Source organism: Rhinolophus sinicus, chromosome 5 (genome assembly GCF_057876585.1).
Source record: "Rhinolophus sinicus isolate RSI-liver-muscle chromosome 5, RSI-T2T, whole genome shotgun sequence".
Classification (NCBI taxonomy): Eukaryota; Metazoa; Chordata; class Mammalia; order Chiroptera; family Rhinolophidae; genus Rhinolophus; species Rhinolophus sinicus.
In genome coordinates this window covers 96540664-96765766 of record NC_142505.1, presented here as the reverse complement: position 1 = coordinate 96765766, position 225103 = coordinate 96540664, and the positions used below count along the sequence as shown (strand labels likewise).

Here is a 225103-nt window from a genome sequence, read left to right as displayed (position 1 = left end):
AAAATATAAAACAATGTCTTCTCATGTATATATGTTTGTTTTGGAAAATAGTTATGTTATAAAAAGATTATTTATGTTAGCGTATAATAGGTGTATTGTTATCTTAAATGAGTTAATACTAAAACTGTTAAAGTTCTAATTTCTAATACAGTAAATATTGATAGGTATAACCCATATAAAGGAGCTTTTTGTGGTCCTCAATAATGTTTAAGAGTATTAAGAGATCCTGGAACCAGAAGTGAACTGTTGCCCTATGCATTTGTTCAATAAATGTTTATTAAGTACTTATTAGACCCCAGGCATTGTGCTGGGAATACAGAATTGAAATATCCCTTAAGGTAGCCAGACAGGTAATCATCAATGACATCAGAGTGTTAGTTTTCTGTAATTCACAGAACCTCTTACCCCAGTAGCTGCAGGGACTTTTTCAGGGGGGAATCAAACTTGTGTTTTGAATTTATGTCTAAATGAGGTTATACATACAGTTGTATTTTGTGTAACACAAAAGCTTTAATATACTAAAAGTAAACATTGAAAATATATCAAAAAATTGGAAACCTTTTAATGTTTCTTAATTTTTAAGTACAGCAAGAACTTCAAAAAATGACCTACCGTGTTTCCCTGAAAATAAGACCGGGTCTTATATAAATTTTTGCTCCAAAAGACGCATTAGGGCTTATGGTCAGGGGATGTCATCCTGCAAAATCATGGTAGGGCTTATTTTCCGGTTAGGTCTTATTTTTGGGGAAACATGGTACCTGTAAGAAGCCCTGTTGATTAAATTCTAGTGTAATAGAAAGGCTGTGAATTTTGAAGCAAAACAAATACATAAATTAAAAAAAATAAAATTGAGTTACAACGTCAGCCTTTTTACTTTACTAGTTCAACTTTGGACAATAATTCTGGTACCTAGCATCTATTGATTGTGTGCTTATTAGGTGCCACATGCTGTAAAATTGCTTTTGGTGGACTTTTTGATTATTTGAATTCCAACTCTGGCTCTGCCACTTGACTAGCTCTATGACTTTGGGAAAAGTTACTTAATGCTTCTAAGCTTTAATATATAAATTTACCTCATACCTAAAAATTAGGGTGGGTAACAATGGTGCTTCCTTCTTACATTTACTGGGAGAAAGAAAGGATGTCATCTAGAAGACAAAGAGCACAGGGCGTGGCACATAGTGTTTAATGAACGTTAGAGACAGTAATATGTGACAGGCTTTATAACAGTAGCTGGCTACAGGAAACCAAACAAGACACAGGCCCTGGCCTCCCCCATTCCCAGGAACTCACAGGCTAGTGGGGTGTGGGGAAGAGAGATAGAAGCACTGCTACGCTTAGAGGCAACATCAAGCCTAGATGAAGAACTCTTCTTTTTATACCAAGAGGAACCAACATGCAATTCGTCCAGTTTGGTAGGTCTTCACTATTAAGATACAGGCACACCTCAGAGATAATGTGGGTTCGGTTTCAGACCACTGTAATAAAGTGAGTCATTATCTTTTTTGCTGGTGGAGGGTCTTGCCTTCAATTTGTAAAAATACACATCTGTGAAGCTCAGCTAAATGAGGTACACCTGTATTTGAGTTAGACTGTTAAAAGGGGAATAATAGTTCATTAAGAGGAAAAACACAAAGGCTGAAGGACATCATGAAAATATCAGGAGCATTTTGGGGAATGTTTATCTTATTTGGAAATGATTTAGACAATGAATATCCACAATTTAGTTTACCTTAGTATAACTTTATCTTATTTACATTTATTTAAATTATTTGCTTTTAACAATTATGCTTGGATTAGACATTAAACAGCTAACCATCTCAAGTTATTTTTCTTATTGACAGATTTTGTAATATACAGATAGCCTGAGCTTATTTGATCAGTAAACCCAGGTAGAGAAAGTTGTACGTTTGCATTACACTCAATATTGACAACGCTGAAGACACACCTGTTTTTATTAAACCAACAAACTTAAACCAGCTTTTATTTATCAAAGATTATCCCAGATCATATGAACTTGAAAAACATTTGGGTTAGTTCCTAAGTTTCTGAGAGTATACTTAATTTATATAGTGCTTGTTTGTCTTTAAACTAATGGAATAGAGTTTTTTACAAATTAATTTTGGTAATATCCAGAGGTAGGAAAATATCACATATAGCATTATACATAGACATACATAAACATACAGACACAGATCTTTAAAATTTTTTAGCCAGTTTCATGTACCAAACTCAAAAGAATAGTTAGATATAAATTGTGTTTCTGGCAGATGGACTAATAGGTTACCTGCTCAGATGGCCAGTCTTTTACTGAAGATATTTATTTTCGCTCTGTGAGTATCCTTTTAGAGCTATTTTTGGAATCATTTTTTCCTTTAAGAAGCTTCTGCATACCACATAATGCATTCTCCCACAGGTTTGAGATCCTCTCTTTTCAAGGGTGCGTGTCGTGCAGGGTGTCATGAGGAGTCTCAGCTCCCGCTCCCCACACAAGAACACAGGATATGGTGAGGCCAAAAAGGAACACCCACGGCGCCATAGGTAGGGGAGTCATACCACTGTAGTCTCTTTGGAGGCTGGATTCACACGACGTGCGACCTGCTGTCTGCTTTTCTACCAACCAACCGACTCCCCCTTTCCACCACAGCCGCAGCAGTTAAATCAGTGGCCAACTGGCTGACCGGCTACAACTGACGGCCAACTACTACCCAAGCCAGCACCTTTCCACGTGAGGCCGAGAGCCTGGAAACTGCTCTCTGGGGCTCTGTCCCCACAGTGGAATCTATCTTGCCTTTGGGTTCCCTAGAACATCTTACCTATGAGGGGCCCTGTTTTCCAACAGGTATTCCAAAACACCGAGAATTGTGTGTTTTCCCCTCTTTTAAACAGGATGGGTGACTTAACTAGAAGCTTCAACAAACAGAAACAGATACCAAAAAACAAAACAGAAATAGACAAGCCTACACAATAAAGTTGGGGCGCTCAGAAGGCAAAGAGAGCAGAGCTTGGATCCAAGAGAGACTTATCTAGGAACCCCACATTGGCTAGAAAATAAGTGAGCGCAAAGGGCTCTGTGGGTACCAGCATCTGGTTTGCTCTCCGGCCTTGGAGTTGCAGGGTTTTCTCTTCTTGGGGTCCCTGTTCAGGTGCTATGAAACATCAAAAGTTCACAAACAGCCAAAGTAAAACCTATGAATCACTGAAACAAGAATTAGGAAAAATTTATTGTGCACACACCAAAAAGACAGTTTGCAACCCCGGGAGCACTCAAGCCAAAACACAGAATGAGGCTTAGGAAGACGGTGTTACAAAGCAGCTTCTATAAGGAGGGAGCAGTGACTGTATCCTTCCCAGTGATTGGCAATAAACTAAATGAATGACAGAATGGTTTTGTTTGCTCAGGGAACCGTCAAGGCTGCTCTCCATTTGCTTTTGATTTTAGCAGTCAGTAGCTGGATGTTGTTGAAGTGCAGAGCACAGAGCAAGAAACACATTTTTACAGAGGCAAGCACACCAGTCAGTTCCTGGAACCATGGAGCTGTTGCCTCTTAGTGCTTGAGGCCACTCTGTAAAAGGAAAAGAAAGGTTTTTCATCTAGAGGGCAGTTCTGCTGTTATTTTCCCGGGGCAGAGACCTCCTCTGTCTCCTTTACAGTTGTAAGGATCCGTGAACACCCCGTTTTCACATGGATGAAGGACGCTCTTTTAGGAATTTATGGCCAAAACAATGGGTAATTTGGTGCTCTAATGAGTTGCAGAGATTTTGAGGCTTCTGGAATTACCTTATAGGATTGTTGTAAAAATTAAATGGTGTCATGGCTTATCTAAAACACAGAAAGTGAAGTGCTTGGAAAGAACAAAAATACTTTAATATTAACAATACTTAGCACAGTAAGTGCTCAATAAATGTTTGCTGTTATTGTAATTATTATTATTAATGAAGGCCCCACAGTATTGCCACTATTATGATCAATTATTAATAGTAAGAGTAATTTGATTATTCCCAGTGTTATTAATGATAATCAGTAATATTATTAATAGTGATAATATTTATGACGCTTTCATTCACACCCAAGACAGGGGACTGAGCCCCAAAGTTTGTTGAAAGAATGGTTGCTGAACATGAATGAATAAATAATAAATGAATGCCCAGCATAAGGCTAGCCCCTGTGGAGGGTACAGCAGTTAATCAGGAGAGTAGCAAAGGAACATTTTCTCTTTGCTTTTCTTTCAGGAGCAGCTGGGAGATTTCTTAGTGGCACCTGCCAGTCCCTCAATCAGTAAAGGAGCTGCCCACTTGGTCTGTGGCCAGCTCTGTGCTGGGAGCAGGGCAGGGACTAGGGAGAGGTAAGCAGCTCTCAGTGTCGTGGGAAGAGATGAAGGATGGAAGAGAAGGAGCCTTCTACTCGAGGGTGGTCCTTGGGGTCACTGGCACGACAACAGGATTGCTGTCTCGTATGGTGATTAAGAGTGTGGGTTCTGGAGTCAGACTGCCTGGATTTGAATGCCTGCTCTGCCTCGTAGCAGCTGTGTGATCTGATCTTGGAAAAGTCACTGAATGTTGATACCTACTTCATAAGGTTTCATGAGGCTTCGATGAGAAAACAAACTGAAACCGCTTCGTACAGACCCTGGCACAAAATTTAACTTAAAATAAATTGCTTTGTGGAGAATCTGCAGGCAGAGATGGAAATCACTTCTGCCTCCCCAGTGACTTATTATGCATACACTGTGCTCAACTTTCACTTTTGGGAGGCTCTGGGTGTCTACACTCCTTGGAGCTAGAGGTTTAATAAATCTATGCTACGGAAACAACTGAAATGCCCATCAGTAGACGACTAGATTAAGAAACGGTGGTACATTTGTACAATGGAGTATTACGCAGCCATAAAGAAGAATGAAATCTTACCATTTACAACGATATGGATGAACCTAGAGAACAGTATGTTAAGTGAAATAAGTCAGACAGAGAAAGACAAATACCATATGATCTCACTTATATATGGACTCTAAAGAATAGAATAAATGAACGAACTAATCAGAAATAGTCTCAGAGACATAGAGGAAAAACTGAGGGTTGCTAGATGGCAGGGATGGGTGCGGATAAGGGGGAAGGGGAGGGGATTAGAAAGCACCATTGGTAACCACAAGATTGCCACAGGGATACGAAAGTCAATTTGAGGAATATAATCAATAATGTTGTAAAGATTGTGTAGGGTATCTGATGGACACTTGTCTTCTTAGGGAGACCACTTCAGGGATGGTGTAGATGCCTGATCACTGCACTGTACACCTGAAGCTGAAGCCGAACAATAATGAATGTCAACTATAATTATATACATATGGTTACAAGAAGCGGAGTACAGCATTAGGAATAGAGACAGTGGAAATGTAACGGCTGTATGCGATGTCAGAGGGCTAGTAGATTGGGGGAGGAGGTTTATCACTTTGTGAGGGGTGTAAATGATAAATGTCTAATTATTGCAGTGTTTTGTACACATGAAACTAACAGAAAAAAACAATAAATCTATGCTAGACTGACTCAGTCCTTTCTGAGGACTGTTCAGCTAATAAACATACATGGGTCAAGGGTTGTGCTCATTATTTCACATTTGTAATTGTAGGTAATCCTTACCTGGCCGCCCTGATTTCACCCTTGTTTCCTGTAATTCCTTCAGCACTCAGTAACCAGCCTGATCTTTTGAAAACATGAATCCTGTACAAGTCTTAACCATTTTCATTCGCTTCCCACTCTGATTAGAATAAAATCTAAAATTCTTTATTATGACCCATAGGTGCATGTGACCTGGTCTCTGCCTACCTCTCTGACCTCATCTTGTACCACCTGCCCTCTTGGACACTGTGCTACCCTCTGTTCTGAAAACACAGTATTTTCCCCATCTCCACACCTCTGTGCTCAGTGTTCCCTCTGCCTGATGCTGTTCACAGCTCTTCCCATGGTTTGCTCCTTCTCGTTCCTCAGGTCTTGCCTCAGTTCCACTTAAGTAGCTCACTCTACTATTTCACCCTGTACATCTCCTACATATCGTTGATCACATCCGTTACAATCTTGATATTTATTAATTCAATCATTATAACTCCCCACTACTAGACTGTAAGAGCTATAAGAACGGAGACTTTGCCTATCTCCTTTGCTGTGAGATTCCCGAGGGCCTTGCACAACAGGCACGCAACTCTTATATAAATGGATGACACTGGTAGGTATCGTTATTGGGAATGATAAGACTGTGGCTCAGAGACGTCAAAAGTTTTCTCCAAGGTCATACAGCTATTAGAACAGAACGAGGACATAATGCCAGGTCTAACCACAAAGTCTATGTTTTTCTAGAGAACAGAAGGGGTGGGCAGATATGGCAACCTTAACTGCAAAAAGGAGAAGTGGCCTTTGAGGGTGATCTATATCTATGAAAATATAGACAGATATATACTTGGCAGGAAAACTCAGCAGTTTTTCAATGTCAAGCAAATGGCCGAGAGCCTGGTTGAAAATAAGACCTTTAATGCTGGTAATGGATGGATGAAGTTACCATATAAAATGGAGACTGACAGTCTCGGAGGCAGTCATCCTGAGGACTGCCAAGGCAAGCATCCTGCACCCACTAGCCAGACTGCCCAACCCCCCTTTGCCCTCAACCTTGGTATTTGGACCAAGAAATGGAATCTGTGCCCCAACCACAAACGGAATGACTGAGCTAGCACATTTTTTCCCCTGGGACTCATCAGCTGGACCAAATAATTTATTCTGAGTTAGGAAACATACTTCCAACCCTCACTTTTCTGTATTAAATGTCAGTGGCCATTTGAAAGCATAAAGCATTGTGTTCATGATATACAAACCTTTGCAAGTTCAGGCGGTGGGCCAATTTTTGTCCAGCAGGTGGCCAGGGCAGGAGTCAGAAGGAAAAAGAAGCCAGTTGGTGTCAAGCACCACGCTGAACCTTTTCATCTGTCATTCCCCTCATGTAACCCTCCCAGGCTCCCTTTGAAGGAGGAGGAAATATTTTCACTTCAGAAAGGAGACTGGTTTCTTTGTCATTCTCTGTTCAGGTCAAAGCAGAGGCAGTGAATATTTGGGGAGCTAAGTAATCTACAAATTCCTCAGCAAGAAGCTGAGTCCCAGGATTCAGATCTCAGCCTGGAGGTCCCCTCTCTGGGGACTCACATTTTACAGAAGATATCGCTAACCATACCCCACTGCTCCAATTACTCTTTCATAGCATTTCATTTCACGAATCATGGCACTTTAGCAAATATTTTCAATTATTATATTCACCTCTCATTTGTCTTTTCTTCTAGAGATCAAGTATAATAGAGTTTTAGAGTAAAAGTTGGCAGACTTTTCCTGTAAAGCTCCAAATCGTACATATTTCAGGCTCTGTGGACTATATGGTGCTCTGCTGCAATGGCTGGACTGCCGTTGTCACATAAAAGCAGCCCTAGGCACCATGTAAATGAATGAAAGCGTCTATGTTCCAATAAAACTTTATTGACAAAAGCAGACATCAGGCTGGACTTGATCGGTGGGCTGTAGTTTGCTGACCCCTGGTTTAGAGCATGGATTGTGGCATGAGGCTGGCCAAGACGGAATCCTAGCTCAGCCCTTACAAGTCCTCTAAACTTGGACAAGCTCCTTAACCTCAAGAAACTTCTGATTCCCTCTCTGTAACATGAGAATATTAACTAGTCTTCTTCTGGGGTGACTGGGAAGCTTAAATGAATTAACATGTAAAATACTTAGAACAGAGCCTGTCTTGTGTAAAGATTGTAATGTTATCAACAGTGGCCTTTAAGTGCCACGACGGCAGGGCCACATTAGTTGTAACCTGACTGCTCGGCTCAGTGCCTTGCAAAGAGCAGGCAGTCAAGAAACTCTTGTCAACAAGTGAACAAATAAATGAATGATCTCTGACTAGGCCTTAGAAAACCAGGGTTTACGCTCTGTTGTTGTTGTTTTTTTGAAACATAAAAGTAGGGTTTTCTTCTTCTTTTTTAGTAGCATAAAATTTTCCCCCAAGCCTAACTTTTAGCTGGGTTCTCTATACAGTCTGGATCTCAGCATCAGACTGAAATTCTCTCAAAGCCAGAAAAAAGGGCAGCTTCCATTGCACAAACGAAACATCCTCTCCAACAAAAACATCCCAGAGTATTTCCATAAGTCCTTGGGGAAACTGATCAAAATACCAGTTTGTTTAGGGAGCATTTCTCTTGGCCAAGCTGACAACCTCACAGCACCCTGTGTCTTTGAGGTCAAGACTGAAAGAATTCAGTAACACCTGGAACATACGAGGTCCTGTCTAAAGTATAATTTGGCAAATAAGGTATTTGTAGATCTTTGCTATTTAAAACATTAATTATGGCTCCCTCAGCAGACTTCTTGGATGAATAAGTATTTAATAAGTATTCACAAATATTTTAAAGGCACAGATTATGAAGGAAAGAAACCAACTTTCCCAACCAACTTTTCTGTCATTTGTCCAATTATCCCTGTGTTTAGAGATTGCAGAAGAAATGACTTGTTGATGTAGGACTTTTTTTAATGATGGTATTTCAACTCAAGCTTTCCAAAGAGCCTAAGACAAATAAAGCTATATGACCCACTGGTGAAATCTCATTTTATCTCCTTGTGTTCTTAAGTATGTTCATGCAAGTGCACGTAAGGTACAGTTTCCTCTTTATCATTGAATTTTATACTAGTTCAATCCCTATCTGGCATTAGAAAATATATGGCTGTAGCAGGACACTAATATGGAAGAAATAGACAAAATACCAGCATCTCTGGGAAATAGGGCTAAAGCTGAATAATTTAAAAATACTCAGCATTTACTTAGCACTTCAGAAACTGACACTTTGTAATTGAGTATGCATGAGTGTGCTTAATGTAGATTACTTTGGTTCTTCTAGCAGCTCTGAGTTAGACAAAGCATGCATTTTCCCCATTTTACAGAAAAGAAAACTGAGATTTGGAGGAAATTGAGAGCTGAAGGGACTTGTTCAGGATGACCATGATAGCTAGTGGCAGAGTTTCATTTGCAGCCAGAGAGGCAAAGAGATCTCATAGCACAAGAGTTTGTCTCATTTGTTCCATAGGCTCCTTTGGCAGCCCACTGGAACTAATGGACCCCTTCTTAGAGAAATGTTTTTTAGTACATAAAACAAAACATACAGGATTATAAAGAAAATAAATTATATTGAAATAAGTTACTGAAATACTAAACATTTTTGTGACATAAATCATATTTGTGAGATATATGTACATATAATCGCATCAAATATGGTAGGTGTAATAACTACCATAATTTTGAGGTAGTGATAAGATAAAACAATATTTTAACATATCTGAACAACTATAATATGCTACAAAAAATCTGATCTCTTTTGGTGAAAAGTCATGGGTTCTGCTAATATTAGTGTGGTAGTCTGTTGCCTACAGCCACAATAGAAGAAAATGTTAAATTTTAACTAGAGGTTAGTGAAAATAAGAATACAATGTTTTTCCCTAACCAAATTCATGACTCCCTCCCTTGAATTTTATCCATGGCCTCATAGGGGTATGTAGACCCCAAGCTAAGAACTCTTTATTTAGTCCAATCCCTCATAAAACAAATGAGAAAACTGAAGGGCAAAGAGGGAAATAGATTTATCTAGGATTACTTAGCTAGATAATAGCAGGGATTAAACGAAAATCCAGAGGTTGGAAAGACCTTCCTTAAAGGGTTGTTATGAAAAATAAATCCAATAATATATATAAATGCTTAGCACAATATTAGACACATAATAGCCATTCTGCAGAAAACAGTGGCCACATGACACAGTAGAAGCATATACTGTAGATGGGACTTTCTGGAAACCTCTTTAAAAGGGGGATGGAGTCAGCCGTGTGTGCCTTTTGACCTTGTCCCTTTCCTCTTCCTGACAGGAAGAGGGTCATTACGGCTACATCAGAAAGATGGTGCAGGAAAACATTAGAAGGGACACGGGCCTCTCCTGAAACCATGGAACTGTGACATTATCCCTGGACTGCCCACCTCCAGACTTCTCACATGACAGAAACAAAAAATCTGCCTTGTTCAAAGCACAGTTACTTGTGTTTTGTTATGTGTAGTCAAACGTATTCCTTGATTGACACATACGTCTTCCTGAGTGGGCGATGACCCTCTCTGAGCCTCTCATCTATAAAATCACCATTTAAGGGTTTTTTTGGCAAGGATTGGAGGATAAAAGGACTTAACACAGTGCCTGGCACATTAAAAGGCAGCTGTTATTCTATTACTGTTTCAGTGCATTGCAATTCAGTGTGCTTTCTATTATGTTGGCTCACAGCTTCAAAACCCCCCACACAGCCTCAAAATCTCTGGCACCCCCACTTTCCCAGCCCTCTCTGGCCACAGTTCTGATACACATGCTTCCACTCCAATTCCGTCTTGATTAAATGCTTATCATGTCTCACAGAAAGGAACAGTTTACGAAAATGCTGACGGAGACAAAATACCTAATAATTAGTGGCTCACAACCACAGACATGGAGGCAATTAGGAGGTTTATATAAATCCAGAGGACTGAAGCAACTTCTCTTTTGTTCCTCAGATTTCCTGCATAAGCCCCTGAGATGTTATTTCTGCCAGCAGAGCTGACTTCACAGAAGAATGTGGGATGAGAAGTGATTGGTGAGGTTGTGGGGGAGCTGGAAAGGACCTTTGGACTCCAAAGACCCCCCACCCCATTACCTGCTCCAGTGGCCACTCTGCTGGACTTTCTGCCATCAGAGCTGGGGATCCATGTGGGATGCAGGGCCTATGTAAGCCCCACGGGCCTTAGAAGGGGCCAAAATGTAAAGACGCGGTGGAGGTTCCTAACTCGTCTGGCCTACAGTCTTGTCACAGGATGCTATTTCCCCACCAGGCCTTGGCACGGTTGGACTGGGGACCACTTGGCATGCTAATGCCTGCAAAGTAGGCTTCCTGGGGGCCTAGAAGTGAGGCCCATGACTCTCAACGTTCACGGCTGGTTGGCTTCTGTCGACGCACGGGGCAGGTTAACGTGTGGCACCCCTTCCAATTAATATCCTTTTATCATCATCATCATCATCTTGTAAAGAAACACCACTTAAAAAATTCAGGTGGAAGACTAGGACTAAGTTGGAACTCAGCACCACTCCCTAGAAATATTAACAGTGTGCTGTGTATCCTTCCAGAAGATTTCCAAACTCTGACTGTCATAGAATGAATTATGTCTCCCGTTGAATCACATGTCAAAGCCCTAACTTCCAATGTGACTGTGTTCGGAGATAGAGCCTAGAAGGAGGTAATAAAGGTGAAAAAACCTATTAGATTAAGGCGGGGTCTTAATCTAATAGGACTGATGTCCTTATAGGAGGAGCAGACACCAGGGAACCACACAGAGGAAAGGCCACGTGAGGACACAGTGACGGGAGACCACCTGGAAGCCAAGGAGAGAGGCCGTGGAGGAACCAACCCCACTGACATCTTGATCTAGATTTCCAGCCTTCAAGCCTGTGAGACAGTAACTTTCTGGTCTTTAAGCCACCCAGTCTGTGGCGTTCTGTTATGGCCGCTCGACCTCATTATATAAATACACGAGCTGGACCGTTTACCAAAATATTAAATTGTGCTTAACCTCTCTATATCCGCCCTTCCTCCTTTTACCAAGGCAGGCAGTCGGCTTTTGCAATTCCTTAGCTCAGGGGTGGCTAACGTGCCCCCCTCTGGAGGATGAGGTGGGATTTGGGAGGCCGTTCTTTTTGTTGTCTGTCTAACCCTTGCCCTGCTGGGGGAAATTCTGTGATGGAGTCACAGCAGACCCCCAATTACCCTCAGGCTCATCTCGAAAGACCTTGGGCCAGAAGTCTGCTCCTGTGTCCTCAGCTTTAATTTCCAAACTGTAGATCTCCCTGGCCCACTCCCTTTGCTCCATTACACGGTGACAGGATGGGGTGCATGGGGGCTGGTACAATCTGAGCTCTTAGCCAGAACTTTGTCCATAGCCTATAATTTCTCAAGGTTTATGGGCTAGAGCTCCTGAGAAGTAACAGCAGTAATTGAACAGGGCACTGTTTCCCAGACTTCAGTTATTAGCATATTCACATCATGATTTTGGCTATTTCCGTGGTCTTCTCTTATTGACATACATTTTAAAATAATTTCATCCCTTTTCACTTAATAAAATGTATATTGAAGGGAAATGTTTGTGTCATCAGCATAGTTAAAATACCAGTGGCACTTACTCTAAAGAGAAGTTTTCAGTAAAAGTAAATACAATGAAAACAAAATGATTAAATCTGAGCTCTGAGATCGCCTGCGGAAGGCTCTGAGCCTCAGATCTGCTATTACTTACCTAAGAAATATCTACAGATGGGAGAGAGAGAGAGAGATTGGCAAGTGTTAGGGGGTGTTAGAGATTTACTAGCACCAAACTGAGACTTTCAACATGCTATACGTAGTCAGAAGGAGTGAAAGAGACTAAAAAGAGAGTACTTTCTCATTTTATGGTTCATATTATTGTCTAGTCAGTGTTTCACTTAAATCATCCTATAGGGAAGCAGAGTGAAAGTACACCACCTGAGCAGTTATGGCATCTTAGAAAATTAGATCAGAAGGGCATGGTGAGGGCAACTTCATCCTTGCATAAAGGAAGGAACTAGGGCCCCCAGGGGGAGAGGAGGACAAACTAACTTAAAAATTGTTTATTGTAGTAAAACACACATAACATAAAAGTTACTAACAGTGACATTTGGTACATTCAAAATATTGTGCCATGATGACCACTATCTAGTTCCAGAACGTTGTCATCACCCCAAAAAGAAATCCTGTACCCATCACTCACTCCCCATTGACCCCTCCTCTCAGCCCTGGCAACCACCAATCTGCTTTTTGTCTCTATGTATCAGGTGACTATATATTTCACATAAATGGAAACATACAACATGTAGCCTTTTGTTGCAGGGCATGACAAATTTTGGGGGTGATGAAAATGTTCTATATCTTGATTGTGGTATTGGTTACATGACTGCAAACAACTGTCAAAACTTACCAATCATACACTTATTAAAGAGTGAATTTTATTTTATATAAATTGTACTCCAATAAAACTGACATAAAAACTTACTTGAAACTCAACAAAGAAATACATAATTCCATTAAAAAATGGGCAAAGGACTTGAATAGACATTTCTCCAAAAAAGATGTACAAATGGACAAGCAATATGAAAAGTTGCTCAACATCACTCATCATTAGGGAAATTCATATCAAAACCACAATAAAACATCATCTCCCATCCATTCAGATGGTTACTACAAAAAAAAAAGAAAAGAAAAAAAAAAAAAGAAAGAAAAAGAAAAAACCCAGAAAATAACAAGTATTGGTGAAGATGTGGAGAAACTGGAACCTTTTGCACCGTTGGTGGGAATGTAAAATGGTGCAGTCACTATGGAAAACAGTATGGCAGTTCCTTAAAAATTAAACATAAAAAAAAAATTAAACATACAATTACCATAGGATTTAGCAATTCCATTTCTGGGCATCTATCTAAAAGAACTTGAAAGCAGGGGCTCAAAAGGCTATTTCTACACTCATGTTTATAGAGGCATTATTCACAAAAGCCAAAAGATGGAAGCAACCCAAATGTCCATCAATGAAAGAATGGATAAACAAAATGTGGTATATACATACAATAGAACATTACTCAGTCTTAGAAAGGAAGGACATTCTGACACATGCTACAACATGGATTAACCTTGAGGACACAATGTTAGGTGAAATACGCCAGTCACAAAAAGACAAATAACATATACGAGGCATCAAGAGCAGTCAAACTCATAGAAACAGAAAGCAGAGTGGTGGTTGCCAGGGGCGGGGGGGGAAGTGGAGGGTTGGATGAGCAGTTGTTTTTTAATGGATATCGAGTTTCAATTTTGCAAGATGAAAAGGTTCTGGAGATTGGTTGTACAACAATGTGAAATATGAATATGAGTATATTCAATACTACCGAACTGTATGCTTAAAAATGGTTAAAATGGTAGATTTTATGTTATGTGTACTTTACCACAATTAAAAGAAAACTGTTACTCGAGGGCTTTAGGAATTACCTGTGTAAATTACCTGTGTAAAAACAAAAACAAAAACCAAGAGATAGGGAACATATGAAATAAAAAAAACCCTTCCCTTCTCCTCTCCTCCTTCCTGGTACTCTCATTCCCATTTCCTGCTGGGAATCACACATACAAACATACATCTTGAAAGTGCGTATAAATTGAATGAAACTATGTGTGGCTAGGTAATCTGCCTTTGCCATAGTGTCCACCACAGCTCAGAGATTTTTCCACGTCCCTACATGTGGAGTGACCTCATTCTTTCCAACCATGGCACAGTATTTCACAACATGGACGTGCGTAATTTGTTTAAGCATGTTTTTCTGGGTAGATAGTTACGGCATCACCATTTTCCCCTTCTACAGACAATGCTGCAGGAAACGTCCTTCTACATCTTCGTGCGTTTACAGGAGTATCTCTGTGGGCTAGAGTCCTACAAGTGCTCTGCGGGAAGGGATGTTCATTTAAAATGCTTCAGATGTTGCCCTCCTAAATGTCTGCACTAACTTACACCATCTCCCAGCTTTCTACGAGGTTGCCTTCGTCTCCATACTCTGAATTGGTTATCAACTTAAAAAATATTTCCTACTGCACTTTCAGAGGCCTCTAGAGCACCTTTTTCTACTGACACGGTGGCCAACGAGCTAGGTCGTGTTCTTGTGGTCTGTCCCTCCTTCCCCTCCGCGTTGCCTTTCCAGATCCTTCTAGGGGGGCTGCAGTTCTCCTTCCTGAGCAGTCTTCCCGGATGCTCCTCCCTCACCCTGGGCACATTCCTGCCTCACCTCACTGCACATTCCACTGCTTGTTCAACATCATCGTCTTTTTCTTAATCTGGAGCTTTGCAGATTTGCCCACCAAAATATCAGCAATGGCAAGGGAGAGTGAATGCAAAACTCAGAATCACTGGGAGGCACAATGGCAAGTGGCTATAGGGACAGGAAAATTTCATCGAAGTCTTTTGTTTTATCTTAAAATTCTAGTTTTATACAAGCATACCTCGCTTTATTGTACTTGGCTTTATTGTGCTTCCCAGATGTTGCATTTTTTATTTTTAACAAATTGAAGAGAAGGCCCTCCACCAGCAAAAAGATTAGAACTTGTTTGATTGTGATACTTGCTTTATTGTGGTCTGGAACTGAACCTGCAATATCGCTGAGGTATGCCTGTACTAAAAATGGTTTCAATCTTGTCTCACCCAGTAAAATTGGTGCTCGGGAGATGCCCACATTTATCCTATAGCTTTGTGGAGTCCCCGGCACATCTCTGTATAGCCTAGGTAGAAAAATGCAATCTGAATTTTATCTTCCCCACTAGACTCCAAGCTTTCCAGGAAAGAGACTCAAATGTAGACTTACCTCTTTGGAGCAGGGGATTTCAGGAAATCCACTACCTCAGTGTTAGGTGCACTTTCTGTCTCTTGGACTTGTCTCTTCCTGGAGAGGGGGAGGGCCAGTGATATGGAGAACTTCAGCATTGGAAAGGACTGTGAGTATGTGGTTTCTCACCACTTTTAGGGTCTGCTAAGTGGTATATTAGTTTCCTGTTATGGCTGAAACAAATCACTACAAACTCAGTGGCATCAAACAACACAAATGTATCCTATTACAGTTCTGGAGGGTGGAAGCCTGAAAGCACTTTCACTGGGTTAAAGTCAAGGCAACAGCTGTTCCTTCTGGCAGCTCTAGGGGAGAATCTCTTTACTTGTCCTTTCCAGTCTCCAGAAGCTGCCTAAATCCTTTGGCTCATAGCCCCCTCCCCCATCTTCAAAGTCAGCAATGCAGCAGCTTCGCATGTCTTTCCTTCCCTGTCCTTCTGCATCTGTTGTCACACTGCCTCCTGTCTCTGTGTCCCTCTTGTTATAATGACCCTTGTGATTACATGGGGTCCACCGGGATAATCCAGAATAATCTCCTCATTTCAAGAGACTTATCTAGATCACATCTGCAAAGTCCCTTTTGCCATGTAAGGTAACATGTACAGGTCCGGGATCAAGAGGTGGACATATTTGGAGGCCATTATTCAGCCTACTATACAGACTGTAGTCAAGTTCATGTAGGGTCCATGAGGAGAAGTGACATGTCTGTTTGGTCATCCCTTACCACTAATAGTTTGCACGTTGTGGGATACATGGTCTTCAGACCATAAAATATTAATAGTAGTTAGACTCATGAAATTTATACATAACTCTTCCAGAAAAATGTACAGAGGCACTACATTCTGCATAACATTTTAGGGGGCTCCCAGATCCCCTGAAGCCAACACATGACCCCAAGTTAAGTATCCCTAACCCAGATTTCCAGAATGTCTGGCTGCAGCTGAAACACCAATGGGGAGCTCAAAGGAAGTGGGCAAAGCAGCGCAAGGTGCATTGCAAAGCAACTTTGTTCCTTTATACTTCCGTCGCCTAGGAGCGTGGGACAGCAGGTGGCGCCCGGGTCCGCCTCAAGGCCGAGCTTGCTCGACTCGGAGCACCTACTCGGGGAAAGGGGGCGTGGAGCGGTCTCTTAGACACTGCAGTGTCTAAAGAACTGTTTCTTAGTCTCTGCACGTACCAAGAGGACGGACGCAAGGCTCCGAGTGGCGAGGAGCAGCTCCCGCAGGCTTCGCCTTCCTTGGGGCGCGCAGCTGGAGACGCGGCGGAGCCCGCACGCTGCGACCGCAGGGGAGACCCGCGCACCTGGGCGCGCACTGCGCCCCCGCCCGGGGACCGGAGATCAGAACTGCTGGCAATGGAATAAAACAAACCGAACGCCAAATACGTTTGAGTCGGCTAAGGAAGGAAACAGAAACCTTCCGGCGTGATTGAAGAGTCATGAAGACAACTGCTGTTTGATTTCTGGAAACGGGCCTCCCTGAGCTTCTTACAACACCGTCCTTGTGTCCTTGGACCTGGCTCCTTCCTCGATGGAGGCTGGAGTGGGGATGTCAACAATCTGGGACATAAGGGTCCGATGAGAAGGCTGCATTCGCAGAAGCCATCCTGGGCTTAAGGGGAGGGTAGGCATAAGGCACGCCAGGTGCTGTCAGGCCCGCGGAGCTGGAGAGAGGAAGCAGCTCCTGCAATTCGGTGTTTAGCAAAGTGGATCCCAGAAGTGGGCCCTGCAGGGGATCTGAGGAAGAGGAAAACCTGGTCCTTTTCTTGATGGGGTGCATGCTGACGTCCAGTGCTTCTTAAAATATGGTCTGTGGACCACCTGGATCATTTGCTAAAATGTGGATTACTGGGTTTTCTCTCCACCTACTAAATCAGCCGGAGGAGGCCAGAGGTGGTGGAGTGGGTCCGTATTTTTAATACGCCAAGGAGTGGTGCTTCTACTCTCTGAGTTTGAGAACCACAGACCCAACTCTTGGTACCAAAAGCTCTTGGTCCAGATGCAAGAGCCAGCCGCTGAGCACCCATCTCCCAGTGTGACTAGCCCTGGTCCCACCAGTCAGAGGGTGCAAATTAGGTCATGTGCGTGTGAGTAATTAGTATTTCTGGCTAGTAGCCCCCACCTAGCAAACTTCAGGCCCTCTTAGAAAGTCTCTCCACATATTTCTGGGAGCCCCTGTGAGTTCCTTTACTTCCACCACCGCTTTAATAACTGCTTCCTTCAAGTTGCATGAAAGAGTAGCCACACGTGTAACCCCTGCAGCTCAACCTGGTACTTCCTGTGAACTCACCGCCTCCCTTCAGGACATGTCCCAGGCCTCTGAGAGCTGCAAACCCTCAGGGGCCAGATGGAGTATCTTCCCTTCAGGGCTCACTGCACACAAACCATGCTTTGTTCCAAGCAGAATGCCCCTGTTTCTAATGCAGAATCAGATTTTGTTCCCAGGGCATCCGAACCCCCCTGACATCTCCCTGCAGGTGTTTCCGAGGGGTGGGGAGAGAGGGAAGCCCTGCTCAGCATGGACAGGTCACAGCCCGGGGCTGGGCAGCAGGGTGGTTTAGTTGGGATGGGGAAACACTGCTGACTCTGCTGTGCTGGGAAAGCCTCTGCCCTGGGAGCCCCTTCCTGAGAAACCTGCTGAGTTCATCCTGGAATCAGGTGGGGAGGCAAGGAAGGAGGCTGCCTCAACCCTGAGTGCTGCACAGATGCTTCCTCACCAACCCTCCCTGTGCATGAGCTTGTGAGGGGTGGCCTGGTGCTGCATTCGCTGTGTGCACTGGCCCCTGCACACCTGGTTGAGTCAGCGTGCTTCATCCTCCACGTGCGCATGCACCCACATGGGGCCTCTCTGTACTGATGCACCTTCAGATGGGGCTTGATGGGACACTGAGGCAGTGAGATGGATGAGAGTTTGTGATAGCCATTCACGTTTCTGCTCTCACCCAATCCTTTCCCTGCATTCAAATAGGCAGCAGGCTGTGTGCTTCAAGGCTTCAGGAGAGGCCTGGATAGAAGGGAAGCAGAAGCTTGCAAGGTTTCTGGGCTTTTGTTTTCTAAAAGCCCAAGACCAAAGAGAGGGCAGGATTGGGGGGTGGAGGGGAGAGAAAGGAGTTTGGAGAAGCAGGAAGGCGAGAGGTCCTTGCTCCCACGTACAAAGGCAGGCTCTCCAGGCTGGGAGTGTGCAGAGCAAGGTCCGTGGGCTGTTTGAGTCAAGTCCTGCCTCTTCCACCTGCGAGTCACATTGTCCTGGACTAGGGACTTAAACTTCCGCAAGCCTAAACTCGAGACAGTACTAATGCCTACCTCACTGGTGTCCTCCTAACATGATGACTTTAGTCCCGAGGTTCTGCAATATTGACACTTGTTATGGGCTGAGTTGTCTCACCCCCACCCCACAATTCATATGCTGAAGTCCTGTCCTTCCCCAATACCTCAGAATGTGCCTGTATTTGGAGACAGGGTCTTCAAAGAGGTAAGTAATGTAACATGAGGTCGTTAGGATGGGGCCTAATCCAATGGCTGTGTCCTCATAAGAAGAGGACATCTGGACAGAGACACATCCAGAGGAAAGAATATGGGAGGCCACAGGGAGAAGATAGCCATCTATAAGCCAGGGAGAGAGGTGTCAGAAGAAATCACTACGGACTCCTTAATCTCAGACTTCTAGCCTCCAGAAGTGTGAAAAATAAATGCCTGTTGTTTAAGCCAATCAGTCTGTGGTACTTTGTAATGGAAGCCCTAGCAAACTAATATAATACTAAATAAACTTTGGAGGTCCTTGAGGTTGGGGAGCACAAAGCTACCCACCCTCATTTAAAATAGTATTCAGCCTTAAAAAGGAAGGAAATCCAATGGTGGTTGCCCAGGGCTGGGGTAGGGGAAATGCGAGATGTCAGAATACAACGTTTCAGTTATGCAGGATGCATACGTTCTGGAGACCTAGCGTACAGTATGGGGACTAAGTTAATAGCACAATATTGTATATTTGAAATTCTCTAAGAGAGTAGATCTTAAGTGTTCTCACTACAAAAAAAGGTAACTGTGTGAGTTGATGGATATGTTAGTTAGCTAGAGTGTGGTAATCCCATTTCACAATGTCTATGTATACCAAAACACCATGTTGTAACCTTAAATATATACAATTTTTATATGTCAATTATACCTCAATAAACCTGGGGAAAAACAATCAAACCATAAAGCTCATCCTTTCCTGGCCCGATTTCCTATTCTTTCCTATCATGCCCTCTGTCTACTGTGCCAGTCAAGGCCAGACGGTGCCAGACCTCAGATCTTGCCCAGCATTTTATTAGCGCTGTCAAGAAAGAACACTTGTTGGGCACTAGGTAGGTGATAAGGGTAACAGTTATGAACATTAATTCAAGGTCAGACTGTGTAAGAAGAAGTCTAAAGTCTTCCCTTCGTTTCTAGTTACCTGTTGCTGTGTAACAAACTCGTAACGTTTATTAAATTTCATTTTTACTTTTAGTTTGGGCTGATCACCTCGTCCTGTAACGTGTTTCTTCACACTGTAGGACACAGAATCTTTTACTCTGTCATAAATTTGTGTCTTTCCCCTTCAAGATGGAACCTGAGTCCTAAAACACTGGAATGGGATGAATAACAATGAATTTATATCATAGTGACGAATTGAATAATGAATACCTCTGCTAATAGCTACGGTTTCTTGGATGTTGTCCAGCTGACTGGCATGGCGTTGTTTTACCCTCAAGATCTCATTTGATCCTCCTAAGGTCCCTACGCAGTAGGTACTATTGTTATCCTTATTTTATAGTTAAGGAAACTGAGTTTACACCCATGTCATGAGTTGCCCAAGGTCACATAGCTCGTAAGTGGCAGAGGTAGGATTTGAGCCCAGATCTGCAGGATTAACTATTATTCCATTCTGTCCAGCTACTTACCTCTTTGGTTGGCAGGTGTCTTTCTGTGCACGCCTACGTGATGACCAATGACCCAGCAGCGTTTGGGTGGCTGGAGAGAATAAAGTAGGTCTGCGTTGCTGCCAGTTGGAGGTCAGAGAGTAGAAGAGGACCTGTTTACCCCAAAGTCTCTTGATGAACTCCAGGCCCTCCCTGGGCCTGACCACAGGGAGGTGACCTGCAGAGGTCAGCATAACACAGGCTCTGGCTGGAGGTAGATCGGGAACCCAGCACTTTCTGGGGATGTAAGCCACTCACTGTCTGGCCTACCTTCCTTCTGGAGAGTCAGGAGGCTGCCACTGCATCCCTGTGCTGCCTGGGTGCCCTCCAAACACCAGTAATGTGTGAGATCATCTGAACTGAGCGGCTCAGAAAATGCCTTAGTGCTTGTGGCTTCAGATATTCAAGGTCCAAATTATAACTTGCATTGGCCCAGTGAGTCACAGTTCAGTGTTTAGACCACAATGATCTCATTGAATCCTTTGCACTTCTGGGTGGGTTGTGAAGATCATGTCCATTTGATAGACGGGGAAACAGACCAGAAGAGGCAAGGAGAATTGCTCAAGGTCACATAGAGTCCAGATTTGAACCTCGGTTCCACTGACTCCAGTCCTATTCGCTTGCACTAGATCGGTGGTTTTCAAACCTCACTGTGTGGAGTCCTGGGGTGCTTGGGGCAGGCCAGAGGCGGGGGCTGGGGAGCAGGATGAGGAGGCCGAGGGGGCGGGGCTCTGTCCTCCTTTCCCCACTTCACTCTGGGCTGCACCTCTATCAGGCTGGTTTGAAAAAGATTTGTGTTGCTAACAAAATGTTTTCAGAGGACTGTCCCCCATCTGTTCCTTCTCTCCTGGGAATTGGGTTCAGTTTCCTCTTTCCCTAGGTATTTTTCCCTGCCGAGTACAAAAGAGACCTGCTCTCTGTTAGAGGATATACTCATCCCCAGGATGGCAGCACAAGTGAATGCAAAGGGTACTGGACAGGGTGGCAGCAGACCTGTGTCTACTTCATTTTGACGTGGTCAAGTTATTCACCTTAGTCTCCCCATCTGTAAAGATGGGGGGAGTGGCCTAGATAATTCTGAAAATCCAGTTCAGCTCAAATAATCTATGGATCTGGGCTGTCATGCTTAGTTAATCTTAAACAGGATGAGTCACCTGAAATTGTATGAAAATGTAAAATGTTTGTCTATGTGCGTTTTTCTGGTAGGAGTATCTATAGCTTTCATCAGAGTCTTAAAGGGATCTACGATACAGAAACTCAAGCTTCCCAGGACTCTTTCTTTTTCCTTTTTTGGCATAACTGCTGGGAAAAAAATTTTTTTTTTCTGGAGGGATGAGGGTTCAAGTTGTAAGAATGGTATGAGAAAGCTATTTGCAGAAAGGAAACAAGGGCATCATATAAAGATAAGCAGAGCTAAAAGATGGGAGCTAGATAAAACAGTAAACCCGTGAGCAAGCTAACAGTTTTGCTTAAGTCCCTAGTTCCAGCCACGCCTGATACCCCTTACATTTTTCAGCTACGTGAATGACTGCCCCTCCCCACTTAAAGCATTTTCTATTATTTCAATCACATATAGAATAAAAGATGGATGTCCTAATATTAGTATAAGAGGTTCTTGCCCTTTGAAAAATTATTAAGCTCAACTTAGAAAAAGCAAAGTAAGGGGTTGAGGTGGTGGTGGGGTGCCTTTCAGGCTTTTTCAGAATTTCAGGGAAGAAAAACGCTCCCTGTTTTGTTCCCCATCCTTTATATTTTTTTTAGAAAACTGGAGGCTTTTCGAGGCAGAAAAGACCTTAGAATCAATCCATCAATCACACAGATGTGAAACCAAGATTGAGAGAGGGGATGTGACTTTCTCAAGGTCATACAGCAATCCGGAGCAGGCCTGAGACTGGAACCAAGGTTACCTGGTCACCTTCTCCAAGGTAGGCTCCACCTCCCTGCATGACTTTCCTCAGTGCTTCTTTCCCAGGCAGGCTAGTCAGTTAGGAGAGTTTAGAAGGGCTCTTGAGCCCACGTGTGCTGCGTGGCCATACGGATCCATATCTGAGCCAGAAAATTCTGCAGTCTAGATTTCTCTTTCAGGTTCTGTGGGCACAAACAATGCAGTGTTTTGTCTAGCGATGTGGGGAGGAGGTGAAGGGAATCAGCCCATCTCTCTGCCTGGGTCCCACCTCCTTTCTGGTGACAGGGTCACCTAGGGTCCTGGCCACAGATCCCCAGCTAGAATTGGGGACCTAGGGGTCAGGGCCAGGCCAGACATTGCCCAGTGCTACCCACAGCAGGAGGATTTAGAAACTGCTAAGAGTCAAAAGCAGGCAAGCAGGATTTACGGGACAAGTCCAGGGGGTCACTTTCAGCCACAGGGTCAAATTTGTTTAGTCCTTGGGGACAGTAATGGCAAAGGCAAAAATGGGGCGGGGGGTGGGATGGGGTGGTCAGCACAACTATCGTCTATAAGACCTGCGGAAGGGACAGGGACAAAGCTGAAGTGTACAGAAAGGGAAACTCCAGACCCTGCCTGCCACCCAGATCACAAACTACTCAAAGCCTCACAGGAGAAATGACCTTTAATGTCGGACTTTGTTTCCAACCCCGCCAAAGTGCCATCGTTCAGTGTCGTACAAGGAGGGGCTTGAGAGGTACGAAGTCACGAGACAAACAAGGCCCCCCCCACCCCGCGGCCTCCTGGGCGCACACTCGCTCTGCCCCACACACGCACACATGCAGACCACACATACACCGCACAAACACACGCACGTGTACCCACGGTTAAATACATATACAGAGGGACTCTTTTATATATATACACAGAGAGAGAGAGAGAGAGAGACATAATCCCGGCTGGCGTCGGGTCCCCCAGGCTCCCAGCATGCTCGGCCCAGCTCTCGGTGCTGTACCTGGCACCCATGCCCCTGCCAGAAAAGCAGCTGCCCCTCTCCCTCCCCGCCCCCCCGCCCCGTTTCCCCTTGGGCCCCGGGCTCCAGGGCGCCGACACCTCCCTCAGCCCCCTCCCCCCTCGGTGATGTCCTCCCCAAGGAAAGGAAGCTGTGCGCGGGGGCCCTACAACGGCCCCGGCGCCAGGGGCATGTTGGTTTTGAAGCCTGGCTGCCCGTTGGCCATATCGGCCGCGGCCTCGCAGCCCCCATTGCTGGAGCCCCCGTCGGTCCCGGGGCTCTCGGGCTCCGCCAGGAGCTTGAAGGTGAAGAGCGGGCCCGAGTCCTGGCGGCTGCGGCGGCCGGGGGCCTCGGGTAGGCTCAGGAGGGCACCGGGCGCCTTCCACTCCGGGAGGGAGCACAGCTCGACGGACGGCTGCGCGCCGCGGCCCAGGTAGCCGGGGCTCGGCGAGGCCGAGGGCAGGGTCCGCTGGCTGCCACTCAGGCAGCTGCCGCTGTCGTCCAGCGAGTCCTTGCGCGACTGCGAGCGCTCCAGCGAGCCGCCGCGCGTCCACGGCCGGTAGGTGTAGGCGCAGCCGCCCAGGCGCCGGCGGCGACGGCGGCGACGGCGGCGGGCGCGGCACTGGCACCCGAGGATGCGCACGAAGGCGCGCTTGAACTCCTTGCTGGAGCACGGGTAGATGATGGGGTTGAGGCAGCTGTTGAAGTAGCCCAGCCAGAACACCACCTTGAACACGGTGTCGGGGGGCTTCAAGGTGGAGAACAGGGAGCCTGCAGCGGGAAGGGGAGGGTGGGCACGGGCAGAAAAACAGACAGCAGTTGGTGAGTACTCAGCCCCTCTCCTCTGTGCTCCGCCCAAACACCGCCCGCCGGCAGGATGCTGCCAGCCCCCTTCCTCTGCCTGGAATGCTCGCCTTTTTGTCTCAGAATGAACGAATCTTACATTCACTCTTAGGGCCAACTTCGATTACTCCCCTTCGCCCACGAAAGCTTTCCTGCTCTAGCTAAACAGCATCTAAGCTCCTCTATCTCTAGATTTCCTAGGGCAGCGCTTACCACTTTCTACTCAAATGAGAATAATCACCACAATTGCACACCTGTTCTGGGTGGGAGGCACTGCGCCAGCACTTTGTGTGTATTATTTTAAACTTCACAAAATGCCGTGAAGTAGACGCTGCTGATTTATCTCCAGGGCAGATATGAGATGTATTACACATCTGAGTGCGAAAGGTAAAACTTTAAAGGCAAAAGAAGACAAGGTAAAGGACGGTCTTTTTGATCTGAGGCGAAGAAAAATGACTTAACACTTCAAAAAGATAAACTACAAGACAAGGGTGGGAGAAGATATTTACAATGCCCATGATAGTCGAGGGATTGCTAGTTAGACTATATGAGGACTCCTGCAAATCAACAAGAAAAAGTCAGCATTCCCAGCGGAAAGGTGGGCGAAGAAAAGGAAGAGGCAATTTACAAAACAGGAAACCGGAAGGCTAAAGAGCACACGACAAGAGGTTCAACATACTAGGCAGTCAAATAGATTAAAATGAAAACCACAAAGAGGTATAATTTATACCTGTTGGACTGGCAAAAATTAGGAGGTTGGATGACAGTGCCAAGTGTAGGCAGGGCTACAGTGGGACACAGGTTGTGAAGATCTGGAGAAGACTCTGGTCCCATTTGGTCCCATTAAATATACACACACCTCCTAACCGAGCAATTCTGCTCCTGGGCATAGATCTCAAAGAATTGTCACATAGGTCCATAAGGGGACATGTCTGAACATGCTCAGGACAGTGCTGTTTGAGGTGACAGGGAACTGGAGAAAACCTGCGTGTCCTCCCTGGGAATTATGGAACCACAGAGATGGGTAGGTGCATAGCGTGGAGATTATGCTGCGCTGAGAGGCTCTAGATGACAAAACCATGCAGCTACATGGGAAGGTCTTCAACACGTCTTTCGTTGTGAAAAAAAAAAAAAAAAAAAAAAGTAGGAAACAATGAGATTTATAACATAAACTGTTCAAGCAACACACCAAACAACCACACACATTCTGCAAAAACACTTTCAAATTAAAAAATACGTATTGAACACAAATGGTTGCCTAAAAGTGGAGGCAGAGGGAAATGAGAATGGGGATTGGAGGTAAAAGGAAGTAAATCAATAAAATAAGAGAGAGGCCTGGCACAGACCTCGATGACGAGGTGTTATGAATCGAGGAACATGATTAACTCATCCCTTAGCATTTGTAACTCATCCCAAAACATTTTATGGTAATGGTAAATTAAAAACAATTTCCATTTTAAATGCAAGGCAACTGAAAGTTGGAGAGGTTAGGTGACTTGCCCCAAAATGTGATTTTTTTTTTTTTAGCAAGAGAAAAGACAGATTTTTATTCGGGTATATATATGAGGGGTTCACAGAAAAATGTGACTAAAAGGGGCTGTTAGAATTTGGGGCTTATATACCATCTTAATAGGGACAGGAGAGGGAGAGAAAGGCACTTATGAGAAAACAAGTGACTTTTTGGAAAGCTAAATGGAACATAGATGGAAAATAGACTTTTTATGACAATGTCTGTTCAGGGGTGGTGTGGAGACTTCTCACCTCTGAGAGTCAATTTCTCCTGGTTGTTTCCAGGGAGAGAATTTATGACAATTGGGTTCTTTTGAGTTCTTTTGGGAGGCTTTGCTTTTAGGCAGATAAGGGATTTCAGGCAATATGGTGCTATACACTCTACTCAACCTGCCCAGCTGTGTTACATCCTACTGTCTGGATATATACTGTGTTTCCCTGAAAATAAGACTGGGTCTTATATTTATGTTTACTCCAAAAGATGCATTAGGGCGTATTTTCAGGGGATGTCTTATTTTTCATGTACAACAATCTACATTTATTCAAATACAGTTATGTCATCTTCTTCTGGAACATCGTCATAACGTACTAAAGGCGTCCGTCTGGCTGACAGTCTTAACTGGGGCTTATTTTCGGGGAAACATGGTAGTAGTTTACTGAACCCTTTCCTAGTGATAGTCAAGTACTCATAGGTGATTTCCAATTTGGGGTTGTTACAAACTGCAATAATGAAAAGCCTCATGCATTTGCATGTTTGAGTGTTTCTGTAGAATAAATTCAGGAATCGCCGGGGTGAGTTCCACAAAGTGCTGACAGTGAGCCAAATTGCCTTCCGAAGTGGGGCAGCCGTTCACCCTCCCATCGACTGTATATGAGTACCAGGTGCCTGCCACCCAAATCAGCTCTGTATTAACACTAACTAACCAAATAATTATTATTTCTCTAAATCACTCATTGGGCTGGAAATATAATTCCAGGAAACCTACTATGAGTGGGACCTATGTTTGGTAACTGATTGTATCATTTTGGGTAAGTTGCTTTCCCTCTCTGGCTTCAGTTTCCCTCCTTTAGGGGAGCGGTTTTATCCGGGTCCTCTCCAGTCTGTGGAAGTCTGTGATGGAAGTCCTGCCCTTCCCAGATGGGGTGTGCCAGCTTCTCTAGACCCACCACAGAGGGGCAGTGTGGGTGAGGGGCTGGAAGGAAGGCCACCTGGAATTCCACACATATTTCGGCCCTTTTCCTCCTGTCTCTCCCCCCAGCAGCACAGTAGCTACTGGGATTAAGGACCCTGTTCGCCAGGCCACCAGCCTGCCCTGGTGGGATCCAAGAAACCATAATTAATTAGGGATGAAGGAGGATCAGTGACAGGGATCTTTTACTCTGCGCACCCAGACCGACCTTTGGGGACCGAGCAAGCTGCCAGGAGAGGGGAGCAAATATCAACAGGAAATGAAGGTTTCTGGAAGCCTGTTCTTTGCTGGAAGTCAGGGCTGTGCTGGGCTCTGTGACACAGCCACTGACTCACTGTGCATGTGTGAGCCCGGCGCCACTTCTCTTGCATATGAAATGGCCTGATGCTCCTTGCCCTGCCGTTTAGAATTATGGCAGGTCAGTGAGGGTGGGTGACTTTTCAAGGTCACTCAGCGGGTGAATGGCAAAATGACCACCAGAACCTGTTCAAGTTGTCATTCATTTGATTCTACAAACATGTATTGAGGCAGTGGGGGTCAGTGGTGACGGACCTGTTCACACATCACAGGTAGGTAGACTGTGTTCAAAAGCTGACCCTGGCTTCCCAGCTGTGTGGCCTTGGAGAAGCCCCCTGAGCTGGGTGAGGCTCAGTTTCCTGGAAAATGGGGATGCTGCTAGTTCTTTACTGCATTCATGCGATGACCTCGGGCTTGGTAAATGCCTGGCACGTTAAAAGCACTCAAGTGCAGCTCTTCTTACAGCTTCAAATACAACTACTATTACTACTGCCAGCGCGGTGGTTACTGGCAGTACCACCTACAAAGATGGGGGTGGTGGGGAGAAGGATGAGATCCACGCTGGCCAGCTGTCGGGACTCTCACCCCACTGCCCTTTCCAATACAGGCCCACGGGTAGGCTTCAGGGGGTTCTCGAACCAGTTAAAATTTTATGTGACATTCACGCGTTTTTCTGGGGGAGAATCCATAGCTGTCATCACAGGCTTGAAGGGGTCAGCAACCCTCAAACGGTCAAGCCTCACCCATCTCAAATCCGGGGCTTTCTCAGCATCAGTCACTGTCCCATCTGGGCACGTTTTGAATGCCTTTTGTGAAATCAACTCATTTTTCATATCTAAACTAAAAAAACCACAACATTTCAAGGAAGCTTTTTATATTATTTTAAAACCTGTATCATTTGCTATATAAATAGAGCGTCACGGGAGAGAAAAATATGATGGGAACGAAATGGTGTTAGTTCTCTGGATCACTCCAGACAGGGATGGGCCTGCAGCCTGCCGTCGTTTTCAAAAGGGACATTAGCCGGGCTGGAAGGGTGTTGAAGACTTATTGGCTCTAAAGTGAGAGGAATTCCTCTCTGAGGAACCTAAAGGATTGAAAGACAAGTGAACAGGGAACAACTGTCTCCCTGGCATAATAGAAACTAAATAAACATTTGTTCAGTTACCAACGGGTTGACCAAACATGTGATTCAAAGATTCCTGTGCCATCTCCAGGCGTCTTTCCAAGCTATCTCGCATACCATCAACTCTGCAGCGAGTGTGAGCAGCAGTGTAGGCACAGACCTGGGAAACCACTGGTGGGAGGGAGGCCCCATGGCTCCATTCTGATGCCACTCATAGCCTCTTACTGAGGCTTTTTAAGCAGCTCAAATGAGACTATACTTCTGAAAGGGCTTGGAGGGGTTGAAAACTGGATACCTGGGTGGGGTGCATAGGAGGTGGAGCTTGGGTGAGGGAGGGATAAAGGGGCCAGCAGATGGTACAGTGAGCCTGCGCCCTCACTTGGGCCTTGCCTGCCCTAAGGCGATTTAGAGGGATTGTGAAGTGCAAGGATCAAAGCTAAGGCAGAGTAGGATCCTCCAAGGGAGAAGAATTTCTCAGCTGGACTTGGTCCCAGCGGGTCATCCTTAAGGGGCCATTCAACAAATCTGAACAGTGAACACAAGGTTGCAACTGTCTGTGAACCTCCACCCTTTAAAAACAACAGGCACGTTTGTGGAATAGCAGCCACCATGTAACAAGCTTACTCTGTGCTAGTCACCAGGCTAAATGCTTAACCATCCTTATGCCAGTTACTCCTTCAACGTGCACAGCTCTAGGGGGCGCCATTGTACAGTGTCGTCTACAGCACTCCTGGTGACTGCGGATCAGGAGCGTGTGCCTGCTGGAGGCCATGACTATTACACTCCCGGGAACAGAAGGTAAGCTGCTCTAGGTCAGAGAGCTAGTGGGTGCATCCAGGCAGCCTCTAACCAAGGGTCTGAATCACTGCCCACACAGCTCATGGGGACACACCATATGTATGTCGATGTGTACAAAGGACCGGAAGGATATACACGGAAAGAAAAACACTGTTTATCCTTGGGTGCTGAAATTATGGGTAATTTTCCTTCTCTGTGTTTTTTGGTGTTTTCCAAAATGTTTTCTATAAACATGAATTACTTTTAAAATGGGGAAAAATCCACTGAATAGTATTTGAGAAATAAAAAATTAACCACAAGATACTGTGTTTATTGGGTCCTGTTGTGTGTCAGCCAACTTTCTTGTGTTCTATTTCATGTAATCCCCGTAACAGCTTTATGAACATAGTGGATTATCCCCACCGTAAAGACTGCAGAAGAAATAGACGCCCAGATCCTGCACAGTTAAGACAGAGACGGTCTGAAACGAGATCTTCTGTTGTTAAGCCCAGCAGCCTCCTGTGTTAGTTCCTGATGTCCGTGTGGGGCCCCTGCCCTATCCCCTCACTGTGGGGCAGAAAGGGGGCCCTTCTAATTCTTTATGTATTCCTACATCCATAGATCTCAGTAAACACCGGATGTAAACATTCAGTAAACACTCCAACGGGAGGCCTTGGAGACTGTAACGAGGCCTGAGGACCCAATGCATCATTTATCTGGACCACCCAGGGCTGGGTGGTTTATAACATCCCTCTGGACTCTGACATTCTGGGACTCTAGGATTATAAATCGGATTTAACTTATTTCACAGTCTGCATCCAACAAGCTGGTGACTTCAGGGGAGCCAGAAGGTGGTAAAACTTTTGATCAGCTTATAAATATAGTAGAACTCCTTTTGAATGTGGCTCTTCTTAGGAGCATTTGGCTACACTTACAGCCAAGCCCCGTCTCCTCAGCTGAAGCAGTTTGGCCCAATAAAAATTCAAAAAAATTAAAACGGTTGCCGATTCTTTCAACACCAGCTTTGTATGGGAGGTTTCCTTGGATTTGGAAATTCCCTTCAAGGTTTTTTTCATTTTCATTTGCCACTTAACCCTGGAATGAGATCATAAAATTGTCCAACAAATACAATATCTTTGAGGCCAAAAGTCCCATGTTATGTTTTAAAGCAAATGCTGAAAAAATAATCATCACCACAGCCACCATTTACAATGAACTAGGAACCAGTTATTAGGTACTGTGTTTACAGATCTTCGCTCACACAATCCTCCCAGCAGCCCTGCTCTATGGTGTCTCATTTCACAGATGAGGAAATCGAGGTTTAAGAGATTAACAAAGTCACATGTCTAGTAAGTGGTAGAGCTAGGATTAAAAGTCCAGCTCAGCAGTCTGGGCTCTTACTGTTTAATATTAAGAAAAAGAAGCTTCTATTTATTTCCTTAAGCACCCAGGCAATTTCTCCCTCAACTGGGAACAATCTCTCTCTGCTGAATTGTCAAAGCACTTTATCTGAACCTAATATATGGCATTTATCACTTTCTACCTTGAATTACAGTTGCTTAGGGCTATGCCTCATGCCCCTTGATTAGACGGTGAGCGTCTAGAAAAGAGAGTTCGCGTCTGATTTGTCTCTCTTTCCCCAAGGCCCACCACGGTGCCTGACATGTGACAGGCCCTCAATCAACATACGCTGTGTGAGTAATAATAGTGATAAAAATAATAAAACTGAAATACATTAGCCCCTGGCTACTCAAAGTGAGGTTTCTGGAGAAATAGCATGGATACCACCTGAGTGCTTATTAGACACGCAGAATCTCAGTGACCCAGTGAATCTGCTGTTTAACGAGATCCCAAGGTGAGAAGCGTCGCCTTAGCCCACGCTTTAATTTTAAAAGTTGTTTTTATGGGTGTCTTGGGATTCACGGATGAGCTAAGGCTGAGCTGAGAGCCCCCTCACCATGGGATCGACCTCCTTGCCCCAAACCCTCCAGCAGCTCCCATAGTTTATAGGATCGAGTTCAAAGTGCTTAGGCTGGCTGTGATGGATGGACCTGCTCAACTTGGCTGTGATGGACGGATTTTTCACAACATGAGCTGACTTTTCTGGCTCTTTTCCCTTTACTCACATTGTCCACTCGTGTGACAAGCCCTTTCCTTTCCTCTCTTCTTTTCCACCCTTTCCAAACCTGGCTTAAATTCCTTCTCATAACCACTGCCCACGAGTATGCTTCCTCAAAGTGTGAAAGCAGGAGGCAGGAATGACCAAGCTGTGAAGACCTGCCAAGATCCAGATGACCCACACAGCTTACCTAATTTCACCCTCATAACAGGCAAGAGGGATGCGTGGGTTCTGTATTCTCAATTTCCAGATGTGGGCATTGAGTCTCTGAATGTGGGGAACTCACCCAGTGTCACACAGCTATTCAGTGGTAGAGCTGGGATTCAAACCCAAATCTGCCTGGTCCCAAGCTGGGCAGTTTCCATAACAGACAATATTGCCTCTGAACTCTTAGAATACTGCTAGGCTGGGGGAAGGCTAGAATTGTTTACTTGCTATTTGTAATGGTGTCTTTACATATTTTTTATCTGGCCTTTAAAATACAAATATCTAGAAGTCTTTTGTGTCACTCTACCCCAGTGGTTCTTAACCTAACAATGCTAGTTATGCAAATAATTCAGCATCATATAATTTTAGAACTCAGAGGCTCACTGAATCCCATCCATGGTACCCATGAGGTGCACGCTTACCAAACTAAGGGTTTCTGCTATTCTCTCCACAGATTTCTGTCATAACAGCTGTTGGACTTAGTTACTTAAGAGTCTGTTTCCCTTGTATATAAGCTCCTTGAGGCCAGGGTAGACATTACTCATTTTGGTTTTTCTAGCATCTAAGGCAGACCTTGGTTTATAGTGAATGTTTAAAAATATTTGTTGAGCACATAACTTCCTCTTCATGCGCCTAGCCCAGTATCAGGTTCATAGCAGGGGCGGACTAAATGGTTGTGGCATAATCCCTTGCCTGTACTTCGCTTCCTTCCTCTTCTTTATTATTTCAATGGCAACCACAGGACAATGCCCAGTTTGGTTCCCACCGCCTTCCTGAACACTTTCCTGACTGCTCCAGGTCTCTTTTCCTTTATTTCCCATCAATGCAAAGTCCATAGCACACGGGATAACATGGAAGCTTATTAAGGGCTGTGACTCTTGACTGTTTAGGCAGGCAGCATCAAAGCTCCTTAAAGATGGGGGTCTGTGTCCTATATTCCGAGCACAGGGCTGAGCATATGGTCAAGGCCATCAATTACCTACTGATCAATTGACTGAGCCATTCCATCTTCTGGAAGGGAAGCTACCTCCTGGCTTAGGCCCAGCGTTAAGAGCAGATGGGATGGAGTGGTGTTCACAGCACTTAAGGGTCCACGTTTGATGCCAAACAGTGTGTTCCATGTTTTGACCTTACTGGAAATAGCAATTTCCCTGTAGAACACTTTTTAGAAACTGAGCATTGGTGGGACCTACGAGAAGGAGGCTATAAAACTTTATAAAGGGGAATAAAAAGAAGACATGTATAAATGGAGAGACACAGCTTGCTTTAGAACAGGAAGTCTCTGTCCAAGATAATTTCACTTCTCCCCAGTTAATCTGTAAATTCAAAACAACCTCATGAAAAGTTCCAACAGGAAATGTTCTTTTTTCTTTGAGGGAGGTACTCAAGTGATCAAAAATTAAATATATAGAATATAAAAGAATAACCATGAAAAGATAGCCAGGTCAATTAAAATACGTAAGACGAATGGTGGGTGGTATTGGGGAGATGGGGGCACCCACCCCTACAGATATTAGAACCTATCATAAAATCACAGTAATTAAAAAAATACTAGAGCAGAAAATGCAAGCAAAAGCAGACAGATCAATGAAATTATATAGTTTATAAAGAGAATCATATATCTATGAGAATTTTATATGCCATTTCAATGTTTATGGGGAAAAAAGATATTATTGTATAAGCAGTGTTGGGACAACAGGCTAGCCATTTAGAAACAAATAAAGCTGGAGCCCTATTTTATTTTTTACATCCAAATAAACCCAGATGGACCCAAGATTTTAAATATAAAAATTATTAAAATATTAGAAGATATAAGTGAATATTTTTATAATTTTGAAATGAAAAGACCTTTTAAAGCATGACAGAAGTTCAGGACCTGTAAAGAAAAGTATTGATGAATTTGCCTAGACATTTCTATCAGGTTGCAAACTTCAAAAACAAAGTTAAGAGAATCAGATAATTCAAATGTCAGTAAAAGGAATAAGATTTCTAATACACAAAGCTCTGTTTCAAATCAAGAAGAGAAAAACAACTCAATAGAAAACAAAGCAAATCATACGGACATGCAAATAAGTACAAGGGACAGCTGATGAATTAATGAAAACAATAAAATTCCTTTAGAAAATAAATAATGTAAATTAAAAAGCAGCAAAATATTACAGATCTATTAGTTTCGAAGGTATTTAAAAAATTGCTTGAGATACTAAAAAACAGAACTTGAGAATATCCAGATATTGTAATTAGAAGGTAGCATAAATGTTTATTAATTTAATGGTATGGTGAAAAAAAAAGAAAAGAAATCATGACCAAAGTGAAGTGGGGCAGAGTTTGGGCCCTCCTAGTTTTGCTAGGGAAGGCCTGAGACTGAACAGTGGAGAAGTACCTGACCAGGCAGAGAGGTTGCAAGGGAGGGCGATACATCCTGACCCCCCAGAGGCGTCAGAATGTGCAAAGCTCTCTATGCATGAAGGAGCGTGATGTGTTTCTGGGAATGAGGGAAGTCAGGGGGCCAGTGTGCAAGGGAGCCATGGAGAGAATAGCAAAAAAAAAAAAAAAATTTTTTTGTTTATGCTCCATTTGGCAAAGGTGTGGGGAAAACAGACATTTTTATACATTCTGGGTAGGGGTGCAAATTTTGGGTAGAAAATTGGTGTTGTATAATAAAATTAAAATGTGCCCAGCTTTTGATCTAAGTACGTACATCCAGGAATTTATCCCACAGAAGTACTCTGAAAAGGGAGCAAAGATAAAAATACAAGGAACTGCAGTATTGTTCCCCCCCCCCCCAAATGGGAAATAACCTAAATTCCAACATAGGGGATTGTGAAATAAACCATGTAGCATTCATGCAATGAAAAAAATCATACATCTGTTAAAATGGTTATTCTACATGTAATGATGTCCATGGTAGAATTAAGTAGAAAAAAGCAAATTTCAGGAGAGAATGCATAGTATGATCTGATTTTTATACGAAACATTGTATGCCTGCATGTGTGTATTCATAGAAAAATAATCTGGGTAAATATACACCAAACTATTGGGGGCGGAGGGAGAGAGAGAGAGAGAGAGAAAGTTGAAAATACAGGGGAAAGAACAAGTATATGCTAGGAGCTGCCTGCCCTTTAGGCCAGGTCGTCACATTTCTGGGCCTCAGTTTGCTCATGTCTGAAACAAGGGGCATTAGCTACCAGGGCCTTCTTCTACTCAGATTCCAAGCGTTATATTTATCCCATTTTAGAGGTGGAACAGAAATTATGGAGAAGGTACAAATGTACCTGCAGCCAGTGTCTTTGGGCCTAGACCTAGAACAAACATCCATGCATCTCTTCATCTTTCCTTCTGAGGCGGCACATGAACCTGCTGGTTGGCGGAGGCCTGGTGTCTTTGGATGAAAGGCTCCAGGAACAAGAACAAAGGTTCCAGAGAACAGGAACAATTACTGGTCTTGGGGAATCAGATGGTAAAACGCCAAGATTGGGCCACTTAGGCCATTAGGCTCCGTGCGATGCCTGTCATCCCTTCTCTCAGAAGCTGCCCCCTGACTTCCCTGCCTTCCTCTTTCTGACTCATCCCTCTGTTCTGTCCTTTGGCTGGTGGTAATCAAAACGTTTCCCGACATCCAAACTGATTGGCTGGGTTCAGGTGGGCCTGGGAACCCTGGACAGCTCTGTGTCTTATATCTGCTAGTCGGGCCTGGTTGGGAACGCACTCCTCCATGAGGGGACACAGCTGGGGGTCATGCCCTCCTTGGCATCTGCAGGCCTCAGAGTTTCTCGACCACAGAGGGAGGGATGCCAGCCTGCTGATTCTAGGTGTCATGGTTTCTCATCAGAGCACTCTCCTGCCTTCTGCACCCCGAGAGCCAGGTAGCTGGCTGGTGTCATGAATATTGTATAATGAAATGATTAGTCCTTGCTGCTGCATACGAGCCACTCTCCAGGTTTTAGCAAAGCAGGGCTTTCTCCTGCTTCTCAGTCCAGGGCCAAAGGCGTGCCATAAAAAGACCCTGAAACGACTGCCCTTTCTCATAGCTCCTCACCCACTAGGAAACTTTCCAGGTGGAAGTGCCTGGAGGATAATTCACTGCTCAACTTGGAAATGTCCTGTGGGACAGAGAGCTGGCTGGGCTTGCTGCGACCTTGCAGAATGTGTCTCAATGTTACTGCCTGTGCTGTAGCCCACACATCAGCTAGGGGCCCTGTCACCCCTTAAAAGCTAGATTATCTTGAGTGTCCCTTTTCCGTAATCCTGGAAGCCCCCCTGAGCAGTCACTAGAGTGGAACAGTTAATGTCATTCCTGCTTCTTGGGCTCCACTCCCATGACAGCCCGCTCTGCCTATAGCACCTTGAGGCAATGATTTCACAAGAGGAAACTCACCCACCCCAAGCATTTGGAGCAATACTTAATACCAGCTCCCATCCGCCTCCTTGCCCTCTCCCATCTCAACTTCTCTCCCAGATTGCTCCAAATTCGTATTCGATTTTTTTGTTTTTAAGGCGAGCATTTCTGTTCTCTCTCTGGTAACTTTGGGATCAGCCTTGGTGAGGGCAGCGGGGAGGAGAGAGATGGGGTTGGTGATGGGGACAGATGGGTTTTCCCTTTCCACCTTCAGCTCGAATTAAGATATTTTCCCAAAGAAAATCTAGATTTTCATAAACTACAATTTTCTCCACCTGCTTCCATGTAAATAAATGCTCCATTCTCAGTTTGACATAGGTTCTTTAGATTCTTGCTCACAGGGGGTACGTGGAATTGGCTGAGCATTTAACCCAGGAGATTAACGATGGTTGAGGAGAGTAAGGATTATTTTATACAGTCCCCACAGACCTATGGGGTGAATACAATTGTTATGCCCATTTTATGGGTGAAAAAACTATGGCTTAGAGCCGTTAAGGAAACAGGATTCAGTTCCAGGCCTGACCCCAGAGCAATGGATGTTTCTGCTGCCCCAATGCCGATTCCTGTAGACTGAAGACTTGTTATTTTCCTGGAATAGTCGGTGTGCAGCTGCCTAGAAGAAAACTAGGAGGTACTGGTTACACATAGGGATGGAGAGATGTGCGTGGGAGATAGTTTAGGAAAGAAGGGTCATTTGACTTTGCTACTCTCAGAGAACTTTCCTGTAAAAATGATTCCATCTTCACGCATTTTGAGGAGACAGGAGCTGGAAGGACAGAGCACAGCACCCCATCCCCTTGGTGGGTGAAGGTGCTGTGGCAATGGGGCAGGTGTAGTGCAGAAAGCTGGTAACTTAAGGTCATTTTGTTCTTTAGAGAGGGGGCCTGACTTCCTGCACTGTGGCCTGATCACATGGAAGGTAGGAAATGTGTGCTGACGCTCACAATAGTTAGAAATGGACTCAATCTTTATGGTGTTTTCAAAGAAAATCCTATGGAAGATGGTAGTACTTTAACAACAGCAGCAATAACACCGGTAGCAGTTGCCATCTATTGAGAGCTTATAGGTGGCAAGTGCTGTACCTAATCCATACCACGCACCATCTCACTCAGTACCCAAAACAATTCTATGTGGATGGTACAGTTACTGTCCCATTTTACAGACGCTGAAATGGAGGCTTAGGAGAGAAGCAATTTGCTTAGAGTCACAGAGCTATTCACTCATTACAACTCCCGAGTTCCTGTTCTCCCATCTTCTGCTGTTTTGACCTGAGTGGTGGACCACCAAGAAACCAAGGACTAAAAGGACACTTGAAAAAGTCGTGCAGAATTCACAGGGGACTGCAGGGTGCAGGGGGAAAAGTAGAGCCAGGCTTGGGTGTGAAGATAGTTTTCAAAGGACTCATCTTCGCAGCCAACTCCAGGAGGAACTGTAATTATTTAGAATTGAAAAGTCATCCTTCTGCCATCTCCTGGCCTCATGAAAATGAGTCTGGGGCATGCAAGAAGGAGAGAGGAGAAGGGATGTTTAACCCAGAAATTCTTCCACCATCTGTGGATGGGCAATGTCAAGAACAAAAGCAAGACGATAGGGCAAAGGGTAAATTTTCATAGGATGGAGAAAAACAGAGATCAAAACATAGGTTTAAGCCAGGCAGTAAAAGGACAGGACAGCCCCCTTCCCCCTCACCACTCCTCCCCTTATTTCTGAAAGGATGTGGTAGCCTTATGCAAAATGAGACCCTAAAGGTGGTCGTGGACAGACGGCAAGGCCAGGGCAACTCAGGTTCCAGCCAGAGGAGCTGCCTGCATTTGTGCGTGTGTCTCCTGGTGGTCTGGCCTCCGGCCTGTCTGTCCAGATGGAGTGACATTCTCCACTGGGTCACCCAAAAGGGCAGTTCACTCAAGTGTGCTAATTCCTCTGTCCACCTCCTTCCTTGCAGGCTGGGACCAGATGTTCCACCCCCAATTCTGAAAATGTCACTGAGCCTCGATGGATCGTTATGAAAAACAGCCCCATTACTCCCAGTACCAAGGGCTCATGCCAAGGAAGGTTCCTAGAAAAGTCTGCCTGGCATAGCAGCATTCACAGCAGATGGACAGGTAAGGCCCTGGGTCTCATGTTCCCTTCCCCCGCTGTCCTAATCCTGTGCTTGTGACAGGAGGGGTGGGTAGAGCTGGTGGAGGCTTGACTGATCCAGGATAAGGCTTTCCAAATCATAAAGATGCAGGATGCAAGAAGAGATAATGAAAAACACCAGCGTGTGAAGAAATGCCTCTGGCAGGCGGATCCCAGACTGCTTCTTTAGAGGCTGCTGAAGTGTACAAGTGGAGGCAGGCTGGTGCTGTCCGGTCCATCTGCTCTGAGGTCTTGCAGATCTGGCGGAGGACAGTGCGACCTCAGGAGAGAGTCTTGACCTGGGTACCTCCTTCCCATATGGCAAATGCATCATTACAGGGCCTGGGCATTTTCTTCCAGCCTCTTCTGAACTGGTTCCTTATGCTACAAGATTGTTTAAAAGAACAATCCGGTCAAACCAGCACTTTACTGGGTTTATTAGTCCTGTTTTTAATTTCAATGTTGTTGATGTAGCAATCCTCTAGCAAGCACAGGAGTGCTGAATGGTGTGTGCAAACCCCTGAAAAATAAAGGGTCATTTGATGTGCATATGTGCACTTTCTGTGTAGCTGCTTCATTGCTTCCATCAGATTCCCAAAGAGGCCCACGTACCAAAAAAAAAAAAAAAAAAAAAAAAAAAAAAAGGATAAGAACCAATGATTGAAAGAAAATCAGTGTTTCTATCAGGAATTGGGTTGCATGCATGCTCTAAAGAGTACGAATAAGCTATCGGAAGTCTGGGCTTCATTTCTCTAACGAACAATAATAATTAACAGTACCTGGTATTGGTGATGATGTTGAGTGAATGGGCGCTCATACCTTGATGGTGGGAGTATAAATTGGGACATGCTTTCTGGAATAATATGACATAGAGACTTTACAATACCATGCATTTAGTTACCCTGAAATTAGAACTCTAAGAGTTTATCTTAGTGGTTAAGGGTACTGGCTCTGGAGTCGTTTTGTCACCATGGATAAGTTACTTAACCAATCTAGGCCTCAGTTAACTTATCTGTAAAATGGAGGTAATATTATTTATCCATAGGAGGGTTAAACTAGATAATACATGTAAAACAATTAGTATAGTGCGTGGGACACAATACCCACTCAATAAATACTGGTTATGATTTAGATATAAAGGTTTTGTTGCCGCACGACTTACCATAACTGAAAATTGGAAACAACCCTAAATATCCAACAAAAGTGAATGGTTTAATGAACCATGCAACTGAACCATTAAAGAGTAAATTAGTTAATATGATTGGGAAAACGTTCATAATATATCAAAAGACAATGAGCAGGTTGCAAAATATTATGTATAATATCATCCAATAGAAAAATATCTGAATAAACTTGCATTATTTCAGTGGTTATGTTTGGGGGATGCCTTTTTATCTTCCTTTTGTTTTTCTAAATTTTCTACAATGAGCATGTATAACTTGTTGCCATAAGACAAAACTAATCCAACAAAAGATACTTTTTAAAAAAAGGATGACTGATCTGCGTTGAGAAACACTTTGTAGCCTTGAGTAACCATTTCTGTGAAGGTTCCCTTTTTCATGTCTAAAATGAAAGTTGTACCTTCTTTCCTACTTCAGATACAGGGAAACTCAAATGAAAGGGTGATGGTAAAAGTGCTTTGTGAAGGGTGGTACCTGGCAGGTGCAGAAAAGTGGGGCTTCTTAACCTGAGGAGCTTTCATGAAATGGTCTGCGTTGTAATGCAGGTGGACCCCAGAGACCCAGCTCTCTGGACTATGAAAACCTGTCTCTAGCCCTGGGCTAAAGTCCTGTTCTGATTAACTCTGGGGAACTTGGATTGAGGATGAAAGGAACAGCAACATTCAGCTACGGAAATCGGTCTGCAATCAGGATCCCAAGTTTAATCTCTGTGAAACCTATGGGCAAGTGTGGCCGTGTTTACTAATTAGGCAGCAGCAGTGTAATTGATCAAATCAATTCCCTTCATGACGCAAAGCCAAAGAATCCAGCTTGAGCTAGGAAGAGCTTCCAGAAAGCCGGAGAACATGACTCGCCCCACTCAGAGATGTTAGCATGGTTAATCTAGATTGTTTTGCTAATTGTTGGCTCCTTTCTCAGTAACAGATAACATGGTAACACAGTGAGGCTGTTGCGTCCCTCACATGGCCAGACTCTGGCTTGGGTGGTTTCAATTGTGCTCATTCATTTCTTCCCTGGATTTACAGCAAGCATTAAATGTCATCAGGCTTATAGAGCTCTTGCTTTCTGGAAAGAAGGAAAATTATAACCAGGTGCCCTTTTCTGTTTAGGAATAGCTTTACTGTTAGTGGAAAGTCAGTGTATTGAAAAAGAGTGTAAAAGAGAAAACCATTAGAAGAAATGGGGGTTATTGCAGCAGCCAAATGTTGAGACCATCATTTTCAGTTTATTTAGTACAGATCAAAGGAAAAAAGCACGACAGAGGCTGCTTTCCCTGAGGGAAAGGAGCAGGGGATGTGGGGGCAGACAGAGCTGATTCCAAACTCAGCTCTTGTCATTTAGGAACCCTGAGAACTTGAGCCAATTACTTCACCTTTCTGAGCTTTGGTTTTCTTATTTGCACAATGGAGAGAATGCTATCATCATCAAAGGGTTGTGAAGATTAAATAAGATAACATACTAAAATACCTAGCTCAGTGCCGGGGACATAGTAAGTGCTCAGTAAATATTAGTTCTCTGCCAGTGTCTTGTCTCCTGAATAAAGCATTGAAATCATGGCTTCGTGTTGTGTTATAAACTCATGTATTTTAGTCCTCCTGTCTGTGCCATTGGATTTCCAGACTGTTCTCCCAGGAAAAGGTAACTTGCAGTCTTTCCAGAATTTGCACTGTATGATTCTTAAGAGGGGTCATAACAGAATCTGAGGTGGGGACATTTATCTCAAGTTTGAAAAAAGCATATTGACTATTATACTATAATTTTTAATGTGAAGAACCTATGGTTTTCATAATACACGTCATGGAATACAAAGCTCAGCTCTTCTTGGCTGGTGGCATAAGATAATCTCGGATTGCAGAGGGCATGTGACTTTCAGTTTAGAAGAAGGGGTCATGGGTTAAGCAAGACCGAGCAAAACCTTTTACAAAATGTCATTCTGGCAAAGCACACTTGGAAGCTAGCGACTGACTGGAAAGGGGCATGAAGGGAGCTTTGGGGGTGGTGTGGATAACCTTTCCTTTCTTGTTCTGGGCGCTGCTTACAGGGATGCGTTCATTTTGGGAAAACTGGCAGGGCCCTGGCCTTACGATTGGTGCACTTTTCTGTATGGATGTCACATTGTAATAAAAAGTGCAAAGAAAACATAAGTGGCACACACTTTGCACACGTTCAGCATAAGATGGGACAAGGCTTGAAGATGTCTCATGTTAACATATTAAGGAAGGTGAAGAATTCTCCATAAATCCTAGATCAAGCTTTTTCCTTGGTGGTCTAGACTTTTACATGGAAGAACAGAACGCAATCTCAAGCCACCATCGCCGCCCTTCTGGACCCCTGCTACAGCCTCCTGAGTGGCCTCCCTGCCTCCATTCTTGAGCCTCTATATTCCATGCTGTATCTCTCCACAGAGGTCTTTAAAACACGTACATCAGACGATATCATTTCCCTTTCCAAAGCCCTCCAGGGTCTTTCTATTGCACTTAGTGAAATCTCAGCTCTTTATCCTGACCTACGAGGCCGTAGAGAATGTTCACGCTCTGTTTCTATCTGACATCGTCTGTCACCTTTCTCCTCTCCTCTCCTCTCCGGCACGCTGGCTGCCATTTTCCCTGCTCAACTATGCCAAGCACATCCCTACATCAGGGCCCTTTGCACGTACTATTCTGCTGCCTGCAGTGCTTCCCCCCAGATCCCTGGAAGGCTGGTTCCTTCTAGCCACCCACATTTTAGCTCGTGGCCTTAAGGAGCCCTTCCCTCCCGACGTGCTCATGCTTTTCCGTGATCTTCACCACCCCATCCCTGTCTAGCACACCACAACATTTTATTTCTTCTCTCCTCCTTAGAATGACCTGATATCCTATTGGCCATTTATACAGCGACTATTTGTTCCTTGCCCACTCCTTCCCTGCCTCCCGCCCCTAGACTGGAAGCTTCATGAAAGTGGAGGCTTTGCCTGTCTTGTTTACTCTTGCATCTGCACTGCTTAAAAGAGTGCCCACCACATAGTAGGTACTTAATAGGTGTTGAACAGTCTAATCTTTATGTCTTTCAATCTCTGACCTTTAATTTCAAGATCTGTAAAATTAGACTAATACTGAGCCTCTCCCCCACCCCCACCCCCAGGGTTGTTGCAAAGATTACAGGAGACAATAGATGTGAGGCATTTGCACAGCACCTAGCACGTTGTACAAATGGTGGCTATGCTGCCTGGGGGCTAATTGCAAGGCTTTGCTAATCTTATACCTACTAGAGGCATCTGATTCATTTACCGTGAGCAAACAATCATCTTTTATTAGGGGCACTTTGACAAAATTATAATCTGGCACGTCAAGAGATCAGGTTTCCCAACATTCTTCTGACGTGTCTTTGGCAAAGCATGAGCCATTCTCTGTGTGCTGTATAATTATTGACTGATTTAGCAGAGACCTTGCGCTATTTCGATCTTTCTTCAAAAGACAGGGCAGATGGAATTTGTATCTAGAAGGATGGGCAGCCTGCAGGACACTGCACCCGTCAGGCATGTAAGAACTGAAAACGCAGGAGCAGGATCCTCAGGCCAGGAGGCGGTGGCCAGTGAGAAAGCAGATTGCCAAGGGTCTCTGCTGTAACAAATGGGGCCATTTGTTCCTGGGGCATCCTGAGTGAACTGCTGTCTTTAGAAGTGTCTTGTTAAAAACCCCAAAAAACCCTGCTCAAAAGGTTCAGAGGGAACAGGACCTGTCTGCTTTCAGAGGTTCACAAAGGGAAAAGTGGTCTCTGTAAGATGCCAATGTACAGAAATGGGCAAATCTTGGGGAAAGAACCTCATTCAATGATAAAGAACTAGTGATTTGAAAGGAAGAGAGAATCCAGAAAAATAAAATTGGGGAGCGAGAGTTAGAGAGAGAGAGAAAGAGAGAAAGAGAGAGAGAGAAAATGAGAGCCAATTTCAGTAGTCAGCCAGTCACCTAGGTAATAATATACTGATTGGAAGAAAATCATCACAGAATTTTAGCTACAAAATGAAAAAGTGTTCCATGGTGTTACTTTTCATTTTATCTTTTTTTCCCTTGTGATCTGGGGAAGAGAAGGTTGAAAAAAAGTGGGGAAAGAGCCAATGAAAAGCAAATCTCTTCTTTTCCACAACGCCTGGGAACAAAATTTCCCTAAGTAGGTCACTCAGTGTGTCCTCTCCGCAGAGGCACGGGCTCCAGGAAGCATAAACGAATTTCCAGGCATTACCTAGACAGATCTGGTTAGTGAGAGGTGATGACAGGTGACACTGAGAGGAAGTCATGCAACTAACAACTTTTCATCAGGCGGGAGCTAGGGAATTAGGGACCTTCAGGTCTGGGGCTCTTTAGCCCGAAAGCCAAAGGAAATAGCCCTGTGGGGGCATTTTTCAGCCCTCGGGGAGTTTAGGGTTAGGCAAAGTTTCAGAGCAAGTTTGTTTTCCTTGGGAGACTGTAAGAGATCAAGGAACAAAGTATCTGATTATACCCAGGTAGTTTCTTTTTGTAAAACTTGCTCTTCATTATAGTTCTCTTTATCTCCCACAGAGACTCTCTCCATGTAGACTTTTATTTTAACAAAGAGCTTTAAAAATGAATTGTTAATTATGCCTTTGAGTGAGCATATGTTTTCTAGGACTGGGATTGCTGGGTCATAAGGCCACGAACTCTTAGTGTAACTTTTTGAGGAACTGCCACACTGCTTTCCAACGCGGCTGCATCCAAAAAATATATTGACACAAGTATATTTTTTTAAACAAGAAAGTACGTATTCATGGGGCAAATGGATGTGTTTGTCCTCTCGAGACATCATCAACCATGTTTGGAGCGATCTGAGAAACACGACCTCAGCACTGCCCAGCAGAACTTTCTGTGAGGATGACAATGCTCCAAAGCTATTGTCCAATATACAAGTAGTCGCTAGGTAGCCCCGGGTGGCCACTGAACACTTGAGAGGGGACTCCTACGATGGAGGAACTGACTTTTAAATCTGACGTAATTTTAATGAATTTAAATTTGATTTACCTCATGTGGCCAGTGGCTGCTGTATTGGATAGCATAGGACTTGTTCTCTCCTGTCTATAAAAACTCACAGTTCCCAAAAGGTCACCTTCAAGATCCTGGGCAAGTGACCTTCCTTCTGGTCTGGACCTCGCAGCTCCCAACTAGCGCTCGTGACAGACTGCACAAGAAAGAAACTCAGAGACTGCGATGCCTTCGATCAGAAGTCCACCACGTAGAAATTCAGGTAACTCCCAACATTTTCAGGGATGTGTTTGGAAAATTCACATTTCGTGTATCTCCTCTATGCTGTCACCTCACTCAGTTTAAAGAACCGTCTTTATTGTTTTCTTTCTTATTATTATACAAGAATAAGACCTATTCGCTACAGAGACGTGTAAGAGAAAAATAAACGGGACCACAGCTAACTGCTCTAGTATCTTTGTGGTGTGTGTGTGTGTGTGTGTGTGTGTGTGTGTGTATACAAAGTGAATTACAGGCATTTGGATATCGGGATAGTTGGGAACGATGCAAAACAGAAGTGAAGACTTTCGTTTGTCAACATTTAAATTTAATACAATCATTTGGGATCTGTGTATTTGAAGGGAATAAAGCTTCATTAAAAAGTATATTATTTATATTTCAGCTTTGAGGACAGGAGCAGAAGTGACACAGGAACCAATCTCAGTTCCTCCTCATAGTTCCTGTGATAAGATTTTATTCACTTACTGAGTTCTCACCTAGCCAGGCCTGTGCTAGGTGAGACCCAGTCTCCTGGGGGAGGTGGCCATCAAAAACCCATTCCAGCCCAGCATGACAAGCTTCTGGTGGGGATGGCGGGAGGGTAGAGAAAGCACAGGAGCAGAGCAGTCATTGCCAGGGGCGTTGTGGAAGCCTGCAAAGGGGAGATGGCACTTGAGTTGGCTGGACATTGAATTGGGAGAATTCAGGGTGCAGAGAAGAGGGCGAGGGATTTTTCAGGCAGAGTGAACAGCAAGTGCAAGGCTTCAGACAGGAGCGAGCCAGGTGTGCTCAGGGAAGGGCGACCGCTCCTGTGTTGGTCACGTGTGGCTTCTCTGCTTTATTGCCATTTCATTCTCCTCTCCTACTGGCCAGAGAAGCACAATGTCACCCCCCCCCCCCCATTTTATAGGCAGAAAGTAGAAGCTGAGAAAGAGTAAACCATTTGCCAGAGGCTGCAAAGCGAGTGAGGGGCAGAGCTGGGATTCCGTTTGTTGAGCACGAAGCTCAGTCTTGAGGGATAAGGTGGGTTGAAGCTCAGTTGTGCAGACTTTTCTGCCACGTACGGGAATTCCGAAGTTACCCCGTGGGAAGTTCAGCGGGCTCCTGCATGATCCCATCGGTGTCTTAGGGAGATCGTCATGGCAGCAACGCAGAGTTTCGGGGAGAACTCAACCCACATTGTAAACAGGGCAGCAGTTTACCTGGGACAGAACCACTGTCAACACACACACACTTACACGCATGCACACACACATACACATGCACACACACGCACGGCTTCAAAGATAAGAGCCTCTGGGAATCCAGCACTTTTTGTTTCCTTCTCCCTTCCCCAATGAAAATCCATACTAGCAGCTTGACTTCCGTTTACTCCGGACCATGTGGAGAAGACTGGGGAAGGGAATATTGCTCCTTGCTGGGGGGTCTTGGATAAATCACTTCCTCCAGGCCTGTTTCTTCTTCAATAAAATGAAATTCTTGGAAATTTCATCTTTACATGTTTTCATCTTTAAAATTTTTCTGGCTCCTAACTGCAGTGGGACTTCAGGTATTTCACTCTGGTCGCACACCATGATTTTGGGGAGCTAAGATGGCTGCGGACTGGCTGCCCCCAAATGTAGAGCCTTGGAGCATTTCCCACAGGAAGCCAGAGAGCTGGCTTTCTAGGCATCACTAAAGACGTGACAGAATCTTGTTTCATTTTCAGGAGAGTCCAATGGCAGCAAATAACCTAATTAGGACCTCACAAGCAGCTGGCCCAGTGAAAGCTAATTTAATTAGGGTCTTATTAGTTGTTATAACTACTTTTTAATGAAGCTTTATTCCATTCAAGTATGCAGATCCCAAACGATTGTATTAAATGTTGGCAAACGACCATTAGTCTTTGATTTCACTTCTTTTTTGCATCGTTCCCAACTATCCTGATATTCAAATGCCTGCAATTCATTTTTTTTTCTCTCTTCAAAGCCAGGTGCAACCTTGAAGGCATGTTTTCTTTTTTATCTCATTTCCCATTTCTCTGGGACTCCTGCCCGCTGGAGTTATTTTGGAGTGATATAAAGGATGGAGAAAGGCTCCCATTGGCCTTCCATATTCCCTAATATCCCCACCATTAGTCACTCCCGATCTACACAATTTGGAGGACTAAGGGCCCCTGGCTGAAATGCCGGTGGTATCTTAGAGGCAAACACAGACAACCATTACCATGAATTAACACCTAGGTGAGGATTAGCTGATCATATTAGCTAATATTATGGCCAGTAAATGCGACTTTAAGATAATCAATCCCAGACTGAGTAGTTTTAACAGTCAGTGTGGAGAAGAGGATGGGAAAAAACCCCCAAGAGTTAACTGTTTTCTACGCTGCACCAGGCACCGGGCTAGATATTTCCATGTTTAGTATCCCAGTGCATCCTCTTAACAACCGTGATATAAATGCATTATTAGAACTGATTTACAGATGAGAAACGGGAGCACACAGAGGTGGAGTCAGCTTCAAAGTCACAGAGACAGTAAGAGGGAGAGTGGTGGTTTGAAGTTCTAGGACATCGGGCAAAGGCTAGGAGAGGGTTCCAACACAGGGAGCCTTGGCCTCTAGGGGCGCAGTATCAGGACACTGGGGGCTACGCACCCTGGGGGATTACCTGTGGGCAGGTGAACCCCAGGAGACTGAGGGGCATGAAAGACAAACTGGGTAGGGCTTATATTCCGGCCCCAGCAGGGCTGATCTCTTTGTGTTCTGTCTCTGTCATCAGTGGGCAGTGTGATGTCATCCTTCCAAGGACAGAATTGGGATCAGGCTGGCCCAGATTCAGACCCTGGTTCCAGCACTTTTCTGTAGGTGTGACCCTACGCAAGCTGTTGAAGCTCTCTCAGCTGCGATGCTCTCCTCTGGGAAAAGGGATACTGGTCTCCCTCTCATATTCTTGTTGTCAGAGTTAAAGGATATGTGCCAAGCACCCAGCCTAAGAAGAGTGCTGGTAAGTAGTGGGCCCTGCCTGCTGAACTGGCGTTGGTGAGCTGTGTGGCTACAGCAGGAGGGCCAAGGGCAACAGGAGAAAGTGGGATCCGATCTTAGTAGGTCAGTGGTTCTTAAACTTGAGTTTATATCAGAATCACCTGTAGGGCTTGGGAGACTGCTGGTCACCTGGGCTGCACCCCCAGTTTCTGATTCCGTAGGTCTGGGTGGTGCCCAAAGTGTCACCTCTACCAAGCTTCTGGGCAATATTGATGCTGCTGGGCTGGGGAGTATACATGGAGACCCCCTGACAAGGCCACTTACAGTGGGTGCTCTCTGGCCAACACTGACAGTGGCTCCGAGCACTTGGGCGGCCATGGGCAGAATATTCTGAGTCCACTCGAGCCTGGAGTGTATCAGAGAAGCAGAACCCTGACCTCGCCCCTCTTCCCTAGTTGCTACCCTGCTTCTGTGGTTTCTTGAGCCACGGGAGCTAGTCCTTGCAAACAGGGGCCAAAAATGTTCATTTATTTTTGAGGCTTCATTTATTTTTTGACATGCCAGTTCCTGGGCCTGCTTAGGGTGAAGGGATATTTGTGGTTTAAAGGAACCAATTTTGTGGCTGAAAATGCTGACACAATTTGGTTTTCACTGAGAGCAAGGAGGGGTTAGGCTCTGAGGAACAACTTCCAATTAATCAATTAGCCTGATATTATATTTTTAATAAGTTTATCACTGATTTAATGAATAGGATAGATATTCTCAGACATATAGAAGCAACGGTGCTTACTTTCTATCTTTTTTTTTTTTTTAACCAGAAAGGGGCAATTCACTGGATACCAGTGAGATAATATATGTGAAAGTGTGTACTATGTTTCCTCGAAAATAAGAGCTAGCCAGACAATCAGCTCTAATGCGTCTTTTGGAGCAAAAATTAATATAAGACCTGGTCTTATTTTACTATAATATAAAACCTGGTCTTATATAATATAAGACCAGGTCTTATATGAATTTTTACTCCAAAAGACACATTACAGCTGATTGTCTGGCTAGGTCAATCAGCTAGCATAACATGGTATAAATTTAAAAAATGTATCATTTATTATTATTTTTATCAGACAATTTTTTTAGTCCTTATACTGACAGCATGCTTTATTTTAGGGTTTCTCTCCTTTGGCACTATTGGCATTTTGGGACTGATTAATTCTTTGTTGTGGGGGCCATCCTGGGCATTGTAGGATGTTCAGCTACATCCCTGGACTCTCCCACTAGATGCCAGTAGCGCTCCCCAGTTGTTTCAATCAAAAATGTCTCCTGACATTGCCAAGTGTCCCCTGGGGAGCGGGAGAGAAATCACACTTGGTTGAGAAGCATTGCTTTACGTGAGTAATCTTATTTCATCCTCACAATCACTCATTGAATTAAGTGTTATTTGTCCCATTTTAGAGAGAGGGGAAAGCAAGAACAGAGAGGATTTGAGCAATTTGCCAAAGACCACACCGCTAACAAAAGAGGGTGGGGTAGAAGTTAAACTCAGACTGACAGAACCCAGAGCCTAAGTTTTGACCACTCTTCTCCCTGCTCCTGAGAGCACATGTTTAAGAAGGTGTAGAGAAGAGAGTGCATTTGATCTCATGCATCCTCGTAGTTACCTCTGAGAAGGAGAGAGATGAATGGGAAGAGGGGTGGGGGGCTTTTTGATGTATTTGTAACATTTTATTTCTTCGAAGAAAGAAGAGGTGGAGCAAATTCAGCAACATGTTAACATTTGTTAAATCTGGGTGGAGGGATTTTGGGTGTCTCCCTTAAATTATTATTATGTTTTGGAATGACTGAGATATCTCATAATTAAACATCAAAACAATTTTAAGAAAGAGAAACATGAGTAGAAATATAAAGTCTTCTGATATTTTCCAAGCACGTGACCATCACACCCAGCACTCTATTTACTTAGTTTTTTATTATTTTCATCTTCCTTAACAGAGGGATCCCCCAGCCTTTCAATGAGAAGAAATTAGTCCCATTTTGTTTCCCCAAAAGACAGCTTATTCATAGTTAGTCATAATCACGACAATATTAACAGACACTTATTAAATATTACCTCCAAAGTTATAGTATATTAGAGGTTTCAAAGACATTAACAGCTGATGTTTATGAAATATTTACTAGTATTGGCACCTGGCTGACTCCTTTTCATCCGTTTTCTTATTTATTTCTCACTACAGTCCTATGGGCAGATAGTTTTGGTCCCATTTTACAGATGAATTAACTGAGGCTTAGAGAGATGAGCTGCAGAGCCAGGACTTCAGACCTGGATTCATCTGATATCTATGTCCCTGTTTTTTCCAGGACTCTAAGCGACCACTCAAACAGGAGTCATGAAGGGCTAACAAGGATGTCCCAGAGAAGGGGACATGGCAGCCCTCTTTACTGCATGAGGAGGTGAGACGGCACTGACAGAGACAGGTGGCAGGAAAGGCTTTCCTGGTCAGGATCTGAGAATCCCTGGTTAATCCCAGGCTCCTGGCTTAGCATCACCTTGATCTCCAGACGCTATGGCAGTGGGTCAGAGTTCACCCTATCCCTGCCCTGTCCTAGATGCTGATGCCAACACCTCTAGATTTAGTAGGGCCTGAAAATAACTCTGCCTTTCTTTCCAGATCAGCCATTCAAGATCGGGATTGAATTATGCCCTCGACTGACCAGGGCCCATGGACTGCCACTCGAAAAGCCTCCTTCCCTTTTAAAATCCACTCAATGGGCCATCTCTTTGCTTCTTGAGTGGCGCTCGGTTCAGTTTTTAATTTAGGAGGCTGGCATCTTCCAGAGACGATTTGAATTTTGCAACTAAAATGCGGTGCATTTGCCATGCGCTTGTCTAAATATAGGTTGTCCACTGCGTTCCCTGGATCCACAGAGGCCCCCGCGGGGGGGTGGGGCAAACTCGGATGCCCGCAGGAATTCTTCCTTATGAACTCATCCTCTGAAGAAAGCAAACGCCATTGTTTTCCTGGAGGGGAAGGGGGGGCAGCATTTTATTTTGTTATGGTTTCCAATCGAGAAGTCAGCCCCCTTGCCTTGAACCACTGATGTGGACTGTGGTGGTCCTGGCAGCCACGTGAAAGATCAAATCCGTTTACACACCATGGGTGACTGCTTTTTGTTCTCAGAGCCTGGGTAAAATACATTCCAAGGCCGCTGCTGGCTCTGGCTCCTCTGATGGACGGGGTGTTGCATTCCAAGAGGGCAGCTTGCTGGCCCTGAACTCGGGAAGCTGACACCAAATTAATTGGAAGGATTTGAAGCTTTCGAGCTATCTTATCACCTCTGAGGACAAGCTGACTTGTGACCCAGAGGCCTGAAATTTCCCGGGGCCCCGTGGAAGGAGGAGCGATCAGTATAAAACGGGGTTTCTTCAGCTATGCTGAAACACACTTGTTGGGAGGGTGCATTGCTACTCGCTTCCCAGAGGGGAATTTTGACATTATATGTCTGAGGCCTTTCACGTGAGTCTACCTTTTGATCTAACTATTCAAAGTGGACTTTCTCCTAAGGAAATCCTAAAGGGCAGATACGTACACAAAAGATACTGAAAATGTGTGGGTAAGAATATTTGTCACCAAATTCAAAAGAAATATACCTCAAGAGGGAATGGAATGGTGCCGGGTGGGTACTAGAGTAGTCGGGGATCACTGCATAAATTATACAAATGTCTAACCACTATGCTGTACACCTGAAACTAATATAAAATAATATTGAATGTCAACTATAATGGGAAAATTAACAAAAGGACGGGAAAGGTGAAGGGGAATAAGTGGTTCAAATTTCCAGGTGTAAAACCAATAAGTCATGGGGATGTAATGTACAACATGGGGAATATAGTCAATAATACTGTGATAGCGTGCTACAGTGTCAGATGGTTGCAGGACTTATCGTGGTGATCACTTCTGTAGTTATATAAATCTTGAATAACTATGGTGTACCCCTGAAACTAATATAATGTTGTATGTTAGCTATATTTTAATAAGAATCTTTTTAAAGACCTCAATAAATAGAAGTATTGACATTGAAAAAAAGAGGAGATGGATTATCTTACGATTATCTTACATACGAAAAGATACTTAGCCTCATTCATAAAAATTTCACCTATCAAATTGGCAAAGATCCAAAAGTGTGATCACACAATCCTAATGTGTGGGTATTCTCAGATGTTAGTCATGGAAATGTTAACTGGTACATTCTCTACGGAGGATGATGGGGCAATATTTATAAAGATAAAAAAAATTTGAATAGTCCACTTCTAGGATTTTATCTTACAGATAACGTGGAAAATAATGTCTGTACAAATATATTTGCTACAGTATTGTTTGTAATAACAAAAGATTTGAAACAACATAAATATCCTTCAAGAAACGTCTATTTGGAAAAAAGAACAAAACAACCCACAATGGAATACTATGCAGCTGTCAAAAGAATGAAGTCACTCTATGTATATTGAAGTGGAAAGATCTCCAAGATACGTTATTCAGTGAAAAAAGCAAGGTGCAGAATACTGTTTATAATATGTTATTTCTATTAAAAAAGAACATATACATAGTTTTTATATGCACAGAATATCTCTGAAAGGATATGCAAGAAACTGGTAATACTGTGTTTCCCCAAAAATAAGACCTAGCTGGACAATCAGCTCTAATGCATCTTTTGGAGAAAAAAATAATATAAGACCCCGTCTTATTTTACTACAATATAATATACTATAATTTTATACTTATACTTATTTTATACTTATTTTACTATAATATAATTTACTATAATATAACATAATACCGAGTCTTATATTAATTTTTGCTCCAAAAGACACATTAGTGCTGATTGTCTGGTTAGGTCTTATTTTCAGGGAAACACAGTAGTAGTTGTCTCTGCGTGAGGGGAATTGGATGGCTGGGGCCAGCAAAGTGAGAGGGACATTTTTTTCACTCCACACTTGGGCCTGTGGATGTGATACCTTGTGTGTGTCTCACCTGTTTACATAAATGGGTTGTCATAAGTGGATTGGTTAAGAACAGTATGGTACCTTCTATTACAGAATGCACTGCAGCATTAAACAAATGTGAAAAATAAAAAAAAGGAAAAGATTCAGATTTATTGAAATGTCATGAAGCCCATGCTTGATGCCTAGTGATAAAAGCACAAGGTGATTTGATTTGTGTATACACACACACACACACACACACACACACACACGGAGAATTCTGGAAAGTTCCATAGGAATGTATTAAACATGGGTATAGAGAGGGCAGGATTATGATTATGGGTGACTTTTCCTTTCTTTTTTATATCTTGCTGTTGTGTGTGAAGTATTTTTTGCTACCGAGCGAAAATTCTTCTCACTTAAAAAAATACAGAAACAAAAACCAACAAACAACTTGACAACATGTTTTTGAACTGGGGGAGTGCACAGGGGTGCACCTAGCAGAGGAAGAGGTCAAAGTAATTTTTAGGTGTTCTAGAGCTGGTGTTCATATAGCAGGATATGTGGATTGTTTAAATTAAGTAAAATTATATTAAATGTATGTCAAGATTAAAAATGACTAAGGACAGCAGTCTTTTCTTTTTTGGCCATTGATTTTGTTTTTCCCCTAAAATCATAAAAATGTAATAGTCGCCATTATAATTCTATTGAAATGCAATTTATATTCTATCACATTTTCTTAATAATAAATAAGACATTCGCTCATTGTGACATGGGAAATAACGCAGAGGTGTATACAAAAAGGTAATCTACTCCTGCTCACTGCATTTTACCCCCTGAGGTGACTAAGTTAATAGCTTTTAAGAATGGATTACATATTACTCTATATCTTACTTTTTAAAACGTAAATATCAGGAATAACCCTTCTAAATGATAACTTAGTAGACTTAGATCTAGCCTGTTTGTTTTAACACTACTTTACATTTTACTGTATTTTAAATTCCATATTTAGTCAAATTGAACATAATCAGGTTAAACCTAGAATACCAACTATTCCTTGCCCCAGTGCTTCCATTTTTAGGAAGTTATTCTGAAGATGTGGGCACAGACATATATGCAAAAGTATTGATTGCAACATTGTGTATAGTAGTAAAAAATTGAAAACAGCCTAAATGCCAATCAATTGGGAAACTGGTAAGTAAAACAGGATACTCCATAAAATGGATTACTATACAGCTAGGAAAAAGAAAGCAGTAACTCTATACCTTGTGACATAGAACTATGTCCATGATATGCTGTTCAGTGTAAAATGTAACTTTCCCTGCAGTGTTTGTAAAATACAATTTGTAAAAATAAATAGGAAATATACATATTCCACACACACAGATACTCAAATATATGCATATGTATTTTTACAAATGAATAGAATATTTCTGGAAGCGTACACAAATAATCTGGTAACTGTTTTCTTCTGGAGAAAAAAAACAAACACTGAGGGTGCGCGATGGCAGTGGACCTGGGGTCTAATGAGGACAGAAGAATTTTTCCTTTCTGATTTAAATAAAAGCCTATGCATTATTTTTTAATAAAGAAACTAGGGGATGAAAAAATTGCTACAAATAGTCATGCAAAATACTCACAAAGCCAAGCTCCCTGTGGTCCCAAGACTGTATTTTTACAAAGAAAAAAATAGAGGAAAAACCTCACATCCTAAAGTACATCTATATAATGTTGGAAGGCAGGGTTTGTATTTTGGGGTTTGGGAGTCTGTAAACTTGGGTGGGAAAAATGACTTTTTTGAAAAAATATACTAAGCTTTGGCTAAAAGTTTCGTTTAATAGGAATGTAGGCAACACGCCATAATCGAATTAGCAGAAATTTTCACCAACGGAACTCAGATTTATGATATTACCATACATTTGTTGCAGATATCTTGAAGAAATATTTCCACTTGTCACTACTTCAAAATGATAGGAGTTATTTGACTTGCTGCTACATCTTGTTTATTTAATATGTTAGTAATAAAATACATTTTTTTACTCTACCATAAAGGTACTTTTTCAACGTTATAATAACTATTTCAACGTAATTGGTTTTCTTTGAAATCCTATGTCTTGTATTTTATGTGTCTGCTGTGTGAAGGGGTTTCGCTAGATTGACAAAGGGGCCCATGGAACCCTTGCGTTAAGATGAATTCTGAAGGGCTGGGGACAAGAAGTCACAAATGGACGCAGTGAGGGTGTCCCGGAAGCAGGGAGAGGGGCCCTACCACCTTCTTTTGATGCCAGGGGGTGATTTATGACCTGAATATATAATTGGGAGGTGTCATTTGTTGCTGTTGTTCCAGTTGGTAGCATCTCCTCCGGTCCCACCAGCTGCCTCCCTGGATCTCTGCCCGGCCCGTGTTGGTGCTAAGATGCCCGGGGCCCATGCCTGTGAATTACAGTGAGCCCGGCTTGCCCTCTGGACCATTTTAACCTCCTTTTGGGGCCCCGTCGGGCTGCTGAGCTCAGCCTCTAAGCGATGCACGTTAGCCTGTTAGGAAACTCTATCTTAAAGAAGAATTTCGAAAAGCGTGCAAAGCCAAGCCCCAAATGCATCCCGGCTTCGGGGGAACAAGACACTGTGGGCTGATACCACGGGAAACGTGAAATGGGGCTCTGTGAGAAATGGTACACTTGCGTGTGCTAGAACATTCTGTTTCTGAACATTTTGGCCCGAACTGTTCATTGGTACAACTTTTATAGCACAATTCATGGGCTCACACCAGAGAGGGACACTAGAGTGTTCAAAAGGGGTTCAGATGTGCTGCCAGCCGGTAGGTGTGGTCACAAGTGTGCTGTTGACAGAGTCCTAAGAACACAAGCTTGCCAGTGAGGACTGTACCCCGGGCTGACTCACACTCCGTCATGCCAGGAGGGGTGATGGAAGGGCCGAAGATGCCCCTCCCCCTACAGTTATTCCAGCCTTACAAGTCCTTAAGACACAGCTCGCTTCTTTCTCCTCCCCTAAAATCTTGTTTCAGTCCACTCCTCTTTCTGTCTCCTCTATAGTCCTCAACACTCATCGTTCCGATCACACCATTTGTCTTGTGCTGAAATGGATCCATCCCTTCACTTACTCACTCATTTGCTAAGTAGATAGGGTCAGCCAGCCAAGGATTGAGACCCCAGCTCACTCGCTTGTGTAGCCAGGGTAAATTCACGGAACATGAAAAAATTTCAAACCAACACTTACAACAATTCCTGTTTCCCACAAAAAAACCACACATCTGAAGTTGCATCTTTCCTCTTTAAATTGATAGTCACTTCATTCTGTCTCTACGCTTTCCCTGGGCTATTGAGGCTGTGGGTGCCAGACTCTGTCCTCTCCATCTCAGTCTCCTTTCAACATGCTTGTGGTGGTTTCAAGGAATGTGACAGGTCACGTAAGCCCTCTAAGCCCTTTCCTCATTTATAAAATGAGCGAAACAGTAATACCTATCTGATGGGCTGTTGCGAGGTTCAAAGGGTAGATGAACTCAGGCACACACTGAATCATAGCTGCAGTTGCTATATTTACTGAGTCTCTTAGGTACATAGTGTATGGGCAGGGAGGACATGTCTTTGGGGGTCAAACCTGGACCCTGCCCTCCAGGTTTGCAGCCAGGTCGCTGTGACAAATGTGCACATCAGTCCTGATCTCCACGGACAAATGTGACAAGCGCCATCAGGTACAAAGGGAGTGAACTCTGCCAGGAAAGGGGGTAGGAACCAGGAAAGACCATGAGAGAGGTGTCCACAGAATGAAGCGTTATAGGTGGGCAGGATTTGGATAGTCAGAGGGTACAGGAAGAGCACTCCTGGCAGAGGGAACAGTATGAACAGGCGTCAGGGAAGGAAAACGCAAGGTGTATTTGGAAAATGGCAAATAATTCTACTTGAGTTACAGTACACTCCTGATTCTTCTGCTGAATGCACAGTGCTGTGCATTCGTTATTTGTTTAGCTTTTGTGAGCACCGGTGTTAGGCAGAGAAGAAAGATGTAATCACTGCTCAGGAGAAATCCACTGGTTGGAAAGGAGAGAGGGAAGGCCAGCAATCTCAAGGTTGCTGGAGAGATCCATCCCTGCGCTGTTAGCCTCAGGGCCCTCTCTTCATGGGACGCCCCCCAGGCCCTGGGAGGGACCCCCGCACTGTTTCCTCATGGTTGTATGATCTTGTACAGTTTCCAAACGTAAGCTCTATTAACCGCAATTGGTTGGGATCATTGTCTAGTTCGGTTCTGACTCCCTTCTGTCATATTTCCCCTCACAGGCGTGTTAGTGTAAGGGCCATAGGCATTTTGGGGAACTAGCTAAGAGTTAATATACATTTTATCTGGGTCCTGTTGGATATATGCATGTGGTTTGCAGTCTATTCTTCCTGTATAACTAGGTTACCATCAGCCAGAGTTAGTGCAAGGTGGAGAAACAGCTTCTAGAAATACTCTCTTGTCCATGATACGCACTCCCCCCACCTTGCAACACTGAGAGGTAAGAGCAGAGACTGGTCCCTGGCAGGAGAGCAACCTGTGGTGCTGGGACCACGAGGATGTAGGTGGTGAAGGCGAATCAAGGTCTGAAATGTACGCAGCCTGAAATTACACTTTTAGAGAAAAAGTCTTCCAAATTTGTTGTTTTCCCAAATTTGATAAAAATCTAAAAAATGTGCGTGACATTACCAATAATAAGTTGTAAAGGTGAATAAAGTCCAGAGTGCCCATAATAGAAGAGATATTTTGAGTGATCTTGCTAGGGGAAGACCCAATTATTTTCATATTCTCTATGTTCTCACTAAGAAGCAAGGAGAGAGGGAGGGATGGGATGGAAAGCAGAAAAGAAAGGAGGGAGGGAATGGAAAAATGTTAGCCTCAGCTTTGCAGTGAGATTCAGAGGACGTGGGCAGGCTGGGGAGACGGGGAAAGGTGCAGTGTGGGGGCTCATGCTTGCAGGTACGACAGGGCCATTGGTGGAGGCCCCCAGTCCTGCTGGGGCGAAACAGGTCCCAGCAATGCCAGCGGGTGGGTGTGTAGCTGCAGTTAAGACGTGTAATGCAGGAGACACCCTTACCTGAGTATATGCGTGGCTCAGAAAAATAACTGATGGCCGCCAGGCCACACTGGAAAATTGCTTTCTCCCACGTCTGCAGGAGTGCTCACTAGGATACGATGCTCCTTGGTTGTTGAGTGTTCGGCAGCCCCTTGTTCTTCCTTTCCTCCTCCTAAGAATAGGAGCTGGTGTCTCTACTTTCTTCTTGGGCTTCCATCGCCCCGGGCTCAGTCCCCGTACCTATGAACTGTGTAGCATTACCTGGTTGCCTGGATTTGAATCCAGGCTCTCTCACTACTCAGCTGTGTGGCCTGAGGCAAATCACTCAGTCTCTCTGAGCATCAGTTGCCTCATCTATAAAATGGGGACAAGAAGGGTGCCCCCTTCATAAGCCTCTGGAGAGGAGTGAGTGAGAAAATGCGTAGAAAGCACCAGCAGGCCGCTGTAGCACAGTGAGCTCAGCCCACAGCCAGACCTAATAAATGGCAGCTTTTAGTATTACCATCATCAGACGTGGTCAGGGAGACATGGGAAAAAGCAATTTTCCAGTGTGGCCTGGTGGCCATCAGTTATTTTTCTGAGCCACGCATATACTCAGGTAAAGGTGTCTCCTGCATTACACGTCTTAACTGCAGCTACACACCCACCCCCTGGCATTGCTGGGACCTGTTTCGCCCCAGCAGGACTGGGGGCCTCCACCAATGGCCCTGTCGTACCTGCAAGCATGAGCCCCCGCACTTCCCCTTTCCCCGTCTCCCCAGCCTGCCCACGTCCTCTGAATCTCACTGCAGAGCTGAGGCTAACATTTATCCATTCCCTCCCTCCTTTCTTTTCTGCTTTCCATCCCATCCCTCCCTCTCTCCTTGCTTTCTCCCACAAATATTTATTGTGTCCAACTACTGTTGGGTCTCCCATGATTCCAAAATGTTAGGAGGTTCACAGTGCACAGTGAAATTTCCAAACCAAATTTTTTTGGAGGGACTTAGAGCTACCAACTTTTTATTTTGCCAAATAAGACGTTAAACACACACACACACACACACACACACACACACACACACACACAGACACTGACTATCACTGCCACTTATTACCATCATTCCATAAAAAAAAAAAAATGCTATTTCAGTGTCCAAAAATAGAAAGGACATAGTCTTTAGAATAAAAGGACAGTCATTTATAGTGAATACATTTGGAAAAACACAGAATTTTCCTTTTTTTTTTTTTTCCTTCTCATTTTGTTATGAGCCAGTAAAATTTTTATCAGCCATGGGCACCAGACCTCAGACAAATGTTCGGGAAGCACTGTAATAACAGCAGGAACGACATAATGAAGGTTTATTGAATGCCAAATGTGGAGTCTGATCGATTTCACCGTTTACTAGCTGTGTGACCTTGGGCAAGTTACCAAACCTCTCTGAACTCTTGTCCCCTCACCTATAAACACAGGGATGACGAAGCTTGCTCTGCAGAGGGACTGTGAGAATTACGAGCGATACAGAGCATTCAGTATTGAGCAGTGCACACACTCCACTGAAGATGCTGCTTCCACAGGGCTCGTTTTCTTCCTCTTCTCCAAGGAGGCTCTAGTTTAAAGAATTCACCTTCCCTCCTGCCAGCCTTCCTGCCTTCCTCCATGCGGACCATGCAGGATTGGGGTGCTCTGGGGGAAGCTTAATCAAGCTTTCTGGGCTCTCCATGGGGTGTTGATAAAAGGGGTTCCCAGGCTGGGGGAGGACTGACGCTATCTATGCTCGCTGTATACGCATCACCTGCGGGAACCTGTTAAAAGTCGAGATGCTCAGCCTCATCATAAGAGATTCCGATACAATAGGTCTGCGGTGGGCCCCAGGAATCTATCCTTTTTAAGACAGCGCCCTGCCTGAAGTTTCTGAGTTGCAGCTAGGTCAGCGGTTGGTTGTGGCTCCTGGCTTTTGGGTTGGGACATTCTGACTATTCAACGCATGAGTGTCTGGCAGATCATTCCTAGTATGGTGTCTTATGGGCCCTGAAGAATGGGGTCCAAGGAAGATCCTGGGATGGATTCTCTTGGCCATGTGTTTCATAGCACCAGCCCCTTCCCCCATCTTCCTCATCTCAACAAACGGTGCCTGCATCACCCAGAAACCTCAGGGTTCTTGCAAACACATTTCCTGCTCTCACTAACCATCCTACATCATCACCAACCCATCTGCAAGTCCTTGAACCTGTCTACCTCTCTCCATCTCCACAGCTACCAGCTTAGTCTAGGTCACCACCAGCTCTCAGCAGGATTGTGGCCTTCTAACCGCCCTGTCTCTGGTGTGTGTTTCACACGGCAGCCAGATTCTATCTCTCTTCTATCTCTCTTCGGCTTCAAACCCTCCAGTAGTGACCAGTGCAACTTAAGATAAAATCTGGAGTCCTTCCTGTGGCCTGAAAGTTCCTGCACAGCCTGGCCTCTGCCCACACTTCCAGCTGTGTCTTGCACCTGTCTCCTTTCTATTTTCTAGGCTCTTTTAGTTTCTCACCAGTTCCTGCCTCAGGGTCTGCCCAGACCCCTCTTCTGCGACCTGCCACCTTTACTGAATTAGCTTCTCCAAACTGTTCAGGGTTCTGTCTAAACGTCACTCAGGATCCTCAGTGATATACTGATTCGGGTTACAGACTTCTAATAGCATCTCATCCCCTTCCTTCAAGGCGCTTGTCATAATTTGTGCTCATGGTTATTTGCATGCATATGTTTTTCAGATTATCTGTGCTCCCCACTAGAACTCAATCCTATGAGAACATGGTGCATAGCTATTCTGCTCACTACTATATCTCCAGCACAATGCCTGGACATAATAGACCTGCAATAAATACATATTACTCAGTGAATGAGTGAATGAATGAATGCTTAAAGACGCAGAGCTAGCACCTTAGATGAAGGGTGAGGGCCTACTTTTTCCTTCTGGCTGGGGTGATGAAAGGTCCAACCTTGAGAGACCCAATCTTACACAGTGCTGAAGGTGTGGAGAAAATCTAGCCCTGAGCTAAAATGTGGATAAACTTCCCTGACGGTTTTTGGGTGACTCTTTTCGGGGGTGAATGGGGAGTGGAAAGAGGGCTAGGCTTTGTCATGGAAATACAATAACCAGCTTTTGACGAGATGGCTCTGGGTTCCTGGAGGACATTTGCTGTAAGAGTAGGTTGGGACTAGAGAGCAAAAAGGCCAGACTCTCCTGGGTGCGCAGTGGAAGAGGTACGTGCCTGTTCTGACAGATCTGGATTCAACTCTTGGCTCTATCATTTACTTGCTGTGTGACCTGAGCAAGAAGGCTAACCTCTCTGAGCTCCAGTATATTCATCTGTACGAGAGGGAGCAATTACTGTTCCCTGTCATGCGTAGCTGTGAAGATTAATGAGATAATGTCCGTACAGGGCCTAGCAGAATGTCTGGCACATAGGACGTGCTCCATGTTAATACAGTCTCACTAGGCTGTAAGCTTCCTGCAGGCAGGAGCTATATTGGGTTTTGGCCCAACAACCCAGTCATTAATAGTGCTTAGTACATAGTAGGTGCTTTAGCACCTAGTAGTCTTTATTAATGATTTCATCAGTGGTCAAATATATTTTCCTTGTGTAGGATTTCCCTCTTCCAGGAAGGATTCCCTGTGTGTAAATAATTTCCCCTCACTCAGACCAACTGCTTTCCTTGTAAGCAACTCAAATCCCTGTGCTTTGACACCTCTAATTAGTGTGTGTTTGTGGGGGCGGCTCTGTCCTGAGTCATCTCTGAGACCCTTCCCTTCCCTGGTGCTCTTGTGCAAGGTGGGGATTCATTAGCGCCACTCTGAATGAGAGGCCTGGAGAGCCAAATCAGGGGTGAGAGGAATTCCTATTGGGTTCCAGTACTATGGCGAGTACAACTGTTTCTTTGAAATTGACCTTCATTTATTTGGAGGGGAAAGCAGTTAGTTCAATAATGGCTTCCTGGTGCCTTTCAGCATTTTAAAAGACGGAGGAAAGATTTGGAACGAGGCAAGGTTCCAGTGTTTTCTAAACAGCGTACTAAGCCCAGCTACCAGTTGGCTTCCCGGGACTTCCTGCTATCCTGCCCCCCTCATCTTTCCCCGCAATGCAATGCACCCCTTTCAATAGCCCAGCAGCCCCTTCTTGAGACCCTGACCAGGCCTTCCCCAGGCGGGTGGGAGCTGGCCTTCATTACAATGCCAGGCAGCTGAAGAGCCCTTGGACATCTTGCACATGGCCCATCGAGTAGGAGTACCACTATATTATATTCCAATTATTTCCTGTCCCTCTATGGCCTCCTTCCAGGGGCTGAATAAAGAGGTCCTTGTTTGGTGGCGTCCATCCTTGCTCCCGAGTAAGTGAGAGCTGGTCCCTGGCCCAACTTGGTCTGAGGCCACAGGGAAAGGGTGGGGAGGACGTAGGGAGGGTATAACAGGTGGGGAGGGCTGCACAGGAGACCGGAGGCCCCCACTGTGCACTGCCCAACCTTGCTCCCAAAAATAAAAATAAGGGAGGAAGGTAAACAAATGGAGCCCCTGGCAGGACCCTGCAGGGGGCATGGCTATTTTCCCTCCTTCCTAGGAGGAATCCCAACCCTTCTCTCCCACAGGGAAGACAAACAGGGCAATGGAAATCTCCAGTCATCCAGGCCCCTGGAAGTCCATCGCCAATTGGAAGTTGCTCTTACCTGCACTTCTGATCACCAACCACTATCTCCCCCACATCTGCTTTCTCCCCTTGTGAGCAAAAAGTCTTTCATGGAAAATTTAGAATTTGGAACGTTCTTCAGATTCCAAAGGAGTTATTGTTCTACATCATGCTATTTGTTTTTGGGTGTTATTTGAACTCAGAGGAAGTAGAAACCCACACCTTGGTTTTGCTTGGATGCTCTTGCTAAACTATTAAGAACACATTAATGAAGCACCTTCTCGGTTGGAAGCGCTTCTGTACCTCTCGGAGTCCATCCCCAACCCAAGGCCTGGAGGCCAAGGCAGGGGTTTCCAGGGGAGAAGGGTAGGGGTGGAGTTGGCTCAGGGAGAGCACAGTGGGAGATCTCCAGGAGATAACGGCATGGACGTTCAGAAAGTTTTCACGGCAAGGAGAGGAGAAACAATCTCTGATAGCATCTTGGTGGCAAGAAAGTCTTCCTTTCTATGGCATGGAGGCCAAGGCCCTGAGCTGTTAGGGAGATGAGGTCTCAGGGAGGCGTAAACAGAAAGGGGGAAAAGTGGAGAGAGTGTGAGTGAGAAGAAACTGACGGTGGGCCTGACGAGGAGGACCCAGCGAGAAGCCACCTCATCCTGCATCTCTGCGTGACTGGGGAAGGGCTAAGCTTTGCAGCATTTAAAACCTTGGCATCCAGGAGGCTGGAGCCTGAAGGGAGCTGGCAGGTCCTCTGACCATTGACTCTGAAAGCCTGGTCTGTACACCATCTCTTCAGAATCACCTGGGATCCATCCGGTCTACTGAGTCAGGTTCTCTGTGGGCTCAAGAAGCTGAATGTTTCTCAGGTTCCACAGATGATTCCGATCCTTATTAAAGTTCGAGAGCCCTTGATCTGGCCCAATGCTCTGGTTCCTTGGAAGTGAGAGCGGAAGCCCAGAGAGGTAAAGCAACAAGCCTGAGGGTACAGGGCTAACTGATGGCAGAGCTCACCCAGGGTTGCTCCTGAGTCCCAGAGCAGTGCTGTTTCCATTTCAACATGCTGGCAGCCTCTTCACCTATTTGGAGTGGTTTCTCGTGCCCCCTAAAGTGAAAGCCTGCACCTCTGATCCATCCCTGCCTCTTGCTGGGGCCTTCTCCTTCCTGAGGATACTTTAGTCATATCGCCTCTGCAGGCCAGTGGGCAGCAGCAGGAGGCAGAAAGGCTCAGTTCTCTTCTGAGCCTTTAGTACCAGGTGTGGGTTTGGCAAATGAGTAAAGAAGGAGAAAACACACAGTTAGAGCTGAGGGCTTTGGTTTGTAGTACTAACAGCTAATTTTCCTTGTGCATTTGCTGTACACCAGACATTGTATTAAGTCCTTTCTATGCATTAGTGCAAACCCCATGGAGCAAATAGTAATTAGCCCTATTTTACAGACGAAGAAACTGAGGCTCACAGGAGCGGTCATGTCCCAAGGTCATTTAGCTAATAAGTGGCCAAATCAGTTCCACGTACAACCATGATCTTTGTATGGCCTAATGCAGTGTGAACTGTCATCTACTTTAACCCAACAAGCCTGCAAAAGGCCCCCGAGACCTTGGGAAAGAAAAGAAACTTCTCTGCCATGGGATGTGATCACTCCTGGGGGCAGAGCTTCGAACCCTTTCCACTTAACACATTAAAAATATTTCTGACAGGCATTAGCCTGCCTTAAAAACGACAACACGGTGAGTAGCTTAAACAGCCTTTTTTGTCTTCGTCTTGTTGAAACGGAAACTCCTGACATCAGTTTGCTTTTTTTTTTCCATTTGCCCCTTTCTCTTGAAAGCAGTGTGTCTTCCGAATTGTAGTTACTTGAGGAATTTGGTGGGGTTGCGTTCTAACTAAGCCCCAGGGGGGAAGGCAGGCGTGTGCGGGCCGTGCACATAGCAGCCGTTACCCCTCGCGATGTCACGGCCCATGACGGTGCTGGATCATCTCCCTCCATTCATTTTCTGGAGTGTCCCCCAGGGAGAGGAGACGACATCAAAGCAGAGCAGTGCCTCAGAGGAGAGGGACAAGTGTTTCCAGGCCATGTGGACAGCATATCACCATCACAGTACCCTCCGCTAGGTTTGCCTCCTACCCAGACCCCTTCTTCCTTGGAAGAAATCAGTCAGGTCGACTTTTGAACAACTCAGTAGGACCACCTTACACAAGAAGATGAAACTGTTTTTACAGGAGGGGAAGGACTCAGTTTCATCCTAGCAGGATCTGGTGTCTGGCAGCTCAAGGTGAGGGATAACTGTAATTTAATTCTGAGCGTTTCATAAATCACCAGAGGCAGGGACATTTTGGGGTGAAAACTGAGAATGTGTAACCCTCTGCCCATCTTCCCTCTCTTTCCCATCTCAGGCTCTGGATAACTTAAGGGCTACCTGGGGCAGTGTGGCTGTAAAATGCACTTATTAACTTAAAATGAAGGGATTGCACGGAGGTGACAGCAAGCGGTGAAGGGAGATGGGGAAGCACGCAGCCTCTGCAAGCGCCCTGGAAATGCTGAATGAAAACTGCCTTTCTGCGTACGAGCTGCCTCCCTGCTTCCCCAGTGCTGCGTCTGCGGTAACTACAAACTACTTTGTATGCTGCATTCGTGACGCTGCCTTCGCCAGCACATCATTACTACCGAAATAACGCTGGTGTGATGTTCAAGTCCAGTGGCCTTTTAAATGATTAAACCGAGGCTGTTGCATGAGTCATTTCTGCATACCACATTTTCCTCCCGTGCTTCTATTTTGAGTGACTAGTACCTCAGCCGTGTTCCACTAACACCTGAGTTGGTTCTTAGCCAGCTACCCAATCTGCAAAACCTTTGCAGAACAATCTTCTCCAATCTCTAAACACACCCAGAGCACATAAAAAAAGAACCAAACCCACCAAAAAAAAACTTTACAGTAAGCTCACCGGCAAACCCAAGATGGGAAAACGCCCAGCCTCCCTGGTTCCCCCCCCCCCATCCCCGACTTACCCAGCGGCAGGGCGATGAAGAAGGGGAGCCAGCACAAGATGAACATGCCAACCACTATGCCCAAGGTCTTGGCTGCTTTCTTTTCCCTGGAGAACTTAAAAAGTTTGACAGCTATGGAACTCCTGGGGTTGTGGCCCTTGGCCCTGGTGCTGCTGAGGGTGTCCTCGTGAAAGTTCTTGGAGTGGATCCTTAGCGTCAGCTCCTTGGAGTTGGACATCTCCCGCATGACCCCAGCCTCCAGGTTCTTGGTGGTCCTCTTGGCCACGATGTAGACGCGGCAGTACATGACCAGAATGACCGCCAGAGGGATATAGAAGGAGCCCAGCGACGAGAAGAGGGCGTAGAAGGGTTCTTCGGTGACGCCGCATTCCTTGTCGTCGTTGGGCGCCGGCTCCTTCCACCCAAGCAGAGGCCCGATGGAGATGACCGTGGACAAGACCCAGACGCTGAGGAGCGCCAAGATGGCCTTCCTCCGCGTGACGAGCGTGGGGTACTGCAGAGAGTAGCGCACCCCAATGTAGCGATCGATGGAGATGGCGCACAGGCTCAGGATGGAGGCGGTGCAGCACAGGACGTCCACGGCGGCCCAGATATCGCAGAAGATCCGGCCCAGCACCCAGTAGCCCAGTACCTCCAGGGTAGCTGAAAAGGGCAGCACAGTGAAGCTTAGCAGCAGGTCAGCGATGGCCAGGTTGACGATGAAATAGTTGGTGGGCGTCCGCAGGTGACGGTTGCAGGCCACAGACAAGATGACTAAGATGTTGCCCACGATGGCAAAGAGGATGAAGGCACCCAGTACCAGGCCCACAGAGATGGCCCTGGTGATGTCCAGCTGGGGCAGCGTGAAGTTGCTGGAGGTCTGGTTGGGGCCAGTGAAGTTGGCATTTTTCAACTCTCCCCAGTAGCCAGGTGTTGATGTGTTGTGGCCGGTGTCCAGATCGGGATTCATTTTAGAGTCTGCCCTCCATAGCCAGGGGGCTGATAGGGCGAAAAGGGCTGCAGCGAAGGCTCCTTAGCTGCCCTGAAACTTTGCCTCCCCCGCGGTGGTCTTCCCTGAGGCGCCCGCCTGGAGAGGAGTCATCTCTTCCCGCACCCAGCCCGGCAGCACGTCTCCTCCTGCACCGCGCCGCTCGCTCGCCTGTCAGAGGGAGGAGGGGAGAGGGGACGAGGCGGCAGCTCCAAGTTAATGGTCCACGTCAGGCGCTCGGGGCCGGCTCGCGCGGGAGCGGCGGGAGCGAGGGCGGCGGGCGGGGGGCGCCGGGCTCAGCCCGTCCCGCAGCAGCTCTGCGGACGGCGGCGCCTCTGCCCAGCCAGCGCCGAGGAGGGTCTGCTTTCAATGAGCCTCCTCTGGGCTGACTGCACGGTGGTGACATCAGGCGGGGGAGCCCGGCGCCCTGACTCCGCGCGGCACTAGGGGGCATTGCGGGTCCAGCGAAGGCGCCACCAGCCCCGACGCCGCCACCCTGGTCAGCCACAGGCCGGCCGCGCCCCCGCCCCCCAGGGCAAGCGCTGTCGGGGGACAGGAGGAAAAGCAACCCGAGCATGGGGATTCCCCTGTCCCCCACCCCGAGGTGGCTGGGATTCTTTCCCCTCCTATATTCACTCTTCATTTTCAAAAGTGGGTGGGGGTGCTTACCTCTAATGGGTGGGTGGGTGTCGTTCGGAATCAGCATCCAGATTTAGGGGCATATGCAACTTGTGTGGCACCTAAAAGAAAAAGAATTCCAAGGTTAGGCAGGTGCGAGGGATTTGAGTCAGATCTGAAACCAACCCTCGTCCTTTACTGCCCTGTGAAAATAAAAATAAGGCTTCTCTTCACTCACTCACTCTCTCACGCACTTACTTGGATACTCCTTCTTATTTATTCAACAGATAGTTAACGGAGTTCTCACTACCTGCCCTGGGTTCTGTTCTAGGCACTGTGGGGATGGCAACTGAGCCAAGTGGACAAAGATCCCTGCCTTCCAGGAGCTTACATTCTAGTGGGAGGAGACAGACAATAAAATAAGTAAGCAAATTCTGAGGTGTATCCTATGCCTATGGTGTAACCGAAAAATAAAGCAAGGAAGAGAGGGAAATGGGGTGTGTGTATGGGGGGGGGGACATTTGAAATTGTAAATGGGTGCTTGAGATGTCACTGAAGTGATGTTTGAATCAAGACCTTGAAAGAAATGAGGAACAAGCCAGTGGGCTATCTGGAGGTGAGGGTGGCAGTGGTGGGGGTGTGGGGGTAAGACATCTCCAGACATCGGGAGAAGGGACTTGGGGAATCTAGATTATTTGTTGACTCCTCCCCCCCTTATGACTGATATCCACGTTGGACGTTCATCTATAGGGACACACTCCCAAAGGTGGGTGAATGGCACCTAGGAGAGACGATACAGGCCAAAAGATGCTGAGGGAGAGCCTTATGTTGTTAACGTTTATCCAGCACTTGGTATGTCCCAGACAGTGTGCTAAGTAAGTACTCTTTGCACTTTTTCATGACCCTATGAAAGGACTATCCGCATCATCCTTTCCATTTTGTGGATGAAACATCAAAGTACAGCGAAGTTTAACTCTTTGCCCAAGTCCACACCGCCATCAAGGAGAGGAGCTGGGGAACTGAACCCAACTGTGGGTCTATCCAAAGTTGAGCGCTTAGCTGCTGTGTCACACCTGTGCCCCGGAAGCAAGATAGGGGATGAACTTCTTCCCCCCAAATATATTGAGATATACTTGACATATAACATTGTATAAGTTTAAGGTACATAAAATATTGATTTGATACACTTATATATTGTAAAATGATTACCATGATAATATTAGCAAATAACCTCCATCACATCACATGATTACCATTTCTTTTTTGTGGTGAGAACTTTTAAGAGCTACTGTCTTAGCAACTGTCAAGTACATAATACCGTATTATTAACCATAATCACCATGCTATATGCTAGATCCCCAGAACTTACTCATCTAATAACTGGAAGTTTTGTACCCTTTGACAAACATCCCCTCATTCCACTCCCCCAACCCCTGGTTACCACCACTCAACTCTCTGTTTCTATGAGTTTAACTTTTTCAGATTCCACATATAAGTGAGATCACACAGTCTTCGTCTTTCTCTGTCTGACTTATCTCACTTATAATGCCCTCAAGTTTCATCCATGTTGTTGCAAATGGCAGGATTTCCTTTTTTTCTCATGGCTGAGTAATATTCTATTTTTTATTATGTTCTATTATATATGATAGAATATATACATTCTATTATATATAATTTTATATATATATAAAATATCTTCTTTATCCATCCATTGGTTGATAGACACTTAGGTTGTTTTCATATCTTGGTTATTGTGAATAATGCTGCAATGAACACGGAATGCAATTACCCCTTTGAGATCCTATTTTCATTTGCTTTGGATACATATCCAGAAGTGGGATTTCTGGATGATATAGTAGTTCTACTTTTAACTTTTTGAGGAACCTCCATATTGTTTTCCATAGTGACTATACCAATTTAAATTTGAGGAAGGGGCAGATGGATTATTATAGATGGGGAGCTGTCTTCCAAGTAGTAAATTTTGGAACCCTGAGCTACCAACTTGAGCTCCTTACCGATAGCTAAGCATTTACTCATTTTGTTTTATTCTTCACAACAACCCTTTGAGAGAGGCATAACCATTCTCCATTGGCAGATGAGAAAACCATGATTCAGAAAGCGTATGTATATTCTTGAAGTCATATGGCTAGTAGATGTGTGGCAGAGCAATGGGTAGTGACAGCTGGAGATGGAAAAGTAAAGCCTAGTGCCTTCTTTTACTCTGGTCCAGAGGCCTGCATCTAGGGCTTCCTACCCTTCCCTTGATAATCACTATGAGTCAGGGCTGGGGAACCAGGAAGTCACTCAGGGTGATTTACACTTAAGCTCCTCAGCCGAGAGCAGAGGTGTCCAAACTGCGGCCCGCCCGCCTACTGCAGCCCACAATCCATTTTTAATTGCCCCGCAGCAAATTCCAAAAATATATTTAGTTTACTTAAGTAAACCAGGTGAGGCAATACGTACTTCACCTCGAGTGAGTGGCCCGGCTGTTTGTGTATTTTACCATGTATGGCCCTTGGTAAAAAACGTTGAAAAAAGTTTGGACACCCCTGGCCTAGAGGAAGGTTCTGAACCCTTTTATTTTTATTTTTTTACGGGGGCAGTTGGTTATCACATACCTACCTAAGACTTTAATCTTCCATCAAAATACACAGACTCCCCAAAATGCACAAAATACACAATTTCAAGAGGTCCCCTGGGATTGAGATATCTGTGGTAGAGACATCTCTGAAAATAATTTTTTTTCTATTTCAATTAAATGGGCTGAAGTTGTTTTTGAAGATTTTAAATAAGAGATTCACAGGTTTATAGTGATTTAGCTCTCCCAGAGCTATTAGAACCCTCGCGCGCGCTCATCTCCCCATTTTGGAGGTGGTCCAGGAGGCAGAGGGAATCCGTAAGGTCCCATAGCTAGTCAGGTGCAGAGCTGATTGTCAAACAGTTTCCCTGGACTACAGAGCAGCGCTCCTGCCTCTGCCCCATCTGTCAGCTACTCATGACTTACACAGTGGGGTGTGAGACGGAGACAACTCGGACAGCCCTCTGCCAAGGATCCTTACGAAAAGGGGAGATTGTCCTTAGTCCTGGGTGGCTTATGCACTAATATGTCTGGAGATAGGGGCTGGGCAGATGGTCTTTTGAAGACTTCTAGCTCCAGGTGGTCAGTTTCTCTGGCTGGAGAAAGTGGCCCCTGAAGTCCAACTTGCTGTCCCTCCTCCCACACACTGTCCACATGGTGGGGGGAGTGAAGTGTCACACATTCAGTTCCCACCATTCTCATGTATCTTCAAGTCTAGGGTGATGATGCTTCTCTTGAACTGGTTTATTCCCAAGGGGGAGTGGGAGGAGGAAGAGAATGCCAGGAAGTTGTCAGAAAGCTGGTGATTAACACAAAGGCAGGGATGTGGGAGAGAAAAAGTGGGACAGAATGGAGAGTAAGTTCCGAGCCCACATTTTGATTGTGGCGACCCATTTCCCACTTCCCTGGGCACTAGTCTCACCAGCTATGGAACAGCCAGCAACACACCATTGAATTTATGGAGTCGGTTTCTACATAATCACAGTAACCAGCTGCAGTGTGAAAACTCATCCTATCACACATTTTTTCTATGGTGGCAAAAGGCCAGGAACATAAAAAGAGCAAGTCTGAGATGCAGAGTTGGTTTATACTCGTTATGAGAGAGAATAGTTTGTTACCTTGATGAAAACTTATGTCTTGATTCAGGAGGAAGGGATTATTGAGCCACAAGTTTCAAAATTCTTGTAGATTTTAGACATGTTGTCATTTACCGGCGTCTTTCACGAAGACAAAACAAACACCCCACTATAAGGCCAACAGGTATTAGCCTTAATGGCAGCCATGTTCCAGGACCCCACTAAGCAACCTTTGCTAATGGTCCTTTCCTTACTGTTCCTCCCTGTCCTTCACTGGAGATGCTTCTTAACACCGCTGGCTGATATTTGACCCATGGAATTGACCATTTGTTTAGGTGTTGTGAGGATACAGATGATATTTTACTTTCTCGGTGCTCCCTGGGGCAAAGCCAAGCACAGAACTCTGACTCATTCAAGGCTGGGGGAAAAAGAACCTTTTCATTACCCACCTGATTACATTAGAAACCCTCTGATGTTGCAAACTCCCATTTCTTTGTGTTATCTAGCTGGAGCTGCCACTGAGTTTGACTTCTGGGGAGACCGAGGCAATGGGAGATGCAGAGATGTGCTTGGAGGGCTGATGGGAGGAGAGTGGTCCCTTGTGATCATACAGCTTTCTGTGGCTTTCCCTCTCTAGCTCGCTCCAGTTTTCAACTCAAGCAGCCATATATAGGAGCATCTACCCTGTTTCCCGCAAAATAAGACTCAGCCGGACAATCAGCTCTAATGCGTCTTTTGGAGCAAAAATTAATATAAGATCCAGTATTATATTATATTATTATATTATATTAATGTTATGTTATAAAGACCTGGTCTTATATTATAGTAAAATAAGACCAGGTCTTATATTAATGTTTGCTCCAAAAGACGCATTAGAGCTGATGGTCCGGCTAGGTCTTCTTTTTGGGGAAACATAGTACTCTGTGTAAGGCACCATGCTAGGTGCAGTGGGAGAATCAAAGATGAATTAAAGCAAGCAAACAATAACCTAGCACTGAGCTAGGCACTGCAGGCAAGGATGAGGATGGGAGAGCACCGTTCAGAGAGTACTTAGTATGTGCCAGGCAGTGTGCTCGGTACTCCGTGTGCATTCACGCAAGTCTTCACAACAATGCAAGGTAGGAATTATCCCCATTTTACATATGAGGAAACTGAGGCTCAGCGAGGTTCTGTGACATGGCCAAGCCCATTCAGTGAGTAAGTAACATTGGTATTCAAAGCATTGTTGTTTGGCTCCAAAAGCTTGCATCCTTCTCTCTACACCAGACTGAGATTTAACAAAAAAAAAAAAAAGAAAAAAAAAAAGGTGGCAGAAGATTCAATGTTCGCCCTAAAGGAAATTACAAAATTACAGCAGAAGACAGAATGTGATCAGGTTCCTGAGCGAGGCAGAGGTCAGGGAGGGGACGGCAAGGCAGAGCTTTCTGGGCGAGGAGGTCCTGCAGAGGATCTCAGGTCAGGCTCCCTGGCCTCCCAGGCCGGCACCCGGTCTGCTGAGGATTTGAGAGCCGACTTGCATTCTAATCCCGCTTACCTCATTTAATAGCTGCTACTAATGTGACCTTGCACAGAATAGTAAAGCGACTAAGAGCCTGAACTCTGGCATCAAACAGACCTGGATTTATGTCCCAGTTCCACTAATTTATTAGCTGTGTGTCCTTGGGCAAGTCACCTAAACACTCTGAGCGCCAGTTTTCTCATCTGTCAAATGAAGATCATAATAATAGTCCCTGCCTCACAGGGCTGAGGCGAGGATTAAATACAATTGTGTGTGTAAAGTGCCTACCACAGAGTAATCGGAATACAGTCAGCTAAGAGTTAGCGATGAAGTGCTGACTAGGTGTTGGGCCTTGTGCCCCAAATGGCTGATGGACAGTATCTGATTTAATCCTGGTAATAATATTATGAGGTGGATGCTATTATTACTGACATTTTTTAGACGAGGAAACAGAGTCTCAGAGTGGTTGCCCAAGGCCACAGAGCTAGCCGCTGGCACAGCTGGAATACAAAGCACGCGATGAGAGGCTAAAAATGAAAAAAAGAACTGGAGGTGGGCGGCATCTACTTCATGCCCTACTCTGGGGCTTCCAGGGACTTAAAGGAGTTTTGCCCCCGTGGTAGCCCGGTTGGGGGCCATGAGAGGTACCCTTTCTTATGGGCAGCAGAGGCTAGCTTCAGCAGAGGCATTTCCTCTGCCTCCAAAGGTAGCAGGTCAGAGGCTCCATGGAGTGAGGGATTTCAGCTCCCTCTGGGCAAACTTGCTTTTCTCTCTGGTAATTACAGTTTATCAATCTTTGCTGAGCACAGATTCCCCCAACCCAGATATTCCTGGAGCACAGCATTTCCCGGTGAGGTAGAGAACTCAGGAGCAGCCCTTTGCAGGAGGCTGGTGAAGATTAATTGCCAAGTCATCCAGGGGCTGAATTCAATATTACATGTTTGGGAAGAGTCCTGAATTGGGGCTGGGCTGTGAGAGCACAAGCATGGGTGTGTGGAAGGGGAGAAACCTACTGACTCTGGAGCTGGAGAATGGGTCCATTCTCCATTAGGCCCCGGCAGCTCCTCTGGGGGGACAAGGAAGTTGCCAACACCAACTGGAGCTGTGGAGTTGGTGGGTGGGGCACATGTCATTTTCTTGAATGACTCTGGCTGTCCCTTTCTGTCTGTGGGCTTTGCCCAGAAAACTGTGGTGACCCCAAAATTTATCTAGAAAGGGTCTCTAGGCTGCGATCTGGTTTGAAGGTGGGTGTGCAGCTGTGTTTGCACTGTGCTCTCCGCACGACAGATGTCATTACCCACATCAAAGACTGGGGGCAGGGAGCTGATGGAGATTTTACTGGCGCTAAACCTCTCCCAAGCTGCCTTTGTATTGCCACTGCCAGAATTTACTTTCTAATCACATTTTTTGAAACCATTACAGGTTAAAGCAAAACATAGTGAAACAAAACGTATGACCATAGGCTCCTTACAGCTGACATTTCAAGGCTACTCTGCTATAGTTGGGCTCTTGCCCTTGTGACATGTTAGAATCAGAAAGACCCTAGAGAGCATCTAGCCCAGGGGTCAGCAAACTATAGCCCGTGGAATAAATCCAGCCTTGTGCTCATTTTTGTAAATAAAGTTTTATTGGAACGCAGCCATAGCCATTTGCTTACTCATTGTCTATGGATGCTTTCATGCTTTAATGGCAGAGGGGAGTAGCTGCAACAGAGACATGTGCCCTGCAAAGTCTAAAACATTTGATCTCTGATCCTTTCTATAAACACTTTGTTGACTTTTGATCTAGTCCATAGTTTTTATTTTACATATGGGGACACAAAGGCCCAGAAAGGGGAGGGGATTTGCCTAAGGCAGAGCCAGAGTCCAGCCTGGAGATGTGATTCCATCCCTATAACTTTTTTTTTTTTTTTTTTTTTGCCACTGCTGTCATGTTTTTGCAGCCTGGTGCAGGCCCTCAGTTTGAATCCCAGCTTTAGTTGACCAGATGTGTGACCTTGGACAAGCTACATAAACTCTTTCAGACTTCATTTTTTTCTTCTGAGACCTGGGGATAATGCTTTTAGTTTCTCAAGATAATGCACATACTAGGTGGTTGTGAGAATTAAAGGAGCTATATAGTCTGTACTGCTTGGGCTGGACCCTGGCTCATAAAAAACACAACCCCAAACAGCTACTAGTATTATATTGATGTCCTCTGCAATTTTGTATGCATTAATCTTATCTCGCCCACTCCAAATTTCATAAGGGAAACGGCCACCCCTCACCAGTGGTTCTTTAACTTTTTGAGTCCGAGAACTTGTTGAGAACCTACTGAAAGCTGTGGATGCGTTGCTTTCTTCCACCCTTTTCTTGAATTCTTCACAGGGGCTTCCTCAGTGCCAAGTTCCTGGCAGGGCCCCTTGATGAATTGATCTTCACTCTATTACTTCTTATTTTTGTTTGCTGGGCCTGTCTCTTGCTAACTCTATCTCGGTGTAACTTCTTTCAGTCTCGGGCAACATTCAAACAAAAATAAACAACAATTCCAGTGTTTCCCCATTCATCACAGAGCAGAACTTGAACAGAATAAAGTGAACGAACATTGGTCTTTCTTGTCCCCCCGGAGTTTGTGGTCTCAGATGAATAACGGCAGTGAGCATCTGAGGATGCTCAGAGAATTGTGTCTGACAATGAACAGGGATAGGAGTTAAATAGGGAAACAAATAAGTCCATGACATAGGTCTCAAATTTCTCCATCCTTCTTCTTCCTCTCTTGTGCTCTTTGAACCAAATCAGTTGACCTTTCGGGGGATTTTCACTGGTGGTGGCCACCAAGTTCAGAAAGGTCTAAAGGAAGTGGTGGGAACCCTTTTCCTTGGGGGCATCTAAAAATTATATCTGGATAAAGTGTTAGAGCCCAGCTTTGGAGGGGACAGACCAGGCCTCTGGGGAGTCAGGCAAGGAAGTGATGTCAGAGGGTGATTTCTGCCTTCTCATCTCATTCTTTGGCAGAGGTGACAGGGTAGGACCCTGGGATGGGGGTGGGCATGCTTGGGAAATGGTGTGTGGCATCACTTTGGGGCCGACGGGCATGGCAAAGGCGGGAGGAGGGAGAGAAGGAGGTGGTTTTCTTTGCCCATCTCCATCGTGGACTGAGGAATGCTGGAACAGGAAATGCCCAGCGTCTCTCAGCTGTTTACTGGACACCAAACTGGAGGATTTGGAAGGTTGCTTTGGGAGTCCTGAGGAGATGAAGGGAGAAGGAGGAGGAGCCTTGGTTTTTCTGCCTCTTGTGGGACTGTCCTGGTAAGTGCTTGGGGGTGGGGTGAGGAAAGTTTTGTGCAAACTTCTAGACAGGAGCAACCAGGTATAATGGCAGTTAGCTGTATGGTGTGAAATGCAAGTTCCCGGAGGGGCCTCCAAATATCTCCCCTCTCCTTTGAAGTGCTATCCATTGAGAGATAGGTACTGCCCTCTTCCCAAGTGCAGCTAGGCACCAGTACTGTGCTAAACTAATTTACAGGCATAATCTCACTTAATCCTCCAAACAATACTTTCGTGGAAGACATTGTTAGCTCCAATTTGCAGATGAGGAAACTGAGGATAAGAGAGATTAATTAACTTGCCCAAGATTACCCAGAGATGGGATTAGAGCAGAGGCAGTTTGAGTCAAAACTGATACTTTTCACCTCCCAAACAATCCAAATTTGGCTGCAGGCTGACCTTGCTGCTAAACAAAACTATAGGAATGTCTCGGCAAACCTCAGCAGGCCAGGGAAGTGGATTGAGAGAGGCAGAAGTTGTTTTGGGCCATGGGCTAGAGCACAGTGCAAACATGGACCCTTCTCTGGGGTGGGGTCCGAGGATTTCATCTCTCCTCCTAACCCCTCCCTGGGAATCTCAAGTGAGCTCAAGGGCTTCAGCCTCAGTCTCAACTCTTCCAAGAAGAATGGGAAACCTGATTTGATAATTGTCCTAAAGGATGCAAAAGTTATTGATCCCATGATGGTAACCGACTGTTGTCTATCTCAGAGAGAAAAGCAGAGGGAGAGACAGAGCAGATAAAGACTCCAAAGACAGCTGAGAGATGCCAGTCAGGCCTCAGGAAGTAGCTCATTAAACATCAGATCAAATTCTAGTTCTTGGCACTTTCTAGCTTTGTGACCTTGTGCAAGTTACTTCATTTATTTAAGCTCCTGTCTGTTTATCTGCAAAACGGATATTTTAACAATATTTACCCCATTGAGTTGTTGTCAGGATTATATGGGAGTTTGGCACCCAGAAAGCTCTCAATAAATATGTTGTTGCTATTTTGTATAATCACAGAAACATATAACAGATTTCTCAGTATTTGGAGTATTAAGGTACAGATTTTCCTAGTGGATCTCAGTGAATCTTCTAGCCCTTTACTTGCCAATTGATGAAACTGAGTCTTTTCTTTTTTCTGATATAAATAGCCCTACACGAACGGTGGCTGGAAAAATGACAATGATACAAATAACAATAGCTAACATTTGTGGAGAGTGTACTGGGTGCTAGGCTTGTGCTACGGGCTTTCCAAACGAGATAGTGTACACACCATCTTATTTTAACACAAGCATCCTATCAGGCAGGCAGAAGGAATATTATATCTGGCCTTTGAGATACAACTTCTGAAACTGACTCTACTACGTCCAGAGAGTCCAGGGCTTGCTGGAAATATTTCTTCACGCAGAGAATGCCTAGTGAGGTTGGAGACTAAGCCAGAGTGGGTGTTGGTGGGCTTGGGGAGTGGGGCGTGGTGGGCAGTGGGCCCTGTGAGCTCGCTGTGCAGAGGCGAAGGGAAACAGCTTGGTCCAGCAGGCAGGCGGCAGGCTCTCAGCCTATAATTCTTGGCCACGGGAGCAATTAGTGTCACCAGGAATTTTCCTTGTGAAGCAGGCCAATTAGAAGCTCACAGGCTATAAACCTTCACATCAGAGGCCACCCATTCATGCCCTAGAAAGGCAGGGAAGGAAGGGGGGCACAGGAGAACCTCCGCCTGCCCCCGATAATCCGATACTGCAGAGAGGTCCAGATCCATGAGAAGGGGAAGAAGAGAAGGAGGGAAGAGGGCCGGGAACAGACTCCAGTGAATATACAGATATTGTCAATTAAATTCCAGGGACTGGGTGGAGAAGTAAAAAGAAAAAACATATTTAGTCTGGAAGTGTTTTCTCTCAAGTCCAGCTAGGGAACTTGTCCCGAAAATAGCTGAACCAGCTCCAGGTGTGAGAGTTGGTGTCCCCTGAAAACTTTAGAATATTCCTTTGCTCAATCTGGGGAACTGCCCACTATACCCCTTCTTGGTGTTGCTCCCTTGGGAGCCTAGGAATTTCCTCAGGAGGAAATATTGAGCAGGCAAAGGTTTGCTGACACAGCCAGAGATGCCCCAACTTCTCTGGGCTTGAGTCACCTACAGGGGACCTTAAAATGAAGATTCCTGGGTCCCAGCCCCAGATATTTTGATCCAGTATCTGAAATGAGGTCTAGGAATGTATAGTTTTCACAAGTCGCCCGAATGGTTCTGTGCAGAAAACCGACAGACCACATTCTGAGAAACCTCGTGTTAGCCCATCATCCGTCCCCATTTTACAGGAGGCCAGAAAGTGCAAACCACCTGGCTGAGTGTCTCACAGAGAAGGTCCTTGCAGGGTCTAAGTCTTAAACCCGGGTCTTCTGATGGCTAATCCTGGCAGTCTTGCCTCAGCTGGACCCACTGAAAATGACTTTGGTCTTCACTTGCTGTGGCTTATTCTTTGCCCGGGGCCTACCTGTTCTTCACACCGCAAACCAGGGGTCACCTCCTCAGGGAAGACCATCTTGTCCCTCCCCACCCCGGTACAGGTGAAGTTCCTGTTTACTCTGCTCTCAGAAAACCACACCCCTCTCCTTCACGGCATTCACCCTGGTTTGTAGGTACAGACCCCCAGGTGATTGTTGGATCAGTATCTGCTTCCCTCCCTAGACTTCAGGCTCAATGACAGCAGGGACAGCGTTTCTTTGTGCGCTTCCAGGGGCCTAGCACAGTGTCTGATGGATAGATAGTAGGTGCTCAACAAATATTTATTAGATAGTAAGTGAATGAATGAATGAATGAATGAATGAAAAGGGTAGTTGATTTCAGCCTTAACTGAAAGTCAAAATAAAGCAAAATCTGTGCAACATTTGAGATTTCTCTTTATATATATATATGATATGATATTATATTGTATTGTTTTTGGCCCGGACCATCTGACCCCAACTGCCCCTTCCATCCCTGAAACTAGAGCTTCCCGCAGGCAAAACTGTGTAGGAGGAGGTCTGCTTCTTTGATTTTTCTGTTTGTCTGTTTGACTTTATTTCTTTAGACTATTTTGCAGTGAATTATATGTTGGGGATCCATTCTCTTCTATGCAACCCTCTCTTCCTTTCAACTCCAGCCCCTTCCCAAGGTCCCAATGCCCCCATGTTGGCTCCAGCCACCCCTAAATCTGACCTTTTCTAACCGCCTGTTCCTGGTCAAAGTCCACCAGTCCAATGTCCTATTTCCTGAAGGCCCCGTGAGTGTTAGGACAACTCTTCAAAGTGACGGCTTCCTGCCAACAAGGGATAATGACCTCATCCTTTGCCTCTCCTCCTCCCCTTTCATTTGAACTAAACCCATCACTTTGTTAGCCAAAGGTATGTGCTTCAATGAGCTGGTGAAACCTTTGGCATCAGGAATCATTTTCTGTGGAGCCCAAGAAGCACTGACCATAGCAGGAGGATTCTAACGACCAGCAACACTTTCTGAGCCCTGTGGTAGGGTCTGAGGGACGTACAAAGATGAATAATGAGTATTTCTTCCTCTCAAGGATCTTTATGGGGAGACGAGTCATGGACTCCCACTTACTAACAGTGTGGCAATTAAAAAACACTTCTGGAGACTTTGCTGCTTGCCAAACAAATGATGGTAACCACAAGTGCTATGAGTTTAAATTAGAATGTGTGTATAATGCCCTTCGTATTGGGCCTGACACACAGTAGGCCCACTTAGTCATGCTAATTCTTCTTCCCTCTAAGGGATGGAGAGATGTTTCAGGGCTGGAGTAGATGAGCTGGTCTCCACTGAGGAAGGGTGCTCTCACTTTACGGCTCTGGGGAACATATTCAACTTAGGAAGAAACTTTTTCAACTCTATAAATGTACCCGTTTGCATTCAGAATTGATGTCTATTTAAAAACAATTACTCTCTTTGCATTCAGGGGGTCCCCTAGGCCCCAGCTGATGCACACCCTTTTACTTGCTGTCTGTGCACAGAAGGAGAGAGGCACAATAGCTTTTTAAAAATTATCAGAGTAAGTTGTGCTATGGTAAAGCTATGGAAAGGTATAGAAGATAAAAGGGGAATCACCCTTTATTCTACTATCCAGAGACAGCATCATTGTAAATGTTTTGGCAAACGTTTTCTAGACTTCACACATGTGCACACACGCTTTTGCACACACACACACACACACACACACATCTGCCCATGCGCACACATATCTGTGTACACACACATGTGCATACACACATCTGCACACATACACACACACATCTGTGCACACATACATGCACACACAAGTGCATCTTGTTTGGGGTGTTAGCCTCTGTGCCAACCCACAGCTGTCCCCTGAGTTCCCCACCTCTCAGACCCAGGCTGATCCTCGCTAGGGGTGGACCCTGAGCCAACCAGGGCCAATCAGAGCCCAGGGACTCTTCTGCCGTGGGATTTGAAGATGAAGGGACGCAGGGTTTGGAACAAAGTCTGGAGGTGTTCCAACCATCACGCTACCAGAGGGAGGGCACCTCTGTGAGTGTGGAGCTGAATGGAGCTGAGTGATATTGTCCGTCCTTCCCACATACGCCCACAGGACTTATTCCCATGGGGATAATCCCCATGCCTTTGAGTAGCTAGTGGATCCAATTCTTAGTAGAAGGATTTTGAGCAAGTCGCTTAATCTCTCTGAGTCCAGTTTCCTCATCTGTACAGTGGGATAGCACTTGGAAGATTAGTGAGAGGGTCATACACCACTACTGCTATCAACAGTACTACAACTACTAATTACATTTACAGCTGCCTCTGTGAATGTTTTGTTGTGGTCAGAACTTACGCCAATCAGTTTAACATATTATTTCATTTAGTCTTCACACCCATAGGGAGTGGAAAGGGGATCCGTTAGGATTGCTTGTGTAGCAGTGAAGGACTGAAGTGAAGACCCAATTCTAGCTACACTGATTCCGGTCACAGTCATTTTACTAACTGATCCCTTTTGCTTCTTTGAATGTTTGGTGGTTGGATCTTGATTCTTTTCAGGGCCTCTTGGCTGGGGGGACACCTTGCCCTCTGCAGGGGACAGGGCACTGGTTCCAAACGAGAGACAGTGGGAAGCACCTGCTGGTTGTCACCGAGAGGGCTGGGACACAGGCCAGAGCCCTCTCTGTCTGCAGTACCCCCCTGCCTGGCTGTGCCTCAGTGTTCCCTAGGTAACCAGAGGGGTCACAGCACAGATTTATGACCCTGCCGCTCTCAAGCAAGTACCTGACTTGTTCTATCCGAGACTGATGGTGTCTGGCTCCCAGATGACTCATCAGGAGGGGAACAGACACCCGTGGGTGGCACAGAAGGAAGGGAAACCCTCCACCACCTTCTCACCTCCCACAAGCAGAGAGACTGAGAGGAATTGCTGCATCACGCACTGTTAAAAAGGCAGAGATATTCAAGACTCCCATTTTATAGATGGAGACCGAGGCCCTATTCCACCTGCTCCTTCATTTATTTCGTGAACACTGGTTGAGCTTTGTGCCAGGCTGTGTAAGATCGCTGGGGAAATGATAACATGGGAAAAACACAGACTCTGTCATCAGCAGTGCTATTGACTACGCAGGGGGATAGATCACGGCACAGGGAGCTATAGTTGGGGGGGGGAATGTTAGATTGTGGGAGGGCGCTAAGAGTGGCATGTCAATCATTTGTATTTAAATGGGTCCAACTTCACTTCAGTTCATTCTTTTAGTATATACTCGGTGCTGAGGACAGCTGAGATGAACAAGAAACAAGTAGCACATTGCTCTAAGGCAGAAAGGAGAAAATAAGATTTCACTGGGTCCTTGCAGAGAGTGAATGATTTGTCTTTGGTGTCCACAACTTGGGAGCTTGCTGGAGCAACACATATATTTCACATAGTGAATAAATCTACATTAATGTGCCTACTTGAAAATAATACCAACACATCCATACATAGGTTTTCCCCTTTCGAGTAGTCACCTCAGGAGGCAATAAGCTTGTTTCAATGTTCCAATGAAAACTTTTGTTCCTCTTTCAATATTGTTCTCAAACCAGTGCACATTCTTGCGACCATCATGGTGGAGCCAAGCAGTCATTATTTGAGAGCAGAGGTGATTTTTAGAAGTAATCAACAGTCCCTACGGAAACATCTAGCCCTGGTCCGTGGCCTGTCTGCCCCAGACCCTTTCCATGACTTCCCTTGTGCCGTTCTAAATGGCTGAGGGCTCACCCTTTACCCTCCAGGGTTTGGTCAGTGGGGGGCATGGCAGGAGGAGAGAAACAGGAGAAGCGAGGACATTTCTCTCTCTCTCTCTCCCCTCCTATTTCTCAGGGGCTGTTTCTGGTAAAGGTTCATCACTTCCGTGGCTTCTGCTCCACTAGAAACATCATATATATATGATATCATATGTATCATATATATATATGATATCTCAATGACTTGAGCAGCATGAACTTGCTATAAAATATTAAAAAAAGAGATTTCACTCACAATAGCAATCAAATATGGAATACCTAGGAATAACTAGCAAGAAATGCACAGGATCTCTACGGAGAAAATGACAGAATTTTAGTGGGGAGGAGGAAAGGTCTTGAATAACTGGAAAGCTATACTATGCTTCTCAAATATTGCAAAGATAAAGGTGTCAATGCCCCACAGTTTAATCTAGTTAATGAAATTCCATCCAAAATATCAATGGGGTTTGGAGGGAATTTAACAACATGATTCCAAAGTGCTTCTGGAAGAATAAATGCTTAAGAATAGCCAAACTAATTAAGAAAAAGGAGGGTTTTGTGCAGGGAATTGCACTACCCAATTAAAATGCTGGATAAGGTGACTGGCAAAGGGTTAGGCTGGCAGATCAGTGAAATAGAATAGATCATCTATAACCAGATCCAACTCCACCTGAGAATTATTATGTGACATTTCCATCCTTCACAAATGGTATGCATTTTGGATATTTGGGGGAAAAAAGTAAAGTTAGAGCCTTACTTTTCACCTTCCATAAAACATGAATTCCAGATAAATTAGAGATTTAATGTAAACTTCTAAATAAGAAAATACTAGAAGAAAATATAGGTGCATAATTTTAGCTTTTTAGGATTAGGGAAATTATTTTTAACAATGGCATCAACCTTAGAAGCCAAAAAAGAAATGAGTAGGAATATAAATAAAAGTGTAAAACTTATGTGGCAATACCTCCTGATTTAAAGATGAAGGGACTGATTTAAACACAAAGGCTGTATTAAAGACATATTTTCAAGTTACATGAATAATAGATCATTAATATTCCAGATATCTAAAAATCCTTATAGATCAATCATGAAAAGATGAATAACATTCAAATAAAAATGTGAAAGGACACAAATAGATAAATCTTAACTGAAATATGTGTGTAATCAATCATCAGGCAAAAATTTGTGTAGTAATAATATAAATGACATTACCACGATGTCCAGGTTTTACTTACTGGGCAGATAGAAAGGAATAGAAGTGAGTGTGAAAAATCTGAAAAGGATCTGAGGAGAAAACTGATCATCTCACTCAGTGTCGGTGGGCGTGTAAACTGACACATTTCTAAAGGGCATTTGACAAAATGTGTCAAAACACTCTAAAATATGTATACGCTTAACATAGCAATCACACTTGTTGGAATTTACCTTAAGAAAACAAGCAAACACATGCAGAAAGATCTGTTCATTACAGTTTTGACATAAAATCAAATTCATACACACACACACACACACACACACACACACACTCACACCTAATTGGAAGCAGCATAAACGTCTGTCAAGAGGAAACCGATTAAGATATTTATAGTACATCCCCACAGAGAATGCTATGCAGCCATTTAAATGACAATGATTCAACTCATCACAGTATATATTTGATGACATTCTGTCCATAAAATATAGAAAGTGAAAAAATCCAGGGTGCCACACTGTACCAATAGTCACATTTACAATATGTAAGTGTTTAGATGATGTAGAAAGAGGTAATAAGCATATATACAAATATATTAGCTGGGATTATGTCTGGGTAGGTGATTTCATACTTTTCCATAGTTTCTAAAGAATTTCTTTTCTTTTTAAAACAATAGACATGTAATCAGCTGTCCCCATCTCCCCATAAAATTATTTGGAAAGGGCAAAGTCAATTGGAGTCAAGTGTGCTAAATAATGCAGGCGTTGGGATTCCCTGAGTGGAAAGTCCACACCAGACTATTTAACCAAAAGGCATTGATCGGTTCATATCAGAGAATGTCTGGCTTCAGGTGAAGTTTGGTACAGTATGGCCAGAATATGAGTTGTCTATTTTTTTGTTTTTGCTTCTTTGGTAAGGGCTCTATTTATAATCAGGATTTCCCTTTATGCTCCCTGAAATTACTGCCAACTCTTCTTGGGGCTACATCCTTCCAGGTTCACATCCAGTGGGGGAGATGAAGCCCACTTCTATGCTAGCTTTAGAGAAATCCTTCGCCTTGAGTCTCATTGGCCCTGGTTAAGTTATGGGTTCAACTCTGAACCAGTAAAACTGAAGGCACCAAAAGATAAAGAGCTTGTCCCAGGACTCACGACAAAATTAAGAGCAGGCCCTAGAGCTCATGACTTCACATTTGGAGCGTTTTGTCCTAAAGCACCTACCCTTTAAGGACTCATCTCTACAGCCCATGTTATCATCTCCTACCTCAGTTTTCATTTCCATGAGGGATCATAGGAGGAAGGATACCAGGTACAGTCGTGCAGGTTTTGGACTGCACAATTCCAGGGGGCTCCATTTATACCAAAATCCACATGAATGGCACCCTCTAGAGTTGTGCAGAACACAACCTATATGAGCATAAATAGGAGGATGGATCTGGAATTTGTTTTTCAGCAGTGATGGCAAATACTTGTCACATGTAGTGACACTTTTCCCTCCTGTACTCATGACAGGCATTGCCTGTCAATCACATCACTGTTTCCCACTAATCTCAGAATTTTTCTCAACCCAACTCTCTAGGTTCCTACCAGTTTTTAACTGTGGCTGGCACTTGAGCTAAAAATCTATTTGCCTTCCTGTCCTAAAGTAAGCAGCTCAAATCTGTCCTCAGAACGACCCCCTTCCCAGACCTCTACCTTAGCTTAGCATCAGACAGTGAAAAAACTTCCAAACATAACAGCCAATACTGCCATGGTAACGTAATAGAATGGCATAAATATTACATGAGAAAATACAAGTAAAGTCCTTAGATTAGTGACTGGCATCTTGCCAATGGTTAATAATTAGTAATTTAAAATAATAATAAAATATTTAAAAATCACCTCGTTGGAATTTATAAACATGTTTGATGTGCTAACAGCCCTTAATGTCAGTCTGTATTATCGAGCTAACCCCTAGGTTAGAACATAAGTCAAAGGTGTAAATTTCTGAGTGTTACTGAGAATTAGATGTTTATCACAGTTTCAGTTCACACACACAACCTATCTGGAAATCAGATATTGTAATCCAGGGGGGATAAATCTTTCTGTCCTTATTCCTTATATCTTATAAGTTGGTCTCTCTTCTCTCTCTCTCTCTCCCTGCCCTCCCCCCCCACATGTTCATAGGAAACCAGTGAGCCAGAGGGGTTGTAGTGGTGGCAGGGCTGGGGGGGGCATGCTTTGGTGGTTTTCACTGGCAATGCAGAGGCAGCCACATGCATTGGGCAGGACCACAGATATCAGCACAGCTAGTTTCTTTAGTGGAATCAGGCAGAGCCAGTGGAGACACCACAGAGCAGCCACGCCGAGGGCTTCTCTGCCTGTGGTTTGCCAGCCTGGCAGAGTGAGGAGAGAGGGAGGGCAGGAAGGAGGGAGCAGGGAGCGGTGGTGAGTGTTATTAACTTGATGGCATTAGAATAGGGAGCGGTGCCAGCCTCTGGCAGGAACATTTCTTTTCAGGCGCCAGTGCCCCGTGTCCTTTTCCTGCTATTGGGTTTTTATAAGTGGACAAGGAAGAGGTGGCCAGACTCCTTAGATGTCGGCTTAAATCAGAGTGACAGAAAATGTCCCAGCAGGAGGGGATTTTGAAGATCATGTGACCCAGACTCTTCATTTTACAGATGAAGGCACTGGGAGTCCGGAAGCAAAATCCTGACCCAAATGTTCACCAACGAGGACAGACCTGGGCTCTTTTGAAGACCCAGATGTGTCAACTTGTTGACACTTGACCTTGACACTTGGGTAAGGGTTATGGCACGTGTTCTTGTGGAAGCATTTCAATAGTACCTGCAAAGGTCACAGTTCAGAGATTGGCCCAAACCAAGCATCTTCAAAGGATAACTATTACTTTTACTTACCAGGAGAAACCTGAATTTCAAAAGTCAGCATTGGGAACGCACGCTTTTTGACAAGTACAAGTGACTCCTATTCCAGTCATGGTAGAAACCTAAAGTGATTCTTCCCCATCAAAACTGGGGCCTAGACTCTCTACACTATTGAGTGGTCTAGAGCTTGTACCCAATTCTGGCTTCCCTGACACCCCTGTGGCCTGGCTTCACACAGTCAGGCCTGGCCTCCAGCCAAAGAACTGAGGGAGCAGGGCTGCCGGTGGGTGTTAGCAAAAATCTCCGCAATGAGTCACTGACGCTTTGCCTGAGGCTAAAAGCACAGTCCATTTATTTGGTGCCTTTCCGCTTCCAAATTATCCAGGTCCTGCCTGATCTTTCGCTTGGGAACCTTAACTCAAGTTGGCCAGGGCCTCCTCTTCCTGCTGTATGAACCACCCTTACCTGGTTTCGTCACCCACCTCAACAGCTTGCTGAAGTGGATGGGATACATTTCATGCTGACGTGTCAGCTGTGAGGGGCCGGGTCTTCATGACTGTAATTCAAGGTGGCAGAAGATAAGCTGGGAAAGTATAGCATGAGCAATTTTCGAGCCACGTTTGTTCCTAACACTGTGTCGTTTTACTTATTTACTTTTTTTTTTTTTTTTTTGTCAGAAAAGTCATCTTGGACTTTACTGATTAAATGAGCCTATATAAGCAAAAGCACAGTGTGAACTATAAAGCAGTGTGCAGCTCCGAGGGGTTATTGAAATTAGTTTTTTTGGGTTCCTGTGTGCAGCAGGGAGTGCTATGGAGATGACATTTGCATTTATTTGTTTTTTTTTCAGAAGGAGGATCCAGAAGACAGTTTGGGACTTACTGAGCACAGTCCCCTTCTTAGAAGGTGGGTGGGGTAGGGTGTCCTAGACTCACGGAGGGTGGGTTTACTTAGAAGGGTGGATGCAGAGTGAGTCACTAGGACAATGAGTCCAAAGAGGCCTTATTAACCTGGGAATTACTGGAGGTGACTGTGGCAGAAAGTATGTTCCCAAGATGGCTGCGTCAATGTATCTTGCATTCTACAGGCTTGTCTTACAACGTGACACTGACACTCCTCCAATGAAATGTGGGAGTGGGGAGTGTTTTTGTTTCTTCCCCTTGAAATGGGGTGAATCTTAGTAACTGTCTTGACCAACAGAATGTGGTGGAAGGGATGCCATGTGACTTCCAAGGTTAGATCATAGAAGGCAATCCAGTTTCTGCTGTATTGGAATACAGGTGGCTCTTGGAACTCAGCCTTCAATTTGTAAGAAAGCACAAGTCAGGGAGAAGCCATGCGTGGAAGGTGTTTCAGTTGATCACGCCAGCTGGGCCACCAGCTGGGCCCCCAGCCGACAGCCAGCATCAGCAGCCACATCTATGAGCGGAACTGTCAGCCTTTGGGTTTTCTAGCTGAGGCCCCCCAAACACTGTGGAGCAGAAATAAGCCATTCTTACTGTGCCCTGACTGAATTCCTGACCCCCAGAAACCATGAGAGGTAATAAATGAGTATTATTGTTTTAAGCCACTAAATTTTGAGATGATTTGTTATACAGTAGTAGATGACTAATTTAATAAATGACAATTTGGAATAAGAAGAGCAGGGCAAGTATCCTACCTCTTGGAGATCCTTGGCTGGCATTGCAAGGATGCTAGAGGTCCTGAAATGGTAAGGGAGTAGAGGTCAAAATTTTCTGACAGTGCTTGGCCTGGGGGAGCCAGAAGATGCAACTAAGCCCAGAGCTTAGTAGATGGAGTGAATCTTTGTGGGAGAGGCAAGAAGATGACTCAGTCTCTGCCACTGGGTTTTGAACGTAGCCCTCGAGGTAAATGACTCTTTGCCATGGTCATGGCTGGAGATAGCATGCTTTCACACCTCTGGATGCTAGAGGCTGGCAGCATACCCCAGGCCCTCGGGACTTCTGGAGGGTTCTATGCCAAGGCCTACTTATCCATTATCTATTTCTCTTGGATTTTCTAGGCGATGAAGCTCCCTAAAACCTATGGGTAATCATAAGTGCTAGACTCAAGATACAAGACCTCTGGTCACAAAAAAGGAAGAAGTTTATGCTAGTAGAGGTTTTTTGTTGCAAGCAACAGACAATTATTCCAGATGACTTAAGCTGACAATGAAACTATTGGAAAGAGTTGGATTGTTCTCAAAATCCTAGGAAGGCTAGCGATTAAGGGCCAAATCACACGACATAAGCAGCTTAGTAAAGGCATAGTTGACACAGCCCTCGGAACCTGGATGTGGCTACTTCTCCATCATGGTGGAACTTCCATGTCTCTACTTCTTTGTGTCATTAGCTCCTAATTCCAAGTTCAGAACAGATGCATCTGATTGGTCGAGTTTTGGTCATGTGCCATTTCCTCACTACAAGGGGAGCTGGGAAATCGAGGCTCTAGAGTTCATCTTTGTATAACAGGGGATTCTCCCCAAATAGGAAGAGGCTTCAGGTACTGGGCAGACAAAAAAATTACAAATGTCCATTACTGGGTTGTTCTTGAGTTTCTACTATTAGGGGTGTGTCAGTGTGTCAATACGTGTGTGTGTGGAGCAGAGGTAGCACAGACCCTGGGGAAATTTCTGGGAAGAACACTACATTTAGAAAATATGAGATGCGAGGTATTTCCTGCTTATTCTCAGCACCATTCTTGCCCTTCCATGCCCTGCCCTGCATCACAGGGCCTGGACCCCAGCAAACCACAGACGCCAGGCCCCTTGGTAGGTTCAGCCAAGGGGAAGCGCTGGTAGGTTTGCTGTTTCTTGTATGATCTACAGGAGGGACTGCATCTCTGACAATTCCAAATTCAGCCACGATAGCTTAGCACCGGCCTTGGATGGCCCTCTGTATTCTGTTGGTCCTAGTACTGAGCCGGTGGTCCCTTCTCGGGGTTCCATCATACTCTCTGGCTCCCCCAGCGGCACAGTCATAACTGCATCCTGTGCTTGGATAATAACTTGTTCTCACCTCTGTTCCAGCCCTCGGAGAACTAGCTGCTTTCTGCCTTTGCCTAGTCCCTGGCTTACCTCACCATTAGCTTTATGTTCTTTTAGCAGTTTCAATACTTTATAACTACCGTGTTCCCTGAAAATAAGACCTAGCCTCAATAAGACCTCAATACAATCAGCTCTAATGTGTCTTTTGGAGCAAAAATTAATATACAACCCAATCTTATTTTACTATAATATAAGCCTGAAATGCTAATTGAAATACTAATATGATTACTGTTTCCTGACTGGACTCTGCTACACATGGCAATTTGGTAAAAACAATATGCCTTACATTTATAACATGGTTCTCAATCAAAGAGACTTAATGTTTGGAATGCCCCAATTTCTTTTTATTGGTAGATTCATATGCATTATTTAAAACTTATTTCAGGCATTAGTTCTCCCAAAGCCTTCTTGACGCTTGTCCCTGTACTTTGCCCCGCTAAGCCCAAAGGTGCTAAATACAATCCCACCCACTCACAGGTTGGTGTGTGACAGTAGCATTTGCTGATGTTTATAGTGACCGCCATGAAGATTAGAAGTGTATATTTGCAGGAGAATGCTTTAGTAGTTATTCTTAGGCAAGTGTGCTGATCTCGATGTCTGGAATTTCAGTCCAGACTCCCTTAGTAGCTAGCTGTGCAACCTTGGGCAAGTCAGTTGACCTCTCTGGGCTGCAGTTTCCTCTCCTGAAAAATGAGTGGGTTCAACCAGAAGGGTGATTTCCAAACCTTTTTTTGAAGTTGTGTGTAAAATTATGTGGACGTCCCATCTGGAAACCAGTAATAGACGCTCTGGTTGAAGCTGGGGTGGGAGATCAAGAGTTCTACGAACTCTGGTGCTCCCCCAGGCACCTCCCCCACATCTGCAGGACTCCATGGAGCAAATAAAACCCTGCACTAGATCACCTCTTCTGTGTATGTCAGCTTTATACATACAGGAACAACAAGTAGGTGAGCCACGTAACTATGATGCCCATGCATTGCTCGAATGATAGTTTGCATACAGCCTCATTACAACCAATACATTTAGAAACCGGGGTGTAAATCTTCTCTGAAGCCATGTCAAATAAGGCATGTATAATTTAGCCAACTGGATAACTACACTCTGTTCACCGGCAGATGTAAACGGAATCTTGGTGAGATATTTGAAGAAGTCTTTTCACCATGAACCTGATAAGATCATTCTAACAGCTTTGAGTACGGAGGCTTAGTTAGTTTCCCTCTGGAAACTAACCATGTCTGCGTTGGTTCACCATTTCCAATTTTGTATGTAACCTGACTAATTGGCTCTCCTGAGCTGAGGTAGGTGTCCACCATGAACACAGCTCAATACAATAGGAAATCATCTTTGTAGCCAGCCACAGAAGAGCCGGTTGATTGTTTGGATAAAGTTCAAGCGCACTGAATTGTGCTTTCCTGAAGGAGGGGAGAAATATGGGAGCAAGGAGCAAAACAGAAGCAGAGAGTCTCTTCGAATAAGGCTGAGATCTGTCTGAAGTTGTTATTCAGAAGGAGAAGCTTTGACCATTAACACCCATTCTCTAGTCACTCAATTTTTCATCACTATTGTCACCGTCTTTGCAGCCAGTACCATTATCTTCCAAGGCATGGAACATTTACGATGCACTAGGCGTAACGCTCATCACATCTAATCCCCCAAACCCTCTGACCCTTGTTGGTTTTACAGAGGAGGACACTCGGGTTCAGAGAAGTGTTCGTACTCATTCTTCTCCATTCATCAGCTAGCAAGTAACTGAACTGGGAGGCAAATCCACATTTGCTTAGTTATAAAACCATGCTCCTAACCATAGGATCCTACTGCCTTCCCATTTTCAGAACCCCACCACGCAAGGGCGGGCTCCTCAGTCCTGTTCGTCTTATTAGCACGATAAGGCCAGTCGTCTCATGCACAGACAATCCAAGGCTGTGAGGCTCTGATGGTGGAGCTCTAGGTGACTCAGCCTCTGCCTGAAGCAGCTCCAAGTGTTTGCCTTCTTCCCATCTCTGGATCTGCCAGGGATTACTGAGCTGTCACCTGGCTTGGGAGACCCACTGAATCAAGACTGGAACCAATTAGCATGGGAAACATGCCAACTCACCCTCCACGCTCCCAGCAGGCAGCCCATTTTCTTTGCTGCTGAGAACTCCTCACTGGCAATGATCTTGCCCCTGCTCTGGGGGATTTTTCTGGGAGAATGACATGTCTCTCTTCAATGGCTGCAAACAGTCAATTAATGAGCTAAACAGACAGAAATGAAGGAGGTGGACCAGAGATGAACATAGAGAGCCAGGCAATATAGCCAATGATGAGAGAGAACAACCAGTCATTGAAGCCAGACTATGAGTCCCATGAGAAGGGCTCCTTTGGTGGAAGGGTGGAGAAGAGGCCACCTTGGCCGCTGAGCTCTAAAATCAACACCATCCACATGAGCATTGAAAGAACACTGGGCCTCAGTTTCAATCCCTGAATGATACTGACTTATGGTGCTTTTGGGAGCAAGTCTTTCCCTTTTCTGGATTATACAGCATGGAGGTTAAAAGCGCAGGCCCTGGAGTGGAACTGCTTAAATTTTGAATCTAGTCTCTACCCATTTTAACTGATTCTGAGCAAATTACTTAATCTCCTCAAGACGTAGTTTCCTCCAATGTAGAATGGGATAAAAATAATATTCATCTCATAGGGTTGCCGCAAGGATTAAGGAAGATAATGCGTGTAGGGTACCAAGCATTCTTGGCACATGGTAAACATTCTCTAACTTAAGATGCTTTTGGCTGCAACTGATTGAACCTCCAGCTCAGAGCGGCTTTTAAAAGGAAGTGTAATCGCTCGGGTAACCAGAAGTGCAAGGAGAGGATGTATTCAAAGTTGGTTAAATTAGTTCCTCAGTGATGTCATCAAGAACTTGGTTATTTCCAATTTTCTGTTTTGCGATCCTGAGTGTTGGCTCCACTCTTAGACTGGTTATCAGGATGGCTGCCACATTCCCAGGTACCATATCTACATGTGCCAGTGTCCTGGGGAAGAAGGCTGTATCGCCTGAGACTCTCTGTATGAAGCAAAGAAACTTACTTTTTTCCATCCTATAAACAAACTTCCGCTTATATCTCATTGGCCAGAATTGGGTCATAAGCCTGTTCGGACCCACTACTTGTCAGAAGCATTTGACCAATGGGACTCACCCTGGACTTGAGGGGTACAGTCAGCTTCACCTGAGGCTACATGAAGGGAAATTGGGTGCCTGCACAAAACTGATTCTGTTAGGAAAGAAGAAAGGAGATACGAATGCTGGCTAGGCATACGACTGAAATCTCTACCATCAATAAAATTCACTATTATCATTTTTATTATTACAGTTTCTGTCATCAGTTTGTGCTTTGGACCACTTGCTTGCCCAGTCCCTTTCCTGTTCTGAGAGTCATGACTCCAATCTTACTTAGCATTCTCAGTGTGTACTGGGCTAAGTTTGGTCCCTGCCTCTGCTGATGAGAGGGCAACTAAAATGTACGCTTCCAACTTTCATTCCCCTCTCAGAAATACCTCCAGCCAAGCTGCTAAGAACCAGCCAAAAGAAACTGATTTCAAGATTCCAGCATCTGTCACTTACAACAATGAGCTGTGTAACTGAGCTGAGGATACAGTTGATTATGTACTAAAGCATCTGCTTTCTTCTACTTTAGGAACTGACCTGGGAATCCTCTACCCAAGAAGGCAAACCCATCTCAAATAGTGTTTTGGATTGAAGGGTTGTAGATTTGAACACTTGACTTACTGAGATAGATCCTCTGTGTTTTGTGGTCACAGAGTATGTGGCTAACAATTTTTCTTTTTAAAAGAAGGACTAGTATGGATGGTTTGGTGAAAAAAAATTCCCATTTTGAAGAAACAACCTAAAAACATAATGGCGTGCCATTTGGGAGCTGGGAAAATATTCCTTCGTTACATGGGACTGCCACATTTTTTTTAGCTCTCCCACCTCAAAACATAGCTTAGTTTCTCATGTTTAATTGAATTGGCCACAGTGAAGGCTGTTTGTTGAGCAGATGGCACAGACCGCGTCTCCTTTCTGTTGCAAATGGTCCGTTGAATCAACCCTCCGCAACTGCTCCACTGGCCTGAGTCAACCAGAAAGTGATGTGTTTGGTTCTGAGGACAGACCTGGATCTACTGCCTCATAGTGTAGATAACATTTTTCCTCCAAGGGTCAGGTCAGACCCTGCTCTCTGATGTCATAAACTCCCAAGCAAATGGCAGAAATTCAGCACCACAGGCGTGCTCTCAGTGATCAGCCAGGAAGTTTCCAGAATCTGGCAGAGTGAATTATGATTCATTGAATAAGATGGTCATCACCTCCTTCTTATAAATAAATTCCCTTTGCTTCATGAGAGAGGATCATGGACCCTTAGAGCTGGAAGTGACTTTGGAGGTTATGTGTTTACATTTTTTTTTTGCAGCAAAGTCCACGGGTGTGGGGCTAATTCGTGTCTGCCAAAGACTCTGACAGAGAGGTTTGGTTTGTACAAAGTCCCCATAGACCTTCTAGGAGAACCAGTGAGGGAATGTATTGAAGCTGACTGTTTACTCTGGGCTAACATTCTTGAACCAAGATGGGAACAAGACTTGCCCCTTAACTTTTGAATTGAACTGACTCTGAGTTTGAGTACAGTTCTTGGATGGCCTGTGAAAAAAGGGGGATAATTTTGGATGCTGACTTTTTGCATCTTGTCCTCTATTCCACTCCCAAATAAACCTCTCCCAAGTTCCTAGAATAAAGGGCATGGTAATAAATTGTATGTGTGAGTCAAATGAAATGATCATAATACCCGGCTGCAAGATACTAAGAACAGAAGGAAACTCTGGGAGACTGATGACTGATAAGAGTGTGGTCTCATGATTCTTGGCGTGGTGGAGGCACGACAAGAACCAGAAGAGGGGAGAAGGAGCAAGATCACTTGTGAGCTAGATAGTAGGATGGCGGCCTATCCTACTGTGACTGCTACAGCCATGCTACTCAGGACTTAGCTCAAGGGGAACAGTAAATATGGTGACCTGGAGGGCCTGGAACAGCAGCTGGACAAGAAAACTTCAGTGGCCACTAAGCAGGTGGTCATGTAAACTGAACTCATCCATTGGTCCCCCTCTTTGAGGACCTTACATCTTGGGAAGATTGGTTGACCTTTGTTCATTCCAACCACGAAGCCTTGACTTTGTCAACTTGGAGACCTCCTCAACATTCTTTCAGTCTCTCTTTCAGGCTAGTTAGAGTTGGGTTCTGTTGATTGCAATGAAATTACCCTAACTGCTATAGGGTCCCTTTACGATTTAGCTAATTACAAAATAGACGACATCTAAGCAGTAAGTTTGACAATTTAGGGGGCTTGAACCCTGAAGCTACCAGTTCATCACTGTCCTGCAGCTTGTACCCTGCCGTGCACAGCTGTATGCTTGAGCTTTTGGGCAATGGAAATGTGTCAGTCGTGAACGCTTGATGCTTTGCTGCAGGTGGAAGACACAGATGGTTAGCTGTCATCATACTTATCCTTGTCAAAAATCACTGTGCTCTTTCTTGTTCCAATATGACCTGCGCCGGCAGAAGGAGGGCTCTGGGAATCAGCAGACTTGGCAACCAGCAAAGCTCAGGTCCTAGCTAGCTGTGTGACCCTGAGCAAGTCCCTCTACCCGTTTCCTCACCTATAAAGGAGTAAATAGGTAAGTTTCCTCACCCATAAAAGAGCAACACACTGCAACCCAACATATAATGTTAAGAAAAGCAGAATTGCTCTGGTTGCTGGAAGGATACGGGGGATACTGGTGGGCCAGGTAGTGGTGGTAGTGGGTGGAAATCTGCCTATACAGTCTTCCCTGTTACCCCCTCTTTTGGTTCTTGAGGTACTTGTGGGGAACCCTAGATGTCTGAGGAACACAGTTTGATGGCCACAGGGGTAGATGATCTCTGCGGGGCTTTCCAGTCTACTACCCAATTAATTTCTTTTGCCAAATGGTAATATTCCCCCCTTTTCCAGCCTTTCTCTAACCATTCCCTGATTACTGCATACACACATACATTCTTTATGAATACAGGGAAGAAGGAAATGGGCTTTTTATGTGTTTAGTACTTGTGATTGACTCTTCTGTATTTCTGGAGACGGCCAGGACCACTGACAACATGCTGAGGAGTCACTAATAATTTCGGTAGAACACCCTCCCGCAGAAGGGAAGCTTGAGCACTTTCCAGATCACATATAGGTCACTGGCCAGGCTTTTCAGGGCTCCATGGCTGCCTGAAGCTGAATTACAGAAGCACAAGAAGTTCTGATGGCCCCTAGTCCCTAGGACACCCTAAGGATAAAATGCTTCTCTGACAGCATCCTGGGCTTTTCAGATCAATTTATAATACTGGTACTTAAAGGTATACAAGAGATGCCAGCATTTCTATTCACCCATACCATTTCCCCAAAGAATCTTGTCTCCCCTCTAACAAACCCTTTGAATCCTTGCGAAAGAGGTACTGAAGGACACATATTTTTAGGAAGTGATCTCTCCCTTTGCCTGCCAGTTATCACTGATTGGTCTAGAAGTGACCATTTGACCAAATGTGACCAACAAATTCCTCTCTACTGGAACACGGAGCCACAGAGTTCCTGTCATTTAGATGATGATGGACACGGAGCTAAATGGGAATGTAGCTCTGGAACAGCTGCCATGTTGGCCATGAGCAATAGAGGAAGCCAGTATGCCAAGAGACCATGGAAGACACATGAAAAAAAAGGTAGAGAGTAGAAAAGACAGGAACAGAGAGAGAGAGAGAGAGAGAGAGAGAGAGAGAGAGAGAGAGAGCGCTTTCTGATAGTGTTCTCATTCTACAGGCCTTTTAATTTTTCTACAGTTAGTTAGCTTTCTTTAGACGGTCCCTTGGATCCTTCCATCAAACCTGAATTTTCACTTGGACTAGCCAGAATAGGCTTGGTTCCTGGCAACCAGACAGTCCTTAATTAAGACAAAATACTTAATGAAACAAGTCATGGCTCCATTTACCCTGCAAGGGCTCATTCAGCTCTTTATTCACTCAACTGATATTTACTTAACTTGAATGCACCAGCACTGTGCATACCAGCGGGAGGGATACAGTGACGTAAAAATATTTAAGAATTCAAGATTATTTCAAGTGTGGAATGGCTGGAGGGCCTGGGTAGGTGAGGAAAGAGCATGACGATGGCTGTCATTCTTTACTTGAAGGGAAGTAACAGGAAGAGGAATTCAACTTTCATTGTTAGTCCCAGAGGGAATGAGGGAGTTGATGGGCAGAAATGAGAAGAGGAACTCAATGTAGGAGAGAGCTTTCCAGCAATTTGGTGCTGTCTAAAGATGGAACAGTTTGTCTTGAGAGGTCAGTTTCTCCCACCAAGGGGCCGAATGACCAGGTGTCAGAGATTTTGTAGGGTAGATGCAAACAGTAGAAGATTTTTGAGGTCGGACAATTAAGTTCGCAAACTCACCCTAGAAAAAGTGCTATGTACCTCATTGCTGAATATCACTACAGTCACCTTGGAAGTACTCCCCTTGGGAAGCTATGCACCGACACCAGCACCTAGTCCACCTTCAAAGCTTTTTTGGAACTCTTTTTCTGGAATTGCCATCTGAACTGTCGTCGTATTACCCTTGATGTCCTGAATGTCATCAAAATGTTTTCCTTTCAATATTTCCTTTATCTTTGGGTAAAGAAAGAAGTCATTGGGGCCAGATCAGATGTTCCAATACAGTTATTTGTTTATTGGCTAAAAACTCCCTCACAGACAGTACCCTGGGAGCTGGTGCACTGTTGTGATGCAAGAGCCATGAATTGTTGGCGAAAAGCTCAGGTCGTCTAACTTTTTCATGCAGCCTGTTCAGCACTTCCAAATAGTAACCTTGGTTAACTGTCCAGTTGGTACAAATTCATAATGAATAAACCTCCGATATCAGAAAAGGTTAGCAACAGCGTTGCCACAAGTTCGTGAACTTAATTGTCTGACCTCGTAGATGAGATGAACTCTGAGATTCTGCCCCAAAGCCCGGGGTTCTAATTTTACCTTGGACCTTCATGGTCCATGTGAACGATCTAACTTCTCGTGGGCTGTTTTCTCACCTGTGAAAACTGGGATGAGAATCCCTTGTGTTGTGTTGCTATAAGGAGTAAGTTGTACGGTACATAGGAAGTGCCTGGCACAGAGGAGGAGCTCAGTAAGTGAGTGTGTTCTCGATTTTTCTCTGCTACAAGTCGGGCTTTTCTTTTCGTGAAAGGCTGCTGCTTTCTCAACTGCTGCTGCCGCTTTGAGGATGTTATTGGCTTTATGCAGCTGTCTCCCGTGAAGATGCCATGGCTTCTGTCTTGTTCTCCTTGCTTAACACAGGGTGGTACACAAAGAAAGACCTTCATAGATACTCGTAGGTGAGATTTAATATGGAGTTTTGGCTTACCATGCCCACGCCAAAGCTTGTATGAGCACACATTTCTCCTCTACCCTTTAAAATGAAACACAGAGCCACCACTAGACACACATGTACATGCAGAATTACACACACACACACACACACACACACACACACACACACACGCATGTATACCGACAACACCCAACTAAATGCACATCGCATGCAGATAAGCATGGCCACGCACACCCACGGACACCCACAGGAAGCCTTGCACTGCCCTGTCCTCGTAATCAAGAAGATGGAAGAAGAATCTGCCTGTGGGATGAGTCACAAGTGGCCGGGTTGAAAGGCAGGATTCAGCATCCCCAGGGAGTCTTTATTTATAGCCCCAGCTGCTGGAGAAGGGGTTGAAATCATTCCTAAGGAGCTTCAGTGATGGAGAGTGATAAGGTAACCACGACGTGGCACTCCCACCGTCATTCTGCTGTAGAGGCAGGCTCCTGTTGCAGCCGGAGCCTGCGATGCACTGTGGCTCTCCAGGACGGCGGCCCACGGGGAGAAGTGGAACTGACCACATTCCAGCTGGTCCCTCAGCAGCCGGCTGGACCCTTTCCCCGGTGCACAGGCAATCTCTATGCTAATCCCAGCAAATCCCTCCCAGCTCCCAACAAAAAGAAACCTCTCTGGGTCAACAACGGCCACTGATCACAGAGGAAGCAGTTTAGATTCAAAATGATACAGTTGAATCCGCTGGTCCAACAGTATGTCAACAGTGTGGTTTCTGTAATGAGTGGAGCAAATGGCATGAAGAAACTGGCCCTGGCCCCAACCTGCCTCCCTGAGGACCAGGGTGGGAAGAGGCAGCTGGCTCTGTGCTGGCCTTTGAGGAACACCAGCAAAATCTGGTGTGTGTGTGGGGGTGTGGTAGTGGGGGGAGTTGAGGGCGGACTCTGTGTCTCATCTACTAGTGCATTCCTACCACCCAGCACACTGCCTGGCATAGAGGGAGTGCCCAGATGTTGACAACTGGGTACACGCACAAACTTTAATTTCCCAGTGTAGGAGGGCACAGTTACAGTTCTTGGATACGATGCCTGCTAGAGAGGAAAGAACATTTTCTAGGGAGCCAGGAAGACTGCGGCTCCAATCCTGCCTCTTCCTCTAGAAGCTCTTGGGCAGGTCACCTAATCTCTCCAAGCCTCAGTTTCCTCATCTATACAATGGGGACTCACTGATACCTACTGTGTTTTGGGGGCTGTGCCAAAGATTAGAGATGGCACAAGTGTGTTACTTCACTACGACATGTGTCACCTGGGAAGCAAGGATATGAAGTTATTATCAGCCAATGACACGTTAATTGTGTTAATTGATCAGATAGCACCTGGTAGGAAACAGGGACCCACAAGACTGCTTGGGACTGTTCACCTGGCTCTTTATTTCTCTAAGTATGGGTTCTCTCAGTGCCCACTGCTCTCAGTTGGCACATATGTGCGCCTGGACCTTTGTTCTAGGCTGAGGGAGACCGCTTGGACTGGATCCCATCTGTCAGTGCAGACGCTATGCTCTGCCCTCACACACTCTTCCTCTTGGCCCTTGAACCTCACCTTGGCTCCAGGCCCTGAACACGGCTTAGGTAACAGCTGCTGCTTGTCTTTGAACTCTGTTGATTCAAGTGGGTCATTCTGGGCCTGCTGGGCCTGACCTTCCCAACATGTCAGGGTTGCCTGAGACGGGCCTGCCCTTTGGTCCTGCTTGTCAATTTCCACCTCTGACTCTTGGGCCCTGGAGTCCTGATGGGACCAAGATGAAACTACTTGAACCTGCTATTCTAGAATACAGAGCACTAAATCCAGTACTTGAGTTTGAATTTATTTCTGGGGGAGGTCAGAGGGCAAGGGAAAGCAGGAAGTGAGGCTGCGGAGAGAAGGAAGAAACAGGAAGTGGAGGACAGTCACCTCAATGATAGAATGCCCATCCTTATACTCAAGATAAAAAGTAGTCATTCCAGCCACCGTTAAAACACCACTCCTTAGACTGAGAGAGCACTCTGCTGTAGTGGTTATTAAAAACCTGGGCCTTTGAACCAGACAGACCTGAACTTGAACTTGAAGCCTGGCTCTGTTGCTTACTGCCATGTGGCTTTGGGAGAGTTGCACCATCTTTCTGAGATTTGGGTTTTCACTTATAAAATGGGGTCAGTAACAGTCCCTGCCTCATGGGGCTGCTGAAAACATTAAATGAGATGATGGATGTAAAGTGCTTCGGACGGTGCCTGGCGCGCAGTAGGCAGTCAATAAATGGGTGGCAATGATGACAGAGTTGTTCTTGTGACCCCATCCTAGTGGCTGCTCAGGGTCATCAGGAGGATCCAATGAGATAAGGGATTTCAACGTGTTTAAGAGAAGGCTGGAGAGCATGACGTCAACATAGAACATTAAAATAATTATGTTATTTCTTCATTTTCACAACTTGCCAACCGATGTGCTGTTGGCCATGGATTGAGTGCCTGGCTGACAGAGGGAGTGATGGACCCTCTCAGACCTGGTTCCTGGATGACATTTCGATCTGGTACAGTGGGAATAAGGGGGTTTAACGGGGTCTGCCTCTGCCCCAGGGCCTTCTGAGGCCATCAGTGTGGCCCAGTCCTTCCGGTTTAGAGGAGTAGTTTATAATTGAGTAAGGCACATCAGACCAGTAGCTAACGCTTGATTTGCTGTTTCCTAGAGCCTGTGGCTCTGAGGCTGCTTGGGACTGAGGGAGCCACAGGTGAGGTGAGAAGGGACCAGGCAACAAGCCCTGATTGTGACCCGAGACTCCCATTCCAAAAGCCACACTGTCAGTCCCTTTGGGAAAGAGCTTCCACCAGATGAACTGCCCTCCAGCTGCAGGACTGAGTCTCGGGGCAACCCCTTTTAATGAACCCCTTAAGGGGAGGAAAACCCTGAGAGCAAATTCTGAGACTGGGTGAGGATGAGGAACTGCCTTCCTACTGGCCCGTGAATTCCCGAAACACAAATACCAGGACCCTAATGTGGGGAGGGGTGGTAGAGTTCATAACAAAATGTTCTGACAGTCAGCTGGGCACACAGAGAGTTCAGAAGAAGGAACAAAGAGTCTTTTACTTTGTGTTCTAGCCTTATCTATCAAACCCTACAGACATCACAGTGGCTGATTCTGCTCAGCCACATTTCAGTTCTTCCCCCAGCATCCTAGTTGATATGGGGCCACTATAGGAGAATCTTGGGGTGCCCTGTGTGGCCACACCTTTCACAGGTGTTAGGTGTTACAAGCCCCTACTATTCTGTCCATCTTCTTTTTTCTTTAGCAGATCTGTGTGGGTAGCCGTGTGCTAAGGTGGACCTCTTTGCTGCATCCAGGGATGAACCATGTTGGGTCTTATTCAAACATGGTAATTCCATCCCCATTTAGCAGTGATTAGTCTAGGGATGGTCCTGTGGTCTAGCTTTAGCCAATGGGACCTGAGGCAAAGTCTTCTGGGAATATTTTACTCTTTGATAAGAGGTGACATGAGAAACTCTGGTCCCTTTTCTCTTTCTTTTGTATGTCATTGGGTGAGGATGTGGTGCATGGAGCTGTGGCAGCCATCTTGCCACCATGAGGAGAAAGCCAAGAACACTGCAGAGAAGCTGACCCAGAGACTGGAAATTGCGGAGCCACTGATCTAACCCTGCATCTAACAGCCAACTTGCAGACTTTCTGTTAAAGTATTAAAATCCTTATGGTTTATGCAACTTTTAGTCAGATATTCTGTCACTTGTATCCCAAAGCATTCAAAGCAATCTGTAAGGGAAATTTCTCCTAATTTGACCTTCTCTCTTTCTTCTCCCTTCCCTCCTTTAACCCTAGGGACTCAAATGTGGATGGCTGCAGGGGCCAGGGCAGTAATACAGAAAGGTGAAACTGGCCCAGTGGAAGAGAAGCAAATTGGAGAGTGAGGGTTGGTGTTGGCTACTCAGCTCTGACTGGTGGTCGCCATGCAGGAGTGCTAGCAGGGCATGGCCAAATATTTTTATTTTTAAAGATAAATAAAAAAAAAAACAACTGTGTTTTTATGTGGAATCTCTTAATTTTATATGTGCACTTAAATTTTAAACAAACATACTGTATAGACCAAACCAGTAGAGTCCAGAGGGCACACATTTGTGACCTGGCTTTCATCCCAGACTTCCATCACTTCCTGGGTTCAATCTCAAGTGTGGGCTGTCAGTGACTTCTTTCAGATTTTGCTGTTGGGTGGGGCTGTGGCTGTGGCTTCGGGTAAAATAGAAATGGGAGCTGGAGAATGGGGAAAGGGAGGACAGAGGCTATAACTGCGCCTGCCATGAAGGTGGAACATCTGTAGGACAACAAACTTGTACCCTGCAGGATAAACCTTCTCTTCACATAGGTCCTGTGTGTGAATTTACTAAAAGGCTCATGGTGATTTCCTCCACTAAGTTCCATTACCGGAGGCCCCTTCTCTTCTCTAAGCATCACTATGGTTCAGGCTCTAAGAACGGGGATGAGGAGAATCTATTCCATCAAACAGCCATGACCTAGGAAAGTGCCATCTGATATCTGGTATGACTTCACTCGTCTGTGGAGACACATGTTTTGTCTGGGAGCAAGACTTCTCCGTCCCCTTTAGCCCAATAAGGGCCCAGTTCTTTTCAGCCAAATAAAAATATCTCGCGGAAAATCCAAGGACACTGCAGAAAGAGGCCTGCACGGCAGTATCAATCCCCTTCTGTGCTAAGAGCATTGTGGTGGGTGCATAAGTTCCAACTAGGGAAGACCTTTGTTATACTGACTTTCCATGAACCTGGGGGCTCTGCTCCCCAAGGGCCAGTCCAGAGTCCTGGTGCCTGCATGGCCTAGGTAGGTTGCTTAACTTCAGTCCACAGGCTGTAAAATTGGAAATCATGTTTGCCTCTAAGTCTTCGAATTAGAAAGTTTTCAGAGAGCCTTTGTGAAAGGCATCAGAGAAGAGCTAACGAGAACCTCATGCAGGGTATGGGAACAGCCCACTGCTGCCCCTTGATGAAAAGAGAGGCTGAGTCACCATCGGCTTCAGGGATTGAGAAGAAATGTCAGTGAAGTCATGAATAATAGGTGCTGTACTGCCACCTAAGAAGGTTAAGGGCAGGATTAGTTGGCAGGGAAGAAAACAGTATGTGGGGGAGGCCAGCTACAGTCCTACGGAGATTCTGTAGCTCATTGCCATCTGATGATCGGATAGCCAAGAAAATAGGGCAATTCTTTCTTTCTTCCTTTTTTAAAAGAAAACAATGTGGGTGTTTCAGAGAGAGGGGTCCTTCGTGAAGGGCAGAGCAGTGGACTTTATGGCTTCCAGAAGCCATTTAATCTCCAGGTTTTACCACGGCTGAGGGGGCAGAGAGTCAGAAATCAATGAATTTGAACCCTTCTCCAAGCATTCTAGGCCCCTCAGAAGGAACATTCTGCAGAAAGGCAGAGTCCACCCTTGGCCACGTCTAGGCAGACCCAGTATTCCAGAAGGGCCAAGGAATGTTAGGATGCATTTCGGTCCCTGCCACCGATAGTAAGTGGTTCCGAAGACATTTCCTGGCCTCTGTGCAAGAAACAGAGGTGAGGTTAAAGAGCTGGTGTTTCCATAAACCTCCTGATCAAATACTTTGCCAGTGACTTATTCCGGGGTGGACCATCAGGGATGGTCATCAAGAACATGACCAAATGCCTCACCATCTGATAGTATTATCTTCACTTGCTTATCTAAATTAGCCAGAAAAATCTCAGTGAAGTCAGGTTTAGACTAAGAGCAATGGAGGTGATACCAGCCCTACTGCTTCCCACTATGGTGGATGTTAACTCATCATCTACAAGGATGTGTAGATTAAGAGGTTATGGGCCAAGATGAGAACATTAATAAGAACAAAGCCTGTCATCGGCGGAGTTCTCTAAAAGCAGGTGTGGAGAAGGGTTTGGAGATAGGGATCAGACCTCTGGAAAGGACCGAGCAGTGGGAGAAGTAGAACCGCAATGCTCAGTCACGTTATCCAGCAGTGAGCCAAAAATACTGAGCCTTTATCAGTTATTGGACATGGGCTGCCAGGGAAAGTCCTGGGCGGGGTGGGCCTCTGCAGCTGAGATAGCCCTGCTGGAGCTCAGCACATAGAGCAGCAGGCATGGAGAGTTCTTCTTTGAAGGGAGATCTCACTGGAGTATCTCTGTATCCTTCACAAAACCCAAATCTCAAACCCAGAGAAGGTCCTCTTGCTGATGTGATCGCCATGAGACAGCCTCTCAGAACCCAAAGCTATCTCCCTGGCCAACGTAGTTAGACAACGCCACTCAAATGTCTGTGCGGGCAGTGGGAGCAGAGCAGAGCAATGACTTAGGCTTTAGATTTAGATTCAGACCTGGATTCAAAGTCCACACTAATACATATTAGCTGTGTGACTCTGGGCCATTAATCACCTTCTCTGAGCTTCATGTCCTCCTCTGTAAAATGGGGATCACAGCATGTGCTGGTCCAGCGTCTACCTGTCCTTGGATCCACGCCTTTCCTTCCCTCCCCTGCTGTGTGTCACAGGGAGCGGATTGCTCCGGCTGCTGTTCCCAGGCTCCTGTGTCAGCTGGCTTCTAGCTGGGTTTGGCCAATAGTGGGAGATCTGGGGGCAAGAAGAAGGGGCTAGCTGGGGGCATTTTGCTTCTCCCCATCAGCTTCAGGTGGTGTCTCCGGCAGCAGTGGGGAGACGGTACTAACAAGATCACACTTTAAGGGCTATGTGTACAGGTTTTGACAAAGCTGACAAGCCAGTGCCTTAATAAAGATTATTTCAGTTGATGAACCATCACTCGTGTAGAAGGTGGGATATGAGATGGGAATTTTGATTAGAACATGGAAAAGCAGATGTTAAATTATGTTGTCCTATTTGTGCTGCAGGGGCCCTGATGAGTAATGCAAGTGGCGGGGGGGCTTCAGGGAGTCAGATGGAGACAGTGACGCAGAGGAGGAGACTCTCCAGTATAAGGTATCTAAATAACAGTGCAAATCAAGGTCGCCAGCATCACCACTCTGCAAAGAATGAGACTCTCAAAGATGACTGAAACTGGCACTCAGAGCCCGTCAAAATAGAGCTTCCACCCATTTTTATTACTCTCTTTCATGAACCTGACAGTGGGTTGAATGGTGGCCCCCAAAAGATATGTCCAAGTTCTAATTCCAGGTACCTACGCATGTGACCTTATTTGGGTGGATGAATAGATGGATGGATGAACTCATCAGTTTATCAATTTAAGAGAAAAATCAAGTGGAAACTAATAGCTAAAGCAAAGAGAGCCTCTTTACACTTACGTTGCCTAATGTGAGTCTTGATGCACAGGTTGGAGGTCAGATTGACAGATGACGTCCTACTCTGCGCAGATAGCTGGCTTCTTTCCTCTGTTGCCTTATTATAAGGCCAGGAATCCGGGCACCTCTTTAAACACTGGGAGCTGGGATACATCTGTATTGCAACTCAGCTTAAATGTCATTTCCTCCAAGAACTCTTCCCTGCACCTCCCCGTCTAAATGGGTCTCCCTCCCCTCCATCATACGTTACCATGCTGTCTTCTCTTTTCCCTTCATAGCAATTGTCATAGCTTGAAGCTATATTTGTATTTTTGTGACTTTTAGTTTAATATCCTTTATATTCTCCCACCTCCTGGCTGACTTTAAACTCAAGGCAAGGAGGGTTCAGGTCTGCTTTCTTAACCCCGGTGGCCTAGTATGTAGCTCAGTGCCTGATACATACTACATTGCTACCAATATCTAATATTAATCAACTGTGTGTTACGTGTCAGACACTATTCAAAAGTGCTTTACGTAAGTCATCTCCTTTCGCCTTCATAGCAACTCTGTGAGCAGGAACGATGATCATTTCCATCTCATAGATGAGAAAACAGAGATACAGAGAGAAGTGAAATGGAGACACAGAAATTAACTTGCCCAAAGTCTCACAGCGAGAAAGGGGCAGAGTTGACATTGAAACCCAGCCAAGATGGTCCCAAAGTCAGCCCCAGTCACAAAATATTTGTTGGATAAATGAATGAATCCTGATAAATACAGAGAGACTTTGGGACTCAGAACTGGGGGGACACGTGTGTATCTTCTGAGCTCACCGCTTGACCATGCAGCAATGCCTCCTGCAGCTACGCTGAGTGTTAGTTCTCCAGATCCTTCTGAAACTCTTCCGGCAATGCAGACTCACTATCTTTTCTAACCAGGGAACTTGAACCACTGGGATGCTCTTCCTTACACGAAGCTGAAATCCACGGCCGTGGTACTCCCAGCTGTGGCTACTTGTAGTTTTCAGTCCCTCCCATACAACTCTGATGAGTTTCCCCATATACTGTGACTGGCTAAGGGCAAGCAGCGCTACCTTTCTGTACCACTGGGACCCTAGCATAGTGCTTGACAGCCAATAAAGTTTGTTGTAGGAATGGATTAATGAATGAACACACACCTGTCCTTGCTACGTCTGTGAAACTCGAATGAGTTAATTAATATAAAAGAAAATTTAAAAAACCCATAACTTTCTTGTGTATTAGAAACCTCATCAGCTAGCTGCCACGTTAGAAATTATAAAGCCAAACTGATTTATTTAAGGCATTCCTCTTTGAGAGCTAGCTGTATGGGTTACCTCGGCTGGGGGCTACTTGCTTTTTTTAAAGGGTTTTGGGCAAGAGGATTTACATATACAAAGGGAATGTAATTAACCCATGGAATTATGGACAGCAGTCACAGGCATATCGACAAAGGGATTTTTGGACAAAGAGGGGGCTTTCTTGGTTTCTTCAAGTGAGAAATAAAATCTGCCAACTTCAGTCATCCCTGCAAATGCCACGACTAGAGCCTCTTTTCTGTGACTCTTGGAAAAATGCAGCACAGCTGTGACAGGCTATATGTTTAACTCAGTCTCCATTAAAAATGAAGCACATCAGGAAGCCAGAAACAAATGACCAAGCCACATAGCGATTGTGGGAATTAGCGATGAGCACGGGCTAGGAACCACGTGAGTTCCGTTTTTCTTTGGGCTTCATGCAAAATCTTCTCCCATTTCATTTTAAGTTGTATCTGCCTTGCACAAGTGATTTTTTTTTCCAAAGCACCATGAATGATTTATGACTTTTTGACGCCGCATCCCACAAGATTACATAAGGAACAGTGAAAAACAAATGATTGAGCCAAACTTAAAAAACAAAACAAAAAACCCACAACACATTTTTAAAAAGTAGATTTTACCTTGGCTGTAGGCAAGTAACAGTTTTCCACTTACCGAGAGTGCTCCCTCATTCCAAAGTGCACCCCGTTTCTGCAAGGATCCCCCGATTCTTTTCCCTGTTGCCAGCACACTACCATCAACTTAACGTTTGGCCCCCAGCGATGTTCTGGAATGTCCAACTGCTCTGATTCCTCCCCTTGTCTCCCAAAGTGAACTTTGCAGTTGGATTGCATAAACAGTCTCATTAGTTTGGTTAATGATTGGACAAAACCACCGAGGGGAGTAACATCTACAAGGCTTGTCATTTCTTTAATCATAGGATAATAGAATGTCAGAGTTTGCCAGGGCCGGGGACCATCAATTTATACCTGTTGTTTGACAGATAGAGAAACTGAAGACAGCAGAGCTGAAGCGAGGTCCCCCACGCCACACAGTGAGATGACCTCAAGCCCAGTGCCGGGTACAATTCAACCTCAGGGTTGTGTGGTCCGTGTATTTATCTCTTTATTTACGTGGAGGTGGTCATGTTGGATATTGTTTTTCAACTACAGGGAATTTGGTGGTTATCAGTTGGAATTTCTGTTGTTGACGTGTTTATTCAGCCAGAGCCTATCTCGGGAAGGTGGTAGGCGAGTGCTTGCAAGGCAGGGGCTTGTGTTAAGGGTTCAAATGCTGGGGAGCAGGCTGGAGGAGTCAGGTGACTCACCAGAGTGGTCAGATGTGGCCCGATCACAAGGATGGGGGCTTGTTTGACTCCTGAGGTCTCGGTCAGGGGGCCTGTATGCAGCACCTGGTTTGAGGGGTAGGTGAAAGCAAAGTGAGGAGTCGGGAGTGACAGAGGGCAAGACGGTTGAGAGGGGTGGTTAGGGTGTGGGCTGTGATCGAGCAGTGGGGCCACCAGATGGGGCCGGGGTCAACTGTTGACCCCAGCACTGGGTCATGTCATTTCAAGTTTAAAGGCGAGGATTAAAAACCCATTACCTTTCCCTGAGAGAAAAACAAACACGTTACTGAACAGTGTATGCTGTACGACTCCATATATGTATAAATCTGTCTCACCTGGTGGAATAGAGGGTATCATATTGTTTCCTGGTTAAGAGCATAGCCTTAGGAGTTAGAGACCCTAACTTTGCTTTTTGGCTCTGTCTTTTGCCAGCTGTGTGATTCTGGGTAAGTCACTTAACCGCTCTATGCTTTAGATTTCTGAACAATAGAATAAAAGCTACTTTATCAATTTGCTGTAAAGGTTTGAGATGATACATATAAGGCATTTAGATAGTAAAGGTACAAAAAATGATTACTATATATTTTTTCAGACTTGATCTTTGGCATAAGGTAAACCTGGATTTGAAACCCTGCTCTGTCATGTGCTGTGTGCCCTTCGGCAGGTCACGACTTCTCTGAGACTCAGTTTTCAATCTATAAAATGGGGATCATAATGGCCACCTTATGGGAATGTTGGGAGAAATAAATGAGGGCTGCTTAGCCCCAAACACTTAAAAGTTCCAGGGGACTGAAGCACCAGGATGAGATTAAAGTGTTGAATGAGGGATTGAGAACAGTGAAAGGAAAGATGCTCATAAAAAATGTTGATGGTGATTTTTATTTTCTTCATTGTCAGTATTCGTGTTGTTTGAAAAGAACCGTGTTTGCAGTGAGCCTGTTTCATTGAAAAGAAAAGAATGGCTAGTAAATAGCTGAACTTAGACAGAGATAAAGCGTACCGCTTGCTTCAGTGCTCTAGTGCTAATGATAAGTAGGGAAAGCCAAAGAAAGATAAGCTCAGGCTGCAACAGAGACAGATTGATGCCTGGAGACTTCTCTGTTAGGTGGAAATCACTGTGGCTGTTTTGAATCAAAGTAACTCCCTGTCCCCTGCTCCAAAATCATATCAGGCTAAGTGTTTTGAGCATGTAGATGTGATCATGGCCAGCGGCAGAGATACCCCAGTTTTGAGTTAACTGGTGTACTGGATTATAGAATTTTGGAACTGGAAATAATTTCGACCTTGCCACGAGACAAGCTCTGGATGAACTCCCTGCCTTGAGACATGGGGAGGGTTCTACAAACCCTCTGAGGAGGGGCTGCTCTGTGGTTTCCTCAACTGCTGCCAAATGCTGCTTACTCTCCATCACTCCTTCTAATTTTGAACTCTGAACTGCATCACCCTCCATGTAGCAACCTCAACTCCTCGCAAGAATGCAGTTGGTCTAACACATGGATGCTCGTACCATTTGGAAGATCGCGGAAGGTCAAAAAATAGGCTTTTAAGAACAGTCCCAAGCTTTCCCTCAGAGGGGAGATTCATTCATATACAACCCTTCAACGTACATATATGATCCTTCAACAAATATTTGATGAAAGTTTATGTGCCAGGCTCAGAGTTAAAGATTAAATAAGTACAAAGAAACAAAGAAAAGAATAACAACAGAAGAGAAAAAGCAGAACTAAAGGTAAAAAGTTGAATTTTACTTAACACATTGTTTGTGGGAAACGAGTAAACTCGTCATATCGCCTCTAGTTGGAACTGGCAAAAATTTTGCAAAGTAAATAAATAGAGACCTCTTTTTAAACTAAAGCACTGAAAGTTTCATAGAAAAATATCAAATAGATCGAAAGATATGAATATTTTACGGAAAGTCTAATTTTGGCGAGAAAATGTCAAAAAAGCCCCGCGTTACGACGCGATTTGGCGGGAAAATGCCCGCTTACATTAAAATTAGTATAAAAAGAAAAGGAACTGGACCAGGAATTAGAAAAATACAGTGATACTTTAGTTGTAGATGTTCTATTAAATGACTATGAGATCTTAGGCAAATTACTTACCCCTCTCTGGGCTTCAGATTTTCATCTGTGAAAATGAGAAGTTTGGGCAACGGTTGGAATGATCCATTGCGTGTTCCTCTTTGGAGAATAGACCGGGACAGAGAAGTAATTTCCACCAGGGTTCACACTGAATGATTCCTTATTATTTCTTTTCTCTTTTTGGTCAGCGGAGGGAAGGCCGAGGTGCTCCAGAGAGACAAAGGAAGACAGATGTCCCGCTTGCATCGGTAAAACTGGCAGGTAGCCTCGGCTGCCTCATCTGGTTTTCAGACTGATGTGAAGGCTGGAAGGAAGCTGGCTGAGCTGGGAGTTTTCGATCTTGGTTGCAAGAGACCTAGACTCAGAGTGGTGGCCGCCATGCAGGGATCCAAACTTTGCCACAGAAAATCCAAGAGCTCCTGGAAATCAACGTTGAAATCCTTCCTTCCACATCTGTCTTGTTCTCTCTGTCCAAACTGTGAGTTCACTCCAGTTTAGTGGCCCCAGACTTGGCTTTCTAGCACAACCTTGTGTTTTTAAGTTCTTCAGGATTTTTGCTTCCAGCCACCCCCTCAAGATGTGTCTGGCATGCCTTCCAGTGGAGAGGGGACCCAATTCTGCATGAGATGTAGTCTGCCTGTCCAAGATGACGGCCCTTCTGGCAACTGTGGAAAGCAGATTCAGTGATGGTGACAAAGGAAGGTGCTGACATTCCCATTGGCTGCTCACATTTGGTTCTGGAGCCGTGGGATGAGAATGACAGCGCACGTAATCACATGTGTCCTTGGAGATAATTGAGGTGTCATGACTTTGCACAATGGTTTTCTTTACCTCTGTCAGTCTTGGGGGAAGTGCATCCAGGGCTCAGCAAGGGATTCCCAGGTGCTTTCAGGAGAGGCTCCTCTGGAGACTGAGCCAGTGCTGGTGCCATCGCCCCACTCTCCTGGGCTGCCTTTGGCTTCCAGCACTAGTTCATGGTGTCAGCAGAGACACAGCACCTCCGTTATTCCATCTATAAAATGAGCGGGGTGACTTAAATCAGGGCTTCCTGCCCTTCATTCCCAGGTACCCAGGCTGTTCCTCACAGCGGTGTGTGTAAGGTGGGGGGAGGAGATGGGACTCTGGTCCTTCAATCAGGCAACTCCTCTTTAATTTCTTCCACATTCTGAACTTTTCTCATAAGGTTTCCTTGGAAGAAAGCATCCTCCTTTAAAAAAAAAAATACAAAAAAAAGTTTTATAAAAGCAATAGAGTAAATGCGTGCATTTGTGCAACTTTGTTTTTGAGCACCAGCTCTATGCCAGGCACTGCTCTAGGCCCCGGGGATTCCAGCTGTAGCCGCCGCTGTCAGTGCCCTGCTCCTCTCCCGCAGGACGCATCCTTTCCTTGCTCGCTAGCTTCTCCCACTCTGCCTCAGGGCTTCTTGGGTGGCAGTACCATGCTCAGCCCATGAGCAGTGCAGTCTGGGGGCTGGCAACTGCAGGAGGAGACTTCAATTCACAGAGAAGAGTTCGTAGAAAATACCCCTTCATGGGGGCAACTCTGGCGCATGCCCTCCAGCTTCTCCCAGAGGCCCCCATTGGGAATATGGCTCAGTTGCTCATTGGCACATCCAGTCTTGGCTGCCTTCCCTTACATCTGACTTCCCCAGCCCCCTGAGGGTGCTTCCTGGGATCACCTCCCAAATGAACCACTTGCCCTTGCGTCCTTGGCTGCCCTGGGAACGGGGTATCCCAACTTGTCCTTGTGGAGTTTACACGTGTGTGTGTGTGTGTGTGTGTGTGTGTGTGTTTATTAGAGGATGAGGAAGGTTCCCGTATCTGTACTCTAGTCAAGGAAGCAGAGCCAAGGGCCTGAAGCTGTCTTTGACTGGGGACAGCCCCAGTCAGCCTTTTAACCAACCTCCTGATTAAGTTGCCAAATGTGTACCGAGTGCCAACTGTGAGCCAGTCCTGCACTGGGCTCTGGGAGAGGGAGCCAAACATGGGATGGGATAGTGGACCTTTAAGAGCCCTCCGCTAAGATCCACTGGACTTCTCTTGGTTTAGGGAAATGAGAGATATTTCTAGCCTGGAAAGATAAGGAAAGACTTCCTCCAAAAACTAGTTTGAGAATAAAAGCAAGGCAACAGGAGATAAAGCTTCCTGGGTTGTATTACAATTCGCAGGTACAAGACAGATGTAGCATTAATATTATATATATATGTATGTATGTGTACACACACACACACACATACACACACACACACACACACACCTTCCTAAAACTGGAGAGAAAATGTGTACCTGCCTTAGCCTTTGGAGGCAGAGAGGAGCTTGGCTCCGTAAGCAGGCTGGCCTGCAGAGGACGTCTGGTTAGGGGCAGAGGGACCCACTTCAAGGGGGAGGCCACAGGAGGCAGGGGGTACTGCGTTACAAAGTGAAGTATCAGCAGCAGAATGGTTCAGTCTAGAACTGCCTGTTTCTGGGCTCTTTACAATTGAACCTTCACTGGGGGAGGCCCTAACCCCTTAATAGTGTCCATCCCCAAGGAGCACTGCTTTCTACTGAGTTCCACAGGGGCTTGAACCTTCATTGCACATAGACTTTTGTGTTTGTCTCCTCCAGCAGTCACCTTGGCTCGGGGCCCTAGATGATTTAGTTGTTGTTTCATCAGCCTGGGCGGGCATGCAAAACTGTTATGTGAGAAACTTTGCTAAGTTGCTGGAGAATACGAAGGCTACGTTGCCTGGCACTCAAACAATTGGTCTATTTGTTCGAATAAAACGGGTCAATTCGTTTAGAGAAAACAAAACCAACATGGCTGGTTGTTTGGCAGGATGAAGACAAAACCACTGGCTGGAGGAGGAAGCCCTCGTCTTTCACCAGGCGGCGCAGCCATGGGCGGTCTGAGACTATAATCACCCTGGCTCAGTTTTTTTTCCTCTCTCCCTTTTACTTTTTAATAAAATAAACCTCTGGATTCAGCAGCTCAGATCCTAGTTGGCTGGAAAGGATCTCGTTTCTTGTCTTGGCTTCCCCCCCCTCTTCTGTCATCGAGATTATGAATTAACAAGCGGTCAGTTGCCAGGGTAGGGAGGGGGCTGATTTGGATGGAGAGAGGCTCTGCAGCCGCATGTCTAAGTCTGAGGCCCAGCCCCGATGCAGCTGTGCCTCCCGGCCAGGAAGCTGTGCCCTTTCATTTCCCCACAGACCCAGGAAGAGCCCCGACCACTAAACAACATGGTGCCCACCGTGTGACACCTGGAATCTCCTGCGAGGGCACACAGCTCAATGTGGTTTAACCCAGTTCCCGCAGCCTTCAGAGATGAGATTCAAATACCCAGGGCAGGATTCTTCATCATTTGGCTCCGCAGTGACCAGCTTAGGCCAACTCCTCATTTGGCAGACAGTGAGGAGGCGTCTCCCATCTGGGAGGTTGATGGCACCGTGAGACCAGCAGCTGGCTCTTCTGCCTTCCATCAGGCTCCCTGTCGGTCCAGAAACAGGAGACATAATTTCTGAGGAGACTGGGTTCTAAAATGAGCACACAGGGGAAAAATGGGGTGTGGTCGGAATTTCCCTCAAACATCCCTCAGAAGGACGTGTCCTTGTTGGAGATGGCAGGAGTCAAAACACAGCCATTTTTCTCCCAGTGTTGGACCAGACCACTGCTGCCTCTTGGAGCCTCAGAGATAACATAGCTGGGGTACATTTAGGTGAAATGGAAAAATGTGTCTAGAGTCACTCTCCCGCTGTAGTAGTAATAATACAACAGAAGGTGGCTGCGAACTGACATATTCTATCTGACACTCGCCTTGGAGTCCATGGTCAATGGTTAGAAGGCCAGTTGGAACCACCTACAACATTGGGTTATTTATTTCTCTCTTTCTTTGTTGTTTTGCTTCCTCGCTGGTTTGAACACATCTAGTGCAATCTACATACGCGGCTGTAGGGTATATGAGTCCATCGTATACCATGGTTAAAAGCAAGAGTGTTGGAGTCACAGTGACGTGACTGATTTTGTCTATGGCCCTCTGTTGTGATCTTGTGCCATTTATTTACTATCTCTGTATTTCTTTCCTCATCTGTAAAATGGGAATGCTAATACTGACCTCGTAGGGTTTTGGAGGGATTTAAATGAGGAAACCTGTGCAACGTGCTTGGCACAGGGCCTGGCTCAGATACACACTGAACAACAGCCAGCTCTGAGGAAGCACGTGAGGACAGGGCGGTAACAACTTAATGGCATTCCTGGGGGCCAGACACTCTAGATGTAGATCTACGTCCAGAACTCTTCCAGTTTGAGATTTCATGCATTTTATTTTCTCCCTCCCTCCTTATTTCCTCGCTCTTTCAATTTGGCTTGGTTTGCTCTTCCACCAGCATGACAATAACAGCTAAAGGAAAGCAACAGGTAGGTCGTACTGCAGATGGTAGAGGTGCCTAAGTGAGATTCCCCATCTCTCTGGACCTGAGATGATGCCTTTTTAGCCCATGTCTCCAAGGAGAACGAGTATATTGGACTGAGCGTAACTGATCTGATTAAGGACAGAATAGTTGCCTTGGGGATATTAGTTGTCTAATAATTAATAATTTAGACTAATAATGCAGACTATTAAGCTTAACAGACGTTTGGAGATGTAAAAGCTAGTCCTGTGTCTGTTACGTATTTACAAGATAGGCTTGGATAAGCCACTTCTCTCTGGGTCTCTGCTTCTCTCTTTGTACAATGAAGAGGTTGAATTACTTACTAGTGACAACTTTTTATCAAGCAAAACCCTACACCGAGCTCCCATATAAACAATCAGATCAAAAGGGATCCATTTTGGGTGAAGAGCTCATGGGTGACCTAGAGCTTTTCTAATTTGTGGTCCCCTTTGTTTCCCAAATGAGCTTCTTGTGAACCTTCAAGATACCCTCTGGCTCGAAGGAAAAACCAACACCCTGTCCTCAGCAGTCTTAATTAAATGGTGCTTCCACCTTCAACAGTCTAGAATCCTGCAGATCCCAGTGAGAAAGGGGCTTGATCTAAGATGGAATTCTGAAGTGGCTGTGGAAGTAGCCATGCTATCTACCGTTTTTGGACTGCTTTCCCTGAGGGAAGCATTTTGCTTAATTTCTTGCAAAGGTCATCTTCTTTAATCCTAACAAACTCTTTCACAAGCAGCTACTGTTATTATTCCCATTTTACAGTTGGAGAAACTGAGCGGTTAAGTAAGTGGCCCAAGGTGACAGAGCTAGGAGGAAGCAGGTCTGTCTCCAGAGCCCATGTTCTTAACCATTTATCTAGCTTCCAGCTGCTGAGGTCAAGGAGAGATACTTTGTAGGCTCGAGGATGCCTGTTCTATTATCTCAGCCACTACTTAAAACCACAGCCACTGAAATTGTTTAGAAGTGGTTGCCAGATGTAATTATTGCTAATGGATCTGTGTAAACTTGCATGTTATGAACATAAATAATTCACAGCCTGATGAGCTCGTTTGTTGGAGTGCCCTCTTCACCACCATGGAGACCCTGGAAGAATTGTTACACGTGTGCCCTTGGAGAAAGACTGTAGGATGAGTTTCACTGATGACCAGTCGTCCTTGGGCTGGACACGAAAGGCTGTTTTCTCCTTTGGCCGCCATCTTAGCTTTCTCCAGTCACTGGCCAAGGTTTGGGGCTCCTCCCAATTCAGTCATCCAATCGGCTTGAAGTCAAACTCTTGGCTGGCAAGGCACCTGTTAATCAGAATGACTCAAGCCCAGGGCTACGCCAGCAGCTGTCTTGACACATTAAATGATGCAGACAGCCCAGGAAACATGTCGACATCTCTGCACTTCTGACTCATCATCAACTACGTGACTTGACTCTCCTGCCCCCATCTCCCACTTCGGAGGTGTTTTTCGTTTACAGAGCATTTAAAAAATCCGTGGTCTTACTTGATCCCCAAGGCATCTCTTGGAGCTAGATAATCCTGCCTCCAGTTTCCAGATGTGAAACCAAGGCCCCGTGGGGTTGCATGACTTGCTCCATATTTCATGGCTCCTAATGAGCAGAGCAATGACTCAAGTCCAAGCTTGCTTTCTCCAGATGATATATCCCAACTTTGACTCAGGCTATGGGATTTAAAATTCTCTACCTTTCTTTTCTCCCCGAGTTTGACCTCTGATATCATCAGCTCCAGTCTTTTCATCCCTGAGTCCATGACAGTGGTTGGTACTGTCTGCTTCAGGTCACAATTCTTTATGAACAACACGGTGACTCCATTTGTCTTCTGGTTCAGCCCTTCATTTTGTCATCCAGTCACAAACATTTATGAAGCGCCCACTGTGTACCCGGCACTGTGTTCAGGATTGAGGCTACAGCAAGAACAAGAGAGCATCGCAACCTCTCTGGCGTGTGGGATGCCATTGACTAGGTTCTCCATCTATCTCGCCTTCATTGCCTCTTTCTCCATCCATGCCCTTAATGTTGGTCCAAACTAAACAACAACAACAAAACCAGGAGAAAGGCTGGAGCTGAGAAGAGCAGATCTAGAACGCTGGAGAGGGCCAGGCTGGAGTGAGGCCTGGGGAGTCGTTGCTCATGCTTTGTGCCCGCAGCTCAGAGAGGCATGAGACTACCCAGGGAGAGAGTACAAAGCAGAGTCGCCCAAAGGCTAGATTTGCGGCTTAGAGGCTTGTGTTGAGCCTACACTGAATTTTTGAAAAGCAGCAAATTAGTCATCACCATTTAAAAATCAGAAAAAAAATTTATATAAAATCTAGATTCCTGGCTTCTCTTGAATGACGGAAAGGTCTGGCAATACTGGGCTCACCTTGCAAGGCAACAGGTAACTAAAGCTGAGTTGCTGCCGCCCTTTTAGACTGGCACACATGTTGTCCCCGAGGGCCTGCTTCTCTCATTTCCAAACTTCTGAGTTTGCGACATGCATGGTCGTCGGATAATGGACTCTCAGGGAGATCGCTTCTTCTGGTTTCACATCACACTCTTCCTCATTGCTCCAGATTTTATTCATAAGACGTGAGATCAATCTTCCTAAAGGGAAGGAAGGACCTCTTCAGAGGAGAGACCCAGCCCTCTGATTCCTGCAGTGGGTGTGGGTGGAGGTGGTTATTCAGTGCGGCTAAGAGAATGAAGCCCGTTCACTGGGCTCGAAAGCATTTGCAAGTAATCAGTGCAGGAAAATTGGAATTGAGAAGATCCTCCCCTCCCTGACCTGACTACAGAAGAGAAAGGAGAAAGAGGGTTGAGAGTTCAATGTTCAGTTTTGGAGCCAGTTAGCCCCCAGACCAGCACTGAGGAGCAATTTGTTTTTTGCTCTCCAGCCGCCGCTGGACTGACCCCTCACCCCCTGCGATGTAATCTTGTTATGTTGTGGTTACACTGGACCACGTAAATTCCGCCTTTGTTCTCCAATGAGATAGATACCCTCTTGTTTGCCCTTTTTGCTTTCATATATATATATAAAAAATCACTACAGTATTTTCTCTTTCAGCCTGAATATGCTTTTATGAGAAAAAAAAAAAATTAGGAACCGTATCTTGCTCATGATCCAATGAAAACAGTCTCCTGGATTCTGAGTTGTTTTTATGTCTTGCTTGAATTTTTTGAAAACCCTGAAAATGATATGCTTTCTTTTCTTTTCTTTCTTTCTTTTTCATAAGCAAAATGTCTCATTGTAGCTGGAGCCTTCCCTAATAACACCCCGGGTTCTAGGTCTTTGAAGGGAGTGGCTACTCACTTCAAAGGTGCCTTTTAACTTGTTCTTGCTTAAGATTCCATCAGCTCAGTGACCTGAAAATATTACATTGGGCAAATCCCTGGGCTGGCAGTTAGAGTTCTATCCTAGAAGCACTCTGCTGCTAGCTTGCTATGTGACCTCACAGAAGTCGCTTTCCCTCTCTGGGCTTCAGGTCTTCACTTGTAAAATGATACACTCGGCCAGATCAGGCTTCCCAAAACTCTGTTGTTCAAGTGTCACTTTTAGTGATTTCCTCACAACCTAATATTACCTGTTTTATTGTTCATGTACTATTTTTGGCTGAGTTTTTAAGTACCTCTCTTTTACAAATACATTTTATATTGCTATTAAAAATGGAAAGCAAATATGGTGTTCCCCCATGTAGACTAGAACCTTAAACGTAAGTACAGTGAGAATAAAGCTATCATGGCCCATTCAGATTGTGCTGGCTGCCAAATAATTGTAGCTCATATTGGCGGAGTGCTCTGTGCCAAAGCTGCTTCCTATGAAGTTATTCATTCAATCCCCCTGGTAACTCTGTAAAAGAGGGACTGTTATTATCCCCATTTTACAGATGAAGAAACTGAGTCACAGAGAGGTTGATTCATTTGCTCAAGGTCCCGGCGTCAGTGTGTGCCTTAGCTAGGATTTTAACAGCTGCTTTTCTGTTCTGTGGTTGGGAGGGCAGCTGATCACAGAATGTGATGTTTTATCACTCTCTGCTCTAGACACAGCTCTGGAGTTGGAGGTATAAGGACTCTGTGCTGTGTGTTCTTGGGCAAATAATTTAACCTCACTGGGCCTTAATTTCCTTATCTGTAAAATATGAGCTTTTTTGCCTGTTGGTGTGGGCCAGCTGTCTCTGTTAAAAAGGGAGATTAGCTTGTGTCAGAGGGTGTAAAGACACACTCGCTCTGAAGGAGAGTTTGTCACTGATGTAATCAGAAGACATAGAAGGGAATAAAAAGAGGACGATTTGCTCACCAAGTGATTCGGTGTCATCTACTCCTTAACTCATCCTGTGTGTCTGTTGTCTCTAAGGTCCACCTGACTGAAAACAGTTCTATTCCCTGGTTCCCTGGCTTTGTATCTAAGCCCTTATCTTACTCATTTTCAATGAATGAATATCACATTTTCCTCTAGTTATTTCTCTTAAACTAAATTTTGGAAGAAAGACACAAAATGGGATTTTCTCGCAGGGGGGTGTTCCCTTCTATTAAGAACACAAAGGGAGTCAGAGATTAGCTGCAAATCAGCTAAGTCTCCATAATGTCACAATAATGACTTGGAGTATCTTTTAATGGCAGTTAACAAACCCTGGAGGGCCAGTGTGGTTCCTGGGCAATTGTCATTCACATGACTCAACAGCCTTGTCTTTCATCCTGGGTTCTTGGGGGGTTCAGGGTGGTGGCTGGTGACAGCAGGTAGGAGGGGAGGGAAGGGAGTGGGAAGCAGGCAGGGATGGAGACTGTCACCTCAGGTCCATCTCTGGAGGAGTGGGGCGCTGAGTGGAACTGCAAGGCTGACTCACAGGGGGCCTGGGGCCAGCGTCAGGAAGGAGTTGACCCAAACATTTGTGCAAAGGGCTTACGTGATGTGTGATTAAAGGGCCCCCATAAGTGTGACACGGTCCCCATTTTCTGAGAGGCAGTGTCGAATACTGCTGGCAGGCAGGTGCAATGGCCTGGGACTTCCTGCCAGAAGTAAAAGTTGTTCACACTGCCCGAGCCCTCGCACCCTGGGTGGCTTCTCCCAGCATCTGAGGAAGGGGGTCAGGTGTTTGCGGGCTGAATGCACAGTACAGAGGCTGCAGGCTGGCCTGTTCTTACTTTTGCCTTAATAGTCATACCAAGAACAGTCGTGGAGCCCGTGCCGTGGACCTGACCCTGGGCTATGCTCAGCAGGCACGATCACCTTTAGTCCTCTCAACAACGCTACAGCGTCGATACTATTATTATCTCCATGCTACAGAGGAGAAAACCGAGCCTTGGAGCAGTGAAGTAACTAGAAAGTGGCGAAGTCACGATTTGAAGACAGTCTGGTGTGAGAGCCAAAGCTTTTAAGCCCTGTGATGTGCAAAAGGAAAGGGTTTACTGGACCTCTCCTATGCAGCTCACAGGATGGAAGGGAGAGGAACACCGGGAGGGGTGGGACCCAGGGCAGATCTGGGCCTATTTCTTTCGGCCCCTGTTATTGAATGACTCAGCTTTAACCACCCTTCAGCAGTGGATGATGTATCAACAGCTGCTTCTCTCCTCTGAGGTTGGAGGACAGCTGATCACAGAATGTGCTGTTTTATTACTCTCTGCTCTAGACACAGCTCTGGAGTTAGAGGTATAAGGACTTCATGCTGTGTGTCTTTGGGCAAATAATTTTATCTTTCTGAGTCTTAGTTTCCTTATCTGTAAAATAGGGGCAAAAATAGGGATATTATGGGGATTAAATGGGTAAATTTTTGCCAAGCATTTAGAGTAGTTCTGGACACTGAGTGAGCACTATAGAGTGACTGTCACCATGCAGGGGCAGCTGGTTGGACCCTCACAGCTATGAATCCTAAACATTCTTGCAGCGTCCCATCTCTCCCCTTAGACTATGCTGTCAGCTCACCCTGAGGAATGTGACCACTTTGCATGGTCCTCTAGTCAATGTGTGGGCCACAGACCAGCAGAAGTATCACCTGTGAGCTTGTTTGAAATGCAGAATCTCAGGCCCTACCCTAGACCTGCTGAACCGACTCTGGATTACCAAGCTTCCCAAGTGATTTGCAGAGATAGTTAAGTTTGAGATGCGCAGCTCTAGAGCTGTTAAAAGCAAATTTAAAAAAATCTAGAATCTTCCTCTCTTTGTTGGAGATTCAGTTCAAGACAGGTACTTTGGTTTCCCAAGCTCAAACCTTCAAGATAATAATAATTCACAGGTAGGTGGCACTGTACAATTTGACTAACGGGTCTTCACACCTAGTTTTTGCTTGCTCTGTAGTACAACCTTGTGACAGACACAGAGCAGCCAATGTTTTCGAGATGTGAAAACTGAGGCTCACAGCCTTAACTGATTTCCCAGAGTTACCCGGCTACAAAATGTCAGAGCCCAGGTCTTCTGACATCTGAATTCCAGGTTCATTGCAGTTTCCACATTGTTCACCCATGATGAGAGAATCATTGCTGATTCTTTTTCTTTCTTGGCTACCTAGACACAGCCTGTCACCAAGTCCCATGACTTCATTCCACCTGGATGATGTGGATTCAGCCTATTGTCGTAATTTCCCTGGTTCCAGCCGCAGCTAAGATATTGTGATAATAATAACAACAAAATTAGTTATTGCATATTGAGACTTGTTCTGCTAAGGTCTTCCCTTGTGTTACTTAACTCTTCTAATCCTCCCAGCCACCTGATGAGATAGGAACCATTATTATCACAGAGGATGAAACTGAGGCGCCAAGTGAAAAAGTTGTCTAAGATCGAGCGAGAGCAAGTGGTGGAGCTGGGATTTGAATGTGACCACCTGGCCATGCCTCAATCTCTGCACTAGCTTCTGAGCCAGTCTGCCCACCATGGTGTGTTTTCCAAGCCTTTGTAGCATGGGCCCGTCTTCTCTCCCCTTCGTCTGCCTTCCCCAGGAAGGCTTTTCTTGAACAGCATGTTCCAGTGACGCTCTCTTCGTCATGCATTTCACAGCCATCAGAAATATCCACCATACTCCATTGTAAATTATTTAATGTCTTGTCATCCTCGTGAGCGTATGAGCTCCATGGAGGCCGGGGCCATGTCTTCTTCATCACAGATGTTGTCCAGCAGTGAGCAGGACAGGGTAGGAGCTCAGTAAATGTTTACTGAATGAACACCGCTCATTGCATGAGTTTGGTTTCTTCCCCTAGGCTGTAATCCTATACGAAGAGTATCCAAAACCACTTTTGTATCCCCACAGCACACAAATGTTCTGGAATCGTGTAGATCATTAATATTTATTGACAGAGAGCCACGTGTCCTCTCAGTTATTCATTCACTCAGGGAGCATGCATTGAGGGCTGACACTAGTATTTAGTCCTCCGGGGTTCTTACCTCTGCCTAGGACAAGGGAAGGTAAAGCCCTTTTATAATCACTTCGCTTATCACCACCAGGGTCCACGTAGAGATTGCCGGCCAAGGAAGGCCTGTGGTCAGGAGACACTCTACTTCAGAGGGTACCTTGGACTGAGCCTGAGGTCCCGTGTGATCAGTGGCTCCATTGGTCATGAGTCTGGGCTCACGCGCCAGGCAGGGACCTGGAGGAGGCCAGAGCCTCTCTCCTTCCCAGCCCCGTGGCAGAAGCCAGGGCTGAGGAACCAACTACAGGAGGAATTTCTGCCTTTGAGGCATGAGCCAACTGAGTGGCTGCTGCAGATTAGCTGAGACAAAAGTCATCCTGGCCTCCAGTGGTTCCCTTAAGAGCTGGCGCCAGAGTCGGAGCTGGGGAGCTCTTCCGAGGAGGGTTGGGAGCTGCCGCAGATAACAGATGAGCTCAGGTGAAAGCTTTCTGGGTAGGACGCCAGGCTTGAGGGTATGTGACATTTTTATCTTCAGGACATGTTCTCACAGTCCACCCCTTGGTATGTCTTCTAACTGCTGAGAGGCCATAGCTCACTCAAAAGAATCTCCCCATTGGGTACATTTATGTAATTTGGGTGAGCAGGGGCCCTCTTTTCTGTTCCATGGGGTGAGAACATCCTTCTGGTTGATTAGTTGTGAAGGAGCTGGCGTGTGTTGTGTTCTGTCTCGCAGTCCAGTACTACCGTGTTTCCCCCAAAATAAGACCTAGCCAGACAATCAGCTCTAATGCGTCTTTTGGAGCAAAAAGTAATATAATACCCGGTATTATAATATATATTATATATTATATTATATTATATTATATTATATTATATTATATTATATTATATTATATTACATTACATTACATTACATTACATTACATTACATTACATTACATTATATTATAAGATCCGGTCTTATATTATAGTAAAATAAGACCGGGTCTTATACTAATTTTTGCTCCAAAAGACGCATTAGAGCTGATTGTCTGGCTAGGTCTTATTTTCGGGGAAACAGGGTGGGTGGCAGGGCTAGTTCCGCCCACCCCCTACCACCCACCCTTTGCCAGACTCCTCTTCCTGAGTCCTGCTATTCTTGTCTTCCTCAGACTAAACCCAGCTGAATTCCCATGGAGGCGTAAGTGGTTCTACTGTGAAGGCCTCAGAAGAGCGCCTTAGCGCAGCAGAGGGGTACACAGAAGGGTGTGGGACCATGGGAGGGGGAAGGATATCCTAGTGTAGTCTTCTGGGAGCTGTCCCACCGGATACCCCTCCTGCCTGCCTCTCGATATTTTTAGTTCCCCCAGTGCCTCTTCAAATTCCTTTCTTTCCTCAGCTCCTTACCTCCTCCCTTGGGACACACCCCTCCCCACAGAAGGCCTGAATCCCAGTGATCAGAACCTTCCTGCAAATGACACTTGGCTGCAGCTCAGGCAGGAAGTGGGGGTGTGTCAGGCATCAAAGAGATTTGTGAGGCAAGATGATGAATTTGTTTTTGAGCTTCCTCAGTTCTCTTCTCCGTCCTCATTGGAAGCAAGCAGCGTGGCCCCTTTGGACTTCTTACCTCAGGGATTCCTGTCAGCAGAAGTGGCCTGCAGCCCACAGCTCATCTGCAGCTTGTGACGTGGTGCCTTTCGGTGTCCCTGGGGGAGGGGAAAGGGAAGGCAGTGAGTGTCTTCTGCAACAAAAGGAGATGTCTGGGGCAGGGGCAGACTGGGGTAGCGAGTTGGGGCGTGTCCGCTGGGCACATGCAACACTACTGCTCTGTGTGGGTCCCGTGGCAGCTCCCTCAGGAGATAAGGAGACCTGGTGGGGATGGCTGCTTGGTGTCCCCAGGAAGGCAGGACCCTGAGACTGGGGACCTGTGTCACAGTGGAGTTCTGTGTCCCTGCAGGGCATGGACAGCGAGTAGGGCTGTCACCTTTGGATCACTGTAGGGGTGGGGCTCGAAGTTATAGTGGTTTGCATGACAGGCTGGGGGTTACAGCCTATCTGTTTCTGTTTCTGCAGCATCACATCAATGTGCTGTGTTCTTATTCACGGCTGGGAGGGGACAGGGGCCCTCCAACAAAGACTTTACTCCTCCATGCCCAGTCCGGCAGATTGAGGGCTCAGAGTAGGAAATAAACTGATTTTAAAAAGTAAGGAAGGTGATATTCCTATCAAACTTGCATTTAAGGCCCGCAGTTTGCGCTTGCCTTTTTGATTCGAGTGTGCAGACTCAACTTTTCCTTTGACAATATTTTCTTTACAACTCGCATCTATTCTCTGTTCCTTTGGCATTTCCATTTACTAATTTATTCCATAAATATTAATTGAGGGCCTACTCTTTGTGAGCTACTGGGTTAAGGGTGGAGCTTACAACGATGTACAAAGTCAGCTCCTGCCTCACATGGAACTTCCAGTCTCACGGGGAGACATGTATTCATCATGTAATTCTACAAATATTTAATATGCATACATACACCTGGATAAAGACCTAAAGGAAAACAGATGCTGCTACACGGGTGAGTAGTCACAGATCTGATGTAGCCTGGTGTAGGGTCGGGAGGGGAGGGGTGTCAGGAAAAACAGGAAGTCACGTTTGAGCTGAGCTTTCAAGATTACATGAGGGGTGTGTGTGTGTGTGTGTGTGTGTGTGTGTACGTGCAAATGTGAACATGCATACACACACGTGTGCATGTATGTGCACATATGGAGGTATTTAAATGAGAGGGAAGAACATTCTAGAAGGTCCTGAGTGGGAGGAGGCGGAGGAGGCTGGCTTTAAGGAACTGAAAGATGCCAATGTGGCTGCCAGGGTGAGGCCAGGAAGAGTGTGCGGAGATCGGTCCCCTAAGGCCTCAGAGATCAGACGGGGCAGGTAGTTGTCTTTCGTCTTCAGAAGAATGAGAGGCCATTGAACGTTTTTAAGCCTGAAAGTAACAGGATCCGATTTACATTTTGAAAAGCTTATTCTGCCTGCTGTGTTCTGCAAAGAGGATGAGCAGGCGAGAGCCAAGGCAGGCAGAGCAGGGCTGTGCAAGGAGGTAGATCTAACTGGAATCATGGGGAAGGAAGATGCTTAACACATGAGTAAGTGACAAACAAAAACAAAAGCAAGTTGCACAAACATGAGTATGATTCTATTTGTAATTTTTCAAAGAATGTACATGGATCTGTCTATACAGTCACACCATAGAAGGTCATGCAGGCCCAGCTGGTGTCCTGCCCGTTGCTATTACTCTTTGTTGTAGAAAGGAAAACGTACTGGACTCGGGGCCCCCAAGCTTGGGCGACTGCTCCTAAAGACTGACTGTGGGCTTTTTCTGGGCCTCAGTTTTCTCATCTATACAATGAAGGTCCAGATGAACTCTAGACACGCATTCCTTCTCCTTCTGGATTCTTGTGACTCCGGCCAGAAAGTAAGTACAAAGAAGAGGGGAGGCAGCATACATTATGCAGGCAAGTTGTGTAACCCCAGCTCTATTTCAACATTACGGAGTTGGGTGACATTCTAGAAGAGCAGCAGCAGGATGACAGAGAGTGAGAACATCTCGCCTGGCAGTGGGAGGAGTGGGCCGCTGTCTCGGGCTAAGATTTATCGCCTGCCTGCACCAAAATAGCCCCATCGCCTGGCCTGCTCAGGGAGGCTCCCTCCTGGTAAATGAGAAATCCACTCACCCAGGGCTGGTGCTGCTTCTATATCAATTATTCTCCTCCTGAATCCCATGAGCCCAGACGAAGTAACGACACGAGAGAAAATGAAAGGAGACCCGATGCACAGAGGACTCCAGACCTAGCCAATTTTGGAAGGGGGAGTCTTGGAGGTGGCCCCCTGCCCCTTACGACTGGCATGATTGGGGTGAGGTGTAAGCAGCAGGATAGGGTATTATTTATATTAGGCTGTACCATGGAACACACATTTGCAGGATGCAAATAGGTTTTCTTCAAGATGGGAATTCCACGGTCACATAAACTGGGGAAACCCTGGCTTAAACAAAGCAGAGCAGGTTTTTCTACCCTAGACTTGCAGAGTTTTATGAAGCTAACTTCGTAATCCTTGAGGAGCAGGAAAATAGGACCCAAGGCATCCACCTTTTAAAAAAGACAACGTTCAAGAGAGGTCTTCTCAAATCACACTACGGGAACAGTCGATGAGGCTCTAAGTCTGGTCATGGGGCGGGGGCCTGGGTCTGACCTCCACCTGAGCACCCAGTACCTGCCACACTGAGAGGTCCACGGTGGGTACATGATGATGACCGAACTGCCAAACAAAGTCTGCCTGTTTTAAGATGGGGCTGCAGCTCCCCCTGGATTCTTAAATTCCCATGTATTACGGACTCAATGTTTGTGTCCCCCGCAAATTCATATGTTAAAATCCTAACCCCCAGTGCAGTGGTATTAGGAGGTGGCCTGGGATCTTTGATGGAGACCTTTCTGTAGAGTGGAGGGTCGGAAGCCTGGTTGAGGACGATGACAAAGACGATGCATGGAGAGGGACTGACGTGGACCAGGAGAGAGAACTTTTTCAACGGGGATTGCTCTCAGGGAGACAGAGAAACGGGGGGAGTTGCTGGAGGGGCTGTGGGTTCAAGGTGATGGGAGATACTCCAGCGAGTCTGTAGGCCTAAGGACGATCCAGTGAAGAAGGCCCGGCTGTCACCTAGGAGAGCACAGGGACAGACTTCCTGAGCAGGAGAGAAGCAGTGGGGCTCCCTGCACAGATGGAGGCATTGTCCTTGGTCTGAGCGTCAGTGGGGACTTGGATTTGTGGCCGGAAAGCCTGTCTGTGTCTTCTTTTCAAGCCACAGTGAACAGCTGGGCATGGCAGACGGTTGGATGTACACATATTCAGGGTTGGGGTTCTGCCAGGTGGCTCCAACAGAATGGGAGTCCCGCGAGGAGTGGAGGGTGTCTGCAGGGGGCAACAACAGTGATCACAGGAGCGCAAGCAGGACGTGAGGTGTGACCCCATATGAATGCAGCTCAGAGTCGTGCCGACCTCCCCGCGGAGTCTCTGCGCCTCTGACTTTCTGGCCCTTTCCCTTCTTACTCTAACTGCCCACTTTTCCAGCCCACGTGGGGCGGCGTTCCTCAGGGACGTCAGAAACACCTGGTGATGGTTAAAAGGGCAGGTTTTCTCATGGGCCCTATGGCAGACTAACCGCACCCAAATCTTTGGGAGTGGGCCCAGTGGCTACATATGAAGCAAGGGCCCCAGGGCTCCCAGCCTTGCGAGGGTTGAGAACCCGTGCCTCTGGAGTGTCAATTTACTTTTACAAGGAAACATCACTTAATCCTCCGCCCTAGGTCCTATTAGCTACCTGGTTTGGAGAAACTGCCAGGAAACTCTGATTCTTCCACCATTCTTCCTTCTCATCGGCACTGAAACTCTTCTTTCTTTTTCTTTTCGTTTAAATTTCCCTTTCCTCCTGAAAAGCTACCACTGAGCAATGCCCGTCCAGTGCAAATTCCTGAAAGATGCTAATATTTGGTATCTGGCGGTTCCTGGGGTGTGGTGTGTTTGGCTAAGAAAGCAGAGCTTTGTAGACTCATGAATAAACTCAAAGGACATATTCTTCTCTCCTTCAAAGTTTATTTCCCAACAGGAAAACCATCTGTTTTTTCCACCATCACTCTCAGCTCCACAATATATGTAAGCTTGTTTGCCCCTCCCTTTTAGCCACAAAAGCATACCATTTGGCTTCACAGAGGTATCTGTTATACTCAGAAAGTTATTTCACATAAGATGTAGAATCAAATGAGGACCAGCAGGGTACATGTTCAAATACATTTGTTCCTCTTGTCAGTGGGTCAATACCAGTTGTGAGGAGAAACACCGTCGTTGCTCCATTGGTGACCTGGCTACCCTGGGCTGCTTTGAGTTTCTTTTTCAGGCCAGGGGCTTTCCTGCCCCAGGACCTTTGCATATGCCATTTTCTCTATCTGCAAATCGCCTCCCTCCACCCCAATTTCACATGGCTGGTGCCTCTTCATTCTTCCCGCCTCTGTTTAAATATCACCTCCTCAGATAGGCTTCTCTGACTATCATGTCTATTGTAGGTCTTCTGGTCACTGCCACTTCCCCCATTCCTTTTCTCAGCCCCATAATTGTTTTCTTTCTTGTTTTTTGTTACAGTTGGTAATGATTTTATTATTTATTTACTTAATCATCATCTATATCCACCAAGAGATTGTAAGAAATAAGAGGGCAGGACTTAGTTTGCTTTGCCCATAATTTGTTCCCCAGTACCTGGCACATGACACATCCTCAATTTGTTGATTGCATAATTTGAATATTCGTAAGACAGGGGATGATGTGATTAAAATACATTTTGGCTCATATCCCTTCGGTACCAGTTAGAATTAAGTTAAGTAGCAGGTGGCAGAATCAGATGAGTTGTGCTTCTTTCCCATTTCCCTCCAGAGGAGGCGTGAGCAAGGAGTGAGGCAAGAGGCCAGAAGGATTGCTCTGGGAAAGCTGAGGCATGGGGAACAATGTAACCCCCCTAGACTGCATCATAAAGCCCAAGTTCCTGGCGGAGCATCCGAGTAGCTCTGTGATCTGCCCGGGACCTGTTTCCAGCTTTGTCTCTTCCTTCTTCATGTTCCCTCTGCTCCAACATTTCCTCACCCCAGTGCCTTTGCTCGTGCTGTTTTCCTTGGAGGGCCTTCCTTTGCATCTCTGCATGTTGGACTCCAATCCCCCTCAGTGTCCAGAGCCAATGGCATCTTCTGCAGGAGGTCTCCATCAACTGCATCACACCAAGTCCATCTCTCTTTGTTCTGTGTTCCTAGGGCACCTCGTTTCTGCCACTTACACCACCCCCTTCACATTATTTACACCTGAATCTAGCAGACACTGCTAGTTGTCAGTAGGGAGATGACAAGATGGAGGAAGGACAGTTGAAGGCTGGGGGTGTGCAGGGAGGAGATAAACGCAGGGCTGCATTTGTTTGCAGCAGCCTGGTGGCTGTCCTCTGCAGACCAGACATCTGCTCTCTGGTCGCCAGTGGTCTCACCATACCCTGTGTCAGTTACACTGGGTCTGCCTCACATAATTACATTGTCTGCCTGGCCCTTGTAGGTGTTTGGCCTTGTGGCCCGTGTTCTACAGCCTCCCTGGGATGCGGCTGAGCCCACTTTGCCTGAAATACTTCCAGAGATGACAGAGAAATGCTCTCATAGGGGCCAGCCCATGGACTTGAAATACCACCATTAATCATGCACTCAGTGGCGTCAGTCCTATCTTTTGGGGTCACACAGATTATACTCGCTGCCTCTTGCACATGACAGTTCTGACGTGCATAGTCAGATGTGTTGCCATTGTTTCAATCTCCTCTCAATAACTCAGGAACTCTCAGTTGTTTTTATGAATAACGTGATGACTGATTCTTTTTTTTTTTTTGATGACTGATTCTTAAATGCCAGCTGTGACCATTTGGCAAATGAGGTAAGCCTGGGTCAGCAGAAGGAAATCAGAGTGTCAGAATTGTACGGGCATTTCAGAAATCGTTAGCTCAGAGGACATAGGCAGCCTCCTTGATAAGTGGAGAGTGGCTGCTGGGAGGATGGTGCTGGTTCTCAGGCCGCATCTGGGCTCACTGGGAAAGGATTCTGGGGTGGATTAGTGATGGCTGCCAGGAAGAGGAAGAAGGGGAGTCATTTGCCGTCTCTGATTTTACCCAACTTCCAAGGCCCAGAGAGGTGGACAATGTCCTGTGTGGAATAAGGTGCAGTATGGAATCTAGAAATCCTGACTTCTGTTCTTGAGTTTTCTTCCTTTTGACCAAGCTGCCTCCCTGCGGCTGGTGTCATCCAGGGAATTCAGAGGCCAATGAAACGCTTGTCAGACTTTCGTGATATTTTTTTTTTGCTGTTGTTTCCTCACTTTTTTACCTGTTACTGTAGTTATCTCAGTTACCTCCTCCAAAGGCTGCCTTTTACGTTAATCTGCCTATGCATCTCTTTCCCTACTTAAATATAAAAGAATCATCCTGCTTCTTCCGCTGCCATTCTTGTTTGGAAAAGCACAATAATCAGTCTTTAACGAGCTTGTGACTCTGAACCGAGGTATAATAATTTCAGTGACTCTGCAGCTTCCATTGATGGAAACGTATTTATTTTAGAAGCTGATGATCTGTGGGAAAAGACTATCATTCTAAATATCATGATGAGGTCATGGGAGCTGATAGAGAGCTTGGAGAGCGGGTGAGGAGAGAGGAAGGAAACCAGTGAAAATTAGAATTGCGTATGAATGAAAAAAGACTTCTTTCTATTCTGAGCAAGAGATGCCAGTTTTGTCGTTCTTTAGGGGTGTTGAAGCGAATGCACACAGATGGACGTTTCTTGTGCTGGCCCAACCCTTTGCTTAGCATTCCACTGGGTGACATGGTGACATGAGGGATGGTAGCTAAGGTCAGCCTTAGGTCCTAGGTCAGAAGATTAGCAGGTGCTAGGAGTAGAGAATGGGATGGTTGGTGATGACGCGTCGTGTCTTTATAGGATCTTAGACGTGTTCCTGTATGGAAATTTTTACATAAAGTACTACACATTCTATTATGTAAAAGCTAGATTTCCAGAAAACAAACCAATGAACAAACAAAAGTGCATAGTCATTCATAATCCCATCCCTCAGTCACTACTACTAAGGATAAACATTTATACATACATTTATGTATATATATGTATTTTGTAAGATGGGGCTTTTAGTAGACATATTCTTTTTAATCTAATTTTTGACTATATAATACATTGTGACCATCTTCCTTGGTCAATAGATATAGGTCTGTGATGTTGTATTGGACATCCATTGATTGTTTTTGAAACACTCCTTCTCAGTTCTTGACAGAATGCAGAATTTCTAGGCTAAATGGTTTGGGTGAGTCACCTTATCCCCAGCTCCAGAGTGGATTTGGATTAGATGGAGCCCATCAGCTTCTCTTATTCCCCAGATCTTGGTTATTGGTTCAGGGATGGGTGCTTGACTCAAGAAGAGACATCAGCTGAGGCTCTTTGGGTCAGAAAGCTTTTCTCTCTTTCATGGAAGCTTCTGGAATTGATACTCTCTCTTACCTCAGGTGGTGTGGCATAAGAAGGTGAAATTAGAAGTCCGGTGGTCATTGCTACTAACAGGTGAGGTGGGGGACTCGCTGGGATTGAAGCTATACAGAGCAGAGTTGGGGGTACGGCACGAAGAGGAAATCAGAGCCTGGACTCCACCAGGGACCTCTGGATCAAACCATGCCCGAGGCTCATGCCACCTCTAGACATCTCAGTTGAACGAGTCAATAAATTATCTGTTACTGACAACCCAAAGCATCCTAAATAATACAATCATTTAAAATAATGGTATAATATTCTATCACATGGATTTGTTGAAAGTATTTCCATGCCTATTATCCGATGTAATCTTTAAGCAGTCTTATGAAGCAAATGAGTATCTATTTGGCAAGTGAATAAACTAAATCCCAGAAGGGACAACTGGTCTATCCACAGCTACTGTGTTTCCCCAAAAATAAAACTTAGCCAGATCATCAGCACTAAAGCATCTTTTGGAGCAAAAATTAATATAAGATCCAGTGCTATGTTATGTTATGTTATGTTATGTTATGTTATGTTATGTTATGTTATGTTATGTTATGTTATATTATATTATATTATACCTGGTCTTATTTTAATATAAAAATAAGACCAGGTCTTATATTAATTTTTGCTCCAAAAGACGCATTAGAGCTGATGGTCCAACTAGGTCGTATTTTAGGGGAAACACAGTAGTTTGTGGCAGAACCAGGCTTCCTGACTTTTTTGAGCAGAGCTTTTAATAATTATTTATTCCTTAAGGCAGAGAGATTATGGACCAGTGAATAGAATAATTCTGAAGGATAGGACCACATTATTAGGCTGACAGTTAGGATGTAAAAGTGACTTGTCATGTGAATCAGCTGTACCTTGGATTTGAAACTTAGGCTATAACGTATGAAAAGATTTAGAGATTAGAGCAGTGGTTCTCAAACTGCAGTCTGGGGACCTCTGAGGGTTCCTGAGATCTTTTCAAGAGATTTCTAAGGTCAAAACTATTTTCATAGCAATGTTAAAATATTTTCTCTTGCCACCATTCTTTTCAGCAAAATCTCTTTCATTGAGCTGTTCTTTTGGGAATCAAAGTTTATAGGAATTCGGCTCCGTTGCTGCTACCAGCTGTAAGACCTTAGGCAAGTCACTTAAACTCCCAAAGCCTCAGTGATCTATTCTGCCTCCTTGGGTGGACGTGATGGGTAAGTTAATTTCTGGGATGATGGTAACATATAATAGTGTGTGTACCTAGCAGGCACCCAGTAAATGGTAGCCACTCATATTACCCATCTTTAGGCTCTGCGATCGAAAGACACATTTTTCCCTAAGGGGGTAGGAGGAAGCCGAGGCACAAGGAGACCAGGGGACTTGCATCAAATTTGAGCAAGAACTAACATGAGGACACGCTTCTGAGCTCCCTGATTCTGGGTCCAGCTCCCAGCCTTTTCCCAAGCCCCATCACCTCCTCGTGCCATCAAAAGTTGGCAGAAGTAATAAACACCTTATGGTAGCAGGTTATTTTTGGGTGGGAAGATTCAAGGTGAGATTTACTTATATTCCTTACTCTTTTCTGTGTTGTTTGAAAATTGAGTCTATAGTATTAAACATAATTTTAAAAATGCTTTAGATAGAAGTAAAGCTGTTTTCATTCTGGGGAACAAGGATTTGAAAGCGGAGATTATGCAGGAGGTGATCAAAGTCTAAATCCTGGTTTTCTAATGAACTAGAGGGGTTAGTCTCGTTGGATTAGTGGTGAAGAGAGGGTTACCAGGGCTTACCCAAATGCCAGGGTTCCATGGTGAATTGAGTTTGGTCAGACCCAAGTGTGAGCTCTGAACATTGCACAGCCGGCAGGTAGGGAAAGCCGTTGGCCTCAGCCATGGGGATTCAGTGCTTCTGTTTAAGAGCTGAGAGCAGGAGAGTCTCCATGCTCCCCTTGGACCCTATCTCCCTCCTCCCCCGTCTTCGTGCCTCGGCAACAAACAAGAGAACTTGGAGGCTCCTAAACCTTTTTATAAACAAACAGAGCACCTTTAGTGTTCATTTTTCTCTTGTGCTGGGCTGCTGGGCCATGGAATGTGACCTCTCTCTGTGGAAAGAGCCATGAGCGAGCTTTGCCAGCGGAGTTGGCAGGTACCCAGCTGCCTCCGGTGCAGATACCTCTTGCCGAAATATATTTGTGGATACCTACCTCCTGGATGATCACTGTCCCCAGGCAGGGCTCCAGCCTCTGATACGTGTCACTCCTGCATTACCATGGTAAGACCTTCCGACTACGTGCCCAGCACAGGTTACTGAGTGGTTGGGGCTCACAAACTGATTTAATTCCCATATTGACTATAAAATAGGCAGCCCCCGCCCCCTCATTTTACTGATGAGAAAACTGAGGGAATTTCCCCAAGGTCATAGAATTAATTTATGGTAGGGCTTACACTCTCCTAAGAAAGGAGCTTCCTATGGAAGAACTGGATGTTGACCTAAGAAAGTAGAGGTGCAAGACAGTAGGTACCTGGCAGGCAGAGGAAGGGGCAGCTGCCTAAGGGAAACGGTGAGAAATGGGAAATTGGGGGGGCCAAGGACCCCAGCTTTGGAGTCAGAACTAGGTTTGAACCCAGCTTCTGCCAAACACTAGCTGCATGACTGGGCTAGCTGCTCTCTGTGCCTCAGTTTATCTATTGAACAAAGAAAAGAGTTGTACCTACTACATTGGCTGTTCTGACCATTAGATGACAGGACACACATATTCACTTGGTGGCCGGCTCCATGGGAATCGCTGAGCGTGTCACAGGTGTGACTGTGGTGGTTGTTATTCACTCTGCACCTTTGCCTGGAGCTGACCTGGTGAACGCTGCTTCCTCTGTGGTAGGTGGGCTCAATTTTGGAAAGAAGACGACCACACTGATGAGGGGTTGAAGGTAGCTGCAGGTCAGGAAAGGCGCTGGGCAGCTTGTGGGAGCTGGGGAGCGATGGGGGGAGCTAAGCCTGCAGAGGCTGTTTCTGCAGCTCACTCTAAGGGCCTAAGAACAAAACAAAACAAAACAAAACATGGTAAGAAGTTTCCAAAAACGCTCTCAAGTGCTGTCGAGCCTGGATCTGTTTTCTGAGCCTCTTCAAAGCAGCTCCATTGCCCTCTCTCTTCAGCAGCAAGTCGCTGTGACCCTTTGGGGCCAGAATCCATCCTAAGCAATGTAGCAACTGATGGACCACACTTGTTTTCCCAGGGAGGTTCCTCTTGGCTCCCACCTCTGTGCCCCTCACACCGAGCTGCACCAAACAGTGAAGAAACAGGATACAATGGAGGGGCCAGGGGTCTGCTCTCTGGTGAATATTAACCTCAGGTGTTGAATAAGTGACACTCCTGCTCAAGAGTCTTCCTAATGGTTCCCTAATGTCTATATCTTATGAGACGAAGTAAAGTTCCTTAGCCTGACATTTGAGACTGGATCTGGCCTCTGTCTTCCTCTGCAGCCTGTCCCTTGTTGGATCCCACATGAACCCACACTCCAGCCATACCCAGGATTTGAACTTCCTCAAAGATACCGTTATCTTTGCTTGTGCCCATGGGAAAGATCGGTATAACGGAGACATGGTGGGTGCTCGATATGTATCTGTTGAATCAAATCCTGTTTTATTTTTCCCCCTTGTCATGTTTAAAAACTACAATAAAGACACAGACAAAAATAGCTATGGAGACTGTGCTTTACACAGCAGGGATGCTTGAATAAATTCCTGATTTAGCCCTGTGCATCTCAAGTCAGGATTGCAGGAGGCCGGTCCTAGCATTAAAAAGAGCAAATTGGAACCATTGTCCTGAGGTTTGTCTGGTGACGAATAACCCTGGGGTGGAATGTACCACCCACTACTCGACTCCATCACTCTTTGCCCCTCACTCCGCATTACTCACTCAGGTGGGGGTGGTAGTGGCGGGGGGCTACAGAAGAAGCCTGGCATGCCAGAGAATATGGAGGTGAAAGAACATTTTGCAAGAAGGCATTTGTCTTTTCTCTGTAGGAGACCAATTCCTGCTGCCCCTGATTTGGTGGCTAAAAACATTTTGGATGTAGGATTCTTGGGTTAAGAAAGATCCATTAGCCCTAGTAGCCTTATGGTGCTAGCTATTGCAGGGTCTATATCAGTTCTCAATGGGGGGCATTTTGCCCTCCAGGGGTATTTGGCAATGTGCAATGTCTGGAGATGACTTGGGGTGCTCTTCTCCAGAGCATCTCATGAAAGGTTAAATGGGGCCCCCTCAGAGAGGCCTTCCCTGTCGATTGTACAGTCACTATCTGTGATAAGCACTTCATTGAATATTCTTCACAGCATTCAACGATATCTGAAAGGATCTTATGTGTTTGTGTACTCGTGTATGTCCCCCACTAGGAAGTTAAGTGCTATGGAAGTAGCCCTTGCACGTGTCTTGTTAACTCCTGCATCCCAGTGCCCTGAGCAATGGCGGGCAGTGGGAAACTTTCATCCTTGGTGGGTGAAGGAATGATTGCAACCTGCGTTCCTTTCTGCTCATCGTCATCTATTCGTCTTTCACTACCGGTCTGAACTTTACCTCCTTAGGCCTATGGAACGCCTTCCTTTCTTGACTCCTCTGACACTTTATAATTCTGATGGACTTTCATCTTCATCTGTCGGTGTATTTGGATTCTGGGGACGTGGTGCTAACCTCCCTGTCCTGCTGTAATCTCCTTGAGGACCACGACTGGGATTTACTCTGATTGCATTTGCTGGCCGCCTCCCACAGTCCACACTGCTGCAGAGTGCTGCCTACGTACTTGTCCATGCCTGTTGCATTCAATTCCACTTTGATGATCGCCCCAGGTGTGGACCGGAAGCTTTCTTCTCCTTGGGAATCTTTAAGGTGGGGACACAGTCTTTAGCAAACTATTTTTCACACCTAGCGAATTCTCATGCAGACAAGCGATTGTTAAGACAAGAGACCATGGGGTCAGGCTATTGTTTGAGCTTCTCTAAGTGTATAGTCTCAGCAGAATCAGAGAAGCCATGACAGGATAAGTAGAGAGCTGTGAAAATTACAAAATTCCATGCTATCAGTGAAATGTACTTTCTGATCTTTTCTCAATTGCTCTCCTAAGCTTGGACCAAACAATGTTCTGAGACTCTTTTACTAGAATGATTCCATCTAAGAATAGAAAGCATTAAATTCAAGAGAGTTAGAAATAGAAGGGACCTTAGAAACAATCCAGCTCAAGTCTCCTTAATAATTGATGAGGAATCTGAAACTTTGGGAGGCGTTGTATTTACTGTCACCCAGAAGTCGGGGCAGATGTGGGCCAGCTGCCCAGGAAGGCCTCCTGACCCTTGGTCAGTGCTATTTTCATCCCTTTGTCCCAGCAGCTCTTCTGATGCTGTCACATACGTGTGTTTTTTCCCCTCAAGCTGCGGGTGTCAATTCTTCATGCACCCTGGCTGGTGGAATGGGGACCAGCCTCCATGGCCTGATTTCAAGGACATCAGGAAATCTCCCCCTTTTTCTCCCTGGCCAGTCACTGCTGCCACAGAGCGTACCATAAGAGACAAGCTACTTTATATCTGGACAGTCTGTCTTTAGACCAAAGGTTGCAACTTCAAATGCCTCTGGGGGCTGAGCAGGTAATATAAATGGAGAGCAGGTACATGTGGGGCTGTGGGGATCCGGCAAGCACAGGCCATATCCATAGGGCCTAAATGGGCAGCTGTGGCTCCACTCCAGCTATGGCTCCGTTCCAGCTGTGGCTCCCCTCCAGCTGTGGCTCCACTCCTATCTTTTGTGTTTTCGAGAGAAGCCAGAAATGCCTTTTTTTTTTTTTTTTTCATTTGAACTCTTCTGAATTTTAAGCATTGGCAACAACAATAACAAAAATATTACAGTACTATCTGACCCAAAAAATTAAAAAACAAAGACACTTCTCCCTCTCCAAGCTGGATTTGATCTTTTACATAGAAGCGTGAAGCCATCCATCTCTCGATTCTTTCCAATGGATGGAGGATGAGAGAGATCAAACAAATAAAATGCTTCCTCAGGGAACCGCATGGATGGCCAAGTTTGGGTGGCAAGTGCAGGACCTAGAGTAAGGTGAGGTCCGCGGGGCGGCTAGGGCGCAAAATTGAACAAGGCGTTCACTCTTGGCTGACCCTGAACTTGCATGACCTGAGGAGTGAAAGCCTCCTCAAATTTTGTACCCTAAGTGCTTAGTCCCTCACCTGAGTGTGGGGGTGTGCAGGGGAGGAAGGAGGGCCAGATCTGAGTCAGGGGAACCATTTCTACAGGTCAGGCTGAGTGGAGAAGACCCCAGGGAGCGGACAAAGTGTGTGAAGGCCACAGAAGGCCAGTTTTACAGGCGGAATGATTTTACTTTGATTCCTCTGACATGCAAGGAGTTGGCAGTGTGTCCTGTGCTTATAGCACCACTGTTTGCTTTCTCAATATTGCCACACCTTCTGGAAGCCTTGACTCAGTGGGAAGTATGAGAAAGCAAGGAGCAGCAATTGTTTTTATCTCCAAACCAAGCAAGGAAAACAGTTGTCAACACTGTAAGGGGGTGTAAAGCCTCCGTGTAGCCCTGGAGCTGGCGGGTGGGGCAGGTGGTGTCAGCTAACCCAGAGGCCCCCGGAGCTTGCACAGGCCTCTGCCTCCTGTGAGCCCCCTCCCGGGTAGCACAAGCTTGTTGCCCTTGAGGCACCTCCTGGTGAATTATGATAAGGGGGAGGCTGGGCCTTTGTGGAACAGCCTCCCTGCCTCCTGAGTGGGGCTTAGCAGGAACCTGGAGGAGCAAGACTGCGAAGCTCTTCCTGCTGCCTATTGGCTTCCCGGCCAAATGCCTGTGGTTTGGGCCCAGCTTTGGGGACAGCTGGGTTTGTTTTGGTGTTCAAACTAGGGGAAGGGACATGGTTTTAACATTGAAAAAATAAATTGTTTAAGAGAGGGAGAGGGAGGGAGGGAGAGAGAGAGAGAGAGAGAGAGAGAGAGAGAGAGAGAGAGAGAGAGAGGAGGCTTCCAGTGGGAGCCCTTGAGCACTATGACCCTGCTTACTCCCTCACAATGTCAGAGTATCAATGCCTGACGGGAGCCAGCAGTTAGCAAGTAGCCCTCGGGAAATGAATAAGCAATCATGAGGAGGGGACCAATTATCCCCAAGATGTTGAGAGGGTCCACATAGCATCTGCATGGGGGTCTCTGGGACCCGCTCAGTTACCTGGGTGCCTGCTGCCAGCTACCTGCTGTTTTGAATACATGCCTGCAGCACATACCTCGGCTTCCAAAGCCTGTGGGGTTGCTTGAGAGAGCCAGGCAGCAGGAGGGACTCTGGTGGGTAGGGGAGAAACCATAGCTGTCTGCAAGTGGAGGATGTTGGAAAAGCTGTCAATTGGGAAGGAGAAAAGTAGACTTCTCGGGGACCCCAGAATGTATAATTAGGACCAAAGGTGGAGCTAAAGCAGATACATTTTTCTGTTAATTATAAGCACAACAACAACATCAACAACAAACCCAACTTTTTTTTAACAATCGTAGATGTCCGCCAATTGTTGTGTCTGGTCTCATGACTTCATCAGGGAAGGCTTCCGTGAACTGCTCCCCTTTTCTCCCATCTAAATTTGATCCCCCCCCCCCCAGTTATTCTGTGCCATCAAGCTGTTTATTTCCTTCAACTTACTTATCAAAGTCAATAAACATCATGCCTACTGCCTGCTCGCTAGTGTGGTTTCTGTCTACCAGTTTGAGAGATAAACTTCATGAAGGTGGAGGGTCTCTCATGGGGGTCTCTGGGACCCCCTCATTTACCTGGATCCTTGCTGCCAGCTACTTGCTGTTTTGAATACCTGCAGTATGTGCTTAAGCCTTGTTCATCCTTGCTTCTTCAGTGCCTAGCATGGGGCCTGGCATATTGTAGGAACTCAATAAACAGTGGTTGATTGAATGAATGAAGAGTGAGTGAATACTTTAGGAGGAAATGAATTCCTCACCACTGGAGGGATTTAAGCAGAGGTTGAGTGCCTCACCTTCCTCCTCTTCCTTGCATTGGTCAGTTATGCCAGCTGCTGTGACAAATAGACCCAAACTATATAACGGTTCAATTATAAAAGAGAGTTACTTTTGCTTATGTAAAGTCTCAGCTGGCTGTTTCTGATGGGCAAGCAGCTCTTTCCTAGGGGGTGAGCTCAGGGACTCAGGCCCCTTTCATCTTGTGGCTCGATCATCTTCCCCATGTGGATTTTTAGGTCATCATGCTCAATGACCTCATGCAGTTAGAAGGAAAGAGGTGATGCATAGGCCATGCTTGGAAGGGGGACATGTCCCTTACACTCACCCTCCACTGGCTAGCACTCCATCATATCTCTCTGTAGGGTTTGGGTGATGACCCAAGAGAGAGGAGCTGAGTTTGGTTCATAATCTGTCAGGCTGTGTGCCATGCTTGTCTTTGAGCAGGAGGTAGGAGCAGATGGCTTCTGGGAGTCTCTCCAGTTCCCAGAACTTGTGTTTGAAGGTTTGTGTTTCCTTTTTGCAACAATTTATCATGTAAGGAGAAGTCAGGTACTTGTCACCTCTCTTTCTTTTCTAGCATTGTAATTCTTTTTTCTTTTGATCAAGAATTCACTTAGATTATCTGGTGTGTCATTATGGACAGTGAGAACATTTGCTTAGGCAGCCACAAAAATGCCTGAGTTAGACACCTCTCTAGGAATCCTATCTTTGTCACTCCCTAGGTATGTGGCACTGGGCAAGCGACCTAACCTCTCTGTGCCTCTACTTTCTTCTCTGGAAAATAAGAATAATAACAATAATAATACCTACTTTGTAATGTTGTGAAGCATAAAAGAACAGAGGTATGCACCATTTATGGTGCATTTACTCTATCCAGGTCATTGTCCTAAGTGCCTTATTTTTACTATCTTTTTAAAGTTTTCACAGCAACTCTATGAAGTAGATACTATTATTGGCCCTAATATTATAGAGGAGACCATGGAATCACGTAATTATAAATATGTTTCTAGGTCGCTACTTGGTCTTGTTTTTTAATGCCTACACACTATGCCATTAATTTGATGTCCAATGGGACATAGGTTCAGAATTTTTTTATTCTTTCAAATAATTTGATATATATATATAAAGTTAATGCATTCAAAGTTCCAGAGTTCCATTTTGTTATGTCAAATTAAACTCCTCTGGTTCTTTAGGCTAGAAAGATGGTGAATTTTCTTTGGAGTTTTAGCTACTCCCTGTTTCACCACTACTTACGTCTCACCTAACGGTAAAGCTATAAAAACTGGAAACTCTCTATGCATTCGTCTCTTTTTCCAAGTTTTAATTATCTTCCAAAATATGCCTGCTTTCATTCATTCTGTGGAGCCTTCTCATAGTTATTTTAAAACATGTTTTCTAGAGTTTATAGTTGTTGTTTGCAGGATGGTAAGTTGGTTAGGAGTTTAATTTGCCATAATGAAGTAAAATTTGCATGATATAAAATCGTATCTCCACTTTGATTACAGCTGTGTAAAAATTTGTGAATGTGCGTAAAAAGAATTGGAAGGAAACTTGGAAAAAATAACAGTGGTTTACTTTTTAATGTAGTCTATTCTTTATCTTTCTTTTTTTTTTTTTTTAAAGGATTTCTGTTGTTCATGCAGTAAAGTCTGGTGCGGTTAAAAATAATTCAGGGAGAGAAATATTAGATTCAAATGCTATATTGAATTTTGAACAGAGTATTGGAGGAAAGAGGAGATGAAACAGAGTCTGATTCTGGGCAGCGAGCGAAGTATCACTGGCCAAGACTTCCAAGAGAGGGGTGGAGAGGCAGACACCAGTCAGGATTAGAAACGTGTACCTTGGGGCTTGGAACACATTCTCTTCCCTCTGAGGGCCAATGTTTCTGCCCTCATGGGAAATGTAACTTCCTGCTTTAAAGACAAGTAGCTCAGAGTGACCCCTAAAGTCATGGACTTTACATGGGCCCTCCAAAGCATGCCGATAAATTTGGAGAAGAGAATCAGAAACATATGGATTAAATTTCGCCTGAAATTATACACAGATTTTAATAGAGAAGAACATTCTCAAGGGAACAAGCATGTTTTGGATTCCTCACCCAAATCCCAAACATTTAAGAGATGCTTTTGAAAAGTTTCTTTAAAAAGGAAATAAGAAAAAAAATACCCCAAACCCTCCTGAGTCTCAGAACTTGAAAAGAAGCTGAATTATTATAGCTTTTCCATAGCTTGTCCCCAGCCACTCTTTCTATATAATGAAGGATTTTCCTGGTATAATATTGCCTCAGCAGTGGTCAAAGGAAAAAACAAACAAACAAACAAACAAAACATGGCCTGCATCTAAGATCTGTCCTCTGCCATTTACCACTTTTGAGAACTGGGAAAGTTTATTTTAGTGGCAGGAGTTTTGGTTTCCTCGTCTGTAAATAGGTGACTGTATCTTATTTGTAGAGTTATAGATGAGAGATTATACCTGCAATGTTTCTGTATAAAATTTCTAGCCAATAGTTAGTCCTTGATAAGGCTCTGGCAACTACTATTACATTACTAAATAAATCTGTCCATGCAACATAGGGTTTTCCTTTTTCTCTTAACATATAGTAATTTCTTTCTAGCTAAATTGCTATTTAACTTACTGTTTGCAATAGAAGAAGGGAGAAGCTGAACACTGAGCTAGAGAATTGGTTAAATATGCTATTTTTAAGTCATCAGAACTGGATTTATATTCTGCCTCTATTAGTTATTGACTTTGTCAAAGAATTTAACTTCTTTTATCTGTAAAACGAGAGGAACTTCAATGTGAAGATGAAACGAAACAATGGATGTAAACTGATTGACACAGTACCTGGAAGTAGTAATTGCTCATAAAATGGGAACTCTCATGATGACCCCCATCATCAGTGTTCTCTTACACGACAAATATTCTTGCCTTTACCATTTCCTACCTTAAATATCCCAATCTACTTAGTTAGCACAAATCACCATCTAAAATCAAACACCACATACAAATATACTAAATACCTGGCGTCTTCCTTCCTTCTCTTTTTGGGTCAACTCTACTTACTATTACTCTTCAAATTTACCCCTAGGAAACATTTGCAGCTACATTTTGCTGGAAAGATGGTATCTAACCATAGATGCCTTACAAATAAATTCATTATTACGATGGAAATGAAAAGTTTTGATGTCATAGTGGATGATCCTTAAATGAGCCAGTTTCTTCTTGAGAAGTTTGTTGGAGCTCGTCATAGCATGTAAGTGCCGGAAGGTACCTTGGAGGCAATCTTTTGACAGATGTTTATTGACCACCTGCTCTGTGCCCAATGCTGTGTAAATGTAGGACGAAACAGGAAAATGTGTAAGATACAGTCCCTGAGCTCAGGGAGCTCCAAGTAAGCAGGATATTAAAGGCCACTAACAAGCAAAATCTCCCCAAGGAATCTTAGGCAGGGGACATTAACTGACTTGGCCTAGGGAACAAAGGAGGAAAAGACCCAGTGATACTTTACATGAATTATCTCATTTAATTCTTATAACATCCTTGTAATTCTTGTAACACATGCACTTTATTATCTCCATTTAACAGATGAAGAAACCGAGACTCGCAGAGGTTATATAATCTCTTCTACTTAAAACAACAACAACAACAACAAACAGTAAACTGATTCGATGATTGTGCTGAATGTCAGATGCAGGCAGAAGCAGGAAAAGCCTTTCCACTTTGCCCATTTGTGAAATGGGTTAATAACTACTAACAAGCCAGGAACAAAGGAGACAAAGTGGGATCTTCTATGGGAAATATATACACATGTATATTTCTTATGGTTAGAATACTATAAAAATGTTGCAGCTCATACTCAATTTTGATCTCTAAGTTCTTTCCTCTTTCTGTGACAACTTCCCTAAATCAAGCCGGCTCCTAAAAGAGTGCTCTGAATGTACGAGAAACATCATCCTACTTCACATAATAAAACACCATCCCGTCTACATGCAGATCGTTTTTCCAATAATATTGCAGTGACAAAAATCAACAAGTCTCAGCGTTGAAACAACTTAGTCATTAAAAATACATTAATGGCTCATTATTCAAGATACTGTACTAATCCTGCTCATTTCCTATTAAAACTTATTAAATACCAAAAGCCTAATCAACCAGAAGTAGTGTTCAGTGGCCATAAAGAGAATGCTCCATTAAAGAAAAAAAGAATTATGACAAAAATGGCAATTATAATACATTGCATTTCTTGGGCACTGAGCTCCTCCAATAGTGGAATGGCTTTGTAATTCATATAGAAAAGGATTGAGGATGCAATGTGTTCAGAAGTAAAATTAAAGGGGTGTGTGTGTACGGCAGCAAGCAATAAGGTCTTCAGGGCTTTTCAGAATACCCCAGAAAAGAGAAACTACTAAAAGTCCTTCTGCAACGAATTTTCTTTTCTTTTCACCACTATTTTAATATCTGCATATCTAAATGATCGAACCAACTCTGAGCCACCTGGCAACCAGAATTCTCCACTCTACTACATACTAGCCCTGTGCCTTTGGACATGCTAACACTTTATTTGGCCTCCAAGCCTGAGTGTCAGGTTTTAAGTGTTACTCTTTGGGTCTCAGTAAAATCACACTGAAATAATACATCATGCTTTATAGAGGTTGTGCTGAGACTTAAGATTAATGGATGTGGAATATAGGCACATAGTAGGCAGACAATAAATGTGGTATTACTGTTCTTACTCCCACTAGGTGAGAGCTTTAAGGGCAGGAGTTATATCTTATTTAACTTTGTAACCACAACACTAGCACTGTGCCTGGAATATGGTAGATATTTAGGAAATGTTTATTGTACTAAACTGGAGTGTCTGACCTGTAAGACCCCTCTAAGCATCATAGCATCTGGTTCTCTGTGGGTGCCAAATAAATGTTTACTCTTGACTAATCAAGAAGAACGTACTGATTATTGATTAGATACTGAGCTCTGTTTTCACCCTAAAGGAGCTTAAAATTGACTTGGAAAAATCAAGAATTATACATATGAAACAGTAAGAGAACACTGCGTAAGAGTGGTCTCCATTTTTCTTCCCTGCGTAACATCCATTGCCTCTTTTTCTGGCAACAGACTCTGGTTTTCCTTGGAATTGCCATCCCACACTCCATGTGCTTAGGAGCTGTTAAGTATTCGCCAGGAAAAATATACTAGTAAAGAATTTAACACTGGTCATTTCTGCCATGTGGCTATTGGAGCTGCTCAGTCATGTGACTCAGCCCTGACCAATTAGAAGCATCACATTTCTGTGGCCACAGAGTTTGACTCAAAGTTAGGCAGACTGTTATTAGAGACTTGCTAAAAATGCTCTCTGTGGACCAAATTCTTACAGAAGTTACAGATTACTCTGATAAGCTCAAAAGATACATTATTAGCAGGACATACAGGGAGACAACAGGCTGTCAGATGTTTAAAGACTTCGACTTCTTGAGATGTCCCAGTTCCCCATGGAAGATGCTCTTGGGTTGGTGGTGATGGAATTGGGCCCATCAGGTATGAGCTTCTGAGGGGGCTCATTGAGACATCATGGTTGCAAAAACTGACTTCATCAAGTCTAGTCAATTTCTTAGTTCTCCAGGAATATCAGCATGCTGCATTTCCCACAAGTTACATAATAAGAATAACCAAGTGTTCTTATGCTGGTGCCACAACCATGTAACAATGACAATCATCTCTGGGGTTCGGGAGAAGGTGAGCACAGCAGGCCAACAACAGACACGTGTCCACGCAGAGCCAATGAGACAGACTCCTAGGAGGGGACTCTGTGGAGCTGCTGGGAAAGAGAGAACTGCTTCCTGCGGATGCTCTTAAGAGGACAAGATTGAGCGTGGAGCTGCTGGCAGCCATCACGCCATCCCAAAGTGGGGATGTGAAGAAAGAAACCCACCCAGAGGAGAGAGGTGGAAAGAAGTCCTGATGCTATCATTTGAGCCTAAGATCCAGCCATGCCAGAAGTGAGATTTACCCCTGGACTCTTCAGTTTTCCAGCTAACAAAATGTCCCTTTTATTTTCACTTAGGACAATTTAAATTGTAAATTATCACTTGCAAGCTACAATACAAACAAATGCGTGACTCAGGTTACAAATGTGGTGATTTCAGAGAATGGAGCCGAAATGAGAATAACTGGGTGAACTTCTTGAAGCACATGGAACAGAGATTGCTCTTTGTGTGTGTGTGTGTGTAATCTTAGTTGATTTTTTTAAAAAAAATTTTTTAAAATTTTTATTTAGTCATTTATTTTTATTAGTTTCATGTGTACAAAACACTGTAGTGGTAAGACATGTATCATTTATACCCCTCACTAAGTGATAACACTCCTCCCCGAATCCACTACCCCTCTGACATCGCATACAGCCGTTACATTTCCACTGAGAGACTGCTCTTTGAAAACTAGAGCATTTTGGGGTTTGAACAAAAGGAGGATGCTACGTGCTGGAACAAATTTATAAACACAGCATGGAAGAGGAAAAGAGAAAAACGGGAATATGGAAACAATCTGGTATGACAGGAAGGGCACTGGACAGACGGTCAGGGTTCTAGTCCTTATTCTGCCACCAACCACCCAGGTGGCCTTAGAAAGACCACTTTGCCTTTTGGGGACTCAATTTCCCCTTATGTCAATGCACAGAATTGGACTTATAGATCTCTAAGAATCTCTCCAACTCTACCTTCTCTGGGTCTATGAATCTTAAAAGGCTGCTCACAGTCCTGTAGATTTAAACATCTCAGAGTTACTAAAATGCTCTTGGAATACAGATTATCTTTGATCTTTTGTCTTCCCTTCTACCTCCCACTTTTTATCCACTTGACAAAGAACAATCTCGTTCCTTCATGTTCTGAATGAAATGGAAATGGACAAGCTACATTCACTGAAAAGCCCTGACTTTTTTAAGCTTTGAAAGCACTTGATTGTGCCCAGAGAAAGCTCATGTCTGAGTGAAGGTGATGAAAGCCATGGGATGACGCTGCCTGGTTAATTTCCTTCTGTGGAGATTAAAGCCTGAGGGACGAAGGTGGAGGAACTTTGCTCTTTTGAGCCATCATTCCATGCCCCTTCCCTTTCTGGGGAAAAGGCTTTGGCACCCAGGTCTAAATTAAGATCTAAGCTGTACTGCATGCAAATCAGATACCCAGCTACTAGTGGCACAGTTGTGCAGCCTGTACATTTGCTGAAGTAGCATCATATAGCCTCAAAAGAAACAACTTCCTGTTCCTAATCCAATGAAGACAGACACCAGCTCTCACATAGATTCACATCTTTGGTTGGAATGTGTTCTAGGTTCAAACTGTTGCAGAAAGACTTGGAAAACTAATTAGAACGCTTCATACTGGGTTTGAATGAGAGACTTACACAGGCATATATCCCTGAACTTCAAGTCCCCAAGTCATAATATAATTCTATTATTAATATTTATTTGTTTATTTACTACCTGTCACCACCCTGAAGGCAGGGACTTCATCTTGTTTACCACTGACTACCCGAGCCTGGCACAGAGTAATTGATCAATAAATGTTTATTGAATGAGTGAATGAACAAACGTTCATTTGAAATAAGTGATTGATGTGAGCTCTTTTAATTAACAAGAAACATAAATAGTTGTCTCTCAGAGTTTTTGATCAGATGAGCAAACCACAGCTACCCCACAGGGCTGAAATAATTCTAGCCCCAAACAAAGACATCTGACATTGCATGTACCTTCGTTGAGGATAAATGTGCAGTCTTATCTGGCTTTTGGAAATATTGAAAATAGTTCATGGTCCTAGGGATTCAGAGAACCCAGTTTAGGCATCTTGATCTCTTTGAACTCTTTCATTTTGCATGTAATGCATAGAAAAAGATTCTGTGCTTAACAGATGCCCAAGACTTCTGCTTAGAGAAGCTCTGGTGTAAATGAGATGATGCTTGTTTGGACATACCTGCTTGGCCAGGTGAGTCCCTAGAGTCCATGAATGTTGGCCAACCCCGATGCTTTTGAGAAAGGTCCAGAAGTGCTGTACTCAGGCCATTTTTGGGGTCCTGGGGGAAGGAGAAGAAGAATTGAGAGAGCTGACCAGATGGAGTGAGGCTGAACTGTGTGCCGTGAGTCCTTCTGTGACCTTGCACATTGTTTTAAAGTCACTAAACCCATGGACTCTTAGTTGTAATTTTTTTTTTTTTTTGATGCACAGGATCTGAGTTTCTCATTTGGGCATGATGGTGTGGATGAACAGAGCAAGTACTTGCAGATAGATCTGAGGTCAAAGACCCTCATGCTAAGGCATGCCCTTGAGGATTTGGAGAAATTATGGTCTCCCACCGGCAGTGGATAGGGGCTGCTTGAGTCAAGGTTATTTAGATGTCTGAGGGATGGGTAGCCTCAGCTGACATGGGGGCTGCATGCAGATGAGGAAGCTGAGGCAGCAGGATGTTGGTTAAAACAAACAAACACAAACAAAACACAACGCAATACAACAAAAAGATTCTGGTTTTAGGACCAGACGCCCTGTAACTGAGCCTGAATCCCAGCTGTCATACCAATTCCAACGGCCCATACGTCAAAAGGCCTCTGAGCCTCCATGTCCTCTGTCCCTACCTCAGAAGCTTGTTATGAAGGTGACAGGAGAGGAACCCTGTCAGCTCTTAGCACAGAGCTCAACAAGTGGTTCACAGTATTCTGAGCTCCAGGGATTTGCCCAAAGCATCAGACGAGGGAGTGCCCCAACGAGGACCAGAACCTGGCCCTCCTGCCACCGGGTTGGGTGCTCTTTTCCCAGACTCTGAGGCTGCTTCCCTACTTTCAAGGTAACAGCACAGACGGAAGTGCCAGCTTTGTGTTTTCCGAAGGCCCAGCTGCTACATGATAGATAACATCCTGCCCAAGTCCTTTCTAAAAGCCAGGACATCAGAGTGATGTTAAATACTAGCAGTGAATTATGACTTCCTTGTATTTATTAGGACAACACTATAAATGGGAAATTGTTGTGGTGTCCTTGGGGAGATGAAGAATTTAATTTCATGGGAATTCCATTGTAATCATTAGGACTCTCTTTGCTGAGGAGAATCACATTATCACCTGACTTGTGACATGACATTCATAGTCTTGTTGAAGCTGTTTGCAGTGTGGATGGGCTGCTGGCTAGAGTAGCTGGAACTTGGAACTCCAGTGAGGCAGTGACGCTGGGAAAGGGTCTTGCTGGACAGGCAGCCCAGCTGTCTGTCTGACACGCTCGATTTCTGGTACGGACGTGGGAGGATCATTTCCCATCTTGGGGTGTAAGTCAATGAAAGCAAACGGTTTCAAGGTTTGGCTTAGACAGATTTTCAAGGCCCTTCCAGCTGTTGCATTCTAGTATTCTAATAACTCGAAGCCAATCTCATAGCTGGTCAAAGGGAAGTAATTTCTTTGCTGACATTTGCTTTGCGTGCGTGCTCTTTGCATAGGGTCTCCGTGTCTGCATGCTGACTGCCCAGTAGGCAGCTTTCCATTTTCAAAGTAAAATTCCAGGCAGCAGAACTCTGAGTGAACAACTTCAAATTGTCCAGTCACCCAGGATCCTTCTCCCGACCTTGCGCTCTGTTCCTGGGCTCTGCCCGGGCCTGTCCAAGGGGATTCAACTTACATGGATTCACATTAGGTCTTGTTTGAAGATGACAGATCTCTTAGGGCCACAATGAGGAAAATATTGGGCTTTACACGTGAAAAATTGTATGAGTTTTAGTTGATGTCATTTTTTCCCAGAGAAAACTTAATTTTCGTCCAGCTGCCTATCCAATCAGTGATGGAGATGTGTCTGAACTAAGTTACCGGGGGATTGTCTATTTCCAGTTCGTCCTTATTGTTGGTCTTAACTGAAAGCCTGGAGGTTTCATGAGGGCCCCTCATCCTTACGTCTATCTTTGTCTCTCCAGCTCTGTGAGACCTAGTGTTTTAGCTTCTGAGCAGCTGCTCTCTACTTGATTTCTGGGCTTGTCACTCCCACCTGGCTTAGGACGTAGCAAATTCCCAAAAGTAGAAAGTGGCACAAAATCTCAGTCTTACTGCTCATGCTCTGTTGGTGACTGCTCCCCAAACAGAGCAGGCTTGATGTTGGAGGAAGGAATGAGACTGTATTTACCAGGTCAGGGGAACAGCCCTGGCCGGGAGTTGGAAGCCATGAGTTCTAATGGTGAGATGAGTAACCTTGGGCAAGCGTTTGTCTCCTCTGGGCCTGCGATTTGCATTCAAAATATGAAGTCATTGTCTACTTGTTGGCTGAACACCTGTTGAATGAATAAATTACAGAGCACTTACTAGGTGCCAGACCCTGTGCTACATGGTTTCTATCAGTACTTTAATTTCGTTCTCTCATGTAGCCTCATGAAATTTCATAGGTGGCGAGCCCTGGCCTTGTCTGGTTCAGTCACTTGTCTGAGGCCGCACAGTAAGTGATGGAATTGACCTCCCTCTCCTCTGGTTCCAAATCACTCTCTAGCCTGACTTCCCTGTTCCTTGGCTTTAATATTCCAACACTCCAAACGTCCCCACTGACATAGTCACAATGCTTCCTCAGCTTCTGGCACTCCAGGGATGAGGTTGGACTCTGGGACAGCACAGTCACGTGACCTGAGAGAGACAACCCCCCCCCCCCCCCCCCCCCCCCCGCCCAAACCTGGCTGCTGCATTGGGGCCTTCTCGGTTTCCCAGTCTTGCCCCGGGAAGTCCTTTAAGCATGAAAAGAGCAATTACAACTGCAATCAGAGGCGCCTGAATCAGATTCCTTCCCATTAAATATTTTGACTCGCTTGCCACTTACTTGAGCTCTAATCTATATTTATGTCTTCGTCTTTCTGAAACGGATTTCGGAAGGGATGGGAGACGTGGCAGCAGGGATGGAAGCTTCTCTTTAGTAGACAATTAGTTAGGATTGTTTACTGCAGGCTGATTTTACCCTTAGGTAATTCTGGGGCCCCTTCTTCTTGTTGCCCCTAATAACATTAATTATGATTTCAGCTGCCAGAATTTGGGCTGCCCCCTGTAATGATGTGAAATTAGTTGGTGATTCTGAAGCAGCAACCATGTCATTGTCATTCGAATATTAGAACCTGAAAGTTGCTTGGCTAGAGGTCCCCAGTTAGGATGCGGCTTTAATGGCTGTATGATCCCCATAGTACCTCCTTTCCTAGTGGAACGGGAAAAGGTAGAAAGGGCAGTGGGAAGGGGTAACCACTAGGGTCTGACAAGCTCAGATCTGCAGAGGGGAGGGAGACCAGTGTGGCAATTGCTTTCTTTTCGTTTTTTATTTTATTTTTTGGTATTTAAAACATATTTTAATGAAAAGAGTTTCTCACCATCTTTACATAAAAACGATTGGCATTTTCTAACCTGACACTGCCCTGGCATTAGGACTTAATTGCTTCCTGGTGCACAGTGTTTAGATGCCACCACATTACTGGTTCCCCAGGGCTCATGAAGCATGGGTGACACAGGTCCTCTTCTGCGGGAAGTCCTTGTGGCAACTTCAGGAGCTGGATTCCTACCAATGTTTAACCACTTTCAGTTTTGGATTCACTGAAGGGCTATTCATGTGAAATTGAGAAGTATGTGCTTTTCCTAATCCAAGCATCTTTATTGTAATGTTTTCCCAATATGGATGCCTTTTTGTACCTTATATTCTGGTAACAATATGCAGTTTAGGAGGGTGCTGTGGATCTCCCTATATGTTTCATGAGCTGCAACACTATACCTGGAACTGCTTCCCTGGTCAATTTGCGATGATCCAGTCTGTACAAATGAAAGATGCCATGTCTTTTGTCATGGTGGGTAGTCTTCCTGTGGGCTTCTGAAATACCGAGCATCAAATACCCACCATGAGGGTGGTGACTGTTCTCTTCAAAGGCCCCTGAGGGAAAGCTGAGCAGACAAAGGACCTTGCCTTCTTAATATTAACAGTAACTATCATTTGAGAGTTTGCTCTGCGGTAAGCACTGTCATCATTCCCACTTTATAGATGGAAACATGAGGCTCAGTGAGGTGATACAGTATGTCCCCACTCACTCCTTTGGTAAATGGCAGACTTGGGATTCATTCTCAAGCTCTACAACTAGGGCTCATATACACTCAACCACTGTCTCTACAAATTCAGATTTGCAAAGTCAAGTCATCAAGATCACAGGACAGCAGATGGGCATCTTGGGATAATAGCCTTGCCCATAGCCATTTATCTAGGGCTTATGGTAAACCATCACTGTACTTGCGTAACTTTAGTTTTATATAACTTGAATATTGTGTAATTTTATTTAATTCTCACAGAGTTGTTAACGAAGTGGGTACTATTATCATTCCAATTTTATAGATGAAGAAACTTAGGTACAGAAGTAAGAAGTGACATGCTTGTGCCATGTGGCTAATAAACGGTAGGGCTTGGGTTCAAAACTGTATTTTATTTCATTTTCATTATTCCACTCTCAACATCAATGACTTGGAAATGTCTTTATCTGCTGGAGATTTAAGTTAGGGGCATTTTCATGAATCTAAAAGCAACGTTCTTATTAGTAAGCCTTTCCAGACTTCTCCTTTGTAGGAATACAAAGCAATGAGTTTTATACCATGAGCTGTGAGTTTCTCTTTATATCTTAAATCCATATGGCCCTAAAAGCATACATTTTGTGGCAGGTACAGAGCTTGTTGCTAACTCCAAGTCTCTTGCTTTCAGGGCTCAGAGCACATCACTCTGTCCTCAGAGCCTACGGGGGGGGCTCACCCAGGATGGCCCAGATGGAGTCCTTGGCATGTCCTCCTCTGCTCCCTTGGGCCCTGGGCCCTTCCCTCTTTTGGAAAACTCTCTCTCCACACCAAACTGTCACCTGATAGCCTCCCATCTTTCTTTTCTGAAAAGTCTTCATTTGACTTACGCTTTTCACCCCAAAAGCCCTTGTCTCTGTATTTCCCCCTTTAGTTGGCGCACTGGAAAGAAGCGCATGCTCTCTTCAAAACATAATCAGATTATTTCCTTCTTGCCTGGGGTGAGTTTCCCTCAGAAAAGAAAAATGGCTAAACACGCTGAGTGATTGTGGATAAAAGGAAAAGTCAGCACAATCATTTCCTGATATACATGATAACACCTGGAATAAATGAAAGCAGCAGAGTGATAGATTCTGGGTAACGGGATTTTCTGGATACTTCAGGATCCATCTTCCTCCAGGGTCTGAGCCGCTTTCCTGCTTCTGTGAGAGTAGCACACCAGACACAGTGACTTTGCCGGTTGAGGAGTTCACGTAGTACTGAGGCCATTGCTCTGAGCAGCCACAGGACCCCTGGGCCTACCCAAGCCTAGGGATTCCTTCCCTCGGGAGACGAGAGCTATCTAAAGCGTTTTGTCTTCTCGCTTCATTCCTGTCACCTGGAGATTTTCTTTCTTGATGTCCAGCCAGAATGTTTTGTTAAAAATTAAAAACAATCTGCAGCCTGACATTTCTCACGTTGAGGGGGCAGGGCTTCTTGCTTCAGTTCACTCTGCCATCTTGACAGGACGTTGACCGTGTGTGTCCCAGTAGCTAGTACTCAGCCTTCAGGACCTTAGTGAGGGCAGAGGTCTCTCTTTCTCTTTCTCTTTTTTTGCAGAGTTTGTCCAATAGCCCATTTCACTGATGTGAGCAGGAAGAAGGAGAAGCTTTGAAAGTTTAGCACCTACTACTTACTTCTTTTAATTCTGACAACAAACCCAAAATATAAGCATTAGTTATCCACACCATAGAGCCTGGGGAAACTGAGGCTCAAAGAGCTCAAGTAAGTCAACCAAGTTCAGCGAGGAAGTGGCTCAATTTAGGATTCTCCGCCTTTCCTGCAGTTGCTCTTCCCACTCATCCCATTGACTGGGATACAGAGCAAACCTGGAAAACTCACCCTCCCGATCTGCAATAGTCCTTCTTCCTTTAGGCAGTGGCCTTTAGCAAGGGTGGGCCACTGGATGCCTGGCAAAGGTCCGTTCTGGAAAGGTCTAATGGCACCAATACTGCCACCGATCGGCCCAGTCTAGCACATCCCTCCATGTCCTGAGCTCTGCCACCTGCCTCCCTCCCTCCCCCGCATAAGCTTTCCTTTAATAAGGAAACAATTTTCTTATAATCTCTAATATGAGTTCATTTCCCAAACCAGTGATGCCTGGCTATGCAGCTTGGCCAATCTGGTAACATTTCTGAACTTAATTCACTCATCTGTATACAGAGACTTGTAATTCCTCACATTAACATACAGGGTCCCAAGCACATTCTCCTGGTTTTATTTTATCTCCTGGAAGCAAAATTAATAATAACAATAATAAAAAGCTCACAGTGAGTGAGCACTTATGTGCCAGGAAACAAATCTGTTTATATTCACGTTCTAGTTTATCCTCACAACACCTCTATGGAGAACATATTTCATTATTTCCATGTTAAGGACTAGGAAACTGAGATTAAGTAATTTATCCAAAGTCATGTATCTAAGAAGTGAAGGAGAATGAATTAAGAGTTCAAATACATGACTACTACCTTCTAATTCCTACCAGATTATAAAGTGTTCTTCCCATTTTTCAGGTGTCAAGAGATATACTTGTACCTAATTCACACATCAGCATAATAAGGGGTTAGAACCAGCCTGGAGCTTAACTTTGTGGATAGGACTGTGACACAATCACATCCTCTCCGCTCAAACTCGGAAGGATGTGGAGACTCAGAAATTTGATGCTGGTGACTCTATGAAAAAAAAGCTCCATTCGGATGAAGCTTCCAGACACAGCCCCTCCCCACCAAAGTCTGCCTAGGTCTTTCCTCAAGTGGCCGTCCCTCCCTGTTGTCACTGCTCTCTGTGAGCTTGCTGGATCTGTGCCTGTGCCCAGGCGTGGGAGTTAGAGGCTAAGCTGCCCTCACACCCGTGGGGGCCCTTCCATAGCCTCCCGAGCCTGGACTGTGGCCCGAGGCCCCAGGACCCAGCTCTCCCAGAAGGCACTGCTCCAGGCGGCAAGGTGCCAACCACGGCGGGGTGGGCTAAGGCTGGGGCGGGAGAGGAATGAGTAGAGACACAGCTTAACTCTATGCCCTGACCTTGGCACGGAGAGACATTTTGGGGAGTCTGAGTCCCAGAGACCAGCCCCAGAAGCGGTCAGCGATTTTAGATTCTTGACTTGGCCCCAAGTAGCCTCCTGCTGGATCTGCTGATGTCTCTATTGCCAAAAAGTCCAAGGATGACACGAGTCCTCTCCCGTGGAGCCCTCTTGCCCTGAGCCCCCTTGGATGAACACACTGGGGCCCTGCACACGAGAACATGTCCTCTAGGCAGCGTGTATCACTCAAGGAGGTCAACTGAGGCCGGAAGGGGAGCTGGGGGTGAGCAATACCAAACTCTCAAGAGTTGATGGTTCTGTTCTATGCTTCAACTCCCCCCGCCATCCCTTCAACTCTTTATCTCTTTTCTCTCCCATCACAGAGCCAGGCCATTCTGGGTTCAAATACAAGTACCACTTGTAACCAGCCATGTGGCTGTTGGAAAACTACTTAACCTCTCTGTGCCTCAGCTTATTTTACTTATAAAATAGGTATGATAAAAATCTTTATAGTTTCTGAGAATTAGAAATAGAGTATGTTGAAAGCCAAATATTTCATAAATGGCAAGAATTATAATAATTTAGTATTACTATTATGTGGCATGGTAAGGAAACTAACTACAGGATTTCACTTCATCTACCAGGTGTGTCATTACAGATCAAGACTTTTTAGTATAAGCCCCTAATCCAGGTTCAAAGGCTTTTAAGGATAAACATGTAGGCATTACAGCTATGGAAACACATTGCCACGACCACATGAGGGTCAATCACACATGGCGCCATCTGAGCCTGCAGATGTCTCTGTTACTCTGGGTCTCTCTAGATCCCTGGAAACTTACATGTTCCTTTATCTGTCGCTGAACAAGTTACACACATTCACAGACCACTCTTCCCTTGGGCCCATTAATCCTGAAGTGAGCGGAAAAATGAATTGTAAGTTCATTGCCTAAGTCCAGAGAGAGCAAGAAACCCATGTGATGACGGACAGACTCAGCGTGCCTATCCGCAGAAGACGCTACTGGCTGATGAAGCTAATATGAAGACATGTTGGAGATGCAGTAGCTTGAGGGGGCCATCCCTGGGGAAGGCTGGTGTCACTAGTCCCTGGCCGGTTACAATTCCATATTACAGTCTACCCCACATCACACCATGCCCCCTTGTTCTCCAATCAAGTGACTGTCTGTGCGTCACACACAAGGAACAGATAACCAGATCCTAAAACTGGGAGATCAGAAGGCTAGCTTTCCAAACTTGGAGACTTCACAAGGTCAGGGAGGGAGGGTGCTGGAGCTCCAAGGGCAGGAGGCAACACATAGACTGTATGTTCTTAAATGTTCAAGGTGAATTATTCACTATTAGGAATGGAGAGCTGGAGGGAGGGAGGGAGGGAGGGAGAGAGAGAGAGAGAGAGAGAGAGAGAGAGAGAGAGAGAGAGAGAGAGAGAGAGAGAGACTGTTATCTGAAATTAAAATCCTTCCGCTGAAGAAGCACACATCTGGAACTCATTCCTGGCAGCAGCGGACTAGCTCTCTACCAGGACCTTGCCCAGCCACTGAGCTAGTGACTAAATGCAGGCTGTGCTTTGCAAGGGGCGGATAGACTGTTTCTCTGATAAATATTCCTGCCAAAGTTCGTTTTTGAGACATGATTCACAAATATACAGTATTCCAGCAAAAAAAAAAAAAAAAAGTACAGAATGTCCTCCTGGGGTTGACAAGCAAATAGTTTCATAAATAACCCTCTTGACACGTGCAAGATGTTAACATTTTTGAGGTTTTAGGCAGGGGCAGACATGGATTTAATTGCTCGATTCAGTTTGGAGCCACACTGGCCGTGGACGTTACCTCTTGGGGGCCAATGGAAATCTTTTTCCTGGCTTGAGAGAGTTGGGGTTGCTTGTCAGCACTGAGGACAAAGGCCTCTCCTCAGAAGATTCCGGGCCAGTGCAGGGCACTACACAGGTGAGTCTGACCAGATAGGTAAGCGAGGGGGCCGACACTGGGGCACGAATAAAATGCAGTCCCTTAGGTGAGAGGAGGGCTGGCCTGAGCCACGATACGAGCTGTTTTAGAGTGTCCAGCACCAGGCAACATTTATATGGAAGAGGGAGAAAATTCCAAAGATGCCTCCTATTTCGATAGTAATTAAAAACAAAAAAATGTAAAAGAAAATCTGGGGCCAATCCTGGAGTGTGTTATATCAAACACGGAGTCTAGGGAGGTTTTAGTATCAGAAGTTTGATTAAATCTTCAGTAGCAGAAGCACAAGTGGGTCTTTCGTGGGACAGATTGAGGTTTGTGAAAATACGTTGCACGTTGACTCTACGACATTGCTAGAATTCCCCTCTCTGAAGTCCATCGAGGCCCAACCTATTCGTTTGCAGTATTATCTGGGCTTAATGAATGAGGACATTATACTCTGGAGCATCATCACAATCAATCTGCACCATGCTGTAAGTTTTTCCCAGCCCACACCCACAGCTGCCACTGAACACTGGGTAGCCCTGTGCGATAAACAGGGCAGGCACCACCAGGCCAATTTGCAGATAGAAATGCAGAGGCCAGGTGAGAGGAAGATAATTGCCCAGAAGTTTTATCAACGAATGGCTTGATTTATCAGATGTGCTAGGAAAGCAGAGAGCAGGACCAGGAGGAAATGAGCTCTAGAACAGGAAGATTTTGATGGGGGACAATGACAGGAAGGCTCTGAGCGTGCCGGGGACTCCGTTGTGATGGGAGGCAGACAGCATCCAATGTTCATGCCTTCACCAGGCGTTGGGAAGATAACCGGCCACATCAGTAACCCCACACTCCCTCCCTGGTGCTGCAGCTGGTGGCAGACACAACATCACCGTGATGTTTGGAGGTGTGAAAAGGGCTCTTGCAGGTCTCATTTGTGATGTATTGACAGATTGCATGGCAGCCTGATCTAAAGACGGTTCTGAATTTACCTGTGAAGACAGGAGCTTTAAACAATTTTTAAAAACAGGATAAGCTATTTCTCTATTCTCTCATTTCCTAGGTATATAGTATTTCCGCACATTGACTAAAAGGTCTACATCAGTTTGCAGTGGGTGTTGAGATAAAGATAACAGTAATAACCACGGGCCTCTGACAGCTGAGCCAGGTGTGTGCACTTGAGTTAAGCACTTGATATTTGTACCCAGTCTTAAGTGGGCTGGACTCAAGGAGGGCATGCACGAACAGGAGGCCGATCTCTTTTGACCTCCAAATGCTGCACTCCTGAATGCTCTACAAACTCCCTTCCAGCCCCTTGATGACATTTAAATTTAACATCCTATGGATATACCTGAACCTTACAACAACCCAAGCCAGCCAGCTTCAATTATCCCCATTTTAAAGATGAGGACGGTGAAGTTCAGAGAGTTCAACAACTTGCCAAATGACACACAGCAAGGCAGTGGAAAAGTCTGAGTTGGGTCTCACTCTGGTCTGTCTGACTCCAAAGCCAGTGCTCTTGGCATGGGACATGGAAACAGCGAGAAAGACGTTAGCCAACATGTCTGCAGACACAGCGATGTAAAGGTAGACCTGGGGAGGACACACTCTCACATCTGTGTCCTGTGTATATATGTTTTTCTGAACGATTGTCATTTTTTACCTTGAAAAACAATATCTAAAAGCTTTGATTTCATTGTCTATAAGCAACGGCGGGGCTCAGTTAATTCGCATCTCATGAAAACTCAATCGGCTGGCGGTAACTGACAAGCGCAAACGACTGGCCAGGGTGAGAGAGCCCAGGGCAAATACCAATGGCGTCAGAGTTGACAACAGAAGTATGATTAAAGGAGGGGCTAGCCAGAGTTCCCTGGGATACGTCAGTCCTCTCACCTTTCTCCTGCCTGTAGTCAAATCAACAATTTTAACACAACCTGTGAACATAGATTCTCCCTTTCAAAATGGTTCACATCTGTGACCGTTTTTTTCTTTTCTTTTTCATGTGTCCCCTCCAATCAGGCCATCGGAGCAGGGACTGCATTAACAACCCATTTTTACATAAAACTGAGATCTGTGAAGATGAAAGAATCTGGGAGTCCCCCCAGCAGGTGAACGGCAGAGTAAGGCCTGAAGATCCCATTTCCTCACGCAGAGTGCTTCCTTAAGTAAGACTCCTCCACAGTATATTCAAACAGGCCTCAGGAAAGCAAGTGTCTCTGGCTGCCTGTGAAGCTGAGTTCCTGCTGGGCGGCTTCTGTAGGCACAGGGGAGAGCCCTTTCCACCGCCCCAGTCTTGCTTTGTTCAGCCTTCTTGTCTGAACTTTCACTGTATACATTCATTTCCATGCATTTTTTTTTCTTCTATTTAATGCCTAAGCACTGCCTCTCACATTCACTTCCCCTCTGTCCACGAGAAGCTCCAGGAAGAACCATAATTTCAGTAATAACTCCTATTTGTTGAGCACTTACTATGTGCTAGGTGTTTTACATGTATTTTTTCTCAATACTCCCTTCAGCTACTGGATGGAGAAACAAGGACTTCAGGCTCATAGTTTTTTCTCTGAAATCCTGGAGGCCAGGTATGTATCAGAATTTTTCAGTTCTTAGAAAGGTAACATGGGACACCTGCTATATGTTACCCAACACCCTCAGCAGGGTCTGTAGCAGTATCTCGTCATCAAACACGTTCATATTTCTGTGATGAAAGAGGGAAATAGTCCCAAAAGATGGATAAAAGAGGGAAATAGTCCCAAAAGATGGATAAAATAAAGGCTATAGATAGCCTCGTGTTACTATAGGTCGACCTTTGCTGCCAGGTCCATGCAGGCCAAACTCGGTGGACTAACTTGTGGTTTTCAGAGCTCTTTGGACGGTGGAATCACAGCGGAGGGAGGCTGGCCTGTAGATAGTGCTCATTTTACAGACGTAGATACAGAACTTCAGGGCGTGTCCACAGGGATGCTGAGCAGCTGAGCTCGGGTATGAACCCAGACGGCCTGACGCTAGCACCTGCTCCATCAACCACGAGGCCGCCGTCGTACATTTATCCCTGGAAGCATCAGACACAGACATTTGCACCAACAAGCAGTTGCCACTTCCATTCATCGGTGGGTGGGGGAGGACAGCAGAATCTTTGGAATCTCTCAATTCAGTTTGAAGAACATGTATACTCACCCACGTCGGGGCCCGGTCTGCTCCAAATCCTTGCTACTAAAGGACGGGCTATGAACGAGCTCTACCGGCATCAGTGGGGAACTTGCTGGAAATGCAGGATCTCAGACTTCCCCCAAGGCCTCTGAATCAGAAATGCATGTTAACAAGCTCCCTGAGTGGTTCCCCGGGGCAGCAAAGTTTGAGCAGCCCTGCTCTGAAGCTCTTTCCTTGGATGACCTCATTTAATCCTCATGACACCACTATGGTGTACACACTATTGACACCCACCTCAGACGACAAGGAAAGTGAGGTCCAGAGAGATTAAGGAACTCGCCCCAGGTCATACAACTGGTAGGAGTTTCCAGGCATGACCGGGATTGGCCTGGCTCCAGGGTTCAGGCTGTTTGGCCACTACATTGTCCCTTTTTCTTGAAGGTAGGATGTGAAGCCTGGGATGCCCTCAGGGGCATTGGACAAGGCTGCTCTGCTGGATTGGTAAGGAGAGAGATGAAATGCAAAGTGCAGACTGGTGGTTCCCAAGGTGCCTTTCTCTCCACTGTCCCCCACCTGCCCTGCCTCAGCTTCTTTATCAGACTCTAGCAGCCAGGCAGAGTTGTTTATGCCTCTTTTCATTCTCATCCTCCTGGCACATGGTACGATGTCATTTCCTTAGCCCACTTGAATACACGCAGGGCCATGTGACTTGCACTGGCCAATAAAATGGGAGTGAAGTGCTCTGCATCCTTTATGGGTGGTGCATTGAATTGTCAGCCCGACAGTGCAGTGCTCCCGACTCCTGCCATAGTGGTCCTGGGAGCATAGTGGTCCTGGAAGCACATATAGAGATGAGGTCTTTGTCAGCCTGTGCCCCTTTGTCATTTAGACCCCCACTAAATGCATACTGGACAGATCACACAAATGAGAAAGAATCCTTTGTGCTTTTAAGCCTCGGAGATTGGGGGGGGGGGGTGTGTTGTTTGTTACCCTGGCATAACCTCGCCTATCCTGGCTGACTCCCTGACTCCTCTTTCTTTGCTCTGGAGGGACTAATTTATGCTGCAGGAAAGACAGCCAGCAGCTCTGTGGGTGGGAAAAATGTACCTGCTTTTATGTACCCAAGCTAATAGCCTTTCTCTCTACTGCCTGTGAGACTGTCTCTTTTTCCTCTTTTCTTTGTTGGAGCCAAATTTATTTCTGATTTGTTTTCCTTGTTGAACCTCTACAACTCCTTATTTTCCAAGGCTATTTTTAGTGGATCCATTTACCCTGAAGGAAATAGTTCACATCTTGGTGCCCAGGGCTTTTTTAGCTCCTTTTAATGGGAGAGGATAGCACATATCAACAATTCCTCTAGCCACCATGTCATTTCCCCAAGAGGCTCAGAGAAGAACAAAATGTCTCCATCAAACAAGTTTTGGATGTTAGTCTCTGAAATCCTTGTTGTACATGATCTTCCTTGGTGAGAACATGGAGATTTTAACTTTCTATTGCTTCCTTCTTTTCAAAGGTTAAGCCTGTGTTTCTTATACCTGGTGATTTCCCAGGCCTACTGAATCAATCTTTAGGAATGGGGCTCAAAAATCATGCCTTTTCCATGCTCTTGGAGTGATTTATCGAGAAACAATTCGACGACAGGTGTTTGGGAAGTCTTGGCTTGGCTATACATCCGAAATACTGATCCACAGTATTTATGCTTGTTGTAACTCATCCCTGCCCATCAAGAAGCCACAATTGGTAAGAAATATAACTAAAAGCAACATTCCCCATAGATATTCATAGCAACTTTATTCATAATCACCAAAACTTGGAAGCAATCAAGATGTCCTTCAGTAGTTGAATGGATTGGTGAACTGTGGACCATCCAGACAACGGAATATTATTCAGTGCTAGGAAGAAGTGAGCTATCAAGCCACAAAAAGACACAGAGAACCTCAAATGCATACTACTACATGAAAAAAGCCAATCTGAAAGGGCTGCATACTCTATGATTCCAAACACGACATTTTGAAAAAGGTAGAACTATGGAGACAGTGAAAGGATCAATCTTTTCCAGGGGTAAGGGGTGAGGAAGGGATGAATAGTCAGAGCACAGAGGATTTTTAGGGCAGTGAAACTATTCTGTATGATACTATAATGGTGAACACATGTTAGTATATATTTGTCAAAACCCATAGAACATACACCACCAAGAATGATCTCTGATGTAAACTATGGATTTAGGGTGATCATGATGTGTCCATGTAGATTCACTGATGGTACAATCTGGAATCTGTGCACATGTGCATGCAGTGGTTATATGAGAAGTCTCTAATTTCTGCTCAATTTTGCTGTGAACCGAAAACTGCTCTGACAAATAAAGTTTATTGAAACAACAACAAGCCTATTTCCCTCCAGCTTCTAGAGGGAATCATGTCTCCTGGTGAGCAAGGCTGAGGGGAGAAGTTAAACACTTGGGTTCTTCTGTGGATTTGCATTTGCCATTCAATGTCTTCCATTTTACCAAGAAGGACAGTCAGGACAAAAGAAGGGTCAGAACGTAGCTGTGATCGTGTGAGGAAGAGCTTAGGCCGTGGACTAAGATAATTAGGATGTGCAAGGCCCTGTTTGGGACAGGTTGTGACCCATTTCTTCTTCAGCAGTTTGCAGCCAGGCTGCTTCACTCTGTCATTTCAAAGGGATGTGCAGGAAGTTATGGCTTTGAATCCTCTGTACTTGTTCTGTGGGGGCCGTGATCATGATGGTCTATGGAGACCAGGAAGGAAGCTAGGGGAAATCAGGTGAAAGAGTAGCATATGTCTCAGAAGCATCTGGAGAAGTCTAAACAGATCATGGGCATGGAGTCAAGAAATATACGGACTTCAGAAGGTAGGCGATCAGAAGCCAAGTGGATAACTGGGGAATGGGTAGGAGGTAGGAGCACCCAACCCAGTGATGAGAAAGACTCTTATCCACTTCCTTCTACAGGGGGAGCCAGTGTGAAATGAGACAGCCACCCTAAGGCCGGCTGGTGGCGGTGATCGGGAAGATTAAGTGGGGTAATTTCCCTGTAGTGGGAGGAAAGTGCTCAGACTCCAGCACTTTCTCATCACGGAACACGTGACAAAGAGGTTAACCAGTTTTCACAAACATCCTCCAAAGTCAGCCTCTGAACTGAGGATGTCCCATTCCTGGGAAGAAGAGACTGGTTAAAAGACAGACATGGAAGTAAGTGTCTTCATTAGACGACGACACTGTCTTGTGCTTGATACCTGAAAGAAATCCTTTCCTCTTAGTCCCAGTTCTAGTTCAATTTATTAGTCATCAAAACCTTTCCCTTTGATATAGCTTGTGAATAGTTTAAGAGAACATCTGTTGACACTTAAAATGAATAAACACCAAAAGATCAGCCTAGTTTGTGGAGAGCTGTGAAAAAATTAATGAACAGTCAAGCTGACGTTTCATGAAGGAAGCAGAAATTTCTCGGACTAGTGTTTAGATAGTAGAAACACACTAATGGCAATAGTTGTTGTAATAATAGTAATAATATAATAAGAAGAAAAAGATGTTAGTAACTGCTAAATCTTCATGCTACAGATTTGTTGCTGGGCAGGTCTGATCTGGGGCAAATGTTCTGGACTTTCCTGTGGTTTTCCTGCTTTCTTGCCTCTGTATTTATAACCCACTTTCAGCATAGGGTCTGGTATGATTTATACTATAGCGCGAAAAAAATGCGAATGTCACTGTGATGCCTGTTTTTAGGGGAAGTGCTCTCTAAATCTTACTTTGCTGGTAGAATGAAAGTTTAAATCTGCTAATGTTGGCCTTTAAGGTTGGGGCGTTAGGGTGAGGAATGGTGTCTGGGTGGTATAGCCTGAATGATGTCGGAGCGTGATAGGGAGAAATCATACTTTAGCAAGTGAAAACCTCTGCAAGCTGTAAAGGGCCATTAGATGCCAAAACAAATTATTTTTCCTATTACAGGTGACCAAGAGCAGATGCTTACGCCAGGGGAAGACCAGAGGGAACTGGAGGCCTGAAGGCCAAGAGGAGAATTATTCATCATTTCCGAGTATGTAAAGCATTATGGTGCAGAAGTTGAGACACAGCTGTTCTCTATAGCCTCCAAAGCCAGAAAAATAAGCACTAACAACAGCAGGAGAAGGAAGTTAAAACACATATAGAACAATAGTAACTACAGGAGGGGGTGGAAAATAGTATTCATTCATGCAGTTGTTCAGCAAACATTTATTGAGCACCTACCTACTCTGCAGCAGGCACTGTGCTAGGTGTTGGGAATATAAAAATAAAAGTCAAAGCCACTGTCCCCAGCAGCTTGCAGAATCATGAGTGTGTTTGACTGTAAGCTCCTCAGGGCAGGAGCACGTCAGCGGGGTCACTACCACCCCACATATGTGCCGTCCTCCTAGTGGATGCCTAGTAGATATTCATTGCATGAATGGTTGAACTAAGATAGAACCAGAAGGAAAGATAAAATGTCCTCAGGCATCAAAGATCCTTTTCTGTAGCCTGGGGCCGATGTATTTCTGCTCCGAGGCAGGAGAATGGCTGACAGGAGATCTCTGTTCAACTGAAGTCTCCGCTTAATCTTTAGGCCTGACTCCCTGGAGTGCTATTTCTTGGAGAAAGTCGCCTCTTCTTTGGAGAAGGCCAAGTTTAACAAGTGAGACCTGAAACTTCCCCAAGCCTCTGAGGCAAGTTCTCTGGCCTCAGAGTTTATATTTAATTGTATGTTGTCACCAGTTATCTGCCGCTCCAAGAACACAGAACACTGCTTCCAAAGCAGATACCTTTTTTGGAGCTGCACTTCCCAAATCTTGATGACTGGCGTCAAAACAGCGTCTGGCAGTGTGACTGACAACTGCACGTGGGTGAGCGGCTGGAGTCACTCAGCTCAGAGAAAGAACTGGAAGGCTTCCAGCCCTGCCTGCTGGAAAGTGACAGTGGCCATGGAGTACCTCCCACAACCCTGGCATCTGGCCGGGCGTCCCCTAGGTATAGGCGGCAGCTTTGACTGTGTGACTCTCAGACTTCTCCTTTCTATGCACCTGAAGCTGTCTAGATTCCCTTGGAGCCCAGTGGACGACGCCTACACGGAGGCCTTTCTGCCCGCAAGAGCCCTTCCCTGTTGCTTTGTCTTGCTTTCTTCTTCACATCTCAAGAAACCCTTCTCATCTCATATTTATCAAATGCAATCACAAAGGGACCACTTAATTAACAGGCTGCCATTGTGTGGAGGCTGATTTGGAAGCTTAAAGCCATTTAAGAAACCTCACACTGTTCCAGACGACAAAAACAGTGGGACGCGCCATCTGGGAGGGAGCTTCCGCAGAAACTGATGCCAGTGTTTCCGTGATTAAGCACCTAATATTATAACATCATAGTATGCTGTGCCATTTGGTTAGGGGAGAGAGCCTTCTGAGCGAGTGTTCTCAGGTCTTGCCTGCTTGGATGCAGCCAAATAATTCAGCATGAAAATAAATATTTGCTCTGGCAAGGGGCCCTGGTTTATACTGCTCTTGTATCTATTCCCCCACAGAGCCTATGTGGGGTTGGCCACATTGAAAGAGCTCAGTTCAAACTTGTGAGGAATTTGTTGGCCGTGACGGTGGCATGCAGTGAGGGTATGGTCACTGAGTGCTATGAAGGCGACTGCAGGTGAATTCACAGTTCCAAGGGTTTGTCTCAAGACTGATTGATTTTTGACATGTGACCCTGCACTTTGTCTCAGAACACAATGCCAGATTTGGCCTTCTGTCTTCCTTAACCCTTGTCCCCAACTACTTCCGCCTTTAACTTATTTTTATTGAGTACCTAGTAGCTACTATTTGCCAGGCATTGTACTGGGCTCCACAGGAGGATGAAAAATAAATAAGATGTAGACGCTGCCTGCAAGAACTGAAAAAGCTTACATGATCCCCTTAAAATGGAACTGCTACTGCTTACCCTATTTACAGAAAAGAACATCTATTCGTTATGGAAAATTAAGGAAACACAGTCAAGCAAAAATTAAAAAACAACAATTACCCATAACTCTCAGAGATAAGCCTGTGAGAGCAAACTCTATATTTCCTGCCAGTCGCTTTTTCTGCATTATGGTCTATGTAGGCAGTTCCGGCATTATTTCTCTCTTAGGCCATTCTTACTCTCATCTCTATATTGCTAATGACTTCTTGCCTTGGTGGGAAAAGCCTCTTCACCCCCTTTCAGGCTATCCAAGTCCTACTTTGCACTAACGTCTAGCCCTACCCTCTGGGAGGTTAGTCATCCCCATTAGAAAGATCATGGGATTATAGAGACTACTTAATAAGCTGTGGACATGGGCAAATAATTGAACTTCTCTGAGCCACAGGTTTCCCCTCTTGACAGTGTAGAGTAGAACCTTGCAGAGTTATTATCAAAGTTAAATGAGGAGAGATGAGTAAAGAGCGAGGTCAGTACATGGGGAGCCCCTGTTTCCTCTCTGGTTCTCTGCACACCCAAAGCACTTGGAGTGTGTTGTTTACCATTTGCCCAGTTTATATACACACACTTCAACAACTTCCATTGTTCCTAGGATACAACCCCCAGTTGCCATGGTGCTTTATAAAACCCTGCTTATCAGCCTCATTTTGTACTATGCTCCCCTTCATTCTCCATTCCAGTCACCTTGACTTTCTTTCCCCCCAGAGGGGTTTGCACACACTGGTCTCTCCGCCTAGAACATTCTTCCCTCCCATCTCTACTTTGTTACCTACTTCTTATCCTTCGGATCCTAGCTCAATTGTCACATCATTAAGGACTCTTGCCAGGCTCTCCAGCACAATTCTCTCCGGCCTTTTCACAGTACCACCTACCTATGCCTGGGTCTTATTTATTTATTTGGGTCTTCCCCCCCCCACCCATTAATATGTTCCCTTCTAGAATTAGTATCCATGAGAATGGGCACCACTTCTGTTTTTGTTCTCCACTGGATTTCTAGTGCCTATCACAGAACCGGCTACATAGTAGATGCTCCATACATATTGCTGAAGAATTAAGCGATTCTGATTCTGTTTTCTAGTTGCTGGCACCAATGAATGGTGGCCTCTTAGGACCAGGGCTGTGTCTTCTATTTCCATGGTGCCCATTGTGGGCTACTTCATTCACACCCCAGGCCCCAGAACAATGATGCTGCATGAGCCCTGGTCATGTAAACATCTCTCTGACCTTTCCCAAGGGTCTAAAAGGAGCCTGAATGAGTTGATGGCCTCCATGCCCTGGAGTCTCTTTCCCATCAGCTTCTGTATTTGTTCTGCCCTCTGGTACAGAGAACTGATGTCACTCTGCTCATTGTGAGTGCAGCTGGCTGTGCGCTGAGTTGTTAGCTTGTCAGCCCTCAGGCTAAATCCTAAGTCCTTAGTAGGTTTCCCTTCCCTGACCTGGCTCCTACTTCCTCTTTCTTGCCACTCTTCCTCCTTGGCCCTCATTGTTGCAGGTACACTGAATGTTTTTCAGTTCACACCCACCATGATCTTTCACACTCTGGACTCAGGCACATGGTGTTCTCTGACTGACACTCTCTGCCCTCCTCCTCTCCATGTGCCTGATTTCTAATTATCCTCCAGGCCTTGGCATCAAGGCTGCTTCCATGCAGACACCTTCCTTGATTGCCTGGGGTAAGGTGGGCACTCCCCCTCTGTGTTGTCTCTCTAGCAGCCTAATGTAGGATTTCTCACACCCTGCAGGGTGTGTTTCATGATGGCAGGGGCCAGTCAGGGTCACCTTGCTCACCTGGCACATGGTAGGTGCTTAACAACTAATTTTGGTGGATGAACAAATGAATGGAGGCTGCCACAGTCACCTTTGTCTCCTCATCTGTCTCCTCTGCTGCTGTGCTCTTCGTAGAGTAAGGCTCAGAAATGTTTGTGGGGTGGAAAGGGATGGATCTGAGTCCCCCCAGGTAAATACTTTTGGATATGGCACCCAGAGTGCCCATTCGTGAGCTCCACTCCAGCAGGACCACGCTGGTCCATCTCTGTGGACCAGCAAGGGCCTGGGCACGCAGCAGGGGTTCCACAGTGGGTGTCAAATTACAGTTTCATTGAATATTTTGAGAGACTTGGCGGTACCAGCTGCGTCGCCTCTGGCAAGTCCCTTTCCCTCTCTGGCCCTAGTATCCTGATGTGCAAAGGGGGGGTAATCATGTTACCCCTCTTACTGGCTGTATACGAGGGTTAAGTGAATTAAGTTCTGGAGAGTGCTTACAAGAGCACCGAGTGTGAGCCATCTGCCACTTCGCCACCTGCCACACGGAGTTCTTTATCTGGACAAAGGCGGAGTGTGAGCTCAGAGTGGTGGAACTCAGGCCTGGCGGCCGAGGCGCAGGAGTCGCCGTGGGCCCTGGGGACTCCGGGGCTCCCGCCGGACCCCACACCATGGTCCTCGGGTTTTGCTTTCGAGACACCGGGCCCCTGCCCAGCGCCCCAGGCACCCCCGCCCCCGCCCCTGAGCCGCCCGCGCTCCTGAAAGTTTCCGCGGCCAGCAGTGAGTCACTGCCCTTTTTTTAGCAGCTGTGCTGGATGTGCTTCATAGCTCATCGCGGCTCCCGAGAGCCGACCTCAATGCAGACCAGCCCGGCGCAGGCGGGGCGCTCGCTCAGGCGATGGAGGCGACCCCAATTCGCCGCCCTCGGCCACTGCCCCGCCCATCACAGCGCCACTACCGCCCGCTGGTACTCGGTACTCGGAGCTGCAGATCCGCCAGGAAACTCGCCAAGGATGCTCATCCCTCTCACAAGTCTGAGTGACTTAGGCCTTAGCACTGAGGAAGGGGTGATGAAGGGGAGAAAAACCAGGAAACAGCCTTCTTTGCGTCGGTCAATCCATCCAGTCAGTCACTGGCCCAACCATCAGTTTTCCCATCTGTCCAGGCAGTCCCACCACACTGAGTCACTGAAGACTCCCTTCCTTCCTTCCTTCCATCCATCCATCCATCCATTCCATTATTGATTCACCCTTCTGCTCCCCCACTCAACCACCTGCCTTGCTCTCTAGGCATCTGACAGACTAAGTCTGTCAAGATCTCAAGGTGCTCCCTCTCTACATCCACTCATCAGTAATGCACTCATTTATTTACCTCCCACCCATCTATTTGTCTCTGTCCATTCTTTCATCCACCTATCCATCTACCTAGTCATTCATTCAAATCGGCCTCCACTGTGCTGGATGCTGAAAAAGAGATGAGGAGGGCGGCATCTTCGGTGCTGCAGAACTCAGAATCAGCGTGGTTTAATGTGTCCCAGGAGAAAAACCCTTGCCCTTATTCCTCTCAGAATTAAAGAAATATGCATAATGGAATCCTATTTCAGTAAGATAATAATACTAGTAGTTAATATTTACTGAGCATGATTTGCCAACCAGTGTTCTAAGCTTTTCACGTGCAGGAGCTGATTGGACCCTCACACCAACAAGGGAAGGAAGGAAGTACTATTGTCATACCGTTTTCAGATGAAAGAAACAGAGGCTCACAGAAGTTAAGAAACTCCCGTGGCTATAGAACTGTTAAATGACCAAACAGGATTAGGAACCAGACTCTGACTCCGAAACCAGTGTGTCTAGTCACTGTACTGGTATTTTATTTTTACCTGGGAAAGGTAATGCATTAAAAGGAGTTAATTTGGATCATCTATACCTTCTCTCTCAGCCTCGGCTTTCTTTTTTGTAAAAGTAGCAACACTTCTCATCGATAATATGTTTATTCAGCTTAGCATCCATTTACAAGGACTAATGTGCCTGATAAACTTGCTGCTGGTGGAGACTAGAGAGTAAGAGTGGGGTCCAGAGGAAAGGAGACCTGCCTATTATTATCATCCGTGCTCATTATAAAACAATTAAAAGTAATTTAAAAAATCTGCGATTCTCTTACCTAGAAATAACAGCTACCACAGTTTGGTTTATGTTCTTTAAAATGTTTACTATCCATACAAGGTCTGACAATTAAGTTCACAAACTATTTGCAACCATGTTGCTAACCTTTTTTGATATCAGAGGGATTATTCATTATGAATTTGTACCAACTGGACAAACAGTTAACCAAGTTTATTATTTGGAAGTGCTGAAAAGGCTGCATGAAAAAGTTAGGCGACCTGAACTTTTCGCCAACAATTCATGCCTCTTGCATCACGACAATGCACCAGCTCACACGGCACTGTCTGTGAGGGAGTTTTTACCCAGTAAACAAGTAACTGTATTGGAACACCCTCCCTACTCACCTGATCTGGCCCCCAGTGACTTCTTTCTTTACCTGAAGATAAAGAAAATATTGAAAGGAAGACATTTTGATGGCATTCAGGACATTAAGGGTAATATGACAACAGCTCTGATGGCCATTCTAGAAAAAGAGTCCCAAAATTGCTTTGAAGGGTGGACTAGGCACTGGCATTGGTGCATAGCTTCCCAAGGGGAGTACTTTGAAGGTGAATGTAGTAATATTCAGCAATGAGGTATGTAGCACTTTCTAGGGTGAGTTCACAAACTTAGTTGTCAGACCTCGTATATATGTTTGTATGTGTATCTAATTTTCTTTGCAAAAAAATGGCTATTATGCACATTTTTAACAATGGAGTATGTCATGGACATCTTTCCATGGGTTTACCACACTTAAGAAATCTATACAGAGAAAATAAGCTGCTCTCTTAGTTGCTGTTCCTTGTTTGCTTTTTTTCCTCTTTGCTACCTCGTCCTGCTTCCTCCTATTCTCCTCCATATTAGTCAGAGGCCCTAGTTGCAGACAATAGAATTTACTCTAGTTAATTAAAAAGGGGTTTATTAATAAATAGATCAACAGCATTTTTACTATTTTTGTTGTTGTTAGGGGATTATTACAAAATAGTTCATATAATTGGTGGGCTGAATAGACAGAATTCCAGGCAAGCTTCTAGAAAGACAGCTTCTGCAAAGGACAGGAGAGAACTAGGCCTCCAGAGTTGCAAAATGAGGAAACTGTCACCGTGGCCACTGACTCTAGAACCATGCTCTGCGTCCATCCACTGGCAAAATGCATGTCCCTCATTCTGCCTTCTCTCCTGGATTCAGTTCCAAATTAAAGTCTTGCACACATCCCTCTAATTGGCAGAATTTAAATCACATATGAACCCTAGCTGGAAGGGAATCTGGAAAATATCGATTTTTGCTTCCTAGTTTCTGCATACTTGAGTGGGGTTAATGAGGACATCGAGTGAGCCAGGACACAGGACCAGCTCCCGGTTATTTTACCAGAAGAGTTCATAGGGTTCATCTTGCTGAGCACCCTTCATTTCACCAATAGGAAAACTGAACCTATAGGTGGGGCTTCCCAAGGCTACCTCACAAGCTTATGTTGGAAGTTAACTAGAACTCAGGGTTGAAACAGGACCACATGGTGGGACCTCTAGGACACTGGGGTTCTGTCATCTCCTTGTGCCAAGATTTAGGACTTCACTTAATTGGATCTAGTCTTGCGGGCATGAACTTCAATAGCCTACCAACTCCTGCATGCAAGAAAGAAAGGCTTGGCTTCCTTTAAATCAACCTAATTCTGAGCCTGAATCCCCAGGCTGACAAGAAATCTCATCTCGGGTATTATTGGGGTCCCCTCCTGTCCCGGGCTGGCCAGAACCAGGAAGCTCACATGGTAGATGACTGTCATAATTGCTGCTGACACTCTCTTTCCCCAACCTCTTGTTTCCCTGTCAGGCTAGGAGTACGGGAGGTCCATCTGCGTAATGGCCCCATGAAGTTGGTACTACTCTCCCCCTTTTTAAAGATGAGGAAACTGAGACTTAGAAAGATGATTTAATTCCTCCAGGGTAAACCACTCACTAATAAGCAGCTCAGCTGGGAGTAAATCCCAGGTGTGGTAACAATTGATTCTCAAAAAACTCTACCCCAGTTAAACGCATTTTTTGGGCAAATTCATTGCCATTTCATGTCTTTGTGCATTCCATTCCCTCCTGTTGTACAAACTATTCCTTACATCTAGACTGAACACTTGATCTGTTTCTCTTTGGTGTTGAGGGGGTCAGAGGAGGGCTTATTTATTCTGAATAATAGCGTGTTTCCCTGAAAATAAGACCTTGCTGAACAATCAGCTCTAATGCGTCTTTTGGAGCAAAAATTAATATAAGACCCAGTTTTATTTTACTATAATATAAGACTGGGTCTTATACAATATGATATGATATGATATGATATGATATGATATGATATGATATGATACAAAATAATATAACATAATGCTGCATCTCATATTAATTTTTGCTCCAAAAGATGCATTAGAGCTGATTGTCTGGCTAGGTCTTATTTTCAGGGAAACACAGTAAACAAAAGCACTTGTAAGTTACAATTGCCAACTCAACCATAGATGAAAAAAATGTCAGTTACTTTGCTAGAATTTACTTATTTATCAGATATTTAATGAGGACCTTCTGCATGTCAGCTACTATGCTAGGCCCTGAGACACAAGGTTGAGGATGTATTAGATACAGGGCCTGATCTCATGGACTGTGTGGACTAGTAGGAAGAAGAATAATCAGACAGCTGCAATGCAGCAGGACACCTGCTCAGCTTGGCTGGTGTTTTCTCATATATTTGGACATGGATTGGCTGTTGGTTGGTCAGTGATGGCCTTCGCTGGTGTCTGCTTTGCTCTGACTCTGCTGTGTTCCACATTCCTGCTTGCTACAGGCTAGTCTGGGCAGGTTCTTAAAGTGAAGGCAGAGGAAAGAAAAAAGTACACCTGCTTTTGTAAGTTTCTTTTTGTGTGACAACTGTTAAAACTCTATTGGCCAATGCAAGCCACATGGTCAAACTCAGAATAAGATGCGGGGAAATAGATTCTACCCCTCAACTGAAGGAGCTGTTAAGCCACCTTGAAAAGGGTGAGGATACAGGGAGGGATTAAGAATTCAGGCCAGTTTTGCCCTATATCTCATCAGGGAAAACTTTTGGAGGAGGTGATAACTGAGCTAGTTTTTAACGATGGATTGTCAGATGAAAGGGTGATGGGGGTGGGGTCGAAAAGGGAATGCGGGGTAGGTGTACCAGCATGTACAAACATCCAAAAGCCTTCTGCAAGTTGCTAGTGGTTCTGTGTGGTTAAGGACTAAGAGGGCAAGAGGAGGGTAGCAGAAGATGAGGCTAGAAAGGTAAGCAGAGAGCCAGATCATGAAGGGCCTGGCCGTTACGTCAGGGAGCCTGGGTTTTATCCTGGGAATGGGGGTGGTGTAGTGGGTGAACTTCATGAGTTTTAAGAAGATTAATATTTGTGTTTTCAAAAGAACACTCTGTGAACGGCAATTGGAGGCAAGAATAGCAGTGAAAAGCTTGTGGTAGCAATCCAGATGGGAACTGATGATGGCTTAGGGGTCATCAAAAGTCCCCCAGAAGTAGGGGTGAAGAGAAGGGAATTTAGCTGAGAGATAGTAAAAAGTGACAGGACTGGCTCATGAATTGGTTGTAGGGATGAGAGAAAAGGAGTCAAGGATAATGCCACATCCCTGGCTGGCCCGGGGCGTGGAGGGTAGCTCGTCAGCAAGACGTGGGCATCTGGGTTTGAAAGAGGTTTGGACGTGCTGAGATTGAGGGGTGTGGTAGACAGAATAATGGCTGCCCAAAGATGTCCACATCCTAATTCCCAGAAATCTGTGACTATGTTATCTTACATGGCAAATGAAACTTTGCAAATGTGAGTAAGTTAAGGGTTTTGCGATGGGGAAATTTTTCTGGATTATCTGGGTGGATCCAATGCAACCATGAGGGCCCTTATAAGAGGGAGACAAGAGGGTCAGAGTCAGAGGAGATGTGATCACAGAAGCAGAAGTTGGAGTAACGCAGGGCCATGAGCCAAGGAATGTAGGCAGCTCCAGAAGCTACAAAGGGTAAGAATATGGATTCTCCCCTGAAGCCTCCAGAAGGGACACAGCCCTGCTGACACCTTGATTTCAGCCCACTGAGACTGATACTGGGTTTCCAACCTCCAGAACTGGAAAAGAAGAAACTTACATTGTTTTAAGCTATTATGTTTGTGGAAATTTGTTACAGCAACAACAGGCTATTAATACCAGAGGCTTGTGGGCTATCCAGGTGGGGCTGTACAGAAGCTGAAGAGAAAACATCCAGGCTGCAGATATGGACAGGCTGGACAGTCACCGGCAAGTGGACCGGCTGTGGCATCGGGTCTCCCAGGAAGACCGTGTAGAGTGAGAGGGGAGAATCCAGGAGAAATCTTTGAAGGAAAATGAGAAGGAGGACCTGGAGAAATACGAGGGAATCTAGTGTTGGGAAATTCAAGGATCGAGTTTAAGAAGGAACCATCCCCACGGACACCAGAGTGATCCCAGCAGGTGACTTAAAGTGCCTACTCGATTTGATCATCAAGAGGGCAGTCATGGTGAGAGCAGTTTCAGAGGCGGAGCAGACGTCAACCAGCCTGACTGCTGGGAGAAACAAGTGTGTGGGGGAAATGTGAGGAACTGGAGACATAGGGGAGACAGCTTTCTTAGATCAGTGGCTTTGACAAGGAAAGAGAAAAGCCAATAGTCGGAAAAGAATCAGGGATCAAGGGAGGACTTTTTTTTTTTTTTAAGATGAGAGTGAGAGAGGCACGAATAAGTTTAGTTGCATCTGGGAAGGAGCCAGCTAGGGGGTTGGGGGAAGGCCGAAGATGAAGAGCAGAGAGAGAGAGAGAGAGAGAGAGAGTCAGAGAGAGTTTAGGGATGAGGTCAGGTCTGAGAGGAGGTATGTGTGGGGGGTAGGACCTGAAGTGCCAGTGAGGATTGGCCTTACATTGGAGGAGGATGAGCCTTCCACTAGGCATGAAGGGAAGGAGGCAAAGACAGGTGTGTAAGTAGGGATGAGTGTGGGGGACAACTTTCTATGTGTTTGTTAAAGCATTTGGACATTTTTGGACAATTCTTTCTCCTACACAAGAGTAAATCGCCACCAAAATTTCACTACTTAGATCAAGAAAATAGAATGTAGAGGGAACAAAGAGGCTGGGCTAGTTGTCAGCGGGTCAGCACAGAAACCAGTCATAACTGAAAAAATGTTTTATCTTGAGAATCATAACACCATAAAATACAAGAATTGCCATACTGGGACAGACCCATGGTCCACACAGGCTGATACTCTGCTGCCAACAGAGGTCCCATGGGACGAGCACCCAGAGGGCACAGTCACGCTGTACCCACTCTGCTCTTGATCTTGGTTGGGAGACAGAGAAACCATTTTCTCGCTGACGTCAACCACAAAGGTTAGGTATATCCCAGCACCCATTTATGGCTCTGTCCTGCATAAATATACCCAAACTCTTTCCAACTTTTTGCACCATCCCCCTTGGGGTTCTGTGTTTCATTAGTTTATTTCCCACTGTGTGACACAGAATTTTAAAAACTCTATTTCTAGCTTATTTTGTTTGCGGTTCAAAGAGTGGCCATTTATCTCAGTGGGGATCAAATGCAATAATGCAAATGAAGTGTATTCAGCACATCATAAAACCTGACACATGGTAAATAATTCATAGAGGCTAGTGGTGGTGGTGATGGGGATGGTGATGATAATGTTTTAACATTCAGTCACCCTGCCTGCTATGCTTTATCTTTCCCATTTTACAGAAGGGCAAACTAAGGAAGGCTCCATGAGGTCACATGATAAAGATCAGAGAAGAAAACAAAGGGGAGGTCATTGAAAAGTTGAAGCTTGGGGTGTGGGCTAGAAGTGTAAGAAGGAGCAATTTGGAGACACACTTCCCCCACCCACCCCAGCCCCAGGCTGCCCTTGTTGGTCTGCTTCCTTCACCATAGTGGACAGCCTGAACCCAAGTCAGCTGAGCCCTGGGGCCAAACAGCCTGACACAGGTCTTTCGGGTTCAGAGCGGGAAAGGATCCATTTTACTTCCTCTACCCTCATGATAGAAATAGCCCCCACAATGTCCTCGTGCTTACTAAGCTATTTCTCAGCCAAAGTCAGTCAGAAAATGTTAATTATCTCATTCTTTTTTTCCCCCTTCAAGATGAATTATTGACTTCCCGTGCACGCTAGCTTCAATTGCAAGTTATTCCAAAATGAGCAGGTTATCAAAAATGTGCAGAGGGGGAAAGCTTTGATTCAGCCCTGGGAAGCTGAGGTGGGACAAATTGATCCTTATTTATTCACATGGTAATGGGATGCAATTTTGCCAGCTTGCTAATGGGTTCTTAAAGAGAAACAGGCTGCCTGTGGCCTAGTTAGAACACTGGTTGCTCTGCCACCACAGAAAACACTGAATTAGGAAGCCAGTGTCTCCCTTTTTCTAGATTATTCCTCTGTTTGGGGACCATTTGCATTATCTGCATGGGGAAAGGATTTGTATTGTACAGTGGGAGGCAGGGGGGTAGGGTGGACCCAGCTGCTGTCTGGTTTAAAGAGAGCAGCCCCTGACTCTACCACCAACCAGCTATTTGGCCTCAGATGGTGCATCTAACGGCCCCTGAGTCTCAGTTTTTCTGCCCCTGATTCTCAGTTTTTCTATCAGCCACATGGGGATGGTTATGCTTTGCCCTAAACCAGCTTAGCAAGTTTGTTGTAAAGACAAGATTTAAAAAGTTGGTTTTAAGAGGCTTAATGATCCTGAGCATTTTGTATCTCGGACGAGCACACGTGACTTTCTGGAAAGCAAGAGACAGGTCCTAATCACATTTAAAAATAAACCTTAGCATTTCCTAAGTACTTGGCCAATTACTCCAAATAACATTCATTCCAGAGGCTGGGGCAGGGGGTGAGTCACATGATGAATGTATTAGATTGTGGAGCTGCAGTGTCTCACTCCAAGACTGAAGAAGCAGCCAGGTCCACAGATCACCCCAGTTCTCTCACTGCAACCACTGGTTTCTCTTCCCTAGAGATGCCTGGACACCTCTCTGGTTTTTTTCCTACTTTACCTTCTTTGCCCTTTTGATCTTTTTCTTGATTTAATAAATGTTTGTTGAGTGCCTCTTATGTACCAGGCACTGACTGGGCTAGGTGCTGGGTCTGGGTGGAGTAAAAAGTTAAACCAACACTCAAATAAATGTATAATTACAAAGGGAGGTAGGATTTGGTGTTTTGAGAGAGAATGTATGGGGCGGGGGTGGACATGATTTACATCGGAGGGTCAGAAAAGACTTCTCTGAGGTCTTTATATTTGAACCAAGGCCCAAAAGATGCACTGGTTAGTTCAAGAGTATGGGGAAAAGCATTCTAGTCAGAAGGAACAGTATGTGAGAAGGCACTGAGCAGGGAAGAGCTTGGCGTGTTGGAGCATTGAAAGAAGTGGTATGTGTATGTGGTGTGTGAGTGTACACACACATGTGCATGAATGGGTTGTGTTGAGAGAGGGGAGGTTGGGGTCAGGTGAAGTGGAGGGGCCACCTGTTCTCTGTAGAATTCTGGGATAGTCACATCACTTCTCTAAACTTTAATTCTCTCCTTTGTAAAGAATAAATGACAGGTAGCTCAGGAGTCCACCTGAGATTCAAAGGTCACCAGAATAGCCTCTGAGGCCCGCTTCATCTGGCCCATGTTACCTCTTGGACCTTCTCTGTGATTAGTGTCTCCCTCCCTCCCTTAGTTCCATTCACCTGGCCTCTTGGCTGGTTCTCATACATATTAGGCACATTGTACCGGCCCTTTGCACTCGTTGTTCTCTGCTGGCCACGCTCTTCACCTGCAAGGCTCACTCTCTCACTTCCCTCAGGTCCTCACTCAAATATCAGTGAGGCTTTCCCTCCTGCTTTATGTAAGATCATCCCTGCTCCCGACTTTATTTTTCTCCACAGCACCCAGCACCATCCAGCCCACTAAATATTTATTTATTTTGTGCATTATCTGCTCTCCCCACTAGAATGGGGTTCCACGCATGAGGGCATGGAGTTTGCCCCTTTTTTTTTTCACTGCAGTGTCCCTAGCATCTGAGGAGAGTGCTTGCCATGTATTAGGTGCTCAATAAATAATGTTGAATGTTTGCAAAGACATGTGATGGGGTAAGTAGAACAGTGCTTCACAGATGGAGAATAGTTGCATCACTTCTAGCTGCTTTTTCTTCCTACTCAGGAAGCTCTGTTCCATTTGGACCCATAAAGGCTGAGCTCTTCTGTTCCATTACAGTAAATCCCAGATTTGCTGACTCTGTGCTTGTAACAAACACATCTTTTCCTCAAGGTCTTGTGCGATGCCATCTTCTCCCCATGTCCTTCCCTAACTTCCTTCCCCAGGCCACAGAGGTCTCTCCATCCTCTGATCACTTCTAGCACTTTCAATCCTTAGCTCTTATATGGCCTTGTTATTGAGTGCTTTGTGACATCTCCTGCTCTGTTATTTAGCCTTTTGATATGTCTGTGTTCTAACCAAGACTTATAGAGCCATACATAGATTCACAGAATTTTGGAGTGGGGAGGGATCTTACAGTAATAATCCTTTTCTTTAGTTTTACATACCAGGGCACTTTCTGCGAGCTCCTGAGGCACAGGCCTTACAAATGTTAAATTTCTTTAACTCTCTTATTAACTTATTCAGCAAATGTCTATTGAATGCTGCCATGTGCCAAGTCATGGCTTAGGTACTGCGCTATGATGCTGGACCTGACATGCCTGACATAGTTTGTGCTCTTAAGTTCTGACGTGTTGGTGTTTCGCACACAGTAGATGATGAATAAATCTGTGCCAAAGGAATGAATGAATGAGCATTCATAGTCAATTTGAAGTTGATTATGATAAATTGACTTAAGCATAATGAAATCATCTTTATAAATGATAGGATATCAATCTTTTTTTGGAATAATAAATATTATTCCATTAAGATTCAGGAGGGGTAGAGATGTGGAGGGTACTTCTGAGTACTTGAATCAAATGGAGAGGTCCTGAATTAAGATTCCTAAGAGGCCCAGAAGAGGGATTTGAATAAATCTCCCTGTAGGAGACCCATCAAACCTCAGAGGAAGTGCAAGTCTGTGCTGGGTTGTGGTTACTATGGCTTAGAGGTGAATCAGCTCTTGAGATCAGCGAGGTGAAGTTGAAGGATGCTACATTCTGGCATCTAAGATCTACTTGGGAAGACCCTGAGATCCACCTGAGGTTCTAGCCTCCTCACTGGGGACCCCCTCTCCAGAGGACAGAATTCTCTTGCTGTCTTGCAAATAATTGCTTATGGGAAACAGTTTTATGCTTGGCAACAGCAGCACTGTCAAATTCATTTATTTCACTTCCAGTTTCCTCCCTGAGGGGGACATTGTACTGCCAAGTGGCTCTGTCTATGTGCCAGACTCCAGTGGCGTCCAGCACCTGGGGGTCTGATTTCCAGTGATGCTACACTCCATCATCAGCCTGAGAACATTTTAATTTAACACAAAGTGTGACTGCCAAGCGTGAAAGCTGCAGAGTTGTCAGTGGTGGTCACTGCTGGTTGCAAATGAATCTCTGCATCTTGGTTTCTTAGCGCCTGCTGCCATTTGGAGTTGTTCCTCATCTGGTGGTCATTATCTCAGCACCATCAGCACCATCACCACCATCACCACCATCACCACCATCATCACCATCATCATCATCATCATCATCATTATAATCATCGTCATCATCATCAAACACTATTACAGATTAAGCCCCATCATAGGTTTGTAATTATCCCTTAACAGGCAATTTTCCAGGTGGAAAAACCCTAATCACTAAAATCTCTTTGGTTTTGCATCAACCTCTATAAGGTTTTTCAGCAAGGAAGACGTTCCTATTCTACCAGAATCCAACTAGGTAGCACAATTCTGAGAACTGGCAGGTACAGAAATGACATGTGGGGCAAACTGGGGAGCAGGGGAAGATTTAGCAAGAGAACCTGTGCTAAGAATCAGAAGAGCTGGGGATTTTTGTTTTAATTTGGGGACTCCCATTGAAGATGTCGGTAACTCAGCCTCTTTGGGTTGTAGTCAATGCTTCTCTCCGCTGGGGTTAATAATACTGGCCCTATTCTACTTCAGAAAATTGTGGTGGAAACTGTGAATGTTGACGGATGGGTCAGCTTAGGAAGAACAAGTAAAAGGGGGTCGTGTGAGATGTTCTATGTGAAGTGTGTTACATGTTATAGACCAGGTATTATATGAAAGTGAGGCTCAGGACTTTAGCACGAGGACTCTTGGTTAGAAATGACACAAGTTTGCTATGGACTAAACCAGAAGACGAACCTTATTGGTTTACATAATTGAAAAGTTCAAGGTTGAATCTTGCTTCAGGCATAGCTGGATTCAGGACAAAGAGATGCTACAAGGACCCTGTTTCTGGACTCAGCAATCCATTCCTCTGTGTGGTGCCCTCATTCTTAGGCTTTGGGTGAGGGCAAGGGAGCTAGAGCAAGTACAGCCACTCAAGTTCAAACTGTGAGTGGGAAACTGTGAATGCCTCTTTCTTCTTGGCCTTGCAGAGAAGTCCCTGAATTAACTTTAATTGAAACTTATTTGGTGTGGGTCATATGTCTATTTTTAACTAAGTGTGTGGCTAGGTCTTATTTTTGGGGAAATGTGTTAGGTGTTGGGACACAAGTTTTAGCCCAGGAGTAAGAAGTGGGGAGCCCCATATGCCTCAAATATGCAAGTGAAGGGAAGTACTGTCATGCTGGATGGTCAAAATACTTCAAATATACATCAGGAAGTCTAACCAGTGAGGGAACTCTTTAGAGAAAAAAATATCTAAATCAATCATTACTACCAGCAGCCAGTAATCTGTTTAAACTAAAATCTTATTATCTTACTGTCCCTCAGAGGTAATGTGGTTACGGCTCACAGAAATGTGTTGTGCATTTCACATCTTATATTTCTAGCAAGGACCCAAACTCACCAATCATTTTCTTCAAATGATAGGCGTGATCAAGGCTGTAACAAATACCTGTATGCTCTCTCCATCACTCTAATTCAAAGTCCTCATTGGGCAGTTAACTATGCAATGATTGTGACATCGTTTGCATTTTTATTTGTAATGTTATTTTAACTTTCATAATGAAGAAAAAAAAAACTTTTAATGAATTAATGGGTTGTCATCTTATCCAGACAGAGATTTCCTTGAAGGCAGAGACTGTTTTATGCTTCTTTGCCTAATACTGTACGTTCAAACAGTATTTGTTGGTATTCTTTAAATTAAATATCCTAATTAAATATTCTTCATAAGAGCTACAAACTCTGATAAATGAAAATACTATTTAAAGGAAATATAAATACTACTAGAACTTCAGGTAAACGCATTTCACATTAAAAAGATAACCACGGAAGCTTTTTTGGTGACTGTAGAATGGAATTGTAGCTATTCAAACACCCTTCATAAGATGGCAAAATGATGAAATAAATACTACTCATTTTTCCAGGCCATGGCAGCCAAAACAATGAATCATGCCTCTCTTTTCTATAAATCTGGATGTGGCTTTAGAATTTGTCTTAATATAGCACTTTAGGAGGGCATTACTAATTCATTAAGGTGTTGGTCCAAGAAGGGAGCACGTTTGTCATCCTGCAAGCCCTGTTTTATGCCTTGGGTGGCTGCCTTCTTTGACCAATTCAGAGCTTTAGGGGGCACACTCAGAGCTAGATGGGATAAAAGGGCCATTTGCTTAGTTAGCCAGAATAGTCCATTCAACGTAGCCACTTGGGGTGACAGAGGACAGAGCCAAACCACCGTTGTAGTTGACATGAAGCTATGTACCCTTTATGGTACTTGCCTCATCCTGAGTACTAAGATCAAGTTTCTAGCAGGCCTGAATTCTCTTTTATGCTTACGAGTCAGGTAAGACGCACTCATTCATGTGAGCTTGTCTTAGAAAACTCACTCACTCACCGACAAGTCTGAAGTGCTGCATTATCCAGGGAAACTCCTTTTGGAAGGACTCAGGGGAGCTTTTACAGAAAAGGTGACATGTCCTTGGTCTTTGCAGGATGTGTGAAACTTTCCCCAGGAAATAAAGTATGTGTGCAGGGCAGCAGGGGTAAGGCTGTTGGGGTAGAGAGAATGGTAACATTCTTGCAATATTTACAAAAGAAATACAGGAGCAGGACACATGAAGTATATGTAGTTTGTGATTAAGGAATAATGAGCCATCCACTGGGGCTGTAATATAGGGTTTATGAACAGCTGCGTCAGGAGGTAAAATTAAAAGAATCTAGTGCGGTCATATTTTGAAGAGCCTTGAATATCATATTAAAGAGATTGGATTTATCCTATGAACAAGAGGAGCCAATCATATAATATTATTAAGTAGCAGAGAGGACAGATTGGAAACTAGTGGGTTGCCTTGGTGCAGTGCACAGTATGCAACCCCAGGAGGGGTTGCGAGACTGGGAGGCAGGGAGATGGGCAGGGAGAAGCCGCTACACATGTCCAAATAAGCAACGATGAGGAGCTGAACTAGAGCAGTGACTGGTGTAGGGAGGAGGGAAGCCAATAAAGACAAGACATCAAGTTCATGAGATGCCTACAGGACAAGGTGGGAATCAATGGAATCTTTGACATTTCTGGGCTTGATGATGCTTTTAATTGAAACAGAGAATACAGTAGAACTGTGTTTTCAGGTAGGAATTAAGGTGGTTCAAGGTATGTTGAGGTTAAGAGTGTTGGGGACACCCAAGTGGTGATGTCTAGTTAATTGTTAGATGTGCCAATTTAGTGCTCAAAAGGCAAACTGTAATTGGCCGTAGATATTTGGGAGTTAGCGTAAATAAGAACCACAAGAGTAGAAAAATTCACATAGAATGAGAAGAGTGCTGAAAACATAACCCTGAAAGCACTAACACTTGTGGCCCAGATTAAAATAGAAGAACCCTCAAGGAGATAGAAAAAGAGTCGTCACAGAAGTAAAAAGAGAAATATAATTGTGTCCTGAGACCACAGAGGATTTCAAGGAAGAAGGAACTGCCATGGAGATCAAATTAGGAGAGGGACAAATTGCTAACGTTCTCAGATTTAGTAAGTGAAGATACAGGGCATCTAGTTAAATTTGGATTTCAGATAAATAATATATATATTTATCAGATAAAAAAAAAAAAAAATATATATATATATATATATATATATATATATATATATATATATATATATATATATATATATATATATGCAAGATTAGTGAGTGAGTCAATTCTGTGAGGGATTTTAGTATCAAAGGAAGGTGAGAAACAGAAAAGTAGCCTGAGAAGAAGAGAAAATCAGGAATGATGGTTTTTGTTTTAGAAAAAGAGGGAGACTTGCATGTTTGCAGACTGACAGGGAAAAACATAGAGAAGGAAATGAATGAAAGAAACAGGAAAGAGGAGATGATTGCTGGAGTGGAATTCTGAAGAAGGATTAAGAGAACAGATGAGGGGCCGGCCCGGTGGCTCAGGCGCTTGGAGCTCTGTGCTCCTAACTCCGAAGGCTGCCAGTTCGATTTCCACATGGGCCAGTGGGCTCTCAACCACAAGGCTGCCAGTTCAACTCAAGTCCCCCAAGGGATGGTGGGCAGCGCCCCCTGCAACTAAGATTGAACACGGCACCTTGAGCTGAGCTGCCGCTGAGCTCCAGGATGGCTCAGTTGGTTGGAGCGCATCCTCTCAACCACAAGGTTGCCGGTTCGACTCCCACAAGGAATGGTGGGCTGTGCCCCCTGCAACTAGCAATGGCAACTGGACCTGGAGCTGAGCTGCGCCCTCCACAACTAAGACTGAAAGGACAACAGCTTGAAGCTGAACGGCACCCTCCACAACTAAGATTGAAAGGACAACAACTTGTCTTAGAAAAACGTCCTGGAAGTACACACTGTTCCCCAATAAAGTCCTGAAAAAAATAAATAAAAAAGACTGTTATAAAAAGAATAATAAAAAAAAAAGAAAGAAAAGAACAGATGAGAGGTCAGCTTTGGACAGAAGATAAGACGGCTTTTCCAAGGAGCTGAGAGGCAAGAAGGAAAGAAGAGCCAAGGTATCAATAAACCTGAAAATGTAGGAGAGAAGTTGAAGGAGTTTGGTCATGACAGCCTTTCTTTCTTTGTGATCTAGGGAGGTTCATTATTTGATGAGAGCTAGTGGGAGGGCATCTGCATGAGCAGGATTTTGAATCTAAGGAAAATGGGAAAAGAAAACGTCTTGGGTGCTAAAAAGGGGTGGGCTTAAAGGCATGGGTCTAAAAAATTAGTATGTACTGGCTGAGGCCAAAGCAGACTGGAATGTACAGAAATGTGGGAAAAAAGACCATCGGATTTTGAGGTAGATGGGCCTGGGTATGGGTCCTGGCTCTATTGTATTTAGCAGCTTTTACTAGGTCGTGCTGTATAACATATAGGCCCAAGTCTCAATGGCTTACAAAAACATTTCTTTCTTTCTTGTGTTACGTGGCAGTGGCTGTAGGTCAGTTGTTATAGCTCTTCTCTAGGCAATGGTAGGGCTCAAGTCTTTGTTATTCCAGGATTCAGGTTAGCAGAACAGTAGCTATTGGGCCATGATTCCTCATGGGAGAAGGCACAGGAGCAAAAAACCAAATTGAACCAAGCAGTTGCATTTAATTTTTTTTCTTGGATGATTTAGGTCCTGTTTCTTCATGTTCCATTGGCTAAAGCAAGTCAAATGGCCAAGTCCGACATCTATTGGGTAGGGAAGTATACCCCAATACTGGGAGATAGAAGTAACTACAAATAATAATATAATCTACCACATCATCAAAAGGTTTTATAACTCTGGGCAAGTGACTTCAGCTTTCTAGGCTTCAGTTTCCCCATGTGTAATATAGTGATATTAGCATCTGTTTCTCAAGATTGTTGGGAGAATGAAATAAGGTTGTGTGTGTAAAACCTACCACAGTGCCCAGTACATGACAGATACTTTGTACATATGAGATTGTCTTGCTTTGGGGCTGAAATTACATAGTTCCATGATCTTAGAAAGCTCAATTAAACTTTCTGCTCTCCATTTTCTTTCTTTCAAATGACCAGATGACTAGTAGGACCCTTTCTGGCTCTAAAATCCTGTTCCTAAAAATCTTATACTAAGTAATCAACCAGTCCTTTACTCCAAGAGAACCTTCTGGCTTACGAGGAAACTACAAGTTCACCAGTGGTTTCATTTGGTTTACATCTCCTTGGCCCAGCCAACTACCAAGGGTAGAGAGGCTTGTTCAAATACATCTAAGAAATCTATAGGAACCAAAGTGCTTGGTAGAGCATCTTGTCCTGCATTAGTAACTCTGCTTAAGTTTACAGAAAGGGCAATGCTTCACAGAGAAAGGTCAAGATATTCTCACTTCACCTGGAGGAGTTTAGCCACCTTGAATAATAAGCTCTGTTGGTGAGATGTGATATCTGACAAGTGAGGAAATAGTTGAAGAGGAGGCATTGGAAATGCTTGGAGCCTTCTCAGGTGTCACCTGCTGCCTTGTAAATGTGTGAAAGTCTTAAAATGGTGTTTGGCAGAGCCCTGGAAACTACCCACCATATGTCACTGACGTTCTCAGAGCTGAAGCAGGTAGAGGCAAGTCTGACCAAGGTTCAAGGGACCTATCAATTAGGATTGTGAGCGGCTACAAGGTACAGAAACCAGACCACAACGGCTTATATAAGACAGGCTTACTTGACCAGGTAGCCATACTTTTGGAAGTAGGTAGGCCACTGTTTTACAATGGTTTTAATGTCATGGGAATTTTTCGTATGTATGAGTCTAGGAGAAGGTTGGCATGGAAAGTTTCATTAGGTGGCAGATTAAAATTTAAGCTTAAGCCCATGGATTTCACAGGTGCATTTCAAACTTAACGTACAGCTTGAGACATTGATCAGATGCCCCATTTACATGCCTAGCTTTAAAACCAAGCAAAGTTAATTGGTCAAATATCTAAGTATCTACCACAGGTTCTATTCCAGTTTGGGTTTGTAAGTGAATAAAACACAAGATTCAGTCCAAGTTTAGAAGTAAATAGACTTAATATACAGAGGAAGGAGATCATTGCATGCAGGAAAATGCTGGCAAAAAATCATGACAATATTTCTCCCATGTTTGTCCAAATCTCTATTATTTCTAATGGAATAGCCATCACTCTCTCCCATTTCTCCAGTTAATTCTAGTCTTGACACAGCAGTCAAAGGGATCTTTAATAAACATTTATCAGACATTACTTCTCTGTTTAAAATCCTCCAATACTTTAATTGCATTTAGAGCAAAATCCAAACTCCTTACCCTGGCGTAGCTGGTAGGCCAGTCCTTCCTCTCCAACCCTTGCCTGCTCTACTGTCCTCTCATTCTTTCTGGTCTAGCCACATGGCTCTCAAGGCTGTTTCTGCCTCAGGGCCTTTGTATTTGTGACATCCTTCACCTGGGCCACTCTTCCCTCAGAGGAGTGCTTTGGGTCACTCTAATGCAAATGCCATTATCTCACAGATCTTTTCCCCTCACCCTATCTGAAGAAGCCCTTCCCACCCTAACTGTTCATTCTATCCCATTATCCTATTTTAAAATTTAGTATTATTACTACCTGATTCTATCTTACTTCTTTGTGGCTTCACTATCTTCACTAGGCTGTAAGTTCTCTGAGGGCAGAGTCTAGCACATCTCTACCCTATGTATGTGCTAAATAATTTCATAATTGTTTCCTACTCTAATCACTCAGAAAAGAGCGATAGTATCATGAACCTTGAATCAGGGAACCCATTTATCATAGAGAAGAGGGGAATGGGTTGGACTTGGAAGAAAGAGGCGGCTTTGGATTGAGGGCACCCAGGTGGGTACATGGGTGGGGTTTGGAAGGTGCAGCGCACAGCCTTAGCGCATGGCCATTCCACGTGTGAGCTGACATCAGAAAGCACCCCTGTCTCTGCCTCTGGCAGATCACAGACAGATCAATCTTCCTAAAGGACGTATAACCAAGGGCCTGGAAGCGAACTATTCTGATGATTTCATCACAAGAAAACATGTGACTTTTGCAGAGACCAAAATAAATTCCCAGATCAAGGGGGTATGGCTGACGGACAGTTCTCGAGCTGAAGAGAAAGTGCAGGACCTTCCAAGGCATTCCATGAAAAATGCTTTTAGGATAAAACTGCAACTTAAAAATAACCTCTTTGGGGTGTGGAGAGGAGAGCAACTCAAATATTTGGGCCAGAAACCCAGAGTGAATTTGGGCTAAGAAAATGTTAGATTTTTAAGATCTTTGGAAAGCAACTCCCCTCCCCCCATTTATTTACAACGAACAATATTTCTTAGAAACAAATATAAGGAAACTGACAATTTGTGATTTTTTAAGGTGTCAAACCAGTATGCTAATAAATAGATCATCTTCCAGTGTGATGAGGGAAGAAAAAAGATCTGAGAAAGACAGGTCTATGATTCAAGATAAACAAATACACCACTGGAGAACGAGAATGGTATCTGGAAAACGGCCAAGTGGGGTGGTTCTGACTTTCAAAGCATTGGATGTAAAGCCGCCAAATGCAGTGGAAACAGAGAATTGTCACGAGAAACAAACTAACCTGGGAGAGACTCCAGCTCTGTCACTCTTCCAGTGTGATCTTAGGTAACGTCCTTCACTTCTCTGACCCTCCGTTTTTTCATCTGTAAAATGAGAAAATGTTGATCTACTTCGCAAGGAGATTGTGGAGAATAAACGAAGCACTGCATGGAAACTGCCTCACCGAGCACCTGCACGTTAGAAGGCTTTAGAAAAATCTTGGAATTCCTTTTTTCTCGCTTTTCCTAAGAGGGTTGGGGAAATTGGAGAGCTTCAGAGTCATGATGGATAAGACATAAGACAAGATTTTTTGCTCTCCTACTTAGGGAGTATAACTCTTATCTGTTGCCAAAATAATGATGTGGAGCGAAGCATTAGAAACCACGGTGGTTTAAAACAGTGAGCATATATTTAGCTCACAAATTGCAAGTTGGCAGTTTAGCCTAGAGTCAGCGGGGCAGTTCTTCTGGTTTAGTCTCATGTCTAGAGGTTGACTTACTATTGGCTAGTCTGGGGTGGCCTTAACTGGGGTGACTGACTGGTCAGCTTGGCTCTCCTCTGGCAGGTGACCGTGGGCATGCTCTCACGGTGCAGGTAGAGGAACAAGAGAAAGCAAGCAAAATACTGGCATAACTTCCATCTGTGCCAGTGCTTTTCAAGCCTCTGGGTCACATCTGCTGACATACTATTGGCCACAGCAAGTCGCGTAGTCAAATCCGGAATCACAGTGGGAGGGCACTACAAAGTTCCCTGGTATAAAGGTTGTGGGTACAGGGAGGGGTAAAGACATGAGGCCATCAATGCAATTAATCTACTGCAATGAGACTAGACAGATGTACACTGGATAATTAAACTTTATATAAACACATAAACAAACAGATATAATAGTATAACATGGAAGATCATAATTTGTAACCACATAGCATTTTGCTGATCCTAAAAGAACTTTCCCTCCAAATCTTCTGGCTTACTTGCCCCTTCTGAATAGGCAACAGGCATCACTGTCCTCATCTTACAGAGAAGGAAAGTCGCACAGACAGCTAGGGGAAAAGCCTGCACTTGAACTTCTGATAGCAAACCTCCTCTTTGTCCCTTGGCCTCCTAGACCAAGAGCCAAAAAAGGGGCAAGGATTTCCATGAGCTCAGGTAGCCAAGAAGCCTTTGTTGAGACCAAACTCCCTGGGGACATGAATGTATACACAATGATGACTTGTCAACTTTTTTGAAAGCATCAAACCCACCCTTTTTGGACAAACTTTATGTAGAAATCACCATCTATATATATATCGATAAAAGAGCTATTTTATTAGCATACCTTTATTTTTAGGTTCAAATGTACATTTACTTATTATCAAACCAATATATAAAAACAATGAGGCCATTTGGGGGGACTCAGGCTGGAAATCAGGGACTGATATCATAGTGGCAGTGCAGCCCTGGCGTCCAGTGTGTTTCTGTACTTTGTTTGGCCTGCCCACTAGACTGGACTTCGGTGGTTTTGCTACCCAGTCCCTATCCCCTATTTCCCATCTCCCACTTCTGGTCATGTGGCTCTGGAGCTGGTCCCATTTCCAGGTATAGAGGAGGGTCTGGGAGTCAGGCCTAGGTAGCCCTGGGAAATGGACGCTTTTCCTGCTGCCTTGATGCTGGAAGAGTGCTGGCCTGGACTTGCTGGGGGCTATCGCACCGGCACACAGACATCCCCACCAAAGAAGCCAGTCCAGGGGAAAGCTCTGCCAAGAGAAGGCGGGCTTTGGGACGTGATGCCACCACCACAGCCTGGACCTAGCTGGAACTTAATCCAGCCTGACCCTGCGCTTTCCTGTTATGCTCCCTTTTGTCTTGCAGGCCAGTTTGACTTGGATTTCTGTCTCTTGCAAACACAACATTTCTGACTAATATACACAGTATTAAGGAAACCTGATTCCAACAGATAAGTCACTGCAAACTCTTATAGTTTTAAAAGCAGTTCATCTTGCAACATCAGGAACTTCTTTCTTAAAAAAAAAAAAAATAGGAGAAGCTTCATCCCACATCTATACACATTCGCACATGAAAGTATGACTCAACATCACAACTTAATGTACATGACAGACTCAAAGGGCTAAAATGTAGTACGTAGCACATTTCAGGGTATGTTTACTACAGAATTTCACGTTGTTTATATATATTTAAAAATAAAATTTGAAGAATAATTTTTTAGGGCTCTAGAGATGTCCTGTAGACCCCTTGGGTTCCCAGGAGGTGGATGAAAAACTATTGATAGAGCAGAAGAGGAAGGGATCTATGAGAATATTCTAAGTCCCTGACATTTGTCTTTTAGCATCAGAGCAAAACTAACAATGTCACTAAGAAACATGAATTTATTGACAGGCCCCATTTTGTTGCTCTGGTTGAAGGCGGAGCAGTTCTGTAATCGTCCAGTACATGGATGTGGGTGGTGGGGCGTAACCACTGACCGCTGCCTCCATCAGTCATTTCATTAATGCTCACATTCTGTCCCAGGATGATACACTTCTTTCTCCCCTGGAGGGGCTTTCTAGCAGCAAGAGCAAGTGACTAATCAGTGTGGCGCTGACCTCAAACCTTGTGAATCGTGAAGCTCCTTGCGTTCCAATTAAATAGGGGGTGAAAGGACTGAATCTCTAGGGAGGGAACAACCTCATCACCTGTGCGATTGTCCAGAAATGTCCAATAGTAACCGGGGTCAGGAAGCCAGCAAGGAAAGCCCGGAGCTGTTCGAAGCTTTTTCTGTCTGGTTAAATTTCATCCTCCCTGGATCTGGAGGCAGGTGGTACATTCTTGTTGCCTCCCAAGGGAAGGCTGGCATCTGCCCTTGTCTTTCTTTCCCCGACCTGATCTCTCCACACCTCCCCTGTGGACACACTCTGGCATCGCTCCTGCTCAGCGGCCCTTCTCCTCATATTGCTTTCCTGCTGTCCAGCGTCCTCATGCTGCCCAGATCTGCCTGCCCTCCTGACACCTGGAGCCTTGCTTACTGCTTTTTCTTCACCAAAACTTACCTGTCCGTGTCCAATGCCCTCCAGGCCTTACTAGGTGAGGAAAGTTAATTCAGAGAGCTTTCACTACCTCACGTTTGATCAGCACACTAACCCCAAGGGCAGGTAAGGAAGCTATCATGGTTTTCCTCCCCACAGATGAGGACATTGAGATTTAGATTTAAAAGCCACAGAGCAAGGAAGGGACAGAACTGAGACTCAAATGCCAAGTATTATGCTCTTTCCCCTCCCTTAGTATAGATAATCAGACACTAATTATGAATAACCAGTTAATAGTCTACGCTTTCTGGATAGCTTTGTATAGTGAAGGCATGATACTTTGCATACAATTGACAGTCAAATAAATATTTTTTGACTGATTCTAAAGGTTGGTCACACCCTTAACTCATTCATTCAGTCCCTGAGCAAACTTTTGTGGAGCACTTATAATATCCTAGGCATTGTGACAAGCACAGGGGAACCCAAGACATGGTCCATCGTCACCAGCCTAACGAAGGGAGGCATCAGTCTGGTCGGGGGACAGACGGGAGTGAATCTCTGATAGGAGGAGGATACTCCCAGGAGAGGAGAGGGATAAATCCACCCCATCCCTCACCCTCCAGGGATGGCAGTGGAAACAAGAACCCAGGGGACGATTTCATGGAAAAAGTAACCTGTGACTTATGTTTGGAAGGATTATCTGGAAGCAGAAAGGAGGGTTCCGAGGACTCCTGAGGAGAGGCAGGAAGGTATGAAACACAGGCCTGCCTTAGGGATATAAGCAGCTCAGAGTGACGACAGCACAGTGTGGGGAGTGGCAGGAAATGAAGCTGGAAAAGAAAGGCCGGGGCCAGAGGAAGAGCATGACTGAATGCCAGCAATATGAGACTTGACCTCGTAGGCAACAGACCATCAAAGTGTTGCTTATGGTTTGCTTTTTAGAAGTAGAAAGTGGACACGATCCTATCCGTGCCTAAGAAGAAAACTCAGTCAGGCAACAATTTGATGGTTGTGTGAATTACACTGTGAATGGGAAGTAGGCATTTGTAGGGAGAGAGACACCATACACCCCAAGTTATGTACGCATTTACCATATTTTGCTGTGTATAATGTGCACTTTTTTGCCCAAATTTGTGAGGGAAAAATAAGGAAGCACATTATACATGGGTAGTACTAATTCCCTATCTATGTAAATATTTACAATTCTTTTATTTATACTTATGAGTTAAAAGTGTCACTCTAGAAATCAATAACGATATCCGTATGCAAAATAATACCCTGAAATACAATAATCGGTTTTGTTGAACTTACAACAAACTTGCAACGACAAACAGTTCTTGGCCTTCTATGATGCGTAAATATTGTAAGTTTGTTACTGGTACATAAAATTTCTTGTGCCTTATACCTGTTCTTGTGTTTTGTAATTATGTTACATAAAATTTCTTGTATCATAATACATTAAAAAAATAAATGCTAAAATTCCTTTATAATACAAAAAACAAGTACCTAAATGTAAACAAACAAAAATTTGAATTAAAAGATTAAAACGAAAGATTTTTTTTCCTTGAAAGTTTGGGCCAAAAACATGGGTGCGCATTATACACGGGAGCACATTATACGTGGCAAAGTGCGGTACTCTTTGCCCAATGACCAGACAGCAAAGTAACTGAGTGCTTGGAAGTAACCGTGTGGTTAGATGGGCTCTTAGCATCAGAGCAGGGGCTCAGAAATCCCACCCCTCCTACACACAGGGTCTGCATTAAATGGGGAACTCATTACAATTTGATTACTAGCTGGTCTTATGCCTCAGCCCCCTGTATAGACTCTTTGACAAATTGGACTACGACATTGAGCTTAGGCTCAAGACCAGAGCTTTCCCTGTACACACAGAATGACCTTGCCCACTGTTACTGGAACCCAATTAGCATCCCCAAATGGGACCCATCAGATAACTTTTCTCTCTTGCAGAGGGATGGGCAGGAGGGGGTGGGGGAGAGAAAGGCTAAGACCTTCTCCTTCCCTCTTCCCCCAATGCTAGTGACACCAGTGTTCTAAAAAGGTTTGACTTTATTTTTGCAAAATATAGCTGGAAGTAGTGTTCACGAGAACAGCAACAAAACCTCTTGGTTGCACAAGATTTTCTTTTAAAAAAGAATCAATAAAGATACAAAAGCGTCTCTCCATTCATGCAGACATCCCCCCCAAATGAGAAATTTTCTCCATGAAGCAAATACTGTTCTGGGGTGGCTTAAGAATATGAGATGAAATAAATATAAAATCATGGCAATCCATGCTGTTGACTCAGACCGTGGGTTCACAGACAGCAGGAGCAATGCTTACCACTTTGGACAGTGTGTCTAGTACAGTCAAGCAAAAACGGAACTTCTTCTATAAAAGCATTTGCATGCCTACAGTGACGAAAATGCAAGCAGAGAATTCTGGTGAGTTCTGGAGATCTCCAATTCAAAGGCGTGGAGGTCGAACCCTCAGGGACGCTTACTGCAATCTCAAGATAAGATTAATTAAAAGAAGCAGGGAGTGTGGGAGTTCTTCCTGAACTGTTGGATGTCAAGACACTAGATGGAAGGGATTTTAAGTGTGCAGTCCAACTTCCTCCCACCACAGGATTCTTTGATCTCGTCTCAGCGTCCTTCATTGCTAAATGTTTTAAAATAATTTCTCGTGTTGAGGTAAGCTCTGTTGTGAAGTAATATAGACTTATGAGGTGTGACAAAAAAAATACGTAAGTGTTTAAATTTATAAAACATTTATTATAGTAAAAGACATATTGCCATTAATCTCCCTCAAAATACTCCCCCTGGCTTTGCACACACTTATCCCATCATTCTTGCCACTTTCTGAAGCAGTTCTGGACGTCCTCTTCTGTGTCTTTAGTCGCGCTGCCGTGGCTGCCCTGATGTCCTGAATCGATTCAAAACATTTATGTTTCATGGTCTTTTTGACTTTTGGGAAGAGCCAGAAGTTGTACGGTACCAGATCCGGTGAATAAAGACACACCGTAATGTTTTTATTTGACAGAAATTGCTGTACCAGAAGTGACGTGTGACACAGAGCCTTTCTACTGTGATCACAAAATATGGTGAATGCTGCTGCCGAGTTCCATCCAATGGAAAGGCAGGCATCTTCAATATGGGAAGCAGCACATTGAACCTTAGTAACAGTGTGTGGCAAGTTTCAACTTGTTTGGTGCAGTCAGTCAGGTGTGAGCTACGGTTGAGAAAAGGTGTGTTTTAAAGTGTGCTGTAAATCATCCTCCATCATGACAACACTTTGTGTCAGAGGTCGCTTCTGGTATACGGCAATTTCTGTCAAATAAAAACATTACATACGGTGTGCCCTCATCCACCTTACTCACTGGATGTGGCACCGTGCGACTTCTGGCTCTTCCCAAAAGTCAAAATGATTCAGGACATCAAGGCACCACAGTGCAACTTAAGACACTCACGAAAGAGGACTTCCAGAACTGCTTCAGAAAGTGGCAAGAACTATGGAATAAACGTGTGTGAAGTGAGGGAGAGTATTTTGAGGGGGATTAATGGCAATGTGTTTTTTACTGTAATAATTTTTTTTTAATTTAAACATACACTGTATTGTTTGATCACAACTTGAATCTTACCAGAACACATCAATTGTTTCTACCCCCAGAGATAGAAAGGCAGGCTTCTGTAGGCACATTCAGTGGTCTTCCATGCATGAGGGAGAAGCCAGGTATGGATAGGGTGCTATGATCAGAGGAGATCACAGGAGTTCTAGGGAATTTTGGAAGATGAGAGTGGTAACAGAATTTTTTTGAATTTACCGCAATCTCCACATAAAAAACAAACAGAGCAAATATATAACAAAATAAAAAATAAAATTAGATAGTATTCCTATGAGTCTCAAATTATAATCTATGGGGACAAATCAGCAACTGCCCCAGTGATATCAATGTGTACGTGTGAGCAAGGAGGCAAGTAATGGGGTGTGTGATAGTCCCGAGAACTGGAGAACCCAACGTGGGCAGCAGGTACTTACTAGAAAACACATGACCCAGTCTGAGAGTGGCAGCGGAACCTGGGAGGCATTTTGCCAGAGGGGGCAGCGTGTAAGGGGTCCAGGGAGAGGTGGGAGGGGCTAGAAAAATTGTCATGAATGGCATGAGTGCTATTACGAAAGGGACCATCGGGCACTCTTGTGCCCTCTTTCCACCAGGTGAGGATACAAGGAGAAGTCAGCAGTTTGCAACCTGAAAGACGGCCGTTTCTAGAACCCAACCATGCTGGCACCCTGATCTCAGATCTCCAGCCTCCAGAACCATAAAAAATAAATTTCTGTTGTTTATAAGGCATCCAGTTCATAACACTTTGAAATAGCAGCTTGAACTGATGAAGTGACTCCCACAAAAGTCAAGACCGTGGTTACTTTTGGTGGGAAGGTTGACTGGATGGAATCCATGGGTGGGCTTCTGGGATTTCTGTGGTATTCTATATCTGTGTTTTATTTTACCACAAACAGGTAATAAAAGGAGAGCTCAAAGGGACCTTAGGTCCCAGCCAATACTGAATACTAATACCAAGCCAATATAATTCTAGCTCACATCTATTGAACATGTACCCTGTGCAAGGTGCCACGAGTGTGACGTGGTTATGTTCTCGGAGTCTGGCTTCAAGTGGCTTGGTTAGTTTCCTTTACTAGCTGTGTGACTTTGGGCAAGTAACTAATTCTCTTTGAGCTTCTGTGTCCTCATCCGCAGATTGGAATAATAGCAGTGTATCTCACACAAGGCTATTGGAGTGAGGTTTGTATGAAAAGCCCTTAACACAGTGCCTAACTCGCAGTACGTGTGCAATCAATTGTAACCATTACTACATCCCTGTGAGGCGGCTGTTTTTACTCTCATATAATGGGTGGGGGAAAAAATTAAGGCTCAGAGAGGTTAAGTTGTGGAATTATTCAGTGTGAAAGCTAGGCTCTCAACCTTTCCCTTCTGTCTTCCCAACTCATTAACTTCCTTCAAAAGAAAGATACTGAAATGGCAAATGACGGTGGCCTGGTTCCAGAGCTGTTTCGAAGGGTATCTGGGGTCTTGCTCCCTTCCTTGTCCCAACACATGATGTTGCAATTTCACAACAAGAGAGAGAATGCAGCCGTGCTGTCCATAGGACGGCTGCCTGAAGCATTCTTGGAAGAGGGAGTCAGGGCAGGAAGGATGCATGGCTGTGTGGCCCCTTCAATGAAGGCATAAACAAGTCCCTACTCTCAGAGGGGGCCCGCAGTCCAGTGAGGCAGCTGGCTGGATGTGTCACACACATTGTGCTGAGACAGAAAATAAGTGGCATTCCTCTGTGCTGAAGTTTCAGCGTAAACAAGGAGCAAATAGTTTTTGTGATAATTACCAAACATTAGAAATGTATTGTTCCTTACCCACTCCCAAGATGCTTCTAGGAGCTCCAGCTGTGCGAATAACGTTATGTGCACCACTTTCAGGCCCACAAGTATTGTTCCAAGACAAAGGCCCTTCATCTGTGTTTGTGCTTGTTTTCCATCAACATTTGAAACCTAGTTCACCTAGGTTTTCTTGGGACTCCATGTTTTGTTTGGAATCTGGGAGGAATGAAAGAAAAAACAAACAAACACATTTGGAGATAAGAGCTTAGACGAAGTCTTAATTTCTCTGATCCCCATTTATTAAAGGGGGGAAGTATGCAGTTATCCCTTGTTATCCATGGGGAATTGATTCCAGGACCCCCATGTGTACCAAAATCCTGAGATGCTCCAGCCCCTTACATAAAAGGGCATAGTATTTGCATATAACCTATATTTGTATATAGGCTACAGCAGGGTATGCCTACATGTCACTTCATTTGCATGGATTTGGTGTGGTGCTTAACACATGGCAAAGTTGAGTTTTGCTTTTGGGAATTTTCTGGGATTTTTTTTCTATTATTTTCCATCTGAATCAGTGAATGTGGAATCTGTGGATACAGAGAGCCAACCGTATTTACCTCGTGCTTGGACAGACGTGAAGATGACTGAGGGGACATATGCAAAGAGCCTATCACAGAACTTGGCACACAGTAGACACTGTAAATGAAGATGCATCCCCAACTCCCATGCCAGCACACCTTGACAACGAAAGCCAAGATGGCAGATGTATAGCATGCAAGTTTCTTTCCAATATGGTATCCATGATAGACATTACTAATTGATCACAATATTCTTCCCTGCTTGGATTGATCGATGCAGTAGCAAATTACCACAAATTCAATGGACGAAAACAATGCAACTTTGTGATCTTACAGTTCTGTAGGTTTGAAATCCAACATACTAGGTCTCAGTGGGCTAAAATCAAAGTTTTGGCAGGGTTGCTTTCCTTTTGGGAACCTCGAGGGAAGAATCCATTTCCTTGTCTTTTCCAGCTTCTGGAGGCATCTCTTGAGTCCATGAACATAGCGCCTCTTACATCTTAGTCCCAGCAACAGGGCATCCAATCCTTCCCATGCTGCTATCACACTCTGATCACAGCCAGGAACTGTTCCCCACGTTTAAGGACTCGTGATTAGACTGGACCCACCACTTAATCCAGGACCATCGCCCCATCAAGATCTGTAACCTTAATCAATCTGCAAAGACCCTTTTGCCAGGTAAGGTAACACAGTCACATGTTCCAGGAATTAGGGTGTGGACGTCTTTGGGAGCCATTCTTCTACCCACCATACTTCTCAGTGTAGTGCCCAGGCAGCCACTCCCAGGGGATCAGTTTCACCTGTGAGATCAAATCTATTTGGTCTGTGAGGTCAAAGCTATGTCTACTTTAGAGATTCATTGGGGGTGGGGAGGAGGTAGGGGGTGGAGAAAAAAGCAAAGCCAGTCAGGAGATAACTGGAATCAAAAAGAAGCACTTACTATGTGCTACACACTTTTGAAAAATCTGCCTGCCACAATTCTCTTCCTGCCACAGCCAGGAGTAGCAGCAGTCGTCACAGAGGAGAAATATCCTTTTTCGGGTCACCTTTCTGCCAATGGGGCTCCAGAGCCCCACTAATGGGCCTCTCACCTTGGGGCCCCTGTCACACGGGGTCGTGTATGGCTATGTGCCAGCCTAAACATTTTTTACAAAGCAGTTTTACTGAGGTATGATTGACATAAAAATCTGTACATGTTCAACGTGTACAATGTGATAAGTTTTTTTTAAGATTTTTATGAAAACTATAGCTAACATACAACATTATATCAGTTTCAGGTGTACACCATAGTTATTCAACATTTATATACCTAAAGAAGTGACCACCACGGTAAGTCCAGCAACCATCTGACACTGTACCAGGCTACAATGTGATAAGTTTTGACATACGTATATACCTGCGAAACTATTACCACAATCAAGATTATGAACACATCCATCCCCCCCCAAAAGACCACGCGTGTTCCTTGGTGGTCCTTCCCTTCATCCCTCCTCATCTCCTGCCCATTCCCAGGCAATCACTGATTTGCTATTGTCACTATAGATTCGTTTCCATTTTCTAGGATTTTACATAAATGAAATCATACCACAAGTACCCTTTTTTTTGCCTGGTTTCTTCCAGTCAGCATAATGATTTTGAAGTTCCTTCATGTGCGCTTCGATAGTTTATTGCTTTTATTGCCGAATAGCATTTCAACATAAACCACAGTTTTGTTTGTCTTTTTACCTGTTGATGGATATTTCCAGTTTGGGGCTATTCCATATAAAAGTTCATTCATGTTCAAGTCTTTGTTAGGGCACGTGCTTTCATTTCTCTTGCATAAGTACCTAGGAGTGCCATGGCTGGCTATATGGTCGGTGTGTGTTTAACTTTCTAAGAAATTGCCAAACTGTTTTCCAAAGTGGTTGTACCATTTTACGTCCTCATTGGCAGTATATGAGGGCAGAAGTCCCTCCGTTCTCTTGGCAAGACAGTATAGCTAGTCTTTAATTTTAGCCATTCTAATGGGTGTGTAGTGGTATCTCATTGTTTTATTTGAATTTACTTAATGCTAATGATGTTGAGCTTCTATGTAATGTGTTTATTTGTCATCCGTATATCTTCTTTGCTGAAGTGTCAGTTCAAATCTTCTATTTTTTAAAAATTGGGCTGTTTATTTTCTTATTATTGGGTTTTAGAGTTCTTTATATATTCTGAATATAATTCCTTTGTCAGATAATATAATTTATAAATATTTTCTCTCATTTTGTGGCTCTCTTTCCATTCTCTTAACAGTGAAACTCAAAGAGCAGAAGTTCTGAATTTAATGTAGCACATCAATTTTTTCTTTCATGAATGTGGGCTTTCTTTTGTTTGATATATCAGACCTGGTCTATCTTAGTAAATGTTCCAAACAGTGTTAAGGACTTTAAATATCTTTGTTTCATATTTAATTTTCACAACAAAGCTTACTCTCATCCCTATTTTAATGAAGTGGAAATAGGTGATGCTGCACCCCCATTTTAAAGAAAAAAACACTAAGGGTTAATCAATTTAAATAACTGCTCAATGCCAGACAGCTGTTAAGTAGCAGAATCAGAATATGCTCCCAGGTCTGGTACCAAAGCCAAAGTATTAACCACTCTTACACAGTTCTGGCACACTCTCCCCTCATCCTGATAAGCAGAGGAGCCCCCTCCAGAGGCCAAGTTCAGAGGTTAATTTCCTCCCTCTGAAAGTGTTGGAATCTATCTCTTAAATCGCTCCTTCCTAGCATCAACACAATCGCTACTGACACAGACGTTAAGGTGCATTCTGTCTGATGGTAAGAGCTGCCCCAACCCCCAACCTCTCAGTGGAGTCAGAATCTTGTTACTGAGCCCGGCTGCTGACTGCTGTTCAATTGCTGGGTCATTCTGATAACAACCCAGAACAAAGACTGACATCAGGTGCCTTTGCCTCTTCCTAGCAGGTAACAGGGGATGTGGCTGATTGCCCTTCAGAGCCCAGCGATACCCAGGGATCCTCTGCACTCGCAGACTCTATTCATTTGTTCCTTGAATTTGCATAATAGCCTTCAAGTCGACTTGGATTGAAATGACGATTTCCTTACTCCTTTCTTGAATGTAACTGTCAGGTATTAAAAGCATGATCTCATTGCTAGTAAATGCGGTTACAGTACTTGTTCACTGGGACCGATGCCAATCTGGGAGCCTGTAATTCAACACAAGAGTTTTTGATCATCTGCCGCTCCAATTATCCAAGTGGTCTAGACCTGTTCCTACGTTCACTACCACAGTAATTTGATGAGCCTGTTAAATGATCTTTTCTGGCAGCATCCATGGGCCTGCGCCGTGGGTTCATTTGAATAGACGTCTTGCAGGAGCATGTTCCTCTTATATACAAAGTCAATTTAACTTCTACAATCATTTGCAGGAACCCAAATTGTCCATAATTGACTACTTCCTGATGCCATTTAGGCTAAAATCTGAAAGGAAAGGTGTGTGCTGCCCGAGTGAGCTGTTCATTCTGAGTGCATTTCTCCACCACTTGAAATGATAAATGGTCAGCACCAAAGGAAGGAGAAGAAATCCTGGGATCTTCATTGCGCACCGAAACCTCTAACCTTTCACTAAGACTGACTTCTACATGGTAATTATTAGCTTGAGGATTTCTAAGGAGTTAAAACCAGTAAAAGTACTCAGTCCCCAGAAGTTAATCTGTGGGATGTAATACCTGATCTTTAAATTTCTTCTGAGGAATGATGAAAAGGACGTAGACTGGAGTTCTGCAGCAACTTCAAATCCTAAAGAAGCCACTAGTCTAGTTGGTGGATAACTGCTTAAGTTTCTGCTGTCTCCTAAATGGAAACTACATGATTGAAAGAAATCTTTCCTTAAGATTCTGTAAGCTTTTGACACGTCACCAATCAGAAAAGGCAAATCAATTTTGGCTTATGTGTCACTATTGATTGGCTGGCATTAGATTCTGGGATTCTGTGCTAAGAATGATTCTGAGGCCACACTCTTGATCAAGTGGGAAGAGAAAGGTGATTGATCAGTGAGGTCTGCCATGAATACAGTAATAAGGAATGGTGACACACCCAGAGCGCTAGGCACTGTGCCAGCCCGTGAACAAGTGGGGTTCAGCTAAGGAACTCACAAAGCTTACCGGGTGGGAAGGACAACTAAGCTCATTTCTTATTTTATTATTCAAAAATGTTATGGTTCTTGTTCTATCCGTCACTCTCACTATTAATGGATTGTTGTGAAAAAGCCACAATGTCAAGTAAGATCACTCAGGATAGTTCTCTAGCAGGAAAACCCAACAAAGGAAAAATGTTTATCACAACAAGTGAGACTTATATTTCAGTTGTATTTTTTTTCTCTTCAAGAGCACACTGGCTAAGAAGACCTTCATCTTGATGAAGATGTCCCTTGCCAAACCCAGACATTTCTCCACGGGGGAAGGCAGCTACAGGATTGGCCAGGATCAACTCTTGTTTATGGGGACTGGAAAACAATGGACAGGAGAAGATGAAGCATGGGGATGGAATGGTAGGTTACTGTCTTCTCTGGGGCCACATGAGAAGGCAATTCTTGAGACAGAGCAATCGGACCAGGACAAAAGGCATTCACCTTCTTGCTAACTGACCAGCAGCTGCTCCCAAATGTACCCCTGCTGGTTTTGTAAATTGGGCTCAGTTGCATGCAAAGTCCCTCTCCATGTAGCTCAGCAGATGCCATCAACAGTCTTCATTCTGATGGGGATGGGCTCTGTCTGGGAGAGCCTCAAAACTGCAACTTTGCAATGCTGACACCAAAATCAGGGTCTGGAATTCGCTGTAAAAGGCCTCTCTCTGTCCACTGAGGATGAAATGGATCAGTGTCTTTCTCACCATGGTGATGGCAGTTGACATGGAAGCAGTTGTAGCTTCTACATATAATTATTGTCCCTCCCTCAGTCTTGCCAAATGTCAAAATTTTGTGCTTCCCAGCATCCATTTCTTCAATCTCTAGGAACTGTATCAAGATGTCCTCTTGGGAACTCATCCTTTCTGAACACTCAAACTGATGTTTTGCATAGAGTCTGTCCAAGCTCAGCACGTGACTAATATGAGGTCAAACTGAGTACAGGAATTGGTTTAGGTATAGACATGTGACCTATTCTGAGTCCATGAGTGTCACGTCCAGATTCTGCTAAAACAATTAAAAAAGTGACAGGATTTTGCCTGCTATTGTCAAGCTGATGGAATATAAGCCTGAGGCTGTTGGTGGCTGTCTTTGCCACCAGCTCTATGGGACATGCTTAAAAATAAAGACAATTTAGAGGAAAAACAGAATTGAGGGACTAAATGAGACACATTCCTGCTGATAAAATTTGAACACCTGGATCCAGCCATACCTGAACTTCACTACACCTTTGGATTTTTCAGTTATGTAGACCAATTTTTGCCCTTTTGGAGGTAAAAAAGTTTGAGTTAGGTTTTTATCACTCGTACCTCAAAAAAGTCCTGACAAATATACAGGTTTTTCTCCCTTCATAGAGATTTGCATAGGGGCTGGGCAGAACGAGAGACGTACTTCTGAAAGTTTCAGCATTTGAACAGCCCATATCTTTGCATGAGCATTGCAGGCATAAGCCCGAACCTGCTAAGCCTGATATCAGTTGATCAGCACATGATGACGAGTTGACAACAGCTACTTGCCACGCACAGTGCTGGGTGCCATGGTGGGCAGGGACGAAGCCAGCCAGCATCACTGTCCAGGAAGGCAGAACTAATACAAGCTAAAACTTACAGCAGGAGTTCTCACCTTCAGGATGACAGTGCACTTGTGAGTCACCCTGTATCATGAAGTATGTCACCAGGAACCTGTGACTCATGAAGCTAATGTACCATTGTTGGCAGATGATTTAAAAAGTAAACATGAATTAAAGTGGATTCACGGCTATCATAATAATAATGACACAGTCATTCATGCGGTTCTCCAGGATGTTTTTGAGCGAGAGAGAAAAGGTTGGCAGGACAGTTAATGCGCATGGACCCGCGTCTCCAGGAGTGTGTTGTCCCCAAGGATGCCATCCACCACATGTCCCCAGGCAATGGCCGTGATGTCCACGTGCAGCAGAGGAGCAGCAGCAGGAGAGGGGCCGCTGTTTACTGCACACTGACCAGGCGCCAATACTCTGCTGAGCGCATTACAAGGGTTGCTTCGTTGACTCTACACGAGAAACCTCTGAGAAGCTGTCCTTGTCTGGCAAAGAACAGCATGAGTCTGTCAAGCACAACTGGTTCTGCGAAGGAGGGACTGACTAGGCAAGGGCTGCCAGGAGGGCACGAGCCTTAAACAGGGCCGTGAAGAACAATAGAATATGCACAAGCAGGGAAGAGAGATGACACGCAGGTTCCAGAATAAACGAGACAAAAGCAGGACATCGCGTGCCAAGCTCCCCTGCTGGGCACTGTTAGAGCCGGTACCAGCACATTGCAAGACAAGTACACCTGCCCAGCACCTGCTCGGCTATTCCATGCATTCCACCCCACCTGTGGGCCTTTGTCCACGCTGTTCCCTTTGTCCTTGCCCCCTTCAGGTAAGCAGCTTCCGAGAGATACTCTGGACTCTGCGCTCCTTTCTACCGTCTCTTAGAAGAGAAGCTGCTTCCCCCGGCACAACCCGAAGTACCGGTTCCCTCGGCCGCCGACAAACTTCAGCTTCCCTGCAGCCCCAGCTGCAGACTCGTCCCTGCCCTTCCCGTCAGCCCACCACCTCCTTATGCCCAAATGCAGCGCTCCCCCCCTCCACTCGCTCAGTTTCCTTCACTTGGCCACACAGCTTGTCTAGTTAGCCATGAGTTGGCATCCTGAAAATACCAACAAAGCCTCAGTGTGATCACTTCCCTTGCCCCAAATCTTTACAGTTCATAACGAGCATTTATTAACTGCCTAGTGTGTACCTGGCACTGTCCTCAGCGGTTGCATGCATTGCTTTATTGAGTCTTCACGAGGAGGCTGTGACATAGGACTGGTACCATTGACATTTTAGAGACTCCAAGAAGTTAAGTAACTTCTATGATGCCCAGAGCTAGGGCAGCAGCATGATGCCAGGCAGACAGGTGCTCTGAAGCACCTTTCATTTATCAGCCGCGGTGTCAGGATCAAACCCCACGGCCTCAGCCTGGCAGCCCAGGCCCCCGGCATCAAAACTTCATCCTCTAGGCTTAATGTCCCACAGAGTCTCACCACACAATCTGACCACTAGACCAGATAACATGCGGCCACCCGGGGTCCTCTGCCTTCCCCCACTGCGGTGCTTTTGCTTACGCTTTTGCCACCACTCTCCACCTCCATTTGTTGACTCACACTTTAAAATGTGCCTGTTTCTCGAGGTTTTTCAATATAACTTCCCACCTCATTACCATTGAAGTTAATCTCTGCTTCTCCCACGTGTGCCCTTCATATCTGTCTCATAATGCACTGCTCAGCCTGCCTTGCTTTCCTGCTGCTTGTGTGTACTTTATCATGAATCCCCTGACAGGCAGGAATTGGGTTTTACTCTTAAGTGGGTTCCACGTGGGTGTTTGAATCAGGGCCCTGAGTGTGGGAGCCGTGCAACAACTGTTTGCAGAGTGAAACTGAAAGGCCAGCCTTTACCTTTTTCCAAATACCTTCCCATAGCAGCCCACCAAATTGCCTGAAATTTCCACCATTAGAGTCACTCCCTTGATTTAAAACCTTGCCTCCAAAAAGTTTCTGCTGAAATGTAAATATAATAGTCAAGAAAGGTAATGGATTGACTAATAAATACCTTGGGTTATGAGTTATTCGACTATTGGAGTTAAATCGCCAACTGGTCTGGAAAGAATGGAGTCATTTTCCAAGGTGAGTGATGCCTCATTTCTTGATGGTGTACACACGGGAGGAAACTTCCAAACCTGCCTCCCTGTTTACCAATCAAATGATTGCCAAGTGTTTGTAGGCTTCTGGCCCATTCCCTGTGAAAATTCTGTAGCTATTTACAGAGGGACAGTATGGTCTTTCTGGAGGTGATATGGATGGAACTGGGGTGGGGTGGGGGGACGCAACACTCCCCAGGTTCTGACCACAAAGCCTGCAGCATCCCACTCTCTTGGCTCAGAAACCCTGCAACGAGGGGGAGGAGTTTGAAAGAACCCACAGTGAGTTGAACAGTGTCCCCCTAATTCATGTCTGCCTGGAACCTCAGACTGTGACCGTATTTGGAGATAGGGCTTTAGCCGATATTAAGAAGAGGTCACACTGGATTAGAGTGGGCTCTAAATTTCATGACTGGTGACCGCATAAGAAGAAGAGTGGACATATGGACACATGGAGTAGAAAACATGTGAGGATGGGGGCGGAGGTTGGAAAGATGCAGCTACATGCCCAGGGATGCCAAGGGTGCCTGCAGCTCCTTCTGGTTCAGAAGCTGGAACCAGTGGCATGGAACAGATTCTCCCTCAGAGCCTCCAGAAGGAGCTAACTCTGACCACACCTTGATTCTGGACTTCTACTGTGTTTCCTCCAAAATAAGATCTAGCCCGGCCATCAGCTCTAATGCATCTTTTGGAGCAAAAATTAATATAAGACCCGGTCTTATTTTACTATAATGTAAAACCAGGTCTAATATAACATAATGTAATATGATGTAAAATACAATATATTATAATATAACATATTATAATATATTATATTAATATTATATAAGACCAGGTCTTATATCATATTAAAATATCAATATCCAGTCTTATTTTAATATAATATAAGACCAGGTATAATATAATATAATATAATATAATATAATATAATATAAAATATATTATAATATAATATATTATAATATATATTAATATTATATAAGACCCGGTCTTATATTACATTAAAATAAGACCAGGTACAATATAATATAATACCCTATCTTATTTTAATATAATACAAGACCTGGTCTTATATAATATTAACATAATATAACACCGGGTCTTATATTAATTTTTGCTCCAAATGACGCATTAGAGCTGATAGTCTGGCTATGTCTTATTTTCGGGGAAACACAGTAGTCTTTAGAACTGTGAGAGAAAAATATTCCTACTGTTTTACGCCAACAAGTTTGGTACAGCAGCCCTTGGAAAGGAATACAGGAACCAACTGCATAGATGGCCTAACGTGTGTCCCAGCACTTTACTTCTGCTACTACACAACCCTCAAGAAGGGAATTATTATGCCCTTTGTATGGATGGGAAAGACTGAGACCCAGAGAGGTTAAGAACTTGTTCAGCATTACAAAACTGGGTGAATGGTAAAACTGGGTTTTGAGTCTAGGAAGCTGTATTAGGCTGTAGCTCACCTTCTTTCATCTCTGACACCCTCTTAATTTTCTTTCCCTGAGAACTTACTAAGTGCCAGGAACTGCTCCCAAAGGTCTGCCTGTGGCTCCCAGGGCAGGCATCTTTGTGTGGTTCACAGATGTATTCCAAGTGCACAGGGCAGCTCCTGGCACATAATAGTTGCTTAATAAATATTTGCTCTATAAGTAAATCCTTCCCCAGACCCCATGAGGTAGATATAATTAGTATATTCAATTTGCAGAAGATGAAAATGAGGCACAGAGGAGTCTTGACCCTTGGTGTCAGATCATATTGGGTGAAACATTCCTTTACCCACATGCCAAGTGACATTGACATTCATAAACATAGTTCCTTAGAATTCACTGTTCCTCATCTTTTCCATATCACCACCAGCATTATCATTTGCTGAGCATTGCTCAGTGCCAGCACTGGGCCAGGTGTTCTGCACACAGTCTTACCTTCAACCCTTATTATAAATAACCCTATAGGCTAGTTACTATTAGCACCCTGCTTTAACATACTGGGAAATGAGGCACAAAGAAATGACGTCATGTTTTTGGTATCATACAGCTGCCCATCGACAGGATCAAGATTCAAGGTTAAGCTTCTCTGATTTCAAAGCCTGTACTCATAGCCATTAAGTGGATGGCCTCTCCTACCAGGAGCCCCACCAACGTGAATGACATCAAAAGAACAGAAGCTGATGGCTGGTCATGGGTGCCACCGGCCTGCCCTCCGGGCCTCTTCCAGGCTCCCTTCTGCAGGCACACGGTGGGCCCTCTATCTCTAGCAACTCTGGATTATCTGTGCTTTCTCAGCTCATTTTGGGCTGTTTTTATTCACCCTCTGTTAGAAAGCATGAAGTTTTTCCCAGGAGTGTACTCCATCTTCTTTCATCGAAAGCTGAGGTTTGTTCATTCACTGTATGTCAAATAGAGATGGGCTTAATGATAGAAGAGGGCTGCGGGCATACCAGGGATATAGCAGTGAAAAGACAAATGTCGTTTCCCCTCCCCGGAGACCGCATCTAATGTCTCCTTCCTGCCAGCTCCCCAAAGTCCTGGCTGATTTATTTCCCCTGGGAATTGCCAACTTCACGCCCTACTGAAAGTTTTCTTATGCAGTCCCAAGATGCATCTTCCTCCTGAGCTGAGGATGCTTAAAGCTAAGATTCTGCAAAAATGCTGTATTTTAACGGGACTCAGTTTTCCAAAATAATGATAACATGGGAGAGTTTCTAGCATCAAAGAAGGGAGTGGCTTCACGAGGGAAGGTGGGAGGAATTTCCACCCTTGAATTGCACAGTCGAGGTGGGTGTCTACCCTGCTGAGAGAAAGCTTGGGTTTGCCTAGAGTGACCCTACAAATCCCTCAATCTGTCTGAGTGTCTACAAAGATCCTTTGACTGTGATAGTGAGAACAGTAAGGAAACCCTGAGAACATCTTGACCAGCCTTCCCAGTTCCCTAATGGAGAAAATGGAAAGACACTTTCCAAACTGACAAGTACCAGCTGGCCTGAACCCCAGGACTTCCCCATATGCACAACTGGGCCACCACATCCCTGGGCTTTCCAGATGCCCTTTAAATGCTCCAAAGTAGGAAAAAAGGGTTTGTCCCATGAGAAGGAAAGGTAAGCAGATTCATCTAGAGCAGGGGTGTCCAAACTGCGGCCTGTGGGCCAACTGCGGCCCACAATCCATTTTTAATTGGCCCGCAGCAAATTCCAAAAATATATTTAGTTCACTTAAATAAACCAGGTGAGGCAATACGTACTTCACCTCGAGTGGGTGGCCCGGCTGTTTGTGTCTTTTACCGCATATGGCCCGTGGTGAAAAACGTTGAAAAAAGTTTGGACACCCTTGATCTAGGGCCTCTTCTGGAACTTGCCATTTATAATCATATCAAGGTGACCTACCGTGGACTTGGCTCTGGAACCCAGGAGTAGGAATGTGAAGAAAGGAGAGGCTGGGAAGGGGCTCCGGTGCAGAGCAGGCCAAGGTAGCAAAGGTGCCATTGAGTGGAGCAAGGATTTAAGGATTTACTGTCCACTCACCAGGCAGGCAATGGATCCAGCAGAGGGCCTCAGCACCCCTGCAAAGCACCCTGTTTAAGGACAACCCAGTTTAAGAACTAGGTCAAGTGGTACGCCTAGTCTAGGGCCACATGGTAGGAGGAGAGCGGCCTCCTCATCTTTCTGTCATGGCCCCACTCTGGACTAAGTCATGGAGATTCTAGAATCTTCCATATGCATCTCTACATCTAGGGTGCAACAGTAGATGTGCAATCAATGTTTATTGAACGAATGAGTCCCCTGGGAAGGGTAATATATTAACATATTATCTGCTGCTAATAGCTGTGTATAAATTAGTTTAAAATGAAAATGAATACTTTTAAGGTACTTTGCATCTTATTAATATAGCACATGCAGAATCCCATTGAGTTTTCATCGTAATCTTGAAAACGGTGTATTTGTGACCTTGAGTAAATTATTTAACCTTTCTATGCCTTGGTTTCCCCATTTACAAAATAGAGCTAATAGTAACTAAAATTAATGGGATAATACATGTAAAGCATTAGAGAATCTTTCCGTAGAAACTGTGACCTCTACATTTCTCCGTTCTTGGAAGACAGGCTATTAAATGGTGCCTTGGGCTGTGGGGACAGAGCTGTGGCTGATGTCAGCTCCTTCTCTTGGCTGCCATCTTGGACCCTGACCTGTGTGGCAGAGTCTCCCACCAAGACAGAATGTGGACTGGTGTCCACATTAAGTTGCCTCACAACTTAAGCCCAGAATTCTGCTTTGGAAGGCACTGGAGGTTCTTTTCCCTCAGTTGTTTACTCGTTGTTCTCGGATCATGTGGAAAGCCCTCTGGAACTTTCAGACATTGTTATTATGGGACTAGAGAACCAGGGAGGGAGAAGCTTGGAGGAAAGTGCAAGAAGAGCCTGGGAGGTGCTGGGAGCGCTGTCTTCTCGCCTTGGCATTTACTCTCCACCTTTGTCTAAGCTGGATCTTGGCAAGTGCCTAGGAGCTATGGCCAAGCTGAGTCCCCTCGGTCCATTCTGTCCGTCCCCTTTGGTCCATTCTGTCTGTCCCCTTTTGCTCTACAACCTCCAGCCTGAGCGTGGTGAATGAGTCCCCACTCCTCCTAGCTCCACCTTTCTTTTTCTCTCTGCTGACTCTGCTTTGCAGGGTAACACAAGTTTGTAAACATCAGAGGCAAAGGGAAGGAGAAGAGACACAGGGCACAGAGAGAGCAAAAGAGAGAGAAAGGAAATGAACTTATTAAAAAAAATAGGAGCAGATGCTGGGCATGGTAGGGGTGGTGGTGAGAGTCAGGCAGGAAGATGTGTACCCAGGAAGTGGAGAGGGTTCAGCCTTTGATAGGGACGCTGAGCCAGGGACATTTAACATTAGAGGTTGTAAGTGGCCAACCCATAGGCTGAATCCAGCCAAACACTAATTTGGGGGCCCATATAGAGTTTTAAAATTTGGAAAATTTCCCATAAAGACTTAGATATCCAGTTGAAAAAAATCTGGTCATGCTGGGTTCACACTTCTGCATGGCAACAATGGACTGGAGCTAGGTAGCAGCAGCTACCCTCAGCAGATGCCATCTCTGGTTTGCCACAGTCCCCACCACTCTCTATTGCATGGCTCTCAGCCTGGTTCACTTACCTAAATTATCTGCCTAGTCTCTTTCGGTATCTGAGTTTGGAAGCCTGAGTTTATATGTATGATTTTCAGCACCAGTTGGTGAAACCACCTTCTTCTTATCCAGTTACCTTCAATATACAGATCTGCGTGCAAAGGCTATACTTGAAAGCTGGTTTTGAAAGGAGTAGAGAAGGGTGGAGAAGGGAGTAGGGATGAAAGGGAAGAGAACATTTGAAAGTGGGAAAAGAAAAAAACCTGAGGCAGGGGAGAGAGAGGGTAGACAAGTGGAGAGAGATGGAGGAGTCAGACTTCTCCTTTCTCGTCTGTCCCCACTGATTTCCTGGATTTCCTTTAACAAGGCATGTCCTCCTTGTGGGTCAGTAACTTTCCTCATTAGTACAAGGTTGCATCAATCTGTTCATCATCAAATAATGAACTTTCCATGAGGCTCCTCTGAGAGTAAATTAGATGGAGATTCTTAAATAAATTAATCAATGACAACACACTGTTTATATTAGATTTCCTGGATGATTGATTTAATATTTATCGAGCAGAGAGTTTTCACTACTGTATAAATGACACCATTACTATCTTCTTCCAGCTTGAATAAATTTCATGAAACAAGGCATTTGGTCACAAGAGTTTCTAGGTTAAAGCTTTCATAAAGGACAGTGGAGTCGTGTGGGTGGGATAAGGGGAGAGAGAGAAGGTAAGGTTTATTGTCGATTGTTTCGTGAAAACATTAGTCAATTTTAACCACCTTTTAGAAAGTCCTCATCTCCCTGACTACCAGATGTTTGCCAATATTGCAGCTGATTTGCTGTAAAAATGCAAAAATTGTATGCTATTTCTGAGAGAAAGCACTCTCATTGCTAAAGAGGTTTAAGAACTTTCTGTTTGTTTGTTCAGGTCTGTCAGGATCAGCTCTCGGATCAACTTTTGCTAACCCAGCCTCCAAAATGGTCTAGAAACGGCACATTTCATTCATTCTCTGAATAATTCCCGAGCACTTATTATGCACCAGGCATTGGGACAAAACAGGAGAGCCTCTCCTCTCACGAAGCACCCAGCCTGGAGGGTGAAGACGGGCATTTCATAAACCCACCCAGGTCCTGGGTAGTTCTCGGTGGAGGCTGGGAATGAAGTCATTTAAACCAAGCCGAGTAAGGAAGAGTGAGGGCAAGAGGGCTCTTACAGGAAGGTGCTCACTGAGGAGTGACACTGCCCTGGCTCCTGAGGGATGAGAAGGAAAATTCTCTGTGAAGATCTGGGGAAGGGTAATCCTGGCAGAGGGAACAGCAGTGCAAAGATTTGGAGGGAAGGAGGAGCTTGCTCTGTGCAAGCCACTGAAGGGATGGCAGCATCCATGCTGGGAGACATGGGCTTCCTGGAACCAGTGAGAAGATCAATAACAAAAATATTTTAAGGGACACGCAGTTCTGTTACTTTTAAGCCCCAGTACTAACTAGTGGCAGGCTAATAAATAACTGTTGTAGAAACCCTTAGGGAACCTACTTTGATGAATAGAGAAGTATTTATAATGATCATAACAGGATTATCTGTAAGTAAATGCTCCTAAGAACACCTAATTTGACATTTTAAAAACAATTTGTCCTCTTAAGCAGTTTAAACACACTGTCTCCCAAATGTTGTTAAGACCTTCCATTTGCATTATTAATCTTTTGTCTCTTCTTTCCCTCAAATGAGTTCTAAACAGCTCTTAAGTGCTTGGAGTTCTTCATAGATTTTGAAAAGGGTCAACACCAGCCACGTTCTCGCCTGAATTATCACAAATTCTTACTTAACAAAGTCTGGATTTTTGAGGCGTTCCTAGAATAATAGTTGATAGCTATTACATTAATTATATTAATGTATGGTGCGGGTACATTATTAACGCCATTTTGCAAATGAGGAAAACGAGACTTAGAGAAGTTATATAACTTGATCAAGGTTACACAGCAAGGAAATGGAGGAGTCAAGACAAAAACCCAGGTCCTCGGAACTACTGACTTACAAGTATAGTAAGTACAGTGTATTGGAGGTTAAGTTTCTGACCTCTGCTCGTAACCTGGTGTGAGATGCTGAAGTGCTCTAGGGCTTAGTTTTCTCACTGGTAAACAAACCTGCTGCGCATGACACCTGCTTAGTCTAACCAGAACACATCCCTCGCACAGATGTCACCCACATGCCATGACATGTGCTGGGGACCGCAAACAGCAGGGAAACAAGACGCAGGAACTGGCTGCATGAAGAGTAGCATTGTGGGAAAGTATGTCTGCCTCAAGAACCTATCTCCCTAACCTTGCTTTCCTCTTTTCTTTCCAAAGAATGGGAGCACTTGCCTGAGGGGGTACCATGTCAAGAGCCTTGGCACTGCTTCTGGCCGATTTTCATCACAACTGGTCAATGCCCAGCACAACCGGGGCTGGCATTTCGGGCCCCAGGAACCCATGCAGGCCAGGGAAACAGCACATTCCTTTCGGGTTTAAGACATTCCTGCCTTGGCAAAAGAGCCAGACTTGCCAGAAAGCCCAGTGGCTGAGGTCTTGACGGCTGGGAAGAAAATTCGTTTTGGCAAAACACAGGGCTGCATGTCAGGCCCTTCCACTGGCTGCCTCGGATGCTAATCTGGCCGGTGACAGTGGACTCCGGGAGACAAAAGTTCACATAGGCACTGTCTATTGAATGCCACCCTCCTACCCCCAACAAACACACGTACTTTTTTTTTTTCTTTTTTCTTTTTCTGACGGTCTGATGAAGGATTTGGGCTCCTGCCTTAATCAGATTCATTCCACTTTGTTAGGGAGGGCTGTTTTTTGGTGTCTCTGAGGAAATAAAGATGAGAAATAGAAGGAAGTCTCATATTTTATTAGCATGGATGGGCAGACAGATCCCAGTAGTAATTAATCCCAGGATGTTTACAGATTTTTTCTTCTCTGTCAACCAAGAGTAGGGGTTTGCAGCTGTTGTCATAAAAGAAGAACGGAAGCTGAGCACCCTGGTCGTCCTCACGGAGTTAAAAAGAGCAATGGCAAGATTTTGATTCATCGTCCTTTGGTGCTTAACAGATAGCAGGGTTCTAAAAGACAAGGCCCCGGGGCCCTAATGAAAAGCAAATGATATGCAGGACTCTAAAGACAGCTTATAATATCCAGTGGCTTACACGTGGGTGAGCAAATATATTTTTTTTGATAGGGAAAAGGGGATACATAGAATGTAGGGTCCCCCTAAACAATGCAAAACAGCTCATAACGCATATGGAAATTGGGTTGTTGGGAACTTCTTTCAGTAACTAAGGGTCAGGTAGAAACTCCTTTTGACTCAATCCTGGGATTGTTCAACATCTTTCCAGAATGGCCTCTCTTCTCTTTCTTGCCTCGTAAGGACTGGAGAAGGGCTGAAGGTCAGTCGTTCCAGGACAGTCGTTCTGGGATGATTTGGGTTGTTGTGAGGCTTTAGGAACATTGTGACGAGCATCAATGCTCCTTATGCTCAGACCCAAGAACAGGAGATTCAAGTTTTAGTCCTGGCTCCATAAAGCACGAATCATGTGACCACGGGCACGTCACTTCACCTCTCTGAACCGCAGTTTACACGACTGCAAAACCAAGGAATGGTGGCCCTGGATAGCTTGACCTTTCTATGTAGCTGAATTTAAAAGTCTGTATTAAAGGAATTGAAGGATATTGGTCTGAGTATGTAATCAAACCAGGATGGATACCCCTCATGCTTTTCATAGATACATTTTGGATGCTAGAGGTATATTTGTGGAGTGGTGGTGGAGAGAGAGGATTCACCCATTTCTTCTTAAAAATTTTTGGAAAACTTTAAAAATAAACAACTAAAGTAGCTGTAATTTGTACACTGAATAGAAAGATATTTCTAAAGAGTTCTACAGTGCTTAGAACAGTTTGTTCTCTTGGACACTTAATTATACTGCTCAACAATTTTTTTTTTGGGGGGGGCATTTATTCTTGATTTGTTTTCAGACACTTTATTCTTAAAACACGGGAAGATCAGCTTCAGCCACCAGATTGAGAATTTGTACTGCCTGAATTAAGGAAAGCCTCGTATGCTGTCGGAAGCCCTTAGCATCTCATCTTAGATCTTCTGAGTTTTGGGAAGTCCCAGATGCATTTGCTGAGGCAAGAAGAAAACAAAACTGGGGAGGTTATCCAAAAGAGAATTCGACTCCATTTCCAATGGTCTTCTGGTCAACCCTCGCCTTTTGGATTTAACATATGTCCTGCCCATCACACTGCACTCATGAGAAAACGGCCAAGAAACACCCACACATTGTCAGCAAAGAAGCTCTACTTCATTGGAGACGCAACATTATGCATTAGATCACTGGGCAAAGCTAATATTGCCAAACAATAAATAAGGGAAACACAGATTTGTTTAAAGATGCAAAGTAGGAAAGAACATCGTTTTCTCTCTCTTGGGACTTAACCCCCACTGTGAACCAAAAAACTCGAGTTCACTCCACTAATATTCTAAACCTATTGAACCAGATCAAAATCTCTATATCTAAATATGCTGCCTGCTGAACCGGAACCGGGCCAATATTTCATTTGGTTCAAATCCATGTTCTTTTTTTCTGCTCACAAAATTACGTAAGTGTTCGGTAGCCAGCATTTGTTACTTGAAGAACCTTCAGAAATGGGGGATGCGATTGTGTGTGTGTGTGTGTGTGTGTGTGTGTGTGTGTGTGGTGGTCCAGCTTTTATTATATTTTTTACATAAAATATTTATTTCTGAAGCTGTAGTTCAGGTCCCTGATATCTTTGGTATGTGGTAAAATACAATTTTGTGGATTTGTGGGCTTTCTCTCTTCCTTCGCTTTCTTTCTTTTTTTGTTACAAAAACGAACACAGCTGCAAGAACTTTCACATACAATCACCCGAGATAGTTCCTGTTTGCCCTGTTCCCACATAAAAGAAAAACAAAACAAGTGTGCGGCGGTATATGGTTTTTTGAAACAGGATACATTTTTCCCATGTTCAGATCTGAAAATACTCGGCTGTAATTTAATCTACCTTTATTAGATTACCCAGTTATGTCCACAAAATTGTGGAAACCATCCTAAGTTAGTAAGGTCAGGGGAGAAGGAGGCTGGATGTGAGAATTCCCGCTGCTCTCGCCTGACATGTCTTCTGAATGGAGAGGCTAGTCGTGGGCGAAGCAGTGGATTCACCAGGGACAGAGGAGCTCTGCACCTCTCGACTGTCCCCAGTGGGAAGTCCACCTTCTCCTTCTTCCATGACTTTGCAGTAACTCTGGTCTTCAAGAAGTGTGTTGGACAGCTACAGAACAGGCCAGAAATGGCCAGGGCAGCCAAAAGTTATTCTTTACTGGTCCAAAAGTGCTTTAAGCTACATAAGGTTGTCAGAGAAAATACAGGACACCCTATTAGATTTGTATTTCTGTAAGTAAAGAATAATTTTTAGTATAAGTATGTCCCAAATATTTCACGGGACATACTTATACTAACAAAAATCTGAATTTTCGCTCCCTCTCTCCTCCTTTGCCAAATGCAGGTAGTTGAATTCACAGAGTTCAATGCATATATGATGCAAGTCGGCTGTGTACAGAGATGCATTAACACACTGGACCTAAACAAACCTTAGAAAATGTGAGGCTAATATCCTCCCTGCTCGTTACTAGAAACTAGAGGAGGTAATCAAGAATGGCAGTCTGGAGGAAGGGGAGAGCTTTGGGGGTGCATTTATTGCACTGATTCAAAAACACCCTAAACTACTTTTAAACAAATCAAAATGAGGCTTTCTTCTGCCTTCTGAAAATTCAAATTCACAAGCAAAAGCGACATTAAAAAATAGATAAACTTCCAAGGGCACCACCATCTACTACTGTGTTACACTGCGGAGTTTTACTTGAACATATTTTGCTTTTATTACTTTGTTCTCTTTACTCACTGTGATTTACAAAGCAGTGTGGGAAAATGGTTAATACCGAATAAAAGTTAAAATTAAAACCACTTTTTCCACTATGGTGCTGTATCTTTCTCCCTGGGGGCCTGTTCAACTGAGTTTAGTAGCACAAAGGCTACTGAGTTCTAGAACTAGAGTCATAACCTACCTAAAATGGATTGATTTCCTAGCTCCAGAAAAAGATAAATGATTAATTGACTATTGTTGATAAGAGGGAGGAAATTGATAAATCATGGAACAAGCTCATTTTAAGACACCTGTGGAACTCTGGAAGTCTGCGGCATTTATTAAACTATTCAGGTTAGCCAAACGAATTTATGCTTGGAGATGAGCCTGTTTTAGAGTCCAAATAGTTCCCAAGGAGAATAATTCCTGTTCACAGCCTTTTGACATCAGACCAGTTAGGTTGGCAGGGACATCTTGCCCTGCTTCTCTTCCCACCTGAGGGATGATGCCTAAATCTTTTCACCCTGAGAAGAAGGACCCGTTGAGAGACATCCCCACCCCAACCACTGACCCAGGCTCTCACAAGCACCCAAGTCTGTGCTGAGCACTTACTATGTGCCAGGCACAGCACTTGCCACTTTTATATCCACTTTTTTTGTTTAATCCACACAACATCTTACTGAACATTTTAGAATTCCATTCTAGAGATGAACTATCAAGCTCACAATGATTAAGAGTCTTTCCTTGGTCAGAGTTCTCCTGGCAGTTCTACTGGTACCCACGAGATACCTAAGTTAAATGCAATAACAACAGTATGTGCCAGGTAAATGGTGCTAGGTGTCACATCGAGGAAGTCAGTAGTAAAACGGATTCTTTTTTACACAGAGGTGGGAAAATGGAGGTCTAAAGGAAGTTAAAATTGCCAGTAACTGAGCGCTGCATGGTAACCTGTGCAGGAAGAGCTTGTGTAATAAAGCAGATGTTGGAGCAAAGGCTATGGAGGTAAGTCAGGAGAGCTGCAGGCAATTGTCAGGTCATGACAATGAAGAAACCTAAGTGGGATGAAGGGCCTTCCACTTAAGCAAGTATATAGCCTGGGACACCATGTAGCCCAAGTGTTTGGGGACGTGAGAAGAAAGTGATCTCTGAGTCACAACACTCTACGAAGTCCAGGAGGAGAGGCTGCCTGGTTGACATCAGTCAGGAGCGTCTCTAAGAGAACGAGGTACACCCTCTTCTTGGCCCTGTAGGCACAAGGGGCACTCAGCTAAAGCTTTCTAGTGCCAACCACACTGCAGTGTTCTCATGGGGAAGTCGGACTCCAAGGAGTGTGTGAGGATGAATCAGTCACCGTTATATCTGACCTTTTTCTCCTTCACTACCTTCCGGCAAACTGAACGATTCTATTTTTAAGTCAAACTGTGCATTGGGTACCTGTGAAACATAAGACGTGTTGAATTTTTAAAAGGATCAAAGCCTTACACAAAAGGAATAAACTTTAATGAGTCAGTTAGCAGAGTGGCAGGGATCAGAGAAAGGGACAGTAGAATTTGGATAACAATGTCTCACTAAGGTGCTAGAAAAAGACTGAACAGACAGATAAAATGATAGGATACTCAGGATTTGCCTCAGAATATTCTTGGGGAGTAGAGAAGTGTGATGGATGAGAGTAGTTGGGAGTATAGATAAAATTAGGTAGACCATAGGTTGATAATTGTTGAATCTCTGTGATGAGTATCTTGGGGGTTCATTATACTCTTCTAGTTTACATATGTGTGAAATTTTCTATAAGAAATTAAAAAAATAAAATAGTGTGGATATGGTCCAGTCTTCTATTCCACAGAAAATTTCATCCCACTGGGAATATAAATGTGACCAGGGGGAGGGCCTGGAGTTTTTGCACAAAGCTGGGGGTGCCCCCTACCTCGCAACAATCTGTCCTTTCAAACTCCAGAATTTATCTCCAACCTGTCCACTTCTCTCCATCTCCATGGCCACCACCCTAGTCCCAGCTACCAACACATCCTTGTTTAGACAACTGTAGTGGCCTCCCCACTTCCAGAAGGAACATCTCCTTCCCAACTTTTCTCCCTACAGGAGACAGAATGATCTTTTCAAAATGCTAATCTGATACTCTCATGAGAAAAAAGCATGACACAGATACATAACTTTTGTGTAAGAAAGGGGAAACCACATACATACACATACCCATGTATGTACATACTGTTTGCGTATAGTTGCAAAGGGAAACTCTGGAAAGATAAGCCCCAAACTAATAAAAATAATAGAGGGGGAAATGCATAAGGGAGGACATAGTTTGGTGGCAAAATTTCTCTGAATATGTCCTTTTATAAATCTTGACTTTGGAATAAAAAATAACACTACGTAAAAGTAAAATAAAATAAGAGATTTCTAAAACCTGAAACTAAATTGAAATTAAAAAACAAAGCAAAACGGTGCTCACTTCAGCAGCACATATATATACTAAAATTGGAACGATACAGAGAACACTAGCGTGTCCCCTGTGCAAGGATGCCTTGCAAATGTGTGAAGCGTTCCATAGTTTTTATAGAATTACATATCTGAAACTTATATAATGTTATTAACCAATGTTACCCCTATAAATTTCATTTAAAAAAATGTTTCTCAAATTGGTGACATTAACCACACCAAGAAAATAATTATCCCAAATACTTTCATGAAAAGTATTTGGAATTTACATTGTGAAATATATTTTAAGAACCAAAAAATTTGCCAATAAATATTAGACTTCATTCAGTAGTCTTATTGTTAGTATTAGGGTGAACCATATAAAGTTGCCATATTTGACCCTTTCGACCTATAAAAATGAAAATGTCTTATGTTGCAAACAGAGTAACACATTATTATAATATAAATATAGCAATATTATTTTATATTATAAATATAATATAATACTTATATATGTAATATAAATATAACTATTGTATCATTCATATGAATATATATTATAAATTATAGCAATATTGGTATTATTTTGGAAACAGTACATACTGTAGGAGAAAGCAAATAAGTAACATGTTAATGTTGTTAGGACAAGATTTTTAGCAAAATAAAATAACTATTATTTTAGAAGTTAATGAAAACCTTGATTTTTTTTTTAAATTGAAATATAATTGACATATAACATTGTATAAATTTGAGGTGTATGACACGTTGGTTTGATATATTTATATATTGTAATATGATTACTGCAGAAGTGTTAGCTAATACCTTTACCATGGCACATAATTATCACTTCTTTTGTGCTGAGAACAATAAAGATCTAGTCTCTTAGCAATTTTGAAGTTTATAATACAGTGTTGTTGGCTATAATCCCTATGCTGTGCACTAGATCTCCAGAACTATTTATCTAGGAGCTGCAAGTGTGTACCCCTAAGCAGCATCTCCCCAACTCCTCAGCCCCACCCCCAGCCCCTGGTAAGACCATTCTACTACTCTCGGTTTCTACAAGTTCAGATTTTTTCAGATTCCTCAGATAAGTGGTATTATTCAGTATTTGTCTTTTTCTGTCTGACTTAACTTACTTCGCATATGTCCTCAAATTGAATTGTAAGTATCAGTATGAACTCATGATTCTTTTTCAAAAATCCTTATATCCTAACTGTCTACCGAGGAGGCCTGGAAGCAATAGCAACCCAAGGACCATGAGTAAGCCTAGGACCCAGACTATGGGCTCTAAATGCCTCTCAACTAAAAGGAAGCAGATATCCTTGAACGAATGGAAGAACACAGGAAAGTTGAGTTGTGAATATGCTACTGTGGAAGGAAGGCAAAGAAAAGAACTGATCGATGAAGCAAATGTGGCAAAATCTAGACCATTGTGGGATCTGAGTATTATGTATGTGAGGGTATATTATATATGTTCTCTGCTTTGTGTATAAAGTTTCTTTTATGAAAATATTTTTTAAATCGAATCTGATTATGTTTTGATGAGATTCTCATTGCCCTGAGGGTGAAGTCCAAACTTACTTTGAGGCTTTTTAAATTCAGCATCTGTTTATCATCATCTTTTTCATTGGTAACGCTCTTATTGAGCACTTATCATGTACCAGGGAGTAGGTTAAGCCTTTTCCCTGCTTTATGGTTTTTAATGTCACAACAACCAGAGTTATGTGTCATCTACTTTTCGCAAATAAGAAAACTAAAGTATGGAGAGGGTGAACAACTAGGCCAAGATCTTATACAGCTAGTTGATTGGGAAACTGGGATTTGAACCTAGGTAGGCCTTCACCTGTGCCGTTAATTAGCCCCTAGGTTTTATGGTCACTTGGTATTTCTTTCTCTTGTATGTCCTCATATCTGTATGGTACCCAGCACCTGGTAGGTGCTCAGTAATTTTTGTTAAATGGATGTTTATAGCTGGGTTGCCATGATTTTTTCCTAGTTCCCTTCCTATCAGTTCTCTTGTATATAGTCATTTGCTTATTGATATTCCAATGTTATCAGGATGACTCATAAGTACTGGCTGAAAAGGAGCATTACAAACACGGAGGACAAATGCCTGGCCAAGTTCCTTCCTTAATGTAGGCCTCCATGATGACTGTCCTGGGTTCTCTCAATGACTATTGCTTTAACACACTGCACTAGAATTCTTTATATATTTACCTCTTGGTTCGTCTATGAATTCTGAGAGGTCAGGGACTCTATCTTATGTATCTATCTCAGCCTCCAGTACCTGACACAGTGATGGGCTTGCATTGGGTGTGCTATTAAATTTGCCAGATGGATCAGAACATAAGAGCCACTAAAGAACTCCTCTTTATCCTTCAAAGCCTAACTCAGATGTTGTTTTTGCCAAAAATTTCCTGCTGCCTTCCAAAGTTAATCACTCCCTTCTCTGGTCCCTTATGGAATCTTACATACACATTTATAATTTCATTTATATTACACAATAATTTTTTTGGTCCATTTGTCTTCCCAACCAGACTATGAGCTTTGTGAAGGTGGCATAGTGCTTTATCGTCTTTACCTTACTAACACCTAGCAACATACCTTGTCCAGAGAAGAGCTCAATACATTTTTGTTCAAATGTAAAACTATCAAAACTTTCCAGATTATCAAAATGCACAACTGCCTATATGCATATATTGCCTTTAGCAGATATTACAAATAAAGGAATATGCTACACTCTTGGCCTGAGGAGAAAAGATTTATAATGTGACTTCTGATGTGCCTTAGGAAATGGGGACTGTCCTTAGTAGAATAATACTATCACTAATATTTCAAGTCTTCTCTTACTTGCCTTTGAGACATAAGCTAGTCATTCTCACTTTGTATTTATGTTGCCTCCTTTCTAAGGTTGCAGGATGCCACACGGCTGTTATGTATTTGTTACTTGTTGAGATATTCCTGCATGGGAAGTTTCATTATTTTAACTGGGGAGACAAAAGTGGAGAAAGAGTAAAGCAAGTGAATGTGGTATTGTGGGAAGACTGGCAGCCTGCATTTCCCTCTGTAACTTTAGACCAGCCATTTCCCTCCCCTGGGCCTCAGTTTTCTCATCTGTAAAATTGGATCTCGCCAGATGATCCCAGAAGCCTGTCCTATGTTCTGGAATCTACGATCTCTTTACCTCAAAGAAAAGGCAACAACAGGCTTCTACAGCAGTCTGGTCTTGTGCACTAGGGGTGATATCTGTTTGGCCAAGGGATCACTCCTCTGTAAGAGGAGGAAGAAACAAAAAGCTGTCATCTGGCTGGCCCAAGACCTGATGTTGCAATTTTTCTTCCTAACTCAGGTAGGATGGGGAGTAGCCTGGAGTGAGGATCCACAGCCATTTTAACCACTTGCAAAATAGAACATACAGTGGGGTAAATAGTAATACAGGGCCCATCTAGGAAGAAGGACAGAAAGTACAACAGGCAGCCTAACTACGGACCATCTTACCTCCATCCCTCCTGCAACCATCTTGTTGGCCCAGAATTCAAGGTTAACAAATTTGTAGCAGACAGACCTCCTACTCCTGACTGTGGTCCATGGCAGACATTGCTAATCGATCACAGCACTGTTTTCTTCTAAAGCCAGACTGGGACTCTTTCTCAATACAATGCTGCTCCGAACACCAACAATTGATTCAAGTTGGCTTGTTAGTTGAAATCTATCTGCCATCCCAGGCTCAAATGTCCTCCTGATTCCAGCAGAGAAAAGTACTAAGAATTGGTTTATAATTTAAATTAGATAGAGCACCTTGGTCAAGTTCCCTATTTGGGGTGCTGATTTATAAAAAGAGAATTCCTTGGACCCCTCCATTCAAGCATTCTGTTTTTTGGGATTCTAGAACTATCATCCCCTTTTGGAAAACAGGGGCCTCTCTGTGACACTGCTATCCCAAAGCTCTGGCTTCTTTATGACGTACTAGAATTCAAGCAACCCAGAGTGTATCTGGACACATCTGAGGTGACAGGCATGAGGTGTCCACATAGCTACAAGGGAAGGGCCATGAGGTACCTTTTGTTAACCATCCCCAATTTCTAGACGAGTTCTCTGGGACCAGAACAATCAGATTAGCCTCAAGTGAAGCTTGTCTAACAGTGTCAAAGAAAGCCCTTGGGGCTGGCAGCCGTTAACAGTCACTGCTAGCGTCTTCCCTGGCAAGAAACTACTTTTTCTTGTCTTGTTTCAAGCTTAAATTGCTTTTATTTGTCCTGGAGACTAGATCAATAATCGCAATCTCTCACTCTTTCTCTGCCAGTAGATCTGAGATAAATAATTTTATATGGAAAAGTGAAAGTAGGGCAAATGTCAGAGTAGCAGAGGCTAGAAAAGGATGTATTTAAGACTGCTAGTAGAAGGAATAATAATAGATACTATTTATCGAGTACTTTCTGTGTGTCAAGCACTGTGTTATCACATTTAATCTTGACAACCCATCAGAAACATACTATTATTAATCTCCATTTTACAGATGAGAAAACTTAGGCCCAGGGCATTAATTAATTTTTTTCTAGGGTCCTACAGTGAGTTTGTAGTAGGGAAAACCTGAGTCATGGCTCCTTGAATTCTTCCATCACACCACACTGCCTCTCCCAATCCAACACTGACGGACTTTTCTTCAGTTTCCATCATCAGGGAGGTGTCTCTCTCCATTTGTTGACTCTGCTATTTTTAGGCAATTATGGTAGCAAGATGGCCGTCATCCGCACCAGGATTACATCCTATGCCTTTAGCCACCCTGATTAGGGAAATGATTTTCTCTCTTCACAATTCTAGTAAAAACCTGAGATTGTGTCTTCTTGGTCTGGCTTGCATCCAGTGCCTATCTCTGAAGCATCATTATGGGCAACTGCAAAATAAACGACTTGATTGTGCTGACCTGGGTCAACTGCACATTCTGGGAGCTACTGAAGAAAATCTTTCCAAATCACAGGGGTTGAAAATTAGGAGAAGATATTCCTCTAAGCAAAATTCAGGTGTGGTGTCTTGAAGCAAAGTGGACAGGTATCACTAGGCAGGCAAAAACGAGATGTACACTCACTAAATTTTTATCTATGCAACACCACAGTATTCCCAAAGAATGGCCTTGTGGTCATACTTTATACAGCAGTTAGAAGCTTTGTCCTGGTCAAATTCCAGACGTTTAGCACGTTTCCTGGTACCTGAGCCTGGGCCCAGGTCTAGTGTATTAATATTGTCACCCCAGGCAGCCTCTTAATTGTCCCTCCTTTTGTCAACATTTCACAAAAGCCTCACAGCCCTGACAGACAGAAGCAAAGGTGGGTTCCTCCTCTCATTTTGGAAAAGGTTGCACTTTTGCCCTAAGGAAGTTCTAGGTACTGTCTTGTCACCAGGCTGGGTGGTAGGAGGGACTCTGACCCCCATTTGGTTACTTCCCTCTCAGATTAATTTAATTGTTCTGCAAATCTTATTTGTAATTTAAGTCCAGGTTTGTATCCACTTTCTCCAGGAAGCCAGTTCTAGTTTTTCCACTGTAGCACTTATCCAGTATTTCTCATGATGCAGGATTTTCCTTCTTTAAAAAGATTTTTTGATTTCAAAATGTTTGATGCATATAAAATAGTTCTCACAATATATGTGTGACTTGTAAAGCATAAGTATAAAACAAATGACCATGTACCTACAGCCTGATGTAAGAACTTTATCTGTTTTGGCCGGTGTTTAAGAGCGCAATTGATTTTTACATTTTAATCTCATGTCCAGTCACTTTCTCGATCACTTTTTTATTAATGCTATAATTTTTGTCTAGATTAAGTTGAACTTTTTAGAAACTCTTTTCACCTGTGAATAATGGCAATTTTTCTTTAGAATTTCTATGACTATTATATTTTTTATTTTGCCTTCATTCTTGAAAGACAGATTTTTCTAGCATACAATTTTAACTTGATAGATATTTTCTCTCAGCACTTTGAAGATCATTTTCCACTGTTGTTTGATATACTCCATTGCTGCTGAGAAATCAACATCAATCTTCATGCAGGGCATGTATTTTCTCTTTGGCTGCTTTTAAGGCTTCTTATTTGTTTTTGATTTTTCTTTAGGTTCATTGCTGGGCATCAAGACATGGGTTCACTTTTATTTATTCTACTTATTATACATGGTGCTTCCTGTATCTGTAGATTCAGGTTGGTTATCAGTTCTGGGAATTCTCAGCCATTATCTCTATGAATAATCCCTTCCTCTATTCTCTTCTTCTAGGTCTCTATAAGACAATACAAACAATGATAACTTCTCATTCTATTCTCCATTCTTCTAATCGCTCATACTTTCCATCTCCTTGTCTCTCTCTGTTGAATTCTGCATAATTTCTTCAGAGGAGGATGGAACTCCATTTTATTTATTCTCTTTCAAGCTATACTTACTATGCTATTTAGTCCTAATGTTGGTTTAATAGCAACGTATATATTTATACTTTCTAAAATGTTCACTCTTTTTCATATTCGCTGGGTCATGTTGATGTTAATTCATGAAATTAAAACATTTCATTTAAAAATCTATTTATCCATAGTTATTTTATACCCTGTATATGATAATTTCAAAGTTCTTGGGGGATATAATTGTATTGTTTGATGTTTTTACCACTTTTTACTTATGGTGGCCTATTTCCTGCGTTTTTTTTTAAATTGTGAGCTCATATTTAGTTAAACTTAATGGAAATCTTGATGGGGTATATTGAGGGTGTTTTCTCCAGAAAGGATTTGTATCTGTTTCTTCAGAGAGGCAGGAAACACTGACTTGAGACCACTTTAGTTCCCCTGAAGGGCCCAGCTGAATGCAAATGTCTCAGGTTCAGCTCCCCACTTTGAACATCCAAAGCTCAGAAATGGACACTAAGAATTCCTCCCATCCCTATACATGTATGTTGTTTGTCCCATCATGGGGTGGACTGTATTTCTGGTTCCCGTAGCTCTGGACTGGCTTATGACTTGCTTTAGCCAACAAAATGCTGCACAATTGACACTGCCAGTTCTAGGCGTAAGCTTTAAGAGGACTGAAGTTTCTGATTTTGCTCTCTTGGAAGCTCAGATCCATCATCTAAGAAGTTCAGGCTAAACTGCTGAGAAGCTACTTGGTGAGAGGGAGAGGCCATCACAGAAGTTTCAGACCCAGCTGAGCTTCCCTCTAAATGCAGCTACATGAGTTCCTGCATACGACACCATGTGGAACGGAACTGCCAGCTGAGCCCAGCCAACCCACAGAGTTATGACAAATAATAAATCATTGCTGTTAGAAGCTGCTAAATCTTGGAAGCAATAGATTACTGAGACAGGGTCTTCAGAATATGCTGCCCAATAGATCGCTGGAAACAGAAGTTTTATGTGTGGTTTCTACCTTGATTTATATTTTCATCTCATTCATCTGTCTAAGCTTCTGCCCTCGAGGGCAGAATTGCACAGTGGTAAAGACCGTGGGCGTGGTTCCCATCTTGGATGAACACTTCCTAGTTTTATGACCTGAATTACATTCATTAACTTCTCTGGGCTTCAAAATTTTCATCTTTAAAATGAGGATATTATTAATATCTACATCATAAGGTTGTTAGGTGGTTTATATAACAATATACTTTAAGGAGTTATCTGGAGCCAAGCTCATAATATACTGCTATGGTCTGAATGTTTGTGTCCCCAGCAAAATCCATTTGTTGAAGCCATAATCCCCAATGTGATGGCATTTGAAGGTGGGGCCTTTAGAGGGTAATTAGGTTTAGATGAACTCATGAAGGTGGAGCTTCTATGCTGAAATTAATAAAAAGAGGAAGAGATATGAGATCTCTCACTGGGTACACCCACCAAAGAAGGCCATGTGAGGTCATAACCAGGAAGAAAGCCCTCACCAAGAAACCAACCATGCTGGTACCCTGACCTCAGACTGCCAGGCTCCTGAATCATGAAAAACAAATATTGTTAAACTACCTAGTCGATGGTATTTTATTATAGCAGCCTGAACTAAGATATACATGCTCAGAAAATGTTTTCTGTTGTTATCATTCATCTTGGTATTTTAACACCTACTAGGTGCTAAATAAACATTTTTTAAAAAATCAGTGGATCAATGAAAGACTTTGCAGATGAATCTGTAAGCCCTCCTTTCCTGTTCCTGCTTCAATAATGATTTATTGTTACTTCTTTCAACTCTGGGTTTTGCTCCTTCCCAGCCAGGAAGCTCCAACATTCAGAACCAAGCCATCATTCATTTCTTTTCACTGATCTCTACTAATTTCAGAGTTGGACATATAAGGTGTGATCAAACAATACAGTGAATGTTTAAATAAAAAAAAAATTATTACAGTAAAAGACACAATGCCATTAATCTCCCTCAGAACACTCCCCCTGTCTTCAAACACACTTATCCCATCATTCTTGCCACTTTCTGAAGCAGTTCTGGAAGTCCTCTTTCATGAGTGTTTTTAGTTGTGCTGTCGTGGTGCCTTGATGTCCTGAATCATTTTGACTTTGGGGAAGAGCCAGAAGTCACACGGTGCCAGATCCGGTGAATAAGGTGGATGAGGACACACCATAATGTTTTCATTTGACAGAAACTGCTGTACCAGAAGTGATGTGTGACACAGAGCCTTTCCGTTGCAATAAAAAAAATACGGTGAATGCTGCTGATGAGTGCCATCCAACGGAAAGACAGAGATCTTCAACACAGGAAGCAACATATTGACCCTTAGTAACAGTGTGTGACAAGTTTCAACTTGTTCGGTGCAGTCAGTCGGGTGTGAGCTACAGTTGAGAGAAGGTGTGTTTTAAAGTGTGCCATAAATCATGCTCCATCATGACAACGCTCCATGTCACACATCGCTTCTGATATATAGCAGTTTCTGTCAAATAAAAACATTATGGTGTGTCCTCAGCCACCTAATTCACCAGATCTGGCACTATGAGACTTCTGGCTCTTCCCCAAAGTCAAAATGACCATGAAAGGTAATGGTTTTTAATTAATTCAGGACATCGAGGCAGCCACGACAGCGCAACTAAAGACACTCACGAAACAGGACTTGCAGAACTGCTTTGGAAAGTGGCAAGAACGATGGGATAAGTGTGTTTGAAGAGAGAGGGAGTATTTTGAGGGGGATTAATGGCAATGTGTCTTTTACTGTAATAAATTTTTTTTATTTAAACATTCACCATATTTTTTTTTATCACACCTCGTATTTTAATCAGGGATCAGATCAGCTCCTTGCAGAGAGGAATTTCTCTCATCTTTCAAATGTGCATCCAAGGGCAGAGTTCACATGAAGACTGAGGCAAAAAATGCTTCACTGGCTTCCTTCCAGGTCAAGAAGCTCATTCTGGGAAGAGTCTCATGTAAATCTGAAATCTGATGCTCCTTGACAAAAAATGTCACTTGAATTGAGTGCTGCTTTAGCACGAGGCCTGCTGAATTGTTGATGACATTGGCTGTCTGAATACTATAATTCCATCATGGAAACCTAAAAAAAATAACTCAGCAGAGTCAGGGAAGAACAAGCAAGAGATAATGCCCTCATAATTGATGTTG

At 44.5% G+C, this 225103-nt stretch overlaps 1 protein-coding gene, 1 long non-coding RNA gene, 1 other non-coding gene and 1 pseudogene across 3 annotated transcripts; 1 reads left to right on the top strand and 3 right to left on the bottom strand.

Moving 5' to 3' along the window:
• Window positions 1–22986: 22986 nt before the first annotated feature.
• ADRA1B (adrenoceptor alpha 1B) lies at window positions 22987–106174 on the bottom strand. The gene is made up of 4 exons (XM_019740580.3): window positions 106040–106174; window positions 66608–66678; window positions 64972–66109; window positions 22987–24102 (listed from the first exon to the last, which is right to left on the bottom strand). Exons 3-4 carry the CDS (start codon window positions 65918–65920, stop codon window positions 23498–23500), a joined length of 1554 nt encoding a protein of 517 aa, XP_019596139.2. The 5' UTR covers window positions 65921–66109; window positions 66608–66678; window positions 106040–106174; the 3' UTR covers window positions 22987–23497.
• A 26154-nt stretch (window positions 106175–132328) lies between these two features.
• Window positions 132329–193847, bottom strand: LOC148758295 (uncharacterized). Its single transcript, XR_016021445.1, has 3 exons — window positions 193668–193847; window positions 185267–185348; window positions 132329–132638 (listed from the first exon to the last, which is right to left on the bottom strand). It is a non-coding gene; the product is annotated as an uncharacterized LOC148758295 (long non-coding RNA).
• LOC141567131 (large ribosomal subunit protein uL30m pseudogene) lies at window positions 149018–149487 on the bottom strand (annotated as a pseudogene).
• Window positions 193848–215559: 21712 nt separating the features above from the next.
• LOC141567411 (U6 spliceosomal RNA) lies at window positions 215560–215670 on the top strand. Its single transcript, XR_012489994.2, has one exon. It is a non-coding gene; the product is annotated as a U6 spliceosomal RNA (small nuclear RNA).
• The last annotated feature ends 9433 nt before the right edge of the window (window positions 215671–225103 follow it).

Bases quoted from the DNA above. Each gene is read 5' to 3' on its own strand.
- ADRA1B (XM_019740580.3), bottom strand. From the start codon at position 65,920: ATGAATCCCGATCTGGACACCGGCCACAACACATCAACACCTGGCTAC. The intron at 24,103-64,971 runs GTAAGTCGGGGA...TTCCCGCTGCAG, and splicing joins CTTCATCGCCCTGCCGCTGG to GCTCCCTGTTCTCCACCTTG.